The sequence below is a fragment of the Coregonus clupeaformis genome, chromosome 7 (assembly GCF_020615455.1).
Source record: "Coregonus clupeaformis isolate EN_2021a chromosome 7, ASM2061545v1, whole genome shotgun sequence".
NCBI lineage: Eukaryota > Metazoa > Chordata > Actinopteri > Salmoniformes > Salmonidae > Coregonus > Coregonus clupeaformis.
In genome coordinates this window covers 267,739-556,096 of record NC_059198.1, presented here as the reverse complement: position 1 = coordinate 556,096, position 288,358 = coordinate 267,739, and the positions used below count along the sequence as shown (strand labels likewise).

The 288,358-nt window shown below is 43.3% G+C and overlaps 8 protein-coding genes across 15 annotated transcripts; 1 reads left to right on the top strand and 7 right to left on the bottom strand.

The window, feature by feature from the left end:
- Nucleotides 1–51,006: 51,006 nt before the first annotated feature.
- LOC121568722 (E3 ubiquitin-protein ligase rnf213-alpha-like) lies at nucleotides 51,007–119,805 on the bottom strand. 4 transcript variants are annotated; one of them, XM_045221040.1, is made up of 67 exons: nucleotides 119,619–119,805; nucleotides 118,127–118,276; nucleotides 117,529–117,689; nucleotides 116,477–117,220; nucleotides 114,994–115,196; nucleotides 112,859–113,029; nucleotides 112,455–112,657; nucleotides 110,514–110,803; nucleotides 109,803–110,062; nucleotides 109,323–109,532; nucleotides 106,749–106,941; nucleotides 104,428–104,483; nucleotides 104,160–104,337; nucleotides 101,914–102,081; nucleotides 101,693–101,791; nucleotides 101,481–101,603; nucleotides 101,049–101,232; nucleotides 100,549–100,722; nucleotides 100,131–100,283; nucleotides 99,361–99,983; nucleotides 97,778–97,937; nucleotides 97,320–97,537; nucleotides 97,059–97,196; nucleotides 96,652–96,816; nucleotides 94,833–96,120; nucleotides 94,527–94,708; nucleotides 94,233–94,388; nucleotides 90,523–94,131; nucleotides 90,159–90,283; nucleotides 89,943–90,056; nucleotides 89,731–89,855; nucleotides 89,489–89,611; nucleotides 89,307–89,371; nucleotides 86,937–87,090; nucleotides 86,444–86,585; nucleotides 86,051–86,242; nucleotides 85,622–85,752; nucleotides 84,630–84,787; nucleotides 84,203–84,415; nucleotides 83,346–83,533; nucleotides 82,927–83,047; nucleotides 79,784–79,884; nucleotides 72,923–73,105; nucleotides 72,428–72,591; nucleotides 72,213–72,315; nucleotides 71,988–72,102; nucleotides 70,838–71,048; nucleotides 70,069–70,265; nucleotides 69,650–69,772; nucleotides 68,967–69,077; nucleotides 68,342–68,584; nucleotides 67,699–67,774; nucleotides 67,582–67,616; nucleotides 67,355–67,455; nucleotides 66,923–67,079; nucleotides 64,481–64,649; nucleotides 64,176–64,270; nucleotides 63,593–63,844; nucleotides 59,899–60,031; nucleotides 59,503–59,586; nucleotides 58,888–59,068; nucleotides 54,504–54,705; nucleotides 53,853–53,930; nucleotides 53,476–53,673; nucleotides 52,655–52,879; nucleotides 52,135–52,313; nucleotides 51,007–51,878 (listed from the first exon to the last, which is right to left on the bottom strand). In XM_045221040.1, the coding sequence occupies exons 2-67, from the start codon at nucleotides 118,227–118,229 to the stop codon at nucleotides 51,725–51,727; spliced, it is 15,933 nt and encodes a 5,310-aa protein (XP_045076975.1). In that variant the 5' UTR covers nucleotides 118,230–118,276; nucleotides 119,619–119,805; the 3' UTR covers nucleotides 51,007–51,724. The 4 variants fall into 4 exon arrangements, with proteins under 4 accessions (XP_045076975.1, XP_045076973.1, XP_045076976.1 ...); XM_045221038.1 differs by having other exon boundaries at nucleotides 64,475–64,649; nucleotides 119,619–119,804; XM_045221041.1 differs by having other exon boundaries at nucleotides 52,655–52,744; nucleotides 64,475–64,649; nucleotides 119,619–119,804.
- A 12,266-nt stretch (nucleotides 119,806–132,071) lies between these two features.
- On the top strand, nucleotides 132,072–133,317 carry LOC123491298 (neuropeptide B-like). Its single transcript, XM_045221579.1, has 2 exons — nucleotides 132,072–132,515; nucleotides 133,003–133,317. Exons 1-2 carry the CDS (start codon nucleotides 132,258–132,260, stop codon nucleotides 133,129–133,131), a joined length of 387 nt encoding a protein of 128 aa, XP_045077514.1. The 5' UTR covers nucleotides 132,072–132,257; the 3' UTR covers nucleotides 133,132–133,317.
- An 867-nt stretch (nucleotides 133,318–134,184) lies between these two features.
- Nucleotides 134,185–170,168, bottom strand: LOC121570716 (guanine nucleotide-binding protein G(o) subunit alpha-like). The gene is made up of 11 exons (XM_045221003.1): nucleotides 170,044–170,168; nucleotides 167,933–167,937; nucleotides 167,563–167,649; nucleotides 164,678–164,769; nucleotides 162,512–162,604; nucleotides 161,699–161,859; nucleotides 151,077–151,205; nucleotides 146,633–146,762; nucleotides 146,204–146,275; nucleotides 143,605–143,692; nucleotides 134,185–134,409 (listed from the first exon to the last, which is right to left on the bottom strand). Exons 1-11 carry the CDS (start codon nucleotides 170,166–170,168, stop codon nucleotides 134,219–134,221), a joined length of 1,173 nt encoding a protein of 390 aa, XP_045076938.1. The 3' UTR covers nucleotides 134,185–134,218.
- A 3,334-nt stretch (nucleotides 170,169–173,502) lies between these two features.
- LOC121568721 (ethanolamine-phosphate cytidylyltransferase-like) lies at nucleotides 173,503–199,483 on the bottom strand. Of its 2 annotated transcripts, none has more exons than XM_041879122.2 (13): nucleotides 199,048–199,483; nucleotides 187,734–187,822; nucleotides 185,204–185,365; nucleotides 184,744–184,810; nucleotides 183,228–183,312; nucleotides 182,581–182,622; nucleotides 181,453–181,600; nucleotides 180,235–180,317; nucleotides 178,397–178,474; nucleotides 178,092–178,157; nucleotides 175,648–175,713; nucleotides 175,127–175,215; nucleotides 173,503–174,349 (listed from the first exon to the last, which is right to left on the bottom strand). In XM_041879122.2, the coding sequence occupies exons 1-13, from the start codon at nucleotides 199,167–199,169 to the stop codon at nucleotides 174,235–174,237; spliced, it is 1,212 nt and encodes a 403-aa protein (XP_041735056.1). In that variant the 5' UTR covers nucleotides 199,170–199,483; the 3' UTR covers nucleotides 173,503–174,234. The 2 variants fall into 2 exon arrangements, with proteins under 2 accessions (XP_041735056.1, XP_041735057.1); XM_041879123.2 differs by having other exon boundaries at nucleotides 181,453–181,591.
- Nucleotides 199,484–206,210: 6,727 nt separating this feature from the next.
- Nucleotides 206,211–236,086, bottom strand: LOC121568720 (transcription factor MafG). 3 transcript variants are annotated; one of them, XM_041879118.2, is made up of 3 exons: nucleotides 235,927–236,086; nucleotides 212,100–212,172; nucleotides 206,211–211,719 (listed from the first exon to the last, which is right to left on the bottom strand). In XM_041879118.2, exons 2-3 carry the CDS (start codon nucleotides 212,133–212,135, stop codon nucleotides 211,249–211,251), a joined length of 507 nt encoding a protein of 168 aa, XP_041735052.1. In that variant the 5' UTR covers nucleotides 212,136–212,172; nucleotides 235,927–236,086; the 3' UTR covers nucleotides 206,211–211,248. The 3 variants fall into 3 exon arrangements, with proteins under 3 accessions (XP_041735052.1, XP_041735055.1, XP_041735053.1); XM_041879121.2 differs by lacking the exon at nucleotides 235,927–236,086 and adding an exon at nucleotides 235,752–235,896; XM_041879119.2 differs by lacking the exon at nucleotides 235,927–236,086 and adding an exon at nucleotides 235,265–235,510.
- Nucleotides 236,087–239,416: 3,330 nt separating this feature from the next.
- On the bottom strand, nucleotides 239,417–246,743 carry LOC121568719 (pyrroline-5-carboxylate reductase 1, mitochondrial). Of its 2 annotated transcripts, none has more exons than XM_041879117.2 (8): nucleotides 246,593–246,743; nucleotides 246,283–246,386; nucleotides 244,891–244,961; nucleotides 244,535–244,714; nucleotides 242,446–242,667; nucleotides 241,765–241,857; nucleotides 240,967–241,130; nucleotides 239,417–240,240 (listed from the first exon to the last, which is right to left on the bottom strand). In XM_041879117.2, the coding sequence occupies exons 2-8, from the start codon at nucleotides 246,347–246,349 to the stop codon at nucleotides 240,075–240,077; spliced, it is 963 nt and encodes a 320-aa protein (XP_041735051.1). In that variant the 5' UTR covers nucleotides 246,350–246,386; nucleotides 246,593–246,743; the 3' UTR covers nucleotides 239,417–240,074. The 2 variants fall into 2 exon arrangements, with proteins under 2 accessions (XP_041735051.1, XP_041735050.1); XM_041879116.2 differs by having other exon boundaries at nucleotides 246,283–246,368; nucleotides 246,593–246,742.
- Nucleotides 246,744–247,761: 1,018 nt separating this feature from the next.
- LOC121568717 (myeloid-associated differentiation marker-like protein 2) lies at nucleotides 247,762–249,876 on the bottom strand. Its single transcript, XM_041879115.2, has one exon. It carries the CDS (start codon nucleotides 249,710–249,712, stop codon nucleotides 248,789–248,791), a length of 924 nt encoding a protein of 307 aa, XP_041735049.1. The 5' UTR covers nucleotides 249,713–249,876; the 3' UTR covers nucleotides 247,762–248,788.
- Nucleotides 249,877–252,706: 2,830 nt separating this feature from the next.
- Nucleotides 252,707–275,833, bottom strand: LOC121568716 (palmitoleoyl-protein carboxylesterase notum1a). Its single transcript, XM_041879114.2, has 10 exons — nucleotides 275,124–275,833; nucleotides 269,214–269,362; nucleotides 258,523–258,583; nucleotides 258,376–258,434; nucleotides 257,813–257,915; nucleotides 257,298–257,489; nucleotides 256,703–256,800; nucleotides 256,397–256,544; nucleotides 256,041–256,088; nucleotides 252,707–255,666 (listed from the first exon to the last, which is right to left on the bottom strand). Exons 1-10 carry the CDS (start codon nucleotides 275,447–275,449, stop codon nucleotides 255,360–255,362), a joined length of 1,491 nt encoding a protein of 496 aa, XP_041735048.1. The 5' UTR covers nucleotides 275,450–275,833; the 3' UTR covers nucleotides 252,707–255,359.
- Between the last annotated feature and the right edge of the window lie 12,525 nt (nucleotides 275,834–288,358).

Genomic DNA, 288,358 nt, shown 5'->3' with positions numbered 1-288,358 from the left:
CATGCATACGCACACAAACACACAAATGCATGCATGTATACGCGCACAAACACACACATGAGCACGCGTGCACACACACACACAAATACACCCCCCCTTCCTCCGCCCCTCACACACACACACACACACACACCTCCAAACCCCCAACCATCACATGGAGAGTGAAAAAGATGGATCTCCCTGTCAACGATCTACCCCCATTTGGCTGATAGGCCCAGCTGATTGCAGGCCATAATTCAGCCATTAGCTGGTCTCTTGGCAAGTGTCACACGCCACCGGCTGTGCTGACAGCCCAGCCAGCTCTCTGATGGCTCCAGAATACTGATGCTCAGCTGTGGAGGCCCTGTGTTATATACAGTGAGGGAAATAAGTATTTGATCCCCTGCTGATTTTGTAAGTTTGCCCACTGACAAAGACATGATCAGTCTATAATTTTAATGGTAGGTTTATTTGAACAGTGAGAGACAGAATAACAACAGCAAAATCCAGAAAAACGCATGTCAAAAATGTTATAAATTGATTTGCATTTTAATGAGGAAAATAAGTATTTGACCCCTCTGCAAAACATGACTTAGTACTTGGTGGCAAAACCCTTGTTGGCAATCACAGAGGTCAGACGTTTCTTGTAGTTGGCCACCAGGTTTGCACACATCTCAGGAGGGATTTTGTCCCACTCCTCTTTGCAGATCTTCTCCAAGTCATTAAGGTTTTGAGGCTGAGGTTTGGCAACTCGAACCTTCAGCTCCCTCCACAGATGTTCTATGGGATTAAGGTCTGGAGACTGGCTAGGCCACTCCAGGACCTTAATGTGCTTCTTCTTGAGCCACTCCTTTGTTGACTGGGCCGTGTGTTTTGGATAATTGTCATGCTGGAATACCCATCCACGACCCATTTTCAATGCCCTGGCTGAGGGAAGGAGGTTCTTACCCAAGATTTGACGGTACATGGCCCAGTCCATCGTCCCTTTGATGCGGTGAAGTTGTCCTGTCCCCTTAGCAGAAAAACACCCCCAAAGCATAATGTTTCCACCTCCATGTTTGACAGTGGGGATAGGCAGCGGGGTCATAGGCAGCGTTCCTCCTCCTCCAAACACGGCGAGTTGAGTTGATGCCAAAGAGCTCGATTTTGATCTCATCTGACCACAACACTTTCACCCAGTTCTCCTCTGAATCATTCAGATGTTCATTGGCAAACTTCAGATGGGCCTGTATATGTGCTTTCTTGAGCAGGGGGACCTTGCGGGCGCTGCAGGATTTCAGTCCTTCACGGCGTAGTGTGTTACCAATTGTTTTCTTGGTGACTATGGTCCCAGCTGGCTTGAGATCATTGACAAGATCCTCCCGTGTAGTTCTGGGCTGATTCCTCACCGTTCTCATGATCATTGCAACTCCATGAGGTGAGATCTTGCATGGAGCCCCAGGCCGAGGGAGATTGACAGTTCTTTCTGTTTCTTCCATTTGCGAATAATTGCACCAACTGTTGTCACCTTCTTACCAAGCTGCTTGGCGATGGTCTTGTAGCCCATTCTAGCCTTGTGTAGGTCTACAATCTTGTCCCTGACATCCTTGGAGAGCTCTTTGGTCTTGGCCATGGTGGAGAGTTTGGAATCTGATTGATTGATTGCTTCTGTGGACAGGTGTCTTTTATACAGGTAACAAGCTGAGATTAGGAGCACTCCCTTTAAGAGTGTGCTCCTAATCTCAGCTCGTTACCTGTATATAAGACACCTGGGAGACAGAAATCTTTCTGATTGAGAGGGGGTCAAATAATTATTTCCCTCATTAAAATGCAAATCAATTTATAACATTTTTTTGTTGTTGAAATTCTGTCACTCACTGTTCAAATAAACCTACCATTAAAATTATAGACTGATCATTTCTTTGTCAGTGGGCAAACAAAATCACCAGGGGATCAAATACTTTTTTCCCTCACTGTAGACGCTCTTCCTTTCCAACAAACTTCAAGGCCTTTTTATTCATCTCTTTGTGTTTTTTCGTGTTTTGTTTGCTGCTTTTGTTGTTCTTGGGAAAAGGAGGGTAAGGAGGGTTTAGGGTAATAAAATGAGAATGGAATGTGAAATGTGTCTTTAGAGGGGGTATTTTCCAACTTAGTATTTTGGTTTGCTATTAAAGACACTGCGTTGTGCCGTGGCATGATGCTAAGACCAGTTGAGAATTTGCAGTGGAATTCGATCTGCATTCATCCCTGTATGTATTTCAATGAAGAGCAAACTTTGTATAGTATATTTGCTACATGGGGAATTTTATAGATGTGATCATTTGTAGATGTGTCATCAATTTCTCCATGTTATCGAGGCTCTTGGAACTCAAAAGAAACATTCTTCCATCATCTACTGTTGTGATAGTGGGGTGATGAGAGCCAAAGGCTACAGGGCGTCTAAGCAGCAGTACCATTTTATCTGCGCAGACAGTGGCCCCATCTGGTGAAAGACTGCCATAGAGGGATCATATCTTGAATGCCATTTTCTGCCTTCATATTTTACAACATACTAAAATCTCATATTGATACTTACACTAAAATCAAACTCAGTTGTTAACTTTGACAAGAGTTCCAGTAATCTTGGACAGAGAACCATAACATTCACAGTATAAAGTATCTACAGTCTTATTCAGGTTACAGAGAAAAGCGAGAGAGATAGAGAGAGAGAGAGAGAGAGAGAGAGAGAGAGAGAGAGAGAGAGAGAGAGAGAGAGAGAGAGAGAGAGAGAGAGAGAGAGAGAGAGAGAGAGAGGGAGAGGGAGAGGGGGAGAGAGAGAGAGAGAGAGAGAGAGAGAGAGAGAGAGAGAGAGAGAGAGAGAGAGAGAGAGAGAGAGAGAGAGAGAGAGAGAGAGAGAGAGAGAGAGAAAGGGATAGAGGGGGAGAAGAGAGATACAAAGATAGATAGAGAGAGAGAGAGAGAGAGAGAGAGAGAGAGAGAGAGAGAGAGAGAGAGAGAGAGAGAGAGAGAGAGAGAGAGAGAGAGAGAGAGAGAAAGGGATAGAGGGGGAGAAGAGAGATACAAAGATAGAGAGAGAGAGAGAGAGAGAGAGAGAGAGAGGGGGGGAGAGAGACAGGGAGAGAGAGAGAGAGACACAGATAGACAGGACAGAGAGAGAGAGACATAGTGAACAGTCAAACAGAATCCATGTCATTCAGGTCATTAATAACATTTAATTGCATGTGACCTTCCTGTTATCGCCCACCCTAAAGCAAGCTAAACAACATGACATTTAAGATACCTTGCAATCAGCCAGTATTGTTTGTGTAACGTTTCTATATACAGTTTATAAATCCATCATAAGGGGCACATTAAGAGCTTACAATGTATAAATAGGCTATTTCTCAAACTCAGACAGTACTTTCAGAGCGTATTCATAAATGGATTGATTCAGAGTCAGAGACATTTCATTATAAAGACAGATTTTTTTTTTTACCGAGAAACTTGGACCAGGATCGTGATTTGCCATGGAAATATTGCCTCTGTCGACAAAAGAAAAATATACATGTTTCATTTTGGGAAATCAGAGTACAGAACATGAGTGGCCTGCCAGTGCAGCGGCAGTAATAACCAAATGATTGGCCCTGGCAGGAAATGACACGCGTGTCGTTCCTGGACATCACAGGGTGGCGATGACTTGTCCAAAAAGCATCCTGCCAAGATCAACAATGGCACACAAATCTTCTTATGTGTGTTACAGGTTAAAGAGCAGGAGGCGGTTGGCAGGAGTTTATTTCCCTCATTATTTCCATCTATTTCCCCCTCGCCTAAAAAATCGTCAGTCCTTCAGATGCCATCGCTAATAGTCAAGACATCCCAACAAATCACTGTTCTATGGTTATGTGATCTAGGCTGTTGGTTGGTTGTCCAGGTCAAATGTGATGGATGATTAGGACCATTATGGGGTGCTTTGAAAGTAGGCACATACCGGGGCACTCTGAAATGTACAGTAAGGGGGCACCAAGTTGATTAAATATGGGTCTGTGTATGGAGTAAATAGGGGACTTCCCCCAATAGGCCAGCATACCTTGAGGAAGGCAGGAGCCGACACGTTGGGGCTGGCTTAAATATTGAATTCAATACATGTAAAATACTAAAGCTAGAAAAACATGTATTTTTTTAACCCCAATAGGCTACATGCAGTAGAGTCCAATATGTCTCATAAACACTTCATTCAACCTTTATGGCAGGCAAACCAACACAGACACATTGATCACAGACATCCATCAGTCACAGGAAAGAGACGTTCATCTTCTTTAAAAGTGCTCTTTAACCCTATGAGCCAGACGTGTCTGTTAGGGAGGATTATTTGGAGATGGAGGTTCTGAGGGCCAAGCCCTACAGGTATAGGATCTTAATTTGACCAGTTTCTCACAGCAGGAAATAATCCTTCTGCAACAGGAAATGTGAATTATTGTGTGGATAAAGATGTATGGACATTTTGTAGAGGTTGATTCAATTTTATTAAGGTCAAATCAAACAAACTTTAGAAGCCTTTTTAAACATTGAATACACTACAAGTTTGCATTTCACACACACACACACTCACAGAGACACACACACACCCTCCTTACCCGGCTCACAACAGCACAGCTTTTCACCACAGACTGAAATGAAAAGTGTTGAAAGCTTGTTTTCTAAGCAAGCGGAACTCCAATTGAGATTTCTGTCCACCCCTTGCACCCCTAGACTACTCAGCTCCACACAAAACCGACAATCTGACAGCGTTATTTCCTCACAGGCCATTATTCACTGTGATTATGGTTGAGAATGAGGTGAGCCGCTCTCCATTCAACTAGGGTTTAGCCAAGGGAGTCTTTTAACCAAGGTCTCAGTCTGCAGGAACTGCAGGAACGGCCTACATTTCTCATATACCTTGGGACATGTGTTTGAGCGATTTACAGCTTCACGGTTTATGGTTTTGTATTCAACTGAAGTCATTAATACACTTATCTCTGACACCCCACCGTTATTGGGTTAAAAGAGACGTGAGGCTCTTAGACAGAGACTTGCTCTGACTGAGCATGCACCTTTTAGTTGAAGGGATAGTTCACTTCTTTCGAGTTGTGGCTTATTTCAGACTTATCTACGGTGTTGACTTTTATCCTAACTGTATTTAGGGTTTTTGACAAAACCCTAGGTAAAGTCAGATACAAATGTGTACTTCAACAGCAAAAAACTGAAACCTCTTTAAACTGTGCCTACCATACGAGGCCACCTTCTATAGCTATGGCTCGTGGTTTTCATGTCATACTTTCCAACACAGCCACTCATGGCTAAAGGATAAATCTACAGCAAAGTGCTTCCTACATGGCTTAATGGCTACCTTGCTTATTTTCCTCCCAGTGAGTCCTAGTTCAGATCCAGGAGTAGCCAAGCCCAGCAAGGCCTCAACCAACGCCTCAAGGACACACTCCTACTCCCAACTACTCCCACCTCTGTCACTGTATTACTAGTCAAGAATCCAGATCAGCAGAATTATAATTGAGCACAAATATTATTCTGTGCAATGGGAGAGGGCATTGTGTATTTACGCTGGGGCCGAGGCGGGAGGGGTTGGGGAACCGGACACCGACAACAGAGGGAGAAGAGGGCTGAAGTAAGAACTATCTACCCCAGGTGTCTCACTGTTGTATCCATGGAATACAGAGGGTGAAGGGGTCAAGGCCAATGCCGCCTGCTGCCGCCACTTCCTCCACACCTCCAGCTGGGAATGATAGCTGCAAATAAACCACTTGAACAAGGAACAGACCATATAGAATATACTAAATTAACAACATTACGTTTTTGTCAAAAACATCAAAATGATACAAACCACAAGCTAGAATGAGTGCATTTTCATTTCACTGGTATAATCGGGAAGTTTCGACTTCCTGTGTATTCGGCTGCTCATAGCGAACCACAAAGTCCGGAATTCCTAGCCAATGCAGATACCGCCCCGCTAGGTAAATGAGGCGTGCCCATAAATTTGGATGATAGCAATGTTTAGCCTACTTCGAACGACCAACACACAGTAATCTCAGAACTTCCATAGACAATATCTTTTTTTTAACGTTTGTTTTTCACTAACATTTGTCATCATGCCCGTGTGGTGTTCTGTGTCAGGCTGTGCTAATTACAAACAAGCGCAAAAATTAGTTATCTTTCACCGTTCTATCTACCAGAGATTTACCCCGATGCTGCCAGTGGCTTGCGGCTATCAAGAATTATGCTTACGGTGACCGAAGATTATCAGAAGGATTTTCAGGCTGAACTGATGAGGAATCTATTTCGACGACAGCTGAGAAGTGATGTGATACCATATGTTTATCCTTCACAACAAAACAGAAGATTCTCGATTAGAGGTAACGTAATGCTAGCTAGCATGCTAGCCTAGCTGGACTAGGTAAGTTAGCTAGCTAGCTAACTTTACAGTACTGTATTGAACTCTGAAAGCCATCAGCTAAATCATATAGCTAGCTAGCTATCTTTTGGATACACACTGTCAATCAATTTTGCCTATGCCATGGTAGTCACTGCTAGCCTGGTACCTTCAGCAGAGTAAACTTCTTTGTTTGTTCATTCTATCTTTGACTAACATTAGCTAACGTAAGCCAGCTAACGGTATCAAATAAGAGTAGCTCAATCTGGTAGCTATCTATTCCACCCTTGCTAAAAATAACATTGTCGATATAGTTAACTCACTCTCTATGGTTGGTTAGTTGGTTCTCAGCTGGCTAGCAATCTTGCTGCCAATTTAGTGACGCTAGCTAACAGCAAGCTGACAATATTGAAATGTCCATGTTAGGTGTGCTAAGCTAGCCAGTCTAGAGATAGAGATCAACAGAATTAGTGGTGTGGTTCAATTGTGTATTGTTGTGTGTTTTTTGTAGGTGGTACAGAATCTGATTCCACCAGCATGTGCTTCCAACCCCTAGCTCTGCACAAGGCGAAGGTAAATTGGCTAAGATAGCTCAATTTACAGTAAGCATGGCTTAAACATGAATTGGGTAGTGTTTGTATGGGTTTGTGTTTGTGTTTGTGTTACGGGGTTACAGGTGGTTAGATGTAGCCTGAGGACTAGAGTACCTTCCAGACCAGGTAACCAATTTAGTCTACCCCTTTTTTCTTTTTACCTTTTCTCTTTGTAAAACTTTCTCTTTGTAAGTCCTTCCACAGGCCCTGCTGAAAAATATCGCAAAGCGGTGGAATTTTGGGTACACAAGCATGAGGGAAGGGACACACCTTGCAGTTATGGAGCAAAACAAGATTGTGGGACAAAACCAGCCAGGGACACTGAAAGGTATAAAATCAAGACTACAACAGTAATGACACAACCACCTCATTCTTCTCTCTGTAGATTCACAAAACACAATACAAAGACAATACAAAACTCCCCTGCAAAGGGCTACTATTGACAAGAATGATCTGTCAAAGTCAATGGGCTGGGGGAGGTTTCCAGGTAGGTCTTTGAGATAAGGAAGGGGGGTTTGGTTGTGCAGGGTTGAGTTTATAGACAGTAAATGTATTGTTTTGTATGAGAATGATTGAAAGGTTCCATTTTTCACACCTTCTGCAGTGCCCAAGCTCATTCACTTGGTTGACTGATCTTTCCTCTCAAAAGCAACTCCCAATGTCCCTCATTGTCCCTAAACAATAAACTAGTCTGTCTTTAAACAGTTAGATCCCAATCGGTTGACACCTTTACCAACAAAGGCGTGTTGCACTACGTCCCTTCCACAAAAAGTGTAAAATAGTAACACCACAACCATGTCTTTCCAGGAGACGTGCAGTACCAACAAATCTTCTGCAAGAGGTCCAAACAGTTGGTGGTTAAGGTCTACAAGCCCTACACCACTTCCAGCAGAGTCTTATCCAGCTGGCCGTACACCGCAGACAGGACAAGACCATTCGCCACAAGCACAAAGAGTCTCAGCTTCAACAGCCCACCATGCAAACACTACTGCCAGTGTACACAGGCAACCCAATTTAGATATTTTTTTCACTAATTGTTTTTTGACCCTTTCTGATCAGATCTGAAAAATATCTGATGTGTTTGTTCAAAAGAACAATTAGTAGAAAAAGATCAGAATTGGACTGTCTGTGTAAACGCAGCCAGTGTGGCTCAGCATAAGACCTTGTAAAATAAATATGGATCTGTTCTATTCATCTTTGAATGTTGTCTGCCTTTATGGATTCACTGAATATATTTATATAAGCTGTACAGGGCTCTGTAGCATCAAACAGATGTTAGACATCCAGATATATCCAAGGAATGTTTATTTGTCAAAATCTAAAATACAGAGGAGTTTACACTATTTAATGTTAACTCAAAAAGCGAACTTGCTATTCAATAAGAATGTTATATGGTAAAAGTAGCAAAACATATACAGTATGAACAGTGTAGTACAGATCAGTGTGTCTGATTGTTTCTCAGGTGTAGTAAAGTGCAAAGAACTGTAGCTACAGATTGTTACACCAGATAATGTGATTTAACCAAATATTTTTGGTGTCCATTACTGGGAGTTACAGGATAGGTACTGTTTGGTGTAGCACAGAGAACTTTTGACCAACCTTAGCTTGACGATATTGTCTTCGCCCTCAATTTGTGGAAACAGGAGTCTCATAAAATGTCTGTGTCCAGTTGCAGGGGGTGAGTTTGAATTTCGAAAATGCTCCGTTATTAAAAATAAATAAATGTTTTTGCTCTATGAAGTAATCTAACAAAGTGTACACCGTCATCTTGTCTATTTCAAGTCTTCTCTCATTGATTGAGACAGGTGGGTGTCCACCCCAAAGTGCCGCATGTCATGATGACAGTAAGTATTTATTTTAATAACGGAGCATTTTCTAAATTCAAACTGACCCCCTGCAACTGGACACAGACATTTTATGAGACTCCTGTTTCCACAAATCGAGGACGAAGACAGACAGTACCTATCCTGTAACTCCCAGTAATGGATACCAAAAATCGTTGGTTAAATCACATTATCGTGTTTAACAATGTGTAGCTAAGAGAACTGGTGATCAGCAGATGATGGGAGAGGTGGTCACGAGGAAATTGTCATTAACAAAGAAACATACAGTAAGAAGATACAGTATGATCAGTGTAGTAAAGGGAATAGTTGTACAGCTGTGGGAGGAGTGTTGTCATGATCAAACTGCCATTCAGCTCCTCTTGAGACATCTTCTGCTTGAAATCCAGCATAATGTCCAATCCATCGAGAGGGATACAGTTCACGGGATACAGTTCTGTTACAATAACACACGCAGGCAAAGGAATTCTGTTTCTCTCCATCTGGAATCCACTCCAGGAAGAAGCCCAGGCATCACACAATATTGTCTGTAAGACAGAAAAATATAATAAATTATACTCTATTGTACAGTTTCAACATTAGGGTAGAATAGTTGATACATGTGCACAGGCACAGAGATTACATTTAGAACAATATCCAGCCTAACATAAAAAATATGGCATAACCCTCAACCTTGGCACGGTGACCAGACTGTACAAATGTACCTAGGTAGGTATGCAGACAGTATTTAGCTACAGCCATGTCTATCAGGCATGCTTAGGGAAATATTTGTATAGTAAAACCAGCTCATCAGTTTGAGATTTACAACAGTAAATTGTTGTATTATTGTTTCTCACTGTTAGCGAGTAAATTTAGCTAGGTAGATGGATAGCCAATCATTGTTATTTACATCTGTTTGAAATCCTATCTTGCGTCATGCCTATAATTTTGTGAGATTGAAATGCGTCCATGCCATAATCATAACCAATGTCAACCCTCATCAATTATGTTACATAGCTAGCTAGTAAAATTATTTACAGTTGCTGATGTTACTCATTTGCTAACGATTTTAAAATGAGAGGCATGGCACATAACAAGTTAGCAGGAGCCAGGTTAACTAGCTAGCCATCTCCAGTCATGTGCTAACATTTGCTGGTAAACCTAGCTGGTTGTAATGTTGTAGCTTGTTGTTTAGTAGTCATATCTACAACTAAAAAGAGAAGAAGTTGTCACGGATTCAGCCGAGGCTGCTCCTCCTCCTTGCTCGGGCAGGCTTCGGCGTTCGTCGTCCCCGGAGTACTAGCTGCTGCCGATCGATGTTTCGGTGTTTGTCTTGTTTGGTCTTTATTGTTTACACCTGTTTCCCATTATGTTTTATTGTGTTCCCTTTATAACCCTCTGTTTCTCATTGTGTATTGTGCGTTATTGTTTTTGGTCTTCGCGGCAGTTGCCTATGTGTGCAGGTCTTGTTATTTCCCTCGCTGTTCGAGGTTGCCAGTGTACTTTGTTTTGTTGCACTGAATCCAGTAAAGTTTCTGCCAGTAGCTCGGTGTCCTGCTCTTGACTTCGCCTACCGCATACACGTCGCTCTGACAGAAGTTTTACCATTGAGATACGATATATCTCAGATTGTAAAACCTCTTCGATTTTTTGTCAAAGATTTGGCTACCTGTAATTGATTAGCTAACTTAGATAACTAGCTAGACTAGCTAGCTACCTACCTAGCTAGCTACCTAAGTTAGCAAACAGAAAAAAATATTTGATTGGCCCCCACTGTAACACAGTAGTATGTTAGCCAGCAATACACAATATTGGCTTCAGTAGATAAACTAAAGTTAGCTACCTAGCTAGGTGGCTTGCAGTAAAAATAACTTACTTAGCCAGCCACTGTATTTGTCATCTGCCCTCTTGGTGCTGGCATCAGCTGTAGCTGATCTTACAGCTAAATCCAACTCTCTGATTCGAATCCTCTTCGCTATATTCTGGTTGAAACGTGTATGGTTGAATGTCGTCATGTAGCTAATAGAACATCAAAAAATGCTCCATTGTCTAATTAATGTTGATGAGAGGAATCACTTGAAGCCATTGCGGTCTGGTCAGTTCTTTCAGTTTTGCTCAACGGATTGTGTTGTTAGTGTCCACATCCCTTTCATAAAAGCCTGCCTTGGGGGGCCTGCCTTGAGGGATTTGAGGGATGCCTTGAGGGATTGGGCCAGAGCACAAAGCACAAACACACGAGTTGTAGTTTTTCAGAGATTGGAAAAAATGTGTCAGCTGGTAAATTAAGTAATGAATCGGCCGATAGGAACATCGCTGAAAGACGTCCGATGGCTCTATCGAAACAAGGACCACCATATCTACACGCACGAAGACATACTGTATAGTGCGATCAGTATCACATAGAGCCTTCGCGAAATGCCACAAAGCAGGACTACATTTATTTTTAGATCTCACCGCCCACCATCAATACACTGGAAGCCGTCATAGGGTGTATCATTCAGTGCAAAAATCCCAGACCTGCCTTCCTCCAGGGCTATTATGTGTGAAACACATCTCACTGACCTAAAAATGCCTCGGACATGATGAAAACAAGCCCAGATTCCCCCAGTGTGAAATTCCCCTGTAGTGCCTGCAGGTAAAATGTAAATGCATTATAATGTATTGTAATAAGGCTTATAATGCGTTATGTTTCTCAGGTATCACTATTTCAACTGATTATAAGACAGTGTAAAGGTTCATAGTTCATACATGCTCATGGCAAGTTTTACAATGCATTATAACGGCAGTTAAGTAAAGTGTTACCAAACAGACCAGCCAATGTCTCTGTGTAGATGATGAGGTAATCTCTCTCTCTCTCTCTCTCTCTCTCTCTCTCTCTCTCTCTCTCTCTCTCTCTCTCTCTCTCTCTCTCTCTCTCTCTCTCTCTCTCTCTCTCTCTCTCTCTCTCTCTCTCTCTCTCTCTCTTTCTCTCACTCATCTCTTTTTCCCCCTTCTAATTAGCCTTTCATCAGAGAGGTAGGGAAAACATAACCCCATAATCCACACTCTCTAATCTGGTACAAGATGTCTTTCGCCACCTCCATTGACTGTGTGACAGGCTCTCCAGGCTTATTATGACACGGGCACCAAGGTAATAATTATAATCCTCTGGTACCGGCCATGTAAACAGAAACTGTTTCACATCCGTAGCCATTATATAGTCATCGCTACAAGGCTGTCAGGTAACAACGCATCCCAGGAAGGAGAGAATGAATAGGGAGAAAAGAAAGTGGAATGAAAAACGTGAGAGGAAGAGTGAGGAAGAGGAGAGAGAGAGAAGTGGGACCCTTTTCGAGACTGTAATTGCATTATATAACATTATTTTCTATTTGCCAGGCTGTTTCTCTTTAGGCAGCAAGATCTTTCTCTTGTGAAGTCCCATTTCGCCTCTGACATTTCTCATACCTATAAACATTGATACTCATATTATTCTGTTATTTTATTTATTTTTCAAGTTAATCATAGAACTCCAAAATGAAAACTCTATAGCTTGTTGCCTACTTTCTGTAAAGTGCCACACAACTAAGAGATCTTTGGCCACTGTTTATGACTACCTGTAAGCATTTCACAGATGATTGGTCCTCTGTAGCTCAGCTGGTAGAGCACGGCGCTTGTAACGCCGAGGTAGTGGGTTCGATCCCCGGGACCACCCATACACAAAAATGTATGCACGCATGACTGTAAGTCGCTTTGGATAAAAGCGTCTGCTAAATGGCATATTATTATTGATTACCATTTCAGTGACTCTAATCTGATCCTTTTTAATAAAGTGACCCTTAAAATATTATTTATAGATTATTTTACCCTTAAAGGTTACCCTTAGTGCCTATCCAAAGAGAACCGCCTAAGTCCCCACAGTCACAGTCACAGAAAGGGAGAGACAAAGACGATTATGAGATGTCTTCTTGCTCCTCTTCAGTCAACTTTCGTCAACCATTTTAGAGAGGTTGTTAGGAGGTAGATGTGGCTGGTGTACGGCGTCCATATTAGGACAGTCACACTTATATGGAAGTATGGACACCAGACCGGTGTGACTTTCTGCAGCTCTTTAACCCTTCCTCCCTCTTCCCAGTGCTCTGTGTGGCCTGTGGTGCTAGGACCCATTAAAGGGGCAATCTGCTATTGATACATACATTTATGGTCTTATAAATTAATGATATGTACAAATTGATTCTTGAAGAATATAACTTATAAATAACCCCATCAGAACCCAAAATATAAGCTTGTTTTACTCTGTTTTTAAACAAAGTAAATGTAAACAAACACTATACATCCTCAAAACATGGTTAAAACTAGAATATTGATATCATCAAATTAAATCAAATCAAATTTTATTTTTCACATACACGTGTTTAGCAGATGTTATTGCGGGTGTAGCGAAATGCTTGTGCTTCTAGCTCCGACAGTGCAGTAATATCTAACAAGTAATATCTAACAATTTCACAATATATACCCAAATCTAGTAAGGAATGGAATTTATGAATATATACATATGTGGACAAGCAATGACAGAGCGGCATGGACTAAGATACAGTAGAATATTATAGAATAGAAGTAGAATATTATAGAATAGCTCTGTCTATGAATTTGAGAGTGGTTACATTTCTCCAGCCCCATCCCTTAGCTTTCTATCGCAACAAGGGGCGGGGAGTTCGCTTTGTTATTGTTTCAACTGCTGATTGCCGTTTTAAGAGCCCAGATCCAGCAGAACCAAAGTGCTAATCCCTCATACAGGAATTCAAGGGAAAGTGGGAACAGCTGAGGATCTACTGGAGGGCTGGGGAATGAGGAGCAGCTGCGGTGCCTCACTACCTCTCTCACTGCCTCACAGCATCACTGCCTCTATGCTTACCTCAATGACTGCATCGCCGCGTCTCTGCCTGCCTCCTCTGACACTCCCGTCTCTCTCTCTACCTCCCTGTCTGCCTATCTGCCTCACTGTCATGGAGGTGGGAGTGTTGAGGTAGAGCAGACAGAGGACTGGATCTAGATGTAATAACATGATACAGGGTCAGGGGATCAGGATGGACTCAGGAGGGGAACATATTAATTTTGTGTGATAGCAGATAAGATAATGTATGTGCAGTGAGAATAGAATATTAATAATAGAATAGAATAGAATCTAACAGAATAGTGATGTATGCTGGACAGAGGTTGATGTATCTAAACCCATTAAAACCTTAATTTCTGTCACAGGGTTAATTGGGTTGCAGAGAGCAGATTCTTAATATTCCCTGGTTATATTCTGTGGCTTGGGAGACCAGCAGAAAGCACTTCTGTTTCAGCACCTTGTAAAAATATTACTCTTTGAGTCATCGGCCTTGAAACACAGTGTTCCAAACTTTTTCCCCTCTCAAACAAAATACAATCCTGATGAATGTGCAATGGGGGGGAGAAGAAGAGGAAGAATTTTGGCCCCAATAATTATATCCAGTGACTGGATAAAACAAAACAGAGCGAGAGAGGCGGTGGCTTCTCAAACTTTGTGAAACGTAACACCACCTGACAATGCAACCCTGTGCTGCTCGGATTCTTCTTATTGTTATTTGGGAAATGCTAGACATATTTCTGCGGCTTCTCAAACACCCTCTCCTCTTACCATAACAAGGCCAATTCAATATGGTGCTATTATTGCTGTGTGGAGTGCAGGGAAGAGCTGTCTGCCGGTTGCAGGGTTTGGTATTGAAATTCATGCCTTCATAATGAAACTGGTGTGAAGTGGGGGTTAAGGTTTCATGGCCAGGGCTGCCCGGGTTTTAGGCAGCAGGCTCCTCCACTTGGCCTGTTTTGTGATCACGCAACACTGCAGAAAGCAGCGAGCAGAGTGGTAATTGGGAGAATGTATTTTTTTAAAGTCCTGTTGGCAATAACGTGATGAGACAACAGAGAACAATGCATCAGAACATGTTTCTGTTTGTAATACAGGCCTTTGTGACAACAATCAGGACTTCCCAAGAATGTCAACTTATTTAGAGTACAATGGCAAAGACAAGACTATCTACAAAGCAATATTAATTAAAGCAATCCATGCAAGGCTGGAATTTTGTCATATTTTTTCCTTACACTGAAGAATGTACTCACTCTGAAATGCTGTGCCTCCCGTAATCCATTGTGGTATGTTCCCACTTAACTAGTAAATGTATTTTCTCGTCCTATATCTAATAGAACAATATGGCAGCGCGGCTCTTAATTTCTTCATTGTGCTTAGAGGGCAACCCAAGTGTTGAGCGCTAAGGAGAAGTGCATACAATTAAGCTAATATAAAGTTAAGGGCTTGTAAGTAAGCATTTGACGGTAAGGTCTACACCTGTTGTATTCGGCGCATGTGACAAATACAATTTGATTGGATTTGATTTGATATAATTCACAGATTGGCTAAAAGCAGCCTCTCCACTCACTCTCTCCCTACCTCACCCCACCCTGACCTAGATACACATACATTTCTGATGACGTCGTAATTAAAACACTAATTTGATAATAATGCAATAACAGCAGCACCCTGGAGGGCTTTTTTAAAGAAAACACTTACCCAGACCGCCAGTAAAGCACGTGTAATTCCCCATAGAGAATAAAGTAGTTTATGTCGGTGTGTTTTTGGGGGGCTCCGGACCTTTTCAGGGGACGGATTTCATACGGTAATCATTGAAATTTTCACTCCCTATTGGCAGGGCTGGCGTCGACCACCCAGTGGATGATATTGGATCCCTAAGGACATTGTTATTCGAAGGGTTAAGTTGGAAGCACTTCCAAGATCACTGTACTCAGGCCTGAAGTAGGCTATATGGGTTGATGTTTGTAATGTTGAATGACATTTTTTCATTTACAGGCCGTTGTTTAGAAGATTTAGAAGTGGTATTTTGTTTTCATTGTCGAGGGTTGAGCTAAGGGCAGCTCCACTAGCTTCAGGTAGGAGATGGCTCTGGTTAAAGGGCATATAACCCTCTAAAAGATTTGAAAGTGGAGCAATGTTAAAGGCAGGCTGATGACCTAGCTTGTAACCAACTTTAGTCATTTCTTATTTGCCCTGGAACACAAAAAGCAGCAGATAGAACTACATGGACACTACTTAAAGGGATAGTTCACCCAAATTACATAATGACACATTGGTTTCATTACCCTGTCTATGGACAAGGTATGGCAGCAATCTATGATCTGTTTTAGTTTCCCTGGCACTGTTTCCACACGCTAACGTTTTAGCATTTGTAACACAAATCCCATTCAAGCCATGGGACCGAAATTAGGTTTTTCACGCATCATGTTCAAATCATCTACAGTATAATATACTTTGTTGAGCTTCACAATCAATTTGAGACGATTTGGACATGATGCGCAAAACTGTAATGCCAATATCGTTCCTATGACTTGAATGGGATTTGTGCCACTAATGATAAAACGTTAGCATGTGGAAAAAGTAGTAGGGAAACTAAATCAAAGCATGAATTGCTGTCATACCTTGTCCATAGGCTGCTTACAGGGTAATAAAATCAATGTGTCATTTTGTAATTTGTGTGAACTGTCACTTTAAGGTCCATATGTTGGCCAATCCTTATTGTTGGGTGGGGGTACTGTCAGCTGAGTGTGCTTTGATATTTAACAAGATGGCTGTTACACCCGGCTGTTAAAGCTGTTTTTGGAGCTGTTAAATCTCTATTTATAAACAATGTCAATGGGATGGGTTGTCATTGTCCTTGGCTTCTGTCTGTTTTCTCTGAGCGTGTGATGCTTGTGATGATCGGCTGATGTGACCCCAATAAACTAAGCCAAACCCATCTCATCTGACAAAGCTGAAGGACACAACGCTGGTAGTTTTTTTCAGAGAAGGCTAATAGTGCCATCTAGTGGTCCCAACTCACCCTGCAGTTAGTTCACAGGGACAACACTCTTCCTTTTGATATAGAAAATATTATGTCATCATGGGAGGTTTGTGAGGAACGTGATATCATGAGAGTGCCAACGTATCTGTGGATTGATGTAAGAATGACTGCCACACACTCATTGAGGGTTGTTCTTTTTCCCTGAAAGGAGAGCTGGTGATGGTGGGCAGCTCAATGTTCTGTCCTGGCTGTGGCAAGACAGAGACAGAGTCCCTTCACCCATGCCAGCTGTATCTCAATGATGCCAGTCCATTTTTTACCAAAGCATCAATCTTTACCCACCGGTCACACACAACCGCTCCATGAATATCATTAGGCGTCCCCGATTCCGTGTCGCATTTTCGGCCCTCATTTATTCTCATCAAGGGGACAAAGACAATGAGGGGCAGGGCATCCATTTTGGCTCCTTTGTTTACAAATTGTTTCAGGCCTTTTGTGAGGATCCGCGCGGCCGCTCTGCTCTAAAGACCACAGAAGTGGAAGGGAGAGCAATTGAGCTTGTTCACTGAGCCTTGGTCCTCCAGGCCTGAGCGCTGTAGATCATGCCTCATACCCCATTGTGGGGGTATGTTTGTCCCATGTGTTCCCTCAGCAGGGCTTGCTAATGAGCACGGGGGCAGCGGGGGCGAGGGTGGCAGGGGAAAGATGTCTGCCGAACTCCCTGACAGGTTTGGCACACTGACAAGAACTGAACGGGCCAATGCTGCATGCCATTGCATGGGGCATCATGGACATCCTGCACTGTCTGTCATTCCACAGGTCATATAGAAAACCTTACTGCTGAATATTCATAAAGGCTACTTAATGTAGTAGGCAGACTATAGACCGCCTGGCATGGAAAGTCCTGACCCTATTTGTTTTGGGGGGCCATGATATAGACAGCCAAACCTCTTTAGTGATGTTAACTCCCACTGTTACCATGATATAGACAGCCAAACCTCTTTAGTGATGTTAACTCCCACTGTTACCATGATATAGACAGCCAAACCTCTTTAGTGGTGTTTATTCCCACTGCTACAATGATTTACATAGCCAAAGATTATGTTTGAGTATCATTATCCAATTCATTTATGCTTGATACACACAGGAAACTGTTGAGCGTGAAAAACAGTGTTGCAGTTCTTGACACACTCCAACTGGTGTGCCTGGCACCTACTACCATACCCAGTTCTGAATGGCACACATACTGTACACAATCCATGTCTCAATTGTCTCAAGGCTTAAAAATCCTTCTTTAACCTGTCTCCTCCCCTTCATCTACACGGATTGAAGTGGATTTAACAAGTGACATCAATAAAGGATCATAGCTTTCACCTGGATTCACCTGGTCAGTCTAGGTCATGGAAAGATGTTTTGTACACTCAGTGTGTCCTCCATTTCAAATTGCTTCTCTTAAGCATACATTTTCCATCTGCCCAAAGTCAAAACAGGCAACATACTCTCTATTTCTATATTTTGAACACTGTCACACATTTTCACAAATAAATACATTATATCTATATATATATAATTTAGATTGTATTTGTTGTAGTAAAATATCTGTGCTCATAAGTCTAACTGAAGGATTTTAAATATGGAAAACACAAATGGGTATGTAAACATGGTCAAATGTACCACAACCTGTTTGCATCTCAGACAGATGGTAAACAAAGGGAACAAACAGGAACCACAAAAAGGAAGAAATAAACTCATACCGTATGACTCATCTTGAGTGCAAGAGAAGGCAGTTTATCTAAGAGTGTGAGTTTTGTATTTTTCATTGGTGTTTCCTATGGTCCTGCCTTGACTGTGTAATTACTTGGTCTTGTCATGCAGGGCACCCTTGAAAAATAGACCTTCTTCTCAATGGGACTCCCCTGCCTAAATAAAAGGTTAAATAAAATAAAATATTATACATTAAAGGTCCAATGCAGCTGTTTTTTTATCTCAATATCAAATCATTTCTGGCTAATAATTAAGTACATTACTGTGATTGTTTTCAATTAAAATGGTCAAAAAGAAAAAAAAATAGCTTCTTAGCAAAGAGTAACTTCTCAAGCAAGAATTCTGCTTGGACTGTCTGGGTGTCAGGATGTTAAAATAAACCTGTGATAGTGGAACAGGCCCCTTCCCTCAAAATTCAGCTATGTTACAAAAACATAAACGTTAAAGGGATAGTTCATTCATATAAAAAAATGTTGGTTTCATTCCCCTGTATGTATGTATGAACAAGACAAGACCGCAATCCATGCTTTGTTTACCTGGCCACTGTCTGTAAATGCTAACTTTCTTGCATTTTAGTCCAAAAACCAATGCCAGTCCATAGCAGAGATAGTTACGCATTTTGAGTCCAAATCTTCCCAAGTGTCTAAAATGTATTGTGTGTAGTTCAATAATGTTACTTTAAGATGATTTGGACATAAACTGTGAAAAATGCTAACATCCAGGATATTAACTTGCATTGGTTTTTGGACAGATGGACAGGTAAAAAAAAAAACAAATGGCATTGTAAATAAGCTACAGCATGAATTACTGTCTTTTTTCTTTCTTTCTCACAAAAATATATATATATATATATATATATATATATATATATATATATATATATATATATATATATATATATATATATACGTATACATACATATACATACATACGCATACATATACACATATATACATATAAATACATATACATACATATATATACATATCCTTTTTAAAAATATATTTCCCTTTATTACTTTCCAACCCCACCACCCCTTCCCTAATTGGAGTAAACTAATGAACAACAATGCTTAGGCCTCTACTTCCAGCTTATACATAGTATATACATTTTATGGACACAGTCAATTTTACAATAATTCTATTTTGTTTGTTTTTATTCCTGAACTTCCTCTACCCTCAACCTCTCCGATCATTTTCATGATGTCCATCCGGTTTGCTTCTATACGCCATATCTTTCTAACTGTGCTCTTTCACAAAAGCTCTCAACCTATAACTTATATACTTATTATGGATTACTGTCTTACCTTGACAATAGACTGCTTACAGGGTAGAGAAACCAATATGCAATTTTGTAATTTGGGTGAACTACCACTTTAAGCTACATATGTTGGCCAGTCCTTATTGTTGGGTAACTATCCCTTTAATATATCTTAATGACTATGTTTCATATTTTGTTAACCTAGTATCATCCTCATGGCTTCAATGATTTTACAGCCTGTTGGGCTTTGAGCCAAATATCAGCTGCCCTCTGTCGGAAAACAACCTGACCGATGCCCAGGTTTAAAGTGGTGCTGAACATGTAGAGAGAGATAACTGTGTACAAGGTTTTATCGTCAAAGTATGTAGAGGAAAGAACGTTGCCTAAGTAATGAAGGAAAATCCACACTGCTGTAAAGAAGTAGATCATTCCCTGCAGGATACCGGCGATGGTGACCCTCATCTGACTGTGGAGACGGGTAGAGGAGAAGGGGCTGCCGCTCTCTTTCATGCTCTTCATGTGTCTGTTCAGGTAACGCACCGTGGCACAGCTCGACCCCACCATCACACAAACGCAAAATAAGACGTAGATCATTTCCAAAAACAGACTTGCTGTTGATGTGTAAAGCAGGACGACTTTTGGAGAGGCAGCATCATCTTTTGGAGTGGCATTAGTTGATGTGGTTGTGTTATTAAGCAGCACCTTTTTGGGAGAGACATTAGAAGTGCCATTTGTTGATGTGAAACCTGCGCTATTAGTAGACCATTCTTCTGAGGAATAAAATTCTCCTGCAGCCCTAACAGCAAATTGAAACATAAAGAACATCCTGTCGCCAAATAGGCCCCAGTAGATGATGCTTTTGATGTTCCTCTTCACCCAGGTGAAGAGAGCTCGCTGGGCAGGGACGATCTGGGTGTAGTAGAAGAAATTCAGCCAGACAGAGGTTGACATGCTGGTTGATGCCATGTACACCATTATTAGATAAGCAACATAGAAAAACTCAGAACTGGCAGAGACCATCCACAAGCATTGTGCTGCAATGAGAGAGACCAGGTAGACAGTGGTACAGAATACCATAGATCCCAGGAGTAACTTCACAGGCTGTTTGAGTCCCTCTCTGCCGTGCGGTGGACAGAGCATGCAGGAAGCAAAAAATATGTTTGCAAAGATGTTTAGTAAGGTGAGTGGTCCGTTGACTATTATCACCGACAAGTTGTCCATCGTTATACGTGTCATTTTTGAAGAGGTTTATGTGTGCAGGGACAGCCTATCTTCTCTCTCAGCGTCTAGTGTTCAAATGCTGGACACCCCATCCCAGCCAGTTGTCTGAGACACCAGGATAACCAACTCAAACATAGCACAACCTATTTACATTGCACATACCCATATGTAAATGATTGAGGTGTACATTACCCCAAAAAGAAAAACATTGGGTGAAACTTTTTATTACGCAATGACATACAATAAATGCCTTATAAGTGCATTTATAATGCCTTATGATACACATATAGTGCCTTATAATACTATGTATTATAAGAAGTTAAATCATCCTCATAATACATTGCTGTAGTGCATTATATGCCCGGAGAACTTAATGCATTATAGCCTTCCTGATCAGAAAATAGATCTGTCACAGGTTGCATAATGCTTATAAGGCACTATGCCACAAGGGTATTATAAAGTGTCGTATAATACACTTTCAGACTTCATTTATGATGCTCTATGAAACATTATTCATTTGTTTTTGTTTGCTTTAAGTAAAGTAGTTCACTTATTTATAAAATACTAAATAGGTATTTGTAGATTTTAAGTAAAGTGTGATCACTTCCACAATGGACATTAAAACACACAACAACACAGAGTTAACTACCCTGTTAACATTTTATTTGACAGTGTCAAGTACAGGGAAAGTGCCTGTTTGGCAAGCTAGGTGGTCACATGCATCCATAACATTCCCTTCCACACCCCTATCCACAAGCCTGTAGCCGGTCTGCTAGCTAGCTCCCAGTTCTATCAAGTCTGTAGCCGGTATGTAGCTAGCTTCCAGCTCTATTAAGTCTGTAGCTGGTCTGCTAGCTAGCTTCCAGCTCTATCACGTCTGTAGCCGGTCTGCTAGCTAGCTTCCAGCTCTATCAAGTCTGTAGCTGGTCTGCTAGCTAGCTCCCAACTCTATCAAGTCTATAGCAAGTCTGCTAGATAGCTCCCAGTTCTATCAAACGTCTTCCTGTAAACAGGCAGTTTAACTGTGACATTCTTGTTTAGAGAGGCAAAGTCGTGTGTCTAGCTGTCTAGTCATTTACACCCGTAGAAAATCATGAGCACCTCCGATGACTAGCTAGTAGATCACATTTCACATCCCATTGTAAGCGTGTGTTTGTCGCGTGTGCTCCCTCAGCGGGAGCGAGGGTGGCGGGGGCAAGATGTCTGCTGAACTCACTGACAGCTTTGGCACACTGACTGAAATGGCCAATACTGCATGCCATTGCATGGGCCATCATGGACATCCTGCACTGTCTGGCTGTCATTCCACAGGTCATACAGAAAACTTTACAGGTGAATATTCATAAAAGCTACTTAATGTAGTAGGGAGACTATAGACCACCTTTCATGAAAGTCCTGAGTCTCCTGACACTACTATATTTTTGTTACCATAATATACACAGCCAATACTCTTTAGTGATGTACACAGCCAAACCTCTTTAGTGATGTTTAACTCCCACTGTTACCATGATGTACACAGCCAAACCTCTTTAGTGATAATAGTCAACGGACCACTCACCTTACTAAACATCTTTGCAAACAAATGTAATGTTTAACTCCCACTGTTACCAATCAGCCCCAATTAGTCCTGGCCGGAGAGCCCGTATAGACCTGGCACGTCCAGCAGAGGGAGCCATCGCCGCGTGATGTAGACTCCGTCTGCCACCAGGCCTCGACGAGTCTCCCCCTGGTGGCTAACCTGCAGAATCCCCCCCCCCCCCCCTTAGCCCTGTCAGGGAGGGGGCTGTCGTTAGCATGTCTCCCTTCTCGATAGGGCATCCGCGTTCCCAGAAAAAGATAAGTGTTGAAGGGACAAGAACCACCTGGTAACCGGATTGTTTGTGTCCCTTCCCCTGGCCATCCAGACCAGAGGAGCATGGTCTGTGACCAGGGTGAAGTGGGTGCCCAACAAGTAATACTTGAGATTGTCTAGTGCCCACTTCACAACTAGACACTCTTTCTCGACAATAGAGTACTTTCTTTCTCTGGGTATCAGCTTTCGGCTTATGTACATGATGGGGTGCTCCTCCCCATCGTGTACCTGGGACAGGATGGCCCCTAGTCCCTTTTCACAGGCATCCGTCTGGACCAACATCAGTACCTGGAAATCAGGCGTTACGAGAATCGGATGGGAGCACAGCGCTTCCTTCAGGCGCCTGAACGCCGCTTCGGTCTCGCCCGTCCATTTCACTGTTTTTGGGAGGTGGGCCCTGGTTAGATCGGTAAGGGGGGAGGCTATAGCCGCAAAGTTGGGGATAAACCGGCTGTAGTATCCTGCCAGTCCCAGGAAGGACTTGATCTGTGTCTTGGTGCGTGGAACGGGCCAGTCACGTACCACGTGGACCTTCCTCTCCTGGGGCTTGACGTTAGCCCGTCCGATCAAATACCCCAGGTACTCCACCTCCTCGATCCCTAGCTTACATTTATTGGGGTTCGCTGTCAACCCGGCTTGCCTGAGTGCGTCCAGCACCGCCTGGAGGCGCGTCAGGTGCCCTTCCCAACCTTGGCTGTGGATGATGATATCATCCAAATAGGCCGCTGCGTACTGTTGGTGGGGTCGGAGGACTCGGTCCAACAGGCGCTAGAACGTGGGCGGGGCTCCGTGTAGACCGAATGGGAGGAACCGGTACTGATATAAGCCGTCCGATGTCGAAAACGCCATCTTCTCCCGGGAGGAGGCTGTCAACGGTACTTCCCAATATCCTTTGGTCAGGTCGAGGGTGCTGATATATCGGGCCTTTCCCAATCGGTCGATGAGCTCGTCTACCCTTGGCATGGGGTAGGCATCGAACAAGCAGATGTCGTTCACACCCCGGATGTCATTACAGAAGTGCAGGCTACCATTTGGTTTGGGCACCAACACAATGGGGCTGCACCATGCGCTGTGGGACTATTCGACGACCCCCATCCTCAGCATAGCCTCCACTTCCTGCTTCACAGCCTTCCTACGGGCCTCGGGAATCCGGTATGGCCTCTTTCGTACCATTTTCCCGGGCCGGGTGCGGATGTGGTGTTCAATGAGGGTCGTGCGGCCCGGCTTCTCAGAAAACACTGCTGTGTTCCGATCGACGAGCTCCCGGAGCATTTGCTTCTAAGCCGGGTCAAGGTCCTCATTGCTCAGGACCACCACTGGTACCGTTGGTGTCCTGGGTCCCGACCATAACACGGCCAAGGCTGTCCTCTCATGCCACCTCTTCAATAGGTTCACGTGGTAAATCTGTTAGGGTTTCCGTCTCCCCGGCTGCCATACATGGTAATTGAAGGGTCCCAGCTTCTCTATCACCTCGTACGGCCCGTGCCATGTTGCCAGGAACTTACTTTCTGCTGTGGGGGTTAGGACCAGTACCCTGTCTCCCACCTGGAATTCTCGGGGCTGGGTTCCCCGATTGTAGACCTGGGCTTGGGCGCGTTGGGCCTTCTCCATATGTTCCCTTACAACTGGCCATATGGCTGTCATCCACTCCCTCATTGTTTCCACGTGTTCTACCACACTGCGTAAGGGGGTTGGCTGGGCTTCCCACACCTCCTTGGCGAGGTCCAGTAGGCCGTGTGGCCTTCACCCGTAGAGGAGTTCGAAAAGGGAAAACCTGGTGGATCACTGGGGCACTTCTCGGACCGAGAACATTAGGTGGGGAAGTAGCTGGTCCCAGTTCTTCCTGTCCTGCTCGATGACCTTCCGCAGCATTTGTTTGAGCGTTTTATTGAACCGCTCGACGAGCACATCCGTCTGCAGGTGAAAGACGGAGGTCCGGATCTGCTTGATCTGTAGGAGAGCACACAAATCTTTCATTAGTCGGGACATGAATTCGGTACCTTGGTCGGTCAGGATCTCGTTCGGCATGCCCACAAGGCTAAAGAGGTGGAACAGCTCCCGGGCAATTCCCTTGGAGACCGCCGCCCGTAGGGGAATGACCTCGGGATACCGGGTGGCATAATCTACTATTTCCAGGATGTACCGCTGCACTTGACACATTTATGAAATTGCTTACTCCAGTTACTAATAAGCATGCACCCACTAAGAAATTGACTGTGAAAACGATTAAATCCCTGTGGATTGATGAGGAATTTAAAAAAATTACGGTTGAGAGGGATGAGGTAAAAGGAATGGCAAATAAGTCTGTCTGCACAACCAATTGGCAAACCTACTGCAAACTGAGAAATCATGTGACTAAAAAGAACAAAAAGAATAAGAAACTATACTATGAAACAAAGATAAATTATATAAAGAATTATAATAAAAAGCTTTGGAGCACAATAAATGAATTTTGGGCAAAAAGGCAAACTCAGCTCCATCATTCATTGCATCAGATGGTTCATTAATCACAAAACCCACTGATATTGCCAACTACTTTAATGATTTTTTCATTGGCAAGATTAGCAAACTTAGGCATAACATGCCAGCGACAGAAAAGCATTGTAATTTTGAATTCCGTGAAGTGGGTGTGGAAGAGCTGAAAAAAGTATTGTTGTCTATCAACAATGACAAGCCACCTGGGTCTGACAACTTCAATGGAAAATTACTGAGGACGATAGAGGACGATATTGCCACTCCTATTTGCCATCTCTTCAATCTAAGAATACAAAAAAGTGTGTGCCCTCAGGCCTGGAGGGAATGCAAAAAGTCATTCTGCTACCCAAGAATAGTAAAGCACCCTTTACTGGCTCAAATAGCCGACCAGTCAGCCTGTTACCAACCCTTAGTAAAGTTTTGGGGAAAATGGTGTTTGACCATATATTATGCTATTTTACAGTAAATAAATTAACAACAGACTTTCAGCATGCTTATAGGGAAGGGCATTCAACATGCACGGCACTTACACAAATGACTGATGATTGGCTGAGAGAAATTGATAATTGAAATTGCGGGAGCTGTTTTGTTAGACTTCAGTGCAGCTTTTGACATTATCGGTCATAGTATACTGCTGGAAAAACATATATGTTATGGCTTTATACCCCCTGCTATATTGTGGATTGATAGTTACCTATCTAACAGATCACAGAGGGTGTTCTTTAATGGTAGCCTCTCCAACATAATACAGGTAGAATCAGGCATTCCCCACGGCAGCTGTCTAGGCCCCTTACTTTTGTAGATCTTTACTAATGACCTGCCACTGGCTCTGAGTAAAGCCTGTGTGTCTATGTATGCCGATGACTCAACACTATACACGTCAGCTACTACAGCGAGTGAAATCACTGCAACACTTAACAAAGAACTGCAGTCAGTTTCAGAATGGGTGGCAAGAAATAAGTTAGTCCTAAATATTTCAAAAACTAAAAGCATTTGGGACAAATCATTCACTAAACTCTAAACCTCAACTAAATATTGTAATGAATAATGTGGAAATTGAGCAAGTTGAGGAGACTAAACTGCTTTGAGTAACCCTGGATTGTAAACTGTTATGGTCAAAACATACAGTAGTGATGCAACAGTAGCTAAGATGTGGAGAGGTCTGTCGATAATAAAGGGCTGCTCTGCCTTCTTAACAACAATATCAATAACTACATGCCCTAGTTTTGTCGCACCTGGACTACTGCCCAGTCGTGTGGTCAGGTGCCACAAAGACTGGCCCAGAACAGGGCAGCACGGCTGGCCCTTAAATGTACATGTAGAGCTAACATTAAAAATATGCATGCCAATCTCTCATGGCTCAAAGTAGAGGAGAGACTGACTTCATCACTACTTGTTTTTGTAAGAAGTATTGACATGTTGAATGCACCGAGCTGTCTGTTTAAACTACTAGCACACACTACTCGGACACCCATGCATACCCCACAAGACATGCCACCAGAGCTCTCTTCACAGTCCCCAAGTCCAGAACAGACTATGGGATGTGCACAGTACTACATAAAGCCATGGCTACATGGAACTCTATTCCACATCAAGTATCTCACAAAAGCAGTAAAATCTGATTTTAAAAAAATGATAAAAATACACCTTATGGAACAGCGAGGACTGTGAAGAGTCACACACACAGGTACAAACACACGCATACAAACACACATAACATACACACTATAAACACACGTACACCTGGATTGTTGGTTGTAGTAGAGTAGTGGCCTGAGGGCACACACTTAAGGTATCGCCTCCCGAGTGGCGCAGTGGTCTAAGGCACTGCATCGCAGCGCTAGCTGTGCCACTAGAGATCCTGGTTCGAATCCAGGCTCTGTCGTAGCCGGCTGCGACCGGGAGACCCATGGGGCGGCGCACAATTGGCAGGGATGTAGCTCAGTTGGTGTTTGCAACGCCAGGGTTGTGGGTTTGATTCCCATGGGGGGCCAGTATATAAAAAAAATCATGTGTGCACTCACTAACTGTAAGTCGCTCTGGATAAGAGCATCTGCTAAATGACTAAAAATGTATTTGAATGTTTAAAAAGTGTATTATAATGTATATTACCGCCTCCATTTATGCTGGACCACAGGAAGAGTAGCTGCTGCCACAATAAATACAAATACAAATACACACAGCCAATCCTCTTTAGTGATGTTTAACTCCCAGTGTTACCATGATATAGACAGCCAAACCTCTTTAGTGATGTTTAACTCCAAGTGTTACCATGATATATACACAGCCAATCCTCTTTAGTAATGTTTAACTCTCACTGTGTTACATGAACCCATCTGAAATAGTTTTAAATGAACGCTTAACCCAATACCCAACCCAACGTGGTCCTCTGTAGCTCAATTGGTAGAGCATGGCGCTTGTAATGCCAGGGTAGTGGGTTCGATCCCTGGGACCACCCATACACAAAAAATGTATGCACGCATGACTGTAAGTCGCTTTGGATAAAAGCGTCTGCTAAATGGCATATTATTATTATTATTATAACACTTTAAATGTGTCAGTCATTAAATTAAGAACATTATGTTTAAAGTGTAAGGCTCCCAGGGGGAACATTTTAATATGTTTGAGTATCATCGTCCAATTGAATTATGTTATGTGAAGTAAATATGTCCTCCATATGTTCATCCACTACAACACCCTGGTGTGGCATTAGTTGATGTGTTTGTGTTTTTAAGCTCCACCTTTTTGGGAGAGACATTAGCAGTGCCATTCGTTGATGTGAAACCTGTGCTATTAGTAGGCCATTCTTCTGAGGAATAAAATTCTCCTGCAGCCCTAAAAGCAAATTGAAACAAAAATAACATCCTGTCGCCAAATAGGCCCCAGCAGATTATGCTTTTGATGTTCCTCTTCACCCAGGTGAAGAGAGCTCGCTGGGCAGGGACGATCTGTGTGTAGAAGAAGAAATTCAGCCAGACAGAGGTTGACATGCTGGTTGATGCCATGTACACCATTATTAGATAAGCAGCATAGAAAAACTCAGAACTGGCAGAGACCATCCACAAGCATTGTGCTGCAATGAGAGAGACCAGATAGACAGTGGTACAGAATACCATAGATCCCAGGAGTAACTTCACAGGCTGTTTGAGTCCCTCTCTGCCGTGCGGTGGACAGAGCATGCAGGAAGCAAAAAATATGTTTGCAAAGATGTTGAGAAAGGTGAGTGGTCCGTTGACTATTATCACCGACAAGTCGTCCAACATTTTTGTAGAGTGTATATGTGCAGGGATAGCCTATCTTCTCTCTCAGCGTCAAGTGTTCAAATGCTGGACACCCCATCCCAGCCAGTTGTCTGAGACACCAGGAAAACCAACTCAAACATAGCACAACCTATTTACATTGCACACACCCATATGTAAATGATTGAGGTGTACATCAACCCAAAAGGAAAAACATTGGGTGAAACTTTTTATGAAGCAATGATATACAATAAATGCCTTATAAGTGCATTTATTATTCCTTATAATACACATATAGTGCCTTATAATACTCTGTATAAGACATCATAAATGCTCATAAGTAGCTACAGCATCCTTATAATACATCGCTGTAATCAAATCAAATCACATTTTATTTGTCACATGCGCCGAATACAACAGGTCCTCTTTTTCCTGTAGTCCACAATCATCTCCTTTGTCTTGATTACGTTGAGGGAGAGATTGTTATCCTGGCACCACACGGCCAGGTCTCTTACCTCCTCCCTATAGGCTGTCTCATCGTTGTCGGTGATCAAGCCTACCACTGTTGTGTCGTAGGCAAACTTAATGATGGTGTTGGAGTCGTGCCTGGCTATGCAGTCATGGATGAACAGGGAGTACAGGAGCGGACTGAGCACGCACCCCTGAGGGGCCCCCATGTTGAGGATCAGCGTGGCAGATGTGTTGTTACCTACCCTTACCACCTGGGGTTCGGCCGTCAGGAAGTCCAGGATCCAGTTGCAGAGGGAGGTGTTTAGTCCCAGGGTCCTTAGCTTAGTGATGAGCTTTAAGGGCACTATGGTGTTGAATGCTGAGCTGTAGTCGAAGATGTTCCTTTTGTCCAGGTAAGAAAGGGCAGTGTGGAGTGCAGTAGATCATCTGTGGATCTGTTGGGGCGGTATGCAAATTGGGGTGGGTCTAGGGTTTCTGGGATAATAGTGTTGATGTTAGCCATGACCAGCCTTTCAAAGCACTTCATGGCTACAGACGTGTGTTACGGGTCAGTAGTCATTTAGGTAGGTTACCTTAGTGTTCTTGGGCACAGGGACTATGGTGGTCTGCTTGAAACATGTTGGAATTACAGACTCAGTCAGGGACAGGTTGAAAATGTCAGTGAAGTCAGCGCATGCTCGGAGTGCATGTCCTGGTAATCCGTCTGGCCCTGCGGCCTTGTGAATGTTGACCTGTTTAAAGGTCTTACTCACATCGCCTACGGAGAGCGTGATCACACAGTCGTCCGGAACATCTGATGTCTCATGCATGCTTCAGTGTTGATTGCCTCGTAGCGAGCATAGAAGTAATTTAGCTCGTCTGGTAGGCTCGTGTCACTGGGCAGCTCGCGGCTGTGCTTCCCTTTGTAGTCTGTAATAGTTTGCAAGCCCTGCCACATCCGACGAGCGTCGGAGCCGGTGTAGTACTATTCCATCTTAGTCCTGTATTGACGCTTTGCTTGTTTGATGGTTCGTCAGAGGGCATAGAGGGATTTCTCATAAGCGTCCGGGTTAGAGTCCCGCTCCTTGAAAGCGGCAGCTCTACCCTTTAGCTCAATGTGGATGTTGCCTGTAATCCATTGCTTCTGGTTGGGGTATGTACATACGGTCACTGTGGGAACGACGTCATTGATGCACTTATTGATGAAGCCAGTGACTGATGTGGTGTACTCCTCAATGCCATCGGAAGAATCACGGAACATATTCCAGTCTGCTAGCAAAACAGTCCTGTAGCTTAGCATCTGCGTCATCTTACCACTTCTTTATTGACCGAGTCACTGGTGCTTCCTGGTTTAGTTTTTGCTTGTAAGCAGGAATCAGGAAGATAGAGTTATGGTCAGATTTGCCAAATGGAGGGCGAAGGAGAGCTTTGTGTGTGAAGTAAAGGTGGTCTAGAGTTTTTTTTCCTCTGGTTGCACATTTAACATTCTGGTATAAATGAGGTAAAACGGATTTACGTTTCCCTGCATTAAAGTACCCAGCCACAAGGAGCGCCGCCTCTGGATGAGCGTTTTCCTGTTTGCTTATGGCTGTATACAGTTCATTGAGTGCGTTCTTAGTGCCAGCATCAGTTTGTGGTGGTAAATAGACAGCTATGAAAACATATAGAAGAAAACTCTCTTGGTAAATAGTGTGGTCTACAGCTTATCATGAGATACTCTACCTCAGGCGAGTAAAACCTTGAGACTTCCTTAATATTAGATTTCATGCACCAGCTGTTGTTTACAAATATACACAGACCGCCACCCCTTGTCTTATCGGAGGCAGCTGTTCTATCTTGCCGATGCAGCGTATATCCCGTCAGCTGTATGTTATCCATGTCGTCGTTCAGCCACGACTCGGTGAAACATAAGATATTACAGTTTTGAATGTCCCATTGGTAGGATATCCAATGATTGTACATTGGCTAATAGGACTGATGGTAGAGGCAGATTACCCACTCGCCGTCGGATCCTTACAAGGCACCCTGACCTACGTCCCCGATATCGTCGTCTCTTTCTCATGCAATGATGGGGATTTGGGCCTTGTCAGGTGTCTGAAGAAAATCCTTCACGTCCGACTCATTAAATAATTTTTTTTTGTCCAGTACGAGGTGAGTAATCGCTTTCCTGTTATCCAGAAACATTATGTAGAAAATAAGTTACAAATAACGCAAAAAAACACACACAATAGCAGAATTGGTTAGGAGATCGTAAAACGGCAGGGTGACCACTATCTATGATTTGGTTACCCACTCCCATCAACCATTAATATTAGTATTTCCTGTGCAGAGCCTTGGTGTAGTGGTAACACTCCCTGGCACATGTCGCATACAACTTTGCACCTGAAACAAGGGTTCAAGCCCTGATTCTAACCTTCCACTGTTACTCCCATTTGCCTGTCTCCTCATTTTATTACTGTCTGTATAAAGTGTCAAACCACCGAAAAAATTGGTAAAACAATAAAAATATTAGCATACTTCAAACTTCATCCCCCAAAAATCTCAAAGTAACACAATTGTCAATTTTTGATTGTTAATTTAATGTTCAAAGCATCCTGAATACGCCTGACCTGTGGTTTATGTCAAAATATGTAGAGTTGCAGGAAATGAGCTTTAAAACAGTAAAAGTTTACTGGGGGAGGACACCCAGACCCCTGTCTAGGGGTTGTGCCAGGGGGTGATGAAATTCACATATCAAATCTCACTCCAAGCTTTCTTCAAAAGTTGGCAGCCCTGAAGTAAAGTGTGATCATTTCTACAATGGATATCAAAACGCACAACAACATAGAGTTAGATACCCTGGTAACATTTTATTTGACAGTGTCAAGTACATGGAAAGTGTCTGTTTGGCAAACTAGGTGGTCACATGCATCCATAACATTCCCTTCTGTAGCCGGTCTGCTAGCTAGCTCCCAGCTCTATCAAGTCTGCAGCCTGTCCGCTAGCTAGATCCCAGCTCTATCAAGTCTGTAGCCGGTCTGCTAGCTAGTTTCCAGCTCTATCAAGTCTGTAGCCGGTCTGATAGCTAGCTCCTAGCTCTATCAAGTCTGTAGCCATTCTGCTAGCTAGCTCCCAACTCTATCAAGTCTGTAGCCATTCTGCTAGTTAACTCCTAACTCTATCAAGTCTGTAGCCGGTCTGCTAGCTAGCTTCCAGCTCTTTCAAGTCTGTAGCCGGTCTGCTAGCTAGCTTCCATCTCTATCAAGTCCATAGCTGGTCTACTAGCTAGCTCTCAACTCTATCAAACGTATTCCTGTAGACAGGCAGTTTATCCACAGACAGAACAAGGAGCCAGATCTCTCACAGGATGTATAAATCTGAAGCATCCATTTAGAGCCTCTTCTTACCACCAAATATGGTGATGAGAGGAAGTCCCGTGGCGGGAAGTGGGAGAAGATGGAGCTAGATGAAACTTGGACGACATTCTGCATATTTTCTCATCAAGGAAACATTAGATCTTTATACAGTTTTCTGTTCCCAAAACTAGAATCTGTTTCAAACAGTGTATTACGTTTTGTAGACCTGACCCTTTCTTGGGTTGGTTATAAAAATCTTTGGTTTAACTGTTTAGAGAGGCAAAGTCTGAGCACGAGCAGCCCCACCGATGAATAGCTAGTGAGTTAACTAGCTATGTATCTAGACTTGAGCCTTTAGATATACAGTGCATTCGGAAAGTACTCAGACCCCTTCCCGTTTTCCACATTTTGTTACGTTACAGCCTTATTCTAAAATTGATTTTTTTCCTAATCAATCTACACACAATACCCCATAATGACAAAGGGATAAAAAATGTAATGTAAATGGATAACAGGTTTTTAGAAATGTTAGCAAATGTATTAAAAATGTAAAACAAAAACACAATATTTACATAAGTATTAAGACCCTTTGCTATGAGGCTCGAAGTTGAGCTCAGGTGCATCCTGTTTCCATTGATCATCCTTGAGATGTTTCTACAACTTGATTGGAGTCCACCTGTGGTAAATTCAATTGATTGGACATGATTTGGAAAGGCACACACCTGTCTATATAAGGTCCCATAGTTGACAGTGCATGTAAGAGCAAAAAACAAGCCATGAGGTTAAAGGAATTGTCCGTAGAGCTCAGAGACCAGATTGTGTCGAGGTACAGATCTGGGGAAGGGTACCAAAAAATGTCTGCAGCATTGAAGGTCCCCAAGAACACAGTGGTCTCCATCATTCTTAAATGGAAGAAGTTTGGAACCACCAAGACTCTTCCTACAGCTGACCGCCTGGCCAAACTGAGCAATCGGGTGAGAAGGGCCTTGGTCAGGGAGGTGACCAAGAACCCGATGGTCACTCTGACAGAGCTTCAGAGTTCCTCCTCTGTGGAGATGGGAGAACCTTCCAGAAGGACAACCATCTCTGCAGCACTCCACCAATCAGGCCTTTATGGTAGAATGACCAGACGGAAGCCACTCCTCAGTAAAAGGCACATGACAGCCCACTTGGAGTTTGCCAAAAGCCTTCTAAAGGACTCTCAGACCATGAGAAACAAGATTCTCTGGTCTGATGAAACCAAGATTGAACTCTTTGGCCTGAATGCCAAGCGTCACGTCTGGAGGAAACCTGGCACCATCCCTATGGTGAAGCATGGTGGTGGCAGCATCATGCTGTGAGGATGTTTTTCAGCGGCAGGGACTGTGAGACTTGTCAGGATCGAGGGAAAGATGAACGGAGCAAATTACAGAGATCCTTGATGAAAACCTGCTCCAGAGCTCTCAGGACCTCAGACTGGGGTGAAGGTTCACCTTCCAACAGGACAACGACCCTAAGCACACAGCCAAGACAACGCAGGAGTGGCTTCGGGACAAGTCTCTGAATGTCCTTGAGTGGCACAGCCAGAGCCCGGACTTGAACCCGATCGAACATCTCTGAAGAGACCGAAAAATAGCTGTACAGCGACGCTCCCCATCCAACCTTACAGAGCTTCGGAGGATCTGGAGAAGAATGGGAGAAACTCCCCAAATACAGGTGTGCCAAGCTTGTAGCGTCATACCCAAGAAGACTCGAAGCTGTAATCACTCACAAAGGTGCTTCAACAAAGTACTGAGTAAAGGGTCTGAATACTTATGTAAATTACTAAAAAACTGTTTTTGCTTTGTCATTATGGGGCATTTCATGTAGATTGATGAGGGGAAAAAACGATTTAATCAATTTTAGAATAAGGCTGTAACTTAACAAAATGTGGAAAAAGTCAAGAGGTCTGAATTTCCGAATGCACTGTAGTATCTCATATTAACTCAAAGTCTATGTTGTGTGTATGTTTTTATGTCTATTGTGGAAATGATCACACTGTACTTAAACTTTAAATCCTACAAATTCATGGGTTGCATGTTTCAGCACAATATTGTTTTGAACGTTCTCTTGAGGACTGATGCCTGAATGAACATTGTACTCAATGCATTGTCAATGGGCGCTGATGAAGATTTCACCAAAAGTGCATTACAGTGGCTAATGATGGCAAAGTTGTTTTCTACTAATTATTTGCCTACTTTAGCACTGTCATCGTATTTCCAAGCCACTGTGTAATTTAGACCAAACAGTCATTAGCACCTGTTCAGAATGATTGGGCATCAGTCATCAGTTGGACACAAATATAGCTGCGGCGTCTGTAGAAAGTTCATAACAATGGCAATGACGCAACCAAGCAACCCATGAATACCTATTATAGTGTTTTATAATTAACTGAATCACTTTATTTAAAGTAAAGAAAAACACATGAAGTGTTTTATAGAGCTTCATAATTAATTATAAAAGTATCCTCGTCGCATAGTGCCTTTTAAGCATTATATCACCTGTGACAGATCATTTCTGATTAGTAGGGCTGTAATGCATTATATGTTATGCAATGTATCAAGGATGCTATACAAGCAATTATATCTAGTAGTGAGTATTATAAGGCACTATAACTGTATTATAAGGTATTATAAATACACTTATAAGGCATTATATGTGTATGCATCATAGAAAGTGTTACCGAACATTGCATAATATTCCTGCATGTGTAAAATCAGCTAATATCCTATGATTGGTGGCAGAGGGACTATAACAACATTTCTGAAAGGCTCTTGAAATCTCAGGTTGATTGCTTTTACGGAGGCATCTCTCTTCTCAAATGGAAATAGTTTGTATGCCAGTATGAAAATGGGTTCAAATGTACCATAACCTGTTTGCATATCAAAATCAGATGGAAATACCAACCAGCTTCCAATTGCTGGCGTGCCTCAAAAGATAAGCAGGGTTGGGCCAGGTCAATCCAGGGGTTTATTCATTCCACCAATTCTGTTGCAAAAAGGTTTCTTAAATGGAAGCAAACGTAACGAAACGGAGCGGGACCTACCTGAATTTATCCAATAGAAACTTGTTTTGCTCGGTTTGCTTCCATTTGGTTCTTAAGCGATAAACTGTTTTCATAATGAATACTCCCCAGGTCAAATGCTTCTGGAAGTGGTGTTGGAGGGCCAGTAGGGGGCACTGTTCGAAAATCCCAATGCCCCAGGGCAGTGAATGGGAACCACTTAGAACCATAGGATCCTATGGTTCTAACGATGAACTTAGCCTTGTGGGAACAACATCCCATTCATAGAAGATGTTGTTCCCACAGTGACGATTAGAACTTATCCAAACCAAAAACTGTGGATAGATTGCAGCATTCACGTAAAACTGAAAGCACGAACCAACCCATTTAACCATGGCAAGGTGACTGGGAACATGGACGTGTACAAACAGACCAGCTATGACCTCCGTAAGTCAATCAAAACGACAGAACAGGGACAAAGTGGAGTCTCAATTCAACAGCTCAGACACGAGGAATATGTGGCAGGGAGTACAGACAATCACAGATTATTAAGGGAAAGCCGGCCATGCCGCCGACCCCTTGCACCCGGACAAGCTAAACACCTTCTTCGCCCGCTTCAAGGAAAACACAATGCCGCCGACGTGGGCCACCACCATTCACGAGGACTGTGAGCTCTCGTTCTCCATGGCTGACGTGAGTAAGACCCTCGCAAGGCTGACGGCTCAGAGCATGTGCAGACCAGCTGGCTAGGGTGTTTAATGACATATTCAATCTCTCCCTATCCCAGTCTGTAGTCCCCACTTGCTTCAAGATGTCCACCATTGTTTCTGTACCCAAGAACACAAAGGTAACTGAACTAAATGACTTCTGTCATCATGAAGTGCTTTGAGAGGCTAGTTAAGGACCATATCACCTCCACCTTACCCGACACCCTAGACCAGTCAACCCCAATAAGCGGCCCGCGGGCCAGATCCGGCCCGCAAGAGCCAAATGTCTGGCCCACACTGACAGCATTGGCATTCACTTGTTATAATAAACATGAATTTAATATCCGCGGCTCTGCTTTATTTTGAAATTATCCCACACCTTGACCTGTGGCCTTTACCGCGTGCATACGTAAGACGTGCTTCGCGTACTCGTCTCCACTCGACTAGCTACCTAGTGTAGTGTCACACACACACAGTAGCCGCAGCCGCTCGCCAGTTAACCCTCTTTTATCAAAAGGACTGACCACTTCCTCACAAAAAAGTATTAAATCCAGTCAAACCAACATGGCATTCGCCAAGATACGCAAGGTAGATCAGGAGAACCGTCAGTTCAAAACTGACTGGACTGAGAGGTATTGCTTTTTTTTACCGGACCACAACAGTGCTAAGCCCACATGCTTAATATGCATGCAGACTGTAGCTGTAATCAAAGCGGACAATCTTAAGCGGCATTTTAACTCTATTCATGCTGCCAGTTTTAATGCAAACTACCCAGAAAAATCTGACCAGCGCAAACAAAAAATTGCAAGCATGTTAACGTCATACAAGCACTCGGTTTTAACTATGTGTAAAACAACATCGGCACAAGAGAGCCCAACAGCTGCCTCATTACACGTTTCTTGGAAGCTTGTAGGCTAGGGCCTAGACCCACTAAAATTTGCATACCGCCCCAACAGATCCACGGATGACGCAATCGCCATCGCACTGCACATTGCCCTATCCCGTCTGGACAAGAGCAATACCTATGTAAGAATGCTGTTCATCGACTACAGCTCAGCCTTCAACACCATAGTACCTTCCAAGCTCATCACTAAGCTCGGGCCCTGGGTCTGAGCCCCGCCCTGTGCAACTGGATCCTGTACTTCCTTCCGGGCCGACCCCAGGTGGTGAAGGTAAGCAACAACACCTTCGCTACGCTGATCCTCAACACGGGGGCCCCACAAGGGTGCGTGCTCATTCCCCTCCTGTACTCCCTGTTCACCCTTGACTTCGTGGCCATGCACGTCTCCAACTCAATCATGAAGTTTGCAGATGACACAACAGTGGTAGGCCTGATTACCAAGAACAACTAGACAGCCCACAGGGAGGAGGTGAGGGCCATGGTGGAGTGGTGCCAGGAAAATAACCTCTCCCTCAACGTCAACAAAACAGCAGAGACAGCAGAGAGAGCATGCCCCCATCCACATTGACGGGTGCGCAGTGGAAAGGGTGAAAAGCTTCAAGTTCCTCAGCATGTACATCACTGACAACTTGAAATGGTCCATCCACACAGACAGTGTGGTGAAGAAGGCGCAACAGCGCCTCCTCAACCTCATGAAGCTGAATACATTTTGCTTGGCCCCTAAGACCCTTACAAACTTCTACAAATGCACCATTGAGAGCATCCTGCCGGGCTGTAAATGATGTACCGGTCGCTCCTACCAAGTGGCGTGGCGAGAAGCTGTCTCCGCACCACGTGCTCTCACCACTGGTGTCCCCCAGGGCTCAGTTCTAGGCCCTCTCCTATTCTCGGTATACACCAAGTCACTTGGCTCTGTCATATCCTCACATGGCCTCTCCTATCATTGCTACGCAGACGACACACAACTAATCTTCTCCTTTCCCCCTTCTGATAACCAGGTGGCGAATCGCATCTCTGCATGTCTGGCAGACATATCAGTATGGATGACGGATCACCACCTCAAGCTGAACCTTGGCAAGACGGAGCTGCTCTTCTTCCCGGGGAAGGACTGCCTGTTCCATGATCTCGCCATCACGGTTGACAACTCCGTTGTGTCCTCCTCCCAGAGTGCGAAGAGCCTTGGCGTGACCCTGGACAACACCCTGTCGTTCTCCGCTAACATCAAGGCGGTGACCCGATCCTGTAGGTTCATGCTCTACAACATTCGGAGAGTACGACCCTGCCTTACACAGGAAGCGGCACAGGTCCTAATCCAGGCACTTGTCATCTCCCGTCTGGATTACTGCAGCTCGCTGTTGGCTGGGCTCCCTGCCTGTGCCATTAAACCCCTACAACTCATCCAGAATGCCGCAGCCCGTCTGGTGTTCAACCTTCCCAAGTTCTCTCACGTCACCCCGCTCCTCTGCACACTCCACTGGCTTCCAGTTGAAGCTCCCATCTGCTACAAGACCATGGTGCTTGCCTACGGAGCTGTGAGGGGAACGGCACCTCCGTACCTTCAGGCTCTGATCAGTCCCTACACCCAAACGAGGGCATTGCGTTCATCCACCTCTGGCCTGCTGGCTCCCCTACCTCTGCGGAAGCATAGTTCCCGCTCAGCCCAGTCAAAACTGTTCGCTGCTCTGGCACCCCAATGGTGGAACAAGCTCCCTCACGATGCCAGGACAGCGGAGTCACTCACCACCTTCGGGAGACATTTGAAACCACACCTCTTTAAGGAATACCTGGGATAGGATAAAGTAATTATTCTACCCCCCCTTACCCCAACCCCCCCCCCCAAAAAAAAAAATCCCACTGGCTATAAGGTGAATGCACCAATTTGTAAGTCGCTCTGGATAAGAGCGTCTGCTAAATGTCGTAAATGTAAATGTCTGTATCACCGCCTGGTACGGCAATTGCACCCTCCGCAACTGCAGGGCTCTCCAGAGGGTCCTCTGTAGCTCAGCTGGTAGAGCACGGTGCTTGTAACGCCAAGGTAGTGGGTTCGATCCCCGAGACCACCCATACATAAAAATTTATGCACACATGACTGTAAGTCGCTTTGGATAAAAGCGTCTGCTAAATGGCATATTATTTATTATTATTATTAGGGTTGTACGATCAGTCCAACGCATCACCAGGGGCACACTGCCTGCCCTCCAGGACATCTACAGCACCCAGTGTCAAGGACCTCATCCACCCGAGCCATGGCCTGTTTACCCCATTACCATCTAGAAGGCGGAGACAGTACAGGTGCATCAAAGTTGGGACCGAGAGACTGAAAAACAGCTTCTATCTCCAGGCCATCAGACTGTTAAATAGTCACCACTAGCCAGCCTTCGCCCAGTACCCTGCCCTGAACTTACTCACTGTAACTAGCCGGCTACCACCTGGTACTATACCCTGCACCTTAAAGACTGCTGCCCTATGTCCATAGTCATTTAACACTGGTCACTTTAATACTGTTTACATACAGTTTTACCCACTTCATATTTTTATACTGTATTCTAATCAAGGCTCATCCTATATAATTACTGCTGTACACACCTTTCCTGTTCATATACTGTCCATTCTGTCTATACACACCATCAAATACATATAATGTATATATACACTGAGTGTACAAAACATTAAGGACACCTTCATAATATTGAGTTGCAATTTTGTCCCTCTGAACAGCCTCAATTCGTCGGGGGATGTGGACTCCAATGCTTCCCAGAGTTGTGTCAAGGTTTCTGGACGTCCTTTGGGTGGTGGACCATTAAATGATAATGCCAGAGAAGCCGGTGTTTGGAGGATATATTGGCACGGGTGTTGTTAGGCCCAAGACAAAGTTGAGGGCTGGCAAACCGTACCACTATATCCTCCAATCACCGGGGTCGAGGGCATTATTTGTATTGGTATTTTATCAGTATCCCCATTAGCTGTTGCAAAAGCAGCAGCTACTCTTCTTGGGGTCCACACAAAACATGACATAATACAGAACATTAATAGACAAGAACAGCTCAAGAACAGAACTACATAAATGTATCACTTTTATACAACAGGTTACCAACATATTCAAATAATGACTTACATATTTTCATTAAAAAACGTTATTTTTATGAATTTATTCATACTATTTCATCCTTCCACAAGATATAGTCCAAACACAAAGCTAGGGTTGCTACCCAAGCCGGCTGGTTGTTCGTTCTATCGGTTGGGTTGCCAGAGACGCGACCCAGTCGTTAAGTCTTTTTGTTCTGTATCTATGGACGCGAACCAGTTGATCGTTCTAAATGTTCTATTGCCATTCTGGCTGGCAACGTTCTTATCCCTTGCTTGCTAGCTAGCCAACTACGGCTAACTTACAGTCACGTCAAACAGTGCAGCCAGAATAACAACAAAGTAGCTGCATTTGCATAAGCTGTTTTCTAGTGACATTTATTTGGATACATCCAAAACAATGAGCTAATTCATTACTATGTGACAGCTGGAGATCAAATTTTAATATTGAAACAATGTTGCAAATGTCGGAGAGAAAGACAGCAAGGTTTATACAAATCACCGCTGTTGAAAACTAAATGTTAGTCTAAAAGAAATGTGAGATAATGTCTAGATGCTTTTTATAGTGGCGATATCACGTTCGCTTACAGACGGGTCAGACCAAGGCGCAGCGTGATATGCGTACATGTTTATTTAAACTGAATAAACAAACGAAACGTGAAGTCCTAAGGAACACACACACACACACACACACACACACACACACACACACACACACACACACACATTACCCGGAACAAGATCCCACAACCCACTAGTGCCAATAGGCTGCCTAAGTATGGTCCCCAATCAGAGACAACGAGCGACAGCTGCCTCTGATTGGGAACCACACCGGCCAACATAGATCTAGACATACTAGAACTTACAACATAGAAATACACAACATCGAAACTACACACCCTGACTCAACATATACGAGTCCCCTGAGTCAGGGCGTGACAGTACCCCCCCCAAAGGTGCGGACTCCGACCGCGCAACATAAACATAACAGGGTAGGGGCCGGGTGGGCACTCCGCCTCGGAGGCGGATCCGGCTCAGGGCGTGACAACCTCTCACTCTCCGCCTCCCTGTTGCGCCCATGGTCTGGTCTAGACCTCGGCGCGTTGCTTCCCCTCTCCTTCCTCCCACTATACTCCAAGCCCTGTCTGGACCCTGGTGTGGGAGACCACGAACCTGGAGAGGGGCTGACGTCTGGGTCTGGACTGGAGCCGCTGACCGGAGCTGGACCGGGCACCGGTGGAGCGGACTGCTCAGGCTCCGGACTGGAGCCGCTGACCGGAGCTGGACTGGGCACCGGTGGAGTGGACTGCTCTGGCTCCGGAGTGGAGCCGCTGACCGGAGCTGGACTAGACCCCGGTGGAGCAGACTGCTCTGGCTCCGGAGTGGAGCCGCTGACCGGAGCTGGATCAGGCACCGGTGTAGCGGACTGCTCTGGCTCCGGAGTGGAGCCGCTGACCGGATCTGGACTAGACCCCGGTGGAGCGGACTGCTCTGGCTCCGGAGTGGAGCAGCTGACCGGAGCTGGATCAGGCACCGGTGGAGCGGACTGCTCTGGCTCCGGAGTGGAACCGCTGACCGGATCTGGACTGGACCCCGGTAGAGCGGACTGCTCTGGCTCCGGAGTGGAGCAGCTGACCGGAGCTGAACTTGGCACCGGACTGCTCTGGCTCCGGAGTAGAGCAGCTGACCGGTGCCGAACCAGGCACCGGTGGAACAGGAACGGGCCGGACCGGACTGGCGACACGCACCACTTGCTTGGTGCGAGAAGCGGGACTGGGTTCCTTTATAAACCCCCACTCCTTCTGCTGCCTAACCAGCTCCTCTCGCCGTGCCTCTACACTTTCCTTCTCCCTTTTAGCCTCCTGTAGCACCTCCCTCTGACCGAATAACTCCTGCTCCCCGTAACATGGTGGCCTCCTCTCCTAACCTGCAGATCCGCCCTTTAACGGCCTCCTGCTGCCTCGTCGTCCACACCGTGTGCCCCCCCCCCAAAAAATGTTCTTGGGGTTGCCTCTCGGGTCTCCGTCGTCGGCACTGTTGGCGCCGTTTCTCCTCTCCTACCTGGGCATCCTCCTTCATCGCCTTCCGGTAACGGACAGCCTCCTCCTCCGTAATTCTCCCCCAACTGAGGAGGACATCAACTAATGTAAACTCCTGTTGAATTCCCGGCGTCTGCTCCTGAACATGCTGCTTGGTCCTCGTTTGGTGGGATCTTCTGTCACGTTCGCTTACAGACGGGTCAGACCAAGGCGCAGCGTGATATGCGTACATGTTTATTTAAACTGAATAAACACACGACAAAACAATAAACAAACGAAACGTGAAGTCCTAAGGTTACACACACACACACACACACACACACACACACACACACACACACACACACACACACACACACACACACACACACACACACACACACACACACACACACACACACACACACACACACACACACACACACACACACACACACACACACACACACACACACACACACAAAACAAACCTTACCCGGAACAAGATCTCACAACCCACTAGTGCCAATAGGCTGCCTAAGTATGGTCCCAAATCAGAGACAACGAGAGACAGCTGCCTCTGATTGGGAACCACACCGGCCAAATTGATCTAGACATACTCAAACTTACAACATAGAAATACACAACATAGAAACTACACACCCTGACTCAACATGTACGAGTCCCCTGTGACAGGCGATCAAGTTGATAAATTGCCTGGCTGGGCTGATGAGACAGTGGATTGCGCAGTCAGATGGAACAGAGTAAATAGGCATTGTAACGTCATAGATTTAGCCGGTGGTGACTTGTGGAATAGACACCGGCTGGAATGTGGTTTTAACCAATCAGCATCCAGGATTAGACCCATCTGTTGTATAATTCTTGATACACACAGGAAACTGTTGAGCTTGAAAAACCCAGCAGCGTTGCAGTTCTTAACAAAAAACGGTGCGCCTGGCACCTACTACCATACCCTGTTCAAAGGCACTTACTACCATACCCTGCTTTGTCTTGCCCATTCACCCTCTGAATGGCACACATACCTGGCGCCGGCGAAGATGGCGGCCTCGCGACTAGCACTTAGGAAACTTTGTGGTATTTTGTTTTACATTATTAGCTCAGAAAGTGTTTTGTATCATTACATACAGCCGGGAAAAACTATTGGATATCAGAGCGGTGGTAACTCACCAGCAATACGACCAGGAATACAACTTTCCCGAAGCAGATCCTTAGTTTTCTTCAGCTTAATATTGCAGATAGATTGTAACTTCCATCAATGTAATTGTCTGCATCACTTCCAATCCCCATGTTTTATATATATATATATATATATATATATATATATATATATACACATACACATACACACATACACACATACATACATACATACACATATATACATAAATACACATACATATATACATATATATATATACATATATATACAGTGAGGGGAAAAAGTATTTGATCCCCTGCTGATTTTGTACGTTTGCCCACTGACAAAGACATGATCAGTCTATAATTTTAATGGTATGTTTATTTGAACAGTGAGAGACAGAATAACAACCAAAAAATCCAGAAAAACGCATGTCAAAAATGTTCTAAATTGATTTGCATTTTAATGAGGAAAATAAGTATTTGACCCCTCTGCAAAACATGACTTAGTACTTGGTTGCAAAACCCTTGTTGGCAATCACAGAGGTCAGACGTTTCTTGTAGTTGGCCACCAGGTTTGCACACATCTCAGGAGGGATTTTGTTCCACTCCTCTTTGCAGATCTTCTCCAAGTCATTAAGGTTTTGAGGCTGACGTTTGGCAAGTCAAACCTTCAGCTCCCTCCACAGATTTTCTATGGGATTAAGGTCTGGAGACTGGCTAGGCCACTCCAGGACCTTAATGTGCTTCTTCTTGAGCCACTCCTTTGTTGCCTTGGCCGTGTGTTTTGGGTCATTGTCATGCTGGAATACCCATCCACGACCAATTTTCAATGCCCTGGCTGAGGGAAGGAGGTTCTCACGCAAGATTTGATGGTACATGGCCCCGTCCATCGTCCCTTTGATGCGGTAAAGTTGTCCTGTCCCCTTAGCAGAAAAACACCCCCAAAGCATAATGTTTCCACCTCCATGTTTGACGGTGGGGATGGTGTTCTTGGGGGTCATAGGCAGAATTCCTCCTCCTCCAAACACGGCAAGTTGAGTTGATGCCAAAGAGCTCGATTTTGGTCTCATCTGACCACAACACTTTCACCCAGTTCTCCTTTGAATCATTCAGATGTTCATTGACAAACTTCAGACGGGCCTGTATATGTGCTTTCTTGTACAGCGGGCGCTACAGGATTTCAGTCCTTCACGGCGTAGTGTGTTACCAATTGTTTTCTTGGTGACTATGGTCCCAGCTGCCTTGAGATCATTGACAAGATCCTCCTGTGTAGTTCTGGGCTGATTCCTCACTGTTCTCATGATCATTGCAACTCCACGAGGTGAGATCTTGCATGGAGCCCCAGGCCGAGGGAGATTGACAGATATTTTGTGTTTCTTCCATTTGCGAATAATCGCACCAACTGTTGTCACCTTCTCACCAAGCTGCTTGGCGATGGTCTTGTAGCCCATTCCATTGATTGCTTCTGTGGACAGGTGTCTTTTATACAGGTAACAAGCTGAGATTAGGAGCACTCCCTTTAAGAGTGTGCTCCTAATCTCAGCTCGTTACCTGTATAAAAGACACCTGGGAGCTAGAAATCTTTGTGATTGAGAGGGGGTCAAATACTTATTTCCCTCATTAAAATGCAAATCAATTTATAACATTTTTGACATGTGTTTTTCTGGATTTTTTGTTTGTTATTCTGTCTCTCACTGTTCAAATAAACCTACCATAAAAATTATAGACTGATCATTTCTTTGTCAGTGGGCAAACGTATAAAATCAGCAGGGGATCAAATACTTTTTTCCCTCACTGTATATACACATACATATACACATATACACACATACACACATACATACATACATACATACATACATACATACATACATACATACATACATACATACATACATACATACATACATACATACATACATACATACATACATACATATCCTTTAAAAATATATATATATTCCCCTTTATTACTTTCCAACCCACCACCCTTTCCCTACTTGGAGTAAACTAGTGAACAACAATGCTTAGGCCTTTACTTCCAGCTTATACCTACTATCTACATTTTATGGACACAGTCAATTTTACAATAATTATATTTTGTTTGTTTTTTCTCCTGAACTTCCTCTACTCTCAACCTCTCCGATCATTTTCATGATGTTCTTCCGGTTTGCTTCTATATGCTATATCTTTCTAACTGTGCTCTTTCACAAAAGCTCCCAACCTACAACCTATATACGTATTATGGACACAGTATGCTTACATTATTAGTTATCTTGTTATTATTTGTTGTTAGTTGTTATTAGTCCCATCCTTCAATTCCATTCAACACCTCCCATCTATCTTTTAACACCATCCATTTTGGATTTCTATTTGCAATATATATTTCAACTGTACTGTGATGTCTTACAAAAGTTCTGAACCATTCTATTCTCATTGTTTCTACAGATTGTGAATTGAAAATAAACATTTTTGCTAAAAGTATTATTATGTTATTGATCGATTGACTATGACTTTTCAGATCACCCAGTAATGCTATCTGCAAGGTTAGCTCCAGGTAAATATTGCAATCCTTTATCCATTCCTGGACCTGTGTCCAAAAACAAGCTACAAATGGACAGTACCAAAACAAATGATCTAATGATTCTGTGTCTTCGCAGCAAAATCTGCAGAGCTGGGAAGATTGTATCCCCCATATAAATAACATTCTATTGGTAGCAAGAATTTTATACAATAATTTAAATTGAAAGATTCTAAGTTTTGAATCCGGTGTCGTTTTGCATATCAGTTCATAAACACTATGCCATGGGATTGGTAGGTCAAAAATCTCTTCCCAACTATTTTGCAATCTATATGGGACGGCTGTCAATCCTTTGGTCCTTAAATGAAACTAATATACTTTTTTATTTATCACAGTTTTCCTTAACCAATTATGTTCTTTAATGCAAGGCCGACAGACAAGTTCCTTACTTTCTCCCCCTTCCACTTTCCTCTTCCATTTTTGCGGTAAGGCTGCAATTATTTGGTTGTAATTTTGGGTAGAGCAGACATTTCCATATGTTTTTGTTAGCTGCATGTGCGACATAACTCCACCAGTCCTACCTATGATATCATTTACGAAGATTATACCTTTTTTAAAAATTTTGTCAAAAAACAAAGTTTTTTTGTCAATTAATATATTTGAGTTTAACCACAATATTTGTTGCATTATTTGTTCTGTCGTTTCTGGAGGATTAAATTGAAATTGCAACCAACTTTCTATGGCTTGTTTTAGAAATAGTGATATTTGGGAGATGATCTCCTTTTCAAATAGCTGAATGTGAGTGGTTGTAATCTGAATAAAGGGAAAAAGGTCATTCTTGAACATTGGGTGAGACAATCTTACTAATTTGCTACAGAACCAGTTCGGATTTAAGTATAACTTTTGTATGACTGAAGATTTTAGTGATAGGTTTAATGCTTTAATATTTCATAATTTCTGTCCTCCGAATTTATACTCATTATATAAATAGGCCCGTTTCATTTTGTCTGGCTTGCCGTTCCAAATAAAATGGTATATATTTTTCTCATATAATTAAATAAACTGTTCGCTAGGCGTAGGCAAGACCATAAGCAAATAGGTCAACTGGGATAATAGTTTCCCATGTGTATCAGGTATTTACCTTTCCATGGTAGCAAGATCTTATCTATTTTTGCTAACTTTCTATTAAAATGTATTGAAGTGAGATCCTTTATTTCCTTTGGTAACTCACCAGCAGTACGACCAGGAATATGACTTTCCCGAAGCAGATCCTTTGTTTTCCCTCCCCAGGGCAATTTAACTGATTCCAGCGGCTGACCCAAAACATCGCCGGCGGCGGAGAGGCACTCAGAGCGGCCTGCTGGTTCGACTTAGGAGGCGTGCACACCACCCACCGCTTCCAAGTATACTACTCGCTAATGTTCAGTCTTTGGATAACAAAGTCGACGAGCTCAGGGCAAGGATTTATTTCCAGAGACACATCAGGGCCTGTAACATACTTTGTTTCATGGAAACATGGCTCCCTGGGGATATTCTGTCGAAATCGGTCCAGCCAGATGGGTTCTCAGTTCATTACTTAGATTTGTGTGTATTGGGTATATGTTGTGAAATTGTTAGATATTACTTGTTAGATATTACTGCACTGTCGGAGCTAGAAGCACAAGCATTTCGCTACGCCCGCAATAACATCTGCTAAACACGTGTATGTGACAAATAAAATTTGATTTGATGTCTCAATTGTCTAAAGGCATAAAAATAATTATTTAACATGTAGCCTTCATCTACACTGATTGAAGTGGATTTAGCAAGTGACATCAATAAGGGATCATAGCTTTCACCTGGATTCACCTGGTCAGTCTGTCATGGAAAGAGCAGGTGTTCTTAATGTTTTGTACACTCAGTGTATATTTAAATTCCTGACTCTGACTCGTTCTGATATTTCTTAATATCTTTCTTTACATTTTTGAGGGATTTGTGTGTATTGTTTTGTATTGTTAGGTATCACTGCACTGTTGGAGCTAGAAACATAAGCATTTCACTGCACTTGCGATAACATCTGCAAAATACGTGTACGTGACAAAGAATTTAAGAATTGTTGTTATAGTCCGGGTAATTTGAATCCCTCTCTGCCACTAATGATAGCATAGTTTATGGTAATGATGCAGGTGACTTATGCAATATTCCCTTTTTGGGTTGACGTTACACCTCAATCATTTGCATGTATCTGCAATGTAAATAGGTTATGCTACGTTTGAGTTGGTTTTCCCAGTGTCTCAGACACCTGGCTGGGATGGGGTGTCCAGCATTTAAACACCAGACGCTGACAGAGAAGTTAGGCTATCCCTGAAAAAAAAACTCTGAAAAAAATTACACGTATCATGATGGACGACTTGTCGTTCACAATAGTCAACGGACCACTCACCTTTCTCAACATCTTTGCAAACATATTTTTCACCTTCTGCATGCTCTGTCCACCACGTGGCAGAGAGGGACTCAAACAGCCTGTGAAGTTACTCCTGGGATCTATGGTATTCTGTACCACTGTCTACCTGGTCTCTCTCATTGCAGCACAATGCTTGTGGATGGTCTCTGCCAGTTCTGAGTTTTTCTATGTTGCTTATCTAATAATGACGTACATGGCATCAACCAGCATGTCAACCTCTGTCTGGCTGAATTTCTTCTACTACACCCAGATCGTCCCTGCCCAGCGAGCTCTCTTCACCTGGGTGAAGAGGAACATCAAAAGCATCATCTACTGGGGCCTATTTGGCGACAGGATGTTCTTTATGTTTCAATTTGCTGTTAGGGCTGCAGGAGAATGGCCTACTAATAGCACAGGTTTCACATCCACGAATGGCACTGCTAATGTCTCTCCCAAAAAGGTGCTGCTTAATAACACAACCACATTAGCCAATGCCACTGGTGCTGCCTCTCTAACAGATGTCCTGCTTCACACACTGATAGCAAGTCAGTCTTTGAAAAGTATCTACATGCTTTTTGGCCTCTGTGTGATGGTGGGGTCGAGCTGTGCCACGGCGCACTACCTGCACAGACACATGAAGAGCATGAAAGAGAGTGGCAGCCCCTTCTCCTCTACCCGTCTCCACAGTCAGATGAGGGTCACCATCGCCGGTATCCTGCAGGGAATGATCTACTTCTTTACAGCAGTGTGGATTTTCATTCATTACTTAAGCAACGTTCTTTCCTCTACATACTTTGATGATAAAACCTTGTACACAGTCATCTCTCTCTACAAGTTCGGCACCACTTTAAACCTGGGCATCGGTCAGGCTGTTTTCAGACAGAGGGCAGCTGATATTTGGCATAAAGCCACACAGGCACTGAAGCTGTGACCTGAGATGATGCTACAATAAGTAAATATAAGTGCTATAGTAATATGGAATTAATGTTTGTTATTTTATTAACTTTTGACATGTCATGCTAAACGCAGTTGTGAGATAAAGGATCAGTTTAACCATCTCAGGTTCAGCTGGCAGGATGTGAAGATTTGTTATGCCATTTTATACCTGGATTTTGATTTAATGTGGAGTTGTGAAACAGCCCATAATGTATCATCGAATTTAGTGGTATTCAAAGTCATTTTGCATACCCAATCTCATAATAGCCTACTCACAGTACCGCAATATGTTTTTTGTTAAAGTTCACTTTTAAAACGTTTGAAATCAGTAGCTAGCCAAACGAGAATGTTTAGTTAGCATGCCACAGCTGAATGCAGTTTCAACACTCATTTCCCACAATGACTTTAATCAGAAAATTACTTCCATTCCATTTACTCTTTTTGTTGTAGTTCTCAGGACAAAACATTTAAGCAAACAATCCCAATTCTAGTGCAGTAGCAGCACAGTTCCTAAACCAGAGGCCCAACATTGCCAGACCTGACAGAAATGTTTGTCAGTTTATTTTGTTGATAAAATTGAGTTTGTGGTTTCTAACAAAGTTTTTTTTTTATTAATCGTAAAAGTTCTAGTATTTATTGGTTCTCTTAATTTTTATACGAAATTAAAATGTAATGTATTTAACATTATTGGTTGATGTAAAATGGAACATTTCCAGATTTTTTTTTTTAGAAGTTGGGTTTCTACTAAAAACGTTTTAATACACTGATCTAATGTATAATCAGAGGTAAACTGCCTTCTCGTGTTCATGAGTCTTATGTATTTAGTACTTTTTTTGTGTTTCCCGTTTCTTCGTTTTCCATGATATTCTACTTTTCTTTTATTTCAGTTGCAATGTTGAGATGTGAACCTGCAAGTAAGCATTTCAATGTACTGTTTATACATGTATCCTGTGCATATGACAAATACACTTTGATTTGAGATTTTACTTCAACTAATATAATAAATATAACCTACATTTGTCAAAATGTGTGACTGCTTTGTGTGCAAAATAAAGAAATAGAACAGTTTGTTGCCTGCATCTTGACTTTGGGCTGATGGAGACCACCTGGTCAGTATAAAAAAATACATTCTGCTGGTATAATCTTCTTTTCAATTATGTGTTACACATCACAAACAAATACATTTGATTATGACTCTCAAAAATGGGATGGTCACTTTAAATGTTAATTTGCTCCACCCACATTCCTGAGACGAACGCTGTTCTTTGATTGAATGACTGTCACTTTTAACAGTCTTGTGGCGCCAAGACAGATTTCAAGAAATCACCAACAAAGAAAAATGAGCTGAGGCAAACAATTTATTTTGTTTTAACATAATAATCACTGCATGTCACGCTCTTCAGCAATGAAATGGAATACAGAAACAACATTTGGTCCAACTTTAACTTCAACAAGAGGAACGTCAAGCAAAGTGCCAAATACAATGAGCATGGTTTATTCTGTAAGGCAGTGATTCTGAAAGTGGAAACTGTCATGCCATTTTTCAGTGTTGATTGTAGATGAGTCCGTTATGGAAAAACAAAACGTATCACTTGAGGCAAAGCCATGTAAATAGATATCTACGGTGGCCTTTGGGGACACCATAGATATCAATAACAAGGCAGCTTCAGAAAATGTGCAAACTCATTTCCCCCCATTAGATAACATCACCTATGATAAATCTTGATAATTTTTTATTTTGCTGTTTGAGTTTAACATTTTAGACCCCAGAGTTATAGTCCAACATCTCATCTAGTTGCGTCCCTGAGTCTAAGACCATTCAGTCTTTACTACCACCACTATGTGAAGGAGAAATTCACATTTGAAAAGTGCACACAAGACCATCAGCAGTCAATAAACATTTTGTGCATCACAGGAGGTTGGTGGCACCTGAATTGGGGAGGACGGGCTCGTGGTATTGGCTGGAGCAGAATAAGTGGAATGGTATCAAATACTTCAAACATGGTTTCCATGTGTTTGATGTCATTCCATTCGCTCCGTTCCAGCCATTATTATGAGCCGTCCTCCCCTCAGCAGCCTCCACTGTACGTGCATATTTATCAACTAATTAAAGAAAACTGACAAATATTTGCTAATTACAACTTTCGTAATTTCCTCCTCTAACTTTTAGGAACGTCTCAAAAGAGCGTTCATTCATTGTACTCCTAGTACAAATCACATTTCACTTTTTAGATACCAGAATTATATAGTATATAGGTATTGTGTATTGCACATGAGTAGAACCTGCCTGCTGGCACTTTGAAAGCATTTCCGAAAAGGCACTCATTGCACGTTCCACTGTGTAAAACATATGCATCTATATCATATAAGTGTATTCTTAAACATGACTGTAAACATATATTTGGCCCTTACATACAGTATACTATAAAGTCTATACAAAGTGTGTATCTGAAATAGCACCCTAACCTGTACCCCAACCTGGTGGGTCAAAAGTAGTGCACTACATTGCTGGAGTCTGGGGGTTGGAGCTTTGGCTCTGTTCCCTTCCGACTTGTCAATCCTCCAACATCGTCTGTCTCACTGACTTCATACTGTCCTGTCTAAAAACCAATAAAAGTATGAAATTATGTTAGACTCTGCAGGGGGGGAAAAGTAGTGCACTATGTAGGGAATAGGGCACCATTTGGGACACAGCCAAAGGCAGAGTAAAATCAGTGAGGAGGTGGTGGAGCTATCTCTGGCTGCGCTCCTGTTTGAAGGCCACAGTGAACTTCCAGGCTTCGATGTACTGAGCCAGGCTGATCTCTCCGGGGAACAACTCGTCCACGTCGTGGGGAACGTCAAGGTCCTTACGCTCCATGTAGGACAGCAGGGTGTCTTTCAGGCTGCAGGACGATGGAGGAAAGGATAATGGACATGTGATTTTTACATTCATCAAACATGCCTCACCCGGAGATGTTTGTGGGCCTTGTGAAACACATACGTGATGTTCATTTGACGTAAACAATACTACAATATACAAAATTGAACACTACAATTTTTCTAATCCCGAAACCCAGAACTAAATCTATGGGCACTAGGTAGTTAAGAGTGTCAAGAGAGACTACACCATGCCAGCTAGCTGTTATCCCCTTGGCTTACCCCCAGTCAGGCCTGTATGTGTCGAGGGCACGGGGGTTCTTCAGGACCAGCAGCAGGAACTCGTGCATCTCCAGCAGGAACGAGTCAGCGCTGCTCTTGGTGAAGAACGTAGTGAGCAGCCTCCGCTCTTCATCGCCCAGGGGATTCCTGTACTTCTCTGAGACCCCCACAAACGGGTCCTGAGGATGGGGAGGGATGGATGGAGAGGGGGGGTTTAGTGAAACTTCTACTAATAGATACACACTTGGGTGAAACATGACGTTACGATCATTTGCTATTTATCAGATTTTGTAAGTTAGTATAACTAAAGTTAGTGTTACTGAATTTTGTAAGTTAGTAGAACTTAAGTTACAATGTTACAACTTATGTTGTAAGTTATTCAAACACATCTCACCCACACAAACAGTAATCCAGACAAACAACTTCATAACCAGTGTAAAAACATGACCCTAACAAAACCATCAACAGTTTAATGTGAAGACTGTTGTCTGGGTGAATGTGTGGTGTCTCGTCGTCTTACCCTCTTGAGGCGCAGCATGTTCTCCGACTTGAGTGAGGTGAGGAGCTGCCACAGGGCCACACAGTGTTTCAGACTACACCTGCTCAGGGCCTGCATGAGGACAACACAGTGTTTCAGACTACACCTGCTCAGGGCCTGCATGAGGACAACACAGTGTTTCAGACTACACCTGCTCAGGGCCTGCATGAGGACAACACAGTGTTTCAGACTACACCTGCTCAGGGCCTGCATGAGGACAACACAGTGACTCAGACTACGCCTGCTCAGGGCAACATTGCACTGGATTTGTGCTAAAAAGGTTAGCATTTGAAACAGTGGCCAGGTAAACAAAACCAAATAATGCATTGCTGTCTTACATCCATAGACTGCTTACAGGGTCAAGAAACCAACGTGTAATTTTGTAATTTGGGTGAACTATCCCTTAGTTTAATATAACCTCCAATCACATGGTCAGAAAACATGACATCACTGCTAACAGGTTCTCTCTTGAAAGAGCTCACCTTACCGAGAGATGTGTTGTATTAACTTTAGGGTACAATTAATACCAATTAGGCTAGATAGTGATTGATAATATGCATATACCCCAAAAAGCTTACGACAACAAGATTAAATTAAGTCACTACTTTCTGTTAAGGGTATCCATCTGTTTACTGGTTCCTGTAAGGAAGCCAATGGAGAGCCAGCTAGATGGAGTGGTGAAACAAAAAATTGGCTTTAGGCTCTCAGCTACCAACTAAACCATTCGAAGAAACAGAGATGTGTTAATGCTGCACCCGGACAGTCTGTGGGCTCCAGACTGCAGACGGAGGAAGGGAGCTGACCTTGAGGATGTGTGGGGATGTCTGGTCTCCCATCTGCAGAACCTCCTCCAGGTAGCGCTCCAGCTGCAGCAGGGGTTCGCCGCCTGTCATGGCCAGGAAGCCCAGTGCCACCTCCACGGTGGAGAGCGCCTCACACACCTCGCTGTATGACTGCAGCTCCCCAGCCAGCGCTGACAGGGTCAGGATGGGCAGGGGCTCCTAGGGACACAAAGGGCAAAGGTCACAAACAGGGAAATGACAGCGACGTGGACCAGGCATAGAGCAGGGTCAACTCAACCTCATGCCAGGGTTGTGTTCCAAAACTAGATGTGTACCAATCAAAGATTTCCCCATATCATACCATGTGACAACATGTCACCAGAGTTATTGTGACTTACCTGTTGAACCTTTCCTTTCACGTCCTTGAGGATATTTTCATAATTGCGGTCATGTCTGTTCACCAGGGTTGGGATTCCCTGTATGAGGCGGCAGTTAGCAACAAATCAAAACCTCTTTATGTTTAATACATGGTCATATAGTAACGCTGTTGTCTTTACCTCACTTTTGCTGCTTTTACACAGGCAGACACATTCTGATATGTTTTACTCTAATTGGTCTTTTGACCAATCACATCAGATCTTTTCACATCAGATCTTTTTCAGAGCTGATATGATTGGTCAAAAGACCAATTAGTGAAAAAAATATCAGAATGTGTAACGCAGCTTGTGACAGCTAAGTGTTTCTGTAAAAAGGGAAATCTATACAGTTCTGGTTTAACCTGTACCGCACATCGACCTCTACCGTACACTAACTTTAGTAAAAAATATGTTTATAAGTGGATGTAGTTTTACCCTTTAAGAGCATATTTAAAAATTGTATTTCATAACATTTGTTATTGTTAGACGATTGCTAATGAACTTGGCGTCACCCTACGAGAGAGTTTGTCACATTAACAATGTACCTTGCTGCAGCACAGGCATTTAGTAACTTTGTTGATGCCTAGAACTGTACATTTGACTGACCGACAGCTGAGAGACAGACTGACTCACATTGAGGGTGACGAGGGGCTTGCCCTGCAGGAAGCGGGCCAGGATCTGCTGCTGGATCTTGGGCAGGTCGTACTCGTGCAGGGCCTCCTGGCCACGCTCCACGCTGTACTGGCAGTTAGACAGAACCAAGGGCAGCAGATCCCTCTCCGGCTCGTAGCGGATCACGTGCAGGTCGCTCAGGTCCGCCGGGCTCACTGTGTAGCTGGGGGAGGGAAAGGAGAAGAGTGAACTAATGTGGTTCCAATGGCTGGGTGGGGTAGGGATCATGGTGCTGCCAGTACACCAGGGTTGTGGGTTTGAGTCTTGCATGGCCACATACACCGATATACTGTATGTGTCAATGTTGACAGTTCTGGAAGTTCCTTTGGATAACAGGGTCTGCTAAATGACCATATTGTTGGTGTAAGAATGTGTGTAAGCGGGTGATATCAACCATGTAGATAACAGCGCCGGAGAAGATGGCTGCCGTTTTACAGCCCTCTAACCAATTGTACTATTATATGTGTTTTTCCGCGTTATTTGTAAATTATTTTGTACATAATGTTTCTGCCATCGTCTCTTATAACCAAAAAGAGCTTCTGGATATCAGGACAGCGATTACTCACCTCGTATTGGACGAAGATTTTTTCTTCAACGAGGCGGCCGCGAAGGATATCATACAGACACCCGACAAGGCCCAAATCCCCGTCATTCGCGTGAGGAAGAGACGGAGATATCGTGGACGTAGATCGGGGTGCCTTGTAAGGATCCGACGGCGAGCGAGTAAACTGCCTCTTCCATCAATCCTATTAGCCAACGTTAAATCATTTGAAAATAAATTGGATGACCTAAGATTACGGTTATCCTACCAACGGGACATTAAAAACTGTAATATCTTATGTTTCACCGAGTCGTGGCTGAACGACGACATGGATAACATACAGCTAGCGGGCTATACGCTACATCGGCATTATAGAACGGCTGACTCCGGTAAGACAAGGGGTGGCGGTCTGTGTATATTTGTAAACAACAGCTGGTGCACAAAATCAAATACTAAGGAAGTCTCGAGGTTTTGCTCGCCTGAGGTAGAGTATCTTATGATAAGCTGTAGACCACACTATTTACCAAGAGAGTTTATCATCTATATTTTTCATAGCTGTCTATTTACCACCACAAACCAATGCTGGCATTAAGATTGCACTGAATGAGTTGTACAAGGCCATAAATCAACAGGAAAACGCTCATCCAGATGCAGCGTTCCTAGTGGCCGGGGACTTTAATGCAGGGAAACTTAAATCCGTTCTACCTAATTTCTACCAGCATGTTAAATGTGCAACCAGAGGAAAAAAAAACTCTAGACCACCTTTACTCCACACACAGAGACGCATACAAAGCTCTCCCTCGCCCTCCATTTGTCAAATCTGACCATAACTCTATCCTCCTGATTCCTGCTTATAAGCAAAAACTAAAGCAGGAAGCACCAGTGACTCGGTTAATAAAAAAGTGGTCAGATGACGCAGATGCTAAGCTACAGGACTGTTTTGCTAGCACAGACTGGAACATGTTCCGGGATTCTTCAGACAGCATTGAGGAGTACACCACATCAGTCACTGGCATCATCAATAAGTGCATCGATGATGTCGTCCCCACAGTGACCGTACGTACATACCCCAACCAGAAGCCATGGATTACAGGAAACATCCGCACTGAGCTAAAGGGTAGAGCTGCCGCTTTCAAGGAACGGGACTCTAACCCGGACGCTTATAAGAAATCCCGCTATGCCCTCCGACGAACCATCAAACAGGCAAAGAGTCAATACAGGACTAAGATTGAATCGTACTACACTGGCTCTGACGCTCGTCGGATGTGGCAGGGCTTGAAAACTATTACAGACTACAAAGGGAAGCACAGCCGTGAGCTGCCCAGTGACACAAGCCTACCAGACGAGCTAAACCACTTCTATGCTCGCTTTGAGGCAAGCAACACTGAAGCATGCATGAGAGCACCAGCTGTTCCGAATGACTATGTGATCACGCTCTCCGTAACCGATGTGAGTAAGACTTTTAAGCAGGTCAACATTCACAAGGCCGCAGGGCCAGACGGATTACCAGGACGTGTACTCCGAGCATGTGCTGACCAACTGGCAAGTGTCTTCACTGATATTTTCAACATGTCCCTGACTGAGTCTGTAATACCAACATGTTTCAAGCAGACCACCATAGTCCCCGTGCCCAAGGACTCTAAGATAACCTGCCTAAATGACTACCGACCCGTAGCACTGACATCTGTAGCCATGAAGTGCTTTGAAAGGCTGGTCATGGCTCACATCAACAGCATTATCCCAGAAACCCTAGACCCACTCCAATTTGCATACCGCCCCAACAGATCCACAGATGATGCAATCTCTATTGCACTCCACACTGCCCTTTCCCACCTGGACAAGAGGAACACCTACGTGAGAATGCTATTCATTGACTACAGCTCAGCATTCAACACCATAGTGCCCTCTAAGCTCATCACTAAGCTAAGGATCCTGGGACTAAACACCTCCCTCTGCAACTGGATCCTGGACTGCCGAACCCCAGGTGGTAAGGGTATGTAACAACACATCTGCCACACTGATCCTCAACACGGGGCCCCTCAGGGGTGCGTGCTCAGTCCCCTCCTGTACTCTCTGTTCACCCATGACTGCATGGCCAGGCACGACTCCAACACCATCATTAAGTTTGCCGACGACACAACAGTGGTAGGCCTGATCACCGACAACAATGAGACAGCCTATAGGGAGGAGGTCAGAGACCTGGCCGTGTGGTGCCAGGACAACAACCTCTCCCTCAACGTGACCAAGACAAAGGAGATGATTGTGGACTACAGGAAAAAAAAGAGGACTGAGCACGCCCCCATTCTCATCGACGGGGCTGTAGTGGAACAGGTTGAGAGCTTCAAGTTCCTTGGTGTCCACATCACCAACGAACTATCATGGTCCAAACACACCAAGACAGTCTTGAAGAGGGCACGACAAAGCCTATTCCCCCTCAGGAGACTGAAAAGATTTGGCATGGGTCTTCAGATCCTCAAAAAATTCTACAGCTGCACCATCGAGAGCATCCTGACTGGTTGCATCACCGCCTGGTATGGCAACTGCTTGGCCTCCGACTGCAAGGCACTACAGAGGGTAGTGCGTACAGCCCAGTACATCACTGGGGCCAAGCTTCCTGCCATCCAGGACCTCTATACCAGGCGGTGTCAGAGGAAGGCCCTCAAAATTGTCAAAGACTCCAGCCACCCTAGTCATAGACTGTTCTCTCTGCTACCGCACGGCAAGCGGTACCGGAGTGCCAAGTCTAGGTCCAAAAGACTTCTCAACAGCTTCTACCCCCAAGCCATAAGACTCCTGAACAGCTAATCATGGCTACCCAGACTATTTGCACTGCCCCTCCACCCCATCCTTTTTACGCTGCTGCTACTCTGTTAATTATTTATGCATAGTCACTTTAACTCTACCCACATGTACATATTACCTCAACTAGCCGGTGCCCCCGCACATTGACTCTGCAACGGTACCCCCCTGTATATATAGCCTCCCTACTGTTATTTAATTTTACTTCTGCTCTTTTTTTTCTCAACACTTTTTTTGTTGTTGTTTTATTTTTACTTTTTTTGTTAAAAATAAATGCACTGTTGGTTAAGGGCTGTAAGTAAGCATTTCACTGTGATGTCTGCACCTGTTGTATTCGGCGCATGTGACCAATACAATTTGATTTGATTTGATTTTATGTCTGCTTCTGCTTTCTATCAGTTCGGCTGGTAGCCTAGCGCAGTGGTTCCTAACCAAGGGTACTAGGACCACTGGGGGTACTTGACCTATCCACAGGGGGTACTTGGGAAGACTCATGAGACCATAGGCCGACTGGTAAAATGCACGAGGGGGTACTTCAGGGGTACTCTGGGCAGAGCAAAATTCAGTTGGTGGTATAGTAACCAAAAGAGGTTGGGAACCACAGGCCTAGCAGTTAAGAGTGTTGGGCCAGTAATCAAAATGTCACTGGTTCGAATCCCCGAGTCGGCAAGGTGGAAAAATCTGACGTCCTGCCCTTGAGCAAGGCAGTTAACCCGCAACAACAACTGCTCCCCGTGCGCCGATGACGTCGATTAAGGCAGCACCCCGCACCTCTCTGGGTTAAATGCGGGAGACACATTTCAGTTGAATGCATTCAGTTGTAGTCTGAGATATGTATCAAACGTCTCAGTAGGAGAGCCGATCCCAGATCAGGTCCCCCCATCCACGTGATCTTATTGTGATCCTAAAGGAAAAACTGATCCTGAAACAGCACTCCTACTCCGAGATGCTTGGTTACTACGGCCCCAGATGAGTGTAAATGAAATAGGACAACAGCACCCTCACCTGGTCTCCTCTCCAGTATGCTTGTCAACGCAGTAGACCAGTTCGTTGTGCAGGGCGATGAGGTAGCTGACCAGCGCCGTGGAACACAGGCCGGGACCCTGTCGCCGTGGCAACAGAACCAAGAAGTCACTGGTCAGGTCCAGGTCCTCTTGGCAGAACTCGCCAGGGATTTTAATCTCACCTGGAGCAGAGCCAAAACACACAGATTATAATCCAGGCTCTGTCATAGCCGGCCGCGACCGGGAGACCCATGGGGCGGCGCACAATTGGCCCAGTGTCGTCCAGGGTAGGGGAGGGAATGGCCGGCAGGGATGTAGCTCAGTTGGTAGAGCATGGCGTTTGCAACGCCAGGGTTGTGGGTTTGATTCCCACGGGGGGCCAGTATGAAAAATATAAAAATTATGTATGCACTCACTAACTGTAAGTCGCTCTGGATAAGAGCGTCTGCTAAATGACTAAAATGTAAAATGTAAATAATCACAAAATTGCAGATTAAGAAATCATGCATGAATGCCCCTCCAAAGAGCATATTTTAAAATATTGTATATATTTACTGAATATTATTTATTTATTAACAGAGCCCTAGACTTGTGCTGTGTTTATCTTTGCTCATACCGTTGGTTGCCAGGGAGACCCGAAGCTGATTCCACGTTGTCAGGAATATTTTGATCCGTTTCTCGTACCAGGCCGAGAGGGAGGCTGTGAGAACAATCATAATAATCAATCTATAAGCCTATATTGTTAACAAACTTGAATATTCTTTTGATACTAGCGTTCTGGCCTGAACTGTAGAGCTGACTCTTAGATTTTATTTTCCAGCCTCTATGGTGGAGGCATAACTGGCTACTACACACTACACTAAACTACAGCTAAGCTCGGCTGGCCTCAATAGTGAAATAAATGATATATCTGCTCGCTGTATGATGCCAATAATACAAACAATACCACTGATGGTTTTCAGTTGGACATACAGTACTGTGACTAACCCAGAAGTATAGTTTAAACTAGTACCTGCTTTCTGGCTGTGAAGGAACTCCGCGATGGTTCCGCAGTTGAGGTCGGTCACGTTCTGGAACATCTTCACCAGATCTCTCTGCAGTGCCAGGATGTCAGGAAGGAACTTCACCAACCGCAGCTCTGCCTCCTGTCACAAGACCAATCACAGGCGGGTGATGTTACGGTCGTATATTACGGCAACCAATCACAGGGTATGGTAAAACAAACTGCCAATCACACTGTATTGAATGAAGGTCTGACCAACATTATGACTGTAAATGAGACTGTAAACACGTTTATGGTCTTGGAGTGTTTAGCCACTGAATACATACAGTGCATTCGGAAAGTATTCAGACCACGTCCCTTTTTCCACATTTTTTTTTACATTACAGCCTTATTCTAAAATGGATTAACTAAAACATTTTTGTCATCAATCTACACACAATACCCCATAATGACAAAGCGAAAACAGATTTTTAGAAATGTTTGCAAATGTATTAAAAATAAATTCAACTGATTTTACATGATTTGGAAAGGCACACACCTGTCTACAGTGGGGGAAAAAAGTATTTAGTCAGCCACCAATTGTGCAAGTTCTCCCATTTAAAAAGATGAGAGGCCTGTAATTTTCATCATAGGTACACGTCAACTATGACAGACAAATTGAGATTTTTTTTCTCCAGAAAATCACATTGTAGGATTTTTATTTATTAGGAATTTATTTGCAAATTATGGTGGAAAATAAGTATTTGGTCACCTACAAACAAGCAAGAGTTCTGGCTCTCACAGACCTGTAACTTCTCCTTTAAGAGGCTCCTCTGTCCTCCACTTGTTACCTGTATTAATGGCACCTGTTTGAACTTGTTATCAGTATAAAAGACACCTGTCCACAACCTCAAACAGTCACACTCCAAACTCCACTATGGCCATGACCAAAGAGCTGTCAAAGGACACCAGAAACAAAATTGTAGACCTGCACCAGGCTGGGAAGACTGAATCTGCAATAGGTAAGCAGCTTAGTTTGAAGAAATCAACTGTGGGAGCAAATATTAGGAAATGGAAGACATACAAGACCACTGATAATCTCCCTTGATCTGGGGCTCCACGCAAGATCTCACCCCATGGGGTCAAAATGATCACAAGAACGGTGAGCAAAAATCCCAGAAACACACGGGGGGGACCTAGTGAATGACCTGCAGAGAGCTGGGACCAAAGTAACAAAGCCTACCATCAGTAACACACTACGCCACCAGGGACTCAAATCCTGCAGTGCCAGACGTGTCCCCCTGCTTAAGCCAGTACATGTCCAGGCCCGTCTGAAGTTTGCTAGAGTGCATTTGGATGATCCAGAAGAGGATTGGGAGAATGTCATATGGTCAGATGAAACCAAAATAGAACTTTTTGGTAAAAACTCAACTCGTCGTGTTTGGAGGACAAAGAATGCTGAGTTGCATCCAAAGAACACCATACCTACTGTGAAGCATGGGGGTGGAAACATCATGCTTTGGGGCTGTTTTTCTGCAAAGGGACCAGGACGACTGATCCGTGTAAAGGAAAGAATGAATGGGGCCATGTATCGTGAGATTTTGAGTGAAAACCTCCTTCCATCAGCAAGGGCATTGAAGATGAAACGTGGCTGGGTCTTTCAGCATGACAATGATCCCAAACACACCGCCCGGGCAACGAAGGAGTGGCTTCGTAAGAAGCATTTCAAGGTCCTGGAGTGGCCTAGCCAGTCTCCAGATCTCAACCCCATAGAAAATCTTTGGAGGGAGTTGAAAGTCCGTGTTGCCCAGCGACAGCCCCAAAACATCACTGCTCTAGAGGAGATCTGCATGGAGGAATGGGCCAAAATACCAGCAACAGTGTGTGAAAACCTTGTGAAGACTTACAGAAAACGTTTGACCTGTGTCATTGCCAACAAAGGGTATATAACAAAGTATTGAGAAACTTTTTTTATTGACCAAATACTTATTTTCCACCATAATTTGCAAATAAATGCATTAAAAATCCTACAATGTGATTTTCTGGATTTTTTTCCCTCATTTTGTCTGTCATAGTTGACGTGTACCTATGATGAAAATTACAGGCCTCTCTCATCTTTTTAAGTGGGAGAACTTGCACAATTGGTGGCTGACTAAATACTTTTTTCCCCCACTGTATATAAAAGGTCCCACAGTTGACAGTGCATGTCAGAGCAAAAACCAAGCCATGAGGTCGAAGGAATTGTCCATAGAACTCCGAAACAGGATTGTGTCGAAGCACAGATCTGGGGAAGGGTACCAACACATTTCTGCAGCATTGAAGGTCCCCAAGAACACAGTGGCCTCCATCATTCTTAAATGGAAGAAGTTTGGAACCACCAAGACTCTTCCTAGAGCTGGCCGCCCAGCCAAACCGATCAATCGGGGGAGAAGGGCCTTGGTCAGGGAGGTGACCAAGAACCCAATGGTCACTCTGAATGAGCTCCAGAGTTCCTCTGTGGAGATGGGAGAACCTTCCAGAAGGACAACCATCTCGGCAGCACTCCACCAATCAGGCCTTATTGGTAAAGTGGCCAGACTGAAGCCACTCCTCAGTATAAGGCACATGACAGCCCGCTTGGAATTTGCCAAAAGGCCTCTCAGACCATGAGAAACAAGATGTTTTGGTCTGATGAAACCAAGATTTAACTATTTGGCCTGAATGCCAAGCGTCAAGTCTAGAGGAAACCTAGCACCATCCCTAGGGTGAAGCATGGTGGTGGCAGCATCTGTGGAGATATTTTTCAGCGGCAGGGAAAGATGAACGGAGCAAAGTACAGAGAGATCCTTGATGAAAACCTGCTCCAGAGCGCTCAGGACCTCAGACTGGGGCGAAGGTTCACCTTCCAACAGGACAACGACCTTAAGCACACTGCCAAGACAAAGCAGGAGTGGGTTCTGGACAAGTCTCAATGTCCTTGAGTGGTCCAGCCAAAGCCCGGACTTGAACCCAATCAGACATCTCTGGAGAGACCTGAAAAAAGCTGTGCAGGGATGCTCCCCATCCAACCTGACAGAGCTTGAGAGGATCTGCAGAGAAGAATGGGAGACACTCCACAAATACAGGTGTGCTAAACTTGTAGCGTCATAACCAAGAAGACTTGAGGCTGTAATCGCTGCCAAAGGTGCTTCAACAAAGTACTGAGTAAAGGGTCGGAATACGTATGTAAATGTGATATTTCCATTTGTGTTATCTTTAGGTGTAAAGACACTGTGTTGAGACAGGTGAAGTATGGAAGCTGAGGTGACAGACAATAATATTCCTTTCTCTTGAAGTGTGCACTTTTTTGTTTGTTGCAAAAAAATATATATTTTTTAACGTTTTCGCTTTGTCATTATGGGTTATTGTGTGTAGATTGATGAGGGATTTTTTTTGTCATCCATTTTAGAATAAGGCTGTAACGTAACAAAATGTGGAAAAAGTCAAGGGGTCTGAATACTTTCCGAATGCACTGTACATTATACTGAATGTTTTGGTTGTTTCAGATTATTTTGTGCTAATAAAAATGAATGGTAAATAATGTAGTGTCATTTTGGAGTCACTTTTATTGTAAATAAGAATAGAATATGCTTCTAAACACTTCTACATTAATGTGGAGGCAACCATGATTACCGAAACAAGGAGGGAATACATGAACCTGTCCAATAAGACCCAGGTTTCCGTTCAGCGGTGCCTCAGCTCTTACCCTCTGTAGGAACCGCCAGAGCATGGGCAGGGTGTCCTTGCCGTCGTGCTGCTCCACAATGTGGGTGAGGCTGAGCAAAGACACCCGCTCCCTGCAGCTCCACACGGCTGAGCTGTGGATCAGAGACCCCCGGGGCAGAGAGGTCAGGAAGAGGCGCGGGTCCCCGAACACCAGCCTCATCACGGGGTTGGAGGAGACCCGCGAGTCGGCCCGGACGAAGGCGTTCACCTCCTTCAGCCGCCTGTCCAGGTGCTGGAGATGGGATGGGACGGGAGGGGAGAGAAAGAGAGAGAGAGGGGGAAGAGAGGGTCTCATTTAGATATCAAGGGTTCTCTGTTATTCAGGGCAGTGTTCATTAGACACTAAACAGAATACAACAGATTCAAACAGAGAGGGACTACCTAGACTTGTCCAATAAGAAATGCAAACAGTTTTAAAAGTGTTCCGTTGCGTGCTTTCTTTCATTGGTTATAGATGGACCAATGAAAGAAAACAAATGTCGTTGAAGATGCTAAAGAAATTCCTTCATCTAGAGATGGCAAACTGAGTAAAATGGGGACTTTGTGATGTCAATAGTTGGTACCTTCAGCTGAGGGGTGATGATGTCATTGCTGACGGTGGTCTCCCAGCCGTTTCGAGCCTCCTTGGTGGAGAGCAGGTTGTCATAGGGAACAGGCCCTGGAGAGAGAAGCAGAGTAGAGTGAGGGAAACTTTCAGCATCTGACATCAATTACAGACAATGATTCAAAAATAATAATAGTACATTTTTATACATGCTTTCACTTTAAACTACCTTCACCTTAAAGCACATTCTAAGACCTTTTACTTGTTTTTAGTGATTGTAAACCTATTGAGGACATCAAGGTGTTTCTGGTCCCTTACACTGGCCAGGCTGGTGGGGCTCCAGAAGGCTGCTGATGACCAGGTGGACGGTGTTGACCGTGTCGTCTGACCCCTTCCCCAGAGACCTGGTCACCTGCTCCATGTCCTTCAACAGGTGGTCCCACAGGAATGTACCGGGGTCGGGCACTGGAGGCTTGATGATGGCACCGATGACCTACAGAGAGAAAGAGGGGGGAGGGTAGAGAGAGCCGGAGAGAGACAGAGAGAGAGGGGGGAGGTTAGAGAGAGCCGGAGAGAGACAGAGAGGGGAGGGTAGAGAGAGAGAGAGAGAGAGAGAGAGAGAGAGAGAGAGAGAGAGAGAGAGAGGGGGAGAGAGAGAGAGAGAGAGAGAGAGAGAGAGAGAGAGAGAGAGAGAGAGAGAGAGAGAGAGAGAGAGAGAGAGAGAGAGAGAGAGAGAGAGAGAGAGAGAGAGAGAGAGAGAGAGAGAGAGAGAGAGAGAGGGTAGAGAGAGCCAGAGAGAGAGAGAGAGAGAGCCAGAGAGAGAGAGAGAGACAGAGAGAGAGAGAGCCAGAGAGAGAGAGAGAGAGATGAAGAGACTCCGTTGAGGCAAGTGTCCTTCAAGAGATGTACAGTGAGGGAAAAAAGTATTTGATCCCCTGCTGATTTTGTATGTTTGCCCACTGACAAAGACATGATCAGTCTATAATTTTAATGGTAGGTTTATTTGAACAGTGAGAGACAGAATAACAACAAAAAAATCCTGAAAAACGCATGTCAAAAATGTTATAAATTGATTTGCATTTTAATGAGGGAAATAATTATTTGACCCCTCTGCAAAACATGACTTAGTACTTGGTGGCAAAACCCTTGTTGGCAATCAGAGAGGTCAGACGTTTCTTGTAGTTGGCCACCAGGTTTGCACACATCTCAGGAGGAATTTTGTCCCACTCCTCTTTGCAGATCTTCTCCAAGTCATTAAGGTTTCGAGCCTGACGTTTGGCAACTCAAACCTTCAGCTCCCTCCACAGATTTTCTATGGGATTAAGGTCTGGAGACTGGCTAGGCCACTCCAGGACCTTAATGTGCTTCTTCTTGAGCCACTCCTTTGTTGCCTTGGCCGTGTGTTTTGGGTCATTGTCATGCTGGAATACCCATCCACGACCCATTTTCAATGCCCTGGCTGAGGGAAGGAGGTTCTCACTCAAGATTTGACGGTACATGGCGCCGTCCATCGTCCCTTTGATGTGGTGACGTTGTCCTGTCCCCTTAGCAGAAAAACACCCCCAAAGCATAATGTTTTCACCTCCATGTTTGACGGTGGGGATGGTGTTCTTGGGGTCATAGGCAGCATTCCTCCTCCTCCAAACACGGCAAGTTGAGTTGATGCCAAAGAGCTCGATTTTGGTCTCATCTGACCACAACACTTTCACCCAGTTCTCCTCTGAATCATTCAGATGTTCATTGGCAAACTTCAGACGGGCCTGTATATGTGCTTTCTTGAGCAGGGGGACCTTGCGGGCACAGCAGGATTTCAGTCCTTCACGGCGTAGTGTGTTACCAATTGTTTTCTTGGTGACTATGGTCCCAGCTGCCTTGAGATCATTGACAAGATCCTCCCGTGTAGTTCTGGATGATTCCTCACCGTTCTCATGATCATTGCAACTCCACGAGGTGAGATCTTGTATGGAGCCCCAGGCCGAGGGAGATTGACAGGTCTTTTGTGTTTCTTTCATTTGCGAATAATCGCAACAACTGTTGTCACCTTCTCACCAAGCTGCTTGGCGATGGTCTTGTAGCCCATTCCAGCCTTGTGTAGGTCTACAATATTGTCCCTGACATCCTTGGAGAGCTCTTTGGTCTTGGCCATGGTGGAGAGTTTGGAATCTGATTAATTGATTGCTTCTGTGGACAGGTGTCTTTTATACAGGTAACAAACTGAGATTAGGAGCACTCCCTTTAAGAGTGTGCTCCTAATCTCAACTCGTTAGCTGTATAAAAGACACCTGGGAGCCAGAAATCTTTCTGATTGAGAGGGGGTCAAATACTTATTTCCCTCATTAAAATGCAAATCAATTTATAAAAAATTTTGACATGCGTTTTTCTGGATTTTTTTGTTGTTATTCTATCTCTCACTGTTCAAATTAACCTACCATTAAAATTATAGACTGATCATGTCTTTGTCAGTGGGCAAACGTACAAAATCAGCAGCGGATCAAATACTTTTTTCCCTCACTGTAACTGTCAGCACTGGACAACAGCCAAACCAATAACCACATCCATCCATCTACAACAGTTACCTCTAGTACAGTGGTTTTAAAACCTCCCCAGACATTTCACAATTTAGTTGAACTAACACTAATTCACCTTATCAAATGCTTGATGATTAGTTGATAAGTTGAATTAGGTGTGTTAGCTCTGGAATAGTTACCAATGGAACGGCTTTGTGTCCCCGATGAGAGTTTTGAAAATCTGTTCTAGTGTACCTACCTGGGGGTGACTGCTGGCCCCTAGCAGCATGGCCATGTGTGTGATCAGGCGCAGAAGGTTAAAGGGCACTGGGGACATGTTCTTGGTGTCCTGCATGTCCAGGTTGTCTCTCCGTCTGGGATCTCCCAGGATGTGGCCAGTCTGGGTGCGGTCACCCCTGTGAAGAGGGGGAAAAACATTTTCCAGTACTGTCACGATACCAGACCTGGGTTCAAATAGTATGAGCCTGCTTGGATTGGATGGCCAGATGGGTGGGGTTTGTACTTTTGGGGGCTATTCCATTGGTTCCATTGTGCCAGGTCAGCTCAATCAAGCACAGCTAAACAATTTGAAATAAAATAAAATACTGTTTGAACCCAAGTCTGCACAGTGCAGCACCTGCTCAAGCCATTATCAACTGTCTTTTATAAATTCCATAAAAGTCCCACTCACTGGATCTGAAAGGCTTGGAAGCCAGGGACAGCTTTGTGGTTGTCCCCTCCGATCTCAAGGCCACAATCCAGGCATCGACTCCTCTCCATGGGCTGGCCACACTGTGGTAAGAGGGGTCAGACAGAGGGGTAGGAGAGAGAGAGATTCTGAGAAACCGTACTTAAACTGAAAGTTAGGGCCAAAGATAAGATCATTCAGAATGAACTAAAAACTAAAATGTTATGTACCTCACCGATGGTGCACGGGTGATTGTTGGGACAAACTGTGTAAGAGCAGAAGAAAAGCTTGACGACTTCACATTTTAGACAATAAAATCTGCTAAATCTGTCTGTTACTATACTTACAGTACCACTGCAGCTGCCCCATAGCTTTGTGAGCCACTGCTAGCATGTCCTCTGGCATGGTGGGGAGGAAGGCTCTCTATAGACACACAGGAACAAACAGCAACGTTAGCTGGCCTATACATGACGAACAGAATGGACCACCCTGGAGATAAGTCACTGGCTTTAATGTGTTGAAAGCTGTTGTTTTCATGGACTGTATTGACTGCTATTTCACTGATGTGGTGGATATGCGTTTTAAAGTATTTAAATAATTAATCAACCAACCCTTTTCAGACTATAGGGCAAAGCCAAACCATGCTGTGATGGTATTGATATTTATTTTCACAGGTTACCTTTTCAACACGATTCTATCAAATTTTGAATGAATATCAGGCCAGCCCAGTACAGCTTGGCTCGGCTCTGTAGTGTGAAAGGGGTTTAGCCTGGATTCCTTCCAGACCAGGGGTGTCAAACTAAATTCCTGGAGGACCGTGTGTATGCTGGTTTTTGTTATTTCCTTTCTATTCGTGTCAAATGAATACCTAGGCAACCAGATGAGGGGAGTTCTTAACTAGTCCTAACCCTATGGGCCATGGTCAAAACTAAAGTAGTGCACTACATAGGGAACAGTGTGCCATTTGGCACGCAGTCACAGTGTTCCCACCTGCATGTTGGCAGGCAGCAGGGCCAGCTGCTGGAGGGGCGTCAGTAGACCCTGGTTCCCACAGAGCAGCACTGCAGCCAGGTGGACACTCAGCTCCACCACCACACACTGGGCCCCAGAGGCCCCGGGACGGACCTCCAGGGGCCCCAGCCGGTTGGCCACCAGGGCCTGGGCGAAGGCCCTCACCTCTGGGCTGACCAGCACCCTGGAGGCCTGGATGAATGCCAACAGGCCCTGGCATTGCTGGGGGAGTAAAATATATTTGGTTAAACAGAGAGATGTAGAGAAACAAGTCTTATATGGGAAGTGAGGAGACAGTTGATACACAGTGTTATCTTTAGGTGTAAAGACACTGTGTTGAGACAGGTGAAGTATGGAAGCTGAGGTGACAGACAATAATATTCCTTTCTCTTGAAGTGTGCACTCGTTCAATACTTCCTGCAAATCTAAAAGCATTTGATTGGTGGAGGCATGGGCTAGTAGGATATTCCACCATATGTCTTATATCAGTCATTTCTTTTCAAATCAGTGAAGGGAAGGAAGGAGAGATCATTTACACTTTGGGAGGAAGGAGAGATAATTGGGACTACGTCACAGTATTTTGTTTTCGTATAAGGACTCTTACCACAGGTTTAGGATGGAAGCTGTCATTGGCTGATCTGTAGAGAGAGGTGACTTCTCTGAACAGGGCCAGGAGCAGGTAGACCGCCTTCTTCTGTGGCGGACATTTACAGCCCTGCACACACACACACATCCAATGCAGCTGTTTTTCTCTCAATATCTAATCATTTCTTGGTAGCAATTAAGTACCTTACTGTGATTGTTTTCAATTAAAATGGTCAAAAAGAAACAACAATAGCTTCTTAACAAAGAGCAATTTCTCAAGCAAGAATTTTGCTAGGACTGTCTGGGAGTGGGGAGGGGAAAAACTGAAAACTTGCTGTTATTGGCAGAGGTTTGGAACTTTTTCTTATTGGTCTATTAACTCATTTACTGCATGGTGATGTCACCATGGAAGTCCAAAACTTGATCCCACCAAAACAGGCTGAAATTTTGGGCAGTCTTTTCAAACAGCTCTCACACTAACAGGGCATTATCATCATTTTCACAATATCTTTCCAACCTCAGTGTGGAAATATACATAAAAACACAGGAAAATCACATTTTTGACAGCACTGGGCCTTTAACAGTTTAAACATAATATCTGATAGAAAGAACAAAAATTAACAAGCAAAATCAAATCACAAGCTTATGCAAAATGCTCTGCAGGTGTTTCAATTATGGAGTAAAGTAGAAATACACCAATACCTCACAAGCCTTGTCCAATCCCTCTATTTTGCCTTCCATCATTGCCTTGGCAACAGCATCTCGGATCGTCTTGTAATCCTCTCCACACACAAGATATTGGTCTATCTGGCTGCCATCTTCATTCTGAAGGACATTAGAAGAGCGCAAGAGTGGTTAAAAGGGTATGAAATAAATTTTATATCATCACATGAATACAGGACTACTTAGTAAAAAATGTTTTTGCTACATACTCCAAAGATGCTAGCCATGAAATTCTAGATATTAAATACACATCTAACAAACTTTAAAACATTTTGGAATAAATAAGAACACCCTAAACTAAAAGGTTGACTATCCCTGTACCACTTCCAGCTTGGTATTGACATATTATTGCACCCTACATTACTCTCCTATAAAGAAAGACAAATGGCCACCATTACATGCTGCAGAACTTCAGCAGGGAACAACCACCGGACGTCAGCCACCTTCAGGAGTTTCTGAACAAACTCCACACCGCACTGGCTGCAGATCTTACGGATGAGGTAAACCCGATACCAGTCATTTCCGCTGCGTATACACAGGTCCACCACGCTGGTCAGGAAGGCTGCAACGCCGTTAGGAGACTCCTCCTGTGATCCTATTGGACCATAATGGGAGAGGGAAGCGTCACATGAACACATACGATTGATCGAGAGGGGGACGAGGATAATTAGGCAAACGTATAGAAAAAATACAAAATATATACAGTATATGGTTTATTGTCACATACACCAGGTAGGTGAAGTTAAATGTGTTGTTTTACAGGGTCATCCATAGCAGTACGGCATCCTTGTAGCAAATTAGGGTTAAGTACCTTGCTCAAGAGCACAGACAGATTTTCCACCTTGTCGGCTCGGGTATTCAAACCAGCGACCTTTCGGTTACCCAACAATTTAACCGCTAGGCTACCTGCCACCCTACAGTATTAAATAAATACATTAAAATAATTGAATAGTCTATCAAATCAATTATATAAATTGTACGACAGTTGGCCTACATCAGCAAGTATCATTTTGAAACATAAGGGTCGTGTTCAACAGGAACAAAATGGAAGAAAAAAACGTGAGTGATACTGGGAGACTACTTGAAATGTTCCAATAAGAAACCTTTTTTTTTGTTTTTTTTGCTAGGTTGTACCCTACTGAAAAGGATCGAGGATGATGTACATACCTGTGGCAGCAGCAGCAGACAGCATGTGGACCAGCAGGTCTGCAGCCCTGTCCAGCCCAATGCGCACCCTTGCCACCTGCTGCAGGTACTCTACGGTGGCTGCGTGGCCAGCGTCCAACTGCAGGAAGTCCCCCAGGAAGACACTCTCGTCCTGCAGGCAGGCCTGCTGCTCCGCCGCCGTGTGACACTGCATCCGCTCAAACATGGAGTCCTGGGATGGAGAAGAGGGTGTGATGATGATGTCACTAAAAAATGCCACATGTAGAATGTGTCACATGTAGAAGCTAGGTGAACACTTAGCCTCAATATAAACAACTCTCCCTCCTCCCCCACATCCAATTTCCCCGCAACACGGTGAAGAGGTTAGTGCTATCTGACGTCCCAAGGATGCTGGATAGCAAAGACTATTTTACTTTTAGTTTCGTCCATCAACATCAAAACAGCCGTAAAAACAATATTTTTTGTAATTTAAAACATATTTCACGGTGATTTAGATGGTACAATGATTCCCTACACTATTCAGTGCTTGTTTTCTCACATAAACTGAAATTGAGTGTGGAATTTTAGCAACCAGGAAATGACAGAGCGATTTGTACATCAGCCTCTTGCCCCAGTCTGCCATTGTTTGCTGTGCTCGAGAAAGAGATGACCACGCCTTTTAGTGACGTCAGTGTAAGAGGATGCAGTTTTCCCATCTGGCTTGTTTTGTCAAATAGAAAGTCTGCATTTTAGAATGCGATTTTGTATTTTCTGAAATTACAATGCAAAAACTCTACATGTAGCTCCTTGAAAGTGTTATTCACTGAAATGGCACTATTCACTGAAATAGCACGCGTCACTGAAATAGCATATGTAGCCATTGACGTCACTAAATCCACAGCAGTAAAGAATGAGTTTAAAGCAAGCTACTATGTTTTAATTTTAAGGCTAGGATTTTGCATTAAATCCAAACAGTCAAGTCAATGTACTTAGCCGATATCTCTTCAAACCAACAATTACTGCTGCATAACTCTTTACATACACCAACCACATAAATGCTACTGTTGATTCAATGGACCATATGTACACCTACCTCGAGACAGTTGATTCAATGGGCCATCTGTACACCTACCTCCAGACAGTTGATTCAATGGACCATCTGTACACCTACCTCCAGACAGTTGATATACAGAGAATACAGTTCCGTCTTGTCTGATTCCTCCAAGATGTTGCTCTGTTCAACTGCCGTCAGATGCTGCTGCAGGTACCCTTTGACGTCATCAAAGCTTCAAAACAAACATGAATTTAATAAAACAGTGAGGGGCATTTGAAAAATCGTAATCTACTTAAAATCATGAATTAAAGAGTAGTCTAGCAGTACTAGTCACATAATCACCTGTATTTGAGCAGGAGTTTGAGTACAACCGACCGAACAACTGGGTTTTTGTCAACAGAGTCATCAAAGGGAGAGAGGGCCTTGGTCAGAATCTGACGATGACCTGGCAAAGAGGAAAAGGATTGTGAGGACAACCACACACACACCACAAGAAATACAAACACACAGCGGCACACACACAGCCCACACCCCCATCGCCACCCACTCCCACTCACCACCTCTGATGATGGGCACAGAGTGGACCATGAGGAAGGACAGCAGGTGGAGGATGATGGCCCTGCAGGGGGGAGAGTTGTCCTTGAAGCACACGGTTGAGACCAGGTCTATGAAGAAGGCGTTGCACTGCTTCCTGAAGCGGGCGTTCTGGTTGATGAGAACCCTGTACAATAACATGATTGACACAACCGTGACTAACAATGCAATGAAACCACACATACTGTATGTCACTAATGAAATTCCGGTACAGTATGAAAGCAGTTAACTGGTGAGCCTAAAAAGCATACACAAGAACAGTATTGCGTAATTAATGAATTGCAGTGAAATGAATGAATGAATGGAAACTTAAAATCAACAATAAACATTAAAATAGGATTCAATCACAATAAAGTCAGAGTTACTTCCATAAGGTTATCATCTCCAGATAACAAACAGACCCATCAGTATGTCTAACAACCTTAGTCATGTACTAATCAACGAGGGTCCGCCCTCACCGTATGTCTTCAGAGGGCCTGAGGGCAAAGTCGTCTGGCACCGCCTGCATGCAGAGAGGACAGTACATCTGACCTGGGACCAGCCACTGTCTGATACAGGCCAGGCAGTAGATGTGGTCACACGGCAAGCTCAGGGGGTCGTGGGGGTCGCCCATACACACAGGGCACGGCTGGAGGCCAAACCTGGACACGGACAGGATAGCAGTATGCAAGTTAAGCATACAGCATGAAGGGTAATGAGTTTCATATACAGTGAGGGAAAAACGTATTTGATCCCCTGCGGATTTTGTACGTTTGCCCACTGACAAAGAAATGATCAGTCTATAATTTTTATGGTAGGTTTATTTGAACAGTGAGAGACAGAATAACAACAAAAAAATCTAGAAAAACACATGTCAAAAATATTATAAATTGATTTTCATTTTAATGAGGGAAATAAGTATTTGACCCCCTCTCAATCAGAATGATTTCTGGCTCCCAGGTGTCTTTTATACAGGTAATGAGCTGAGATTAGGAGCACACTCTTAAAGGGAGTGCTCCTAATCTCAGCTTGTTACCTATATAAAAGACACCTGTCCACAGAAGCAATCAATCAATCACATTCCAAACTCTCCACCATGGCCAATACCAAAGAGCTCTCCAAGGATGTCAGGGACAAGATTGTAGACCTACACAAGGCTGGAATGGGCTACAAGACCGTTGCGATTATTCGCAAATGGAAGAAACACAAAAGAACTGTCAATCTCCCTCGGCCTGGGGCTCCATGCAAGATCTCACCTCGTGGAGTTGCAATGACCATGAGAACGGTGAGGAATCAGCCCAGAACTACACGGGAGGATCTTGTCAATGATCTCAAGGCAGCTGGGACCATAGTCACCAATAATTGGTAACACACTACGGCGTGAAGGACTGAAATCCTGCAGCGCCCGCAAGGTCCCCCTGCTCAAATAAGCACATATACATGCCCGTCTGAAGTTTGCCAATGAACATCTGAATGATTCAGAGGAGAACTGGGTGAAAGTGTTGTGGTCAGATTAGACCAAAATGGAGCTCTTTGGCATCAACTCAACTCGCCGTGTTTGGAGGAGGAATGCTGCCTATGACCCCAAGAACACCATCCCCACCGTCAAACATGGGAGGTGGAAACATTATGCTAAGGGGGTGTTTTTCTGCTAAGGGGACAGGACAACTTCACCGCATCAAGGGGACGATGGACGGCGCCATGTACCGTCAAATCTTGGGTGAGAACCTCCTTCATCAGCCAGGGCATTGAAAATGGGTCGTGGATGGGTATTCCAGCATGACAATGACCCAAAACACACGGCCAAGGCAACAAAGGAGTGGCTCAAGAAGAAGCACATTAAGGTGGCCTAGCCAGTCTCCAGACCTTAATCCCATAGAAAATCTGTGGAGGGAGCTGAAGGTTCGAGTTGCCAAACGTCAGTCTCGAAACCTTAATGACTTGGAGAAGATCTGCAAAGAGGAGTGGGACAAAATCCCTCCTGAGATGTGTGCAAACCTGGTGGCTAACTACAACAAACGTCTGACCTCTGTGATTGCCAACAAGGGTTTTGCCATCAAGTACTAAGTCATGTTTTGCAGAGGGGTCAAATATTTATTTCCCTCATTAAAATGCAAATCAATTCATAAAATTTTTGACATGCGTTTTTCTGGATTTTGATGTTGTCATTCTGTCTCTCACTGTTCAAATAAACCTACCATTAAAATTATAGACTGATAATTTCTTTGTCAGTGGGCAAACGTACAAAATCAGCAGGGGATCAAATACTTTTTTCCCCTCACTGTATATATATATACAGTGGGGGAAAAAAGTATTTAGTCAGCCACCAATTGTGCAAGTTCTCCCACTTAAAAAGATGAGAGAGGCCTGTAATTTTCATCATAGGTACACGTCAACTATGACAGACAAAATGAGAAAAAAAAATCCAGAAAATCACATTGTAGGATTTTTAATGAATTTATTTGCAAATTATGGTGGAAAATAAGTATTTGGTCACCTACAAACAAGCAAGATGTCTGGCTCTCACAGACCTGTAACTTCTTCTTTAAGAGGCTCCTCTGTCCTCCACTCGTTACCTGTATTAATGGCACCTGTCAGGAAGCTTTAACTTCCTGACTGATGTCTTGAGATGTTGCTTCAATATATCCACATAATTTTCCTTCCTCATGATGCCATCTATTTTGTGAAGTGCACCAGTCCCACCTGCAGCAATGCACCCCCACAGCATGATGCTGCCACCCCCGTGCTTCACGATTGGGAAGGTGTTCTTCGGCTTGCAAGCCCTCCCCTTTTTCCTCCAAACATAACGATGGTCATTATGGCCAAACAGTTCTATTTTTGTTTCATCAGACCAGAGGACATTTCTCCAAAAAGTACGATCTTTGTCCCCATGTGCAGTTGCAAACCGTAGTCTGGCTTTTTTATGGCGGTTTTGGAGCAGTGGTTTCTTCCTTGCTGAGCGGCCTTTCAGGTTATGTCGATATAGGACTCGTTTTATTGTGGATATAGATACTTTGTACCTGTTTCCTCCAGCATCTTCACAAGGTCCTTTGCTGTTGTCCTGGGATTGATTTGCACTTTTCGCACCAAAGTACATTCATCTCTAGGAGACAGAACGAGTCTCCTTTCTGAGCGGTATTACGGCTGCGTGGTCCCATGGTGTTTATACTTGCGTACTAATTGTTTGTACAGATGAACGTGGTACCTTCAGGCGTTTGGAAATTGCTCCCAAGGATGAACCAGACTTGTGGAGGTCTACAAATCTTGGCTGATTTCTTTTGATTTTCCCATGATGTCAAGCAAAGAGGCACTGAGTTTGAAGGTAGGCCTTGAAATACATCCACAGGTACACCTTAATTTGACTCAAATGATGTCAATTAGCTTATCAGAAGCTAATAAAGCCATGACATCATTTTCTGGAATTTTCCAAGCTGTTTAAAGGCACAGTCAACTTAGTGTATGTAAACTTCTGAACGACTAGAATTGTGATACAGTCAATTAAAAATGAAATAATCCATCTGTAAACAATTGTTGGAAAAATTACTTGTGTCATGCACAAAGTAGATGTCCTAACCTAACTATAGTTTGTTAAATGTATAATGTCTCCTGAGTGGCGCAGTGGTCTAAGGCACTGCATCGCAGTGCTAACTGTGCCACACTAGAGATCCTGGTTCGAATCCAGGCTCTGTCGTAGCCGGCCGTGACCGGGAGACCCATGGGGCGGCGCGCAATTGGCCCAGCGTCGTCCAGGGTAGGGGAGGGAATGGCCGGCAGGGATGTAGCTCAGTTGATAGAGCATGGCGTTTGCAACGCCAGGGTTGTAGGTTCGATTCCCACAGGGGGTATGAAAAAAATTATAATAATGTAAGTCACTCTGGATAAGAGCGTCTGCTAAATGACGTAAATGTTAACAAGAAATTTGTGGAGTGGTTGAAAAACGAGTTTTAATGACTCCAACCTAAGTAAATGTAAACGTCCGACTTCAACTGTATGTATATATATATATATATATATATATATATATATACACACACACACACAGTGGGGAGAACAAGTATTTGATACACTGCCGATTTTGCAGGTTTTCCTACTTACAAAGCATGTAGAGGTCTGTAATTTTTATCATAGGTACACTTCAACTGTGAGAGACGGAATCTAAAACAAAAATCCAGAAAATCACATTGTATGATTTTTAAGTAATTAATTTGCATTTTATTGCATGACATAAGTATTTGATATATCAGAAAAGCAGAAATTAATATTTGGTACAGAAACCTGTGTTTGCAATTACAGAGATCATACGTTTCCTGTAGGTCTTGACCAGGTTTGCACACACTGCAGCAGGGATTTTGGCCCACTCCTCCATACAGACCTTCTCCAGATCCTTCAGGTTTCGGGGCTGTCGCTGGGCAATACGGACTTTCAGCTCCCTCCAAAGACTTTCTATTGGGTTCAGGTCTGGAGACTGGCTAGGCCACTCCAGGACCTTGAGATGCTTCTTACGGAGCCACTCATTAGTTGCCCTGGCTGTGTGTTTCGGGTCGTTGTCATGCTGGAAGACCCAGCCACGACCCATCTTCAATGCTCTTACTGAGGGAAGGAGGTTGTTGGCCAAGATCTCGCGATACATGGCCCCTTCCATCCTCCCCTCAATACGGTGCAGTCGTCCTGTCCCCTTTGCAGAAAAGTATCCCCAAAGAATGATTTTTCCACCTCCATGCTTCACGGTTGGGATGGTGTTCTTGGGGTTGTACTCATCCTTCTTCTTCCTCCAAACACGGCGAGTGGAGTTTAGACCAAAAAGCTCTATTTTTGTCTCATCAGACCACATGACCTCCCATTCCTCCTCTGGATCATCCAGATGGTCATTGGCAAACTTCAGAGGGGCCTGGACATGCGCTGGCTTGAGCAGGGGAACCGTGCGTGTGCTGCAGGATTTTAATCCATGACGGCGTAGTGTGTTACTAATGGTTTTCTTTGAGACTGTGGTCCCAGCTCTCTTCAGGTCATTGACCAGGTCCTGCCGTGTAGTTCTGGGCTGATCCCTCACCTTCCTCATGATCATTGATGCCCCACGAGGTGAGATCTTGCATGGAGCCCCAGACCGAGGGTGATTGACCGTCATCTTGAACTTCTTCCATTTTCTGATAATTGCGCCAACAGTTGTTGCCTTCTCACCAAGCTGCTTGCCTATTGTCCTGTAGCCCATCCCAGCCTTGTGCAGGTCTACAATTTTTGTCCTTACACAGCGCTCTGGTCTTGGCCATTGTGGAGAGGTTGGAGTCTGTTTGATTGAGTGTGTGGACAGGTGTCTTTTATACAGGTAACGAGTTCAAACAGGTGCAGTTAATACAGGTAATGAGTGGAGAACAGGAGGGCTTCTTAAAGAAAAACTAACAGGTCTGTGAGAGCCGGAATTCTTACTGGTTGGTAGGTGATCAAATACTTATGTCATGCAATAAAATGCAAATTAATTACTTAAAAATCATACAATGTGATTTTCTGGATTTTTGTTTTAGATTCCGTCTCTCACAGTTGAAGTGTACCTATGATAAATATTACAGACCTCTACATGCTTTGTAAGTAGGAAAACCTGCAAAATCGGCAGTGTATCAAATACTTGTTCTCCCCACTGTATATATACACACACACACACACACACACACACATATATATATACACATACATACAGTGAGGGAAAAAAGTATTTGATCCCCTGCTGATTTCGTACATTTGTCCACTGACAAAGACATGATCAGGCTATAATTTTAATGGTAGGTTTATTTGAACAGTGAGAGACAGAATAACAACAACAAAATCCAGAAAAACGCATGTCAAAAATGTTATAAATTGATTTGCATTTTAATGAGGGAAATAAGTATTTGACCCCTCTGCAAAACATGACTTAGTGCTTGGTGGCAATCACAGAGGTCAGACGTTTCTTGTAGTTGGCCACCAGGTTTGCACACATCTCAGGAGGGATTTTGTCCCACTCCTCTTTGCAGATCTTCTCCAAGTCATTAAGGTTTCGAGGCTGACATTTGGCAACTCAAACCTTCAGCTCCCTCCACATATTTCCTATGGGATTAAGGTCTGGAGACTGGCTAGGCCACTCCAGGACCTTAATGTGCTTCTTCTTGAGCCACTCCTTTGTTGCCTTGGCCGTGTGTTTTGGGTCATTGTCATGCTGGAATACCCATCCACGACCCATTTTCAATGCCCTGGCTGAGGGAAGGAGGTTCTCACCCAAGATTTGACGGTACATGGCCCCGTCCATCGTCCCTTTGATGCGGTGAAGTTGTCCTGTCCCCTTAGCAGAAAAACACCCCCAAAGCATAATGTTTCCACCTCCATGTTTGACGTTGGGGATAGTGTTCTTGGGGTCATAGGCAGCATTCCTCCTCCTCCAAACACGGCGAGTTGAGTTGATGCCAAAGAGCTCGATTTTGGTCTCATCTGACCACAACACTTTCACCCAGTTCTCCTCTGAATCATTCAGATGTTCATTGGCAAACTTCAGACAGGCCTGTATATGTGCTTTCTTGAGCAGGGGGACCTTGCGGGCGCTGCAGGATTTCAGTCCTTCACGGCGTAGTGTGTTACCAATTGTTTTCTTGGTGACTATGGTCCCAGCTGCCTTGAGATCATTGAAAAGATCCTCCCATGTAGTTCTGGGCTGATTCCTCACCGTTCTCATGATCATTGCAACTCCACTAGGTGAGATCTTGCATGGAGCTCCAGGCCGAGGGATAATCGCACCAACTGTTGTCACCTTCTCACCAAGCTATGGTCTTGTAGCCCATTCCAGCCTTGTGTAGGTCTACAATCTTGTCCCTGACATCCTTGGAGAGCTCTTTGGTCTTGGCCATGGTGGAGAGTTTGGAATCTGATTGATTGCTTCTGTGGACAGGTGTCTATTATACAGGTAACAAACTGAGATTAGGAGCACTCCTAATGTGTGCTCCTAATCTCAGCTCGTTACCTGTATAAAAGACACCTGGGAGCCAGAAATCTTTGTGATTGAGAGGGGGTCAAATACTTATTTCCCTCATTAAAATGCAAATCAATTTATAACATTTGACATGCGTTTTCTGGATTTTGTTGTTGTTATTCTGTCTCTCACTGTTCAAATAAACCTACCATTAAAATTATAGACTGATAATTTCTTTGTCAGTGGGCAAACGTACAAAATCAGCAGGGGATCAAATACTTTTTTCCCCTCACCACCCACCCACCCACCCACACACCCAGACACACACACACACACACACTATACTATAATATATCCAGACAGAAATATACTCCAGGCAGAGGTAGGAGAAAGGAAAAGGAATCTGTACCTGAAAATGCACTCCATTGCTCCGTCTTTGCAGGCTTTCAGTATACCGATCACCGCCTCAAACGGCTTCTCACTTTTTAGGTCAGAGTTCTTCTCCAGGACCTTGACGGAACAAAGACAACAAATGCCATTTTGAAAGGAAAATAAAATGTACACTGAAAAAAAATATAAAACGCAACATGTAAAGTGTTGGTCCAATGTTTCATGAACGGAAATAAAAGATCCCAGAAATGTTCCAGACGCACTGTGTATGTCTCTCAAATTGTGTGCACACATTTGTTTACATCCCTGTTAGTGAGCATGTATCCTTTGCCAAGATAATCCATCCACCTGACAGGTGTGGCATATCAAGAAGCTGATTAAACAGCATGATCATTACACAGGTGCACCTTGTGCTGGGGACAATAAAAGGGCACTCTAAAATGTGCAGTTGTGTCACAACACAATGCCACAGATGTCAGAAGTTGAGGGAGCGTGCAATTGGCATGCTGACTGCAGGAATGTCCACCAGAGCTGTTGCCAGACAATTTAATGTTACATTTCTCTACCATAAGCTGCCTCCAACGTTGTTTTAGAGAATTTGGCAATACGTCCAACCAGCCTCAAAACGTCAGACCACGTGTATGGCATCGTGTGGGCGAGCGGTTTACTGATGTCAACGTTGTGAATAGAGTGCCCAATGGTGGCGGTGGGGTTATGAAATGGGCAGGCATAAGCTACGGACAACGAACAATTGCATTGTATCGATGGCAATTTGAATGTACAGAGATACCGTGACGAGATCCTGAGGCCCACTGTCGTGCCATTCATCCACCGCCATCACCTCATGTTTCAGCATGATAATGCACGGCTCCATGTCATAAGGATCTGTACACAATTCCTGGAAGCTGAAAATGTCCCAGTTCTTCCATGGCCTGCATACTCACCAGACATGTCACCCATTGAGCATGTTAGGGATGCTCTGGATCGACGTGTACGACAGCGTGTTCCAGTTCCGGCCAATATCCAGCAACTTCGCACAGCCATTGAAGAGTAGTGTGACAACATTCCACAGGCCACAATCAACAGCCTGATCAACTCTATATGAAGGAGATGTGTCGCGCTGCATGAGGCAAATGCTGGTCACACCAGATACTGACTGGTTTTCTGATCCACGCCCCTACCTATCTGTGACTAACAGATGCATATCTGTATTCCCAGTCTTGTGAAATCCATAGATTAGGGCCTAATTAATTTATTTCAATTGACTGATTTCTTTATATGAACTGTAACTCAATAAAATATTTGAAATTGTTGTGTTTATATTTTTCTGATATTAGCCCCAGCAAATCAGAGGACTGGTGTGGTTACCGGTTACATTTCCTAAAATAGACCACTGGAGGGCACCATTGGCTCAGTACCGAATGACGCTTCTGCACTATTCAGTCCTTTCCATACCCTAAAAAGCAGTTTCCCCAGACACAGATAAAGCCCAATTTTTGATGGAGATTCTCCATTAACATCAGCACTCCTATAGATACAGTGGGGGAAAAAAGTATTTAGTCAGCCACCAATTGTGCAAGTTCTCCCACTTAAAAAGATGAGAGAGGCCTGTAATTTTCATCATAGGTACACGTCAACTATGACAGACAAATTGAGAGAAAAAAATCCAGAAAATCACATTGTAGGATTTTTTATGAATTTATTTGCAAATTATGGTGGAAAATAAGTATTTGGTCACCTACAAACAAGCAAGATTTCTGGCTCTCACAGACCTGTAGCTTCTTCTTTAAGAGGCTCCTCTGTCCTCCACTCGTTACCTGTATTAATGGCACCTGTTTGAACTTGTTATCAGTATAAAAGACACCTGTCCACAACCTCAAACAGTCACACTCCAAACTCCACTATGGCCAAGACCAAAGAGCTGTCAAAGGACACCAGAAACAAAATTGTAGACCTGCACCAGGCTGGGAAGACTGAATCTGCAATAGGTAAGCAGCTTGGTTTGAAGAAATCAACTGTGGGAGCAATTATTAGGAAATGGAAGACATACAAGACCACTGATAATCTCCCTCGATCTGGGGCTCCACGCAAGATCTCACCCCGTGGGGTCAAAATGATCACAAGAACGGTGAGCAAAAATCCCAGAACCACACGGGGGGACCTAGTGAATGACCTGCAGAGAGCTGGGACCAAAGTAACAAAGCCTACCATCAGTAATACACTACGCCGCCAGGGACTCAAATCCTGCAGTGCCAGACGTGTCCCCCTGCTTAAGCCAGTACATGTCCAGGCCCGTCTGAAGTTTGCTAGAGTGCATTTGGATGATCCAGAAGAGGATTGGGAGAATGTCATATGGTCAGATGAAACCAAAATAGAACTTTCTGGTAAAAACTCAACTCGTCGTGTTTGGAGGACAAAGAATGCTGAGTTGCATCCAAAGAACACCATACCTACTGTGAAGCATGGGGGTGGAAACATCATGCTTTCGGGCTGTTTTTCTGCAAAGGGACCAGGACGATTGATCCGTGTAAAGGAAAGAATGAATGGGGCCATGTATCGTGAGATTTTGAGTGAAAACCTCCTTCCATCAGCAAGGGCATTGAAGATGAAACGTGGCTGGGTCTTTCAGCATGACAATGATCCCAAACACACCCCCCGGGCAACGAAGGAGTGGCTTCGTAAGAACCATTTCAAGGTCCTGGAGTGGCCTAGCCAGTCTCCAGATCTCAACCCCATAGAAAATCTTTGAAGGGAGTTGAAAGTCTGTGTTGCCCAGCGACAGCCCCAAAACATCACTGCTCTAGAGGAGACCTGCATGGAGGAATGGGCCAAAATACCAGCAACAGTGTGTGAAAACCTTGTGAAGACTTACAGAAAACGTTTGACCTGTGTCATTGCCAACAAAGGGTATATAATAAAGTATTGAGAAACTTTTGTTATTGACCAAATACTTATTTTCCACCATAATTTGCAAATAAATTCATTAAAAATCCTACAATGTGATTTTCTGGATATTTTTTTCTCATTTTGTCTGTCATAGTTGACGTGTACCTATGATGAATATTACAGGCCTCTCTCATCTTTTTAAGTGGGAGAACTTGCACAATTGGTGGCTGACTAAATACATTTTTTCCCCACTGTATGACCCCAGACTACACTGACCTTGCACAACCCTCTGGTGTGCTCCAAGACCAGAGGCTTCAGCTTCTTCTCCACCGCCTCGATGCCCAGTAACATGTGCTCCACAAACAGAGACAGGGTGAAAATGCGGTTCCATCCGGTCCTACAGGAACCACAGAACAAACACAACTCACTCAAAAAATAAACTGCCATTCTGTTATTCTAAAGTTTTAACAGCTACCAAATAATACAAAACTGCCCTTCAGATGACTGGATAGCTTTACACTTCTTTTAAATCAAATAAAAATTAAATAACAGACTTTTGAAGGGACAAGGCAACAAAAACAAACGGCAGTTGATAAATAGTGTCAGTTTATGTACTGGCCATGTCAGTGTCACTGTGTCAACCTTGCCATTCATGTTCCTGTCATTGAGATTGAATATAATCCCTGTTAACTCACTGAACTCTGTGGACCATGACCATGCTCCTCTCCTCATAGTGTCTCAGACTCTCCTCGGAGCAGACCAGCTCGATGGGAACCTGGAGCCTCTTGACCTGCCTGAGCCAGACCAGCCGCTGGCCGTCCGTGTCCAGAGCCTGGGGCTCCAGGTACTCTACACAGGCCACGGCCGCATACACGTCCAGCACCTGGGGAGTTAACGCATGGTTTGAGGGTTAATGCAGTCTGGTGTAGCCAGACATTGCGTTATCACATTTGCTCTGCATCCTGGCAGAGGAGAACAGATGCTTGGCACAAAAGGCTATGGTCAATGCAAAATGACATTGCAGAGGAATATACTTAAGATATCCTTGTTCCTGAAGTAAAAATATATTAACACAAGTATTTGTGCCAATACAACAGAACCCACACAGCATAAACAAGTGTTATTCCAGCAAGCACTGATCTCCCCTATGCTTGAGCTAAAACACAAATATTGACCTTCCATTTAATCTCTACCAGCATTCAAAAGACTGGAAGAAAACAAAAGTATCACTGCTTGAAGTAAAATGAATCCCTTTAACACTGAACTGGCCTGCTATACTAGACCTTTAACACTGAACTGGCCTGCTATACTAGACCTTTAACACTGAACTGGCCTGCTATACTAGACTTATACATTTCGCCAAGCGTGAGATGCTTTTTTTTCAATGAAACATGGGCGTAAGCAGTGCTGCTCCTGGTTCTAATTTCAAGATTTTCACACCGAGAACCCTTGGAGGTGGATCGCGGTCTGCTTGCGCTGGCCAAAATTTAGGAATCCAGTGCAGCAGGTATAAAATCACAACGCCCCAGTGTAGCTCCCCAGTAATACTGACCAGTTCATCCCCCTCTCTGGCGTGCGTGTTCCCCCGGAGGACCTGGGCCAACTGGGGCTCGATACTGATCATCCTGAACAGGTTCTGCAGGCGGTTCTTAAACTCATGGTAGGCAGCGTGGACCCAGGGCAGCGAGGTCACTTCCTTCTCCATGACGTCATCGTGACGCAGCCGCAGCTCGTTCACACAACAGGTCAAGGCACCGCAAAGGAGCTGGATGTTTGGTTAGGATGTATGGATGCGTACAACCACACACACACACACAAACTAATAATTAGCACCTTGAAATAACAATTAAATTCATCTTTAACAGTCCAGTCAGAAACAGACATCACTGTTTTCCAGGGATTGCTGAGATCCATAAAAAAAAACACACTAATGGCATCATGATATGAATGTTGAAAGTAAAAAAAAAAGAAACTCCTACCTGCAGATCGTCCTGACAGGTCACATTCATGGTCATGGAGATGAAATCCTGCAGGTATCTGTGGAAGAACTCAGCCTGCATCTCCGGTTCTGCCTTGGTGATGTAGCGGCCCAGTGGGGTCTTCCTAAAGAACTCCTCAAACTGGCTCTGAGTGTGACCTGAACATCCCAGAGGGAAACACCATAACTAGGTTAAATGAAGAGAAAATAAGATTATTCTTAGATAAGAGACCTAGTACTGAAGAATTATGGAACACAACATATAGACTACAACCAGGGATGTAGCAGTAAAACATAAGGTGGGTTAATGCTGAACGTTGGTCGAAATGATGAACGTTAAATTGGCGTAATGGCTACGTAATAATAATAATAATAATAATAATAATAATAAGCCATTTAGCAGACGCTTTTATCCAAAGCGACTTACAGTCATGCGTGCATAATTTGTTTTGTGTATGGGTGGTCCCGGGGATCGAACCCACTACCTTGGCGTTACAAGCGCCGTGCTCTACCAGCTGAGCTACAGAGGACCTACGTAATGCCTATTCACAAAATAACAAGGTGCGTAAATGAATTATCCTCCAATACAACCCCTGGTTACAACATATAACAGGGTTTTCTGATAAAAATAAATAAAATACTTTTTTTATTTCCATTGTTGGACATAAGACTGTAAAAACACCAGGAAATCAGCTCCAAGTGATTTTAATTTAAGAAATCTGTTCCCAAGTATTCCCACGCTAAATAGAGAGACACGTGATCATATACAAATGTAAGCAAGGTTTGAAATTATCATGTTTTAGTCAAACATTATATCTGTTTGGGCTTCTTGCAGTCAATTTGCAGTCTACAAATTATTTGTAAATATGTTCCGGCCCCCCACCATCCACTAAATGTATTTATTTTTTAAATAACAAACAGCCCTTGGCTGAATCTAGTTGATGATCCCTGATATTTAAGTTAGACGTATGAGGTATTGTCATAACCTACTACCTTCACGCTGGAGAGCATGGACCCAGAGTTCATCCAGGTAGTCCCTGATCCTCCAGCTGAAGGGCATCATGCAGCCGATGTTCTTGTCCAGCCCAATGTAGTTCTGGACCAGGATGGTCTTTGACTCTGAACTGGGACAGGGAGGGAGGGGTTAATGTAGAGTGGAAAGAGAGAGGGAGTTGTTGATTCACTGACATTCTAGAATCAGACCTGACAGAAGACAGCCTCTCTAGTCTAGAACACAGAAATATAATTACTAGAAGGGACAAAGCCCCTCAGACCACGGCAATTTGACTGTAATACTCAATATGGCCGCAGGTCCACCCATCGCAGAACAACGACTTGATTAGAAATGGCCGTTCTAGTCATTCTATTTCTATGCTTTCTAGACCAACAACATAACCATTGCTGTGCCAATATAGTACTTACTTGCGGTCCAGTCTTGTGTAGGGAACCTCGAGTAGTTTGTCGTTCCCAAAGATGTCCAACCAGAGTTTCTTGACCGCCTCTCCAGAGTTGGAGTCCAGCAGAATGTCCAGGTTGCGGTCGCGGTCGATGACAGAGACCAGCTGGGCCAGGAAGGGAATAACCACAGCCTGCACCCTCTTCCATAGGGTGTGTCTGGTACAAAAAGGTAGAAACCACTTTAGTACAGCCGTTTATTGACAATATGGTACAAGTCTAAATGTATGGTCAAAAATATCTTATGTCCCATAAAGAGATCACTTTTTTTAACTAACTATTTAAGGTCCCTTTGAATTCAGCAAACAGATGAGGATTTGTATTGGTATAAGACGTTTTGAAATCATAGTGGTCACTCACCTGAATGTCCCCCCTTCCTGCAGTGCGTCAATGTTGGACGCCTCCTTGATGACCCAGTTATTTGAGGACAGTTTGAGCTTGTTGTCATCATGGGTCGACAGCAACGAGTGAAGACGTCTCTTCACGGTCCTCAGAAATTCAGCTGTTCATAAACATTCATAGTCTGAGTATAATCATTGTGAATGGAATGCATGTCAATGATCACCTATTGTTGTGCTGTATCCATGCAAGCCCGGGCATGGTAATGCCAGAGAAGTATGGAGATTGCTTGTTGAGTCTCTCAATTTTCAAACTTCTCCAGTGCTAGCACGCACTACTGCTTAAATATAGCGCACCAATGGGTAAGCAGTTACTGAGAATAGGTCTAAACAGCAATAATAACAATAATAATAGATGTATTTTATATAGCGCTTATTACCGCAAGAAAAATCTTTCAAGTCGCTTAAACATAAAAATAAAAATAAAATGAGTACTATAGAAGTATTGCTCTTACCTCTTATTTCCTGGTTGTCAGTCAGGAGTGTGAGCAGGATCTCCACTCTCCTGGTGCTACGGACTCCGCCCTCCAGCTGGTCTCTGAGCATGCCCACTGCGTTCTGTACACAGCTACGTACCAGCGCCGTGGTGTCCACAACTCTCCCCCAGCTCTGCAGTAGGAACATGGTCAAAGACACATGAAACATGAGGAAGGTGTTCTAAAACAACATGGGTTACAGTGCATTCGGAAAGTATTCAGACCTTGACTTTTCCACTTTGTTACGTTACAGACTTATTCTAAACATATATATATATTTTTTAATAATCACAATACCCCATAATGACAAAGCAAAAACAGGTATAGACATTTTTGCAAATGTATAATTTTTTAAAAAAAGTATTCAGCCCCTTTGCTATGAGACTCGAAATTGAGCTCAGGTGCATCCTGTTTCCATTGATCATCCATGAGATGTTTCTACAACTTGGAGTCCACTTGTGGTAAATTCTATTGATTGGACATGATTTGGAAAGGCACACACCTGTCTATATAAGGTCCCACAGTTGACAGTGCATGTCAGAGCAAAAACCAAGCCTTGAGGTCGAAGGAATTGTCCGTAGAGCTCCGAGACAGGATTGTGTCGAGGCACAGATCTGGGGAAGGGTACGAAAAAATTTCTGCAGCATTGAAGGTCCCCAAGAACACAGTGGCCTCCATCATTCTTAAATGGAAGCAGTGTCACGTCTGGAGGAAACCTGGCATCATCCCTACGGTGAAGCATTGTAGTGGCAGCATCATGCTGTGGGGATGTTTTTCAGCGACAGGGACTGGGAGACTAGTCAGGATCAAGGGAAAGATGAACGGATGAACGGAGCAAAGTACAGAGAGATCCTTGATGAAAACCTGCTCCAGAGTGCTCAGGACCTCAGACTGGGACAAAGGTTCACCTTCCAACAGGACAACGACCCTAAGCACACAGCTAAGACAACGCAGGAGTGGCTTCGGGACAAGTCTCTGAATGTCTTTGAGGGGCCCAGCCAAAGCCCGGACTTGAACCCGTTCGAACATCTCTGGAGAGACCTGAAAATAGCTGTGCAGCAACGCTCCCCATCCAACCTGACAGAGCTTGAGAGGATCTGCAGAGAAGAATTGGAGAAACTCCCCAAATACAGGTGTGCCAAGCTTGTAGCGTCATACCCAAGAAGACTCTAGGCTGTAATCGCTGCCAAAGGTGCTTCAACAAAGTACTGAGTAAAGGGTCTGACTACTTACGTAAATGTGATATTTCAGTTTTTTCCTTTTATACATTTGCAAAACATTTCCAAAACCTGTTTTTGTTTTGTCATTATGGGGTATAGAGGGTAATCCATTTTAGAACAAGGCTGCAACGTAACAAAATGTGAAAAAAGTCAAGGGGCTGAATACTTTCCAAATGCACTGTATGTACACTAAAACAACATGGGTTATGTACACACAATATTTAAAATGGTGCTACACACAGGATTGTTTTGAATTTTTGCATTGTAATTTCAGAAAGACCAGATAATCTATCTGCCGCTAATAGCGGAATGATAGTGTTTTACAGTAAAACCCTACTAGAGGAAAAGGCTTTTACAAGAGGAAGTCCAACATACAGAATGCCAAAACAATACTGTAGCAACTATTAAACACCTAAATGTTAGTCTAACATCAAAGTCCATCCTCATTTAAACAATTAGATTATATCTGTTTTTAATGCTAAATACTGTAGACCTGTCATATAGGACCTTTCAACCAAAAATATGATTGTTTCTACACCGTTTGCACAATTTCAGTTTATGTGAGAAAACAAGCACTGAATAGTGTAGGGAATCATTGTACCATCTAAATCACTGTGAAATATATTTTCAATAACAAAAAAACGCTGTTTCAAGCTTTTTTGTTATTGAAAATATATTTCACAGTGATTTAGATGGTACAATGATTCCCTAAACCAAGGCTGCCCAACCCTCTTCCTGGAGATCTACTGTCCTGTAGGTTTTCAGTCCAACCCTAATTTATCATATCTGATTTAGCTAGTTAAAGGTCTTGTTGAGCAGCTAATAAGTAGAATCAGGTGTGTTAAATTATGATTGGACTGAAAACCCACAGGACGGTAGATCTCCAGGAAGAGGGTTGGGCAGCCCTGCCCTACACTATTCAGTGCTTGTTTTCTTACATAAACTGAAATTGAGCAAACTGTGTAGAATTGTAGCAACCAGGAAATGACATTTGCACTATATAACACAGCCACAAAGTCAGAACGGCAATCCCATTTTGACAACGGATGCCCCTCTGGCGGGAGAAATCAATAGGCGAATATCACAGCCAATCACAACACTGGTGGGTAAGTAATACTGTAAAACTCACTGTTTGGTCTTTGTGTTCCAATTCCTGTTGCTCTGTCTCAGTGTACATGTCATCTACCTCCATAGCTGTGCACAAACATAGAAGGCTCTTTTAACTATGTTGACAGGTACTTCATTCTGAAGAAGTTTATCAGTATGAAGACATTGTCATTATTATCAATACAAATGTAAAAGGTAATTCACCTTCAGGCTCATCCTTCTTCTCCTCAAACAGTTGACTGATGGTAAGGTTTCTCAAGGCTTTGATATCTGACACAATATCTTTAGATCTTCTGAGGTCATCTATATGAACTGACCTCCAAGGGTCTATATGGGATTTCAAAAAATGTATAACTTAATGAAAAAAATATATACATGTATTTCAATCTCAGATTATTTAAACATGTTCTAAAGCTGTAAAATGTTTGAACCAACGATAACCTCACCTCCATGAAATCCAACATAGGATGTCCCTCCTTCCATTCTTGGCAGTTTAGTAATGAAGTAGACGAAGACCTTGCCTCCCATCTCCTCTTGTCTTGATTTGTTGATTTCATTGATGGCAGAATATCTGAAATGAATTAGATACATTTTTTAGATAAATACATACAACTAAATCGGATTCTATCAAATTAAATGTATTCCAGACTTCACTTACTTGGCGGAGGCAATGAGATTTGCACTGTGCGACGCTTCATCAAAATCTGACTGAATGATCAGTATTTTGTTGCCAGATGTATTCTCTCTCCCATTTCCAGACTTGAGGAAATGCCTAAGAAGAGAGCAATGTTTTTAACCTGACCAAAAGCTTTCAACTCAACGGCTAATGGATAATCAATAAAGCATTATGAGGATGAACTAAAACGTGTCAAACCTGATCTTCTTGAGGAAGGAGTGCTCAGTGTCAAACTGCTGAAGAGAGAGAAGCTCGACATTGTGCACCACCTCTTCCAGTGGTCCAACATCTGATGCTGTTAAAAGTCTGGAAAAGGTGGTCACCTGGGAAAGTTCAAATAAGAAATGAGCACTATATAAACAAACGTTTAATAAGAGTTGCAAAATGTAATATCCCAAAGTTCCCGGGGTTTTCAGAAATCCTTGTTGGAGGATTCCTAATTGGAGGGTTCCCTCCTAATTACGGGAATCCCCCAATCGAGACTTCTGAAAACCTGGGAATTCTTGGAACATTTCTGGAATTTTTAAAGCCTACTTTTGATTGTGATGAAAAAAATGGTTACCTCTGTGAAGGAGGAATGGCACTGCTCGTCTTGTTGAGTGTGAGAGAAGATGAAGTCGGCCAAAGAGCTGTGCTTCTGGTCCTCAAAGTAGACCCTGGCCAGATGTTCACTCTCCACCCGGGGGAGACCAGTGCAGTCCAGCCGAACCACCGAGTCTGGAGTGGCACAGTTCAGAAGGATCAGTTTGGCCTCATCCAGGACTCTTCTTTGGGGGTCAGAAATGTCTGTCTCTCCCCTCTGTTTCTCTGTCATTTGGAGGACCACTGAAGCACACGTGTCGGAATGGAAGCCAATGAAAACGTCAGGAGGTAGGTACTTGTATGTCTGGGGGGCCATGGAGTGTTGGTTATTAAGGGCCACAAACTGCCCAACCCATTTCTCCAACTCTACAACAACTGCTCTTTGTTCCTCCTTGAGAACTGTATGGATGTCCAGATAGTGCTTCTCAAGCCTGTTGATGAGAGGGATTGGAAACTGTTTGTAGACCACCTCTTTCTCCTCAACGACAATCAGCCTGAAGTCTTTGTGCACTCTACATTTGACACGATGTGTCCCCAGTCCCAAGTCAACGTACTTCTGTCCTCCCAAGCAGACGTAGTACTGGTTCAGAGCATCGTAGAGACTTTCGTAGAGGTTCTGCAAGTTCAGGAGCACGACGGTTCGACCGGTTTCCATGCAGATCTTGACTCGGTTGATGTTGCGGCAGATCTGGGTGTACTCTTGGTCCTTGGGGAAGCTAGACCCGAAGATAATCTCTGGCTGGCAGCTCTCTGAGAAGAAGGTCTGCTGCAGGATCTGTAGGGCTGCATAGTTCTTGGTCAGAACTAGCAAGTAGCGGCATTCTTCCTCCTGGCCAATCGCTGAAATGTTTTGTCTCACAAGATCGATGGTGCTGATGCTCTCCAGATTCAGGTTGATCTGTATTTTCTGGAGCCTTTTGGTGAAGACCGTGACTGCATCCACGTCTTCCCTGCCACTGAAGTTCCTGAGGACCGCCTCCACAATCTTCTCTGCACTAGGCCTCTGTTCGGAGGCCTTGGTCACCGCGAAAATCATCTTGATCAAGCTGTAGTAGTCACGCAAACCAAAGAAACCTTTCCCCTGTTTACGGCAGATGTTTAGATAGGCCCTGGCAAAGGGTTGGAAGAAATCCCTGACCTTCTCCAAAATCATTGTGTCAGACGAGCATATGCCTTTAGCGCTCTCAATCAGCTCTTTCTCGTCGGGGTCGCCACGTGAGACGAAAATGCCTCTATTCATCTTCGCAGGATCCAAAGCCCAGTTGGAGATGCCGATGAATCCAACCTTTTTGTGCGGTAGCGGCTCATCATCGATGCATCCCTCTTCTAGCAGAGGATGGAGGGTTTTCAGGGGCATTTTGGGAGAATCCTCGGCCAAGCCAATCTCATCCAGCACCACCACAGATATATACTCCTTCAGGTTCTTCCCCTCCTGGAAGCGACCACATTGTTTGAACGTGTTGATGATGCCCTCTGGTGTGGAGTGAGGGCTGCACTGGAAGGACACCAGGTGAATTTGCTTCAGCCTTTTGTAGAGGTCAGAGTGTGCGGCTTGGCCCTGCATGGCGTCTGCCACCAAGGTTTTAGACAGAGATTTTGAACTCCCAGGTTTCCCCACCAAGAACAGGGGGATTCTCAGCTCTATACAGACCACCATCATGAAGACATTCTCTTTCAGAGCGTTGTTTCGTGCAATAGTTTCGCCCAGGGGCACTCCGCTCAGAAGGAGATCCTGCATGAGGGAGATCTCCTGCATCACTTTGAATGGGGTGTAGGTTTCAGTGAGGTATTTGCAGATTCTCTGTCTGTACTTGTCCTTGTTTTCCAAGCAGGCGTGGTAGCATACTCCCAGAGCCATCACTACAGACCACAAGACTGGGTCTCTTGCTTCTGGCTCCCTCTTGTTCCTCTCAGCGTTTTGATTTCTCTGATACTGATTTAGCTCAGCAAGCAGCATCGCATGGTTTTTGTAGAACCACACAAAAGCTTGCATGCAACGTTCCACGTCCCTCAGACTTACGAAGCTACATTCGTCTTTCCTTGTCCGCATGTACCTCTGCGAAGCAGACAGGACATCCGCGATCAACCTGGTGTACACTATATCGATCGTGTTGGTCTCAACCACCCTCTGGACAATCTGCTGGATGTAAATTTTTTCAGTGTGATCGTTGAGCTGTCCAAAGTCCCACACCAGAGGTATCATGCTGGGGGGCAAGGCCTGGACTCTGTACACCAACTGGCGGAGAGGGATAGAGCCCAGCTTCTCATCAGTCTCTTCAGCTCTGACTCGATATCCCAGTCCAGCAGACTCCAACCTCTGAATCATCTCGTCAGTGTGTTTTCTGTAAGGGTTGCACGCGGCGATGATCTGCAAGCCGCAACGTGGCACCAAACACTCTCCCTTCACTGTATTATCACAGAGGACTTCCTTGATACTGCTGATGGCTTCCGTGGTGTTGGCTTCGTCAAAGAAGAGGACAGAGTCAAAGCCGTAATCTTGTTTGTTGGTGAACGCAATGGCTTCTGCTTCCCGGACTTTGGTGTAGATCATGTCTGAGCTGGTTCCACCGTGAACTTTGACTAGCTTCATGTTCTCCGTGGCCACTCCGCTCCTCCTAAGCTCACAGAGGAATTTAATGAGCCTCGTCTTCCCACAGCCTGTCTCCCCCATGATTATGACTGGGATGCCACACCTGAACCGCATGTGGATGGCCAGCATCTTCAGTATGTTGTCGGTGGTGAGCTCATACGTTTCGTCAGGATCAAGAGGCCACTGGATTCCCAAGACGTTACAAAGGCGTTCAATCTTCTCCCCTCTGGGCAGTTGGTCAAAATCGATGTTGAAAGGGACTCTCTGTAGCTTCAGACCCTCGTACAGCTCTCTGGTCATGATGTCTCTTTTGATCACCCTTCTTGTGGATGGATCGATGGCGTCAACAGAGTTCTGTTCGTTGGGCTGAAGATGGAAGCCAATGAAGGTCATGGACACATGGTCATCGTTGAAGAAGATGTACGGATGTGGTTCTGACTCCCATCTCTTCCTGATCCGGAAGGGAGCCAAGTCTTCGTCGCTGACCCCAGTCAGGTCCATTTGCTGCCTCCCGGGGCTCTGATCAGAGATGCTGAGGGACGGAGTGGCAAAGTCCTTGGCCATCAGAATCATGAAGTCAACCACAAAGTTCTTGAAACCCTGGAGGGTGTCCCCGGTGAAAGAGGCATCACAAAAGACTGACGTCTCACAGTCTTGTAGTTGAAGGTTTAGGAACCATGCGAAATTCCTTAACTCGGCCCACGATGGGTCCATTATGCCACAGAACATAAAGAGCATCTGTAGACATTCTACATAGGTGCCTTCCACTCCATTGTACATGAAGGTGTCCAGGTCGATGTGATTATGGAAACGCGTCAGATACTGGTAGGGTCGTTGGTACGCTTCACTCCTGAACTCTTGGTCATCCATTAATGGGTCTTCAAGCTTTACAAAGGAGGGGTCTTCTAGCATCCTCATTTCCAGATCTAGAACCTCTTTTGGTGGGCGGCAGAAGACATTTGGGAACACATCCAGGAATGTGGAATTGGCACTTGCATTCTGTAAAGAAATAAAGTGTGATGAACGAAAGTGAGAGTGTGCTTTTTCTCTTATCACAATCAAAATGTATGGGATTTAACACCAAGAAACTAAATATTTACCGTTCTTGGGCCATTTCTGGGCAAGTTTCCTGTTGACTGTAGGATCTCAATGACGTAAAGCTGCTTGTTGCTGCATTTCCACATCCTTCCCTCAGAATCCATCAAATATCCCAAGACCAACAGTTTGAAGAGAAACTCATAGAGGCCTTTCTGCACCTGTTGATAAATACAAAAAAAAAAGAAGAATTTCATCAAAATATCACAGAACGAATCTACATGGATAAACATTCTATCAAAAATAGTTAAAGTATCACTAAGGAAGTCATAATGACAAATAGGCTACAGTATATTTACCGAAGATGTGACATCGAAGTGGAAGATGGTGAGCTCTTTCGACTTGGGGGTATTCAGCAGAGACTGAAGAATGACATTCTCATCAACCCTTGGCTCGATCAAGCGGATGCATTTCAGCAGTGAAGGCTTCTTGGTGGAGTGTTTCAGTTTTTCATACAGCCTATTGATGTAAAGGGACTTACCTGAAAGTGTGAAGAACATGTCATTATTTTGAGCATAAATCCAGCGGATAAGTAGGATATATCAAACCACCAATTCAATGATCAACAAAATAGTATACATAAACTGAAGGACAAATATACTCACCAACTCCAGCTCTACTGGATGACACAACTCCAACAAACAGTCTGTCCTTGAACACAGCAGCAGCACTGCTCTGATCTGACGGAACCGTGTAGTGTTTGTTGAGGTATCTCTGGATACCGCTCAGGGGTTCCTGGGGCACCATGTGTAACCTGTACTGGCTGAAGGCCGAGGGAAGGTAGGCAGCATGCTCTCGGTCCGAGCTGCAGATGATCACAAGCCTGTAGTCCTTCCTGCTCTGCATCTTGATTCGCTGGAAAAAGCTCTCCACTTTGGAGCTGACGTCGTAGCTCAGCTGATCTCCGTAGAGCATGGTGTAGATCTTCTGTCCTCTGTAGCCGGCAGTGAGGCAACGTCTGAGGAACAGCTCCACCTGCTCGTAAGGCATGGAGGAGCTGCACAGTAGGACCTCATCGTATGTGGGCAGCGGCTCGTGTTTGCTGCTCATGTAAATGGAGATGCAAGCCGTCAGGATCTCGTCGTGTGGGGAAACTATGAGGTTTGGACTTCCGATAGCCAGGCCCTTGGGCATCAGTCTTTCAATGCTTTGGTCTTTATTCTCATCAGTCATGTCTCCTTCATTCTCATCACCTATGTTGGCCAGAATTTCTAACAGTCTTCCAAAGCTTCGGACATCGAGAGTGTCTGGGAGGAAACTCTTCATGTCTCTCATGTAGGCGTTCCACATCAAGTCCAACTTTCCTGAGCCGCTAATGTGCTCCACAAGACTTGGAAGATCGTCTGAGGAGAGATTAAACTCTCTAATGAAATCTGGACCTCCCTGTGCACTGCTCGGCACCTCAACAAAAGTCTGGAAGTCAATGTCCTCATTTTGCTCAGGTGGGTTAGTGAGGATCTCGTATTGGAGTGTGTGCCAGGTTTGCCTAAGATCAGAAGCCGTGCAGTTGGGTTTGACGAAGGAGAGCATCATGAGAACTTGGTCCTCCAAATTCGACACATTCTGCTGAGTGAGCTTACTGCACAGGTATACGATCTGCTCAGCGGTGTAGTAGTTCAGGTAGTAATTGTGGGATCTTTGTTTGTCCATGAAGTCATTCCAGTACTTCAGACACTTCTCCATCTTCCTGCACAGCTCGGGAAGCTGCTCCACAATGCTGCCCTCCACCATAATCACACTTACAATGCTGCCAAGGTTGAAGTCCATGATGATCCCGGCGTCTTGGCTGAGGGAACTACAGTTGATGTTGGCCTCCCAGTGTCTGAACAGGGGGTTCCCAGCCGTGAACAGGGCAATGAATGCCACAGCTAGCCTCTGGACACTGGCAAAAACCTGAGGAAAAGAACAAAGTGAATCCTTGTTTTATTTACATTTTACATTTTAGTCATTTAGCAGACGCTCTTATCCAGAGCGACTTACAGTTAGTGAATACATATTTTTTTATACTGGCCCCCCGTGGGAATCGAACCCACAACCCTGGCGTTGCAAACGCCATGCCCTATCAACTGAGCTACATCCCTGCCGGCCATTCGCTCCCCTACCCTGGACGACGCTGGGCCAATTGTGCGCCGCCCATGAGTCTCCCGGTCGCGGCCGGCTGCGACAGAGCCTGGATTCGAACCAGAATCTCTAGTGGCACAGTTAGCACTGCGATGCAGTGCCTTAGACCACTGCGCCACTCATACAAAATGAGTAACGGCCCATACAAAATGCTCCTCTCTGCTATAACTATATGACTAAAACAACATAGCAGTATATTTACCAAGCTCACCTTAGAGAAGAGGCTTCAACCTCAACTGACTTGCCTGGTTAAATAAATGTTAAATTAAAGAGAAAGACACAGAGACAGAAAGACTACAGTACCTCTGCAAACTGGTCCACCTCACACTGGCCCTGGTCCCCTTTCCCAGACATGAGCATGAGTTTGTTCTGCAGTTCCCTCAGGTCCTCCAGGGAGTAACGACGCATCTCATGGCCCTCGTCGTGCTCCTCTGGGATCTGCAGTTTCAGGGCCGTGTCCAGGCTCAACTGGAAGGACAAACAGACAAAAATACTGTCGAAGCATGGCACTGTAGAACTAGGACATCATTATTCTACTCCCCTGAAGTTTCATTCTAAAAGTTTTAACCGAACTTCAAAGCATAGGTAAGCAGTTGGAACAAAGTCCTGGCTAAAATGAACATGAGTAACAGCTGATAGTTTCAACCATCTTGAAAATAAACTCAAAAGTTACACAACTGTATATTCTATGGCTTATTGTTCAGGCCTACCTTCTTTTGGTTCGGGGCACTGATTATGTAGATTCCTTTACTGTTGATGGCTGACGCTAAGGAGAGAGAGGATAGTTCCACAGATCCATGGCTGTCCTTCACAGTCTTCAACCACTCAAGGTGGCGCGCTGTGTCACGCTGCAATAAGGACATTCACAGTCAGGTAGTTTCCACTTTTAAAGGGATAGTTCACTTTTTGAAGTTTTGGCTTATTTAAGGTAGGTTGAAAATAAGTTAAATATCATTAAAAAAAACTCTCACCAGCTTCTTTGGGAGGTTGTTGTCATTGTCCAATGCCCTCCACAGCTTCTTCAGCACCTCCTTGAAGGCCTGAAAACCGGAGTCTGGCTTCAGTTCGTACAGCATCGGGGAGTAACCCAGGACGGCGTCGTGGAAACAGGCCACACGGTCCACGTCGAGGTCATTCTCCCCAGCAGAGATGGAGGCCAGGTCAACAAACACTTTAAGCTCGTTTATATCTGGAATAATGCACAACAGATTGATTAATCCAATTCAATAGCACTACATTTATCCCACAATGGGTAATTTGCAGACAAGCAGTTTGGATACAGAATAACAAATAACATGATGAGACCTCATGATAATCACATGAAACATGTGACTATCTATTTTCAATAGATACAGTTAGTGACTGATTACTGACAGGTTATTCAAACAAAGCTTCTTTAACCCAGATGATACTCCATCAGCCAATTTACCTTCAAGAGCCTCTTTAACCCAGATGACAAAGTTTTTCCTGAGGCCGAGCTCCTGGAGGCACAGTCTGCGGGGCTCTGTGATGTCCACCAGAACCAGCTTTGTCTGCATCAGGTCGTTGTCAATACGATCTAGGTGCTCCCTCTTAAAGTCCTCATGCGTCTGACAACAGAGAAACACCGAATTGTTTGAGTATTGTTTGTTATACCACTACTTGGTTCTGATTGGCTGAAGGTTTAATACAGTGTAGTTCCAGCCAAAATGCCTTATTAACGTTCCATATCATACAGAAAACCAAACACACATCCTGGCAATGTTAGCTTCAGATAACTTTGGTCGGGATTCAAACAGATCACACTGCGCCGACAACGTACTTGACAATGTCCTTGACATTCTGCAAGATGGGTGTCAGCTCAAACATAAATTACCTTTTTTTAATTCAAGTGCAGTGCAATGTCGGCGCAATGCAGTTTGTTAGCTAGCTAGCATTAATTTGTTAAACCAACATTTGACGAGCGCTGTCATTTTCGGCAGTGGTGGCCAGGACATACGTAAATTTTTGGTATATATTGTAAACTAGCTAGAAAGCTGATACAATGTTGCCTATTGGCAAAAGCAAACTTGCTAACATTTTCTATGTTTGAGAGGTAGCTTAGGACGGTTGGCTGGCTAGAATAAGTTTATTACCAAGGTAACTAGTGTCATGACTTGCCCTCATAGGTTGAGGATCAAACATTCCTGCTAGGCAAAGGTTTGAACACCCCCTTTCCTGGGGGCCAGTTTTATGACTTAACAGCCAGTCATAAATAGTTTGCAGAAAAGGACTCCTTTTGGTCTCTAGTATGGGAAGAAATAATTTCCCTGTGAGACAAAGGAAGTCTTCCCGCTAAGACTCCAACATCCAAAAGTGGGTCATGTGATTGTTGTGGTCCTCTGTAGCTCAATTGGTAGAGCATGGCGCTTGTAACGCCAGGGTAGTGGGTTCGATCCCCGGGACCACCCATACGTAAAAATGTATGCACACATGACTGTAAGTCGCTTTGGATAAAAGCGTCTCCTAAATGGCATATTATTGTTAGTCCAGTCCACTAGGGACATGTTTTCATTGTATTACGTTAGTAATCAATAACCTGTGTGTGTTTGTATTGTGTTATTATTTAGTTAGTTAGTAACTAAATAATTAAGCCAATTTGTATATTGCTGATTCATCAATAAGGTTAGGGTTCTTGCAGGTTCAAGGATTATGCGACATTCAGAATGAGACTGATAAGAGGTAATTATTTAATAAGTGACTTATCGATAACATATTTATCTTCTAAGAGTTTAATTCGGGAGATGGTAACTCATTAAACAACTTATTCCGTGGTGCCCCAAATTCCTAATGAGTTAATTGTTACATTATTAATTGAATCGAGTAACAATTAAACATAGATAGGTGATTCGATAAATAACAATCATACATTAAAGTAAGTCACGTCAGGACACTAGCTGCCTAGCTATGTCTGTGAATGTGCAGAAAAGAGGTAGACATTTGTTTTAAACCAGTGACAACAAATAAATGAAACAGCAATTCACACCAACTCACAACTTCAAGCAGTGTCTGCAGGACTTGGAAGTTGCCTTGAAGGTTCAGAGTCTGCTTGACCAGCATGATGACCTGAGCCGACTCCACAGCCAGGTGAAGCTCGTGGTACTGCTCAATCTGCTGCACCCTTCTTTGGATCCACTGTTTGTTATCCGACTTGTCGTTTCTGCACATGATATCCAAGTCCTGAGCCAGCTCTTCGTACTTGCCTCTGTAGGCCTTGAAGAGAGTATCGACCTCTTCGAGCAGAAGGCTGCCGTTCTTCAGGCATTTGTAGATCTCAACGTACTTAGCATAGCAAGGCAGAAAAATATCGCTGTGTATTTCGACTGGTCCTACGAAGTAGTCGACCGATTCCGCCGGTTCTTCATGGTCTTCGTCATATCTATCTCTCCTGGCAAGGTCTTGGGCCTGTTTCTCCCAGCACAACTTGAAGATGTAGCTGTCTTTGAATGTGTGCAGAACCCCTGCCATCTCTCTCATGTCGTCATCGAGTTCGAAGAAGGTGACCACACCGGCCATCGGAGAGGAGAGCTGGTCAAACGGATGGACCTCCATGAATTGGTCCAGGGTCATGGCCTCGATGTTGGTCTGTAGTCTCTCTTCCAAGCCTTCAAAGTCAACTGCGACATAGAGGGATAAAGCATGACCATTATTAGGATCACTGTTCAGACCAACCAAACACAACCTTCCCTGGAAAGATTTGACTTTCATTCACCCATGACTTTTCAAACACATTCACAGATCTGCTTAGCAGCACACACCCCTACCTATGACATGTTCCTGTAGTTTGCGGCTCATGGTAAGCAGGACTTCCACCAGCTCCTTCTCATGGTAGACAGCATTCACCTCCTCCTGCCTACACAGTAGCAGCCTTTTCATGGGGGCGCTGTCCTTGTAGCGCTCATTCTCAGAAAGACAGTCTGCATCGAGATCGAAATACACATTTCATAAGCAAACAGCAAGCACTAAGATGATTAAAAAAAGACAGCCTTTAACAATATTATGAAATCCTTTCATATGAACAAAGAACTTGGGTTGCAAAATTATGGAAACGTTCCAAAAGTTCTCTATATATTTATCCCGGTTGGGGAATTCCCAGTTGAAAGAATCTTCCAACCAGGATTTCTGAAAAAGCTGGAAACGTAAGGAACGTTTTCAACCCAACAAAGCACAACCTTCCATTACCTATTTTCAGCAGCTCTGTGAAAGTATCCCTCTTCTCCAAGACGGAGTTGAGCAGTTTGATCCGGATGTTTCCGTGGACCAGCTGATTGGAGATGGCAGTGAAGGATGAGATAGCTACAGCCATCCTTTCCCTGGCTTCTTCAGAGAGCTGGTCAATCAGCTTTTCATCTGCACCTAAAACCACATACGATTTACATTACAATATGGGGTAAAAGCAGCACACTGAATACTGAAACAAGGTGGGTTAAATGCGTGAGACAGTTACAGGACTCCATTTTAAACCACTGAGATCACAAAAACTCTTATAACACAACATACATTTGAGCTCCAAACACTTCACCAGGTCTGGGACACAGTGATGGCCAAAGACCGCCAGAAGTGGAGAGTCTTTGTTTGCGGCACCATACGGCAGCCAAAAACATCATGCAATCGTAACATACACTAAAACAGGTCCATTAAATAGACTGATTGAAGAACAGTAAATAGACTGATGGAAGTACCATGTAGCTGGAAGATGTTCTTAGCAGCTGTCCAGGAGAGCAGATGTTGAAAGACCACCTCGTCTTCTTCGTGGTAATCCCCACGCTCGTTTCTCGGCCAGGACTTCTGGATGATAGCTGAGATGAGTTTGCCAAACTTCCAGTTGATCCTGAACCGGTCAAAGAGTTTACCCTCGGACTTGCTCTGTGTGAGAAGAAAAAATATTGAAGAGATTGAGATTCATACAGTATATGAATTACTAAAATAAGAGATTAGGCATATGTCTTAGCCAACTTCTTCATCAAGGTTTATTTTCCATTTAATTCAGAAGCGGTTGAGTTTCATAAAGGCATAACATGTATAAAATGTTATATGGGTTCATACCTACTTATAAAAAGGTAATTATATATTAAATCTGTATTTAAGTAAAGTGTTACCACGAGTCTACTGACCTGACACAGTGAGGTGACAGCTTCCAAGGCACATTTCTCGATACTCCTGGCCACGTGAGGGTGAGATTCATTCAGGACCTCCATCTGGGAACAGTAGATCTCTATCTGATCCAGGGGAGACTCCTAGAAATGTGGAAAAGGTATGTCAGCCATTTCACCAATGGATATTTCAGTCAGTTCTCAATTCTACTGTATATGTGGCAGTTTCATACCCGTTTCAGTTTGCCCTCCAAGTCCCTAGTGAACGTTTGTCTCCATTCCTTTGTGAAATCGTCATTGGCGAACTTGAGAGAGATTATGTTGTTCCACATCTGTGAGTCGTGGCAAAAAATAAAGAACACAATTAGTCAAAAAAAACAGACACAGCACTACAACAACAAAAAAGGAAAAATTCAACGTTCTGATTTGCACAACAAAAATATAAAATGTTCACCTCAATCTCTGTGGTAACATGGACGCTGAGGTACAAGGTGGATGCACCCCTGCCCAGCAACCGATCTCTGAAGGTTTGGCCGATCCAGGATCTGACGATCACCATCGCCTCAGACAGCAGCTCCAGCTCTTTGGCATGCATATGCTCCCTTTCCACATCCTTAGTTGCCTTGAAAGGAATGGTAAGTTATTTTAATCATTTTTGGAAAATGTCTCAACCATAGCGATCTGATTACTAGAAAGCCCCTCAGACCATAGCAATTTGACAGGAACACTCATGGGAGCACTCAATATGGCCGCCGGTCCACCCATCACAGAAAATGGACTTAAAGGGGAATGTCCCTTCTAGTAATTGTTTTTCTATGGTCTGAACTAGTCGGCTGTACATGCGCCAAAACGCTGATATTTCTCCTTCTATAGCATGTTCTCTATCTTCTTTTAAAATAGTGAACCAACATGTTTTCAGCACTTTTATTTTCAATGATCTCTCGTCTCTCTGAAGCAGACATATAGAGAGCAATATGTTTGGAACATTGAATCGCAATAAAGAATAATGATACAGTGCATTCGGAAAGTATTCAGACCCCTTCACTTTTTCCACATTTTGTTACGTTACAGCCCTATTCTAAAATTGATTAAATTGTTGTTTTCCCATCATCAATCTACACACAATACCCCATAATGACAAAGCAAAAATAGGTTTTTAGAATTGTTTGCAAATGTATTAATAATAAAAACCTGAAATATCACATTTACATAAGTATTCAGACCCTTTACTAAGTACTTTGTTGAAGCACCTTTAGCAGCGATTACAGCCTCGCGTCTTCTTGGGTATGACGTTACAAGTTTGGCACACCTGTATTTGGGGAGTTTCTTGCATTCTTCTCTGCAGATCCTCTCAAACTCTGTCAGGCTGGATGTGGAGCGTCGCAGCACAGCTATTTTCAGGTCTCTCGAGAGATGTTTGATCGGGTTCAAGTCCGGGCTCTGGCTGGACATTCAGAGACTTGTCCTGAAGTCACTCCTGCGTTGTCTTGGCTGTATGCTCAGGGTCGCTGTCCTGTTGGAAGGTGAACCGTTGCCCCAGTCTGAGGTCCTGAGCAGGTTTTCATCAAGAATCTCTATGTACTTTGCTCTGTTCATCTTTCCCTCGATTCTGACTAGTCTCCCAGTCCCTGCCGCTGAAAAACATCCCCACAGCATGATGCTGCCACCAACATGCTTCACCAAAGGGATGGTGCCAGGTTTCCTCCAGACGTGACGCTTGGCATTCAGGCTAAAGAGTTCAATCTCAGACCAGAGAATCTTGTTTTTCATGGTCTGAGAGTCCTTCAGGTGCCTTTTGGCATCATGTGCCTTTTACTGAGGAGTGGCTTCCGTCTGGCCACTCTACCATAAAGGCCTGATTGGTGGAATGCTGCAGAGATGGTTGTCCTTCTGGAAGATTCTCCCATCTCAACAAAGGAACTCTGGAGCTCTGTCAGAGTGACCATTGGGTTCTTGGTCACCTCTCTGACCAAGGCCCTTATCCCCCGATCGCTCAGTTTGGCTGGGCGGCCAGCTCTAGGAAGGGTCTTGGTGGTTCCAAACTTCTTCCATTTAAGAATGATGGAGGCCACTGTGTTCTTAGGGACCTTCAATGCTGCAGACATTTTTTGGTACCCTTCCCCAGATCTGTGCCTCGACACAATCCTGTCTCAGAGCTCTACGGACAATTCCTTCGACCTCATGGCTTGGTTTTTGCTCTGACATGCACTGTCAACTGTGGGACCTTATATAGACAGGTGTGTGACTTTCAAAATAATGTCCAATCAATTGAATTTACCACAGGTGGACTCCAATCAAGTTGTAGAAACATCAAGGATGATCAATGGAAACAGGATGAACCTGAGCTCAATTTCGAGTCTCATTGCAAAGGGTCTGAATACATTTGTAAATAAGGTATTTCTGTTTTTTATTAATTTGCAAACATTTCAAAAAACCTGTTTTCGCGTTCTCATTATGGGGTATTGTGTGGAGATTGATGAGGAAAAATGTGTATTTAATCAATTTTAGAATAAGGCTGTAACGTAACAAAATGTGGAAAAAGTGAAGGGGTCTGAATACTTTCCGAATGCACTGTACATATAGAATCGCAATACATATCATATCGGCACCTATGTATCATGATAATATGATGGCCAACCGCTTTTCTAGGGCGAAAGTCTAAATGAGTTATCAGACATTTGATACTTGAACTCCACATACCTGTGACTCAAAGGTCCGGGCAAACTCGGATACGGAGACAACCATGTTCATGCATGCCACAGGGATGTCTGTGAAGTTCTGAGTGTATGTAGAAGTCGATCGTACTCCTCTGCAGATCTTCTCAAGTAGTTTCACTGCAGTTGACAAGCACTCTCTGCCATACGCCTCACTAAAACAACTGCAACCACAAGAAACATGTTTTACGATAACTATCATCAAAGATCAGAAGGAAACGAGTGAACCAAATTAGGTTCAGTAAGTCAATCACCTGTATTTCTCCTCGATGAGATTGCTTTGAATGTATGAGAGAGTGTCCGACACATACTGCAGGGCAGAAAAAAAACACATTGTTAAAGTTAATAACAAGTTGAATGCTGTATAATACTTTTAAAAACATTCTGGGTTTATTGGCTAGGATACAGAGATAGGAAAGATAGAGGAGAGAGTGTGCTGAAAAGCCTGTGGGCCAGATTCAAACCCATGCTGCAGGAGTATATATATATATATATATATATATATATATACACAGTACCAGTCAAAAGTTTGGACACACCTACTCATTCAAGGATTTTTCTTTATTTTTCCTATTTTTTACATTGTAGAATAATAGTGAAGATATCAAAACCATGAAATAAACACATATGGAATCATGCAGTAACCAAAAAAGTGTTAAACAAATCCAAATATATATTTTATATTTGAGATTCTTCAAATAGCCACTCTTTGCCTTGATGACAGCTTTGCACACTCTTGGCATTATCTCAACCAGTTTCATGAGGTAGTCACCTGGAATGCATTTCAATTAACAGGTGTGCCTTCTTAAAAGTTAATTTGTGGAATTTCTTTCCTTCTTAATGCGTTTGAGCCAATCAGTTGTGTTGTGACAAGGTATACAGAAGATAGCCCTATTTGGTAAAAGACCAAGTCCATATTATGGCAAGAACAGCTCAAACAAACAAAAAGAAACGACAGTCCATCATTACTTTAAGACATGAAGGTCAGTCAATCCGGAATATTTATTCAAGTGCAGTCGCAAAGACCATCAATCGCTATGATGAAACTGGCTCTCATGAGGACCGCCACAGGAATGGAAGACCCAGAGTTACCTCTGCTGCAGAGGATAAGTTCATTAGAGTTACCAGCCTCGGAAATGTGTTTTTTAACAGGACAATGACCCAACACACCTCCAGGCTGTGTAAGGGCTATTTTACCAAGAAGGAGAGTAATGGAGTGCTGCATCAGATGACCTGGTCTCCACAATCCCCCGACCTCAACCCAATTGAGATGGTTTGGGATGAATCGGACGGCAGAGTGAAGGAAAAGCAGCCAACAAGTGCTCAAAATATGTGGGAACTCCTTCAAAACGGTTCGAAAAGTATTCCAGATGAATCTGGTTGAGAGAATGCCAAGAGTGTGCAAAGCTGTCATCAAGGCAAAGGGTGGCTACTTTGAAGAATCTCAAATATAAAATATATTTTGATTTGTTTAACACTTTTTTTGGTTACTACATCTTTCCATATTTGTTATTTCATAGTTTAGATGTCTTAACTATTATTCCACAATGTAGAAAATAGTAAAAATAAAGAAAACCCTTGAATGCGTAGGTGTGTCCAAACCTTTGACTGGTACTGTACACACACACACGTATGTTCTGGAGTAAGCGACTAAGACCACTAAACTACCATAGCCCACTCCTACAGTGTATTAGTTATTCAACTAGTTATAATAACAACTGATTGGATTTAGCTATATAGTACGTTTACCAGCCGCTCAATGCGCTTTACATACTGTGCCTTCAGAAAGTACATACACCTCTTGACTTTTTCCACGTTTTGTTGTGTTACAGCCTGAATTTAAGATTCAGATTGTCACTGGCCTACACAGAATACCCCATAATATCAAAGTGGAATTCTGTTTTTCAAATGTTTTACTAATTGATTAAAAATAAAAAGCTGAAATGTCTTGAGTCAATAAGTACTCAACCTTTTTGTTATGGCAAGCCTAAATACATTAAGGAGTAATAATTTGCTTAAAAATCAGTTGAAATAATCAGCTGAAATGGAATGGAGCGGAGCACAGGCAAAATCCTCGAGGAAAACCTGGTTCAGTTCACCTTTCAGCAGGACAATAGCCTAAAACACAAGGCCAAATCTACACTGGAGTTGCTTACCAAGAAGACAGTGAATGTTCCTGAGTGGCCGCAATGATCAACAACAGATTTGACAGAGCTTGAAGAATCTTGAAAATACTAAATGGGTTAATGTTGCACAAACCAGGTGTGGAAAGCTCTTAGAGACTTACCCAGAAAGACACAGCTGTAATCACTGCCAAAAGTGATTCTAACATGTATTGACTCAGAGGGTTTAATACTTATCAATCAAGATAGTGTTTAATTTATTTAATTTTATTGTACAAATGTTCAAATTTTTCTTCCACTGACAGAGTATTTTGTGTAGATCGTTAACAAAAAATGACAAGTAAATCCATTTTAATCCCACTTTGTAACACAACAAAATGTGGAGTAAGTCAAGGGGTGTGAATACTTTCTGTAGGCACTGTAGTTAGGGGGGAAACTAGGGTCCAGCTCACCTGGTTGTTGCTATAGGTGACATCCTGAGGGGCCCTCAGAGTGAAGACATGGAGCAGGTCCAGCAGTTCCACGTTGATGAGGACGCTGCATTCCATCAAGTCCTCTATGGGCAGCAGACACATCCAGGACCGAGACACTAGTCTGTCCATCTCCACCAGATGGCCATTGTTTTTCATGAGATTCAACATCGCTCTAAAAACAGAGGGAAAAAAGGAGTGGAAAAAGGAGGGATATCAGAGATCACCAATTCATATATAAAAAATAATATATTATATACAGTGCCTTCGGAAAGTATTCAGACCCCTTCACTTTTTCCACATTTTGTTACGTTACAGCCTTATTCTAAAATTGATTAAATAATAAAAATAACCCATAGTTTGCAAACATTTCTAAAAACCTGTTTTTGCTTTGTCATTATGGGGTATTGTGTGTAGATTGCGGAGGATTTTTAAAATCAATTTTAGAGTAAGGCTGTAACTAAATGTGGAAAAAGTCAAGGGGTCTGAATACTTTCCGACGGCACTGTATGTATGTATCTATTACATTTACATTTTTGTCATTTAGCAGACGCTCTTATCCAGAGCGACTTACAGTTAGTGAATGCATACATGTTTTTTTGTTTGTTTTGTTTGTTTTCCATACTGGCCCCCCGTGGGAAACGAACCCACATCCCTGCCGGCCAAACCCTCCCCTACATTGGACGACGCTGGACCAATTGTGCGCCGCCCATTGGTCTCCCGGTCGCGGCCGGCTGCGACAGAGCCTGGCCTTGAACCAGGATCTCTAGGATGCAGTGCCCTAGAATTTTTAGGTTTAAAATATTCATTTCTAGAGGGAATTTTGTTTCTTTGTTCGTTTACCAAAAAAGGAACAGAAGATACAGTGGGGAAAAAAAGTATTTAGTCAGCCACCAATTGTGCAAGTTCTCCCACTTAAAAAGATGAGAGAGGCCTGTAATTTTCACCATAGGTACATGTCAACTATGACAGACAAAATGAGGAAAAAAATTCCAGAAAAACACATTGTAGGATTTTTTATGAATTTATTTGCAAATTATGGTGGAAAAAAAGTATTTGGTCAATAACAAAAGTTTCTCAATACTTTGTTATATACCCTTTGTTGGCAATGACATAGGTCAAATGTTTTCTGTAAGTCTTCACAAGGTTTTCACACACTGTTGCTGGTATTTTGGCCCATTCCTCCATGCAGATCTCCTCTAGAGCAGTGATGTTTTGGGGCTGTCGCTGGGCAACACGGACTTTCAACTCCCTCCAAAGATGTTCTATGGGGTTGAGATCTGGAGACTGGCTAGGCCACTCCAGGACCTTGAAATGCTTCTTACGAAGCCACTCCTTCGTTGCCCGGGCGGTGTGTTTGGGATCATTGTCATGCTGAAAGACCCAGCCACGTTTCATCTTCAATGCCCTTGCTGATGGAAGGAGGTTTTCACTCAAAATCTCACGATACATGGCCCCATTCATTCTTTCCTTTACACGGATCAGTCGTCCTGGTCCCTTTGCAGAAAAACAGCCCCAAAGCATGATGTTTCCACCCCCATGTTTCAAAGTAGGTATGGTGTTTTTTGGATGCAACTCAGCATTCTTTGTCCTCCAAACACGACAAGTTTAGTTTTAACCAAAAAGTTCTATTTTGGTTTCATCTGACCATATGACATTCTCCCAATCCTCTTCTGGATCATCCAAATGCACTCTAGCAAACTTCAGACGGGCCTGGACATGTACTGGCTTAAGCAGGGGGACACGTCTGGCACTGCAGGATTTGAGTCCCTGGCGGCGTAGTGTGTTACTGATGGTAGGCTTTGTTACTTTGGTCCCAGCTCTCTGCAGGTCATTCACTAGGTCCCCCCGTGTGGTTCTGGGATTTTTGCTCACCGTTCTTGTGATCGTTTTGACCCCACGGGGTGAGATCTTGCGTGGAGCCCCAGATCGAGGGAGATTATCAGTGGTCTTGTATGTCTTCCATTTCCTAATAAATTGATCGCACAGTTGATTTCTTCAAACCAAGCTGCTTACCTATTGCAGATTCAGTCTTCCCAGCCTGGTGCAGGTCTACAATTTTGTTTCTGGTGTCCTTTGACAGCTCTTTGGTCTTGGCCATAGTGGAGATTGGAGTGTGACTGTTTGAGGTTGTGGACAGGTGTCTTTTATACTGATAACAAGTTCAAACAGGTGCCATTAATACAGGTAACGAGTGGAGGACAGAGGAGCCTCTTAAAGAAGAAGCTACAGGTCTGTGAGAGCCAGAAATCTTGCTTGTTTGTAGGTGACCAAATACTTATTTTCCACCATAATTTGCAAATAAATTCATTAAAAAATCCTACAATGTGATTTTCTGGATTTTTTTTCTCAATTTGTCTGTCATAGTTGACGTGTACTTATGATGAAAATTACAGGCCTCTCTCATCTTTTTAAGTGGGAGAACTTGCACAATTGGTGGCTGACTAAATACTTTTTTTCCCCCACTGTAATTGCGAAAGGCCAAACCTTTAGCATAATCTAGTGAGACAATAAGAATGATTTTCTAATACGACGAGGAGAATAGAAGTCATGTACCTCCTGTCCTGGCTGTTGAGTGTCATGTTGCCCGCTTTGAGGCCTTGGAGGCCCGCCCAGGACTGCTCGTACTTGGGGGTGACAGTGGTAGATATGGGTGCGAACGGTTTGGAGGATCCCTTGAGGAGGTGGAGCAGGGGGAGCACCAAAATCCACCTGGGCCCTTCAGTCTTCACACTGTTGATCAGAGCCACCAACATGTCTGGCAAGCTGGTCAGGAGAGAAATACAGCAGGTTGTTTTTCACACAAAAAGAAATACATCAGCATTTCTTTGTCCACAAAAAAAATCATGAGAACTCATCCCCTAACATGTACTGCTGTCAAACACTTCCTGTTAGAAACTGTTTTGAGAAAACGTGTATCAAATATATTACTCAGTTTCAGACTAATAAAAATGATTACATCTTGTATAAAAACATACAATAATCAGTGTCTGCAATAGGCAAAAAATAAGCAGAAATCCTGACGCCAAAACCCACTTTTTGAGACCTGAGACGGCTTGGGAGAAGTCAGTCCAGTACTGCAGGAAGGAGTCTTTGGGCAGCTTGGGCAGGCACAGGGCAGTGCAGAGCCGGGTGGACTCTCCATGGTCCAGCTTGAGGCCGTACTGCTTCCACACGTACAGCATGACCACAGCTGCCCTCATGGGGTCCTGGATGAAGCAACTCTTCCCCTCACCCTCCTTCTGCAGCTGAGGAACAACGCTGTCCAGCATGAACTGCTTCAGCAGCTTCCTGACCTTGGGGAGGCAGAACAAACAGTGAATGTTAACAGATTTGTTTTGGGGATGGGTGCACACTGCAACTCAACACTCATCCATTTGCTTTTCCCTTCCATATACAAAAGAAACGTACAATAAGACAACCAAATGGAAAATACATGTGAAAAAACAACAGCAAATCATAACTCCCACACACAATATTACCTCTATATATTTACAACATTGTGCAGAGTCTGCACATTTATTGGGTGTCATCTTTTCTACAAGTCAAGCAAATGGACACAGTGAATTTCACTTCTAACAGCAACAAAATAACTGGGATAAATTAGAAGGGAGGCAGGGCAGGAGACAGCAAAACAAGCAAAAGCCAAACAGGGGGGGAAACGTCTAGGCCAGGGTGAAGAGGTGGGTCTTGAGCCTGTGTGACATTTAGTTCCTGAGCCTGTGTGACATTTAGAACTTCACTTACATCTTTTTCATCGTAGTCTAAGGAGAACCATTTCTTGTGAGTTTCCTCATAGACAAACGGGTTCCCGTAGATCTGGTAAAACTGATTCAGCTGATTGAGGAAACTCTTGAGGTTAATGTCAGTCCAGCTCCTGAGGAGGTCAAAGATACTCTCTAGCATAACCTTCCCTGCGATTTCTCGGCCTTCGATGACACTTTTCCTTTGTTCCGGCCATAAAACGTCTTTTAGCCGTTTGAGCATATTCTTGGATGGCTCCACACAGATGATGTCATCATACTGATGCCAGTCCCCTGAAACCAACCAAAATCAATGTTTAATATGATATTTGCATACATTTTAGACAATTTCCTCACATGTAAAACAGTGTTTGAACAAAATAGACGAGCAGTACCAAATACAGTGTGGGAAAAAAGTATTTGATCCCCTGCTGATTTTGTACGTTTGCCCACTGACAAAGAAATGATCAGTCTATAATTTTAATGGTAGGTTTATTTGAACAGTGAGAGACAGAATAACAACAAAGAAATCCAGAAAAACGCATGTCAAAAATGTTCTAAAATGATTTGCATTTTATTGAAGGAAATAAGTATTTGACCCCCTCTCAATCAATCAGATTCCAAACTCTCCACCATGGCCAAGACCAAAGAGCTCTCCAAGGATGTCAGGGACAAGATTGTAGACCTACACAAGGCTGGAATGGGCTACTAGACCATCGCCAAGCAGCTTCGTGAGAAGGTGACAACAGTTGGTGCGATTATTCGCAAATGGAAGAAACACAAAAGAACTGTCAATCTCCCTCGGCCTGGGGCTCCATGCAAGATCTCACCTCGTGGAGTTGCAATGATCATGAGAACAGTGAGGAATCAGCCCAGAACTACACGGGAGGATCTTGTCAATGATCTCAAGGCAGCTGGGACCATAGTCACCAAGAAAACAATTGGTAACACTCCTGCAGCGCCCGCAAGGTCCCCCTGTTCAAGAAAGCACATATACATGCCCGTCTGAAGTTTGCAAATGAACATCTGAATGATTCAGAAGAGAACTGGGTGAAAGTGTTGTGGTCAGATGAGACCAAAATCGAGCTCTTTGGCATCAACTCAACTCACCGTGTTTGGAGGAGGAGGAATGCTGCCTATGACCCCAAGAACACCATCCCCACCGTCAAACATGGAGGTGGAAACATTATGCTTTGGGGGTGTTTTTCTGCTAAGGGGACAGGACAACTTCACCGCATCAAAGGGATGATCGGATGACCGTCAAATCTTGGTTGAGAACCTCCTTCCCTCAGCCAGGGCATTGAAAATGGGTCGTGGATGGGTATTCCAGCATGACAATGACCCAAAACACACGGCCAAGGCAACAAAGGAGTGGCTCAAGAAGAAGCACATTAAGGTCCTGGAGTGGCCTAGCCAGTCTCCAGACCTTAATCCCATAGAACATCTGTGGAGGGAGCTGAAGGTTCGAGTTGCCAAACCTCAGCCTCGAAACCTTAATGACTTGGAGAAGATCTGCAAAGAGGAGTGGGACAAAATCCCTCCTGAGATGTGTGCAAACCTGGTGGCCAACTACAAGAAACGTCTGACCTCTGATTGCCAACAAGGGTTTTGCCACCAAGTACTAAGTCATGTTTTGCAGAGGGGTCAAATACTTATTTCCCTCATTAAAATGCAAATCAATTTATAACATTTTTGACATGCGTTTTTCTGGATTTTTTTGTTGTTATTCTGTCTCTCACTGTTCAAATAAACCTACCATTAAAATTATAGACTGATCATTTCTTTGTCAGTGGGCAAAAGTACAAAATCAGCAGGAGATCAAATACTTTTTTCCCCCTCACTGTAGATGCATGATAAAAATCAACAACGTTTTGAACTTACATTTTAAAATCAGTGACTTACAATCAAGAACTGCTATAGAAATTGTTATAGCAACTGCACCAACCTTCTTCATTAAGCAGATGGGATTTGACAAAAAGACATCTGTTGGTGGTGGGGTGGGTAGAATCCAGTTTGTATATGTACTCATACTCGTACTTTTGCTTTTTATGCTTGTAGACAAGGTACTTGTATGGTATGGACACGGTTGCATTAGATTTGCTTGTGATCAAGCTCCCTTCGACTAGGAACCCATGCTCTCCAAGATTCCTGTAGAGACAATGCATTGGTTTATCGTCTGTTATATATCATATACATGTAACCCCCAACACGAGTCTGTTGTTTTCTATGTGAGAAAGATGGGAACAATGTTGAACATTATAAGCAGGTTTATATTGAATACATATTCAACATATTTGGCTAAACTGTCTTGACAGCTGATACATCTGATACATGTATATAAAAACCTACCTAGACACAGTGAGCTCAACTGAATCTTTATCCCAGGTCCCAATGTTCCCCCCAGCCCTGATGAAGATGCGGTCCTCGTCCGGGTTTAGCTTGAAATCCTTCGAGAGGACAGCGTGGAAATAGATTGTGAGTCTCTCACTTGCAGAGACCTGTTTTTTCCCTTGAGGTATCCTGAAATTGAACCCCAAAAAAATGAATCCGATGAGTATTGTATTAGCTAAGTGGAGGTGTTCATGATCGATATTCATAAAAGTGATTTGAAATGTGCAGAGCCGTAGTTGAATGTGTAACACTCCCTGCACAAGCACCTCCCCCACCGGAGACTGGGGTTCAATCCCCATCTCCACCCTTCCTCCTACAGTGCCTTCAGAAATTATTCACACCCCTTTACTTTTTCCACATTCGGTTGTGTTATAGCCCGAATTTAGAATGGATTAAATTGAGATTTTGTCACTGATCTACACACACACACACAACCACATAATGACAAAGTGGAATTTTGTTTGTAGAAAATCTATAAAAAATTAAATGCTGAAATGTCTTGAGTCAGTAAGTATTCAAACCCTTTTGTTATGGCAAGCCTAAATAAGTTCAGGTGTAAAAATGTGCTTAACAAATCGCATAATAAGTTGCATGGACTCGTGCTCAATAATAGTGGTGAACATGATTTTTGTACCCAAAACATACAAATAATTGTAAGGTCCCTCAATCGAGTAATGAATTTCAAACACAGATTCAACAACAACGACTAGGGAGGTTTTTCAATGCCTTGCAAAAAAGGCCAATGATTGGTAGAAGTGTGGAAAAAAAGAAGCATACGCTGAATATCTCTTTGAGCATGGTGAAGTTATTAATTACACTTTGGATGGTGTACCAATACACCCAGTCACTACAAAGATACAGGCGTCCTTCTGAACTCAGTTGACAGAGAGGAAAGACTCTACTTAGGGATTTCAACCATGAGGCCAAGGGTGATTTCAAAACTGTTAGAGATTGTTTAATGGTTGTGATATGAGAAAACTGATGATGGATCAACAACATTATAGTTACTCCACAATACTAACCTAAATGACAGAGTGAAAAGAAGGAAGCCTGTTCAGAATACAAATATTCCAAAAACATGCATCCTGTTTGCCACAAGGCACTTAAGTAATGCTGGAAAGAAATGTGGCAAAGAACTGAACTTTGTGTCCTGAATACAAGGCGTTATGTTGGGGGCAAATCCAACACAACACATCACTGAGTACCACTTCATATTTTCAAGCACGGTGGTGGCTGCATCATGTTATGGATATGCTTGTCATCGGCAAGGACTAGGGAGTTTTTTGGGATAAAAAGAAACGGAATACAGCTATAAGTGTAGGCATAATCCTAGAGGAAAACCTTTCAGAGACAAATTCACCTTTCAGCAAGACAATAAACTAAAACACAAGGTCAAATATACACTGGAGTTGCTTACCAATATGCCATTGAATGTTCCTGAGTGGCCTAGTTACAGTTTTCACTTAAATCAGCTTGAAAAATCTATGGCAAGACTTGAAAATGGCTGTCTAGAAAGTAATGATCAACAATCAACTTGACAGAGCTTGAAGAATAATAATGGGCTAATATTGTACAATCCAGGTGTGCAAAGCTCTTTGAAACGTACCCAAAAAGACTCACAGCTGTAATCGCCACCAACGGTGCTTCTATAAAGTATTAACTCAGGGGTGTGAATCGTTACGTAAATGAAATATTTATGAATTTCATTTGCTAAAATTTCTAAAAACATGTTTTCACTTTGTCATTATGGGGTATTGTGTGTAGATGGGTGAGAAAATACATATATTTAATCAAATTTTGAATTCAGGCTGTAAGACAACAAAATGTGTAATAAGTCAAGGAGTATAAATACTTTCTATGCTTCTGTACCTGTAGTTAGAGTGGATTTCCACTCTCAAAAAACGTGTTTTGAAATAAGCATATCATTGTGTGAACAGACAACAATGGATAGTAGCGCTGTGAGAGTCTGTGGGTGTTTTTGAAAGTGCTTTTGTGCACCTATAGATGTTTATCAATGCAACAAAAGTGTGCCTTTTAGGTTCTTCATGCTATCATTGTGTGACTTCTGTTATGAACAGACCATTTGTAAATACCTTTTTGGCGGTGGAACATCCTGACCCTTGGTTTCAGAGTCGTCACTTTTGTTGTCTTTCTGTTTCTCTTTCTTGACGCCAGGGCTCTGTGGTGTAGGGGAGGAGGAGGTGGAGGCGTCTCCTCCCCCATGGGCAGGCTGCTGCTGGACCTCCATGTTCTCCACCTTCACCTCTGGGTCCACACTGGAGCCTCTGCTCTCCACCTTGCCAGAGGACAAACAGAGAGTTTGAGGATCAGTCTGCTCTCCGCCTGGCCAGAGGACAAACAGAGAGTTTGAGGATCAGTCTGCTCTCCGCCTGGCCAGAGGACAAACAGAGAGTTTGAGGATCAGTCTGCTCTCCACCTGGCCAGAGGACAAACAGATACAGTGAGAACATCTCTTCAAAGAGCAGCTTGGTTGACCTCCATAGCACCCTACACCTAGGAAGAAAAAACAGAACACTTTGTTCTACTAATCTTTCTCGTGCGAATAACGGCACTTATATTTTCTTACTAGCACGGATTTCGCTGATAGCTGCTTTTTTAGGAAGGTTTCACTTGAAATGACTGTGATATGTGGTTGTTTTACCAACCTTAATTGAAGTCAAATATTAAAATGTAAATAGTGTGTTTGATGGGATGAGTTTCAGCAGGGCAAAGGGCAGAATAGAATCACTCAAGACTATAATTAAAGGTGATTTGTAGATCAGTGGTTCTGCGCAGTCCGACTACAATGTAGTTGATCTCAAACACACACCAAGTCAGGGAAGGTAACAAGCTCCCCCCGCACCCTTAGACAAAACAAACTACATCACCCATAATAACCTAGTCTAAGCATTTTTTTGGACAAATGTAGTTAATAAGCGCACATGGTGGCAAATGTTGCCATAATACAAGTTGAAAAATATGGGCTATATTAAGTTAGGGTTACCTTATGGAAGTAAATACTAGCCCGTATCATAGCAACATACAGATACATTTGATTGATCAAATAAAAACCCATTGTGTTAGGTCAATACTATTCAGATCTGAAGAGATATAAACTGAGTGTACAACACATTAGGAACACCTTCCTTATATTGTGTACCCCCTTTTTGCCCTTAAAACAGACTCAATTCATCGGGGCATGGACTCTACAAGGTGTTGAAAGCGTTCCACGGGGATGCTGGCCCATGTTGACTCCAATGCTTCCCACAGTTGAGTCAAGTTGGCTGGATGTCCAGCAGTTCTTGATATACTCAAAACCGGTGCACCTGGCACCTACTACCATACCCTGTTCAAAGGCACTTAAATATTTTGTCTTGCCCATTCACCCTCTGAATGATACACATACACAATCTATGTCTCAAGACTTAACAATCCCCTACACTGATTGATGTGGATTTAACAACTTAAATCAATAAGGGATCATAGCTTTCACCTGGATTCACCTAGTCAGTCTATGTCATGGAAAGAGCATGTTTTGTACACTGTGTATTTTGTAATGTCAAGCAGCTACATTACCTCTGATTTCTTATGAGAGCCAAACACCATGTCCTTATTACCAGTGGTGGGTGGCTTCGAGTCGTGGTCCTGCTGATCGTCTTTCCCTTCCTGTTTGTCTTGCCTGGTCTGGTTCTGCTTAGCATTCTGGTTCGCATTCTGGTCCAGGTTCGTCTGCTTTGAGTTGGCTACGTTTTTCTTGTTCTTGGTGCTCTTCGCTTCAGCAGCCTTTGGAGCTTTCTGGTCAGTGGTCTTCGCCGCTACCGCTGAGGCTGACTGAAGAGGGGGGATGGTGGTGGTGAATTTGCCAGCCGAGTCGGTGAGGGAGGCAGGAGTGTCATTCGGAGCCGACTCTGAGGTCTGTTTTGTAGGTGACTGAGATATGTCATTCTCTTCACTGCTCTGTTTATCTTTCCCTGCGGCAGGCTGGCTCTCTGCGCCGGCCTCAGGCTGTGACGAGGCAGTGCTTGGAGGACCTTGATTGTCAGACGTGTTCCCAGTTGGACTGATTGTACTGGGAGCTGCTGATGATGCTGATGCACTGGCTGGTTTCTCCACTGAGGCAGACGTGTCATGAAGTGAGTTGGATGTCTCGTCCATGGCGCTGGCATCGCTGTCGCTGTCGGAGGACTCTGCAACTTCCTGTTTCCTGTTCTTCCCCTGGCTGTCCATAAGAGAGATGTCGGACATGTCAGAGGTCACCTGGTCAGAGTCCAATGACCCTGGGCCGTCTTTCTTCTTCTTGGTCCTCTTCCTCTTTTTTCTCTGATTGAGCCAAAGGTTGAAACAAGAGAACAAACCTTAGCATATCCATTCTTCCCTCAATCAACATGACTTAATTTGGTATTTTATTAGGATCCTATTAGCTGTTGCAGCAGCAGCAGCTCCTATTCCTGGGGGCTACAAGCTAGGTGAACAATTATAATCAGTTTTTTATACCTGAACAGTATTATTGATAGTTTAGTGACCGATAAAAAAAAACTTTTGACATAAAAACCTTTTCAAACAACATAATAAAATCTGTGAAATTAGAATGAGGAAGTTCTGAAAAACATGTTGGTTTTAATATCAACCTTTTTCTTAGGGTTGCTGTTAGGCTCTTCATTGGGCCGTTTTGGAGAAGTATTTGTTTCCCGGTTGTTCAGGGATGACCCATCACTCTCCGTTTCTGTCTTCTCTGTCATACTCTCCAATGATGGCTGTAACGGTTTTGGTGAACTTCCAGAAGTGTTGTCTGCATTTGAAAAACAAATCATCATCAGTTGCATTAGTGGTTGTGAATTACATTGTCAAGCTGATCATAATTCCCTCAATTGTCTGGTGTAGGATATATCCCACTCTTCCTTCAGTCACCATAACTGTTGTAAAATCAATACTCTTTTGATGGAGGGTTTGAATCAGATCTTTTTGCAGTGTGCTGACAGCACCCCTTCTGAAAAGTACTTTATATACGGGAAATTCCACAATAACCGAGTGACTGACTCCCGATTTTTCTATTTAAAATGTATGTCAAACAAAAAAGAATGATTGCAAAGTAAAACAAAAAATACAACTCTATGCACAAGGCCTACTTTTAACAATTTCCACTGAACATTTTACAAAAACAAATCAAGTTTCTTCAAGTAAAAAAGCATGTATTTATATAATATAACATTAGAGGGCAATACTGACCCGTCTCCTTGGTGAGCGGTTGTGTAGATAGCTGATGGCCACACTGGCTGCAGAATCTAGCAGTTTTCTCAAACCCAACACGGCCACAACCGGTGCACTTCATCTTGAAGTTTCAATGGCGACTGTATTTCAGAGGGAACAGTTGAGTATCTATGACAGAGCACGGGAGCAAATCTCTTTCACTTTCATTTCACTTAAAGGTGCTTGCATTTCAATGAAATGTGAGAAACAACTAGCCAGCTAACGTTATAGCCACTTCGCTAATCTAAAATCAGTCAAATATATTCTAGGATCCGTTTAGTGGCAGACTGTATAATAACTGCCCCAAACCAAATACATACATACAGTATCTTCAGTCCAGGCTATAGCTACTGTTAACGTTATGGCTGTACAACCAAACATATTTTTTTTAATGTAGCTAGCTAATGCCATCTGCATGATTGAACTAGAAATAGCTTTTCCTTCCTAAATATTTGTATCAAAGTCATCCTAATATATAACTTATTACAGACCAAGTAGAAAAGTAAAAAAAAAAAAATCACAACTACCTAACAGTAGCTAGCTAGCTCCTGATCACCTGGGAAAAGCCAAATGTGTGGGTGTTCCCCTAGGTGCAAACTCTGCCCACGCCCACCCAACAATTGAGAAATTATCCAATGGCAAACGATCCTCTGCAACACTCATGATAGCCACTTCCGCTTCTAGAGAACTACACAACAACCTAATGCCTGGATAATTGACTAGCTAGCTATATTACAATTGACGAATGCAAAAGCTCCTCGGAAATGACAAAGAAATGCACTGACATTATCAATAGCAAGCTTTCTAGCTAGTAGATGTGCTACTGCCTGGTGGTCGTTAGTTAGCTCGTCTCGGTTCAGCTAGTATAGCTACATTCCACTCGACAGGAGTGTAATGTTAGCTAAAACGACTGGTACCCAGACCAGTGGATAGCTGCTAACTAACTAAAAAAAGCCCAACCACAGATGAAAGTTAACATATAGATAGCTAACTCCCATATAAACTGTTGCAAATTAATGTCAAAACGCCGTCACCGGCATGCCAACGTAAAAAAGGTTGCTCCTCTGTATTGCTAGCTGACATGTAATGTAGCTAGCTAACTAATAATGACACCAACCCCTGCGCAACAACATTGCACTGCCTCGCTAGCACGCTAACTTCGTGCACAACTTCACTAAGTTAGCTAGCTAGGTAATTCATTTGTGACCCCAAAAACCAATAGTTACATGACTATAATTCAAGCAGTTGCCATCTAACCAGCGTGGTAAATAGCCTATACAATTGTTAACTACTGCGTGAGTTAGCTACATGGCCACCTTGAGTTGCCGTTAGCCTCCCACACCATCAGACCTCTTCACCTCAGTGCTAGCCTCTTCGCTCCGGGAATGTGTACAGGTCTCCCGGAGCGAATAGGCTACCCCAGTGCCAAAGGTAGCTAATTGAAAATAGCTTTGCTACTGTGTACATTTACCTGTGTTAATCGCACGATTGTCTGTGATCAGGAATAAAATGATGACCACGATGTCGAATTACACTTTCGTTTTGTGAGAAATGGTTGTCAACAAGCTCATCAGTGTCCGCTGGCCTTGGCTATCCAACTATTACTTTCAGTGAGTTCCCAATGTATCACATGCATTGCAAGCGAAGGCAGCTACATGGTGGGGGATTTCCGAATGACATGGTAGGTTCTTGCCCTTAAACTGTCCAACTGTGAAGGTCAAAAAAATGTTTTGCCATTGTGTTTTCCCCAAGTGAATTAATAAAGGTTCATTGATTAATCAAGAACTGATAACAGCTGCTGTATGTTTGGGGCGCCATGCCCATTACAGCAAACGTTTCTGATTATTTAAATGTGCAGTGCTTTGACCACCTTTAAAAATTATTATTTAATCATAGAATTTGGCAGTGTTAATTGAACCATTGCAAATGTTTGGACTGAAGCAACACCATTTCCCCCTAATGTTCAATTGAGTCAACATGAATGAGATTCAAGGTAATATGAGATCTGACTTAATTGCATGAACATTATAATAACAATGTGTTCAATATTTTTGAGGTACAAGCCCTCCTCTACTGAAATGGTGAGCACTGAGCACCGTCCACTTATGCCTGCAGATCTCCTCCACAAGGCCTCACAGCTCAGGTTTCTAGTCCAGGGATTTCCCCATACACCCAGAGTGGATGGGGTGTACAATGTGTACAGCTCCCCAAGACGTTTTCTCTACAATCACTGTGACTCAGCTGTCTGTACACCACCCTAGTAGGCTACTACTACTACTGCTGTACCTCCTGCCAAGTGGCAAGAGCAGGCTCTAAAGTGAGAAAGTTGCACAATACTGGCATCATATTACAGGAAGTCTAGAATACAGCTTGGCTGCTCATCGACTGAGGGTTGGCAATGATGGGAAGTGAAGAGGAATTTTTGCAACCAATAGACATTGTTTTACATTTTAGTCATATAGCAGACGCTCTTATCCAGAGCGACTTACAGTTAGTGAGTGCATACATTTTTCATACTGGCCCCCCGTGGGAAACAAACCCACAACCCTGGTGTTGCAAGCGCCATGCTCTACCAACTACTACACTTATTACTAGTATGGAAATCTGAAGGGTGACTGAACATTGCATCTTAATTGTGGGCAATTCCACGGGAACAGAGTGATGCTGAGACTCAGATTATTCACTTTAAAATGTTTGTCGAACAGAAACCAATGATTGAAAAGTTTAAAAAACCATACAACTCTATGCACAAGGACTACTTTTAACAATTTCCACTGAACATTTTACAAAAACACATTCCCTTTAAGAACAGTGGAGATGTAAAGTTTGGAAACAGAATGATGATTTGTGCTGTTTGTGATGTCATTATTTTACCATCATTCTGGTACCAGAATGAGGGGGAGGGGACGACGACAAGGGAGAACTAACCTAGCTTTATGTTACTGTCATAACCACTTGATGAGTTATCGAAACATGAGGTGGACCAGGTTCTTTGCCCTGACATTCAGCTGGACTGCTCGTCTTGAATGGAGGCTTGGTGGTCCAGCTAGATGCCATCCTGCAGTGTCACGAGGACACAGGTAAGCATGTGTTATTGACTGGGGTTTGAACTAAATCCTAGGCATTCGTCTTCAGGGCCTGTATTTATAAAGCACGTCAGAGTGTTAGTGCTGGTCTTGGATCATAATGAGTAAGACTGTATGGACAGGGAGGGACCTGATTCTAGATCAGCACTCCTCTGAGACACTTTATGAATACAGGTCCTGGTCTTAAGCGAGGTCATCACGAGAGCGTAGTTCACCAAACCACCTCCATTACTCATGTATGCAAGGGAAAACAGGGGCACAACCAACAAGGCACAACATTCAGAACGTGACAGACAGTAGTGTCTTGTACCCAGTTGAAAATATCCTCTGTCCTTGCTTCAGCATGAGAGTCATGATGTTGCGTCAATTCCATTCCAAACCTTTGCATTTTATATTTTTTTCAGAATGTGAGACTGACAACTTTCTGCGAGTTAGAATAGTAGACTACACAAGGCTCAATTTTGAAATTTGGTTGTGCATCAGCAGTTTTACTCTTGTTATGTCAGTCACTGATAGTCAGTCGATTAGCCCATGTCAGCTAACACTTTTTAGATTGCTAAGTTAGTTTAGCGGCTAGCTATTGTTAGAAATTGCGTAATTCAAATCTGGTATTGGAATAAGAGTAAACATAATCAAGAGATATTCAATCCAAGCTAAATGTATTATATGCAAAATGTATGTATGATGAGTATGATGGTTCGTATACGGGCTCACTGAAATACCACGCAGGGCAGACAGAGAACTGGCTTCCTCATTACAAATTCTTCCTTAAATACCCTGACAGTTTTAGTTCCCGCTCTCTGCTGGGCCTATCAGGGTAGAGGTTGAGCGTGGTTTAGACTTGCCCAACCTATCGCTGGCGCTCCGGCTGGTCCCAGCCTCTTGGCGCTCCACTGTTGCCAGGTGTCTAGTTGTTTTGCAACTTATCCAGAAAGTCAGCACTTTTGCAGTACACGTCCTTGGACGGTTCACAGATCACAAAGAGGCAGTGTTCGGGTATTGTGAGACACAAGTTCTTATCTCCCCCTACTCCCTAAAACAGCTCCTCACATTAATCACAGCTTGTTAGGTTAAACAATTTATATCAGTACAGTACAAACCTTTTATGCTTAATCATTAATGCATTCTTTCTAAGCTAGTCATCACATCCAGTTATGAGAAAATAGATCCCCACACTATCTAAACTTGTTATCATGGTTGAATTACCTGCTGGGGGGCTCCCATTGATTTGTTAGTCAGTCTCACTCTAAAAACTGCTAACATTTCTCTCCACCTGTGTCGAATTGGTGGAATTGCAGGAAATTTGCTGTAAAACGGGTGTGCAGGCCTGGAAGGACTACCAGCTCAACACTGAGATGCGTCCGGTGGAATGAGGGACCGGTGGGGAAGAAGAGGAGGAGGGATGGGTAAAAGATATTGCAAGAGCAGGGATTGGAAAGGCTTTTGCAGCAGAGTTTGCCAAGAGGAAGGAGGTGGACTTTAAGAGGTAAATTCAGGCCCTCAGAAGGAAGAGATGGAACAGCAGGAAGTGGGTAATGGGCTCTCTGGACCCAAGAAAGAAGAGAGCAAGGTATTTCCAGAAAAGAGAGAGGTGGAAAAGAAAGGAGTAGGTCCAGAAAAGAGAGACGTAGAGAAAGAAAAGCGGTATCAAAAGTAAAGAGGGCGGTAGAACAAGAAAAGGGGGAGGAGAGTGTGAAGAACCCAGACACTCAGGAGAACACTACTGAGAGGCTGAAGAAAGTGAACTCGGGACTCTGTCATGATGGGAAGATGCAGCCCTGCCTCTCTCAGAAGCACCCTGGTAAGATAGGGCTGTACGTGGACTGTGACCGGGGTCGCCTGTCCTCTTTCTCTGTGTCTGGAGCCAGGGTGAAGCTCTTCCACAGGTTTGAGAAGGTGTCGTCCGATCCATCGCACCCGGCCGTCTGGCTCAGGGAGCCGGAGATGAGGATGACCTTCAGATGATGGGGTCATGGGTCAAGGGGCTATGCCATGGTGATGCTTCAGCTCAGAAAATGGAGAGTAGTCCTTGAAATAGAATTACCAGTATGAACATTCCCATTCAAGTCTATGTTCTGTGATGGATCTAGATCTATTTCTATGAGGAAATCTATCATTAAAGAGGGTTTCAGAGGGGGGCTTCTATGTCATCCACTGTAGGTCACAGAGGGAGTGCACATGGAGAGGTGATGGACTATGAATTTGCGTAAAAAATAAATAAACTTAAATAAATTAGACTGATACACTTCATGTTTTTATTTACATTTTTACTGAAGACAGTAAAGTATAGTGGTTAAGGATAGCTATAAAGTACATACAATGAAATGTAAGTACTTTAACTTTTTACTGCAGTGGGCTAAATCAGTGTCACACAGTGTTTCTTGGTAGTCTTAAATACATCTACTTTGAAACAAAAGTATACACCTCACACACATGGTTATGGGCTTAATAAAATAATACACCTGTACCATGTCAGATATAGAGTTGAAATGTATTCAATTTTGAGTTTGCATCTCAATATTACACTTTATATACATCACAGAAGACTGACATATATAAAAAAAAAAAAAACGTTTTTTACATAGAAACCCAGGATTTACAGCGTCATGTTTTTTTATTTATTTTTTATACTAACACTCCACCCTTGAGGCCACTAGAGGTTGCTTTTGGTCATTTGACTGCAGGAAAGGGTTTTTAAATTAAATTAAGTAAAATGCATTGCCATCTGCATGACTAGGTGAAATACATTGGAAAAAGTCACACAAAAAGCAACAATGTCTCAAAATATTGGGGTCTTTATTCTCTCTTTAAATGAGTGGACTGCAGATATCCAAGGTGGCAATTAAATTGCAAATAAATTCATTAAAAATCCTACAATGTGATTTTCTGGATTTTTTTTCTCTCAATTTGTCTGTCATAGTTGACGTGTACCTATGATGAAATTGACAGGCCTCTCTCATCTTTTTAAGTGGGAGAACTTGCACAATTGGTGGCTGACTAAATACTTTTTTTCCCCACTGTACCTGCTGGAGCGCATACTACGGGTGGGTGTTGCTATGGTGACTAATGAGCTAAGATAAGGGGATTTGCCTAGCAGTGATTTATAGATGGCCTGGAGCCAGTGGGTTTGACGACGAACATGTAATGAGGACCAGACAACAAGAGCGTACAGGTCACAGTGGTGGGTAGTGTATGGGGCTTTGGAGACAAAACGGATGGCACTGTGATAGACTACATCCAATTTGCTGAGTAGAGTGTTGGAGGCTATTTTGTAAATGACATCGCCGAAGTCAAGGATCGGTAGGATAGTCAGTTTTACGAGGGCATGTTTGGCAGCATGAGTGAAGGAAGCTTTGTTTGCGAAATAGGAAGCCGATTCTGGATTTAACTTTGGATTGGAGATTCTTAATGTGAGTCTGGAAGGAGAGTTTACAGTCTAACCAGACACCTAGGTATTTGTAGTTGTCCACATACTCTAGGTCAGACCCGTCGAGAGTCGTGATTCTAGTCGGGTGGGCGGGTGCCAGCAGCGTTCGATTGAATTCTTTCTTCCATGCTTATTGCTGACGACACAGAAGTATTTCCCACTATTACTAGTGTGAGTAACATTAAACCGTAGCTCAGCCTGATATACCATTTCCAGACAACTGTCTCCATCTATTTTAAAGCAAGTGTAGTTCAATGCTGGGTTAGCATTGCTGCTGCAGGTCAGAGTAACATCACTACCCTCCAGTACTTCAGATGACGGCCAGACTGAGAATGAGGTATTCCTAGGGCCATCTGAAAGAGATCAGACCACATCATCAGGTTGTTATCTTACATCAGTGGCTTTTTAGAAAACAGTGTTACTTGTTAATAAAACCTTCCTTTACTCACATTCAACATTGACCCTGATAACCTCAGAAAGTGGTCTATTGTGATGCTTTGGCGAACATGAGTAGTTTCCAGAGTCTTGGAGGTAAAGAGTTGAGGACTCGTCTTGCAAGGGTTTTCTGTTCTTGAACCACATAACTGCAGATTAACAGTTGTTCATACAGGTCAGATTCACACAATCGCCTTCTTTTATTGGTCCGTGTACTTTGGGTGTTGTCATCGAAATGATAAACTCTAAAAGTGGAGAAAGAAACCCGGTAAATGTCCTAATCTATAGACAATGCAATGGTGAGCTAAGCCCGTTTCACTTTTGAAGCAAATTAAGGAAAACAGACTTACCAAAAACATTCAGTTTTGCACCATTCTGACCCGTCCACTTGCCACCTTTGTTAGTTTCAAATCTGAATGCATATTCTCCACTGTCTCTCTGCTCTATTTGGTGGATTTGCAAAGAACAATTATGACCTTTGTTACCAACGTACTCAAATTTGGTGGCGGTATGAGTTGTGTTATTACTTTCAATGATGAAAGGGCCATCAAAAGACTGTTTCCTCCCGTGACTCCACATGACCTTTTCCACTGTTAGGTTCTTGTTATCAAGCATCTCAGGATATTGATATGTGCAGGGAATGACAACAGAAGAGCCAGTTACTGCACAGATCTATTTCTGTTGATATACCACAAGCCAGTCGGTGCACAAAACCCCTGAAACAAAAATCTATGTTTTATTGATTTACACTCTCTTAAGTATTTACAGTGCCTTGCAAAATTATTCATGCCCCTTGAATTGCTTCACATTTTATTGTGTTACAAAGTGGGATTAAAAATGATTTTATTGGCTTTTTTTTTTTTTTACAATCTACTCAAAATACTCTGTCAAAGTGGAAGAAAAATTATACTTTTTAAAAAATATTAATAAAAATGTCACAACTAAAATATAGTTGTTGCATAAGTATTCAGCCCCTTTGTTTAGGCAAACCTACATGAGTTCAGGAGTAACATTTAGCTTAACAAATCACAAAGAAACATGGACTCACTCTGTGTGAAATAATAGGGGTTGATATGATTTTTGAATGACTAACCCTTCCTCTGTACCCTATACATACAACATCTGTAAGGTCCCTCAGTCAAGTATTGAATTTCAAGCACAGATTCAACTACAAAGACCAGGGAGCTTTTGGAAAGCCTCATAAAGAAGGGCAGTGATTGGTAGATGGGTAACATTAAATCAGACATTGAATATATATTTTAGCATGGTCAAGTGAATAATTATGCTGTGGATGATGTAATAAACCACCCAGACACAACAAAGATAGAGTCATCCTTCTGAACTGAGCTGCAAGACAGGAAGGAAACTTCTGTCCATTGGTGATTTAAAACAGTTACAGAGCTTGAAGAATTATGAAAAGAATAATGGGCTAATATTTCACAATCCAGGTGGCTAAAGCTCTGAGAGACTTACCCAAGAAGACGCATAGTTGTAATCGCTGTCAAAGGTGTTTATAACATGTATTGACTCAGGGAGATTAACACTTATGCAACAACTATATTTTAGTTACTTATATATAAATGAAATAACTAAAATATAGTTGTTGCATTTAAAAAAAATCCACTTTGACATTACATGTGATTTTGTGTAGATTGTAGACAAAAAAAATACAATTAAATCAATTTTAATCCCACTTTGTAATACAAATCCAAGAGGTATGAATACTTTTTCAAGGCACTATATTTAGACAGTGAAGCTCTATACTCCAGCATTTGGATTTGAGATCAAATGTTTTGTATGAGGTCACAGTTCAGAATGTCACCTTTTATTTGAGGGTATTTTCATATATATGTTTTACCGTTTAGAAATGAATGCGCTTTATGTATCTAGTCCCCCCATTTTAAGGTGTGAAGTATTTGGACAAATTCACTTATAGTGCAATATTGTGTCATTTTGGAGTCACATTTTCTTATTATGATATTTATCTGTCTGTAACGGTCTCACTCATCATTACTCACGATTCATTCAGGATTATCCGTAATCCTGGTAGCATCTACAGTGAGGGAAAAAAGTATTTGATCCCCTGCTGATTTTGTACGTTTGCCCACTGACAAAGAAATGATCAGTCTATAATTTTAATGATAGGGTTATTTGAACAGTGAGAGACAGAATAACCACAAAAAAAATCCAGAAAAACGCATGCCAAAAATGTTATGAATTGATTTTCATTTTAATGAGGGAAATAATTATTCGACCCCCTCTCAATCAGAAAGATTTCTGGCTCCCAGGTGTCTTTTATACAGGTAACGAGCTGAGATTAGGAGCACACTCTTAAAGGGAGTGCTCCTAATCTCAGTTTGTTACCTGTATAAAAGACACCTGTCCACAGAAGCAATCAATCAATCAGATTCAAAACTCTCCACCATGGCCAAGAACAAAGAGCTCTCCAAGGATGTCAGGGACAAGATTGTAGACCTACACAAGGCTGGAATGGGCTACAAGACCATCGCCAAGCAGCTTGGTGAGAAGGTGACAACAGTTGGTGCGATTTTTCGCAAATGGAAGAAACACAAAAGAACTGTAAATCTCCCTCGGCCTGGGGCTCCATGCAAGATCTCGTGGAGTTGCAATAATCATGAGAACGGTGAGGAATCAGCCCAGAACTACTCGGGAGGATCTTGTCAATGATCTCAAGGCAGCTGGGACCATAGTCACCAAGAAAACAATTGGTAACACACTACGCCGTGAAGGACTGAAATCCTGCAGCACCCGCAAGGTCCCCCTGCTCAAGAAAGCACATATACATGCCCGTCTGAATTTTGCCAATGAACATCTGAATGATTCAGAGGAGAACTGGGTGAAAGTGTTGTGGTCAGATGAGACCAAAATGGAGCTCTTTGGCATCAACTCAACTCGTCGTGTTTGGAGGAGGAGGAATGCTGCCTATGACCCCTAGAACACCATCCCCACCGTCAAACATGGAGTTGGAAACATTATTCTTTGGCTGTGTTTTTCTGCTAAGGGGACAGGACAACTTCACCGCATCAAAGGGACGATGGACGGGCCATGTACCGTCAAATCTTGGGTGAGAACCTCCTTCCCTCAGCCAGGGCATTGAAAATGGGTCGTGGATGGGTATTCCAGCATGACAATGACCCAAAACACACAGCCAAGGCAACAAAGGAGTGGCTCAAGAAGAAGCACATTAAGGTCCTGGAGTGGCCTAGCCAGTCTCCAGACCTTAATCCCATAGAAAATCTGTGGAGGGAGCTGGGTTCGAGTTGCCAAACGTCAGTGGGACAAAATCCCTCCTGAGATGTGTGCAAACCTGGTGGCCAACTACAAGAAACGTCTGACCTCTGTGATTGCCAACAAGGGTTTTGCCACCAAGTACTAAGTAATGTTTTGCAGAGGGGTCAAATACTTATTTCCCTCATTAAAATGCAAATCAATTTTTAACATTTTTGACATGCGTTTTTCTGGATTTTTTTGTTGTTATTCTGTCTCTCACTGTTCAAATAAACCTACCATTAAAATTATAGACTGATCATTTCTTTGTCAGTGGGCAAACATACAAAATCAGCAGGGGACCAAATACTAAACTTTAATGTATATATTAAAAATATATATATACATATGCCTGACGCCCCACAGTTTGGGAACCACTGCTATACACTGATGTCTATCATTTTAAACTGTTTGGCAAAATATTACTCTGGAAAGTCTAAGCATGATACAAATAATGAATTAGTTCCTAGTTATAATGACATTTAATTAATCTTTTTAATTTCCTTCGTCGTTCTTACCAGGCAAAATGAGTAGAGCCAGAGACATTTCCATCCAGATGGGTTGTGTCAGCCCAACACTCATCTCTGTAGCCACACAGCAATCTCTCTAAGGTCCTCCACTTGAGTCAGAGTTCTTAATACAGCAGTCAAAGATGCAGAGTGAACCTCAGTCCTCTAGTTTAAACACAGACATTTTGTGTCAATTCATTTAGGGGCCTGAAGTTACTCATTAGGAGCTGCGCTGCAAAAAGGCAAACTGTCTTTGCAAGTGTCATCAAAAGACAAAAAGTCTGGGTGTATCAGCTAGCTAATGAGCTGAGTGAGAGTCACCTGATGATATCAGAGACCCTCTCTGAAACCAAATCAGGTCATTTTACCACAGGCACAACATGCCTTCAGGAAGTATTCATACCCCTTGACTTATTCCACATTTTGTTTTGTTACAGCTTGAATTCAAAATTGATTAAATCAAAAATGTTTGTCACCCATCTACACACAATACCCTATAATGACAAAGGGAAAACATGTATTTAGAAATTGTTGCTAATTTATTGTAAATGAAATACAGAAATATCTCATTTACATAAGTATTCACACCCAAGTCAATACATGTTAGAATCACCTACAGCTGTGAGTCCTTCTGAGTAAGTCTCTCAGAGCTTTGCTCACCTTGATTGTACATATTTGCACATTATTCTTTTTAAAATTCTTCAAGCTCTGTCAGGTTGGTTGTTGTTCATTGCTAGACAGCAGTTTTCAAGTCTTGCCATAGATTTTCAAGCCAATTTAAGTGAAAACTGTAACTAGGCCACTCAAGAACATTCTATGTTTTCTTGGTAAGCAATTCCAGTGTATATTTGGCCTTGTGTTTTAGGTTATTGTTATTATAAGAGTCTCTGAAGCTGGAGACTCTTATCTCCCTCAATAACTTTAAGCATCAGTTGTCAGAGCACCTTACCGATCACTGCACCTGTACACAGCCCATCCGAAATTAGCCCACCCAACTACCTCATCCCTATATTGTTATTTATTTTGCTCTTTTGCACCCCAGTATCTCTATTTGCACATAATCTCTTGCACATCTAGCATTCCAGTGTTAATACTATTGTAATTATTCTGCACTATAGCCTATTTATTGCCTTACCTCCATAACTTGCTACATTTGCACACACTGTATATATATTTTCTGTTGTATTTCTGACTTTATGTTTTTTTTTACCCCATATGTAACTCTGTTGTTTTTATTGCACTACTTTGCTTTATCTTGGCCAGGTCGCAGTTGTAAATGAGAACCTGTTCTCAACTGGCTTACCTGGTTAAATAAAGGTGAAATAAAAAAATTTTTAAAAAAATTGTCCTGCTGAAAGGTGAATTTGTCTCCCAGTGTCTGTTGGAAAGCAGACTGAACCAGGTTTTCCCCTAGGATATTGCCTGTGATTAGCTCTATTCTGTTTCTTTTTATCCTCAAAAACTCCCTAGTCGTTGCCGATGACAAACATATCCATAACATGATGCAGCCACCACCATGCTTGAATATGAAGAGTGGTACTTAGTGATGTGTTGTATCGGATTTGCCCCAAATATAACATTTTGTATTCAGTAGATAAAGTAAATTTCTTTGCCACATTTGTTGCAGTTTTACTTTAGTGCCTTATTGCAAACAGGATGCATGTTTTGGAATATTTGTTGTTTGTACAGATTTCCTTCTTTTCACTGTGTAATTTAGGTTAGTATTGAGGAGTAAGTACAATGTTGTTTATCCATCCTAAGTTTTCTCCTATCACAGCCATAAAACTCTGTAACTGTTTGTAACATTGGTCTCATGGTGAAATCACTGAGTGGTTTCCTTCCTCTCTGGCAACTGAGTTAGGAAGGGCGCCTGTATCTTTGTAGTGACTGGGTATATTGATACACCATCCAAAGTGTAATTATTAACTTCACCATGCTCAAAGGGATATTCAATGTCTGGGTTATTATTATTATTATTATAATTTTTTACATCTACCAATATGTGCCCTTCTCTGCAAGGCATTGGAAAACATTGCTAGTCTTTGTGGTAGAATCTGTTTGAAATTCACTGCTCAACTAAGGGACCTTACAGATAATGGTATGTGTGGGGTACAGAGATGAGGTAGTCAATAAAAAATAATGTTAAACATTAATATTGCACATAGAGTGAGTCCATGCAACTTATTAAGACAATTTTTACTCCTGAATTTATTTAGGCTTGCCATAACAAAGGGGTTGAATACTTATTGAATCAAGACATTTTAGCTTTTCATTTGTAATTAATTTGTAATTAACTTTGACATTATGGGGTATTTCGTGTAAGCTAGTGACACAAAATCTCAATTTAATCCATTTAACAAAACGACATTTGGAAGAAATCAAGGGGTGTGAATACTTTCTGAAGGCAATGTAAGTCATTTCCACTTCTACTGTATGTTAACCATAAACAGAGACCTGTGGAGGTTGAGGGCGTGACCCAGATTGTACCCTGTGCTCCGTGCAAAAAAACAGTAGGCCTACCAGTCACAACTGCTGCTGGGGTCCAGACCAAATAAGGAGAATGTTGTTTCGCTGAAGTGATTGGGTGTAATGTTGTACGTTGTCCACATGGTGGCAGACTACTGTGTATGACTGACATTTCCAGATGTAAATTATTCCCAAATCTATGGGTTATTCCACACAGAAGATTTATAGAATAAACCAACTATATGAAAATGCGGCATACACGTGTGAAACCAAAAATGGATATTAGACAAACAGAGAATAGTTTATACTGTAATTGAAAAAACTAAAACTGAGAAATCTATTTTTTTTAAAGCTCTCAAAAGGTTTATTATAGGCAAGGTAGGCTATATAAACTTCTCAGTGGGTCTACAATTTTTTTTTTAAACATACAAAAAAAACATCACATATTAATTATTATATAGGAAACTTGAGCAACATTGTGAATTGTAAACCTTTTAAATCATCATAAAATGAAAATGCTTAAAGTGCTTTGATTTGTGCAGAACCTGACGTTACTCCTCTTCAGCAGTTCTGACCTTTTGGTGAGTTTTATAAACTGATACATTCGCTTCATCTAAATTAAACGTCAGATCATGTCTGACACCATACCCGCCTTCAGACTAGCCTCCACCCCTGGCTCTCTAACGCGTAAAACTGATAAATTCATACAGGATTCTATCAAGCAGAATATGAATCACCCACTCTATTGTAGCCTAGTTAACGAAATTTAAATACGATCACGAGGTCACTATATAAGAGAGGACAGTAGGAAAAAAACATATACCAAGTTTTCATTGAGGTGAAGTTATAGGGAGAAAGTTAAAGGAGCGCAAGAACGAGAACTTCACACAGTGTTCGACATGGAGAGGTCCGGTAAACTTGCTTTAGTAATTGTAGTTATTTCCATGCTGGTTTCTTGCAACCCAACAGAAGCGTGGTACAAGCAAGTTTCCGGCCCAAGCTACTACTCGGTGGGCAGAGCTTCGGGTTTGCTGTCCGGGATCCGGAGATCACCATATGTTAGGAGGTCCGAGACCGAGTCGGATAGCGGAGAGTCTACGGTGAACAGCATCCTCTCGGAACAGAGCAGTCGACTGAATTCGGTTCTTAAATCTATGGTAAGAGGCTATATTTTACATTACTCATGTTCAATTTAGCAATGCGCATTGGACGCAGGCACTTCCTGTGGTCCGTAAATGTGCTTAAAGGTGCGTAAAAGTTAAACATTGCACAGGGCACAGAACATAATTTTTTGGTAGACTACTATTATATATTTAAAACAGTTTATTTCTGAGAGCACACCCTGAAACTGGATCATCATGAAGGTCCATTCAGCACAACCAAGTAGCCTACAGCCTCATTTTACAGTCAAGTTTGGAATAGATTGGAAGAAAACTACAATAAATCAAAAGGACACATTAGAATATCAGTTAATAAGGTCAAAAATTGTTATTTTCAAAATCCACATTTTTGGGGAAATGAATCTCAATCAACAAACAGGCACAGCAGGTCTTCAACATCAATTGACCTTCTCATAATTCGCTTAATGTTGCATTATGTTCATTACAGTGTTGATTAAAATGTCTTGTTTTTTTGCTGTTTCAGCCTATTTGTATCAAAGATATCACACCGAACCTGCAGAGCTGCGAACTTGTTCAGGATGGCTCAAGCTTATTTCAATGTAAAGCAGACGTGTTCGTATCGCTCGACTCATTGGACTGTGTGGAAGCATGATCAGCACCCCGAACGTGGATGGACTGATAATGTTCGATGTAACCGAATGTTTCTTATTTTCCATGGCACAAATATAACTGTTTTGTGTGAAAGTCTGTTTTAGCGTCCTGCCATGCGCGGTCTGACTACTACTTCCCCTAACGGGTAATAGCCAATTTCTCTGTTAAAGCATATTTTTATTTAATGTATAGCAATGTACATATTAATGTATTAATTTCTGAAAATGTATCTTTGTTCATGAATAAATAAGTCTTATATTGCACTCAAATTATTTGACCCAATTATTTACCTGGGATAGGATAAAGTAATCCTTCTACCCCCCCAAAAAAAAATGGTAAAGTGGTTATCCCACTGGCTATAGGGTGAATGCACCAATTTGTGAGTCGCTCTGGATAAGAGCGTCTGCTAAATGACGTAAATGTGCCCTTGAGCAAGGCACTTAACCCTAATTGCTCCTGTAAGTCGCTCTGGATAAGAGCGTCTGCTAAATGACTAAAATGTAAATGTAAATGTATTTTGCCATATAGGCCAACATTAATCCAGCTTCATAAATTTGTACAATAATTCTCACCCAAACACCTATAAAATAATCACCTATGTGTATGTAAACGTCAAAAAATACATTTTAGTTAACTCAAATAGGCTATAATGCAAACCACTCAAGCTTGGCATACATCTGCCTCCATCTTAAAATAATTACCATCATCACAGACAAGTAGGCCTATACATTAATTTATTGAATTAAAACGCTTAGAAAATAATGTTAACACCAACATGATTATTGTAAGAAGAAAAAAAATACAGCCAAAATGAGGAATGTCCATTCATATTAACTTAGCTCAGTCCTTTAAATCCATGATGGCAATAATAATTAACTAAGGATATAGCTTTGAATGTCCTGAGCAACTAAATTAAGTTGGTTTTACAGATCATAACAGTAAAAAGAAATGCACACACACAATGACAGCTGTCTGTAGTTAGTATATATTACATATGTTAAAAAATATATATAAAAACAAATATCCATCAATAAAATCTAGAAAGTGTCTTTAAGGCACTGTTGCGGTCAATGGACCCAGGTCAGGTCTTATAGCAACGAGACCACCTCCAGGTTCTCCTTGACGATGGTGTCCATGACAACGTGGAAGACCACCTGTACGTTGTGGGTGTCCGTGGCGGTGGTGTAGTGGTGGTAGACCAGCTTGTTGGGGGTCCTGTTGCAGGCCACAAACATGGCAGTGATGTGACGCGCGGCAGCATCCACATCCCAGTCGGCTCCTGTATAAGGGGACATAGCAGAGAAGTCATGTCAATTGAGTGACATATACCCAATTGAGTGAAGTATACAAGTTGAAGTTCAATCTCCAATAATGGACTGGCCATAGGGCAGTTCGGGCAAATGCCTGACGGGCTGGTCCATCTTTAGCCCATGTTTAGTAAATATAGTTTTTTGTGCTGTGATCATTATTTGGCTAATGATGGGGTCCTCAAAAAAAATAAAAAAATAAGCCGTTAGAAATTCCCAGGCAAATATATTTTCTCAGTCCACCCGTCCATCTCTATAGGCTTGTAAGCTTATTCCATATTATCATCATCCATACTCCATCACACGATTACAAAGACTGTTCCATATCACCATCCATACTCCATCACACGATTACAAAGACTATTCCATATCACCATCCATACTCCATCACACGATTACAGACTGTTCCATATCACCATCCATACTCCATCACACGATTACAGACTGTTCCCTATCATCATCCATACTCCATCACACGATTACAAAGACTGTTCCCTATCATCATCCATACTCCATCACACGATTACAAAGACTGTTCCCTATCATCATCCATACTCCATCACACGATTACAAAGACTGACTCTGGTATAAGAGTGCTGTATGGAAACATGTTTTGTAGCCATCATGCACCAATGGGGTGAAAACAGTGGTTGTCTACTGAGCCTTGCTCCTAGCTAGTCCTTAAACCACACAGTATCAGCTAGATGTGTGTTTGTTTCAAAATCATGGAAGGACACTTGAAAAGTTTGGGAAAATCCAATGTGTCTGGAGATGTGAAAATAAATAAAATGTCTCGTTTTGGCATGATGAACTGAAACTCAGTGAAAAAGTGAAATTATGTTCCGTGACAAGTTCATACCAAGTTCACGCAAAACAACTTGGTTCTTATACAGTGGAAAACCAGAGAGAGAACAATCTCTGCAGCTCCACTGAAGACTGAATCACCTCTATTTTAATTACAAAGCCTCCAGTTCTGAGGGATGAGAGTGAAATATTTAAGACTGTTACTGAGCCCTGAGGACCAGAAAGAGGCTGTGTATAAGTGAGGTGCTATCGGTCTGCCATGATAACCCCCCCGGCAAGACATTATTCTGGCTTCTGAGACAGTGGCTGCGTCTGAAATGGTATCGTATAGAGCTCTGGTCAAAAGTAGTGCACCATGTAGAGTATAGGGTGCCATTTGAGACGCAGACATTGTCTTGTTTCTTGATACTCCCATTGGGAATGCAATGAGTAGGTTTCCCTCATGCTGCAGGGGAAACTGCAGGAGTTCCAATCTAAAGAATGTGGCACGTAAACCGGAATGTGGATACTGGATGTATATTTGAGGGGGATTCCCATAGAAAAACACAGTACCACAAGGATGCCTGCAGAGAAGGGATTCTCCCTATGGAGAAACTGGTCCCGCTATAAAATGACACGCAGCTTATAAAGCCTTCATAAACACTACATAAATTATAACCATATGTCATGCTCTATAAAGGGCTCATTAATGTGGCATAACTGTGTGATAACCAATGTCAAATGTGCATTAACCCACTATGTCAAATATTACATAAACCTGTGCTTTATAAAGGGTGGCATTAGCACTGCTTAATGAAGGCCTTAGAAATCATATTAAATCGAGGCTTCTCAAAGCATTTATAATCTTGTCATGCATCTTGGTAGAGCATTGCAATGCCAGGATAGTGGGTTCGATTCCAGGGACCATCCATATGTTAAACGTCTGCTAAATGGCATATATTATTTTACTCCAAAACATATCTAGAATGGCCCAACCGCTTTCCCTCTTGGGTGCATAGCCAATATTGACCTCAACATTCTGCAAAATGCTGTGCTGCAGGATGACACAGGCTCTAAAGTGCAGTCATGCACAGAAAGAAATGTCTAACGCCTTTTAAAACTATTAAAAAATGTGCCTAATTCCGTTTGTCTCCCCAAATTCCGTTTTCTACTCGGTTTTGTTTTTCCAGATTTTCCCAAATCTTTCTGGTTTTGCCCCAGTTGTTTTACACACTTTAATAAAAAATATATATAAAAAAATGAATGAGATTTTCTGTGTTCACAACAATGTTTAAACCGCATCAGGGGACAACTTGAGTTCTAAAAAAACACCTTCGATTTTTTAGTGTAGTTACCCTTTTTAATGTATTTTTAATGTATTTTATTTCACCAGGTAAACCAGTTGAGACCAAGTTAACATTTACAACTGCGACCTGGCCAAGATAAAGCAAAGCATTAACACACACACACACACAGTTTGGTTAGCAGTGTTTCTGTAAGCACACGTGATGGAATTAGCTAATCAAATGCACATTTGTTTTGCCACTGGACAGCGAAAAATAAGTTAACCTTTATTGTAATTTTGTAGTAGTTAAGCTTCAAGTCAGATTACATAGCTACTTCAAATAATTATTTCAAATAATTTCGGTGACTTCACAGCAATTGCTAGAAAGCTAACATTAGCTAGATAGCTAGCTAACGTTAACAGCATAAGTTCGATAGCTAGCTAACTATACCAATACGAAATGTAGCTAGCTAGCAGGCTAAACTAAATAAAAATCGCCCTAGATCCAGCCACTTCAGTCATGTCATGAGATTTATAAATGAAAGAGGATTATAACACGAATCGAAAGGAGATCCCCCATCTCCCCATATAGAGTATTACTGGTGCAGCACAGAAATGCCCTTATCCAGATGGTGACAAGACTTGTTTTTATACTGAACAAAAATATAAAAACGCAACATGCAACAATTTCCAAGATTTTACTGAATTTCAGTTCATGTAAGGAAATCAGTAAATTGAAATTAATTTATTAGGCTCTAATCTATGGATTTTACAAGACTGGGAATACAGATATGCATTCGTTGGTCACAGGTACCTTCAAAAAAAGGTAGGGGTGTGGATCATAAAAACAGTCAGTATCTGGTGTGAACACCATTTGCCTCATGCAGCGCAAGCCACTATCAGGCTGTTGATTGTGGCCTGTGGAATGTTGACCCACTCCTCTTCAATGGCTGTGCGAAGTTGCTGGATTTTGGCAGGAACTGGAACACGCTGTCGTACACGTCGATCCAGAGCATCCTAAACATGCTCAATGGGTGATATACAGTGGGGAGAACAAATATTTGATACACTGCCGATTTTGCAGGTTTTCCTACTTACAAAGCATGTAGAGGTCTGTAATTTCTATCATAGGTACACTTCAACTGTGAGAGACGGAATCCAAAAATCCAGAAAATCACATTGTATGATTTTTAAGTAATTAATTTGCATGACATAAGTATTTGATCACCTACCAACCAGTAAGAATTCTGGCTCTCACAGACCTGTTAGTTTTTCTTTAAGAAGCCCTCCTGTTCTCCACTCATTACCTGTATTAACTGCACCTGTTTGAACTCGTTACCTGTATAAAAGACACCTGTCCACACACTCAATCAAACAGACCTGCACAAGGCTGGGATGGGCTACAGGACAATAGGCAAGCAGCTTGGTGAGAAGGCAACAACTGTTGGCGCAATTATTAGAAAATGGAAGAAGTTCAAGATGACGGTCAATCACCCTCGGTCTGGGGCTCCATGCAAGATCTCACCTCGTGGGGCATCAATGATCATGAGGAAGGTGAGGGATCAGCCCAGAACTACACGGCAGGACCTGGTCAATGACCTGAAGAGAGCTGGGACCACAGTCTCAAAGAAAACCATTAGTAACACACTACGCCGTTATGGATTAAAATCCTGCAGCGCACGCACGGTTCCCCTGCTCAAGCCAGTGCATGTCCAGGCCCGTCTGAAGTTTGCCAATGACCATCTGGATGATCCAGAGGAGGAATGGGAGAAGGTCATGTGGTCTGATGAGACAAAAATAGAGCTTTTTGGTCTAAACTCCACTCGCCGTGTTTGGAGGAAGAAGAAGGATGAGTACAACCCCAAGAACACCATCCCAACCGTGAAGCATGGAGGTGGAAACATCATTCTTTGGGGATGCTTTTCTGCAAAGGGGACAGGACGACTGCACCGTATTGAGGGGAGGATGGATGGGGCCATGTGTCGAGATCTTGGCCAACAACCTCCTTCCCTCAGTAAGAGCATTGAAGATGGGTCGTGGCTGGGTCTTCCAGCATGACAATGACCCGAAAACACACAGCCAGGGCAACTAAGGAATGGCTCCGTAAGAAGCATCTCAAGGTCCTGGAGTGGCCTAGCCAGTCTCCAGACCTGAACCCAATAGAAAATCTTTGGAGGGGAGCTGAAAGTCCGTATTGCCCAGCGACAGCCCCCGAAACCTGAAGGATCTGGAGAAGGTCTGTATGGAGGAGTGGGCCAAAATCCCTGCTGCAGTGTGTGCAAACCTGGTCAAGACCTACAGGAAACGTATGATCTCTGTAATTGCAAACAAAGGTTTCTGTACCAAATATTAATTTATGCTTTTCTGATCAAATACTTATGTCATGCAATAAAATGCAAATTAATTACTTAAAAATCATACAATGTGATTTTCTGGATTTTTGTTTTAGATTCCGTCTCTCACAGTTGAAGTGTACCTATGATAAAAATTACAGACCTCTACATGCTTTGTAAGTAGGAAAACCTGCAAAATCGGCAGTGTATCAAATACTTGTTCTCTCCACTGTGAGTATGCAGAACTTGGAAGAACAGTGCCATTTTCAGCTTCCAGGAATAGTGTACAGACCCTTGCAACATGGGGCCGTGCATTATCATGCTGAAACGTGAGGTGACGGTGGCAGATGAATGGCACGACAATGGGCCTCGGGATCGCGTCACGGTATCTCTGTGCATTGAAATTGCCATTGATAAAACACAATTGTGTTCGTTGTCCGTAGCTTATGCCTGCCCATACCATAACCCCACCGCCACTATGGGGCACGCTGTTCACAACGTTGACATCAGCAAACCGCTCGACCACACGTGGTCTGCGGTTGTGAGGCCAGTTGGACGTACTGCCAAATTCTCTAAAACGATGTTGGAGGCGGTTTATGGTAGAGAAATGAACATAAAATTATCTGGCAACAACTCTGGTGGACAGTCCTGCAGCCAGCATGCCAAAAGCACGCTCCCTCAAAACTTGAGACCTCTGTGGCATTGTGTTGTGTGACAAAACTGCACATTTTAGAGTGACCTTTTATTGTCCCCAACACAAGGTGCACCTGTGTAATTATCATGCTGTTTAAATCAGCTTCTTGATATGCCACAGCTGTCAGGTGGATGGATTATCTTGGCAAAGGAGAAATGCTCACTAACAGGGATGTAATCAAATTTGTCCACAAAATTTGAGCAAAAAAAGATTTGTGTGCATATGGACAATGTCTGGGATCTTTTATTTCAGTTCATGAAACGTGGGACCAACAATTCACATGTTGCGTTTATATTTTTGTTCAGTGTACTTTTAAGGTTGGAACCAACATGCAGTACCTCCAGCAGGCAGAGAGGCAATAACCATTTGTCCGCTAGCTCAGGGACAAGCTACACTATTCGCAGCCCTGTGTAGTGTTCAATGTAATTGCATTGCTCGACTTTGAAACGTAAAGTATTTGTATTGTTTTAAAAATGTAAAAAAGAAAATGGTTTAAACTGGTCTTTAAATTTATTTTTGTTTTAGCTGTTAGAGATAATTGTTAAGCGTTAACATGTGTTTACATCACTAAGCCTTTGCGTATGCGTTATGACCAAACGGTCTGACTTTATAGTAAGTACAGCGTCATATGATACACGGCATTTAACTGTCACTAAATAGGTTATGCTTTGCTGATTGTTGAAGGTTCTCTCATGATCCACAGGTTACTGTAGGGTGAGAGGTATTTAGATGAGTTGATGGACCTGCAAAACGTACGTTTGTATGTGTCAGAGCCAAGTTGATTTGCAGTAGTCCTACCAGAGACTACCGCACCAGGTATTCCTCTTCTGTTCCCATGGAGACCAGGGATTGATTACAACCTGTTACAATGGTGCCAACATTTTGTGGCTGATCTTTCTGCAGGGGAGTGGGTGAATGGGTCAAAGACCTGACTGGGCCCTGCAAGGTATGGCTCGTTATATTGTTGTGTCCATGTTTGTGTACTGAGGAACATTTAACTTGGTTCCAGAAGAAAATACACTTACATGTGCCGTGTGCACAATAGCGTACATAAGCCTGGGATATCAACCATTCAAAGTTGGCCATAGTGGGTGTCCATAGAATTATATGGGAGTGACCTTACTGAGTAAATTGTTTGTCATCAGGCTATGTCCTTTGTTAGCAAAAACATTACCCCTGGTCATCACTAGTTAACACAGCCACAAAATCTTGGCTAAACCCTGCCCATTTTCACAATTTCTCTTCTTAAAAGTTGATTTTAAACCAAACTGCGAACCTTATGCCTATCCCTAACCTTTAATTAAGACCAAAAAGCACATTTTAGTTTTCATGATTTAGCTAATTTTGTTTGTGCCATTTATTGAAAGCCATTCCCCTGGCCTTAAAAAAAAAGAAGCTAGCTAGCTAATGGCTTCACCGAGAAGATGAAAGACTACACCATTAAAATCTGTGGTCAATGTGTGTCGCGCTTGTGGGGGAAAACTATCCCAATTAGAGTTATAAACAATCTCTTTATCTCCAAAACCGTCAGACCGATACAACAGAGGCGCACACAACACGTGGGGGAAGGTGTTGTGGGAGATGATTGGTTGGTAGATTAAGCCAATGAGCAATGCTTCTCACGGCACTCTGTATTGGCTAACGAAGGACAAGTTTGATGGTTTGGTCTACCAGACCGTCGGTGCATTTGGGCGGAAGGGTCTGGGAACGAGATTAGGTGTAATGTGACTAACATGACTTCACTTTAGAGCGTGTGCCATCCTTCAGCACAACATGTCACCCTTTATAAACATGTGTTTATATAATATTCGACATAGTGGGTTGTCACATTTGACATTTGTGATTGTCACAAAGACATGCCACATTTATGAAACCTTTATAAAGCATGACATACAGTTACAGACACTTTGTAACACATTTATGTAATGCTTATGAAGGCATTATGAAGACTTAATGAAGTCTTTATAAGCGGCACCGAGAAACCGGTGTATACAGTGCCTTCGGAAAGTATTCAGACCCCTTGACTTTTTCACGTTACAGCCTTATTCTAAAATTGATTAAATAAATAAAAATCCTCAGCAATCTACACGCAATACCCCTAATGACAAAGCGAAAAAATTAAACAGAAATACCTTATTTACATAACTATTCAGCCCCTTTGCTATGAGACTCGAAATTGAGCTCAGGTGCATCCTGTTTCCATTGATCATCCTTGAGATGTTTCTACAACTTGATTTGAGTCCACCTGTGGTAAATTCAATTGATTGAACATGATTTGGAAAGACACACACCTGTCTATATAAAAAAAAAAATTCCCACAGTTGACAGTGCATGTCAGCGCAAAAACCAAGCCATGAGGTCGAAGGAATTGTCCGTAGAGCTCCGAGACAGGATTGTGTCGAGGCACAGATCTGGGGAAGGGTACCAAAAAAATGTATGCAGCATTGAACGTCCCCAAGAACACAGTTGCCTCCATCATTAAATGGAAGAAGTTTGGAACCACCAAGACTCTTCCTAGAGCTGGCCACCCGGCCAAACTGAGCAATCAGGGGAGAAGGACCTTGGTCAGGGAGGTGACCAAAAACCTGATGGTCACTGACAGAGCTCTAGTTCGTTCCTCTGTGGAGATGGGAGAACCTTCCAGAAGGACAACCATCTCTGCAGCACTCCACCAATCAGGCCTTTATGGTAGAGTGGCCAGACGGAAGCCACTCCTCAGTAAAAGGCACATGACAGCCCACTTAGAGTTTGCCAAAAGCACCTAAAGACTCTCAGACCATGAGAAACAAGATTCTCTGGTCTGATGAAACTAAGATTGAACTCTTTAGCCTGAATGCCAAGCGTCACGTCTGGAGGAAACCTGGCACCATCCCTACGGTGAAGCATGGTGGTGGCAGCATCATGCTGTGGGGATGTTTTTCAGTGGCAGGGACTGGGAGACTAGTCAGGATCGAGGCAAAGATGAACGGAACAAAGTACAGAGAGATCCTTGATGAAAACCTGCTCCAGAGCACTCAGGACCTCAGACTGGGGCGAAAGTTCACCTTCCAACAGGACAACAACCCTAAACACACAGCCAAGACAACGCAGGAGTGGCTTCGGGACAAGTCTCTGAATGTCCTTGAGTGGCCCAGCCAGAGCTTGGACTTGAACCCGATCTAACATCTCTGGAGAGGGATTGAAAATAGCTGTGCAGCAACACTCCCCAACCAACCTGACAGAGCTTGAGAGGATCTGCAGAGAAGAATGGGAGAAACTCCCGAAATACAGGTGTGCCAAGCTTGTAGAGTCATACACAAGAAGAGTCGATGCTGTAAATCGCTGCCAAAGGTGCTTCAACAAAGTACTGAGTAAAGGGTCTGAATATTTATGTAAATTTGATTTCAGTATTTTTTTTTTTATAAATTAGCAAAAAATTCTAAAAACCTGTTTTTGCTTTGTCATTATGGAACATTGTGTGTAGATTGAGGGAAAAAAAATACAATTTTATCAATTTTAGAGTAAGGCTGTAACGTAACAAAATGTGGAAAAAATGAAGGAGTCTGAATACTTTCCAAATGTACTGTATAGCCACCAAGATCCACCAGGATCCATACATAACCACCAGGATCCATACATAGCCACCAGGATCCATACTGACCATACATAGCCACCAGGATCCATACTGACCATACATAGCCACCAGGATCCATATTGACCATATTTAGCCACCAGGATCCAAATTGACCATACATAGCCACTAGGATCCAAATTGACCATATATAGCCATAGGCTCTATCACACATTCATCTGATTATTTTGGCAGCAGAAAGACTATACAGTGTACCTTTTGATTTATGTCAAGTAATGCTTTATTTTCTGATTTTATTTGTAATCTACGTAGTCCGACATACCTGAGGAATACACACGTGAAGAGTTAAAACTGATTTTGATGATTATTGAAGGAATAATGCAAAAAGCTTTATTTCTTTCACACATATAATTCAGAGTTTTTGGATTGACTGACTTGGCCAACAGTGAAAACTAACCAGAATTGATACCAAGAAAGTTCATTTTTATTTTTTAAATTTACCTTTGTAACTAGGGAGGTAGAGTCGCAAGTGCCTTCCTGAGTTTAAGATCTTCTCCTGGAAGAGGTCACTTTTGTTCATTAACAGAATCTGAAAAAGATTTGATGACAATAATAAAAAAAGAATCTGATGCGACTAGAGCTTCATTCCAAAAGCATAAATAGCTAAATCAATGTCAACATTTAATCATTCAACATTTGAACAATTCATAAGGACATAAAGATGTAATAACTCAATAAAGATAGATTTACTTTCAGAACATTTTGAGTTCTTAAATAGGAGCTGGAGAGCTTGTCAAAACACTCTCCCATACATTCCTTATAAACTGTCACCCCTGACCTATACCAACTCACATAACATGACACACAATGGCTTCCTAGAAGCGAACAAAAAGACTGATATCGTTTTTCAATGCAGGGTCCACAGCTGGTGTCAAACCTGTGATAATCACGGTGACAAATATAAATCCTTAGCTAGTACGAGAGAAAGAGATACCAGTAATGAAACCTAAAGAAGGTGAAAGACAAGAGAAAAGGGTTGGGAGGTTGGCCACTGTGACAATATATTCTGAACAAAAATATAAAAAAACGCAACAATTCTTTTTTTCTAAGATTTTACTGAGTTACAGTTCATTTAAGAAAATCAGTCAATTGAAAAATTAATTAGGCCCTAATCTATGGACTTCACATGACTGGAAATACAGATAGATATGAATCTGTTGGTCACAGGTACCTTAAAAAAAAGGTATGGGCGTGGATCAGAAAACCAGTCAGTATCTGGTGTGACCACCATTTGCCTCATGCAGCGTGACATCTCCTTCGCATAGAGTTGATCAGGCTGTTGATTGTGGCCTGTGGAATGTTGTCCCACTCTTCAATGGCTGTGCAAAGTTGCTGGATATTGGCAGGAACTGGAACACGCTGTCGTACACAACAATCCAGAGCATCCCAAACATGCTCAATGGGTGACATTTCTGGTGAGTATGCAGGCCATGGAAGAACTGGATTTTTCAGCTTCCAGGAATTGTGCTTAAACATGAGGTGATGGCGGTGGATGAATGGCACGACAATGGGCCTCAGGATCTCGTCACGGTATCTCTGTGCATTCAAATTGCCATCGATAAAATGCAATCATCTTCGTTGTCTATAGCTTATGCCTGCTCATACCATAACCCAACCGGCACCATGGGGCACTCTGTTCACAACGTTGACATCAGCATACCGCTCGCCCACACAACCCCATACACGTGGTCTGCGGTTGTGAGGCTGGTTGGACGTACTGCCAAATTCTCTAAAACGTTGGGAGCGGTTTATGGTAGAGAAATTAACATTCAATTCTCTGGCAACAGCTCTGGTGGACATTCCTGCAGTCAGCATGCCAATTGCACGCTCCCTCAAAACTTGAGATATCTGTGGCATTGTGTTGTGTGACAAAACTGCACATTTTAGAGTAGCCTTTTATTGTCCCCAGCACAAGGTGCACCTGTGTAATTATCATGCTGTTTAATCAGCTTCTTGATATTTCACACCTGTCAGGTGGATGGATTATCTTGGCAAAGGAGAAATGCTCACTAACAGGGATGTAAACAAATTTGTGCACACAATTTGAGCAAAATAAGCTTTTTGTGCATATGGACCTTTTATTTCAGCTCATAAAACATGGGATCAACACTTAACATGTTGCGTTTATATTTTTGTTCAGTGTAACTAACGACTGTCAGAAAACTACACCCTCGACCAAAAACCGACGATGACTCACACATCCACAGTCTAAACGTCTTTTACAACCTTTTACAGTCTAAACGAGACAAATTAAACAAGCTCGTTACACGCTTTTTATAAACAGTTCCTCCGGCCTCGGCGCTGAACTGAGATTACCTCAATTATGCCCCTTGTGTGGCAATTGCCTGTGTCTGAGGCAATTAGAGGTAGTTGTGCCGCCTGCGGCTGGCTGGGCAGAGGTGGTTAGCAGGAGGCACTCTGAGGACTCAGTGGGCTTTAATCCACTGGGCTTCCCTCAGCAGGTCACAGCGTCGTGGTTTTATTTAACCTTTATTCATACAGCTAAGTCAATTAATAAAACACCATGATGCGATGGCGACCTGTTTGAATGTTGTGGAAAGTTCAGAAGGATCATGTAGAACAGACAGACTGGTAGAATAAGGCATCACGTCAGCTCAATATGTGATATGCCTGAACGTGGCCCTGGGCTCTGCCACAACGCATAGACAGCCCCGACATCAAGCACGTGCCATTGGAATACAGGTAGGCGTTTCCTCTAAAACCACTGATCCAGGGACAGATATTATTTCCTCCCCATAATGGAGGAAATAAGGTTAGGATTGGGTGGTAGGCTAATCTACATTCTGATCCTAGATCTGTCATTAAGGGCAACTTCTACCTGCAGCTGAACATGGGTAACTGGAAGTGGCCAGAGGAGAAACGGTCACTGAGGTGGACAAAGTCATTTGTAATCTTGGTTAAGTGTGTAATGGTTTTACTTAGGGTTGACCTTAATGTTTGGGAAAGGAAATCATTTGGGAGGACGATGCGGCAGAAATTAGTTTAGGCGTTGTCAGACAATCTCCATGTAAAAACTTACCAATGAGGTACTTCTGAAAACTGTGTTGGTGCAGATGGATGTAAAGAGTTCAAGGCTCTCTTGTAGCCGGTTCTGAGGGAGAAAGAGAGAGAACAGAGAGAGAGCAGGGAGAGAGGGATATGAACAGAGAGAGCGAGACAGAGATAGAAGGGGGGGGGGGAGAGCGAGAGAGAGAGGAAAGAAAATAAATGATACTGGACATCAAAAGAACAAAACAAAGTTTCACAATGTCAGATAAAACATCAAATATTTTGATTTCAAGTCTAGTTCAAATATGTATGGTACCATACAGAGCTTTAGGCCTTTCTACTGGTTTGTTACATTGTTCTGATGTAGAGAACATCCCCCTCTACCTTTTAATCTAAGCTGAGACTGAAGAACAGCTCCAACTCCCATACCTTCTGCTAACTGGCATATACTATCTATTACCATAGTGCGGTCCTCCATCAGGGTCATGTCGTAGCCACTGAGCGCCACAACAATCAGCACGGCCCGGACACAGTCAAAGTAGCTGAGCCACTTCCTCCTCTTGGTCCGCTGGCCACCAACATCATACATCCTGTAGGTAGGCAGACGGCCAGAGACCGACAGAGAACTTTATTCACAACTTAGACACAGACATGAGGTGACAGAATGAAGTAACACAGGCTACAGCTTCTGGTGTCAATCATTTAATTTCCAAAGACTTGTAAATATGATCTACATCACACTCCACAGGGGATATCATTGTAAGTTTGAGGTTGAGAAGGTTGAAAGCACCCTGAAACAAAATGCCATAGTGTATGAAAGATGGACAGAGACAAACTTCATATTACCAATGTAAAGCTTAAGAATCTGACAGTGGAAGTCACTTGTGGAGAGAGTTATTGGCAGCAGTGTCCAGAGGCAACATGTGACAAGGAAAACAAGATTGATTTCATGTCCCTGTTAACAGAACTTCAATTTCAGTAATTATATTGTGTCATCTTGAAATGTGATTAACATCAAATGAAGCTCAAGAACTTAGATATCCATTCAAACGCATGAAAATAGTCCAGAATGTTGAACAGAATTGACTGGAAAAATAAACGTAAAAGCTCCAGAACCACCCATCACAAATGTTTCCAACTTCCACATTTCACTGATTTGTCCTTCTATCCACACAAGGTGTCAGGCACAAGGGAAATGAGAGTTCCAAAATCAAAGTAATTCTCCACTCCAACTCTAGTTCCGTCTTGGGACTTGCCATCGATAAAATGCAATTGTGTTCGCCGTTCGTAGCTTATGCCTGGCCATACCATAAACCCACCGCCTCCATGGGGCACTGTTCACAACGTTGACGTCAGCAAACAGCTCACCCACATGACGCCATACACTTGGTCTGCGGTTGTGAGGCCAGTTGGACGCACTGCCAAATTCTCTAAAACGATGTTTGAGGTGGCTTATGGTAGAGAAATGAACATTAAATTATCTGGCAACAGCTCTGGGTGGACAGTCCTGCAGCCAGCATGCCAAAAGCACGCTCCCTCAAAACTTGAGACATCTGTGGCATTGTGTTGTGTGACAAAACTACACATTTTAGAGTGGCCTTTTGTCCCCAGCACAAGGTACGCCTGTGTAATGATCATGCTGTTTAAATCAGCTTCTTGATATGCCACACCTGTCAAGTGGATGAATTATCTTGACAAAGGAGAAACGCTCACTAACAGGGATGTAAACAAATGTGTACACAATTTGAGAAATAAGCTTTTTGTGCGTATGGAACATTTCTGGCATCTTTTATTTCAGCTCCTGAAACATGGGACCAACACTTTACATGTTGCGTTTCTATTAATTGTTCAGTGTATATTACACTGAGCACCACAAGCAAACACAGGAGCTCAGGAATAGGCCTACTGTACTCCAATCTCTAGGGATTAACAACAAGATGGGTAAAGTAGTAGTCTGGTCCCTTATTGTATGTGCTGTAGCAAACAACTCTTCTGAGAATTGTCTAAAGCACACACAGTAGGAGTAGAGCATGGTGAGTATTTTTTTAAAATATTAACTGAAAACTAGTATTCAATGTTGAATCCCTGTAAAGCTCAGGGTCTTGGTGACACAGGTCATTATGATACAGTGCCCAATCTGCATCGAACGGTCACCAGGAGTGTGATTACACTACCCTTGTCATAGACAATTAAGCAGTTTGTCTTTGGGGTCACATTTAGTTTTAAAACCGGGCAGAGCAATAGGAGTCATGTCATACAATGAATGAACACACAACAGAAAGGAGTTAGCTACTTACCTGACTACCAGGCTACATAACAAACATGCAACACAGAGAGGAGTTAGCTATTTACTGGACTACCAGGCTACAGCAGCGATCCCTGAGATTACGGTCATTGAGGTAGAGTATTTTTGTAACCATTACAAGACCGCTACATGACTGGGTCGCTGATGCGCGTTCATAAAAGTGTTGCTTGTCGTGATGAGAAAAACATTTAGTTGACATTTAACGTTGCTGAAGTTTTGTTTTACACCCAACTGTATCCACTTCTAATACCTGGTAGTGTCATTGATCATTGTTTTACGTCGACAGCACAAGAGTGGAGCTGAAGCATGATGATGTGACGTGTTCAGAAAGCTGGAGCACAAGGAGAATCAGCAAGGAGAGAAAGGGGTGGAGGGGATTTAAAGTGGCCATTAGGAGGAAACCTCTGTTGCTATTCCTTCTCTCATAGAAGCGCAGAGAGAGCGAGCGAACACGAGAGCGAGCGCAGGAGAGAGAGAGACATCAATATCTCATAGGTCTGATTCATTCCTCAGTATGCCGTCTCAACCTTTCAGCTGTGAGGGGATGTCTGCTAGCACTCCTTAGGCACCCCTCGCTAAGTCGTGAGAAGGGCCAGACAGGGCCACCATGGGACATCAGAGCCCAGAGAGTAGCGCAATCACCAGGGTAGGCCGGTTCATAACTCAACCCCCTCCCACCCTGGAGATCAGCATGCTCTTTCTTTGTACCAAGACACTTTGGGAAAAGTGCAGTCAAACAAATGATTCTGATCATCAGAAGGCCTACTCAACTGTTTACTACACTGAAACACTACATTTGTTTTTCAGTCGAACAGAAGCCCTGGCGCTTGGTTTCCTATAAAGCTGAAGGATAGAGCTGGAGAAATGTAACCACTCAAGTTCATAGATGGAACTTTGGAGCTGCCCAAATCCATCCCCACATTTAAAAACAATTGTTGTTTCAATGGGCACACACATTTTGCAAGCGGGGAACTCACTACAATGGCAAACTCCACCTTCGCCACCCACGTAGTTTGGCACCCCCTGGCTATTATTCACATTTGAAACATTTGCATGACATTTGGCCACATTCATTATTCAATAAGGCCTATTGAATGAGACAGCAAAACATTTCACTGTGAAATTAGAGGCATTTAACGTATATTGCATGGAGATTTCAAGAAATGTCATGCAGATGTAAGGGGATTTGATTTTAACTCATACATTTCATTATTGAACAAATTAAACCGAGGGGGGTTTGGAAATTATATAATAAAGATAAGTTTAAAAAAATACATATTACATTCATTTGATTTCAAGTGTGCAACAAACTTTCCTCAATATTTAATGATTCCATAGAAACACAAAACCCTATTAGCACTATATAAACTAGAATATTACCAATTGCTTACAGAAATGCCTTAAATCATTTATGCAACATTGTGCCCTTTGTCCATGGCATCACATTGTGGGAACAAAGTGATATGGCTGAGGCATGATTCACTAAGTTTCACCCACCCCTCCACGTCACAGCAAGGCAAGCCAAAAAAGAACAAAGGCGAATTCAAGGCTCTGAGGAAGGTGTCTGACAAGCCGAAAAGTAATTGTTTCTGTTTTCCCCTGTAGTACATTTTAAAATCATGGTAGACATCCGAGTACTCCTTTTCTTTTTCTGATATAGTCACAATATGACGTGCCCTACTGTAATTATTATTATAATGTTTTTTATTGTATTCATGCTGGGCTGAAGCACATCTGGGTACGCTTGCATTTATTAATTCAAGCCTCTGGAAAACAGCATGTTGGGAAAGGGGTTGCCATCGGTTAGAAATAGAATACATTACATTCTCTTATGACGTGATAGTGATTCACAGACAATCTTCTTGCACAGTTCTCCTCTGCTCTGTGCATCAGGAGACCAAGAAGCCAGAGAAACTGTGACAACTTGTCTGAAGCCATTTCTTTTACAATCACTCACAGCTGAAACACCAGACTTATACAGAGGTTTATTATACACATGCATGAAGCGATGAGGGGAAATTGTCTTCATACTACAACAGTTTACTAGAATGAGTCGATACAGAAGATTGTTTTGAACATGTATTTTTATTGTATTGGTTTGAGATGAAGCTCTATGGACATTCAGAATAATGCTCATTTGAAAATGGCCATACTCAAGGAACCATAAGATGATCACCAGAGGAAGTTGGCAAGCAGGAAATTGTTTGAAATACCACCCCATCGCCTGTAATCATGTAGTGTTGTCAGTATGACGCCTACCCTCTCTAAACAGTCATACCACAAACCAATTCACACCACCACCCACATGCCTACTGAAATAACACTATGACACTGAACTGAGAATGTATGATCACACAGAATATTTTCTCAAGGTATCAATGGGTGTCATTGTCTTATGACAGATGGCGTCATTCTAACAGAGTCGTTAGTTACACTCAATGGAGGTGTACATCATTTTTTTTAAAGAAGAACATTTGGAAAATAACATTTAGAAAGCAAGATTAATGTATTGGACACGATTGGTGGGTAGACTAATTATGGACTGGTTTAGACACAAAGCAATTCTCACGAGATAGAACCAGTGAAAACCCTTCCTTACCTGAATACCATGTGATTGACTGGAAACCGAGTCTCGATGATTCCGGAGGTTCGCACTCTCACCCGCAGTACGTCCACCTCAGTGGGAATGTATTTGGGAGCGATGATCCGACTTATGTTCTCAAAGAAACTGGGAAAGGCAGTCAAAGGAAACAATCAGCTTTAAGACTTTGTGTAAATGGTTTAACTGAAGAACATATCGGGCAATGTTGATAAAAATGTTTTATATATATATATATATATATATATATATGATGAGTTGTATGAGGTCTCTGAGGCAGTTTAATGAGTAACTTGTACACAGAGAGAGAGAGACAACTACATTAAGCAGTCATTTGGTAGTGAGATCAGAGGACAGTCCACTCAGTTGCTAGCTAGGTGGGTTCCACCACCAAATGACCAGCAGTCTAATCTATTTGAACAGACAAACGTCCACACTAAAGGTATGAGATGCTTTGTGTTGAACGTGTTCATAGAAAACTCCCTTAATCCGTAGGCTCCACGGGGACTTGAGTCAAAAGATGTCCATAGTGATGAGAAAGAAGGGATTGTCAAAAACAACATTCAAAACTGTGGATGGTGTTAAAACGCAACAAGCCTTAAGGAAATGACAAGGCTCTAGAATTTGCAATTATGAAGCATGTTCCGTGTCAACACACCTCCGAGGCTTTTACTCATCGTATGCAAATCAGGTTCATGAGCCATCATTATAAACGCAAGCTTTTTGCTGGAATACTCAGAAGGTATAATGGTAGAACTGTATTACCATAGACTGACTGTTTCAGCCGAGCTCTAAAAGCAATGTCCTTTCCATAAGAGAGAAAACTCATCATTAGAACACATCAAAACAACAAGTCACAATAAAAAGGTACAGACAACCATTAGAAGGGAAAGGCCAAATGAGCAGAGTTGATATAAGTGGGGAGGAATAGCATGAGACATATTGGAGCTGACCTTTTGATCACAGAGCAATTAGCACTTTTCACAAAGCAACACACACACAAGCTGGCGCAGTAGAGAACGGCACGAAGGGTGGTAAACTGATACCTACAGGGTGCGACTGCGAGGCTCCCGCCAACCACCTTCCTACCCACGCTGCACTCTACACCTCCCCGAGCCAAGCATCCGTGACATTCCGGTCCAGTCTCTTCGTGTCAGCCACCAAGGGTGCACATCCACCCCCTCCAGCCCCTCCCTCCATTCCTTCAGCCCTCACACCCTCACAGAATGCAGCACTCCCTACATGGCTGGTGATTTTGAGTTGCGGCCAACAGGCCCTGGGTTCAAATAGTATTAGTTTCCATTCAAATACATTGAGCGTTTGATTGAACCTGGCCTGGAGCGTGCCGGATGGGTGGGGGCTATTCCATTGGTTCCATTGTGCCAGGCAAGTTCAATTGAGCGCAGCTAAAGTATTCAAAAGAAAATAAATACAATTTCAACCCAGGTCTGGCAGCCATGAAGCCCAAACTGTCCGCTGTCCGGCAGGCCATAGTGGCATCTCAGTGGGCCACAGAGGCCCAGGCTACAGGGGCGGGAGCTCCAGGCAGACTCAGCTGCAGTGGGGGGTTGATCCAACCTGGCACCCTCAAAGAGGACACCAAGCCTGGGTACGGTCATGACACCCGCACCCCCTGCTATCCTCTGCTGGGCTGCTGTCTTGGAGGATCGTGAGTTTGGAAGCAGAGCTTCAAAGTGATGGGGATGGACTGTACAAGCAGAGTTGTTTTCAGCTTGGGTTAGCAGTGTTTACAGAAGCCAACAGTTCCAGTTCCTCAGCGTCCTCTAAAAACCCAGTGGAATAGTAAAGAACTACAGGTCAGGAGCAGGTCTGAGTCAACTGTCATTTCTGTAACAAAAGAAACAAGTCTGTATGAAAAGACAGTTGTCTCTTTTACATGTAAGTTGTCAGTTTACTGAATAGCCTCTTGCACAGTCTCAATACTCTAAAATGGCTTCCTCGCCTCACTCCCTTTCCTGTCTCAATAATCTAAAATGGCTTCCTCTCCTCATCACCACCGATGGGTGAAATGACAGGAAAGGTTTCCATTATATTGCTTTCACCTGAAATGACCTGCCAGATCAGTGATCGGCAGAGGAGAGAAGACGAGGAAAAAACTTGACAGAGCCTTTGAGTCCATGTAAAAAGAGCAACACGGGTTCAGTTAATGACAAACACCTCTTGGCATTCTTTATTTTTTATTTTTTTTATGGTCATTTCCTCCCTTCACTCTCCCTTAAAATTCAGAGAAAGTCAAAGTGTGTCACGACTGATCTGCCAATTCATGTGGAAGAGATCAATTAGAACAGGTGGTCTAACAGAGACAGAGGACAGAGACAGGGGAGAGAACTGGGACAGAGGACAGAGACAGGGGAGAGAACTGGGACAGAGGACAGAGACAGGGGAGAGAACTGGGACAGAGATAATCCTTAGTCATATCAAGGGTGTTTGAAATGGCACCCTAAACCCTAGTGCCTACAGGGCTCTGATCGAAAGTGCTGCACTATAAAGGGAGTAGGGTGCCATTTCAGATGCAGACAAAGACACTTTATTGACAGGTGGACGGGAGGAGAGAGGACAGCGGGAGAGAACGGGAGAAGAGGTAGAGTACGGGAGGAGAGAGGTAGAGAGCTGGGAAGAAAGAGGTCATCCTTAATGTCACATCACAACTCCCGCGCCCAGCCAGAGTAGGAGACACTATAATGAGTCCCGAAAATGAAGCGTCATGGTGGACTGGTCTTTCCTTAGTCCGGGAAGATACTTAACACCTCACGACAGAACCCGGCACCTGTTGTTTCACTGATAAGAGCATACTCTCTTTCTCTCTCACAAAACATTTAAAACACATGCCCTTTCCATGGCATAGACTGACCAGGTGAAAGCTATGATCCCTTATTGATGTCACTTGTTAAATCCACTTCAATCAGTGTAGATGTAGGGGAGGAGACAAGTTAAAGAAGGATTTTTAAGCCTTGAGACAATTGAGAGAAGGATTGTGTATGTGTGCCATTCAAAGGGTGAATATTTAAGTGCCTTTGAACAGGGTATGGTAGTAGGTGCCAGGTGCAACGGTTTGAGTGCGTCAAGAACTGCAACACTTCAACAGTTTCCCGTGTATCAAGAATGGTCCACCACCCAAAGGACATCCAGCCAACTTGACACAACTGTGGGAAGCATTGGAGTCAACATGGGTCAGCATTCCTGTGGAACGCTTTCGACACCTTGTAGAGTCCATGACCCGACTAATTGAGGCTGTTCTGAGGGCAAAAGGGGGTGCAACTCAATATTAGGAAGGTGTTCCTAATGTTTTGTACACTGTGTGTGTGCGCGCAGCATACAACCCTGCATTCCACTGCTGGCTTGCCTCTGAAGCTAAGCAGGGTTGGTCCCTGAATGGGAGACCAGTAGCCCTTGATCATGACTCAGTTCCATTACATTACACATAAGAGTCATTGAATGAAGGAGTCTTCTGAAGGTTAGAGTTTTATTAAGATCCGTGACGCACGGTCTGAACATTAACACATCGCTTGCGGTACGGTTTTGGAAGCATAAGGAACTTATCGTTCATATCGGCGATAAATAATTTTCCAAAATCAAAAGGTTAAATTGATACACACCTTTATAGGGTTAGGGTTCCCACATGGCCATATTTCCACCTTACAGCGCTTGTTTACGGAAAACAGAAGGAAGACAGAGTGGACTACCTGTGCTAATTAGCTATCTGCGTCTCCGACCTCCTGTTTGTAAACGGAAGACAGATGCCACAAACGTGTTGTCTCTGAAAAACAGTGTGTATTTAGCATGTGTGAAATTATTTTGATGTGAAATAGGGCGGCAGGTAGCTTAGTGGTTAAGAGCGTTGTGCCAGTAACCGAAAGGTCGCTGGTTCTAATCCCCCAGCCGACTAAGTGAAAAATCTGTCGATGTGCCCTTGAGCAAGGCACTTAACCCTAATTGCTCCTGTAAGTCGCTCTGGATAAGAGCGTCTGCTAAATGACTTAAATGTAAATTTGAAGGTAGAGGGATTTATGTTTCTAGAACTGTACCGCAATTGAAAATCAATTCACGTTTAGATGGAGTATTTGGCGTTTTTGGCTTCCAGAGCCAATTCACCCTTTAAACAGAACATGTAAGGTCCTTGGACTAAGGAGTAACGTTAGCAGTGGCGGCTGGTGAAAAATATTCTCGGTGGGGCTGTGCCATACTTTTTTTTTCCTGTAACCATCGCGATATATTTTAACACAAACTGCAGGACAGCAGTGCTCAGTGAAACATTCAGTAATTATTTAATGCCAATATTAAAAAGTTGAGGCATTCTTACACAAAAACATATTACACAAACCCAAGCCTTTCATTTGCATTTAAAGTGAACTTTTTACCATTGGTAGTAAACAGGCAACGCAACAGGCATGCTGTCAGAACAGAGTGGAAAGTGGACAATAACATGAAATTATTATAAAGTTTATAGGAAATCTTACACTGTATAAAAGGATGTATAATATAGAAATGGATATCAAGTGGATGAACTCAAACCTTTGACTGGAAGAATAGCATACAGTATTTTATGATCATACTAAATGTGACTAATTGTTAATGTGCTCCAGAACTGCAACAATTAATTGATACAAAACAACATATATACAGTAATATTAGCAAAGACACTATTAAGACTTTCTAGAGTACCATATATAACTGGATTTTTTATGCTAAGGTCAACTATATACAAAGAAACATGCGGCCAGAGCTGCTCTGTGTGTGTGTGTCTGTCATCTTATTTGTACAGGAATTTTGCCCGTCTGTCCTTCTGAGTGGCAAACCTCTCAATGACCCTTTGATTAAAGTCAGGAATGTCCCTGACAAGTTTCTTCTCCATGGAGAGCATGGCCAGAGCGTTCAGGCGATCCTGTGTCATGCTGTTTCTCAGGAAGGTCTTGATCCTTTTCAGTGTAGAGAAGCACCTTTCTGACTCAGCAGTTGTCATGGGTGTGGTGATGAGGATCTTGAGGAGGCTGGCAGTCTCTGTGAAAGTGCTCTGAAGGTTGTTCTCCATGAAGAACTGGTACAGGGGCACTGCACCACTACAAGCCTTGAACTCACTGTTCTCATAGATGAGGGACAGTTCGGTTTGAGCTTGGCCTTGTTCAACATGGGGTACGCCTCCACGGTTGTTTCAAGCGCTGTATCGGGGAACTTCACACTGTGTTGTGGGAACAACTCTCCGTGCAATAGTGTTGCGCTGATGAGGTGCTGGGTGAAGGAGAACCTCTCTTTGGCATGACTCAGGATGGTATCACATACCTGTAAAAGATACATCATCAGCTTTAATTTGCAATTAAGCTATTTTGATGCAAGTGATCCTGACTGACACATGCCTATGTCCAACTCAAGTATATGATTACCAAGGTGCTGATTGTTCAGGGTTTTGGCTACATACTACCAGGCCTGAAAAAAAGTTCTATGGGGAAACACTGACAATTACATCACAACTTACCTCTATAGCCAACCTCTGTTGTTCTCCTGGTCCCAGCATCCTCCGTCGCTTGATGGGCTGTTGCTGCTCGTCAGATGCGCTGTCCCCACACAAAGAGGGAATTGAGGCCCTGGGTCCAAAAAAATAAAGTTTAATTTGATAACTTGCAATCAGACTTCTTAGCTCACTGTAATTCCCCCTCAACACACAACCAGTGACTTTTTATATATATATATATATATATATATATATATATATATATATATATATATATATATATATATATATATATATATATATATAGACAGACAGACAGACAGACAGATAGTGTGTATATACACACAAACTATGTCTAGTAACTGCTTTTAACCTGTGATGTACATAATTAACTGATGTTATTACGTTTTAAAGCCTTTTTCTATTACATTTGTGAGAGGGATGCAACATAATTTTGTTCTGCTGTGCACTTAGCAATAAAGTTAATCTTCAATAACAACTAGGCCTCTTCTAGAAATTGACCTGGTGGACACCTGAATAATTATTACAAACTGTGTAGTACTTTCCTGCATTATTATCAACGTCTGATTGTGTCTTTTTGGACAAACACTTGTTCTCGTGGTCGAGTAACAACAACTGCGCTCCTTGAGTGACGGGGTGGTACTTGGTGAGAGAGGGAGAGAGACGACCCAAATTGCGGAGTAAACTAGAAAAACGGACGTTACACATGGCGGAGTGGCATTACCACATTTAACAAACCAAACATTGAAATACCGTTATAGAAGGTAAAGTAAAAACCCAAACTGGTCTGTGCATCAATACCGGTATATAGTAATATATAGGCAACATACCGTAAATCTGTATCAATTATGTATCAGTTTTACATGTGACCCATATCAAATTTGCGCATTCACACTGAAGGAGCACACAAATGCAATGCTCATTTGGCGTGATTGTCGTGGTAACACAGGTGAAAAAAAATCCTGAATGGTATCCTAATGGCAGCCATTTTGGTTAGGAGAAATACAAACAACTCTACTGCCATACATTCCAATTAGACTGAAGGCACACAGTTGTGTCCAAATATATTGGCACCCTTGGGCTTTTCTTAAATAATTCCCTATTTCTTCTAAAATCAGTTGAAATTTGAGAGGAAAAAATGGGTCTCCACACCTTTAATTATATTTCTGTAAACTTAAGTTTACAATTGTAATTTAGAAAATATAGACAAATGTCATGGACTAAATTATTGGCACCCTGGAGCTAGTACTTGGTTGCACAGCTTTTGGCCAAGATAGCTGCCAACATATGCTTATTGTAGACATCAATGAGCTTGCTGCACCTTTTCTGCTGGCAATTTGGCCCATTCTTCAGCAGCAAACTGCTGTAATTCTTCAATGTTTGAGGGTTGCACTCCACCAACTTCTTTTTTCAGATCTTGCCAAAACTAATGTGGTCCCGTGTAGCTCAGTTGGTAGAGCATGGCGCTTGCAACGCCAGGGTTGTGGGTTCGTTTCCCACGGGGGCCAGTATGAAAAAAATGTATGCACTCTTAACTGTAAGTCGCTCTGGATAAGAGCGTCTGCTAAATGACTAAAATGTAATGTAAATGTCTTCTCTTTTCCTTTTAAAATACTAAAACAAATATAATTGTGACGGCTCTATGATAATCACTCACTTTGATGACCAGACACATTTAGGCTTTTAAACTGTTGTAAGTGAACTATTCATCTTTCTAACAGCATCTTTATCAGCCAATAGTATATATAGTTATTTACCTGATTGTTAGCATGCTTTCTGTGAACCTCTGGACAAGTGCTTTAATGAAGACAGGGTCGATGTTCCTCTTCTGCAGCTGGCTGAAAAGCATGTCCACATTTGGCATGATCTTGTGGAACAGTGCCAGGAAAAAACAGAAAGCCTCGTCTTCGAGCATCCTCACAAAGCCCCCGCCTCTCTGACAGTCGGGGCATCAAAGTTCCCAGAGTCTCTGATGGTCTGGAAACACGTTAGGAGGTCATCCCTGTACTCGTACACAGTGTTGTGTAACGGTAGCTGTCTTCAGGTGCTCCTCCAGCACACTGTCGAGGGAGGCAACAAAATCCACTAAGCCCCGGAAAATGCCGGGGTTGTCCGAGGAGTCAGTCTCCTCGTGCCCACGCAAGGCCAACTCAAAAGCCCCACAGAACTTCACACAATCGATAATTTTGGATAGAATGTGCCTGTTTTTATCCACCTCCTCATTGTGTTTCCTCACCGCAATCCTGTGGCCGTCATCCAGCTGCGTAGCAATGTTCACCCTTCCTAATACAGCTAGCTTTACAGAGTTGTCCATGTGTGCCCTGGTGTTCTCATGTTTCTTTACCTTCTCTGACAGGTGCTTCATATCCCTCACTCCGGTACCTGTCCATGCTGAATCTGACCCCGTCGTTTTTTAAAAAGCAAGCACGGAAAGCAAAATAAAGCATTAGCATCAGTGCACCCAGCTAGCCAAGCCTTCCTGGTGTACCAGCTACGGGAGAAGCCGCGCATATACTGCTTCCCTTTCTCGCTAGCCTGCTGTCTGATTGAGAGGTCAGGTTGATCTGGGCCCAGCTCTTTCACCCGAACTTTCTCTGACAAAGTTCTCCTCTCAAACGGATCTTGGAGGAGAGATTTCACCGAGTTAGGGTTGGGTCTTGGAGGAGTAACGTTTGCGTTCGCCATTGTCGTCTAGTAAAAATGGCGCCACTGGAGCCCGGTCCTTATTTTATCAGGGGCGAGCTTGGGGCGATAAAATAATCGCCCTCCTTGGATTCGAATTAAAATCGCTGATTAGCTACATTTTATGTCATACATTCATATCTTAAATTAGCAATTGGCTTAACTGCTACGTAGACCCGCCTCCTCGGGGCACTTTCTGTATCGCCCAGAGCTGACGAGGCGTTTGACAGGCAGAGGAAAGGTTGCGAATATTATTTTCTATCATATCTTACACATATTACTGTGTGCATTCCATATTTCAAACACACAAATATTGACATACTGATGTTTTTATTATTATTATTATTATTTTTATTTTTTTATTAAAAAAAAAATAATTTTATTTAAGGGGGCGGCGCCCTAGCGCCCTCTATCGGCCAGCCGCCACTGAACGTTAGGCTGCTTTAGTCCATTATTGGGCTAAGAGACCAGATGCTGCTGGAAGTGATGTTGCAGGGCCAGTAGGAGGCACTCTTTCCTCTGGTTAAAAAAGATCCCAATGCCCCAGGGCAGTGATTGGGAATATTGCACTGAGTAGGGTTCCGTCTTTCAGATGGGACATTAAACAGGTGTCCTGACTTTGTCTTCACTAAATATTCCCATGGCACTTATCGTTAAGAATAGGTGTGTTAACCCCGGTGTCCCGGCTAAATTCCCAATCTGGCACTCATTCTAGCATGGCCACCTAATCATCCCGAGCTTCCAATTGGCTCATTCATCCCCCCTCCTCTCCCATGTTACTATTCCCCAGGTCGTTGCTGTAAATGAGAATATTCTCAGTCAATTTACCTGGTAAAATAAGGGTAAAAAAAACTATTTTTCCATCAAACAAACTCATGAAATCATTGTGAAACATAACTAAAGAGAGCGGAGCAGAATGCTACCTCCGTTAACCCAAACCTACATCATAATCCACACTTTACTTGATCACTGGAACAACAACCTATTGAGCAAATGTAAATGTCCCTGAAAACAAGGCATAAAGAGGCCCTAAATTGGGATTTGAGGACACTTGAAACAAAGTGTCGTAAAAACCCACCACGCTTCACATGAAGCGCCTAATTGCGTCGCTCACCAAGGACGTGGTGCGATGTCCCATCATATCACATGCTTAGAAACACAGCTGATCAACCCCCACAAGAGATGACATGTGTCTATGACACCAGAACAATACAAAAATTACCATTCTGATCATGACCTCAGTTCAGGGCAGGGGTCTGTTTTAAGAACATGTAAAACGCACGCACATCTCCAACTACAGAGAAATGACGCCATGGTGTTTAAGTACCATCTAAATAAGCGAGTCGAATATACAGGAGTATCTTCAAAGAGGTCAAATCGGGCACAAACTGGTGCAGATTAAATTGGAGCTGGGTAACATTGCAATACATGTGGATCCATCACCACCCCCTCTGGCTTACAAACCCATACATAGCCCTTTAACAGTCTCTGATGCCACCTTACCAACAAACCCATACATGCCCTCTAATGCCACCTTACCAACAACTGCCCCGCAGGTGGTGGGTAAAGTAAAGCGGAATTACTGTGACGCAGGACACGTGGTCGCTACCTAGCTCATAACGCAGACAGTCAGAAGTCTTCTAACCAATTATCCCAGTCACAACCCGCCTCTGTAAGTAGTAGTATGTATATGTACGTACTACGTAGTATGTACACAATCCCCTGTAATCGTCCCCTCACTTGCTCACTACACAAGATACACTAGACACACATCAGACAAGCTTTTCAAACTTAATTTTCATGCCCTTTCTTCATGTCCTTTTTGAACCAACCACCACGTTTACAAAGATATTCCGCAGGCATTACATTATAATGAAGGACCAATTAAAAATGCCAATTCAGCAAAATGTCAGGAGAATAATTTCCTGTGACGGATGTATTTTTAGCTACAATCCCATTATGTGTGTATCGACGAGGAAGTAAGCAAAGGCTTCCCTTGTACGACCTGGTACACAGCCTAGTAAGTCTGGATGAAGTGGGACAGTGCAGATAGAACATGCATCACAATACCAGTAGCACGATTCTTGATTTTCCATGGCAAAGAAGAAAAGAAGCCACGAGGCAGACTATTAAACTCTATGGGCCTTTAAGAACCTGCTTTATGTCAAATGCTTTCTGCTATACCTTAAATTATAGGATGCGAGTGACAGTGAAAAAGATGAGAAACACTGCCGCTACCTCGCTCTCCAATAGAGGTTGATAAAAAAAAAACAATATTGATACATTGTTAAAACCAAAACGCAGTATTTTTATCAACTTCCACTGTTTCCAACATTATGACTGTTTTCATCAGGAAATTCAGTGCGCTCCAAATGTTGTTTCCTTGCCATGATAATACTTCAGAGTACTGTGATACGGAGTATGGTGACAACACTACATGTAAGGTACTCACTAGAGCGCAGAGTCGTTGAGTTGGAACTCGTAGCCCCTGGTGGCTGCAGCTCTCACACCCTGGTCGGCCCAGAGAGCACAGAAAGACAGGGCCACAAACGGCAGCAGCTCCCCGTCCTCCCCGAAACACTGGCCACAGGACAGCACAGAGCAGGCATGGGCCTGCATGGGGACAACAGGCAGAGGGCTTAATGATCACCAATACTCCAGGGAATATAATGAAAATGTGCTGTCTCGGGTTGTGGTCTTTAGGGAATTAAAAACATACACACTTTTTATTTATTTAAGTTTTGCTATGTAAAATGTGTGTTTCTTATTGGACTAGTCCAGGTAGTCCCTCCCTGTCTCAGTCTCTTTTCTTCCATTTGGTGCCTAATGAACAACCCAGCTAAATCATAATGGGACAGATGTAGAAGATAAATGCCAGTCCCTGTGCCCATTTGTCATTATCAGTGAGGACAAGAAAGATGCGTCAGGCAAAGAGGCCTTTAAACTTCGAGATATCACTTGTGATCGTGTTAGGGATGTAGCTAGGAGAATACCAGAGCAAGGCTGACATCTGAGCGTGAAAGTTTCAAGAAGAGGACACTGGCCAAGGGCAGAGATATGTCTAAAACTGGGCTGACTAGTTACACTGTATGATCCTGTTAGGTCAACGTGTAAAATGGGGAATAGTTGTGGTTTATGTATCTGTTGCCTGGTGTAACTATGTATTTTAAATGGTCAAATCAAAAGGCACTAACAAGGTGGTCAGTAAGTAGCTCCACATGGGATGATTTTCCAAGACTAGCTACTAGCTCTTCTTCTCCCTCACCTTGTTCTTCTTGTTGGCCAGATTAATCCACAGCAGTCCCATGCCGCGCAGCACAAACTTCATGGAGGTCAGGAGGTTATCCAGCACTGCAACCTGTGGAGGGAGGGAGTTGGAGTTTTATTTCAGCATACATGGCAGCTACAATCTGAAGTGTGAATACATCAAGAAAACAAAGTAAATCAATAAACATGTTAGCTAATCAAGAAAGTTCAGTAGTCTGATGGAATCACTCATGGAGGGTTTTTCAGTTCAAGTACTTTGGATGGTGAGCGAGAAAGAGGGGTGACTATTGGGCACTGGGACTGGGCTATTCTTCACAACACTGCAGATAGAACAATAATTTGAATTATTTCCTATTCTACCAGACAGACATTCATGCCTGTTCTACGTAAAATGTTCAATAACGTGTCACCCTCCTATACAGACCCCTAGCCAAGGGCGATACACAGTAAAAAAAATAAATAAAAAAATAATACATACTTGTATGGTTTGAATAGTATACCTAGCATTATATAGCTACCATTACCCACACCAAACCAATGCTCTTCTACCTCCATGTAGAATCGCCTTCCCAAAACCCCAGCCCCAATACCATACATCCAGATGCAAAAACTCCCTCCCTAAACTCCCAAGTAGAGTTATTCGATTAAGCATCAGTAAGAGCATTTCCTTACAGAATGGAAGCATATTAATCAAAGAGCTTTTCCATGTTCTCATATGTGGTGGGTCTGTTAATTAATTCCATCCTTTACGTCAATCATTAATTTTTTTCCCCTTCCCATGGTGCTTGTTTTTGCAACACGGTTAAACAAGAGGGAATTAGGGGTTTACACCCTCCCTGCTACAGTAGGTGATGAAGGAAAACCCTCCCTGCTACAGCCCAGATAGCCACAGCATGAGATGAAGGAAAACATGGAAACAGAGGGATTACCTCCATCACAAGCTAGTCAAGGGAAGCTGTTCTCATTCCAGATCCATGACATGGAATTTCCTCATACACTTAATAGGCCCGTCTGCTCATCCTTATAAAACACATGTAGGCCTACATACAGTGCCTTGGGAAAGTATTCAGACCCCTTGACTTTTTCCACATTTTGTTACAGCCTTATTCTAATTTTTTTTTTTTTTTTTTACGTACACACAATACCCAATAATGACAACGTGAAAACAGGTTTAGACATTTTAGCAAATGTATAAATAATAAAAAAACAGAAATACCTTATTTACATACAGTACCAGTCAAAAGTTTGAACACACCTACTCATTCCAGGGTGTTTATTTTTTACTATTTTCTACATTGTAGAATGTCCTTGAGTGGCCCAGCCAGAGTCCGGACTTGAACCCGATTGAACATCTCTGGAGAGACATGAAAATAGCTCTGCAGCAACGCTCCCCATCCAACCTGACAGAGCTTGAGAGGATCTGCAGAGAAGAATGGGAGAAACTCTCCAAGTACAGGTGTGCCAAGGTTGTAGCATCATACCCAAGAAGACTCAATGCTGTAATCGCTGCCAAAGGTGCTTCAACAAAGTACTGAGTAAAGGGTCTGAATACTTATGCAAATGTGATTTTTCAGTTTTTTATTTTTAATAAATTAGCAAATATTTCTAAAAACTATTTTTGCTTTGTCATTATGGGGTATTTTGTTTAGATTGATGAAGAAAAAAAACCAATGTAATCTATTTTAGAATAAGGCTGTAACATAACAAAATGTGGAAAAAGTCAAGCGGTCTGAATACTTTCCGAAGGCACTGTACGTACACACACACACATTTCCCATTTGGGAATTAAGTTGTGTTTGTTATACTAGTCTTAACAAGCATGTTTTGATTGCCCTAGAGCTTCAATAATGTTTTCATAGATACTGTGTATATATAGCCTACATACCTTGTATACAACTTGTATACAATCCTGTTGCGTTAAACCCAAGGTCCCTATTACTACAGAGGGCAGTATGCATTGATCATGGTATTGTGACTGTTGAAACATCATTTTGAAGCCAACAACATAACAGGCTATGGACCTGTCTGCTATGGACCTGTCTGGGTTCTTTAGAATAGTGAGAAAAGTAGTGTAACAAAGCTTCAACAAAGTACCCTTTAAAGAAAAAACAAATACCACAACACATTCTAGAATCCCTGCCAAGGAGGATAAAGTGTACAGTACCTTGAAGCTAATAAACTCTGGTTTGGAGAAGCCATGACTGTGGATTACCTTCATCTGCTTGACCATGGTACTCTTACCACTCTCTGCAGCACCTGGAACAAAGTAGTTATCACATCTGAGCAGTCTAATGCTAACTTAGATGATCACATAAAAATAAATACATTCAATATATTCTGCAGTGACATGGTTGGCCATATTTGTGATTTGCAACCAACCTGGTCTCAGAGCATTTCGTATTTTTCTGTACATAAATCCGAGACACTGGATTAAGTATGATATGTTATGTTTCGTATGGTATGTGTTCATTTGTGGATGTCTATCACCCATTTCGTATGATATAATAGAAATTGTAATTCGTAACATATGTTACGAATTTGTAAAACATGCAATATATTACGAATCTGCAAAACATGTTACAAATTCTAACTAGTTGGCTAACGTTTGCTAGCTCACTAATGTTAGTTAGGCTAGGGGTTAGAGTTAAGTTTAGGAGTTAGGTTAAAGGGTTAAGGTTAGGGGAAGGGTTAGCTAAAAGGGTTAAGGTTAGGGGGAAGGGTTAGCTAACATGCTAGTAGTTGCAAAGTAGCACGTAGTTCAAAAGTTGCTAATTAGCTAAAATTGTCCATAATGAGATACGATTTAGCAACCGTTTGCATTATAAGGTTAGGGTTAAGTTTAGGAGTTAGGTTAAAGGGTTAGGGGAAGGGGTAGCTAAAATGGTTAATGTTAGGGTCAGTAGTGGAAACTTACTTGAGTAAAAGTAAAAAGACACCTTAACAGAAAATGACTCAAGTAAAAGTCACCCAGTAAAACAGTACTTGAGTAAAAGTCTTAAAGTATTTGGTTTTAAATATACTTAAGTATCAAAAGTAAATGTAATTGCTCAAATATACTTAAAAGTTTCAATATGTAACTTTTTGGGTGACCCGACCAAAATCACATAAAAAAACGTGAGTTTTTGATCTGTTATTCTACTTGAACGCAAGTCTAAGAAGCGGTAGATCTGTTCTATGTGCGCTATTTCTATGCTTCCCATTCTTAAGTTTTGTTTTTGCATCTTTTACTTTCGTTTTGTACACAAACTTCGAACAGCTAAAATAAAAAATGTTGGTTATGGAAAATATATTTCACAGCGGTTTAGATGGTTCAATGATTCGCAACACTATACTAGCTTATTTTGTCAAAAACTGAAATTAGGCTAACTATACTGAACAAAAATATAAACGCAACATGTAAAGTGTTGGTCCCATGTTTCATGGGCTGAAGTAAAAGATCCCAGAATTTTCCCATATTCACAAAAAGCTTATTTCTCTCAAATTTTGTGCACACATTTGTTTACATCCCTGTTAGTAAGTGTTTCTCCTTTGCCAAGATTATCCGTCCACGTGACAGGTGTGGCATATCAAGAAGCTGATTAAACAGCATGATCATTACACAGGTGCACCTTGTGCTGGGGACAATAAAAGGCCACTCTAAAATGTGCAGTTGTATCACACAACACAATGCCACAGATGTCTCAAGTTGAGGGAGCATGCAATTGGCATGCTGACTGCAGAAATGTCCACCAGAACTTTTGCCAGAAAATGTAATGTTCATTTCTCTACCATAAACCGCCTCCAACGTTGTTTTAGAATTTGGCAGTACGTACAACCGGCCTCCCAACCGCAGACCACGTGTAACCACGCCAGGCCAGGACCTCTATGTCCAGCTTCTTCACCTGCGGGATTGTCTGAGACCAGCCACCCGGACAGCTGATTAAACTGTGGGTTTGCACAACCAACACATTTCTGCATACTGTCAGAAACTGTCTCAGGGAAGCTCATATGCATGCTCATTGTCCTCACCGGGGTCTTGACCTGACTGCAGTTTGGCATCGTAACCGACTTCAGTGGGCAAATGCTCACCTTCGATGACCACTGGCACGCTGGATAAGTATACCCTTCACGGATTAATCCCAGTTTCAACTGTACCGGGCAGATGGCAGACAGCGTGTATAGCGTTGTGTGGGCGAGTGGTTTGCTGATGTCAATGTTGGGAACAGAGTGCCCCGATGGTGGTGGTGGGGTTATGGTATGGGCAGGCATAAACTACGGACAATGAACACGATTGCATTTTATCGATGGCAATTTGAATACGAAGAGATACCGTGACGAGATCCTGAGGCCCATTGTCGTGCCATTCATCCGCCACCATCACCTCATGTTTCAACGTGATACTGCACAGCCCCATGTCGCAAGGATCTTTACACAATTCCTGGAAACGGAACATTTCCCAGTTCTTCCATGGCCTGCATACTCACCAGACATGTCACCCATTGAGCATGTTTGGGATGCTCTGGATCGACAGCGTGTTCAAGTTCCCACCAATATCCAGCAACTTCACACAGCCATTGAAGAGGAGTGGGACAACATTCGACAATCAACAGCCTGATCAACTCTATGCGAAGGAGATGTCGTGCTGCATGAGGCAAATGGTGGTCACACCAGAAACTGACTGGTTTTCTGATCCAAGCCCCCTACCTTAAGCTATCTGTGACCAACAGATGCATATCTGTATTCCTGTTCTGCTAAGCATTCGAAATGTATTTTTTTTCTTAAGTACTTTCCACCACTGGGAAGGGTTAGCTAACTTGCTAAGTAGTTGCAGAGTAGCTATCGTGATGAGATTCAATCTAGCAACCTTTGGGTTTCTATAAATTCGCATTATACCCACCCACCAAAACTCCTTTCATATTTGCCTTAAGTAACCATCGGTCTTATGTAACCATACCAAAAGGTATCATGTACTAAAGTCTCTCGGATTTAGATACAGAATAATTCGAAATGATCTGAGACCAGGTTGTTGCAACAGACACATGGACACACCGCACGCACTCACAAACGTACCAAGCAGCAATATTTTGACCACGTTCACCTCAAGCTTGGCTTGTTCGAACAAATCGCTTTCTATTTTAGAGTTTTCGCCCTTTTTTCCTCCTCAGTAACGTCGGAGACCGGGTGAATGCAAATTGATCTCACGCACATCTAGGTTTGAAAAGTCAACTTTAGTCGAATACATTTTCTGTTAGGATGTCGCATAACGACCGTCCGGAGACGTGTACTTGTTTTAAAATGTATTGAAAAACAAATTAGGTGTACACATTAACACAAACAAAGACAAGATTTGGAGATACCTGCAGGGGGGCTGGCAGAATATTGAAAAAGCGGAACATCTTTGAGGTAGCCTACCGCATAGAGCGCAACGTTTGCAACAAACCGGGGCTGAAAATTCAACACGAGATAAAGCTAAAAGAGAAATGAGGTAAGCCTAAAGAACAGGGAATATGTCCAAGGAATTTATATAGGCTATACTACTCCGTGGTCCAATCTTGCAGCTAAACTTGCAGTTTAGAGTTCCACATGGGAGGTGACCCAACACAAAACACCTGTGCTTTATTAATGGAGAGAGCCCTGCTCATTTCATGAAGATATCAATCACGGGCGCGAAACTTAATTAAAGCCTACAAATACCTATTACAGTGTTCTATAACTAAGTTGATGGCTTTATTTAAACAGATACACATGCATAGTGCTTTATAATACATTAGGAGTTTTTGTTATAATATAGAGTATTAGCAAACGCGGTGCAGGGTAGCGAACCCTGGGTCGCTGGCGTTAAAGGGGCAATCAGTAGTTGCTACATCTATTTTTGGACTTATAAATTAATGATATGTACCCATTGATTAATGAAGAATATAACATATAAATGCCCCATGAGCTTAGTTCAACTGTCTTACCCCATCAGAACCCAAAATATATTCTTGATTTACTCCAATGTTTGTAAACAAAGTAAATGTAAACAAACACTATATAGCCTCAAAACATGGTTAAAACTATTATTTTGGATGGTCAGTCCTTGCATCCATAGCTCTGTCTATGAATTTGAGAGTGGTTACATTTCTCCAGCCCCATCCCTCAACATTTTACCGAAACAGGGGCGGGGAGTGTGGTGCCAGGAAAATAACCTCTCACTCAACATCAACAAAACAAAGGAGATGATCGTGGACTTCAGGAAACAGCAGAGGGTGCACCCCCCTATCCACATCGACGGGACCGCAGTGGAGAAGGTGGAAAGCTTCAAGTTCCTTGGCATACACATCACCGACAAACTGAAATGGTCCACCCACGCAGACAGTGTGGTGAAGAAGGCGCAACAGAGCCTCTTCAACCTCAGGAGGCTGAAGAAATTTGGCTTAGCACCTAAAACCCTCACAAACTTTTACAGATGCACAATTGAGAGCATCCTGTCGGGCTGTATCACCGCCTGGTACGGCAACTGCACCGCCCGCAACCGCAGGGCTCTCCAGAGGGTGGTGCGGTCTGCCGAACACATTACCGGGGGCAAACTACCCGCCCTCCAAGACACATACAGCACCCGATGTCACAGGAAGGCCAAAAAGATCATCAAGGACATCAACCACCCGAGCCACTGCCTGTTCACCCCGCTATCATCCAGAAGCGAGGTCAGTACAGGTGCATCAAAGCTGGGACCGAGAGAAGGAAAAACAGCTTCTATCTCAAGGCCATCAGACTGTTAAATAGCCATCACTAGCACATTAGAGGCTGCTGCTGCCTATTGAAATCACTGGCCACTTTAAGAAATGGAACACTAGTCACTTTAATAATGTTTACATATCTTGCACTACTCATCTCATATGTATATACTGTATTCTATTCTATAATATTCTACTGTATCTTAATCCATGGCGCTCTGTCATTGCTTGTCCATGAATGTATATATTCTTAAATCCCATTCTTTACTAGTTTTGTGTATATTGGGTATATGTTGTGAAATTGTTAGATATTACTTGTTAGATATTACTGCACTGTCGGAGCTAGAAGCACAAGCATTTTGCTACACCCGCTATAACATCTGCTAAACACGTGTATGTGACAAATAAAATTTGATTTGATTATGCTTTGTTATTGTTTTAATTAACTGCTGATTTCCGCTGTGACGCCTTGATCACATGGACAAAATCATTGCGTTTTGGTACACCAGAAGTACATTAATTTCCAATGGAACTCTGCGATTGCCTTGCAGTGCGCTCTGTGTGGTGCATACATTGGATTTATCGAAAGTATGCATGAAATTGTATGCGTAGACTTGACAGAAATGGTAGCAGAAGGTGAATGTTGAACTTTTGTTGCACACATATCCAGATGATGCTGGGTACCATTTTGCGCAATGACACTGTAGGTGTAATCAAGGTGTAAAGGCAAACACTCGACACATTGCACCAATAGAACCACTTGGTGTGACTTGTAACCTGGCTCATATAGCGAGGATCACTACACTTCCCCCTCCGAACTACTCAGCCCCCTCACATGTCCAGGCCCGTGAGCTCCGATGGCCTCACAGCCGCCATCCCACTTCTGACACCAGTGTAGCGAACAGCGGCGCAGGAAAGTGAACACGAGTCGCTGGCGTGAAAGGCAAACACCCTATGCATTGCGCCAATAGGGTTAACTCACTTGGTGGGAATTGTAAAGTGGCTCATATAGCAAGATTGCTACGGTATATCAAGGCCTAATGTGTGTAATAACTACTTCATAGAAAGTGTTAATTCTCCACTGTATATTCAATATCTAACTTTTCTGTATGAGGAATGAAGATACATGTAATGAATACTCGGACAGAGTGGTAAGATCCAATCGCAGAATAGCGATGCTTTATTTGAGTACAGACAAGGGAATAGCTTAATCGTGGTCGGGCGGGCTGTGGTCAAAACCGGGCCAGGCAGAAACAGGCAGAGGTACCAAGGGAGCGGGCTTAGTCGTAGTCGAGGGCACAGGATCAGAGGACGGTAATCACTGGGATAGACAAGCAGAGGATTAAGCAATTCGGAGAGTCAAACAACGAGGCACAGGTCGGGTACACGGGTAATCAAAACAACTCTCTCTCTCTCTCTCTCTCTCTCTCTCTCTCTCTCTCTCTCTCTCTCTCTCTCTCTCTCTCTCTCTCTCTCTCTCTCTCTCTCTCTCTCTCTCTCTCTCTCTCTCTCTCTCTCTCTCTCTCTCTCTCTCTCTCTCTCTCTCTCTCTCTCTCTCTGAACAAAACGCTTAGCAAGTCACAATGGAACAATACCTCGCACCGACTGAGCTTCTGAGCGCACCTTAAATCCTACACTAATTACTGACAGGTGTGCTCAGAACTCAGGTGAACCAGATCGAGTCTGATGACTCCCCCTCTCTGTAGATCGGGGAAGTGTCAGACTCTGTCTAGACCCAGCCAACCCCCGATCCCTTACAATACACTGCACACTAATTAGGCTCGGGCTAATAAAAAATGGTAAAAGTAATGAACTGACATTTCCCGACTTCTCAGTGTGAAGTGATTGATAGATGCAATTTGACCCTCATTTAGGCTGATCAAAGGTCCACTTATCCGTCCAACACGTGACATCATACTCTTTAATGAATGATGATGATTACCGTTATAATGCCTTTGCCTATAAGGATCACTTTACTCAAATCATCTTCAAGTATTTTGCTCATTAGTCCACTGTAGATATGGTGCAAGACCCTAAGTTGTCAAGATAGAGCACTTTTAGTAAAAAGCTAAAAGTGTGATCATGCAAATCACACCATCATAACACTCTTAGAAATTTAAGCTAAAGTTCTCTATCTTAAAAATGTTAGGGCTCTATTCAATCTGTATTGCAGAAGCATTACAGATTGCGTAATAGAAATTCAAAGGTAATTTCCGATTGAGCCGACATATGCATCTTTTACCGTGAATGCAGTATCTGCTAACGCGGGAACATTGCTTTTAAACTTCAACCACGCTGTAACACTGAATATCCGCGATACGGATTGAATAAAGATACCTTAACTGCTGACATGCATGGTCTAATTGACAAAATACTAAAAATACATATTTTTTGTTGTAAATTGATCCTTTAAGAACAACTAGGCAGCAAACATTATTGCCCTAACACACTTTCTATTAGTCAAATCCTTTTTAAAAGAGGGAAACAAACTCAAGATGACCAACACAGTTTTTCAGATGGAGTTGTTTTTATTGACAATGATAATATACTGTACCAAATTCCACAGCATTTGTCATTTAGGAGATCAGAGTTGTCAATACCATACATATGATAACGCTGTAGCCTATACAGTACATTGAATATATTCCAACTTTATAGACAGACAATGTTTTATATGCTTTTGAAACATATGAGGTGGTCTGACTGAAAAATATACATTTATGAAAAATATAGTATTTAATCCGATTAAAGTTTTGAAATTGTGATTTCTTCTCCAGAGGTTTAATTAAGACTTTTGATCATATGACAGTATAAGGTCATTAGTTTATCTAAGTTAACAGCACCATACATATTTCATAATCTCCTATCGTTTAAAATAATTTGCCATTAAAAGCATCTTGTTAAAACTCAGTACAGTGCTCTACCAGAATGTGCAAGGATAAGTAGTGTATTTTAAAGAGGAAGAGTGACCTGCTGTGGCTAAAACAAGAAGTGCGGTCGAAAGTTGGGCAATGGGTCCTGGAATAATAGTTTGCATTTGGAGTAGTGGATAACCGTTCTATCTATATAATAGATTCGTTCTATAACATAAAACAGTTCCAAGGCTTTGCAGTCAGTACGTGCTGGTAGTATTATCTACATGAGGTCCCATAGGTTGGCCCATCTACACAAAAGATGCTATATATAACCTAAAAGGGTTCTTCAGCTGTCCCCATAGGAGAATCCTTTGAAGAACGCTTTTTGGTTCCAGGTAGAACCTTTTTGGTTCCAGGTAAAACCTTTTTGGGTTCCATTTACAACCCTTTCCACAGAGGGTTCTACATGGAACCCAAAATGGTTCTACCTGGATCCAAAATGGAACCAAAAAGGGTTTTACTTGGAACCAAAAAGGGTTCTCCTTTGTGGACAGCCGGAAAGCCTTCTGGAACCCTTTTTTCTAAGTGTAATATTCAATACTGTTTCTCCACTAGAAGCTGATTAAAACTGGCCGAAAGCTGAGGGTAGTCTCTGATAGAAGAAAGCTTTCAATTGATGATTATCCCACAAAACATTTTTGAATCATTAATGACCTCATCTTTTCCCAAGGTAAAATCGACTAATAGAATGCTCTCACAGAGATGGTACATTTTCAAACCCATCCCTGAACACCTCTAGTGGTTTCAACATCTTCCAGAGAGCTCTCCTGGTTAATATTCATTTATAATACATACATACAGTACATATATACAGAGATAGATTAGATAGGACTGTAAGTTGTGAGTGGATCAGCCCATTGCCACGACGACAGCAGCAACAGTCCCTTGGAGAATGACAACGGCTGCATTCAAAATGGCACCCTATTCCCTATATAGTGCATTACTGTTGACCATCGGGCCCTTGTCAAAAATAGTGCACTATATAGGGAAAAGGGTGCCATTTCGGACGCATCCAAACTCTTGGCTGCTCAATAATTGCTGTGCGAGGAGCAGCAGAGGTGGTTTGATGGGTCACCAAAGCAACAAGCCCAAGCCTCGGCCGACAGACCTCAACCTAACCACTAGCCTCTCGGTTCCCCTGTCCGACTCACTGAGTCGAAAAAATGCCCATAAATGAATAATGAATAATTCTCCTGTTTTATAAAGGTCAATCAACCACAAGAAAAATAACTTCCGGTATGAGAATTACTTGGAAAACAAATATTAGTCTGGCCTTAACTTACGCAGCCAGACTTATTTAGAGACACACCTGTCTGGTTCCACAAGTCTAGGCTGGGACTTCTGGTTCCCTGTCTGGCTGGTTATAACTGACTATGTTGGGCCTTCTGGTTCCTTGTCTGGTTATAACTCAGTGACTTTGTTGGGCCTTCTGGTTCCTTGTCTGGTTATAACTCAGTGACTTTGTTGGGCCTTCTGGTTCCTTGTCTGGTTATAACTCAGTAACTTTGTTGGGCCTTCTGGTTCCTTGTCTGGTTATAACTCAGTGACTATGTTGGGCCTTCTGGTTCCTTGTCTGGTTATAACTCAGTGACTATGTTGGGCCTTCTGGTTCCTTGTCTGGTTATAACTCAGTGACTATGTTGGGCCTTCTGGTTCCTTGTCTGGTTATAACTCAGTGATTATGTTGGGCCTTCTGGTTCCTTGTCTGGTTATAACTCAGTGAGGGAAGGGTAGATAGTGAGAGATCTATACTGTTTGGGTGGTCCGTCAAACCATAAGAAATAAAGGACATGTAAATGCATACATCCTGTATTAAGACAAAGAAAACATCCTCACCTAACACATTACCATGTCGAACCTACAACAGAACTCCCATTGTAAGAATACTGCATGTTGTAAACAAAGGCATGCTGTCTGTCGGGGCCGGCTGTTGGTAAGGACAGTGTGTGACCTGGAGGGTGTTGGTTGGGAGTTGGAACACAGGGGAGGTGGGTTGACTGTGCTGCATTGGTGGTGGGGGTTAGATGTATTGGGTTTAGTCAGTCTCAGATTGACCCTGTGGGTGGGCAATGGTTCCTCGGTGTTGGGAGTGCTCCTTCGGGCCTGTCGTCCTACAGCACAGCCTGGGCTCTCTCCTTGCTCTTCTCCTCCTCTCGCCTCTTCATGGCCTGGATCATAGCCATCTCTTTGGCCTCTTTCTTCTGGTTCCTGGCCTCGAACAGCAGCCTGCATCACAGGGGACACAGAGGGGAGGTTTCAATAGTATGCAGAGGGCTATTAGTTAAAACCATCATAGTAAAGCATGGCATATTTACACTTCTGTGATTTCGAGTATAGTATAATTTTAATGTCTTGGTAGAGCGTGATTCTTGCAACGCCAGGATAGTGGGTTCGATTCCTGGGACCACCTGTACGTAACATTTATGCACGCATGACTGTAAGTCGCTTTGGATAAAGATTCTGCTAAATGGCATACATTATTACTATATCTAAAGTGGGAGCTGAAGACGCACACCCAAAACGCTGTGCAGGTTCAGACAAATGGTTCATACACTTACAAAGTAGAGAAAGGTTACTGGGAGTAATATAGTATGTGACTTTCTTGACTTTTCCCCAATATTATCATGATGACGTGACCTTAGCATCATTGAAGCTACAGAGATTTTATCATGATGACGTGACCTTAGCATCATTGAAACTACAGAGATATTATCATGATGACGTGACCTTAGCATCATTGAAACTACAGAGATTTTATCATGATGACGTGACCTTAGCATCATTGAAACTACAGAGATATTATCATGATGACGTGACCTTAGCATCATTGAAACTACAGAGATATTATCATGATGACGTGACCTTAGCATCATTGAAACTACATAGATATTATCATGATGACGTGACCTTAGCATCATTTAAACTACAGAGATATTTCAGTTCTCTAATCTCTCTAGCTGGCTACAGGACATACCAGGTTGTCTCACTTCTTCCTGCCCTTACCTGTTTTTGATGATCCTCTGAACAATGTCATCAGTGGTGAGGCTGTTCATACTGTCCACAGTGTGCAGTATTCCTTTCCTCCTGGGCTCCTGCATTTAGAGAAACACAGTCCACACTTAAACATTCACTTAGACATTGCACGCTTTGGATAAAAGTGTTTGCTAAATGGCATATATTATTACATATTATACTGTATATTATATTAGTCTTCCAAATTCATTGTAACCACTATGTAACCAAGTAACAAATACTTTTTAAATTAATAAGTTCATCCCTCTGTTTTTCTGCGAGATTGCCTTGATGGGAAAATTAAGCCCCACGATAAATTTTTCAAATTTTTTAGTTAACTAAGTGATAGCCATTATCCCCTTTGATTTTCTACCAGTCATAGACTTCCCTTTCAAAGAGCACCTTATACCAAGTCCCCATGGCCTTATAGTTTTTTATCAATTGGAGTGCACCAGCACATTGTTTTTTAGTAACAGAGAGTTATGTGTCAAAAAACTACGCAGGGTACTTACGGCATAGGGGTCAGACCCGTCTTTGTCAGGATGCACCTCTGTCTTCCCATGACACACAAGGTCCACCTGCAGAGGCAGACCATGCAGGATGAGACCCAACACTAACCCACTGTAGATATCATGCAGGATGAGACCCAACACTAACCCACTGTAGATGGACCATGCAGGATGAGACCCAACACTAACCCACTGTAGATGGACCATGCAGGGTGAGACCCAACACTAACCCACTGTAGATACCATGCAGGGTGAGACCCAACACTAACCCACTGTAGATGGACCATGCAGGGTGAGACCCAACACTAACCCACTGTAGATGGACCATGCAGGGTGAGACCCAACACTAACCCACTGTAGATACCATGCAGGGTGAGACCCAACACTAACCCACTGTAGATGGACCATGCAGGGTGAGACCCAACACTAACCCACTGTAGATGGACCATGCAGGGTGAGACCCAACACTAACCCACTGTAGATACCATGCAGGGTGAGACCCAACACTAACCCACTGTAGATACCATGCAGGATGAGACCCAACACTAACCCACTGTAGATACCATGCAGGGTGAGACCCAACACTAACCCACTGTAGATACCATGCAAGGTGAGACCCAACACGAACCCACTGTAGATGGATCATGTAGGGTGAGACCCAACACTAACCCACTGTAGATAATATGCAGGGTGAGATCCAAACTAACCCACTGTAGGTGGACCATGTAGGGTGAGACCCAACACTAACCCACTGTAGATAATATGCAGGGTGAGATCCAAACTACCCCACTGTAGGTGGACCATGTAGGGTGAGACTCAACACTAACCCACTGTAGATGGACCATGTAGGATGAGACCCAACACTAACCCACTGTAGATGGACCATGCAGGGTGAGACCCAACACTAACCCACTGTAGATACCATGCAGGGTGAGACCCAACACTAACCCACTGTAGATACAATGCAGGGTGAGACCTAACACTAACCCACTGTTGATACCATGCAGGATAAGACCCAACACTAACCCACTGTAGATACCATGCAGGGTGAAAACCAACACTAACCCACTGTAGATACCATGCAGGGTGAGACCCAACACTAACCCACTGTAGATACCATGCAGGGTGAGACCCAACACTAACCCACTGTAGATACCATGCAGGGTGAGACCCAACACTAACCCACTGTTGATACCATGCAGGGTGAGACCCAACACTAACCCACTGTAGATACCATGCAGGGTGAAAACCAACACTAACCCACTGTAGATACCATGCAGGGTGAGACCCAACACTAACCCACTGTAGATACCATGCAGGGTGAAAATCAACACTAACCCACTGTAGATACCATGCAGGGTGAGACCCAACACTAACCCACTGTAGATACCATGCAGGGTGAGACCCAACACTAACCCACTGTTGATACCATGCAGGGTGAGACCCAACACTAACCCACTGTAGATACCATGCAGGGTGAAAATCAACACTAACCCACTGTAGGTACCATGCAGGGTGAAACCCAACACTAACCCACTGTAGATACCATGCAGGGTGAGACCCAACACTAACCCACTGTAGATACCATGCAGGGTGAGACCCAACACTAACCCACTGTTGATACCATGCAGGGTGAGACCCAACACTAACCCACTGTAGATACCATGCAGGGTGAAAACCAACACTAACCCACTGTAGATACCATGCAGGGTGAGACCCAACACTAACCCACTGTAGATACCATGCAGGGTGAGACCCAACACTAACCCACTGTAGATACCATGCAGGGTGAAAACCAACACTAACCCACTGTAGATACCATGCAGGGTGAGACCCAACACTAACCCACTGTAGATACCATGCAGGGTGAAACCCAACACTAACCCACTGTAGATACCATGCAGGGTGAAAACCAACACTAACCCACTGTAGATACCATGCAGGGTGAGACCCAACACTAACCCACCGTAGATACCATGCAGGGTGAAACCCAACACTAACCCACTGTAGATACCATGCAGGGTGAGACCCAACACTAACCCACCGTAGATACCATGCAGGGTGAAACCCAACACTAACCCACTGTAGATACCATGCAGGGTGAAACCCAACACTAACCCACTGTAGATACCATGCAGGGTGAAACCCAACACTAACCCACTGTAGATACCATGCAGGGTGAAACCCAACACTAACCCACTGTAGATACCATGCAGGGTGAAAACCAACACTAACCCACTGTAGATACCATGCAGGGTGAGACCCAACACTAACCCACTGTAGATACCATGCAGGGTGAAACCCAACACTAACCCACTGTAGATACCATGCAGGGTGAAAACCAACACTAACCCACTGTAGTTACCAATGGAGTGTCCACAAACGTTAGCATGCTCAGCCTGGTTCAAATGGCTCTGCAGAACAAGTGTAGTGTCTTGAGCCCTTACCTTGAAGTGGTCCAGTAAGTCTCTTGTAACTGCATAGGGCGCACCAATCACCACCTCAGAGACATACTGCAGACAGCGACAGAACAGAACACGTTAGATTCATCCACTCATCACTTCTGCTCATTATTTTACTTTAACTGGGAGTCCCATTGAGACCAAGGTCTCTTTCACAAGGGAGCCCTGCATACACACTATTTACAAAACAACTCTTATGAAAGAGATGTACAGTATCTCTTATGAAAGAGATGTACAGTATCTCTTATGAAAGAGATGTACAGTATCTGTTATGAGGAGAGCGAACTTACTCGACAGGCCAGCACACTGAGTGTTCTCTCATGGACATTCATGATTGGGTAATTCTTCCCTTTGTAGCGATTCACCTCCTGAAAAATACACACAAAATCCAAAAGTAAGAATAAGATTAAGCAAATCTCCACTATTAAGGCCAGGACTTAATTTGACTGTGGGTTGGTTATAGGCATTGCGGTTTTTAAAGGCAATTTCAGATTAAGCTGACATATGCAGCGTTTACCGTGAATGGGATCGCCGTGAACGTGGGAACATTGCCTTTGAAATCCGAAATGCCCATAACCTGCTTTCAGATTAAAGGCCCATTTTTTAAATCAGTGTTATTTCCTGATAGTTTCTGGTTGAAAATACAATCTGTTTGCATGGGCGGGGGTTTCGGCTTGGCTGGTGACATCACCAGGCGGTAAATTGGTTAATAGACCAATAACAAAGAGATTTCCAAACCTCTCTGCCAATAACAGCTTGTTTTAAGTTTCCCCTCCCCAGTAGACAGTCCTTGCAAAATTCTTGCTTGAGAAATAGTTTTTTGCTAAAAAGCTATTTTTGACAATTTTTATTACAGTAAGGTACTTAATTGTTACCCCACTATAACATGTGGCTTGTCTGACTCACCTGGTCAAAGTGTAACCCCAGTATAACATGTGGCTTGTCTGACTCACCTGGTCAAAGTGTAACCCCACTATAACATTTGGCTTGTCTGACTCACCTGGTCAAAGTGTAACCCCACTATAACATGTGGCTTGTCTGACTCACCTGGTCAAAGTGTAACCCCACTATAACATTTGGCTTGTCTGACTCACCTGGTCAAAGTGTAACCCCACTATAACATGTGGCTTGTCTGACTCACCTGGTCAAAGTGTAACCCCACTATAACATGTGGCTTGTCTGACTCACCTGGTTAAAGTGTAACCCCACTATAACATATGGCTTGTCTGACTCACCTGGTCAAAGTGTAACCCCACTATAACATATGGATTGTCTGACTCACCTGGTCAAAGTGTAACCCCATTATAACATATGGCTTGTTTGACTCACCTGGTCAAAGTGTAACCCCACTATAACATATGGCTTGTCTGACTCACCTGGTCAAAATGTAACCCCAGTATAACATGTGGCTTGTCTGACTCACCTGGTCAAAGTGTAACCCCACTATAACATTTGGCTTGTCTGACTCACCTGGTCAAAGTGTAACCCCACTATAACATGTGGCTTGTCTGACTCACCTGGTCAAAGTGTAACCCCACTATAACATTTGGCTTGTCTGACTCACCTGGTCAAAGTGTAACCCCACTATAACATGTGGCTTGTCTGACTCACCTGGTCAAAATGTAACCCCACTATAACATTTGGCTTGTCTGACTCACCTGGTCAAAGTGTAACCCCACTATAACATGTGGCTTGTCTGACTCACCTGGTCAAAGTGTAACCCCACTATAACATGTGGCTTGTCTGACTCACCTGGTTAAAGTGTAACCCCACTATAACATATGGCTTGTCTGACTCACCTGGTCAAAGTGTAACCCCACTATAACATATGGCTTGTCTGACTCACCTGGTCAAAGTGTAACCCCATTATAACATATGGCTTGTCTGACTCACCTGGTCAAAGTGTAACCCCACTATAACATATGGCTTGTCTGACTCACCTGGTCAAAGTGTAACCCCACTATAACATGTGGCTTGTCTGACTCACCTGGTCAAAATGTAACCCCACTATAACATTTGGCTTGTCTGACTCACCTGGTCAAAGTGTAACCCCACTATAACATATGGCGTGTCTGACTCACCTGGTCAAAGTGTAACCCCACTATAACATGTGGCTTGTCTGACTCACCTGGTCAAAGTGTAACCCCACTATAACATATGGCTTGTCTGAGAGCTTGGAAACTGCCTCCAGGAAGTCCACATGGCCGATATCTGAGAAGACAGTGGTCAAGGCTGACAACAACAACAACAACAACAACTATAGTATCTATGAACTAGGCCTCTGAGCCCAGTCTATAATATCAAACCTCTCCACATACTGTAGATGACTGGGCACAGGTGTTTTAGCTGACCACAGGACCAGCTAGTTATAGAAAAATAGAACATCTAAATCACATAATTGTAGTGCAGCTAGGTAGCATTAGGGGTGTTTGTCTTTCTATGGCCAAGTTTTTCTTGGTCAGGTCACATGGTCAGAAAATAAAAACTCCTTGCCCTAACATGGTAGATATGAGTGTATAGTGTCACCTGACATTGATGTATCCTGCCGTCAGAGAAGGCCTTAGTTACAAGTGGCGGCAGGTAGCTTAGTGGGGGCGGCAGGTAGCTTAGTGGTTAAGAGCGTTGTGCCAGTAACCGAAAGGTCGCTGGTTCTAATCCCCAAGCCGACTAGGTGAAAAATCTGTCAATGTGCCCTTGAGCAAGGCACTTAACCCTAATTGCTCCTGTAAGTCGCTCTGGATAAGAGCGTCTGCTAAATGACAAAAAAATTAAAAAAATCAAACCATTCTTATGTACGTGTAACTGCCAAAATAAAGGAAACACTTGAGTAAATGAGGGATACAAAGTATATTTCCACGAGTGGTCACTGAATGGTAATGAGCATGAAAATGATGTAAACCACATGCCATGGCCGTCTCAGTCACCAGATCTCAACCCAATTTAACACTTATGGGAGATTCTGGAGCGGCGCCTGAGACAGTGTTTTCCACCGCCATAAACAAAACAACAAATGATGGAATTTCTTGTGGAAGAATGGTGTCGCATACCTCTAATAGAGTTCCAGACACTTGTAGAATGTATGCCAAGGCACATTGAAGCTGTTATGGCTCGTGGTGGCCCAATGCCCTATTAAGACACTTTATGTTGGTGTTTCCTTTATTTTAGCAGTTACCTGTATCAACTCACATCATATTATAGACATGGTCAGGAAAAGCTCCTGGCCGTAGACATGGTAGATATGAGGAGGCTGCTGAAGGGAGTAAAAGCTGGAATGCAATGAATGGAATGATATCAAACACATGCAAGTGAAAGTAGTGCATTCATGGAGCCACCAGACAGAGGATACGGAAGAGGTCGAAGGCTCCAGCCACATAGATGATGGTGTCCCCAGGCTGAGGCTCCTGTCCTGAGGCAAACTGGATGATCTTCTGGGACGTCTGGAGGAACTGGGACACCCCCGTCCATGGACTATGGCCCTTCGGACCCTGCAACACCCATAATGCACAAAGAGCACAAATAAATACATTGTAACACTTGACAAACCACGACTAAATGTTAATTCCAAGCCAGCAATGAATGATATCATTACACTGAGTAATAGATGATGATAGTATGATATTCCATACAGAGGCTATACAGCTGGAACCTCTGAGGGAGTTCTTGAGCCAAATGTATTGTCCATAAATTAGTTCATTGGGCAGAAAGGGAACACCACACCACGCCAGTATGTGGCAGCTTGACTTATTCAAATCCTATAGCATTTGGTATTCAAAGTTGGTATTCAATATTCACTATGGTAATTTCTCATAGGAGAAGATGATCACACTTCGCCACCCAGTGGCCAAATGAGTAAAACACCATCTGAGATCCCTCTTTTTGGACATCCAGTAGCCAGTCAGTCAGCACTCTGAGGTATATCTCAACGTCCGTCAGAGCCCCCAACACATTTATTAAACACTGGCCAAATACATGTATTTTTCTCTCTCTTTTAACGTTTGAAAAATACAACCCTTGTTGCGTAACGGTGATCATTCTAAAGTACCATTCTCTTTCCCACCCCCATTTAGAATCCAAACATTGTTAAAATGTAGATCCTATGGTCAGTTTCTGTATTCAGAGGGAACAGAGGTGGTAGTTGTTACCAACTGGCCCGGCCCACAGTTTTGATTATCATAAGGGCACCACAATAACGCCTTTTGTTTCAGAGAGTGTTGGCGAGAGTTGGGGGGGGGGGGGTACTAAATTTGTGTCAGAGAAGAGTCTACCCAGGATTTGGACACATAGTAGACCATTACAAAGCGGTTGCTATGGTCAAGTGCACTCTGATTTTTAAAGGGCTGTTCGTCATTTAAATGATCAAAAACAGCTGTACACATCACAGAGTGAGCCTTTGTGGAATTTTTAAAGATATCACTTGGCACCAGCCAAACATTTCTTAAAGTTGTACTTGTATGAGAGTAGACATGGGACCTACCTTCCCAAAGTTGTCTGTGTGCTGTTGATAGTCTGAATGGCCCTGAGGGCGACACAGGAGAGAAAACAGGCATGAGTTCATCTATTATTCAACTGTAACAATAGGAGCTAAGAGACATGACAGCTACTGTAGGAGCAAATCATAACTTCTACATTTTCACTTAGTGATGCATTGATGTCAATAGGAGACTAAGTGGAAATTCAACTGAAGTGGAAGAAGAACTCCTGGTCCTATTGTAGCCTATAAGGGTTTGCTATACTCACTATGGTAACCAATGAGGGGTTGCTATACTCACTATGGTAACCAATGAGGGGTTGCTATACTCACTATGGTAACATATGAGGGGTTGCTATACTCACTATGGTAGCCTATGAGGGGTTGCTATACTCACTATGGTAGCCTATGAGGTGTTGCTATACTCACTATGTTAACCAATGAGGGGTTGCTATACTCACAATGGTAACTAATGAGGGGTTGCTATACTCACTATGGTAACCAATGAGGGGTTGCTATACTCACTATGGTAACTAATGAGGGGTTGCTATACTCACTATGGTAGCCTTTGAGGGGTTGCTATACTCACTATGGTAACTAATGAGGGGTTGCTATACTCACTATGGTAGCCTTTGAGGGGTTGCTATACTCACTATGTTGCTGTGGTGTGCTTTGGTCATCAGGAGCATACGACCAACCAGGTCTGTGGTAGAAACTCCCTGGGTTCGCTTGCACTCCCTGGAACAACACCAGGCCATGACACAAAATTGTACAATTGTAGACAGAGCATAACAACAGCAATAATAATATAATAATACAAGAATGTATTAAATCAATATATAATATAGTGAACAAAAATATAAAGGCAACATGCAACAATTTCAAAGATTTTACTGAGTTACAGTTCATATAAGAAAATCAGTCAATTGAAATAACTTAATTACGCCCTAATCTATGGGTTTCACATGGCTGGGAATACAGATATGCATCTGTTGGTCACAGATACCATAGAAAAAAGTAGGGGTGTGAATCAGAAAACCAGTCAGTATCTGGAGTGACCACCATTTGCCTTATGCGGCTGTTGATTGTGGCCTGTGGAATGTTGTCCCACTCCTCTTCAATGGCTTTGCGAAGTTGCTGGATATTGTCGGGAACTGGAACACGCTGTCGTACACGTCGATCCAGAGCATCCCAAACATGCTCAATGGGTGACATGTCTGGTGAGTATGCAGTATGCAGAACTGGGACATTTTCAGCTTTCAGGAATTGTGTACAGATCCTTGCGACATGGGGCTGTGCATTATCATGCTGAAACATGAGGTGATGGCGTCGGATGAATGGCACGACAATGGACCTCAGGATCTCGTCACGGTATTGCTGTTCATTCAAATTGCCATCGTTAAAATGCAATTGTGTTCATTGTCTGTAGCTTATGCCTGTCCATACCATAACCCCACCGCCACCATAGGGCACTCTGTTCACAATGTTGTCATCAGCAAACCGCTCGCCCACACGACGTCATACACATGGTCTGCGGTTGTGAGGCCGGTTGGACGTACTGCCACATTTTCTAAAACGACATTGGAGGAGGCTTATGGTAGAGAAATTAACATTCAATTCTTTGGCAACAAGTCTGGTGGACATTCCCGCAGTCAGGCGTCACTACAGACCCCCTGGTTCGATTCCAGGCTGTATCACAACCGGCCGTGATTGGGAGTCCCATAGGGCGGCCCAGCGTCGTCCGGGTTTGGCCGGTGTAGGCCGTCATTGTAAATAAGAATTTGTTCTTAACTGACTTGCCTAGTTAAAAAATATAAAAATATAAAAAATATTGCACGCTCCCTCAAAACTTGAGACATCTGTGGCATTGTGTTGTGTGACAAAACTGCACATTTTAGAGTGGCCTTTTATTGTCCCCAGCACAAGGTGCACCTGTGTAATGATCATGCTTTTTAATCAGCTTCTTGATATTCCACACCTGTCAGGTAGATGGAATATCTTGGCAAAGGAGAAATGCTCACTAACAGGGATGTAAAACGTATACGCTTTTTTGTGTGTATGGAACATTTCTGGGATCTTTTATTTACATGTTGCGTTTATATTTTGGTTCAGTGTATATTATTAATGACAGCTTTAGTTCAAGGTTCATTCCAGCTTGAGTCACCTCACCTGTACCTCCCTGACCTCTTCACCTCTTCGTATGTGTCCTTCCCATCCACTGTTAGTGTGATGTCATCTGAAATCACACATTCAACATGTCTGCTATACTCTGATCAAGGTGACAGACATGAGATACTTTATAGCAGGTCAAGGGGCAAGATAGAACCATTAGATATTGGTAATACACAAAACATGATATTACCCCCCAAAATATTCAAATAAAATAAAATAAAAGTGTATTGGCAGCGTACACAGTTTAGCAGATGTTACTATGTTACTGTGTTACTATGTTCGCCATGTTACCAGCTCCTAACTTTCAGTGTTTCTAGAGAAAGAGAGTTAAAATCAAACTTTATTTAAAGGGGGGGGGGGGATGTTCCACTCTTTCTGAGTGGACTATCCTGGTTAAATAAAGATGAACTGAATATTCAGAACCGGCCCACCCATTCAAACATCTCAGCAAACTCACCTCCGTGCACACAGAAGTCACTGGAGTACTTGTCCAGGGTCTCCAGTGTGGTGACGTAGGGCGCTCCCTCCACTATCTCATCCACCCACTTGATGGCTCGCACCATCTTGTATCGTTCAGCCTGGGTGAAGACCGGGGGACCCTTGTGCTGTGAGATCTCACCTACAGGGTGAGGAGGTATTATTACTAATGGTCATTGATATTCATCAAAGCACACCAACCACCAGATGCTAATAGCTTTAGAGAGTGTTTACACTTGGCATTAAAGGGATAGTTCATGTTTGAGTATTTTGTTCATTAGAACACTGTTAACACGATCCCCCAAAAAGTGTGCATATCAGCAGTCAAGTTTTCAAGATAGAGCACATTCAGTACAGATAAAAAGCTGTGATGATGATGCCTTTTGATCATGATGAAATTAGTTGAGTGAACTATCCCTTTAACAAGCGTCCTGTGGTCAGTTTCCGGTCCACATTCAGATCCATACGTCTGGACATTCACAGCTGATGGTAAGAGACACATTTTATGACCATGTTTACTATAGACGAGCCATGAACAGATAGTGATCTGAACATCTTGATCGGTTAAAAGTATACTCAGCGAGACTTTGCAACGAACAGCACCGCAGATATTGAGATGAACGCGATGCAAGACTTTGCTCTCACACTTTGCTCTGCAAGACTTTGCTCTGTGCACCGGTGTGCTTCACACTGCTACAACGCGGTAGCTACGGAACCAAAACAGCGGACAAGTTTAGCCTCACAATTCAACGCTCTTAGTGGTTGCATAAATTGACCCCCCCACAGCTGATTCAAATAATCAAAGCTTGATGATGAGTTGATTATCTGAATCAGCTGTGTAGCGCTAGGGCAAAAAACTAAACGTGCACCCAGGGGCGGGCCTCGGACCGAGTTTGGGAAACCCTGCCATACTGCATGCGCTGTAGCCAACTGTCATGTTGTTGTCAACCATTGGTATGACAAGGTACAAAGAAAAGAGTAGGCTAGAGCACCAAAAGACTGGACCACCAGGCTGCTACAGTAGATAGTGTGATGGACTCAAACAATGAAAACATGCGTACAACATAGGGATATACTGTATGACCGCCAAGACTTGGTTGACTGTGAACTTGTTTCAATAAAGTGAAATAATCCCAGAACTGTTTGTGTTGTCTGCCAAGTTAACCCCTATGCTCAGTGGCATGCCTGGCCATAGAAGTTGGCAAGACAGCACAAACAGATCTGGGTCCAGGCTAGAAATGATCCATGTGGGTCTGAAAACAAACAATGGCTTAAGAGTCTGTGTATATTGTTTTGCAAAGTCATCAAAACTGGACGCAACAATGACCTTGTCTGTTATAAACCTAAGGGGGGGAGAGAAAGAGAGGGGGGGGGGGGACAGGGGAGGTAGAGATACATTACTAACTGTATAATAGTTTTACACTGAGTGTACAGTACGTTCTCCACACTGGAGCACTGTAACGATAATCCATTATCACGCCTCTCTCTCTCCTCTCTGTGTGATAGAGAGGTTATAGCCTACTATCTATGTGTTCCTTTGTCCCTGACAGACCACAGCGTGTGAGGCTCTATTGTTTGAGTTAAGCCATGTAGTTCTAGGTTATCGTAAACACTAACATGGCGCCCGTCGCACAGTGTGTCTGTCGGTCACAGTGCCTTAGTGTGCCATGGGAGGCACTGATGTGTTGTGTCCCATCCACTGTTTGGGTCCCTGTGTTACTACTGTCACAACAGCCACAAGATCTTACAGCACACAGGTGGCTGGTGTTCATTAGGAAACACAATGAAAAACACTTTGCAACGGAACAAGAACAAGTCCAGGTAGTCCATCCTTGTTTCAGTCCGTTTTTATTTCATTTGGTGCCTAATGAACACAATCCTGGTTCCTGGTGGTGATGACGTTATTAAAGCAGTGGGAGGCTGGCAGCCAGACACCTCCCCATGTCAGGGTGAAGGGTTTGGGAGCGAAGGAGGAAAGGGATAGGGTCTGGCTGGGAGATGCTTTGGTGTGTGTGTGCGTGTGTGTGTGTGTGTTTGGGGGGTGTAGGCTCTGTGTTGAGGTGATGCAGGTCAGGTCTGGTTGGGGTCTTGGTTGGAGTGAGAGATATAATGGGGGACTGGTAGTGGCAGTTGAGGGCTGAAAGGATGAGGTCACTATGCTGGGTCTGTGAGTCTGAGGGGATTGGGAGAGTGGAGGTTATTCCATGGAGGTCAGGGTCACATTCATTAGGGCCCACAACGGAAATTAAGGATTATTATTGGATGAGGTAACTAATGGTTTTGGTCCAGGTAACTCCTCCCTGTTTCCATCCATTTTCTTACGTTCAGTGCTTAATGAATACAACCACTGGTGTGATGGAGGCTCCCCTGTTGCATGCTGGGACTAGAACCCCAACCCTGGTGTGATGGAGGCTCTCCTGTCGCAGGCTGGGACTGGAACTCCAACCCTGGTGTGATGGAGGCTCCCCTGTTGCATGCTGGGACTGGAACCCCAGGCCTGAAGCTCTTACCGTCTGTGTGTACTCCAACGATGAGGTAATCTCCCATGGCCTTGGCCTGCCGCAGCTGGTTGGAGTGACCATAATGGACCATGTCATAGCTAGAGGAGGGATAACAAAGCAACAGTTAATACTAGGGAGAATGGAGGGGAGATTGTCAACAGAAACTGTTCACCACAGAAGCTGTCAACAATTCAAATCAAAGTTGATTGATTATGTGCACATGGTACTGTGAAATGCTTTCTTGCTTTCTCTCCTCAACAACATTAGACAACCACACCATTAGAGAGAAATACAGAAATCAAGGGGAAAGAACTAGCCAGGGTCCTGTTCGGGAGGGCACACTGTAGCAAGATGTTTTACAACAGATGTGTTGTTATCAGGACAGGTTCAGGTTAGGGTTCACCTCCCAGTTACAAAACATGTTCTCCCTACTGGACAGGACCCTGGTGTTGCTGCTTCAGAACTGATTATGTACAGTGGGGAAAAAAAGTATTTAGTCAGCCACCAATTGTGCAAGTTCTCCCACTTAAAAAGATGAGAGAGGCCTGTAATTTTCATCATAGGTACACGTCAACTATGACAGACAAATTGAGAAAAAAAATCCAGAAGATCACATTGTAGGATTTTTTATGAATTTATTTGCAAATTATGATGGAAAATAAGTATTTGGTCACCTACAAACAAGCAAGATTTCTGGCTCTCACAGACCTGTAACTTATTCCTTAAGAGGCTCCTCTGTCCTCCACTAGTTACCTGTATTAATGGCACCTGTTTGAACTTGTTATCAGTATAAAAGACACCTGTCCACAACCTCAAACAGTCACACTCCAAACTCCACTATGGCCAAGACTAAAGAGCTGTCAAAGGACACCAGAAACAAAATTGTAGACCTGCACCAGGCTGGGAAGACTGAATCTGCAATAGGTAAGCAGCTTGGTTTGAAGAAATCAACTGTGGGAGCAATTATTAGGAAATGGAAGACATACAAGACCACTGATAATCTCCCTCGATCTGGGACTCCACGCAAGATCTCACCCCGTGGGGTCAAAATGATCACAAGAACGGTGAGCAAAAATCCCAGAACCACACGGGGGGACCTAGTGAATGACCTGCAGAGAGCTGGGACCAAAGTAACAAAGCCTACCATCAGTAACACACTACGCCGCCAGGGACTCAAATCCTGCAGTGCCAGACGTGTCCCCCTGCTTAAGCCAGTACATGTCCAGGCCCGTCTGAAGTTTGCTAGAGTGCATTTGGATGATCCAGAAGAGGATTGGGAGAATGTCATATGGTCAGATGAAACCAAAATATAACTTTTTGGTAAAAACTCAACTCGTCGTGTTTGGAGGACAAAGAATGCTGAGTTGCATCCAAAGAACACCATACCTACTGTGAAGCATGGGGGTGGAAACATCATGCTTTGGGGCTGTTTTTCTGCAAAGGGACCAGGACGACTGATCCGTGTAAAGGAAAGAATGAATGGGGCCATGTATCGTGAGATTTTGAGTGAAAACCTCCTTCCATCAGCAAGGGCATTGAAGATGAAACGTGGCTGGTTCTTTCAGCATGACAATGATCCCAAACACACCGCCCGGGCAACGAAGGAGTGGCTTCGTAAGAAGCATTTCAAGGTCCTGGAGTGGCCTAGCCAGTCTCCAGATCTCAACCCCATAGAAAATCTTTGGAGGGAGTTGAAAGTCCGTGTTGCCCAGCGACAGCCCCAAAACATCACTGCTCTAGAGGAGATCTGCATGGAGGAATGGGCCAAAATACCAGCAACAGTGGGTGAAAACCTTGTGAAGACTTACAGAAAACGTTTGACCTGTGTCATTGCCAACAACGGATATATAACAAAGTATTGAGAAACTTTTGTTATTGACCAAATACTTATTTTCCACCATAATTTTCAAATAAATTCATTAAAAATCCTACAATGTGATTTTCTGGATTTTTTTTCTCATTTTGTCTGTCATAGTTGACGTGTACCTATGATGAAAATTACAGGCCTCTCTCATCTTTTTAAGTGGGAGAACTTGCACAATTGGTGGCTGACTAAATACTTTTTTTCCCCACTGTATGTGGATCCATCTTTTTTTTAAAATTATTATTATTTATATCACATCCAGCATGTGTTATATTATTAGATGATGCAATGACAATAAAAAAACAACTGTATCAACCAGTCACAAACATGTCTTAGAATTCATATGGTCAGTTTCCAAAACGCAGATTAAGCCTATTCCTGGACTTAAAAAACACTTTTCCACTGAGGATGTGTTGTAATATAGGAGCAGGCTTAATCTGGTTCCGGGAAACCTGTCCATAATGTACATTTTAGACCATCAGAGTAACAAAGTCAGAGAAACAGATTTACTACATCCATAGTAGTCATGGAGATCTGTAGCTAATTTGATTTTAGGCCAGATTGGGACTCAGTTTGGTACAAGGTAATCTAGCAAGGTGATGACTAAAAGATGGACATTAGCATTAGCCTGCTATCACTCAAACTGCTGACATGACAGGCCATACAGTGGTTTGGTGTCTGTTCCGGCTCCTCACTCACTCAGTGGTGTTTGAGGTACAGGTACAGTGAGAATTAGCACAGCAAGTGGTAATGCTATACTGTAGGCCCCCTGATGTATGGATTGATTAAGCCTTTAGAACAGCTACATAAGACATTATACCATCTGTCATAAACATTATGAACCATGGTATACGATACAATGAAGCTTGTCATAATGGGTACTATAGATGACAGGACGTTGTTGTCCTGTGACCTTTTGGATTTATGACTTTCCCCATTCCATTCCCTAGGCCCGGCAGGGGTATTAAAATCTTACCCTACAAGGTCCGGAGCCTGCTGGTTTTCTGTTATACATGATTATTATTTCGCCACCTGGAGTCCCAGGTCTAAATCAGTCCCTGGTTGGAGGGGGGAAAGTTGAAGTTGATTTGAATTTGAGGGCCCTAGGCTATAACTTCCCTTATGTGGAAATGGCATCAAACCTCCTCAGTAGCATGTTATAGCGGAACTGGAATAGCACATTTGTAGTCATGTAGCCTGTGTTATAGAGGCACTTGACATACATGCACATTGCCTACAGTAAAATATTACAGAGAAAGTTGAAACCTGGAGTATTCTTATCGCCAGTGTATTGTGTCAATAAAATGTGTGTTAATGGTTAATGGCCATCATTGTAAATAACAATTTGTTCTTAACTGACTTTCCTAGTTAAATAAAGTCTAAATAAATTGTACATCTAGTAATTTGACAGATCATAAAAGTGGATAACAGCAGTCATAAACCATTTACAACTACTTTACATGACGTGCTTGCTATCTCTGCTATAAAATGTCATCAAATTAGAGATGTCACGCTTTAGAGATGTCCAGCCCAGAGCAGTAAGAGAATCTCATGTTGCTAAGGAGCCTACCTGTCTAAGGGGTAGGGTAGTGATGACACAGTGAACGCCTGAACCATGGTGTGCTGTGGTCGTATCACTATACACTGCACAGCCTGCTCTTGTTGCTACTTTGTACTGCCCTTAAGTGAACTTTCAAGATGGAGCACTTAATGTTATCACCTTTTTTTTAATCAGCTTTCTTTCCCACGTGGCTGTTCTTAAAAGCGTTATCAACGGTACCGAATGTTAAATGAACACGTTGTGTGGCGCGACCAAAAGGACATTGTTTTGTGTGTGATGACTGAACAGCATTAGCAGTTTCCTTTACGCTGTCTGTTAGAGCTGTGGATAGGAATACACCTTTATTCTAAATGGGGGGTATAATGTGACTACTGAGTGTAGCTGGTCAGGCCAGAAGTTAAGTGTGTGTGTGTGTGTGTGTGTGTGTGTGTGTGTGTGTGTGTGTGTGTGTGTGTGTGTGTGTGTGTGTGTGTGTGTGTGTGTGTGTGTGTGTGTGTGTGTGTGCACCTGCGTTTGTGTGTAAGGAGACTGAGACAAAGGACTAATGGTTACATAAAAGACTATGCTTGTGAGGGATGCCCTGCCGTCCTGGGCTTGGTGTCCATGTCTGTCTGTCTGCCTGCCTTCCTGTCTGTCTGTCTGCCTGCTTGCCTGCCCTTGGACAGTGTAACCCAGGAACGCTAGGTGGCTTGCAAGGTGGTCTGGCCTGGGGTGATGCTGTTCCTGTTGGTTTTTTTTAGCAGGGGAGGAATCACCAGAGGATCACAGGCCGTAATGAAATATTAAGTAGTGTGGCAAGGTCAGCTAGCAGACAGACACCCAAATAGCACCAGAGCTGTTTGACAATAACACCAGCTAGGTCCTAGTAGGGAATGGTATAGTGGTATAGAGATAGCACAGAAAGGAGTGCACAGCTAAATAGATAAATGATAGATAAACAGAATCACTATAATAAGGTAAACAGGATCAAATAGATCAAAATAATAATAAAGGATAACTATAAGCATGTAAAGATAGATCCTTTTAAGTCTACACCATGTCACGTGATGACAAAGTACACTTACTCTATGTTTTTTTAACTGACATATTTTCCTAATATACAATCTTTAAGTGTTCGTGCACTTACTGTAAGTTTAAATTGATCGATTGAGCATCAATGTCTAAAATCAATCATGTACTCAATTTTGGAGCAATCATGTCGTTAAGGGGATCCTTTAATTGTTTTGTGACAGTGTAATTACAGAGCAGAGAGCACTACCAGAGGCAGTGGACAGACAACTGAAAAGCACAAGCCCAACAAAAGAAGTCCCAAGACCATCTAATTTCCATTACTGGTTGAGACCCCCTAGTCTGGCTGATACCAGTCCTAAGGACTTCAGAGTCTGGCTGATACCAGTCCTAATGACTTCAGAGTCTGGCTGATACCAGTCCTAATGACTTCAGAGTCTGGCTGATACCAGTCCTAATGACTTCAGAGTCTGGCTGATACCAGTCCTAATGACTTCAGAGTCTGGCTGATACCAGTCCTAAGGACTTCAGAGTCTGGCTGATACCAGTCCTCCTGACTTCAGAATCTGGCTGATACCAGTCCTAATGACTTCAGAGTCTGGCTGATACCAGTCCTAATGACTTCAGAGTCTGGCTGATACCAGTCCTCCTGACTTCAGAGTCTGGCTGATACCAGTCCTAATGACTTCAGAGTCTGGCTGATAACAGTCCTCCTGACTTCAGAGTCTGGCTGATACCAGTCCTAATGACTTCACAGTCTGGCTGATACCAGTCCTCCTGACTTCAGTGTCTGGGAGGCTGTTTGATGTTGTCTGCACCAAGTGTCGATAATGAACGGGACTGTGCCTTTACTGGTTGGTTGTCCTCTGTGTCTCTCTCACTCAAACACGGACAGCCACTCAGAGCCTCTGAGTGTCTTCCCCTTGCTTAACAACTGTTGGGTTTTCAAATCCAAACAATGAGACCCCAAGATATATATATATATATTTTGTTGAAAGAACCAATCAATATGCCTACTCTGAGACGGATTGAATATGCAATTATAACGACTGGCTTTCCAGACCATTGGGGCACAGCTCGCTGTGTACAACGTGGGTCTGCAAATCAGCCAGGCCTCCAGCAAGACAGCCCAAACATTTGTTCTCATTTTTTATTCTTATTGGTCAAATCTTTACTTGATGCCTGTGTCTAATGGTTTCTCGAATTTACCACAAATACTTCATATAGAAAGGCTTGTTCCTATGCTATCTCTCTCATAAAGATAATATATGGTGTCATTACATCTGTTAGGATTATTACTACTGGGGATTTACTGACAGACATCACCACAGAACAACTCTTCCCCTGACAGAGGTTATTACTACTGGGGATTTACTGACAGACATCACCTCAGAATGACTCTTCCCCTGACAGAGGTTATTACTACTGGGGATTTACTGACAGACATCACCTCAGAACGACTCTTCCCCTGACAGAGGTTATTACTACTGGGGATTTACTGACAGACATCACCTCAGAACGACTCTTCCCCTGACAGAGGTTATTACTACTGGGGATTTACTGACAGACATCACCTCAGAATGACTCCTCCCCTGACAGAGGTTATTACTACTGGGGATTTACTGACAGACATCACCTCAGAATGACTCTTCCCCTGACAGAGGTTATTACTACTGGGGATTTACTGACAGACATCACCTCAGAACGACTCTTCCCCTGACAGAGGTTATTACTACTGGGGATTTACTGACAGACATCACCTCAGAATGACTCTTCCCCTGACAGAGGTTATTACTACTGGGGATTTACAGACAGACATCACCTCAGAATGACTCTTCCCCTGACAGAGGTTATTACTACTGGGGATTTACTGACAGACGTCACCTCAGAATGACTCTTCCCCTGACAGAGGTTATTACTACTGGGGATTTACTGACAGACATCACCTCAGAATGACTCTTCCCCTGACAGAGGTTATTACTACTGGGGATTTACAGACAGACATCACCTCAGAATGACTCTTCCCCTGACAGAGGTTATTACTACTGGGGATTTACTGACAGACATCACCTCAGAACGACTCTTCCCCTGACAGAGGTTATTACTACTGGGGATTTACAGACAGACATCACCTCAGAATGACTCTTCCCCTGACAGAGGTTATTACTACTGGGGATTTACTGACAGACATCACCTCAGAATGACTCTTCCCCTGACAGAGGTTATTACTACTGGGGATTTACTGACAGACATCACCTCAGAATGACTCTTCCCCTGACAGAGGTTATTACTACTGGGGATTTACAGACAGACATCACCTCAGAATGACTCCTCCCCTGACTGAGATTAAAAACTGCATGTTTATAGGCTGTGTTCTGGGTCGTCTTCATTAGGGCACACACGTTTTCAAACACTTTGCATCGGTAAACGAAAATGAGCATCCAGGTAGGCCCTTCCTGTTTCAGTAGGTTTATTTCCTTCTGTTTGTTGCCTAATGAACACAACCCGGCCTGGCAGCAGCTATGTGAAAGCCTGAGTGAGGAGTGTCAGTGGACTTTAGCGCTCAGTTGATGATGTTGCTAACTTTGACCCTGGCTACCTTCTGTCACTGGAAACCAATTAAGAACAGAATGTCTCCAACTTCAACCCTAAAGGCAGGACAGTGTCCGGATTAGGGTTGCAAAATAAATTCCCTGATTTTCCAGAGATCCTGTTTGAATTCCGGATTTCCTGCTTATTCCATCCTGATTCCGTGAATTGTCCAACAGGGATTTCGGGAAAACCAGCGAATTTATTGAAAGTTCACTGACTTTTTCAACCCTAGCTAGTCCGGATAGATAGTCGAACAGATAAGGTCTCACTGACACTGATTTTTATTTTATTTTTTTAAATTCTTAGACAATCTGACAAGTGACACTCCTACAATTGATAGTTTAGCAGATTTAGGGCTAGATTCAATCAGATCCAAGCGTTAACTAGTTAACCTGCATAGCTGATGTTTTGGCGGTGTCTGAGGTTTAACTGCGTTAGAGCTGTCAAAGCAGAGTGGCTGCTCGTGTGATCATTGTCACAAAGCCACACCTGTCCCACTCGCATTAGAAGTTCAGAACGAGTAAGTGTAGGCTGTATAGAAATAATTACACTCAAATTGAAAATCACAAAAAAAAGTAATGAGGATTTCTATCAGCCTAATAGAGGTGTAGATTACAGATCACATTCCAGTGTTCAAACTTGTAAACAAGGCTGCATGGGATTTCTCTTAATGTGATTCTATGCAGCCAATGGCAATGTCCGCTTTAGGTAAAATGCCACTTGTTGGTTTGACAGCTCTAACGCAGTTCCACTTCTATCACCGCCAAAACAACCGCTATGCGGGTGTTGGCTAGGGCGGATTTGATAGAATCTAGCGTAATGTCTCACTGACAGACAAAAAAAATTATAATCATTTCCTGAGTCAATCTGTCCAGTGCCACTCCTAGGGCCTACTACAGCTGATGCTGACGGTGCTAGATGTCAACAAGAATATGGTGATGCTGCTGAACTGTATGGCCAAACAATGTACTGTATTTAGTGAGGACAGACGAGTGAGTCCGCAGGGTATGAACTTTCATGGACATGGCAGGTGTGGGCCGAGGGGTTACTGAAATGATCTCTGTTGACACTGGCTCTCTTTGGGAACTCACCCCACCGATTAATATTCTGGAATCCGAAACATTCTGCAACATTCCATCAAACCACTGCTAGGCGGCTGCACCAGAATGACTAGAATTCTCCCAGAGAAAGCTGGCGTAATCCTGGTCTTCACGCGCATGAATTCAAAGCGTGTTTTTTTCCTACTTCCCCGACGTGGGTCAGGTACATGTCCTGTAGCTTATGACTCTGGCCAAGGGGGAGAGTATGTGTGACGGTGTTTCTCATGGCAGAAATGCTCAACAATGTCAGTGTTTAGTTTACACACACTACCACTACATTTTGAAACAAACTCTGACCACTGAACAATGGCGGGCTTGTTTGTGTCATAAGCAGGTTACAACACAGAGGAGGAGGGTGTTGTGGTCTAAACACCTACAGTACAATACAGTGGGTGTCAGGGAGGTGGAGCGAGTGATAGTGCAGGCCTATGGGGCGCTGTTTGTAACATGCTGTATTTTGTGAAAAATATTAATTCCGTGCAACAAAATGCAAACATGCAAAGAAATATAGCATGCAACAAACGCCCTTGTTCCTGGAGAGAGGGACAGATGTTGAAGACTTCGGAGTGCTGACTCTGTACTCTGAAGTGTGTTGGAAGGAATGTGAACTGTTGACACCGGGTATTATCTCAGAGGTCCCCCTTCCTGTCTTGAGTTACCTGACTTTTACCTTACTTTCTGCCCCAGCACATGAGAATGGGTGATTGTGTCTCCATATATGTGAGTGTTATGGTAGCAGAACCAATTGCCAAATTGCCAATCAATAAGTCAATACATTCATTCAGTCCTGGTATAGGTGTATTTCACATGGGATCATTCCATTTGGAATAAAATAGTACTAATTCTGCTATTCTAATATTGACGATAAAGGCCAAGCCTACTCATATTTTAAATATAGCCTATATGGGTTTGGCATGGCCATCTCCTTAAGGCTACATGTTGCCATGACATGCATGCTTGGGGGGTTGTGGTATTTAGGTGGTATTCAGTGCATTGTGTACAGGAATCTATCTGTAATTCTAGATCAAATATCCGAAATCCACAGCAAAAGAAGTAGAGTTAAGTTGTACACTCGTACAATAGTGTGCACCTGCAGCCCGCAATTCGGGGCGTTCCTGCAAATGGGCATTCCTACATCTGCAGGAACGCCCCCCCTCAAGCATCCCATTGGTTACTTCATGAACATCTCCCCATTGAGCATCCCATTCGTTCGTGCATGAAGGCCCCCCCTCGAGCACCCTATTGGTTCCTGCATGAATGGGCAAAACCGTGTGCTAGTTAACTAGCTAGTTAGCGACACCGTGTGCTAGCTTGCTAGTTAGCTAGCACACGGTGTCACCCCCGCCTGCTATGTACCAGAGAAACAAACGTGCTCAGCAGGTGGGGGCGAAGGACACTATCTACCGGTTGTCCCCGCCTCCTGCTAGCACAGCAGACGGGAAGCTAGGGCGACACTGTGTACTAGCTAGCTTGATATACTGAACAAAAATGTAAAGTGTTGGTCCCATGTTGCATGAGCTGAAATAAAAGATCCCTGAATTTTTTCATACGCACAAAAAGCTTATTTCTCTCAAATGTTATACACAAATTGGTTTACATCCTGTTAGTGAACATTTCTCCTTTGCCAAGATAATCTACCCACCTGACAGGTGTGGCATTTCAAGAAGCTCATTAAACAGCATGATCATTAAACTCTAAAATGTGCCACAGATGTCTCAAGTTTTGAGGGAGCGTGCAATTGGCATGCTGACTGCAGGAATGTTCACCAGAGTTGTTGCCAGAGAAATTAATGTTCATTTCTCTACCATAAGCCGCCTCCAATGTGGTTTTAGAGAATTTGTTAGTATGTCCAACCGGCCTCACCACCGCAGACCACGTGTAACCACGCCAGCCCAGGACCTCCTCATCCGGCTTCTTCACCTGCGGGATCATCTGAGACCAGTCACCCGGACAGCTGATGAAACTGAGGAGTATTTCTGTCTGTAATAAAGCCCTTTTGTGGGGAAAAACTCATTCTGATTGGCTGGGCCTGGCTCCCGAGTGGGTGGGCCTGTCTCTTATGCCATCCCAGGCCCACCCATGGCTGTGCCCCTGCGCAGTCATGTGAAATCCATAGATTAGGGCCTAATTTATTTATTTCAATTGACTGATTTCCTTATATGTAACTGTTGGTGAAACTCAGGAAAATCGAGGAAATTGTTGCATGTTTGTTCAGTATAGTTAGCGACATCGTGTGCTAGCTAGCTTGCTAGTTAGCTAGCATACGGTGTCGGCCCCGTTTCCCGCCTGCTGTGTACCGGAGTCCTCTTTAGGACTAGCTGGCTAAGCTAGCACACAGTGTCCTTCGCTCCCACCTGCCGAACACCTGCCCAACACCTGCCCTCGCCGTCGTTAACAGAACTGCGGGAAAACAGTGCCCGACAGTCGAGGGGTGAAGGACACTGTCTACCAGTGTACGGCTAACTAGCTACCATTGTCTCCCCCACCCCTTCTTCTGTGGCGTTTATCGTTGGCTGGCATCCAACCTTATTGTGCATTAACGCCACCAACTGTACTAGAGCACCCCACACCTCCCGCTTGTCCCTAACTTAAAAATGGACCAATAGAAGTATAAAGAGGGGTTCCTGCAGATGCAGGAATGCCCACATGCAGGAACACCCCGAATTGCCGGCCACAATTGCACCCTTCTCCACTTGTATGCACACCATGCGTGCATGCAGTTTGCCTAGGCTACGGTCGCCGTGCATAGCCTACCCTATCGCTCGAATAACATGCAAAGTGAATACCCTGTTGGCATGTTGACATTAATGAGAGTAAGACTGGAAGGTAAACACACCTGGCATGAGCCTATTGAAACACCTTTCTGTTTTGACAGGCGGGATGCCGATAGAATGGAAATAGCATGCGCTGCTGTTTATGCCAGTATTTCTAAGAAGTGCATTGGCTATGAACAGTTCACTGGACATCAGATGAATGGCGAAATTATGTTACGTTTCCCCCTCATTAAAATATGCAATCTTTGAAATAGACCTACCTACTATATTTTTTTATAAGTTGGGCCGTTTCATAGCGGTGGGCACCCCTCAAATTTATGAGAATAATTCCTTTAATTGTCGGCGTATGCATACTCAGGGCAACAATGTAGCAACACAGGCCTTATATGTAGCTGTCTCTGTAATGCTATACTGTATCACTCACCACCCGTCGCACCACACCCGGATAGTTCGTCTTCTCTTCTCCGGACTGCAAGCTGTAGCGCCGAGGTTCGTCCCTGCATCTTTCCCTGTTGTGTTCATTTGGTGATGTCCGTTCTTGATCATTTTGTGCACGAAAAGACTATGATGATATTATATATGATATTTCAACGTAGCCTATATCCTAGACAAGCAACCCCTAATAATAGCACGAACGAAGACACAAATATGCCTGAACCGTTCGATTTTATGTATAGGCTTTATCTAATGTATGTCCCTTTGCAGGATAACCGGTTTCTGCATAGAAGTGACGCCTGAGCAGCAGCACGGTGGGACAACGCCTCCTATCCCGGGGAAGTGGCGTCACATGGCATTGGATCGTACGATGACTGCTAGTGGATAGCCGACATATTGTTAAAAAATAGAGGCATGCTCCACTGTCATGTGATTGCATCTGTATTCACACTTAAGGCTAACCGTGTGCATACAAATGAAGAATATAGTTACAGTGTGAAATTACAATTAAATAGAAGAGGACACCTGGTCCCTGTTCTTCACATTCATTCTCTAACATATAGGCTACAATAGGCTACATCCATAATCCATCAAATAGCAGGTCACAGAGCCTGCAAGTCCCTTAGAATAGAATACAGCCTACACATATACAATAGAATAGAATAGAAACGTCACGTATAGAACATAATATATTCTTATAGAATAGAACATACACATGTATACCTGTATAATAGAATACAATATACACATATAGAATAGAATAGAACATACACATATACCTGTTGAATAGAATAGAAAATACACATATAGTATAGAATATACACATATAGAATAGAATATACACAAATAGAATAGAATATACACGGATAGAATAGAATATACACAAATAGAATAGAATATACATGGATAGAATAGAATATACACATATAATATAGAATATACACATATAGAATCAAATAGAATATACACATATAGAATAGAATATACATGTATACAAAATAATATACACGTATACAATAGAATGTACACATAGAATAGAACATACACATATAGAATAGAATATACACGTATACAATAGAATATACACGTATGGAATAGAATATACACATATAGAATAGAATATACACGTATAGAATAGAATTACACATATAGAATAGAATATACACATATACCTGTAGACTATAATAAAATAGACACAGAATAGAATAGAATATACACGTATAGAATAAAATATACACATATATAATAGAAAATAATATACACATACAGTACCAGTCAAAAGTTTGGACACACCTATTCATTCAAGGGTATTTCTTTATTTTTACTATTTTCTACCTTGTAGAATAATAGTGAAGACATCAGAACTATTAAATAACACATATGGAATCATGTAGTAACCAAAAAACAAATCAACATATATTTTATATTTGAGATTCTTCAAAGTAGCCACCCTTTGCCTTGATGACAGCTTTGCACACTTTTGGCATTCTCTCAACCAGCTTCATGAGGTAGTCACCTGGAATGCATTTCAATTAACAGGTGTGCCTTGTTAAAAGTTAATTTGTCGAATTTCTTTCCTTCTTAATGCTTTTGAGCCAATCAGTTGTGTTGTGACAAGGTAGGGGTGGAATACAGAAGATAGCCCTATTTGGCAAGAACAGCTCAAATAAGCACATTTTTTTATTTATTTTAATTTTAATTTCTTATTTAATTCTTATTTACAATGAAGGCCTACACCGGCAAAACCTGGACGACGCTGGGCCAATTGTGCGCCGCCCTATGGGACTCCCAATCACGGCCGGTTGTGATACAGCCTGGAATCGAACCACGGGGTCTGTAGTGACACCTCAAGCACTGAGATGCAGTGCCTTAGACTGCTGTGCCACACGGGAGAAAAGAGAAACAACAGTCCATCATTACTTTAAGACATGAAGGTCAGTCAATACCGAACATTTCAATAACTTTGAAAGTTTTTTCAAGTGCAGTCGCAAAAACCATCAAGTGCTATGATGAAACTGGCTCTCATGAGGACCGGCACAGGAAAGGAAGACCCAGAGTTTCTTATTGGACAAATTCAGATGGTTCCTTCCTGTTCCGCTCTATTTTCTTCCATTTGGTACTTAGTGAATACACCCCAAGGCCCAGCCCACTGTGTTTCTAGTTAATACACCACAGTCCATTCTGGGTGGTGTGGTCACAAGCAGGGGATTCCTCTACCTTACCTCCTGTTGGGTCATGTGGCACCACCTTGGGTAAAACCTCTTATACACTGAGTATACTAAACATTAGGAACACCTTTGTAATATTGAATTGCACCCCCCTCCATTTGCCCTCAGAACAGCCTCAATTCGTCGGGGCATGGACTCTACAAGGTGTCGAAAGTGTTCCACAGGGAAGCTGGCCAATGTTGACTCCAACGCTTCCCACAGTTGTGTCAAGTTGGCTGGATGTCCTTTGGGTGGTGGACAATTCTTGATACATACGGGAAACTGTTGAGTGTGAAAAACCCAGCAGCGTTGCAGTTCTTGACACAAACTGGTGCGCCTGGCACCTACTACCATACCCAGTTCAAAGGCACTTACATCACCGCCTGGTATGGCAACTGCTTGGCCTCTGACCGCAAGGCACTACAGAGGGTAGTGCGTATGGCCCAGTACATCACAGGGGCAAAGCTCCCTGCCATCCAGGACCTCTATACCAGGCGGTGTCAGAGGAAGGCCCTCAAAATTGTCAAAGACTCCAGTCACCCTAGTCATAGACTGTTCTCTCTGCTACCGCACGGCAAGCGGTACCGGAGTGCCAAGTCTAGGTCCAAAAGACTTCTCAACAGCTACCCCCAAGCCATAAGACTCCTGAACAGCTAATCATGGCTACCCGGACTATTTGCACTGCCCCCCCACCCCATACTTTTTACGCTGCTGCTACTCTGTTAAGTATTTATGCATAGTCACTTTAACTCTACCCACATGTACATATTACCTCAACTACCTCAACTAGCCGGTGCCCCCGCACATTGACTATGCAACGGTACCCCCCTGTATATATAGCCTCCCTACTGTCACTTTATTCTATTGTATATATAGCCTCCCTACTGTCACTTTATTTTTACTTCTGCTCTTTTTTTCTCAACACTTTTTTGTTGTTGTTTTATTCTTACTTTTTTGTTTAAAATAAATGCACTGTTGGTTAAGGGCTGTAAGTAAGCATTTCACTGTAATGTCTGCACCTGTTGTATTCGGCGCATGTGACCAATAAAATTTGATTTGATTTGATTTGATATTTTGTCTTGCCCATTCACCCTCTGAATGGCACAATCCATGTATCAATTGTCTCAAGGCTTAAAAATACTTATTTAACCTGTCTCCTCCCCTTCATCTACACTGGCTGAAGTGGATTTAACAAGTGACATCAATAAGGGATCATAGATTTCACCTGGTCAGTCTATGACATGGAAAGAGTTCCTAATATTTTGTACACTCAGTGTGTGCTGCTACAACATACAGTAACTTCCCTCTCCCTCTCTGCACTACCTATCCATGTCCAGCAGAGGGAGCAAAGCTCCACCATATAATATTGCTATCATATTATGTTATTACAGTGGCTTGCAAAAGTATTCACCCCCCTTGGCATTTTTCCTATTTTGTTGCCTTACAACCTGGTTTTTGGGGGGTTTGTATCATTTGATTTACACAACATGCCTATCACTTTGAACATGAAACAAACAAGAAATAAGACAAAAAAACTGAAAACTTGAGCGTGCGTAACTATTCACCCCCCCAAAGTCAATACGTTGTAGAGCCACCTTTTGCAGCAATTACAGCTGCAAGTCTTGGGGTATGTCTCTGGGATTTTTGCCCATTCTTCAAGGCAAAACTGCTCCAGCTCCTGCTCCACCCATACACAAAAAAAATAAAAATAATAATAATAATAATGTATGCACGCATGACTGTAAGTCGCTTTGGATAAAAGCGTCTGCTAAATGGCATATTATTTATTATATATTATAAGTTTAAGTCTCCCGAGTGGCGCAGTGGTCTAAGGCACTGCATCGCAGTGCTAGCTGTGCCACTAGATATCCTGGTTCGAATCCAGGCTCTGTCGTAGCCGGCCATGACCGGGAGACCCATGGGGCGGCGCACAATTGGCCCAGCGTCGTCCAGGGTAGGGGAGGGAATGGCCGGCAGGGATGTAGCTCAGTTGGTAGAGCATGGCGTTTGCAACGCCAGGTTTGTGGGTTCGATTCCCACGGGGGGCCAGTATGAAAAATATAATGTATGCACTCTGGATAAGAGCGTCTGCTAAATGACTAAAATGTAAATGTAAGTTGGATGGGTTCCGCTGGTGTACAGCAATCTTTAAGTCATACCACAGATTCTCAATTGGATTGAGGTCTGGGCTTTGACTAGGCCATTCCAATACATTTAAATGTTTACCCTTAAACCACTCGAGTGTTGCTTTAGCAGTATGCTTAGGGTCATTGTCCTGCTAGAAGGTGAACCTCTGTCCCAGTCTCAAATCTCTGAAAGACTGAAACAGGTTTCCCTCAAGAATTTCCCTGTATTTAGCGCTATCCATCATTCCTTCAATTCTGACCAGTTTCCCAGTCCCTGCCGATGAAAAACATCCCCACAGCATGATGCTGCCACCACGCTTCACTGTGGGGATGGTGTTCTTGGGGTGATGAGAGGTGTTGGGTTTGCGCCAGACAGCGTTTTCCTTGATGGCCAAAAAGCTCAATTTTAGTCTCATCTGACCAGAGTATCTTCTTCCATATGTTTGGGGAATCTCCCACATGGCTTTTGGTGAACACCAAACGTGTTTGTTTATTTTTTTCTTTAAGCAATGGCTTTTTACTGGCCACTCTTCCGTAAAGCCCAGCTCTGTGGAGTGTACGGCTTAAAGTGGTCCTATGGACAGATACTCCAATCTTCGCTGTGGAGCTTTGCTGCTCCTTCAGGGTTATCTTTGGTCTCTTTGTTGCCTCTCTGATTAATGCCCTCCTTGCCTGGTCCGTGAGTTTTGGTGGGGGGCTCTCTCTTGGCAGGTTAGTTGTGGTGCCATATTCTTTCAATTTTTTAATAATGGATTTAATGGTGCTCCGTGGGATGTTCAACGTTTTGGATATTTTTTTATAACCCAACCCTGATCTGTACTTCTCCACAGCTTTGTCCCTGACCTGTTTGGAGAGCTCCTTGGTCTTCATGGTGCTGCTTGCTTGGTGGTGACCCTTGCTTAGTGGTGTTGCAGACTCTGGGGCCTTTCAGAACAGGTATATATATACTGAGAACATGTGACAAATCATGTGACACTTAGATTGCACACAGGTGGACTTTATTTAACTAATTATGTGACTTCTGAAGGTAATTGGTTGCATCAGATCTTATTTAGGGGCTTCATAGCAAAGGGGGTGAATACATATGCACGCACCACTTTTGAAACAAGTTCTTTTTGTTGTTTCACTTCACCAATTTGGACTATTTTGTGTATGTCCATTACATGAAATCCAAATAAAAATCAATTTAAATTACAGGTTGTAATGCAACAAAATAGGAAAAATGCCAAGGGGGCTCAATACTTTTGTAAGGCACTGTACTCAGAGTAGAACGAAGATTACTTTAACACATTGTGTTTAGTAAGCACCTAGAATAATACATAGCTTTGTCCTTGAATTTCCCTTTATTAATGGGATGTAGCTCAGTTGATAGAGCATGGCGTTTGCAACGCCAGGGTTGTGGGTTCGTTTCCCATGGGGGGCCAGTATAAAAAAATAATTTAAAAAAATGTATTCACTAACTGTAAGTCGCTCTGGATAAGAGCGTCTGCTAAATGACTAAAATGTAAATGTAAATGTAATAATTTGAGAGAAATACGCTTTTTGTGCATATGGAACATTTCTGGGATATTTTATTTCAGCTCATGAAACATGGAACCAACACTTTACATGTTGTGTTTATATTTTTGTTCAGTGTAGTTTGCTGTTCATGAATAACACTCATAACTCTTTTTAATAGATGTGTCCTCTAAAACGATGACATTTGGATAATGCTAAGCTTTGGCAGAGTAGGGCATGGTGGTAAATTAACACCACAGCTGATGGGGATGGTGGTAACATTAATTGTGCGGTTGGCGGCAGCGGGCGCCAGGCGGGTTTAGGATCTAGGGCAGTGCACCTGCTGCAGAAGTGTCCTAGATTGCCCACCAGATCACCTTAACCCAACCCGCCAAATTAATAAAGTCTTCAGAGGCCATAGAGCCCGTCTGGGGCAGCCATCGTGGGGGGGGTTAGGGGGGGGGGAGTGAAGCATTTGATGAGGACAGAGAGACCGTCTGGGGCAGCCATCAACGGGAGGTGGCAGGGGAGTGAAACATCTGATGAGTCTGATGAGGACAGAGACCTGTATGAGCTGATAGGAGGGAGTGGTTGTAAAAAGAAGCTATGATGGGTTACACAGAACAGTTACACCCTGTTGGAACTATCTTTCTGACCCCAACCAAACTGTGCTGGTGTGGATATGTACCTTTCACTGTGCTTTACATCACAGTTCCCCCAACTACAGTGGATGGATGTGTAACCAGGCCAGCGCAGTACCTACAGTTCTGCTCGGTTTGGTTCAGCTCAGTAGCCTAGTGGGAAAAAGGTATTAGTCTAGAGTAGACTCTAGACAGAATCATAAGTTATTTTCTAACCAGGTTCCCCACATAAAACATGTTCTGAATGTGAGTCAAGGTATACGCATTCATGTGATGTCTGATGTGATAATACACAGAGGGCCCCAGGAGGCCCAGAGGGACAGGCAATGACTAACTCACTACTCTTCCTAATCTAGGACAGCTAGGCACACCGCCACATCCTTCATGACTCTCATGTTTTAGTCGTGTCGGGCCATAAATATGTCCGCCGAGGTTAGTCAAACTGGGTCGCCCGCCCGACGGCTTTTTTTGGATTACAAAAAAAAGAGGAAATTGTGCCATCTAAATGATCACTGCCTCCCGAAAACCCACCCTGGACAGCAAAAAGCCTTCCCCGTCAGTTTATTTTTACGATCATCAAAGTGGGTCAATGACGCCACAGAATAATATGACAAATCCCCATTTCAACATTTCAACAGTGTCTGAATGGGCCACCACAGAAAGAGAGGGTCACATCTAATAGTCCTTTTCAAAACCTTTTTATTGGTCATATAGAAAATAAAGTAAGCTGTATCAACAAACATACTATATATACACACACACACACACACACATCAATAACTTAGACACTTCAGAGAACCACGGTTAAAACCACAGTCGTTATATATGAATACATCATATTACTTATCTACAGATTGCAAAAAAGTACAATAATTTACAAATAGTTAAACTATTCTGTTTTCCATACAAAGTACTGCAATATCTTATTACAACCCATACAGAAAAATAACAAAAACAGATTAATAATAACTTTATATACCATTCAGACACACTTCCAACAGCTTTATTTTCAGACTTTATACCTTTGAAACATAGACTTATACTCGAGTGAGAAATACCTGCACAGTCAAATGTTCACCAAGCATAATTTGATAAAAGCCTACATTTCCCTACTAGAGCTAGCAAATCGTCACACAAGTGCTGATAAGTTATTAATCCTCCCTAATACAACTCGCTTTTAAACAAAAAGCCATAACCAAGTAAAAACAAGATTGGGTGCAGAACAAATTAATTCCAGTGTTGATAAGATCAATATCAAATACACATTCAACAAACAACGCTAAATCAATGGAGTTTCAGGAGACAATGAGCAGTAATGACTAAATTAGCAGCATGGTAGGAACCAAACTAATCAAAACACAGATGACAACAGAAATTGCAAGTGGCCCTTATGTTACTTAGGATTGTGTTCCTGGTCACTTCTTATGCCTCAGTACATGTAACTTCAGCCCTGTTTTACCATTGTTATAAATCACACATCTATAGACTGTATAAGATCTGTAGGTTTAGTCTACAGGACAGGTAATACCAGTCTTCTAATCTACGGAGTGATATTTATGACAACGGAAATTCATAAAAGATTGAATTCCAATTCAATTTGTGAATACATATTCAGTTTCTGGTGGTTCTAATATCACTCCATAGTCTTCGGGTTTAGGGGCTTCGTTCAGGGTAAGTCTACTGTTTGAGAAGGGTTTACTAAGGCCTTGGGCTACTTTCCCTAGACTAGAATCCCTTTTGACAGGCATTACAGTGAGTGAACATCTGTGGTGTGTCCAGTGAGGTGGAACGTTCAAGAACATTGCAGATAAATATATAACGAATGGATCTGACACAATTCACAATTCTATCATGACAGGTAATCGTATCGGTTCTACACAATATATTTATATCTGAACATTTGTACCCTCTTTCACAGTTCCCATGGTTTTCAATCTCCTTAACCAACATAAACCAGGGCCAACTGTTGTTCGGTGCGTGTGTGTGTGGGTGGGGTAAAAGAACAACGCCACAAAAACCTTTACAAAGAATTCCAATCCAAAACAACACAGGAGCTCTTGGTATAAAAATCATTAGACCACAGTCACTTGTCACTATTACACCAATACTCTTCTAGCTTTACTCACCTCTCACGCCTGTCCACTGAGTTTGCATATGTATAAGGGTCACTTTTTCACAACAGTCAACACTACCTACAGTAGCTACCTACTATACACCTTTGTGTGTGTGTGTGTGTTACTGCATCTCCTGAAGAGATACATGTCCTATGCGAGACATGTCATAGGTCGGGGGTGCCTTTTTTAACATTGTAAAGACACTTCACATTAAGGTTCACTCCACAAGACTGCCACAACAAGAAGAACGCCAACAACCATACTGGAAAGAGTCATATATCCAAATATTATTTTCCAGTCAATGTAAATATCTAAGCGTATTCAGAAGACATAGTGAAGATGTTTTCACGTACATACAATATATATCAGGTCTGTGTCTGATGACACCCTATTCTCTATAGAGTGCAATGCTTTTGACTATGCAGGGAATTGTTCATTTCAGATGCCCCCTGATCTGATGTGGGCTCAGAGGTGTGGGGAATAGTAACTACATTAGACACTGGAGAGTGCAGACCTTATATTCTCTTCTGTTCAGGTCTACCCATCATACAACTTCTAGTGTGCTGGGTTACTCCTGTTCAGTTCTACCCATCATACAACTTCTAGTGTGCTGGGTTACTGCTGTTCAGTGCTACCCATCATACAACTGCTAGTGTGCTGGGTTACTCCTGTTCAGTTCTACCCATCATACAACTTCTAGTGTGCTGGGTTACTCCTGTTCAGGTCTAACCACCATACAACTTCTAGTGTGCTGATAGAAGTCTATGAGCCAGGAGAAACTGTAATGATTTGGTTTTACATTAGTTAAAGGTGATTTGGCATCACTTTCTGAACATTTGCACGGTTGCCCCCACCACTCCCATTGATTTTTAGCTGGCAGAGGATACATTTAGTTGACATATATTGGCTGTTTAAAGAAATTCAAACCATGGAATACAGTTTCTCCAGGCTCATATAGACTACATTCAGGGCAAGGAACCATCTGACATTAAGTTGTAAAATACCGAACTTATCCCTTAATGTCATTACAAAGATATATTCACCTTTCAATGTAAAACTGCTTACTGATAAATCACTTTTAAAGGGTCAGAAGACAGGGGTGACACTTGGCACGTAAGCAGCATTACTGGCAGCAGCTTTTGATCTTCCCACATCTTCTTTCAGTGTCAGAACGAAAGCCCTTTTTAGAAAAATGGTAAATGAGCGACTATCAACATAACTGCCATCCCTAACAGCTTCTTCTCAGAGCTGTAATGGTTTATTTTTAGGGCAATCTTGTTTTCTCCTGAGCAGAACAAGCTGGTGATTAGTGCATGTTTACCCTCGCACAAACCATGAAAACAACCTGACAGTGAGAAGACGACCTGTTATTAGTCACCTGTATAAAGCTGCATGCTGAGCCTCTCTTCTCATAGTTAGAATGAGAACAAGTGATTTCTTCAAGGATACATTTTACAATGCTTGGGTTGGCTAGAGGGTAAGAGAGTCAATATTTCGATTTTGCTTAGTCTTTGAAAAAGTAATTGTGAGGCTATTATCCCTTCGCAAATTGCAGGTAGATCCCTTTGGTAAATGGATAAGACAATAACAGTTTAATCTCTAAATAAGAGGCGATGTCCCCCTGGAATTGAAACCAAAGAGGTGAGGAGGGTCACTTAACTGCGATTCAAAATGAACCAAGGGCATTCATTATCTTACCCCATCAAAATGAACCAAGGGCATTACCTTGGCATTATCTTATCCCATCTATGCCTGCTCGGTCGACTGTAATAACGTAGAAAGTAATAACATCGACTGTAATAACATCGTAATGACAAAAACATTTGTGAATCACAGCTAGTGGAAGAGATATCACAGATGCCAATATGGATGAAGACAATATATGTTGTTTACACCAGCTATATTATCTCATTACAGATTCCTATATAAAATACCACAGCATGACATCTATACAGTGAACAACACTGCCAACTGCCACTTATACATCACGTCACGCGCTACTCCACACAGTATGCGCCTAGTCACTAGAAAAAGCTACCAGCCTTCAATAGTAAGCCACTTTTGGTACAATTGCAAAAAGGATATCACAGGTTTTTTGTTTTACGTTTTCTTTACCAGTGTTTCTATAAACAATGCCAGATGCTCGTCTATGCATCAATACAAATCAAGAACTCCAAGTCAACGACTTCTAGAATACACACACACACACACGTTGACAATTAAACAGTAAAGCTTGTGTGAATATTATTTTGGAATGAATATGTGACCAGCCAGTTTCAACTTATTTACTCGATGGAGCACAAATTGAGTTTGAAATAATATTGTACCCCCAAAGCATTATCATCACAAGATCTTGTAAAAACATTCTGGTTCTCAGATATTGGAGAAAGAAGAAATCTTGTTATCTTGGAATGGCATTGTCAACGCCAACATCACACCTATTAGTAGTAGTAGTAGTAGTAGTAGTAGTAGTAGTAGTATTAATAACCCATACCAAGTAGGCTATTGTATTATTTTGCCGATCAGATTGACTCATTCCACTTACATTAACCATGTAAGAGACCTTTTGTATTTTTCAGTGCATACGTTGTATTATTGCATCTCCTGTTCGTAAAATTCTGTGACAGGCTGAATTGAACCGAAATAAATGCTTAACTTAACGTTTTTTTTAACCAACTAAAATCACATGAACTGGTCTGATGGGTGAGTTACTAGTCCTTACTGAAGGTTGCTCACAAAACATCAATAACATACAGTACAAGTTTGAGACCATTTCCCTCTTCTCATAGTAGTCAGTGCATTCTAACAGGCACAGGCTTGTTTCTAAGTGCAATCACTCTTTCTCCACTTGTGTACGAAGAGAGGGCTAAGAACTTGAAGCATAATGCCAACCGGTTGTGGCAAGACTGTTGGTGGCTAGTAGTTATGAAACAGTGCATTTCCCCATCAAAATCCGGTGTCGGGACAGAAAAGACTCAAATAGGGGCCATCTGGAGGAAACAAACACTAAACACTTAGTACCATGTACAAAAACACACCAATCAATCAAGAGCTCGACTTCCGACACCAGATGGAGTGATATCAATTATGGATTGGACTGCGTCGTACGGCCTTCCTGGACTCACGTGACGTTTAACCTTTTGGAATCCAGTATGTGAAAATACACTATAGAGGATGTGTATAGTCCAGTGGAGGCTCATTGTAATGGCTGGAATGGAACGGAGTCAAACATGTGGTTTCCATATGTTTGATGCGTTTGATACTGTTCTATTGATTCCATTCCAGCCATTTCAATGAGCTCGTCCTCCTATAGCTCCTCCCACAAGCCTCCTCTGGTGTATGCATTTCTGCTTGTACAGTGCCAAGGCAGAATGGAAGTATGGTTTAGCCTATTAAAGGCTGTCTGATAAGGGTGGGTGTGGCCTCTGCTGCTGGCCAATTGAAAGAGTGTTACTAGTAGCTGGTACAAAGGTTTGGGGGGTTGTGTTGTATGTTCTGGCCCAAAAGACAGACAAGGGAACTAATCCTGTGGTCCATGATGATACACTGACTATAGTACACGTTGTTTCATTAGTCTGATAACTCCACGCCGCCCAACCCCGATACTACGACCTGGCTCCCGTCTTGGACTTGATGATGGTGATGACGCTGGTGGCCGTTGCCACCTTCCCGGGGACCAGGGGCTCCATGACCCCCCCGAGGCCCCGACCCCCTGGGGTCAAGGCCACTGCTGCGGCCGGGCTGCGCGCCACAGTCCTGGCGAAGCTCTGCAGAGCCTCGTACTTGGAGCGCAGCGAGTCCAGCTCCACCTTCATGGTGGCGTTCTCCGCGGCCAGTTTGTCCACCTCCAGCTGCAGCGCCATCTTCTGCTTCTCCAGCTCCTCCTTCTGGGTAACCCGCTTGACGCGGCAGCTGGCTGCGTAGCCGCGGTTCTTCAGGGTGCGCCGCCGCTGCTTGAGCTGCAGGATCTCGTCCTTGGTGAGGCCGCGGAGGTGAGCGTTGAGCTCCCGGACGGACATGGTCACCAGTTCGTCGTCCGTGAGGCTGGTCCCATTCTCCCCTGGCTCCCTCTTCACCTGAGGAGGAAGTGAAGGAGGGTATGGGATGATTTAATGTAATTTTGGAGGTAAAACATTTTTCTGTAAAAAGTACATAGCCAGAGGATAACTCATGAAAGAATTATACAGCAGTTATTTCAATGTGGTCCAAAGAGCAGGGGAAAGGGGGGGGTGTGGTCAGGAGAAGTGGAGGAGGAAGGGGGAGGGAGGACAAAGAGAGGGAGAGGAGGAGGACAGGAGGAGAGGAAGAGGGGTGATGAGTAGTGAGAAAGGTTAACACAAACAATTATGACTTGAGTACAGATGGTAAGAAGAACATACCTTTTCTCCTCTTACTGACAGTGTGAAAGAGACAAATGTTAAGGTAGGCGTTTTATGTACTTCTTTGGTTAGTTTACCTTCAAGGCTTTGTTTCCCTTGATTGTAGTAGTCATGCCACGAGAGCCGCTTCCAACTACACCACTTGTTGGTCTGTGGAAGAGCAGAAGAACTACAATAAGAATCCATATAGCCAGAGGAGCGAGTAGAAGAACAGTGAGGTTTCACTGAGAGTTCAGGTCAAATAAAGAAGAACATGAAAAGAACAGGAAAGGTGCTAAAAAAAGATCTGTTCCTCAAACTCAAAATCCATTGGAGGAAAAGGTCAGAGAGGAGGGACCTTGGACCTTCTCCTCTAGTACGGTTGAGAAGGAATCGAGGAGATAGATTGTGAGGAATAGAGGAAAGGCAAATTGAGACGGAGCAGTTGGTTTTCAGAGATGGCACAGAGATGGCAGCTCTTCCGCTAACAGTAACAGGGAGGCCAATCAGTAACAGGCAAGCCAATCAGTAACAGGCAGGCCAAATCAGTAACAGGCAGGCCAATTATTAATAATAATAATAATAATAATAATAATAATAATATGCCATTTAGCAGACGCTTTTATCCAAAGCGACTTACAGTCATGCGTGCATAAATTTTTGTGTATGGGTTGTCCCGGGGATCGAACCCACTACCTTGGCGTTACAAGCGCCGTGCTCTACCGTGTAACCACCAATTATTTGTGCAACTGTGAACTAAAGGACGGTTGGCATTTGACGGTTTGGCACAACTACAGCAGTAGTGACTGTCACTTTGATTTATTAGAAAACAAAACCATCAAGAGGGGAACTTCCTCAACGAGCAGCCACCAGAGAGGAAACACCTCAACTGACAAACAGCTCAGACAAACAGCTCTCACACACACACACCTCAGAAAGAACCTACTGTATGTACCGGTCCTGACACCTCAGACCAACAGCTCTCACACACACACACTTTAAAAAGAACTCAGTCTGGGAAATATGTCCGTTGTCCATGGAAAACGTTTAAAACACATTTAAAAGATTAGCGTTTATTATTGGACAAGTTCAGGTAGTCCATCCCTGTTTGGTGCCTAATGAATACGAGATGACTGGGGAGGGAAACTGTATTCTAGTCCATCCTATTCAACTATTGCTGTACATACAGGTGCAGCTCAATAAAATTAGAATATTGTGGAAAAGTTAAGTAATTTCAATAATTCAATTGACAAAGTGAAACTCAATATATCGTGGATTAATTACACAAAAAGTGAAATAGTTCAAGCTTGTATTTGTTTTAATCTTGATGATTATGGCTTACAGCTCATGAAAACCCCAAATTCAGTATCTCAGAAAATTAGAATATGACATAAGACCAGTGAAAAAAGGAAATTTAATACAGACATGTCGGCCTTCTGAAAAGTATGTTCTTGAACATGCAGTCAGTACTTGGTTGGGGCTCCTTTTGCATGAATCACTGCATCTATGCGGCGTGGTATGGAGTCGATCAGCCTGTGGCACTGCTGAGGTCTTATGGAAGCCCAGGTTGCTTCGATGGCGCCCTTCAGCTCGTCTGCATTGTTGGGTCTCGTCTCTCTCATCTTCCTCTTGACAATACCCCATAAATTCTCTATGGGGTTCAGAACAGGCGAGTTTGCTGGCCAATCAAGCACAGTAATCCCATGGTCATTGAACTAGGTATTGGTACCTTTGGCAGTGTGGGCAGGTGCCAAGTCCTGCTGGAAAATGAAATCAGCATCTCCATAAAGCTTTTCAGCAGAAGGAAGCATGAAGTGCTCTAACATTTCCTGACAGACGGCTGAGTTGACTTTGGAATTGATGAAACACAGTGGACCAACACCAGAAGATGACATGGCTCCCCAAATCATCACTGACTGTGGAAACTTCACACTGGACTTCAAACAACTTGGATTCTGTGCCTCTCCACTCTTCCTCCAGACTCTGGGACCTTGATTGCCAAATGAAATGCAAAATGTACTTTAATCTGAAAAGAGGACTTTGGACCACTGAGCGACAGACCAGTTATTTTTCTCCTTAGCCCAGGTAAGACACTTCTGACGTTGCCTCTGGTTCAGGAGTGGCTTGACACATTTACATTACATTTTACATTTTAGTCATTTAGCAGACGCTCTTATCCAGAGCGACTTACAGGAGCAATTAGGGTTAAGTGCCTTGCTCAAGGGCACATTAACGTCATTTAGCAGACGCTCTTAGCCAGAGCGACTCACAAATTGGTGCGTTCACCCTATAGCCAGTGGGATAACCACTTTACAATTTGGGGGGGGTTAGAAGGAACACTTTATCCTATCCCAGGTATTCCTTAAAGAGGTGGGGTTTCAAATGTCTCCGGAAGGTGGTGAGTGACTCCGCTGTCCTGGCGTCGTGAGGGGAGCTTGTTCCACCATTGGGGTGCCAGAGCAGCGAACAGTTTTGACTGGGCTGAGCGGGAGCTATGCTTCCGCAGAGGAAGGGAGCCAGCAGGCCAGAGGTGGATGAACGCAATGCCCTCGTTTGGGTGTAGGGACTGATCAGAGCCTGAAGGTACAGAGGTGCCGTTCCCCTCACTGCTCCATAGGCAAGCACCATGGTCTTGTAGCGGATGCGGGCTTCAACTGGAAGCCAGTGGAGTGTGCGGAGGAGGGGGGTGACGTGAGAGAACTTGGGAAGGTTGAACACCAGACGGGCTGCGGCATTCTGGATGAGTTGTAGGGGTTTAATGGCACAGGCAGGGAGGCCAGCCAACAGCGAGTTGCAGTAGTCCAGACGGGAGATGACAAGTGCCTGGATTAGGACCTGTGCCGCTTCCTGTGTAAGGCAGGGTCGTACTCTCCGAATGTTGTAGAGCATGAACCTGCAGGAGCGGGTCACCGCCTTGATGTTGGCGGAGAACGACAGGGTGTTGTCCAGGGTCACGCCTAGGCTCTTCGCACTCTGGGAGGAGGACACAGCGGAGTTGTCAACCGTGATGGCGAGATCATGGAACGGGCAGTCCTTCCCCGGGAGGAAGAGCAGCTCCGTCTTGCCAGGGTTCAGCTTGAGGTGGTGATCCGTCATCCATACTGATATGTCTGCCAGACATGCAGAGATGCGATTCGCCACCTGGTTATCAGAAGGGGGAAAGGAGAAGATTAGTTGTGTATCGTCAGCGTAGCAATGATAGGAAAGGCCATGTGAGGATATGACAGAGCCAAGTGACTTGGTGTATAGGGAGAATAGGAGAGGGCCTAGAACTGAGCCCTGGGGGACACCAGTGGTGAGAGCACGTGGTGCGGAGACAGCTTCTCGCCACGCCACTTGGTAGGAGCGACCGGTCAGGTAGACGCAATCCAGGAGTGAGCCGCGCCGGAGATGCCCAGCTCGGAGAGGGTGGAGAGGAGGATCTGATGGTTCACAGTATCAAAGGCAGCAGACAGGTCTAGAAGGACAAGAGCAGAGGAGAGAGAGTTAGCTTTAGCAGTGCGGAGAGTCTCCGTGACACAGAGAAGAGCAGTCTCAGTTGAATGACCAGTCCTGAAACCTGATTGGTTTGGATCAAGAAGGTCATTCTGAGAGAGATAGCAAGAGAGTTGGCTAAAGACGGCACGCTCAATAGTTTTGGAAAGAAAAGAAAGAAGGGATACTGGTCTGTAGTTGTTGACATCAGTGGGGTCGAGTGTTGGTTTTTTGAGAAGGGGAGCAACTCTCGCTCTCTTGAAGACGGAAGGGACATGGCCAGCGGTCAAGGATGAGTTGATCAGCGAGGTGAGGTAGGGGAGAAGGTCACCGGAGATGGTCTGGAGAAGGGAGGAGGGGATGGGGTCAAGCGGGCAGGTTGTTGGGCGGCCTGCAGTCACAAGTCGCAGGATTTTATCTGGAGAGAGAGGGGAGAAAGAAGGAATGCGAGAGCTGTAGCCCATTTCCTGGATACGTCTGTGCATGGTGGCTCTTGATGCACTGACTCCTGCCTCAGTCCACTCCTTGTGAAGCTCCCCCACATTTTTGAATGGCCTTTGCTTGACAATCCTCTCAAGGCTCCGGTTATCCCTGTTGCTTGTGCACCTTTTCCTACCACACTTCTTCCTTCCACTCGACTTTCCATGAATATGCTTGGATACAGCACTCTGTGAACAGTCAGCTTCTTTAACAATGATCTTTTGAGGCTTTCCCTCCTTGTGGAGGGTGTTGATGACTGTCTTCTGCACAACTGTCAAGTCAGCATTCTTCCCCATGATTGTGAAGCCTACTGAACTGGACTGTGAGACCATTTAAAGGCTCAGGAAACCTTTGCAGGTGTTTTGAGTTAGCTGATTAGAGTGTGACACCTTGAGTCTACAATATTGAACTTTTTCACAATATTCAAATTTTCTGAGATACTGAATTTGGGGTTTTCATGAGCTGTAAGCCGTAATCATCAAGATTAAAACAAATACAGGCTTGAACTATTTCAATTTTTGTGTAATTAATCCACGATATATATGAGTTTCACTTTGTCAATTGAATTATTGAAATTACTTAACTTTTCCACAATATCATAATTTATTGAGCTGCACCTGTATACTATTCTATCCTACATATACTACATATTCTATCCCTATACTGTCCATAATGTCTATACATCCCATCACATACACACGGAAAGTATTCAGACCCCTTGACTTTTTCCACATTTTGTTACGTTACAGCCTTATCCTAAAATGGATTAAATAATTCCACCCCCCAATCTACACAAAATACCCCATAATGACAAAGCGAAAACAGGTTTGAATGTTTTGCAAATTCATAAAAAATTAAAACTTAAATACCTTATTTACATAAGTATTTCAGACCCTTTGCTATGAGACTCGAAATTGAGCTCAGGTGCGTCCTGTTTTCATTGATCATCCTTGAGATGTTTTTACAACTTGATTGGAGTCCACCTGTGGTAAATTCAATTGATTGGACAGGATTTGGAAAGGCACACACCTGTCTATATAAGGTCCCACAGTTGACAGTGCATGTCAGAGCAAAAACCAAGCCATGAGGATGAAAAAAGTATTTGATCCCCTGCTGATTTTGTACGTTTGCCCACTGACAAAGAAATGATCAGTCTATAATTTTAATGGCAGGTTTATTTGAACAGTGAGAGACAGAATAACAACAACAAAATCCAGAAAAACGCATGTCAAAAATGTTAGAAATTGATTTGCATTTTAAATTAGGAAAATAAGTATTTGACCCCCTCTCAATCAGAAAGACTTCTGGCTCCCAGGTGTCTTTTATACAGGTAACGAGCTGAGATTAGGAGCACACTCTTAAAGGGAGTGCTCCTAATCTCATTTTATTACCTGTATAAAAGACACCTGTCCACAGAAGCAATCAATCAGATTCCAAACTCTCCACCATGGCCAAGACCAAAGAGCTCTCCAAGGATGTCAGGGACAAGATTGTAGACCAACACAAGGCTGGAATGGGCTACAAGACCATCGCCAATCAGCTTGGTGAGAAGGTGACAACAGTTGGTGCGATTATTCGCAAATGGAAGAAACACAAAAGAACTGTCAATCTCCCTCGGCCTGGGGCTCCATGTAAGATCTCACCTCATGGAGTTGCAATGATCATGAGAACGGTGAGGAATCAGCCCGGAACTACACGGGAGGATCTTGTCAATGATCTCAAGGCAGCTGGGACCATAGTCACCAAGAAAACAATTGGTAACACACTACGCCGTGAAGGACTGAAATCCTGCAGCGCCCGCAAGGTCCCCCTGCTCAAGAAAGCACATATACAGGCCCGTCTGAAGTTTGCCAATGAACATCTGAATGATTCAGAGGAGAACTGGGTGAAAGTGTTGTGGTCAGATGAGACCAAAATCGAGCTCTTTGGCATCAACTCAACTCGCCGTGTTTGGAGGGAGGAGGAATGCTGCCTATGACCCCAAGAACACCATCCCCACCGTCAAACATGGAGGTGGAAACATTATGCTTTGGGGGTGTTTTTCTGCTAAGGGGACAGGACAACTTCACCCCATCAAAAGGGACGATGGACGGGGCCATGTACCGTCAAATCTTGGGTGAGAACCTCCTTCCCTCAGCCAGGGCATTGAAAATGGGTCGTGGATGGGTATTCCAGCATGACAATGACCCAAAACACACGGCCAAGGCAACAAAGGAGTGGCTCAAGAAGAAGCACATTAAGGTCCTGGATTGGCCTAGCCAGCCTCCAGATCTTAATCCTATAGAAAATCTGTGGGGGGAGCTGAAGGTTCGAGTTGCCAAACGTCAGCCTCGAAACCTTAATGACTTGGAGAAGATCTGCAAAGAGGAGTGGAACTAAATCCCTCCTGAGATGTGTGCAAACCTGGTGGCCAACTACAAGAAACGTCTGACCTCTGTGATTGCCAACAAGGGTTTTGCCACCAAGTACTAAGTCATGTTTTGCAGAGGGGTCAAATACTTATTTCCCTCATTAAAATGCAAATCAATTTATAACATTTTTTACATGCGTTTTTCTGGATTCTTTTGTTGTTATTCTGTCTCTCACTGTTCAAATAAACCTACCATTAAAATTATAGCCTGATCATGTCTTTGTCAGTGGGCAAACGTACAAAATCAGCAGGGGATCAAATACTTTTTCCCCCTCACTGTATCTGGGGAAGGGTACCAAAACATTTCTGCAGCATTGAAGGTCCCCAAGAACACAGTGGCCTCCATCATTCTTAAATGGAAGAAGTTTGGAACCACCAAGACTGTTCCTAGAGCTGGCCACTCGGCCAAACTGAGCAATCGGGGGAGAAGGGCCTTTGTCAGGTAGGTGACCAAGAACCCGATGGTCACTCTGACAGAGTTCCTCTGTGGAGATGGGAGATTCTTCCAGAAGGACAACCATCTCTGCAGCACTCCACCAATCAGGCCTTTATGGTAGAGTGGCCAGATGGAAGCCACTCCTCAGTAAAAAGGCACATGACAGCCCGCTTGGAGTTTGCCAAAAGTCACCTAAAGGACTCTCAGACCATGAGAAACAAGATTCTCAAGTCTGATGAAACCAAGATTGAACTCTTTGGTCTGAATGCCAAGCGTCACATTTGGAGGAAACCTGGCACCATCCCTACGGTGAAGCATGGTGGTGGCAGCATCATGCTGTGGGGATGTTTTTCAGCAGCAGGGACTGGGAGACTAGTCAGGATTGAGGGAAAGAAAAGAATGGGAGAAACTCTCCATATACCCAAGAAGACGAGGCTGTAATCACTGCCAAAGGTGAGAGCGCTATCCTACTGGTGGTGAAGAGATAGAAGACAGAGGAAAAGCAGGAATCCATAGGAACAGAATATTATCTCTAGTATTCCGGAACCCCTTCCAGCTGAGCTGGTCCACATTGAGTGTGAGCCTTGTCACAGTGGCAGAGGGCAGCAGAACACACAATTCTGACGGAGTAGAGCAGCGGCCCTGACGGACTGCTTTACTCCACACAGAGAAAAAGCTGTGTTAGCGCCACGGCATGCCGAGCCCAACCAAACACACACACACAATAAGCTCATTTACACAGTGTGTGAGAGTAGTGTTTGGCTGTGTGTGTGTGTGTAAACGTGATGGCTAACACCTCAATTTCCTAAAATAGCAGTAAATGTGTGAGAAGAAGTGTGAGAGAGGATGTGTAGACTACACACAGCAGAGACGATAGAGAAACAGAACAAGACAGAAACATAGAGATGAGTAGTCATTCTGAAGTGGGGCCAAGACCGGCCGGGATGTTGCCGTGGCAACAAACAGGTGGAAACGACGGCTCACCTGAGCCAAACGGGATGAGATGGGCCACTTGTTAAAAATGACCTGGATACGACACCATCACACAGGCAGTGGAGGAAAGGAACACAGGGTCACATTGTGGCTCGCATTCTTGATGCTTTCCTTTCAAATACCCGCATGGAATAGCCTAACAGTGTTTTCTCTTCGCTAGCAAGTAGGCTAACCCCTAACATTCCATTCCACAGTCAGTAGGAATAGATAAGGCGTATTTCCATCTAGTTGAGGCTATAAATAATAGACAGTAACAAAAGGCACACACCAGTAGTTCCTCTGGTGAGTCACCACCAGGAAGCCTTTCAAAATACTACAGAGATAATGGGATATAGAAATATGACGATGCACAGATAGACTAACGGATGATGAGAGACAGTCAAGTAGCCTATAGTCCTAGTCCCACTACCTTCTCTTTACAGCTGGTGTAGCTTGGCTATACTAGTAGGGTTAGTGATGAGACTTAAAGCGAAAGGCTGCCACATCTACAATCTGTCTCCTTTTTCACAGGTAACATCGTTCAAAAGCAGAGAGCAGAATTGCCTTGAAGGCAACACAAGTGGACAACTCTGTTGTCCAGGTTTCCAGGTTGAGGAGAATTTCGCGACACAGCTGTGCAGGGTGACAGGCCAGCACCTTGTTCAGCCACACAGCTGCAAGGTGGCAGTGAATTTGAAAAATGTATGGAATCATTCCTCTAAAACTGTCTGGCCAGCTAGCTAACAATCATACAGTACAGAAAAATTATTCAAATTCATTTTACACAATATCTTATCACAGCACTGACAAACCATGGTTGACCAACTCCTTGACAAAATGACTGACCTTCTACCCAGTCATAAGAAGGTCCATGTCCATTCTAGTATTCTAATTCCATGGGTCCAAATGACCTAACATGGTAGCACAAAATAAACAAAAAGTTGCTCCATTCCACTACCAGGCACACACACACACAGAAAAAACTGATTGGACTGGGACTAGGCGGCAACCTTGCATCTGACAGGTTCACCCTCTTCAACATTCACAGCAGAGGACGGGGTAGCGGGCACCGACGTCCTCCTCACACACAAATATATTACCTCCCATAAACGATTTCACCTCGTGTACACCAAGAGAACGGAGGCAGAGCCACGGCTCAGGAGACGGGATGGGGGTGGCGGGGAGGGGAGGGACGGATGGGGGACACTGAGCGTCTTTTGTAGGCGCACGCTGCATTTTTATGAATCGCCCTGGAAGAATGCTGACAAATCAGAGCTGATTGCTTGTTGCTCGTAGAGGAGAAACATCACACCTACAGGAAATGGAAAGCGCTGAGTGTGGCCGCTCACACCCAGTGAAAGGAGGAGAAAGAGAGAGACTGAGCAGAGAGAGTGGGAGACAGACTGAGGAGGAAAAAACAGCCTTGTGAAAAATGCACTCTCAACACATTTGGAGGAGCTTGAGAAGAGCATGTTGTGAAAAAAGAAGACAAAAACCCTGATCTCAGCAAGGACCGACCAAGGAGCCAATTAGGACGGTTAAAGAAGTTGAACTAGCACGACCAGAGCCATCACACGCGTCCCAAATGGCACCCTATTCCCTATGTATTGCACTACTTTTGACTAGGTCCCATAGGGCTCAGGTCAAAAGTAGTGCACTATATAGGGAATAGGGTGCCATTTGGGACACAACCATCATAAGTCCAACCTTCAAAACACCCATCGAGACTGTCTGCCCCTCCCTAAAGCCCATCATCTCTGCATCATATGACAAGAGTTAAAATACCTAACTGAATAGCTGGTTTTACTCCCTGGGCCGGCAGGCTGCCTGAAATGTGCAGGAGGATGTCCTCTGCCTACTTTCCAACAGCGCCTGACCATATGCCCTTCCCTTTTACAGAAATCACAACGCTTTGTGGGTTGTTTGGGATTAGCCCCTGTACCTGTCCCAATAGCGGCAATAGGAGCCATTTTGGTAGCTTGGCCCGCTCGCACACCAGAGAGCAGCGTGGACGCCCACAGCGCACCCTTAGGTAGGACTGACTGTGCGTCCATCACGCTATCCGTATCCGAATCATGCAGAAATGACCTATTTTTAGCTTAAAGTTCTGATTGCAACTGCTCTATTTTGCGCTCTGTCCTCTGGGACTTCAGTGGTATCAAGCATGTTCATTGCTAGTTTGCTGTGTCGGATGAAAGATCATTCTTTACTTTTTAAAAAAAATCAAATTATTAATACGAGATGATTGCCATACGTCAAAAATATACATTCCTTGCATATTTCTCCATCACATAAGCTACATATTCGTTACATAAATCTGTGAATCTATTGGAATAAACTCAAATTTTGTCAAAAATTAAGGCAAGTTGTGTTCCGTTGCCTAGCAACCATTGTAAACAACTATAAAGCAGTGGTCATGCAGTTGCATACTTGACATTCACTAGCCTAGCACGGATCTCAAATTTGGTTTTCATCACTTTGTCTCGGATTCACATTCAATTTGGATGTTCACACTCAACAAAAATGACATTTGGTAGTTAATTTCAGCAGAGATTATGGCTTTTACCATACTTTTTGCATCTTTGTAAACTGGATCAAACATATAGCCAGAACACTATGTTAACTAGGCTACAGATACAGATCATGCTAACGTTACAGCAGCAAAGGGAGCATGTTGAAGGAGGGAGGAGATGGAGTCACGGATGAAGGTAGAAAAACATGTGTTTATAATAGTCATTATTTTACACTACTGCTATTGGGTATATTTAATAAAAAAGGTAACAAATATTAACGTAGCAAAGATGAAAAACAGCCGAATGTGAAATTGTTTTTCCGACATGTGGTTGTGTGAGGCTTGGTGCTCACGGAATCAGTAGGCTATTAAACAAACACTCAAACAGGCAAGAGAGGCAAGATCTGTCTTATTTCTGTAGATATACAGTGCATTCGGAAAGTATTCAGAGCCCTTCACTTTTTCCACGTTACATTACAACCTTATTCTAAAATGGATCAAATTAATACAAATATTAATCAATCAATCTACACACAATACCCCATAATGACAAAGCAAAAACAGGTTAGAAATTTTGCAAATGTATTTAAAATAAAAAACAGAAATACCTTATTTACATAAGTATTCAGACCCTTTGCTATGAGACTCGAAATTGAGCTCAGGTGCATCCTGTTTCCATTGATCATCCATGAGATATTTCTACAACTTGGAGTCCACCTGTGGTAAATTCAATTGATTGGACATGATTTGGAAAGGCACACACCTGTCTATATAAGGTCCCACAGTTGACAGTGCATGTCAGAGCAAAAACCAAGCCATGAGGTCGAAGGAATTGTCCGTAGAGCTCCAAGACAGGATTTTGTCGAGGCACAGATCTGGGGAAGGGTACCAAGACATTTCTGCATCATTGAAGGTCCCCAAGAACACAGTGGCCTCCATCATTAAATGGAAGAAGTTTGGAACCACCAAGACTCTTCCTAGAGCTGGCCGCCCAGCCAAACTGAGCAATCGGGGAGAAGGGCCGTGGTCAGGTAGGTGACCAAGAACCTGATGGTCACTCTGACAGAGCTCCAGAGTTCCTCTGTGGAAATGGGAGAACCTTCCAGAAGACCAACCATCTCTGCAGCACTCCACCAATCAGGCCTTTATGGTAGAGTGGCCAGATGGAAGCCACTCCTCAGTAAAAAGGCACATGACAGCCCGCTTGGAGTTTGCCAAAAGGACTCTCAGATCATGAGAAACAAGATTCTCTGGTTTGATGAAACCAAGATTGAACTCTTTGGCCTGAATGCCAAGCGTCACGTCTGGAGGAAACCAGGCTCATCACCTGGCCAATACCATCACTACGGTGAAGCAAGGTAGTGGCAGCATCATTTTTTTTTAATTTTAAAATTTTTAGTCATTTAGCAGACGCTCTTATCCAGAGCAACTTACAGTTAGTGAACAATTTTTTTTTTTTTTTAATACTGGCCCCCCGTGGGAAACGAACCCACAACCCTGGCGTTGCAAACGCCATGCTCTATCAACTGAGCTACATCCCTGCCGGCCATTCCCTCCCCTACCCTGGACGACGCTGGGCCAATTGTGCGCCGCCCCATGGGTCTCCCGGTCGCGGCCGGCTGCGACAGAGCCTGGATTCGAACCAGGATCTCTAGTGGCACAGTTTGCACTGCGATGCAGTGCCTTAGACCACTGCGCCACTCAGGAGTTTGCTGTGTGGATTATATTTCAGCGGCAGGGACTGGGAGACTAGTCAGGATTGAGGCAAAGATGAACGGAGCAAAGTACAGAGAGGTCCTTGATGAAAACCTGCTCCAGAGCGTTCAGGACCTCAGACTGGGGCAAAGGTTCACCTTCCAACAGGACAACGACCCTAAGCATACAGCCAAGACAACGCAGGAGTGGCTTCGGGACAAGAATCTGAATGTCCTGGAGTGGTCCAGCCAGAGCCCGGACTTGAACACAATCGAACATCTATGGAGAGACCTGAAAATAGCTGTGCAGCAACGCTCCCCATCCAACCTGACAGAGCTTGAGAGGATCTGCAGAGAAGAATGAGAGATAATCTCCAAATACATGTGTGCCAAGCTTGTAGCGTCATACCCAAGAAGACTTGAGGCTGTAATCGCTGCATTATCGGTATTGTGTGTTGATTGATGAGATTTTTCTTAATCAATTTTAGAATAAGGCTATTATACACATACAACATGGTCTAGGAAAAGGCACCAATTCAACAGCGCATTGACGTTTCACAACCGCAGACAGCAACCGCTATCCAATGCACATGTTATAAAATAATATTATTTTTATTAGTGTTGCACCATTGTTCTTATGTAATATAACGATCTACAATTTCAGTAGTGTCTTAGTGATGGACTGTGCCATCCCCACTGCCTCCACAATGGAATAGTCCATCCACTCAGACAGGTGTCTTGACACCATTAAATTATTATTATTTTTTGCTACTGCTCGACTAAAGAAATCTCGGTCGACCAACAGCTTACAGTGGGTTGCGAAAGTATTCACCCCCCTTGGCATTTTTCCTATTTTGTTGCCTTACAATCTGGAATTAAAATTTATTTTGGGGGGGTTTGTATCATTTGATTTACACAACATGCCTACCACTTTGAAGATGCAATTGTATTTATTTATTGTGAAACAAACAAGAAATAAGAAAAAAACAGACAACTTCAGCGTGCCAAACTATTCACCCCCACAGTCAATACTTTGTAGAGCCACCTTTTGCAGCTGCAAGTCTCTTGGGGTGTCTCTATAAGCTTGGCACATCTAGCCACTGGGATTTTTGCCCATTCTTCAAGGCAAAACTGCTCCAGCTCCTTCAAGTTAGATGGGTTCCGCTGGTGTACAGCAATCTTTAAGTCATACCACAGATTCTCAATTGGATTGAGGTCTGGGCTTTGACTAGGCCATTCCAAGACATTTAAACATTTCCCCTTAAACCACTCAAGTGTTAATTTAGCAGTATGCTTAGGATCATTGTCCTGCTGGAAGGTGAACCTCCGTCCCAGTCTCAAATCTCTGGAAGACTGAAACAGGTTTCCCTCAAGAATGTCCCTGTATTTAGCACCATCCATCATTCCTTCAATTCTGACCAGTTTCCCAGTCCCTGCCAATGAAAAACATCCCCACAGCATGATGCTGCCACCACCATGCTTCACTGTGGGGATGGTGTTCTTGGGGTGATGAGAGGTGTTGGGTTTGCGCCAGACATAGCATTTTCCTTGATGGCCAAAAAGCTCAATTTTAGTCTCATCTGACCAGAGTACCTTCTTCCATATGTTTGGGGAGTCTCACATGCCTTTTGGCAAACACCAAACGTGTTTGCTTATTTTTTTATTTAAGCAATGTCTTTTTTTCTGGCCACTCTTCCGTAAAGCCCAGCTCTGTGGAGTGTACGGCTTAAAGTGGTCCTATGGACAGATACTCCAATCTCCGCTGTGGAGCTTTGCAGCTCCTTCAGGGTTATCTTTGGTCTCTTTGTTGCCTCTCTGATTAATGCCCTCCCTGCCTGGTCCGTGAGTTTTGGTGGGCGGCCCTCTCTTGGCAGATTTGTTGTGGTGCCATATTCTTTCAATTTTTTTTATAATGGATTTAAAATGGTGCTCCGTGGGATGTTCAAAGTTTCAGATATTTTTTTATAACCCAACCCTGATCTGTACTTCTCCAAAACTTTGTCCCTGATCTGTTTGGAGAGCTCCTTGTTCTTCATGGTGCCGCTTGCTTGGTGGTGCCCCTTGCTTAGTGGTGTTGCAGACTCTGGGGCCTTTCAGAACAGGTATATATATATACTGAGATCATGTGACACAAATAAAGTCCACCTGTGTGCAATCTAACTAATTATGTGACTTCTGAAGGTAATTGGTTGCACTAGATCTTATTTAGGGGCTTCATAGCAAAGGGGGTGAATAAATATGCACCCACCACTTTTCCGTTATTTATTTGCTATAATTTTTTGAAACAAGTTGTTTTTTCATTTCACTTCACCAATTTGGACTATTTTGTGTATGTCCATTACATGAAATCCAAATAAAAATCAATTTAAATTACAGGTTGTAATGCAACAAAATAGGAAAAACGCCAAGGGGGATGAATACTTTTGCAAGGCACTGTATAGACCAAACAATCGACCAGTCGATTAAATGTGGTCAGCCCTAGTTGTGTGTCCATTGAGCCGAGACACACCAAGAGACAGGCAGGAGGGTCATGCTTCAAAGATACCTCCATCTGCTCTGCTGGCTCAAAATGGTGGTGCTTGGGATTGGGGGGGTTGGGAAGGTGGGGTTGAGGGTTAGGGAGGTGGGGTTGAGGAGGTGGGGTTGGGGTTAGGGAGGGGGGATTGAGATGGTGAGGTTGAGAAGGTGGGGTTGGGGAGGTAGGGAAGTGGGGTTCGGGAGGTTGGGGGAAAGCCACGTCCTCCACTTGACAACAGTGTAACAAGATTATCATCAGGGCTGTAAGAGCAAACAAAAACCTGCGGCAACCCGCTTTGGAATCCAGATTACAGCAGCGCCTGCCTCTCTGAATACTAAGCGACACTGAGGGGACTATCGTAACGGGGGCGCTGGCTTTGTTTAGATGCTGAAAGAAGACGTTATTCATAGTAGGCCTATACCGACGGACTCACCAGCACACATAAAAACATTCACTATAGAAACATGCATACACACAAAATGTATCAAAACACACACACAAATAGACGACTCACTAAAACACACAATGCATGCACACACACAAACATTACACGCACACCCACATGATTTAGCCTGTCATTGCTGATTCCTGAAAGGAAGCGTGGTGGCGCTAGGCATCGGCAGCTCCCTAATGAAGTGGATAAACTAGGCTGTGGAGGTGCATGCTGATGAAAGAACAACAGCCAGTGGCACAACAGATCAACATGCTTCTCCAGTATGCGTACACTAGGCCTACACCGTTCACTAGTCCTACACCGTACACTAGTCCTACACTGCGTGGTCTGCTCCATTACATTACTGGTTTTGTTCCTCCCGTAAGTCCTCTAAAAACCTGTTCAGGCCTGTAGGTATACTGATCACACAACAGCAGGAGACATCAGGATTTGAGAGCTGTCATTACGGTCTTAAGATTGCTTTGTAGTTGTAGTATCTTCACGCTCTTAGTTGTTGCAGGAGTCGGCCCAGTAAGTGTAGTCAACATTACATGCCTGATAGCAGTGCCATCACTTGGACTCCTCCCTCCTTTGGAAAGAAAGAAAGAAAGAAAGAAAGAAAGAAAGAAAGAAAGAAAGAAAGAAAGAAAGAAAGAAAGAAAGAAAGAAAGAAAGAAAGAAAGAAAGAAAGAAAGAAAGAAAGAAAGAAAGAAAGAAAGAAAGAAAGAAAGAAAGAAAGAAAGAAAGAAAGAAAGAAAGAAAGAAAGAAAGAAAGAAAGAAAGAAAGAAAGAAAGAAAGAAAGAAAGAAAGAAAGAAAGAAAGAAAGAAAGAAAGAAAGAAAGAAAGAAAGAAAGAAAGAAAGAAAGAAAGAAAGAAAGAAAGAAAGAAAGAAAGAAAGAAAGAAAGAAAGAAAGAAAGAAAGAAAGAAAGAAAGAAAGAAAGAAAGAAAGAAAGAAAGAAAGAAAGAAAGAAAGAAAGAAAGAAAGAAAGAAAGAAAGAAAGAAAGAAAGAAAGAAAGAAAGAAAGAAAGAAAGAAAGAAAGAAAGAAAGAAAGAAAGAAAGAAAGAAAGAAAGAAAGAAAGAAAGAAAGAAAGAAAGAAAGAAAGAAAGAAAGAAAGAAAGAAAGAAAGAAAGAAAGAAAGAAAGAAAGAAAGAAAGAAAGAAAGAAAGAAAGAAAGAAAGAAAGAAAGAAAGAAAGAAAGAAAGAAAGAAAGAAAGAAAGAAAGAAAGAAAGAAAGAAAGAAAGAAAGAAAGAAAGAAAGAAAGAAAGAAAGAAAGAAAGAAAGAAAGAAAGAAAGAAAGAAAGAAAGAAAGAAAGAAAGAAAGAAAGAAAGAAAGAAAGAAAGAAAGAAAGAAAGAAAGAAAGAAAGAAAGAAAGAAAGAAAGAAAGAAAGAAAGAAAGAAAGAAAGAAAGAAAGAAAGAAAGAAAGAAAGAAAGAAAGAAAGAAAGAAAGAAAGAAAGAAAGAAAGAAAGAAAGAAAGAAAGAAAGAAAGAAAGAAAGAAAGAAAGAAAGAAAGAAAGAAAGAAAGAAAGAAAGAAAGAAAGAAAGAAAGAAAGAAAGAAAGAAAGAAAGAAAGAAAGAAAGAAAGAAAGAAAGAAAGAAAGAAAGAAAGAAAGAAAGAAAGAAAGAAAGAAAGAAAGAAAAGAAAGAAAGAAAGAAAGAAAGAAAGAAAGAAAGAAAGAAAGAAAGAAAGAAAGAAAGAAAGAAAGAAAGAAAGAAAGAAAGAAAAGAAAGAAAAGAAAAGAGAAAGAAAAGAAAAGAAAAGAAAAAAGATGTTATTCAGAGCGTGAAATAAGAGTGACAAAAGAGAGAGGGTAAATCGTTCAGCGGCTTTCAAAGGGAAAATGTGAGAGGCGCTATCAATGGTGGGAAAACATTAAGCCAACACCTTTTCCCATTAAGAGGTTGGGGTGACGATGAGACATTTCCTAACATAACCAGAAATTGTTTGCCGAAATGAGATGGGACCTTTTACAAGGACTGTCCCTGTAGTAGAGGACCCTTTTATAATGATGATATGTAACCTACGCTGCCCTGCTTTCCCATGGGATAGATGAGTGGTTGTTTGCGGAGAATACAAGGGGACATTCTTCCTACTGCCTCTGAGGATCTACAATGAGTTCTAGAACCTGAGCTCGTATTGGTTTATAAAGTGTCTCAGAGTAAGTGTGCTGATCTAGGATCAGGTCCCTCCCAGTCCTTGACCAATGTACGCTAATCTTATTCATCATGACGTACAAGGCTAAACTGATCCTAGAACAGCACTCTTAGTCTGAGAGACTATGAATACAGTCTCTGGAGTCCATCAGGCATGAGGCTCACGTCAGTGGGCGAGGACAGACATTTCAGAATCATAGCCAAGATCGAAGCTGATTCCCAAGAAGACTGTTTAATATAAGATTTATTTGTATAGATCTCTAAAAAAGGTATTTCAGAGTTGGGGCCTGTTGTGTAGACTAACGTTGTGTCCCAAATGGCACTCTATTCCCTATATAGTCCACTACTTTTAACCATAACCCTATGGGCCCTATACAGGGAATAGGGTGTCATTTGGGACGCACACCATGATTACTAGAAACTGAGAACACGTCATCACACTTCAGATTGAGGATTAAGAAAAAGGGTGAGTTTCTCCACCTGAAAGAGGAAAGACTGAGTCTTAAGATACGGAACAAACCTTATCTAGAGTAAAAAGACTTCCTGCGTGCTGGTTGTTTACGTAGATAAAAAAAAAAATCTATTACTCAACATGTTATTAAGTCCTAAAGCTTCTTTACATAGGCTATGCTGTTTTAGCAGAATCAACATGTAGAACAGTTGGAAAAGTAACAGAATGTCTGCCGATATTCTGGTCAGAGGCACTCGGTTGCAATCTGCTGTCCATCACTCAGTGTTGTACTTCAGGTCTACACCATAAACTACACCAAAGATTAGGCCTAGAAGATAGAGCTTTCTCACACACATATTGTTAAGGCTATATGTTGATATGGTGAAAGAAAATGGGAAAGCAATTTCACCATTTCCTAGTTTTAGCAGACTCTTAGTACCTGTGATTTGGTGTTTTCTAAAATAAGCCCAACTTGGCTAGGCCTATTTCCAAGTTGAATACAGCTGCAGTGGTCTATTGAGTTGATATAGTGTCGAGAGCGGCAATGGGACTCGGAGGAGAGCGAGGACTTTGTTGGCCTTCAACGCTCTATCTGCCTGGAGGACTTGATTAAAAGGGAATAGCTCTTGATACATAAGCAGCCATAGCCTAGCGCTGGCAGAGGGAGGCTGGGACGATAGCAGGCAGCCCACACACACTGGTGAAATGTTTCAATCCATGAACTACCATTACTGGATCCTATATGTATTACTGACCTTAGGACTACAATAGAATAAAACTGTATTGTCCATATTGAACAACAGAAATGTGTCCAATTTCACACCTAGTATGCTTACTCTGGAACAGGAATATTTTCACAGTCATTTGTAGTTCATTGGCTCTGTATGGTTAAGAGCTCATCAGTGTCACTGTAAGCAAACGGAAAGCTAGGCCTACTCGTCTGTCCAATCCACTGCTGCTTTGGCAGATTCATAGAACATGATTCATAAAACAAGGAGATAATGTTGTTTGGCTACTACTGTAATGTTATGCTACAAAATCAATACTCAGCTATTTGTAGGGTTTTCAGTGATTTAGTGGACCATCAGACAACTGACTGGATTGAAAACAATTGTTTCATCATGTAGATAGTAGCCCATGTACTGCACCCACACACACACAGGTGGAAAAAGTACTCAATTGTTATACTTGAGTAAAAGTAAAGATACCTTCATAGAAAATGACTCAAGTAAAAGTCACCCAGTAAAATACTACTTGAGTAAAAAAGTCTACAAGTATCTGGTTTTAAATGTACTGAAGTACAGTGGTGGAAAAAGTACTCAATTGTCATACTTGAGAAAAAGTACAAAGTAAATGCTTTACATCAAATTCTTTATATTAAGCAAACCAGACGCAGCGATTGTCTTGTTTTTTAAATTTACGGACAGACTGGGGCATGCAGTATTTGGTTTAGTGAGTCCGCCAGATGATAATGCGTTATATTGATAGGTGCATGCATTGAACAATAATTCTGTCCTGCCTGAGCATTCTAAATGTAACGAGTACTTTTGGGTGTCAGGGAAAATGTATGGAGTAAAAAGTACATTATTTTCTTAAGGAATGTAGTAAAGTAAAAATACCCCCAAAAACAACTTGAGTAGTACTTTAAAGTATTTTTACACCACTGCGGGCACACGCACACACACAGCTAAAAGTCAGCAGACTCTGGTTCAGAGTGGAGGATGTTCATGTGAATGAAGCACACGTTTTTCCTCAGTTCATATGGTACAAGTAAAATATTGGAAAAGTAACATTGACAAAGCCTCATTTGATGTCACAGATGTTGCCTACTTAAACACATCAACCAAGTACAGCACATGAAAGTAAAAATGACAACGATTTGCCTGCTGTGCCTGGAGGATGAAAGAACAAAGTGCTACTTTTTCACAAGTCCAGCGAGGTAGCCTATATCGCAATGCTCAGCAATCATAATCCCCTTCAGACGACGCCTTGCAAAGAGTTTCATCACCAACAGCCCCTCCTTCCATTAAACAGAAAACCCTCTATTGTTCTTCTCTCTCTCTCCCCTCCCAGCTTTCTGTTTCCCAATGTAGGCCTAGCTACAGCAGCACTTGTTTCCCCATTTCCCCAGGTAGCTACAGCAGCAGTTGTTTCCCATTTCTCCTTGTAGCTACAACAGCACTTGTTTCCCCATGTAGCTACAGCACCCCTTCTGTTGACTGTTTTCCCATGTAGCTACAGCACCACTTCTGTTGACTGTTTTTCCCATGTAGCTACAGCACCACTTCTGTTGACTGTTTTCCCATGTAGCTACAGCACCACGTCTGTAACCTGTTTCCCCATGTAGCTCCAGCAGTATCTCTGTTTCCCCATGTAGCTCCAGCAGTATCTGTTTCCCCATGTAGCTCCAGCAGTATCTGTTTCCCCATGTAGCTACAGCAGTATCTCTGTTTCCCCATGTAGCTACAGCAGTATCTCTGTTTCCCCATGTAGCTACAGCAGTATCTCTGTTTCCCCATGTAGCTACAGCAGTATCCGTTTCCCCATGTAGCTACAGCAGTATCTGTTTCCCCATGTAGCTACAGCAGTATCTGTTTCCCCATGTAGCTACAGCAGTATCTGTTTCCCCATGTAGCTACAGCAGTATCTCTGTTTCCCCATGTAGCTACAGCAGTACTTCTGTTTCCTGTTTCCCCATGTAGCTACAGCAGTACTTCTGTTTCCTCATGTAGTGACCGCAGCACTTCTGCAGACAAGAAGAAACCCCATAACACATGCCTGTGTATTTCCAAACGGCAATTCATTTCTCCTGAATATGCATAACTAACTAACTAATTAACTAACTACTCTGTGTTGCAATGGCCATACAATACATAGGCATTTGCAGAGGTGTTGGTTCATTGTCTGTGACGCTGAGCAGCAGTGGATTCTTGCCCAGTGGTTCATCATGTGGGCTGGTCAGCTTGCCCCAAACAATGCCAATGGGTGTTGCAGTCAGTAATAGGATGGAGTATCCACGATTATCCTTTCCAGCACAGTGCCAGCAACTACGATGGATGCAGCCATAACCAGGCCAGCTCAACTCGGCTCAGTAGAGTGAAATGGGCGTTACAGTCCAGTAGTTGTGTACACCAGCCAGCCAGGTTCACCTCTAACAGTGTCCAGCTAGCCAGGTTCACGTCTAACAGTGTCCAGCCAGCCAGGTTCACCTCTAACAGTGTCCTGCTAGCCAGGTTCACGTCTAACAGTGTCCAGCCAGCCAGGTTCACGTCTAACAGTGTCCAGCCTTGTTTTATCTTGGCCACCTCTAGAAGGGCTATAAATCTCTGAGCTGATCTCACCACACCATCCCCATCTCATCCTGCCTGCCACCCGCTGTGGCGCTATACAAGGCCCCCTCATCTGTTCTCGTTACCTGCTGTGGTGGGATGGGAGACAGGAATTGAGCTTTATTGCAAATCTGGGTCTCTGACATGGGGCTGTAGCTAACTGTGCAGTCTGTCTACCCAAACACACTTTGCTTGCCTGCACCAACGAGGATGATGAAATAAGTTGGAAATCGGAGCAAGAGAGAAACTTCAGAGACACTACGCAGATCCCATCTGTGTACCCCTCCTCGCCCATTTAGGCTACTCAACAGTTTCCAAGGTGACTGGGAAGTAGAGCTGGGCGATATATCGAATGAATGTTAATGTATGTTTTTGCGCGATATTTCAAATGCCTGTATCGCAAGAATCTTTTTTTTTTTTATGAGCGTTTATGTCTGCTTATTCTCATGTTGTCTTTTTGGTCTCGTCTCCTTCGCTCCTTCTGTGCTGTGTGCACCTTCCCATTTACACCAGAGATCTGTATATAATGACGAGATGCCCTAACAATGGGAGTCGTTTTCCCAAAGGTGGGAAGGCAGGCGACAGGGTTAGGTCCAAAATAAGGCCCATAGAAACAGATTGGCCTTATTTTCGACAGATTTTGGCGAGTGAAACCTCTCACTTCGCCTCTTCCCCTCTGTTTATGCTCACACACACCAAGCCCTTCCCCCTGCCACTCGCAACAACAAAGATGAGAGATCACTTCTTCCTTTCTGACAAGAGGTTTCAACTCGCTATTTGCATTTGAGGTTTGGTCCAACAGAATTGGTCATAGGGACACCGAAACAAATTGAGACATTATTTTAATGTAATAGATGAGAAGTTAACCTTTCTAATGATACCCTTTTTACGTCTCAACTACTCAAATTGCACACAGAGCAGACACTACTAAAACAGAAGTATCAATGCACATTGATTCTGGAAAGTGAATGGTCAGTTTGTCGCGGGCGGCATTGCGGTACCGCTAGCAGCATTTTAGCCAAAGACCATTATACTAGCTGTTTAGTCTGTTTTATAAATGTGCAAAAATAATAATTAAATCATTAGTTGGTCTTATGGTTGTGGAAGGCTTATATTTAGCCTAGGTATAATTGGCCCAGCGTCGTCCAGGGTAGGGGAGGGAATGGCCGGCAGGGATGTAGCTCAGTTGGTAGAGCATGGCATTTGCAACGCCAGGGTTGTGGGTTCGATTCCCACGGGGGGGCAATTAGAAAAATTTAAAAAATAATGTATGCACTCACTAACTGTAAGTCGCTCTGGATAAGAGCGTCTGCTAAATGACTAAAATGTAAATGTAAAATGTAGTATTAGACTAGCCTACATGCCACAAAATCATCCCATGTACATCCCATGTCCAAAGCATATAGGCTAACATTATTCAAGCACCATAAAAACCTATACAGCAGTAAGTGACAGTGCTGGAGTATATTTTCTGAAACAAAGGCATTCACTACAGAAAGGAGGGTTTAATCTACATGTGACCCAGTTTAACATCACTTATGGACAATATGACATGGTGAATAGCAAAGCGGGCTGAAAACAGTGGATTCTTTATGTATGAAATACATATTTTGGTCAATATAATGGATGCAGGATATAGTACACATAGAAATCCTATTACAGTACTTTCATTTTTATAGTATTCTTAGAATACTAGATTTTAGAATTGGTATTCTAATTCTATGATAGCACACTTCACTGCTTGCTGATGGATCCTAATGAGAGCATTGCAATGCAGAAAGCTGATCCATTTTTCCTCATCAGAATGCATTGCAGCCAGAGAACAAGGCAAATTGAATGATTTATGCTCATCCCCATCATTCCACGAGCAACAAGAGGACTGCAAATCAACACTTCACCATTCCACTACACATGATCTCTAGGATGACGACAGACGGCTCGCTGATAAATATCACCCATCCTTATCCGCCCAGACCTTTGTCCGCTGGTGGGGCCATGTTTCGGGAGGTTTCTTTCTTAGACGTCCAAATACATAATTGTGATGATTCAGCAACGTGATAAAAATGCCTGGATGGCATTTAGCTACGAACATCAAACAAAACGTACAATGTGTTGCTGTCCTGGTGTTTAAACACTGAACAATGACAGCGGAGGATTGATAAGACATCGCGGGTGGTTACAATGTAACCGTTGACTAAATGACTTCAGCAGGTGAACCAGCTTGCTAACCTCTACCTACCGCCATCGAACACGATTGGAAATGCCAAGCAATCGACTGTTGAGCAATGCAAACTTGCAGCTATCAATCACTAAGCTGTGAAAATATATTGTATCACAAAATACTGATGAGTCCTTATTTTATCATGCTGCCTTGTCACAAATTAAGCCACCAACCTGATCGCGCTCCGACAACCGTTGCTTCAGCTCGCGCTTCCCTCAGCTCTGCAAGGCACGCTCGCACGGATATAATGAAGCAGCAGGTTTGAACAGCTCGAGACGTAGTTACAGTATGTGCATGAGTTGACAAACTACAAGAAGCTAAATAAGCAGTTGGATTGCAGGCTATCCATTTAGCAGAAGCCACCTATATCTGGTTACACAATTTCTCGACAAACCCCAAGCTGTCACTACTACACTACACCACTGCTTGCGCGTGACTAGTTACCAGTATCTGTGTAGCAGGCTAGACTCCCGCCTGCTGAACAAGCAAGGGAATCCCCATACTCAGCTAGCTAGGAATTACAAATTACGCTTTTTTGGGGGGCCAAATTCTAGGATTAAAAAAATTATAATAATGTAATATGCTCGTCTAATTACAAACCATGTCGTCATTCACACACAGAGGCTAACAAGAGTTGAGACGTATCCTAGAATAAATTACCTGATAGTGAGCGGCGCTCAGCCGGCTGCTAGAAACCTGAGAAATTAGCTTACAGGCTGGCTAGCTGGCGACAGCGGAGAGGACACGCATTGAGCAAGCAAAGTTCAGCATATCGGAGGTAATGGAATGTACGCACACTCAGCGTAACACGTTTCCGTTTCGTTTTTCTACTCACCAAACTTGAAGATGTTTTTCTATAGTTCTTAACGTCCTCTTTTGTGTAATAAATTTTTTTTAAAAAAAGGCTAACTTGAATTTAGCTGCTACAATTGTGACTGACAGACAAGTATGCGTTTTAAATCCTGCTAGTGCTCTCCTTGTTGATTCCTTTCTCTAAAATCCCTTGTATCGCGGAGCCAGACGTCATGTTTGGTCACGTGGGTTCATTCATGAAGAAAAAACAAAAAGGAAAAAATATGTTGTTGTAAAGCATATGGTTGATTTTGCAAATACGGGCACTTTTGGATGTTAAATGTTTTTGAAAACAAAACCTCTTGAAACTGTTTTTTATCTATCTGAATTTTTATTCACTCTGTCTGGAAACAAGATCTAATAGTGGCTGAGACCATACTATTTAAGAATATAAAGATTTGTATCGGTTTCCCCAAATGTCCATATATGCCTTGATGATACTCAGAAACAATTATTTATCACATCAAAATCTTTATATTTTACATTATTTTAGGAATTATCTTAAGAACAAGCATATAAGGTTCACATATGGGAAAAGTCATCAATATCAATTGTAATTTAACACACCTTTGCCTCAAAAATATGTACCATGATGGTAATGACTTATCAGTATAAAAGACACCTGTCCACAACCTCAAACAGTCACACTCCAAACTCCACTATGGCCAAGACCAAAGAGCTGTCAAAGGACACCAGAAACAAAATTGTAGACCTGCACCAGGCTGGGAAGACTGAATCTGCAATAGGTAAGCAGCTTGGTTTGAAGAAATCAACTGTGGGAGCAATTATTAGGAAATGGAAGACATACAAGACCACTGATAATCTCCCTCGATCTGGGGCTCCACGCAAGATCTCACCCCGTGGGGTCAAAATGATCACAAGAACGGTGAGCAAAAATCCCAGAACCACACGGGGGGACCTAGTGAATGACCTGCAGAGAGCTGGGACCAAAGTAACAAAGCCTACCATCAGTAACACACTACGCCGCCAGGGACTCAAATCCTGCAGTGCCAGACGTGTCCCCCTGCTTAAGCCAGTACATGTCCAGGCCCGTCTGAAGTTTGCTAGAGTGCATTTGGATGATCCAGAAGAGGATTGGGAGAATGTCATATGGTCAGATGAAACCAAAATATAACTTTTTGGTAAAAACTCAACTCGTCGTGTTTGGAGGACAAAGAATGCTGAGTTGCATCCAAAGAACACCATACCTACTGTGAAGCATGGGGGTGGAAACATCATGCTTTGGGGCTGTTTTTCAGGACGACTGATCCGTGTAAAGGAAAGAATGAATGGGGCCATGTATCGTGAGATTTTGAGTGAAAACCTCCTTCCATCAGCAAGGGCATTGAAGATGAAACGTGGCTGGGTCTTTCAGCATGACAATGATCCCAAACACACCGCCCGGGCAACGAAGGAGTGGCTTCGTAAGAAGCATTTCAAGGTCCTGGAGTGGCCTAGCCAGTCTCCAGATCTCAACCCCATAGAAAATCTTTGGAGGGAGTTGAAAGTCTGTGTAGCCCCAAAACATCACTGCTCTAGAGGAGATCTGCATGGAGGAATGGGCCAAAATACCAGCAACAGTGTGTGAAAACCTTGTGAAGACTTACAGAAAACTTTTGACCTGTGTCATTGCCAACAAAGGGTATATAACAAAGTATTGAGAAACTTTTGTTATTGACCAAATACTTATTTTCCACCATATTTTGCAAATAAATTCATTAAAAATCCTACAATGTGATTTTCTGGATTTTTTTCTCTCTCATTTTGTGTCATAGTTGACGTGTACCTATGATGAAAATTACAGGCCTCTCTCATATTTTTAAGTGGGAGAACTTGCACAATTGGTGGCTGACTAAATACTTTTTCCCCCCACTGTATATGGATACAGGCTGCAGAAAAAAAGACCAGACAATATCTGTTCAAATATTTAATAAATCATAAAAGCTTTGGAAATGTTTACAAATGCTTTCTTTGCTTAATAAAACAGATCTAGACTTTACACATTTTGTTCCAAAAATCTATAAACTCTTACACGTTCAGCATATTCATGTATTCCATTTTGTATAGGCCTAATAGTACCACTTCCACCTTGTAACACAATAATATGCCAGTCAAATATGTATCTACACTGAACAAAAATATAAACGCAACATGTCAAGTTTTAGTCCCATGTTTTATGAGCTGAAATAAAAGATCCCAGAAATTTGTTTACATCCCTGTTAGTGAGCATTTCTCCTTTGCCAAGATAATCCCTCCATAAGTGTGGCATATCAAGAAGCTGATTAAACAGCATGATCATTACACAGCTGCACCTTGTGCTGGGGACAATAAAAGACCACTCTAAAATGTACGGTTTTGTCATACAATACAATGCCACAGATGTCTCAAGTTGAGGGAGCTTGCAATTGGTATGCTGACTGCAGGAATGTCCACCAGAGCTGTTGCCAGAGAATTGAATGTTATTTTCCTCTACCGTCGTTTTAGAGAATTTGGCAGTACATCCAACCCGCCTCACAACAACAGACCATGTGTATGGCGTTGTGTGGGCGAGCGGTTTGCTGACGTGAACAGAGTACCCCATGGTGGCGGTGGGGTTATGGTATGGACAGGCATAAGCTACAGACAACGAACACAATTACATTTTATCGATGGCAATTTCAAAGTACAAAAATACCATGACGAGATCCTGAGGCCCATTGTGAGTCCCATTTTTTTAAAGGTAGCTGTGACCAACAGATGCATATCTGTATTCCCAGTCATGTGAAATCCATAGATTAGGGCCTAATGAATTTATTTCAATTGACTGATTTCCTCATGAACTGCAACTCAGTAAAATCTTTGAAATTGTTGCATGTTGCATTTATATTTTTGTTCAGTATGTATATATATATATATATGTGTGTAACTTTAGTAACATTAATGACTGCTGCCTTCTTGAACAAGTCTCTTTTAAAAATATACATCTCAACAAGACAAACCTGGATAAAGAAAGGTTCAATAGAATTCCCATTTGTTGTGGTGTGTGTGTGTGTGTGTGTCTAAACACGGTGTTGCTGCTTCTACAAACTGAAAAACGAAGTACTTTCCACCGAGTCAGGTAAAAACTATTAACATGCTAAAGCTGTAATATAATCTCTCAATCAAGCAAAGAAAATAGCCAGAAAATGAAGAGATAAACAACAGAACAGGGACCTTTGATGTTTAAAGACAGACCAAAATACTTCCAGTAAGACTGTAAATGTATGATCTACTAATCTGTCTAGCGGTACATATAGGCACACATGCTATGAAACAGAAGATATAGATAGCTAAGCACATTTATAAGACGTGCAACTCCACATCCGCCTCTGTTTCTACACCGTTTACTGAAAGGGAGTGGACGGCAGGTAGCCTAGTGGTGAAGAACGTTCGGACCGTAACCGAAAGATCGCTGGTTGGAATCCCCGAACCGACTAGGTGAAAAATCAGTGTGCCCTTGAGCAAGGCACTTGACCATAATTGCTCCTGTAAGTCGCTCTGGATAAGATAAGAGCGTCTGCTAAACGACTGAAATGTAAAGGAATTGTGACCTGTTGCTCATCACCATGTGGGTCCATCTTAACTGTCTAGTGGCGTCTTCTTCCCCGGTCTCCTCCTACCTCTCTTCTCCTTCATCTGCACTGATATGAAAACACTGGACAGGTGAAAGCCATAATGCCTATTAGGAACTTGCTTTCACCTGTCCAGATGTTTATAGTCAGTGAATATGGGAGGAACGGAGACCAGGAGAAGTGTCTCTTCACCCTACATCCTCTATTGCTGCTCTAAGTTTATCCTTTAAACGTTTATGAAGCTGCCATGTATGCTCATCTTCCTCCTCTCAGCTGGCATGCTATAACGATAATAACAATTTTTAGGGTCGAAATACTACGTTCAGTAGTGTTTCATTCTTTTGAGGGTCTCATTGATCTCTCCATCTGGGGCATGTTCACTAGGATGCAAACGGACCGAAACAGGGAGGAACTACCTGAACTTGTCCAATATGAAACTCGTTTTCGTTGCGAAATGTTTGCAGTTACAAAATGTTTTGCTATGGTGTGCAGTGCACTAATATGAATACACCCGTTCTGTGATCAGAGCCACTCAGTTCAATCACTTCTTGTGCCTGGGGTTGCTGCTGTTGAACAGGCTGATCCCAGATCCCGTCCGGACGCCCACCCCTGTTCCCACCCCTGGCTGCTGCAGAACCTTGTCCAGTGTAGTCTTCTTGATGGCCGCAGGGGAGATCTTCTCCTGGTCAGCCAAGAACTGGAGTTCCCTGATTGAAAGAAACAAGTATTTTAACAGAGGCTGTTATCCAGAGACCTCAAGTAAAATATTCACACACAGACACTCCCGTTTGAGCCACATTATTTAAAAGAGATGGGACTTTGCTTATGGTGTGTGTCTACTATCCGTTAGTTACAAAAGTTCAGACATATGCATCTAGCACCCTCTGCTGTCTAAACAATAGCATCCAGCCATACAACAGAGGACGATGGCACAGGCATTACTTTTACACAAGACATATAGGTCTGGTTTCCTGAACCCAGATTTAGACCAGTCCTGGACTAAAAGCACACTCAATGGAGAATCTCCAATGAAAGCGCTGGTAGGCTGGCTGAATCTGGGTTCGGGAAACCGGCCCATAGCCTAACTGACATCAGTGCTACATCAGTATTATGTGGTTATATCGAAAAGCCACATTTTGTTAAAGACCTACTGTCCTCACCATACCACCGGCCAGGGCTTATCCACAAAGATCCAACATATTGAATGTTGCAGGAGAAATGTAACACATACCTTTGACATACTTCTTTATTGTTCACGATAGGGGATTTCTAGCTGCACATTCCGGTTTGATTTCCAGGACACAGATTGAGCCTAGTCCTTGACTAAAAAGCATTTTCTATGGAGATTTTCCATTGGAAGTACTTTTTAGTCCAGGATTAGGCTTGATCTGGGTCTGGGAAAATGTCCCTCTGTAAAGCGGCACCCAGCCTACCTGGTCCTGATGCAGGAGGCCTCTACAGCGTTGATGAGCAGGGCGCGGAAGCCCCCACTCTCCATGACATGCAGGGCGTGAATGGTGGCGCCCCCTGGGGAGCAAACGTTGTCCTTCAGCTGGCCAGGGTGCTGCTCCGAGTCCAACAGCATTTTGGCTGCTCCCTATGGGAAAGACAAAATAGAGACATAAACCTACTGTGGTGAATTTGGGGGTAGCCTCAACCGGGAACTGGAACCCGGGTCCCTGTGAGCGACAGTAATACATCTTAACCGTAACACCTAGAGATCTGAACCCATTGACGAGGTCGCTAGGTATACCAAGGTTGCTTCAATTTGGTACACTCTACAGTCAAGCAAACGTTTGCATGGCTCATGGTTATATTGTCAAACTCAAGAGAAGAATTCTCCATGTTTTTTCTCAGATACAATAGATTTCTTTAAAAATGTTTCCGGATCAAAATCTGTTGTATAATAAAAACAACAGTCACAAGCAGTCCTCAAAAGACATTTCTGACAGATTCAGGGCTTGCCTGGTTGCTAGTCTCTGTTCAGCGTTTACATTCCCCTCATTGTACTCTGTGTCATTTGCCAACGATAGCTGTGGGAGTTATCGAATCAGGATAAAATCCTCTGATCTCCTCAAGCTCATTAATGATAGAATGTTCATATTTGAAGAAAGACCAGTCTCTTTGGCATATGACACAGAGTACAAGGAGTGTAATGTTACAGAGATTGGTACCAAGACTAATTCCAGGGCTAGATGTTCATAAATAATGCATGTAGATTATGTTCTCACCAGCAGGGCCTGTGCTCCAAGCCGTATAGCCAGTCTCCTGGGCAGACCCATTTTCACCCCACCGTCAGCAAGCGCTTCCACAGCTGTGAATGCCTATAGGTAGACAAACAAAGACAAACACGCACTGATCATATGCACACTCATCACATGTATAAACACATAGTTCAAATGGGCTCTGGGGATTATACAATAGAGAAAAGAGTTAACAGAAATCACTAGCCAGCCAGTTGTTTAAGCAGGCATAGTAGGCCTTCTCCTAGCGGCTAGGCAAGGTCCAGTTCTTATAACCCATTATTTCCATGGTCGATCAAGAAAATAATTAGCTAAAAGAGTTTTACAACCCAAAGGTATGGTTCTAGCCCACTGGGCTAGCCTAGGCATTAGCTCGGGGAGCTAGTCTTCTGGTGTCAGGAGAGGTCAGTCATCCCACAAGCGGGGTTTACTGAACCACCTCAGTAACAGTGGCAGACATGCAAAGCACAATTCAAAAAAGCACATCAGAGTTATCTTGTTGCAGGTGCGTGGGGATAATGTGGTATCTTAAAATAAAAGAGAAACCTGCACACTACTCCTGCTCGTACTGTATCACAGTTTATTCAAGCTTACATGTCGGCCTCTTGGCCTTCATCAGAGCTTTTGTGATAGTCAATGTAAAATACAAACTACAACATAACCACTCACATAGGCGGGTCCACTGCCACTGAGTCCGGTGACGGCATCGATGAGGTCCTCCTCCACCTCCGTGCAGTAGCCCACACTGGCCATCAGCTGCTCCAGCAGCCTCCCGTCCTCCAGCTTGGCATGGGTACCCGTGGCGTAGACCGTGGCTCCCTCCCGAACCACCACCGGGGTGTTGGTCATACATCGCATCACCTTGGGGAACGGGCGGTACTGGAGCAGCTTCTGCAATGGTCAAGGGGAGAAGACAGATTTCAGAGGTATTACTTGATAGAAACATGAAAAACGGTCTTTGCAGTGAAACCTCCTTTTTGAATATGTTTTTTTTACTTACAATGACTGTGATATGTGGTGGTGTGATGATCCAGATATATCCTCACACATCTTTGCTTACAATCATATCATGAATTACCTGCCTAATTACTCCCACAACAAAAATGTTCTAAAGGTAGAAGTGTTTTCCATCATTCTCTGTGCCCCAGATCACACAGGATACAGAACTCTCAAGAGGCCTCAGCTTGTGACAATCCAACCTTGAACGGTCTCAAACTGCTGAATTTCACTCTATGTACCCAAAGTAGCAGATATCTCACTGTTACCATTGTTCAATTTAAAGTTGTATCAGGTTCATATCAACCAACGTCTGTAACGATGCATGTACACATCATTCAAAATGACTATATAATGTCGACACTCAGAATAATCATTTGCCTTTGTGTCTTTTGTGCCATGCATTTTTAGCCACCTTGCTATTGGCCTAGGCTTTTTCACATGACCACTTGTAACCCAAAGCTCTGCATTAAAAAACCTTTCCTTCCACCAGAAGTCTAGTCTCTTCTTTGATCTTTTCAAAGTCAACTTGCTACTGTAGAATTACAGCTCATAGTTGTTTTTACCTATCACCTGTTAAATGCACACTGACTGGAAGCTGCTCTGGATAAGAGTGTCTGCTAATGGACTGAAATGTAATGTAATGTAAATGTCACTAAGACAAGGGTTAAGTTATCGACAAATACAACTGAGCTACGGAACTACGGTATTGAAGGTAGGTTTTAGTTTAGAAGTAGTGTATTAGGGACATCCAGTAACTTGCAGGTGCAGGGTACACAATTAAAAGACAATATAGAAAGATAAGATACCCACACAAACAGTTGAATGCTTCCCAAGTTTTATTGCGCAATGTTTCGACCCAAGACCATTCTTTCATGACAAAAAGCTTGATTTTGCCGTTTTGTGGTCTGGTTATCTCAAATAGCACAGTATGAATCTATCCTGATTCTCTATTTGTCAGTCTCTTGTGAGAGAGCATGACTGTTCATCAGATTGCAGTGTGTGGCACCTATCCCAGTATCACAACAGAGGGCTGAGGTATTTTCAGCGGGAACAGAATGGAATGGTGATTCATGTTGTAGCAGCCTTAAGTTGCTATGCCCTAGGGCTATGTGAGACCAGAGCACGGTAGTGACTGAGGGGGCAGGGAGAGAATCTCAATGCATTTCATTGATTTCTTGCGTCCTCTCGCCTCCTTCAATTGAGATTCTCCCAGGGAGAGGAGAGGGACTTCTGACCTCATCCAATGGGTTGAGGAGGAGAGGAATCAAGAAAATGCTATTTAGATTCTCCCAGGGAGAGGGGAAGTCAGTCAGTCTGTGACCAGAACTGGAAGTATCGGGTTAGGCTATATCAGAGGGCTGTAGCTTCATTGATCTGACAGGATGGAACAACTGATTTCAAAGCAGGATTCCACCAGAATGCTTTCACCTATCCAATCATATCAGGGGCTTGTTCAATAGGCACCAATCATAAGATTGTACTTGTCCAATAAGAAATAAACATACTGCAAAACATTCTGTTCTGTGTGCTAATGAACACGACCCAGATCCGTAGTTCAGTACTGAGGAAAGAGAGAAAGCGAGAGAGAAAGCACTAGCTAAAGTCAACTTTAATTGGATTTCACAGTATGAATCTATCCTGATTTTGTATTTTTGTCACTCTTACGTTTTCTATTGCAAAACGTTTTTCTAAAGATCTGTAAATCAGTAGAGAGAGAAAGCTCTAGCTAAAGTCGACTTTCATTGGACTTCAAACTGACCTTCTCAATGGAGCTGATGGTGACGCCCGCTGCACAGGACACGATGAGGTGGCGGTCCTCGATGTCCGGTCCAATCTCATCCAACACGAAGGGGATGATGTGTGGTTTGACAGCCAGGAACAGGACGTCACTCTTGTTCACCACCTCCTTGTTGCTGGTTGTGAGATTGACACCCATTTTCTGCGTAGACGAGCACAGCCAAAATTAACAAATTGATCTCTCCCCCTGTCTGTCTCGTGTGTGTGGGATTTCATTTGAGTGTAGCCGATGGGAGATGGTTATAGATATGCTGTAACTGAGGAAGCTTATTCCCACAAACATCCAGCGCACCCCAATGACTGATCCATTCTACTCACCCGCAGTCCTGACACTGTGGGAAGATCTGTGTCTGGGGAGCTGGCAGTGATCCTCTGGGTGGCAATGACACCTGCAGGGATGGGAGAGTGGAAAATCAAGCAGAATACCCTGCTTAAAAAAACCAGCATAGACCAGCATAGGCTGGTGACTAGTGCTAGTTTTGCTGGTGACCAGCCTTTGTTGGGTTGTTGCTGGTGACCAGCCTTTGTTGGGTTGTTGCTGGTGACCAGCCTTTGTTGGGTTGTTGCTGGTGACCAGCCTTTGTTGGGTTGTTGCTGGTGACCAGCCTTCTCTGTGCTTTTGCTGGTGACCAGCCTTCTCTGTGCTTTTGCTGGTGACCAGCCTTCTCTGTGCTTTTGCTGGTGACCAGCCTTCTCTGTGCTTTTGCTGGTGACCAGCCTTCTCTGTGCTTTTGCTGGTGACCAGCCTTCTCTGTGCTTTTGCTGGTGACCAGCCTTCTCTGTTCTGGACACTGGTATAATATAAAAACTAAATATAAATATTTGTGTACAACTAAAACTAAATAAAAACGAGCAAATCAGGCCTGAAAACAAACAAACTAATCAGAATTTCAAAAGAAATAAAAATGAATAGAAATAAAAACTAGAATATCCTTGGATTGGTGTGGTCAGATCAGCTTGACCAAGACCATGCTGGACCAGCATGAAACACAGCGAAGGCTGGTCACCAGCAAAAACATTTAGACCATGCTGGTAAACCAGCATAACCAGCTAGACTATGCTGGTCCGATCAGCTTAGCCAGCCAGACCATGCTGATCAACCAGCAAAACTAGCTATACCATGCTGGTCAGACCAGCTTGACCAGCATCAGACCAGCTAAACATTTATGCTGGTCTATGCTGTTTCTTTCAGCAGGGTACTGAAGGAGTTAACACAGAATACATTTAAAGCACGTAAATATACAATACATTAATAGGGAGGTTCAAACTTCATATGGCAATATAGAATGGCTCATGCTCCTCAAAGCATAGCCTGCAGATCCTACCCGCTTGCTTACAGCTGCACTAGGGTCGGACAGCATTCCTGTGTATATTAAGACACTGCGGAGATATGGCTCTGAAACATACCTCAATCCAGGGATGAGAAATGCGCTGTACTCCGAATTGTCCTGTTATCCCAACGGTTACACAGAGAACATTGAACGACTGCTAGTTTTTTAGCAGTCCTTCAATCTTCTCAGTGTAAGAGTTGGGATAATGAGCCAATTCGGAGTAAAAATGCGTTTCTGCATTGAGGTATGTTTTCCGGCCGATATCTCGCTCCAGCTCTGCGGCGTCTTAATATACACAGTAATGCTGAACGACCCTAGTGCAGCTCTAAGCAAACGGGTCGGATCTGCCAGCTACTCAAAGCAATGCTCAGCTGGTTACCTGCAGCACTGAATCCTTTCACCAAGGCATGGGCCAATTGACCCGCTCCGATGAACCCCACGCTCATTCTGAAGTTTCTGTTGTTACTGTGAAGGTAAAGGCCACTGGTAATATCAAGAGACACACAGGCATATGCAATTCACATTACCTGCCTTGTGTAAACTACAAAGAATATGTAGCATTTATAGTAAACAGTACTTCCTGATAAAAAATTGAATCACAACACATGCAGTTATGACACAGTTGAAGCACTGGCGACAGCTGCCTGCAACGAAGTAGCCTAAATATTTGACAGACGAATCAAACTTACGGATGTTGCTTCGAATGTATCAAATGTTTCCTTTTCCAATGTTGCCTCCAAACATATAATTCAACAGAGTAGCAGTTTTAACGTGGTTTCCACGCCAAAAACAGACTGTGATAATGTCATACAAAGTGACCAATAGAATGAGAGAGTCGCTAAACGTTTAACCAATGACGGTGGCAGCATGGATTTCATGTGCAGTTATGGGTGGGCTCTGTAAGCTGTGTACAACCAGTTGCATCAGCCTTGCAGTAGAGTGGGCGTGGACAAGAAATCTGTAGGTTACATTCCAGATCATGCACTTCTAGTCGCTGAATCCGGAAGAGCGTTCATTATAAATGTTACAGTATAAAAGCGCTGTATTTTATTTACTGCCCTAACACATCGATTTGGTAGTGATAACATGTACAATCAAGGTATTTGCTTCTCGATTTTAGGATACTAATCCTAAAAGGCAGAGAGGCCTATTATAATTCCCTGATACATTAGGGAATTGTAATCTTGAGATGGTGTTTTCACTTATAGTAAATAGGCATTTTAACGTCATAGATTTAGCAGGTGGTAATTTGTGGAATAGACAACGGCTGGAATGCGGTTTTAACCAATCAGCATTCAGGATTAGACCCACCTGTTGTATAATTCAACCGTAGCCTAGTACCAGTTTTGTTTTGGGTGTCAGATGAGGACAGTTGAGGACAGTTTGAACAGAGCCATCATGGTTTCCTGGCCCCCATTAATACTAGTTCGTTCTCAATTTAAAGTGCTTTTTAGTCCAGGAAACCAGTCCATACATGCAGGCTATAATGCTATTCAAATGACAGATCACAGATCCTCTGACAGAGCAGCATCTTGTAGCAGAAACAAAACCTAATATATCTGATTGACTGAGATGCATCAGTAATGTTTATGCCTATTACTAACTAGTCTGTAGCCTGCTGTTCATAAAGGGAGAGTGAATGGGGAGAGAGATCAACAGGCGCACAGACTAAACAATTAGTTCATTTTAATGACATTTTGAATATTCACAAGTTTCAGAACTTTTCTATCGGTATAAAACATTGAGTACCTCGCATGGTTTTCATTACAATACACAGTGTTCAGGGATGTTTTGCAGTGCAGACATCACATATCAAAAAGTGGTAGCTGTGCCTATGCAGTCAATTCCATAACCCCCCCCACACACACACACACACACACACACACAGATTGCTCAGTTTACTAAACCTTATAAATAATAGCGTCTTTATAACGCAGATTGTAGAGGAAAAGTTTTAGTTTAAATCACACTGCCAGATTATGAGGTTTACAGATTTTCTTTGCATTTAGCACATCGCTTTTGCACTACGAAAATGTCGCCGGACATCTTCAAAGCTCTGAATTAAACGAATGTACTGCCCCATAAGACAGAGTGCCTACAACAGTACTGGCCCATGTCTCGGGTTTCTCTTAGAGATTATAATACTGGTAATACTGATAATAATGTTAAGACATAACACGGATGTTAAGAAAGGCACAGCACGGATGTTAAGAAAGACAAAACACTGATGTTAAGAAAGGCACAGCACTGATGTTAAGAAAGGCATAACACTGATGTTAAGAAAGACATAACACTGATGTTAAGAAAGACAAAATACTGATGTTAAGACATAACACTAATGTTAAGAAAGACACAACACTGATGTTAAGAAAGACATAACAAAGGCACAAAGGCATGACATCATTGAGGCAATCTGTAATCTGTAGTAGGCATGGGGCATTCAGAGTCACTTGAGTGGAGATGCTGTGTGTCATTTCCAGTGTGGTCTCTGTCTGTCGCTGAGGGTCAGGGGTGCATCTTTCCCTCTATTCCTCGTCTCCCCTCTCCACGCCTCCTTCTCACAACATCAGAGCGAGGCATAAGTCCATTCAAGGATCGTATCTCCTCTTGTCTTCCCCAATGCTCTCCTCCCTTACCTCGTACGTTTTGATATGCAGGCGAAGAGAGAAGACGTCGTGTCCCATGAGGAACAGAGGAAAAAAAGTTTGAGATTCACCCCAGGAGTGAGGAGGGTAGAGGTGTCCCCAGTAGTGAGGAGGGTGGAGGGGTCTTCAGGCAGCAGAGTGGAGTGAGGAAGGTGGAGGGGTCCTCAGGCAGCAGAGTGGAGTGAGGAGGGTGAAGGGGTCCTCAGGCAGGAGAGTGGAGTGAGGAGGGTGGAGGGGTCCTCAGGCAGCAGTGTGGGAGACGAAGCGGATCCTCTGGGAGTAGATTAGGTCACTGAAGTACAGCACCATGTTGACATGGGTGAACACCGCCACCACCAGCTTGCTGTCCCAGGGACAGTTCTCCCAGGGACAGCCGTCAGGGCGACCTGGCGTGCCATACTTCCTGTCGAAGCTGAAGATGGGCCACACCAGGGCGGCACTCATGTACAGCAGTGTCGCCAGGAAGGTGTAGATGATCACGAAGCGGTCGAAGGGGAAACGCAGGGGCAGAGCCGAGGCTTTTCCCGACACAGTCACAGCGATCACGACCACGGTGATGGAGAAGCACAGGCTATAGACCACCACGCAGTAATGAGTGGGGATGTGGCGGTTGTACTCGCTGCCGTTGGCCAGGGCCCCAAATATTATGCAGGCCACAAAGGCCTGGACCACCTTGAGCAGGCCTGACATGGTGGCCATGTAGCCCACCACATGGCCCGGTTTGGCCCGGGTCAGGAACACCTCAGCCGCGTAGGCGAAGCAGCAGAAACTGGAGCACACGGTGACAGCGATACGGTAGTTGCGCACCTCACAGCCCCCGTCGGACTTGGAGCACTGGGAGCGCAGGAAGTAGACGGGGTAGACGACGGAGGCGGTGACATACATGAGTGTGGCGAGCATGGCGAACGCCACGGTGAGGTTGTCCCAGGAGATGGGCATGCAGCAGGGGAGGCGTGTCACATCCATGGTGAACACCAGCAGGGTCATGGCGAAGCAGAAGCACCACACAAACATGCAGTAGATGCCATAGGCATGGTTGTAGCCGGCGCTGTGGGCCACCAGGGCTATGATGGTGCAGCCCAGGAGGAGCTGGAGCATACGGGCCGCTCCTAGAGGAGACAGCACCGCCGCCTTGTTCAGGTAGTGTCTGCCTTGGGGGTCCATGGTCACACCTCCTGTCCCCTGGCTGCTGAAAGCTGTCTGGGTGTCTCTTCTTCCAAGTGATGCCTCCAGGCAGCTTCCTTTCCTTCAGGTTAGGTGTCTTTGCTATCTGGGTCTAGGTGTCACTTATTCTCAACAATGCCAGGTAGCCTCCTTCCTATGCCTCCAGGCAGCCTCCTTCCTTTGCCTCTAGGCAGCCTCCTTCCTATGCCTCCAGGCAGCCTTCTTCCTTTGCCTCCAGGCAGCCTCCTTCCTATGCCTCCAGGCAGCCTCCTTCCTATGCCTCCAGGCAGCCTCCTTCCTTTGCCTCCAGGCAGCCTCCTTCCTATGCCTCCAGGCCGCCTCCTTCTTATGCCTCCAGGCAGTCTCCTTCCTTTGCCTCCAGGCAGCCTCCTTCCTTTGCCTCCAGGCAGCCTCCTTCCTATGCCTCCAGGCAGCCTCCTTCCTATGCCTCCAGGCAGCCTCCTTCCTTTGCCTCTAGGCAGCCTCCTTCCTATGCCTCCAGGCAGCCTTCTTCCTTTGCCTCCAGGCAGCCTCCTTCCTATGCCTCCAGGCAGCCTCCTTCCTATGCCACCAGGCAGCCTCCTTCCTTTGCCTCCAGGCAGCCTCCTTCCTATGCCTCCAGGCCGCCTCCTTCCTATGCCTCCAGGCAGCCTCCTTCCCTTCAGGCTGGGTGTTCTTGCTGTCTGGGTCTGTGTACAATGTCTCCAGGAAGCCTCCTCCCTATGGCTCCAGGCAGCCTCTTTCCTATGCCTCCAGGCACCCTCCCTCTCTCCCTTCAAGCTGGGTGTCCTTGGCCTGTCTCTCCCCCCTTCTCTCTCTCTCTGTATGGGGACCTCACCCTTTGCCTGGCTCTTTTTATAGACAGGTCTAATTACAAATCTCTCTCTATGTTTCCCTGCGTGCACCTTGTAATTACAGCAGTGTGTTGGAGATCGGGTTACAGTCAGCCACAGTGGTATTCAACTTACAACGCAGTCAGAGCCGAAACAAGTCACTTTCAAAAGGCATTGAGCAGTGCTGATTTCATTGTCCCTATCAACAGTTTAGCCATTTTTGATTCTCAAATAACATCAAATCTTGTAACTTCTTTGTTTCTCTAGCGGTAATAATTGAATGTTGACCCAAGTGATCTGTCTAGTTTCTTACAGATGCTTGTATCAATAATCAAGTCACAGATCGAGATTGACGGTGGCAAGATATAACATTACCCTCAGTGGTGGAAAAAGTACCCAACTGTCATACTTGAGTAAAAGTAAAGATACCTTAATAGAAAATGACTCAAGTAAAAGTGAAAGTCACCCAGTAATATGCTACTTGAGTAAAAGTAGTACTTTAAAGTATTTTGACTTAAGTACTTTACACCACTGATTACCCTTGTGTTTTAACTGCAAAGTCCAACTCAGCGTCACAAAGCTCTTGTATTTCACTTCTCCTTCACGTTATGGAAGAGCAACATGTTCCTCACTGCCAACACGTCACTCCAGAGATCCAGAGCCCAACAATCCGTCAACAGGTCTCATCCAAACGCAGTACATTTCTTTTGAACAGGGGGGTTAGGTTGTTGTTCTGGTTGTAGTCCTATGTCCCATGCCGGCAGCTGTACTAGGCTTGTCAAGGTCCAATACCGATCAGCTCTGTCCTTGTAGTCCTTCTACTGCCAGGACCTGAGCTCCCTGGAAAAGTCCTTGTCACTGTCTGATCTCTGTCTCGTGTCCCTCTCTCTCCCTCTCTTCTTCTCTGTCTCTCTCTCACACGCTATTTCTCTCTCTCCCTCCCGCTCTCTTTCTCTCTCTCGCACTGCCTCTCACCCTCTCTCTCCTGATGTGTTCTCTCTCTATCAAACACACACACACGTGCGTGCGCACACACACACACACACACACACCCTCTCTCTCCTATATGACAGTATGTACCCCTTAAGCTGCCAGGGAAAGTTATGTAACTGACTGCTCTGCCCAGCCCAGGGTTATGGGCCAGGCCGGGTCTATAAATAAGGGGTCTATATTCCACAGAGGATGGGGTGGGAGCCCACATATCCAGGTCCACCCCCGTCAGGCACCAGCAAGGGGAGTCGTGTTTCTGGGACAGAGGTAACTGAGTTAGAGTCAGACTCTCTCTTTCTTTCTCTCTCTCTCTCTCTCTCTCGTTTTCTCTCTCTCTCTCTTTCTCTTTCTCTTTCTCTTTCTCTTTCTCTTTCTCTTTCTCTTTCTCTCGCTCTCGCTCTCGCTCTCTTTCTCTCTCTCTCTCTCTCTCTCTCTTCTCTTTCTCTTTCTCTTTCTCTCTCTCTCTCTCTCTCGCTCTCGCTCTCGCTCTCGCTCTCTCTCTCTCTCTCTCTCTCTCTCTCTCTCTCTCTCTCTCTCTCTCTCTCTCTCTCTCTCTCTCTCTCTCTCTCTCTCTCTCTCTCTCTCTCTCTCTCTCTCTCTCTCTCTCTCTCATGCTCTCTCTCTCACCGGAGACTGCCTGGCATTTATCCCCAACTTAATGACAGGGGAAAGAGCCCAAGACACCATTTTGGGGCAGCAGTTATATACAGGTCCTAGGGAGGATTATACATGAGTAACTAGAAGCTAGAAGCTTCGAGCTTTATATATGTAAGATGGAGGCTTTAACTAATTACCAGTTTTGGGAAACATTGAAGCAGGTTAATATAAAACATTTTTTTGAGTCGATTGAGTTTCATGTGACATTCAAGGTATAGTAATGATGACTAATTTAAATTAATTTGTAAATAAAATATTTCAATACAGAGGTAACTAGTGGTGTGTTTAAGATAAAAGTTGAGTTTCGACATTTTAATCATTTAGCAGACACTCAGCTAGAGCAATGTTTAAGTACATTTAAAATAAGGTAGGTAAGGCAAGTAAAACCTTCTTCAAAATAGCTGTTATCTACACAATCAGTTTCTACCCTAATAAATAGTTGGGTGCACTGTGTGAGTCAAGGACTCCACTTTTGGTACTCTAGATTGAGACAGAATGGCGAAGACATCAAAAAGACAACAAGAAAACATTTATTTTGAAATAATTGTAATGTGTCCTTTCTTTAAAGTCTGATACAAAGACATGCAATCAACACAAAGAGAAAAAAAATTGCAATATATTTACAATTGACAAAGAATCACTTCTCTGTGAAAATAGCACTTATAAATATGATTTACATCACAAAATAAATATGTAAATTACCAATGTAGCTTGAGTTTTTTCTGTTAAAAAATATGTTACAGAACAAAATTACAATTAGTAATACCTTTCCTTCTCTGGTGTCTGCTGAAAAAGGTCCTTTAAAACATAGTTTATACGACTTAACATTGAGCATTACATACAACATTATCATTATATTAAAAAGTGATTTTCTATTAAAAATATAAAGAAAAGGAGTTACAATAGTGAACACTTAAAAATAACCTATACAAACACTCGGACAAAAATTATCCAGTATGTGATATTCTTCTCCATTTGAATGGAAATTGCATTGATTCTACAGTTTGTTGTTCAACAAAGCCCATCTAATGTGTAGTTCACCTTCTGATGTGATGATATACAGTACTGTATGCATGGAAACGGTCATGGCTGACTAAAAAGGAGTATAGCTGATGATTCTGTTGAGAGGTAAAGAGGACTACGTACATTGGCACTGTTGTATAGATTTACTATTAGTGGGCCTGTGTGAGTGCCCTACAGAACCTGGGTTCAAGCAGTTTTTGTTTCCTTTTCAGATGCTTTGAGTGTTTGATTGAGCCTGCGTGGAGGAGCGTGGAGGAGCCTGATTGGGAGGGTGAGTGGCTTGCACTTTTGGGACTATTCTATTGGTTCCACTGTGCCAGACATGCTAAATCAAGCACAAGTAAAGTATTTCAAAGATTTCAAATACTATTTGAACCCCAGGTCTGCTGCACTGAGGCCCACATGAGCGCCACAAATCAGGGAGAGCACCGTAGAACTCTAGACTGGCACGGTGTGGACATGAGATCCTCCATTATGGTCAATCATAGAAACAGAATTCCTCTAGAATTTTATTTCTATGTGTTCAATACCTCAGGATCGGAACCATGTCAACCTGTGTCAAGGTAAGGGATGTAGTTACCTGTATAATGGACTCTTCTCTACCACAACCATCTGAATCGTCATTTCTTTAGTTGGAAGCCCCATGAGAAACCTTTGTTTGAACTTTTATGATGTTCCTCCAATTGGTGGTTGTGTCAAACAGTTCTCATTGGTCCATTATACAATTCCTGCCTGTTTTCAAATTAACCTGAACATGTATTGCTACAGCTCATTATAAAAAGGTTAATTCCGGCCTCCCAATCTGACTGGTCAATTCCGGGTTGCAGCCATGATGTTATGCATTTATGATACTGTATCAATCCAAACTGTCAGCCAGCTAGTGATTTGTTGATTGTGTTGCCTAGCATCGTATTAAGAACAGTCTGATGTTCTTGTTGTTACAGTATGTTGTGGGTTTCTGCATTCTTCATGTCTCATCCCTCTCTCTCTTTCCACTCTTTTCCCATCCCTCCACTGCCTTGGAGATGAGACAGGGGTAAATACTGACCCTGTTCAGGAGGGTGCAAGGGTTACAGAACGTTCAGATAGATATGTGTTGTGTAGAGTAGATGTGATATCTGGCACGTTCCTATTGGGAATCGTGCTGGATCCATTAGTTCCATTTATATCTGTAACGTTCTGAATGTTTCACCTCACTAAATAATCCACAGTTGTTTCCATGTTATTGTCTGTGTCCCAAATGGCACCCTAGTCCCTATATAGTCAAAAGTAGTGCACTATATAGGGAATAAGGTGGCATTTGGGAAGCAGCCACTGCCTCCTTAGAGAAGGACTACTTGTCCAGTGCTTTCCACACCTTTAATGTGTGTGTGCCTGTTCTTGACATGAGGAAGAAATACTGTGGTAGAAAAGACCCACAGACCCACAGTTAGACAGACATTAACATTGTGTTTACTTCATATACTCTATATAGACTCCTTTATAAAGACAACTTCCTTAAGTCATTGCTGCCTTTTTAAAACAATTACACAATTAAGAACTATAAACACAGGATAAAAGTTAAGGTAAAAAACAAAACGAACAGAGCCAACAACAACTAAACAATGAGCATCCTTAAAACTGGATTACATTCGTGATTTTTCTTTTTCTTTTACAACCAAAAGATAATTTAAGGAGAGTAGCAGAGAGGTGTGCCTTGTCTGTGTGGCATGTTTGCCCCAGTACTCTTAACAGTACTGGGTTGTGAGAGGCGCTGTCGGGTGGGTTGGAGGTGAGGGGTTAGGGGTCAGACTGAGTGTAGCCCTTAGGTGTGACTGAGGTTAGGGCTGAGGTGAATGGGATGGGGATGGGGACAGGGAACATGGGGGCAGAGCTGGAGGTATCAGGTGTTGGGACCAGACTTGGCATCGAATCCTACTTTGAGATCCACATAAAACTCAAATATTTTGCTTAAAAGGCTACTTCACAAGTCCAAAATAAACTAAACCCCCCCCCCCCCCCATCAAAAATTGATGTCAATGGGAGATTTAAATTTTGTTTTTGTTTTTTTATCCTATTTTCGGGGATCTCAAATGTAGGATTTGGCCCCATAGCGCCCAGCCCCCTGGTCTAGCCTACTGTACTAAGACTTTACTCCTGTTCCCTTAGCTCCCGCTGCTCAGCATCCCCAGTAGCTTGCTGGGGTCCATGCCCTGCTGCTGGGCCATCTTCTGCACATCAAAGCCCATGTGCATGAGGAACTGGATCACGTTCATCTCCTGGCCCGTGAACTGGTCCCGGATGGTGGGGCAGGTGGGGTTGCAGTGTGGCCAGGGGCAGCTGTCAATCAAATGGACGGGGCAGCCCTTGGGCGGGGCCTTGTTGTTCCGGCTGTTGTCTTGGAGACTGCGGTCCCAGCAGTGCAGGGCTCGGGGCAGGGAGGTGCCTTTGACCTGAACGTCGATCCAGTAACTGTAACAGACCAGCCACAAGAGGGCACTGTTAGATCACGGCGAGTCACACAGAATAAGCAGCTAGCTGACACAGAATATTCTCTCTCTAATTAGAGTGGTGTTCAGTAAGGAAAAAAGCAGTGAAACGGGGAGGTACTATTTAGATTTGTCCAATAACAACACAGATTTCCATTTTCCGTTCCAAAATGTTTTTTTGTATATGGTGTGATCTACTGAACGCAACCCAGGTGTGAAGAAAGTTGAAAAACCGAGTGATAAATGTGTCCAATAACAACACAGATTTCAGTTTTCTGTTGTAAAACCTTTATGTACAACGTGCCCAACTGAACATGATCCAGGTGGAAGATGAATGACAGAGAGAGCGATACTTACTTCCTTGTGATGACTTCATGTGAGAGGCAAGCTGGAGCAAACATGGCCCTGAAAATGTATGCAAATACATGAGACTTGTTGAACACAGTTGGCAGCATAACCTTGACACACTGTCTGTCTGTCAATCTTTACAATTAATTTAAGTTTGCTGTTAGAGTAACTGTAAGTTTGCTGTAAGAGTTACTGTAAGTTTGCTGTAAGAGTTACTGTACGTTTGCTGTAAGAGTTAATGTAAGAGTTAATGTAAGTTTGCTGTAAGAGTTAATTTAAGAGTTACTGTAAGTTTGCTGTAAGAGTTACTGTACGTTTGCTGTAAGAGTTAATGTATGAGTTAATGTAAGTTTGCGGGTGCTTACGGGACGTCTTTGAGCGTGTTCCTCAGCTCGATGCCTAGGTTCTGGATGTAGCGCCACTGCCCCTCCTGGACAGGCTGACCGGTCAGATGGATGTTGTCGACGGTCAGCTGGGCCTCGTCAAACAACCACTGGACCACGAACACTGGGCCTGCGTGGAGGGAGTTGGAACAGGATGTAATGTATGCACACACACAAGTGAACACACACACACACAGGCTATCATAATGAACACACTGACACACAGAGATATACACAGATATCTGTGCAAATTCACAAATTAATTCCTTAATCTTTGCTAGCACTCACTCTTTATGGAGGGGAACACTCTGTAGCCAAAGAAACAGTTCCACTCCTCCCCCAGGTGGACCTGTCTACACCTCTCTGGCACCACGCCGCCCCAGTACCTGGTGACAAGAGGTCAGAGGTCAACATCTTACAGTGTCAGTTCGTACAGGACCTGAAGAATAGGCTACTAAGGCTGCGTTTACATAAGCAACCCAATCAGATCAGATCTTTTGCCCATAATTGGGCTGCCTGTGTAAACGCAGCCTAAGGCTAGGGAGTTCAATATTTTCAATCCATTTAACAATGATGCGACGCAGTATAGTACAACTAGGGCCTATAGCTTCTCCTGGTCAGGCCACTGGGCCATGAGAAACTCTCTGGCCTTAACCACAGCATTCTGAACCGCCCAGGGACCGTACTCAGAAAGCAGCTCAGAATAGGAGTGCTGATCTATGATCAGTCCCCCCTGATATAGGATCAGATATTTTTGATTTTTAGATCATACTATGATCGAAAAATCGAAAAACAGATCCTATATCAGCACCCCTAATCTGAGATTTGTGATTGTGAATATGGTCCCAGAGACTGCAGCTTTAGTGGTAGAGTGCTCTCTTACTTGATGCCTCTCTTGATGGCCTCCGTGGGGGCACAGCTGATGGTGTCGTGACAGTCAGTAGATCGGTACTGCTTGTTGTCCAGGAACCAGCCCGAGTCAGCCAGACCCCTCACCTGGATCCCAGGGTGCCCCAGCCCCTCCAGCAGCTCAGCCACAGGGTCCACGTTCAGCAGGACCCCCGTCCCCCCCGCACTGTGGGGTAGAGAAGAGACACACAGATAGGTAACACACACACACAGGCATGGATACAAACACACACACACACACACACAGGCATGGATACACACACACACACAGGCATGGATACACACACACACACACACACACACAGGCACGAACACACACAGGCAAGACTATACACACACACAAACACACACACGCAGGCACGAACACACACAAACAGACACACACACACTTACTCTAATCTCAAGTGACACACAGTTCCAGTTCATTAAACATATTTACATTATGTTAACACACAGACACACCCACACTAACATGTGGCCCCCACCCACCTGCTGCCAGCCAGTAGTAGAACCTTGGCGTTGTCAAGCCCCTTGGTCAGTAGATCCTTCACCACCTCCTGAATGATCAGAGACCCCATGAAGGCATAGCCATCTGCACACAGATGGCACGCAGACAGACTGTCAGTCACCAACACAATACATTGAGTGCAGAGTGACCAACACAATGCACACAACATACCTACCTATCATATGTCTTTCATGTATGATTCAGTTAAATAACCAATTTCCCTCTAGGACAATGTGTTTTAAGTTAATTGATTGATTGATTGAATGATTGATTGATTCATTAATTTATTGGTTGGTTGGCTGATTGGTTGCTTGTTTTCTTGGTTTATTGGTTGCTTGGTTGATTGATTGGTTGGCTGATTGGTTGATTGGTTGATTGGTTGGGTGATTGGTTGGGTGATTGGTTGATTGATTAGTTAATTGGTTGGTTGATTGTTTGATTGATTAGTTGATTAGTTGATTGGTTGATTGATTGGTTGGGTGATTGGTTGATTGACCCAACCAAATGCAAACACACATTAGTATGGCCAATAGTGATGTCTTACTCTGGTCTGTCTTGGCTGAGGCACCACTCCACACATCACTAGAGCAGTAGGGGATGAAACTGGAGAGGAAACACATCGATGTCAGGTTTTCTTACACCTTTATAATGATCAACTGGGGACACACACACACCAAATCCTGGAACTTACACCATGTTGGCGTTCCACCAGTGAGGGTTTTCCTCTGGGAGTGGAGACAGGATGCCTGTGCCTACAGAGAGAAACGACACGGCAATAGAGAACATATATCATTAACCATCATGCCACTCCCAGACACATCACCATCTCCCTCATAATCACTGCATGAATTATGGCTCTTACAGCACAATGAGAGAGAGGCACTTCCCCTCTCACAGGAGCAGGCGGCAGATAGCTCTCTACAGTAATATGTTATGACAGTCTCAATAACACTGGTCATTACTATATAGATGACTGTCTCAATAACACTGGTCATTACTATATAGATGACTGTCTCAATAACACTGGTCATTACTATATAGATGACTGTCTCAATAACACTGGTCATTACTATATAGATGACAGTCTCAATAACACTGGTCATTACTACATCGATGGCTGTCTCAATAACACTGGTCATTACCATATAGATGACTGTCTCAATAACACTGGTCATTACAACATAGATGACTGTCTCAATAACACTGGTCATTACCATATAGATGACAGTCTCAATAACACTGGTCATTACTACATAGATGACTGTGACAATAACACTGGTCATTACCATAAATAAATATACTCCTGTGCTATTCATAACTAACATCCAACTGTTTGTCAGTTTGTCTGTATGTCAGTTTGTCTGTACTTTGTTCATTGTGTGGATACGGGCCCTGGTCTGTACTTTGTTCATTGTGTGGATACGGGCCCTGGTCTGTACTTTGTTCATTGTGTGGGTGCAGAGCCAGAACAGACAGCAATACAGCCCACAGACATTTTCTGTCTATAACATGTGGAGGGGCTCAGTTGGTAGGAGCGCGGCGCTAGCAACAGAAGAGTGTATGCACTTACCATACTGTAGGTTGCTTTAGATAAGTGTCTTATATTACTGTAACATTCAGTTTACATTAAGGTACTGTTTCCCAGACACAGATTAGGCCTGGTCCCAGACTAAAAAGCATTTTCAAAGGAGAATCTCTATTGAGAATGCTTCTTAGTCCAGAGCGGTATCCTACAAAGCAGGTTTGAGGAGTTAGCCAGGTAACTTTGGTCAACTCTGAGTTAAACTTGGATTAACCGGTCATACGAAAGTGGCTCACCTTTTAGCCAGGTACATTTCTATGGCAACAAATCCTTCAGGTTTCAAGGGCAGGCTAACTCACGGCTAACTTTACTCCACTGAATGAAATGACTGAGCCACGAGTTGAGGACTGATTAAATCAAATTCCCTCCCTCTCGCAAAGATTGCATCATTATCATCTTAATTTGAGGAAGATGACTGATTAAATATTTTATTAATCCAATGTTTTTTATGTTAAAAATGTTTAATGTTAAAATATATCACATTACACATTCAGTAATGACAAAATGCATTTTAAACTTCAAGCACAGTAACACTTTTGTTTGACTTAATTTAAAAAAAGATTGATAGGAGTGGGGAAAAAGGTGGTTGTGCATTGATAAGCACACCAAAGTTGGCATTAACGATACCACAGCATGCTGAATTTGCAACATAACTTTTCTTTCATTTTGTTATCGGCACAAATGAAAATGTGGCACTGACTCGCGCATGGATTGATGTTTAAACATTGTCTCAGTGAAGAGTTCGGCGTACGACTAGCCATGTGCGACATGAATGCTCAGGTACAAGCCTGCTAGAGTTAGCGACAGGCGGACGAGCAATAACTGCCATTGTACGGATGAAGGAATGTAAAGATGGCAGCATGTCAAGTCTTTTGTCTGTGACTAGTACTTTTTAACCTACTAATAACTCATTCCTTTACGGTGGAGCAAATCTACACTTTTCTTGTTGTGTAGTGCAAACTATTTCGTTTTGCTGGTGTAAAGATCGCAAGTCTCCCTCAACTCGTATAAAAAAAAATGTATCGCTATTTGCTCTCCCGTCCATTAGAGATTGTGTCTGCGGGAACTCGCTCTTTTTCACTCTGTCCACTGGTCCAAGTGCCGATGCATTTGTGTCATGATGTGAACAGTACGAACTTCTGTCACTACCAAAGTCTAATTGTTTTAAATGACTGTTTTGTATTGTCTGAAAACTCACTTGTAGAATTCGCTTGCAGTAGGTCTCTTAAAAAAGAGAAGCCGTGCAAGGTTATTAAACAGAGGTGCCTAGTTCTTCTTCTTCTGTTGATATCAGGTAACGTGCAACCTAACCCTGGCCCTGATACGCAATGTCTCCAAACCCCCTCTGATTTTAAATCTAGATCTGGTTTTGGTATTTTTCATTTAAATGTACGCAGCCTGTTGTCTAAAATTGATGGGGTTAGGATTTGGGCTAAATCAACTGTAATTGTGTTTTCTGAAACCTGGCTCAGCAAGTCTGTTCTTGATTAGGATATTTGTATAAATGGTTCTAATGTGTATTGTACTGATCGAGTTAAGAAAGATGGGGGTGTGGCTATATATGTAAAGACTGAATTCCTTATAAGTGTGGCAAAGTCTCAAACTATTTGTAAACAGTTGGAATTTCTTGCTTTGAATCTTGAGGTTTCAAAGGGTCTCTCTATAACTGTGATTGGCTGTTATAGACCCCCCTCTGCTCTCGTGATGCATTTTCTTCTCTGATGCACCTTATTTTACATTTTAGTCATTTATCAGACGCTCTTATCCAGAGCGACTTACAGTTAGTGAGAGCTTACATTTTTCATACTGGCCCCCCGTGGGAATCGAACCCACAACCCTGCCGTTGCAAGCGCCATGCTCTACCAACTGAGCTACAGGAGGCTATGTCTAAACTTCTTTACAGTGAAATGACCTTGATTGGTGATCTCAACTGGTGTTGGTTAAAGCCGGTGTCTGATGATTTTAAAATGTATTGTAAATCTATGAATCTTACCCAGTTGATTAATTCACCCACCAACCCAAATCTCAAATGTCCAGAAAAATCTACCCTGATTGATTTGATATTGACAAATGTTCCACATAAATATTCTGCGGTTGGTGTTTTCTGTAATGATTTAAGTGACCATTGTGCTGTTGTTGCTGTTAGAAATACTAAGGTACCTAAGACAAACCTACGCTTTATTTGTAAGAGAAATGTTAAGAGTTTTAAAGAGCAGGCTTTCTTTCATGATTTGTTTTATTTTGACTGGAGCAAGATTGAGTTTATTCCTGATGTGGAAACTGCCTTGAAGTTCTTTCATTATGTTTTTTTTTCCAAATAGTAAACAAACATGCCCCATTCCACAGGTTCAGAGTTAAAGAGTGGGATAATCCATGGTTTTCTTCTGAGCTGTCCTGTATTATTCACAAACGTAATCTAGCCTGGGCCAAAGCAAGGAAATCATGTTCTGATGCTGATTGGCTTCTTTTTAGGCAGCTACGAAACAAGTGTTCTTCTCTTCTCAGGAAGGCCAAGTCTGAATATTTTATGTCTGTTACCACTGGTTACCTGAATGACCCTATAAAGTTTTGGAAGGCTATTAAGTCTATGTCTGGTAACAGTAATGTTAATGAATGACCGTCATGTGTATTGAAGTATATGACAAAACTGAAATGCTGAATTGTTTCAATGAGCACTTTGTATCATCTGGTAGGCTGTTTGATTCAGTATCCTCTGTACAACCTTTTGTGGATGAACCAGTGAGAAACTTTTAGCTTTTTGCCATTCTCAGTGCAGGATGTACATAAAGCCCTGAAATCCTTAGATCAGAGAAAGCCTGCAGGTCCTGATCTTCTTGATCCCTGCTTTTTAAAACTGGTAGCTGATTTCATAGCTGAACCACTTACATATCTGTTCAATCTAACTGTCACGGTTTCGGCCGAGGCTGCTCCTCTTCCTTGTTCGGGCAGGCTTCGGCGGTCGTCGTCTCCGGAGTACTAGCTGCCACCGTTCTATGTTTCATGTTCTTTTGGTTTTGTCTGTTCATAACACCTGTCCCTTATTTGTGTCTTAATTGTTCCCTTATTTAGTTCGTGTGTTTGGGTCAGGTGTTATGCGTGATTGTTTGTTGTCTGACTGCCTCTGTATGGTCTATTTTCTCTCGTTGTTGGCTTGTCCCGAGAGTTCGCACTGCGTGCGCTTTTCATGTGTATTTTCGCACTGTGTTGTGCGTAATTTGCTTTGCGCCACCCGGTTGGGTAGGCGACTATTTTGTTCACGTGTTGAACAGTAACATAAAAGACGGTTGAAGTCATCCTGGTTCCTGCGCTTGATTCCTTTCCACTCATCTACACACACCACTCTGACAGAATCACGCATCTTCACCATGGAATCAGCAGGAGCGACCGCGCCGACAGCCGAGATGGCTGAACGTCTTCGTGGTCAGGAGGACCGCATCAACCAGGTCTGTCATGCCCTGGAGGGGGTGATGAATACTCTGCACCGATGGGAGACCAGCGGGATTCCCACACCTCCAAGAACCGAACCAGCCCCATCGGTCAGCCCCCCTGTCTCATCTCCGGAACCTAGTGGGATTCGGCTCTCGCTCCCGAGGGCGTACGACGGCTCCACTGCCGGGTGTCAAGGATTCCTGCTGCAGGTGGAGCTCTACCTCGCCACCGTACACCCGGCGCCCTCGGGACACGGAGCGTCTCAGCCCTCATCTCCTGTCTCACCGGCAAGGCGTTGGAGTGGGCCAACGCCGAGTGGAGGAGAATGGACGCCGCTACCACGAACTATGCGGAGTTCTCCCGCCGCTTCCGTGCCGTGTTCGACCATCCACCGGAAGGGAAGGCGGCGGGGGAACGTCTATTCTACCTCCGACAGGGGATGAGGAGCGCCCAGGACTTTGCCTTAGAGTTTCGGACCCTAGCGGCTGATGCAGGGTGGAATGAGCGGGCCCATATCGACCATTTCCGCTGCAGCCTCCGGGAGGACGTCCAGCGAGAGTTGGCGTGCAGGGACACGTCGTTGACGTTCGACCAGCTGGTCGACATGGCCATCCGGCTGGATACCCTGCTCGCCACCCGTGGGCGTCCCGGAGGGAGGGGGTTCGCCCATTCCACTCTCCAGCACCTCCGAGCCGAGCCCTATGGAGCTCGGAGGTGCTGGCGCTAGGGAACGGAGGAGGAGGAGCCCGAGGGGACCCGGCCCTTGCACCAACTGTGGTCGTGGAGGGCACACCGCGGCTAGGTGTTGGGGCGGGTCCTCCAGTGAGGGAGATGGCAGGTCACGCATTGGGGGGTCCCCCAGGTGAGTAGGCGCCCTGCTTACCCAGAGCTTTCTGTCGTGCACCTAACCTTGCCTGTTTGTTTCCCACAGGTTGCACCTCGTTCCCAGCATAAGGCGCTGGTAGATTCAGGCGCAGCTGGGAATTTTGTAGATCGCCAGTTCTGTATAGAGTTAGGGATTCCCCTCCTTCCAGTGGATAAGCCTTTCCCCGTCCATGCCCTAGATAGCCGTCCGTTAGGGTCTGGGTTGATTAGGGAGGTCACAGCACCCATTCGGATGACGGCGCAGGAGGGTCATGAGGAGAGAATTCAGCTCTATCTGATTGACTCTCCTGCGTATCCGGTAGTGCTGGGTCTTCCCTGGTTGATGACTCATGACCCTATTATTAGGTGGCGAGAGAAAGCTCTTAAAGGGTGGTCTGCTCAATGTGAGGGGCGGTGTCTGGGTGTTTCCATAGGGGCGACCTCGGTGGAGAGTCCGAATCTAATGCCAGCACTGCAGATTCCCCGGAGTATGAGGATTTAGCACTGGCGTTCAGTAAGACTAGGGCGGCGCAGCTGCCGCCTCATAGACGGGGGATTGTGCGATAGATCTCCAGTCAGGAGCAGCTCTCCCGGCGGAGCCATGTGTATCCCTTGTCTCAAGAGGAGAGAAAGGCTATGGAGACATACATCTCTGAGTCTCTTAGACAGGGATACATACGGGCCTCCGTTTCACCCGCTTCCTCAAGTTTCTTTTTGTGAAGAAAAAGGATGGAGGTCTGCGCCCGTGTATTGATTACCGCGGTCTCAATCAGATCACAGTGAAGTACAGCTATCCACTTCCTCTGATTGCGACTATGACGGAGTCACTGCACGGTGCGCAGTTCTTTACAAAATTGGATCTTAGGAGCGCATATAACTTGGTACGCATTCGAGAGGGCGATGAATGGAAGACAGCGTTTAGCACGACTTCCGGACACTACGAGTATCTAGTCATGCCATATGGGTTGATGAATGCTCCCTCAGTCTTCCAATCCTTCGTCGATGAGATTTTCCGGGACATGCAGGGACAGGGAGTAGTTGTGTACATCGACGACATTCTGGTGTATAGTCCTACCCGTGCTGAGCATGTAGCCCTGGTGCGCCGAGTATTGAGGAGGCTGTTGGAGCATGACCTATATGTCAAGGCAGAGAAATGTCTGTTTTTCCAGAAGTCGGTCTCCTTTCTGGGTTACCAGTTATCTGCGTCAGGGGTGAAGATGGAGGTAGACCGGGTGTCAGCTGTGCGTAATTGGCAGACCCCAACCACTGTGAAGGAGGTGCAACGGTTCTTGGGTTTTGCGAATTATTACCGGAGGTTTATCCGGGGTTTTGGACAGGTGGCAGCTCCCATAACGTCTCTGTTAAAGGGGGGTCCGGTGCGCTTGCGGTGGTCAGCTGAGGCGGACAGGGCATTTGGGAGACTAAAGGACCTGTTTACCTCGGCGCCGGTGTTGGCGCATCCGGATCCTCTTTACCGTTCCAAGTAGAGGTGGACGCGTCAGAGGCCGGGATAGGGGCCGTTCTTTCCCAGCGTTCTGGCACTCCACCTAAACTCCGTCCCTGTGCGTTCTACTCAAAGAAGCTCAGTCCGGCGGAGCGGAATTATGACGTAGGAGACAGGGAGCTGTTAGCCGTGGTACAGGCCCTAAAGGTGTGGCGGCATTGGCTCGAGGGGGCTCAACACCCTTTCCTCATTCTAACTGACCATCGTAACCTGGAGTACATCCGGGCAGCTAGGAGACTGAATCCTCGCCAGGCTCGCTGGACTATGTTCCTAGCCCGGTTTGTGTTTAAGATCACATACATCCCTGGGTCCCAGAACGGGAAGGCAGATGCTCTGTCTCGGCGGTATGACGCAGAGGAGAGGTCAGTTGAGTCCACGCCCATACTACCGGAGTCTTGTCTGGTTGCTCCGGTGGTGTGGGAGGTTGATGGTGAGATCGAGCGGGCGTTACGCACCGACCCGAGTCCTCCACAGTGTCCTGTGGGTCGGACGTACGTTCCGCTCGAGGTACGCGATCGCCTCATTTGTTGGGCTCATACGTCCCCCTCCTCTGGCCATCCGGGTATCGGCCGGACAGTGCACTGCCTTAGCACGAAGTACTGGTGGCCAACGTTAGCTAGGGATGTGAGGATTTATGTCTCCTCCTGTTCGGTGTGTGCCCAGTGTAAGGCGCCCAGACATTTGCCCAGGGGTAAGTTACAACCCCTGCCTATTCCACAACGACCCTGGTCCCACCTCTCGGTGGATTTTGTTACCGACCTCCCCCCTCACAGGGGAATACTACCATCCTGGTCGTTGTGGATCGGTTCTCTAAGGCCTGTCGTCTCCTTCCCATGCCGGGTCTACCCACTGCCCTACAGACCGCTGAGGCTCTGTTCACCCATGTCTTCCGGCATTACGGGGTACCCGAGGATATAGTGTCTGACCGAGGCCCCCAGTTCACCTCTAGAGTGTGGAGAGCATTTATGGAACGGTTGGGGGTTTCGGTAAGCCTTACCTCGGGGTACCACCCGGAGAGTAATGGGCAGGTTGAACGTGTCAACCAGGATGTGGGTAGGTTTCTGAGGTCATACTGTCAGGGCCGGCCGGAGGAGTGGGCGAGATATGTGCCCTGGGCCGAGATGGCACAGAACTCTCTTCGCCACTCCTCCACCCAACTAACCCCTTTTCAGTGTGTGTTAGGGTACCAGCCGGTTCTGGCACCATAGCATGAGAGCCAGATCGAGGCCCCCGCTGTGGATGAGTGGGTGCGGCGCTCGGAGGAGACGTGGGACGCTGCACACGTCCATCTGCAGCGTGCCATACGTCGACAGAAGACGAGCGCCGACCTACACCGCAGTGAGGGGCCAGTGTACGCACCTGGAGATCGAGTCTGGCTCTCAACCAGAAACCTGCCCCTCCGCCTGCCCTGCCGGAAGCTGGGTCGGCGGTTTGTGGGGCCATTTAAAGTCCTGAGGAGATTGAACGAGGTGAGTTATAGGTTAGAACTACCTGTTGATTACAAAAATATTAACCCCCTCGTTCCATGTGTCTCTCCTCAGGCCGGTGGTAGCTGGTCCACTCCAGGACTTTGAGATTGAGGAGACTCCTCCGCCCCGTTGGACATCGAGGGGGCTCCGGCGTACACCGTGAGGTCCATCCTGGATTCTAGACGCCGGATGGGGGTCTTCAATATCTCGTGGAGTGGGAGGGGTACGGCCCGGAGGAGCGGTGCTGGGTGCCAAGGAGGGACGTCTTAGACCAGTCCCTACTGACCGATTTCCATCGGGGTCATCCTGCGCGCCCTGCTCCGCGTCGTCCGGGTCGTCCCCGAGCTTCGGGTCGGCGCACGGCTGGAGCCGCGCGTCAAGGGGGGGGTACTGTCACGGTTTCGCCGAGGCTGCTCCTCTTCCTTGTTCGGGCAGGCTTCGCGGTCGTCGTCTCCGGAGTACTAGCTGCCACCGTTCTATGTTTCATGTTCTTTTGGTTTTGTCTGTTCATAACACCTGTCCCTTATTTGTGTCTTAATTGTTCCCTTATTTAGTTCGTGTGTTTGGGTCAGGTGTTATGCGTGATTGTTTGTTGTCTGACTGCCTCTGTATGGTCTATTTTCTCTCGTTGTTGGCTTGTCCCGAGAGTTCGCACTGCGTGCGCTTTTCATGTGTATTTTCGCACTGTGTTGTGCGTAATTTGCTTTGCGCCACCCGGTTGGGTAGGCGACTATTTTGTTCACGTGTTGAACAGTAACATAAAAGACGGTTGAAGTCATCCTGGTTCCTGCGCTTGATTCCTTTCCACTCATCTACACACACCACTCTGACACTAACCCTGGAATGTAATGAATTTCCAAAGATCTGGAAATCAGCATTTGTTCTACCACTTTTAAAAGGGGGAGATCTAACTCTTTTAAATAATTATAGGCCAATCTCAAAGCTGTCACCCCTGGCAAAAATACTTGAAACCCTTGTTAGTGAACAGCTAAAATAGTTTTTATATACTAACTCTATTTTATCAATGTACCAATCGGGCTTCAGGAAGAAGCATAGCACAATTACAGCAGCCTTGAAGGTTTTAAATGATATCACTGAAGCCCTTGACAAAAAACAGCACTGTGTCTCCCTTTTATTGATCTCTCTAAGGCTTTTGATACAGTTGATCATGCTATACTGAGGCAGAGATTGTCAAGCGTAGGTCTTTAGGCGCATGCAGTTGCATGGTTGGCTAACTATCTGTCTAATATAACTCAGTGCACTCAATTTCATGGGCTCATGTCTGTTAAATTGTCTGTCTGTAATGGTGTGCCCCAGGGCTCTGTACTTGGTCCCCTCTAATTCACTATTTATATAAATAATTTAGACAAATATGTGCAAAATGCGCAACTTCACTTTTATGCTGATGAAGCTTTCCAGAATTTGCAAACTGCTTTTTATACTGTTCAACATACCTTGTGTCAGTTGAAGCTTATCCTCAATGCTGACAAAACTAAACTAATGGTGTTTTCTAAAGCAAGAAATAGACCACTGAACCTTTCACCTATTACTACCTGTCAGGGCAATGAGATTGAGGTTGTAACTTCATATAAATATCTTGGAATTTTAATTGATGACAGCCTCTCTTTTAAAATGCATATTCAACAACTTACAAAAAAATTGAAGCTGAAGTTGGGATTTTATTTTAGGAATAGGGCCTGTTTTTCTTTTGAAGCCAGAAGGAGGCTAGTATCAGATACATTTATGCCTATACTAGATTATGGAGATATTTTATATATGAATTTATATATGAAAGATTTATTTTAAACTGCAAAACCCTTACGCACCATTGCACTTTATATACCAGGGTTGGCTGGCCTTCTCTAGTCACTCGTAGGCTCAGTCACTGGTATACTTTTATTTACAAAGCCATTTTGGGTTTATTACAATTTTATCTGGTCATTTTTATTCTTCAGAATGTGGTGGGTACTCCCTTCGTTCGCAGGACTTTATCCTGCTAACTGTTCCAAATGTCCGAACTGATTTTGGTAAAAGGGCTTTTATGTACTCTGCGACATCGGCTTGGAACGCCTTACAATATACGTTTAAACTGGAAGAACTTGTCCCCATTGATGTTTTTAAATCATTTATGAAGGATTTTGAGGCTGATTCCTTGACCTGTCAATGTTTTTAAATTGCTGTTTTATGATTTTGTTATGCTCCTGTGATTTCTATGGATGTTTACTAGATTACTTGTAGTTTTTCATGTTGTCTGTCTGTAATTGTGTAATGACTTGGTGCTGCCTATATTGGCCAGGACGCTCTTGAAAAATAGATTTCAAAACTCAATGAGCCCTTCCTGGTTAAATAAAGGTTAAATAAAATAACTGAAGCTGGTTAGCTTTAGAAAACCCTGAGGAGATCTAGCTTGAATCGTAGGATACCGTTCAGGACCAGGCTTAATCTGTGTCTTAGAGTAGTAGTGGTGGGGGGTTGGTGAACTGTAACAGCCAGCCAGACAGACACAGGCAGGTACTGTAGGCAGAGATTCGGACCTGTTTTGGTTTGAGGCCACTTGGACGAGCTCATCAGTCTCCTCATGGTGTCGTATCGGCTGTCACAGTTTTCTTTGTTGAAGCAGTACCAGCCGCCCTCCAAGAATATCAACCACCGTCTGCTCCCTCTGGATTCTTTCATGTAGTACCTAGAACGGAAAGAAACATTATATTTTATAAACGCAAATTCACAAACCATGGACAAGAACCACGTCGCCTCACACAAAACACTCAAGGTGCCTTTACTGTCTCCTGGCATCAGTGACTGTGCCAAAGAGATTAAAACCTATGTGCATATTATGTATTCAAAGAATACAAGACATGTTGTTACTTTGAAGATCTTTATCTCTGTTAGCAGGAAGAATCTAAAGCTAAAACTACTTCCTCCAGATTTGAAGTCACCATAAACAATGTTTGAGTGCTGGTTACACAGAGAGAGAGAGAGAGAGAGAGAGAGAGAGAGAGAGAGAGAGAGAGAGAGAGAGAGAGAGAGAGGCTGCTTCCCTACAGTTGAATATGAATCATCTCACATTCCAACCATGTGATAAAACAACAGATAGGAGCTCGTCCAGGGTCTTCCACCCTCAGTATTGAGAAAGGGCATGTCTATGGTATATCGCAAATGGCACCCTATATAGTACACTACTTTTGAACAGAGCCCTATGGGCCATGACCAAACATAGTGCACTATATAGGAAATGAGGTGACATTTGGGAAGCACCCTAGGTGTTACCAGTGCCATAATGGCCCGTGGCTGGCAACAGTGATAAGGAAGTGCAGTACTATCATATTCCCTGTTACTACTCTGCTGAAGTCACCATTCTTAAACAGTGGTCTCATACATAGGCCCTCCATCTCAGGCTGGATAAAATCACCACTACCCTCAGTGCCGGCCATGCAGGAATGAAAAACAGAGACGAGATGACGTGCTGCCTGCTGAAGTCAGGGATGAAAACCATGGTGAGGTCTGTGCAAACACACACACACACAGACAGTCACATCTCTGTTGCCCCAGGACCCATATTAAGCACATCCACCCAGAGAAATGCTCCCTTCGATGCGCCACAGAGAGTCAGAGCCTTTAACACTATTTTACAGTGGATTATACAGCATGACCAGAACCACCATCTGAACACAGAGATCAAACACAGAGATCATTGTCTGAACCAAAACAATTAAAATAACTAGCACCCTTGTCTTTCTTGCACTGACATTCGCACTGTCTCTTCTCACTAGCACTGATTCTGCTGATAGCTGCTTTATTGAGGAGAAGTTGTCCCTATTATTAGCGTGATGTGCGGTTGTCTCACCTAGCGTCATCTTCAGATGAATGCACTTACTGTAAATTGCTCTGCATAAGAGCGTCCGCTAATTGACTAAAATGTAAATGTAGCTGAAATGTAAATGTAGCTGAAATGTAAATGTGGCTGAAATGTAAATGTGGCTGAAAAGTAAATGTTCTCCTATTAAATTCTACAGATCTGAACCTGACTGGGTCCAATGTTTTCTTTTCAGGTTGTCCTTTTCAGCACAGGTCCTGCAACTACGGTGGGCAGCTAGTTACTGCTTGGTTAGGCTGAGCTTGGCTCACTAGAATGGAAGAACTCACTCTGAAGATCTTTCAGTCTGGATGCATGGATCATTCACTTCAGGAGATCTGTTCATCCTCTGCCCACAAGAGGGCAATGCTATAATTGATCCTCATAGTCTCACTACTGTGAAGCGCAGAATCATCAATTCACTGCAATTCTATGTCTACAGTTATGCCAAGGCATTTTAATATGCATTTTAATGCAACAGCATGCTAGCAGATACCCATGGACTTCCAGTCATAGCGCTAACGCTAGTTAGCCGTGGCTCGCGAAACTACATTTTCATTTACATTTTAGTCATTTAGCAGACGCTCTTATCCAGAGCGACTTACAGTTAGTGAGTGCATAATTTTTTTTTTTTATAGGGTGCCAACTACCTCTTAACTTCCTTCATACTGGACACAGAGACATAAACAATTGTTCATCTGACTCTGAGGAAGTAGATAAAAGGCCTCCTTGCCAAAAGTATCCCTTTAACTTTCTGTCACCCAACAACATTTCTACCATTTCACAAGATCAGACTAGCAGAAACTACAAAAGACCCTTAGAAGCAGGCATGATTCTCAAAATGTTTCTGTGATGGCTAGGCTTTAGCTCAGCACCCAGGATGCCTGGATTCAAACCCAGTCGGCCATACAAGCAGGCATGATGCTATTCTAGTCCCTATTTGCTTCTGCGATGTTCAGAAACTGTTATTTCAGCACCAGATGTGTTAGCCTGCTGAGCTAAAGCCTAGCTTCTAAGGGAGCTGTGTCAGGCAGCTAGAGGGAACAGGGGTATCTGAACGCTCCTCTTTACCGACGAAGATGCAGCTACAGCTGAGACGGACGGCTTCTCAGACAGGAAACTCAGGCAGCTGCCAGGCATCATCATCACAGGGAGGAATGCCAGAGGAGGCTGAGTGATGTGATGTTGAGGAGGCTGAGTGGTGTGGTGTTGAGCAGGCTGAGTGGTGTGGTGTTGAGCAGGCTGAGTGGTTTGGTGTTGAGCAGGCTGAGTGGTGTGGTTTGAACAGGCTGAGTGGTGTGGTGTTGAGCAGGCAGAGTGGTGTGGTGTTGAGCAGGCAGAGTGGTGTGGTGTTGAGCAGGCAGAGTGGTGTGGTGTTGTGCAGGCTGAGTGGTGTGGTGTTTGCCGAGACACTGACTCACTTCCTCACTCACACTCTCATCTTCAGGGATAATCTTTCATAATATGTTCAACTCATGACATAATAAACTAAGATGAAGCTTAGAAAACCCAATTTTACGCTACATTTGGAGGGTACCAGACCACACTATCACTGTAACATCTATGTAGGTTACCAGTAGCACGGGGCAGACCACACTATCACTGTAACATCTATGGAGGTTACCAGTAGCACGGGGCAGACCACACTATCACTGTAACATCTATGGAGGTTACCAGTAGCACGGGGCAGACCACACTATCACTGTAACATCTATGGAGGTTACCAGTAGTACGGGGCAGACCACACTATCACTGTAACATCTATGGAGGTTACCAGTAGCACGGGGCAGACCACACTATCACTGTAACATCTATGGAGGTTACCAGTAGTACGGGGCAGACCACACTATCACTGTAACATCTATGGAGGTTACCAGTAGTACGGGGCAGTACTAAATACCCCTGACTAGGACCCTGGTTTTACCTGGCTCTTCCTTCCTAGAGGCAGAGGATGAAGCTCCAGTGTAAAGCTCTAAATACCCCTTACTGGGATCTTGTGCACTTACTCTACAAATCCGTAACATTTAAAACGAATTGCAATTTATTTATATTTTTATATTTTTCTGGCAGGACGTAACATGTCATACGAAATGGATGATGTAGTACACAATTGTGCACAATTTTCGGGGACCTGTTGAGCACTACTTTCAAAACTACTGGCTGAAATTATTCAAAACCTCTGGAGCATCACTATAAGTGTATTTGGGTTTGGAAAAGTGTTTCCCTACCCATGCAGAGCTCTATTGCTCCCTGCCTGAAGAAGCCTGGCCTTCACTACCACTATCACTATCACTATCACTATCACTATTATTAACAACAATAACAATTACCAGGGAGGGGCAGAGTGAACCAGGGAGGGAAAGAGTGAACCAACGAGGGGCAGATTGAACCAGGGAGGGGCAGGGTCAACCAGGGAGGGACAGGGTGAACCAGGGAGGGGCAGGGTGAACCAGGGAGGGGCAGGGTGAACCAGGGAGGGGCAGGGTGAACCAGGGAGGGACAGGGTGAACCAGGGAGGGACAGGGTGAACCAGGGAGGGACAGGGTGAACCAGGGAGGGACAGGGTGAACCAGGGAAGGACAGGAACTGGCTGGGAGGAATTAGTGTTAGAATCCGGTTATTAATAGACACAAAGGTGACTATTACAGAAATTACATCTGCCAACCTCTGGCCTGCTGGCCAGGTCTAAAAGCCTCTGTGTCCTCACTCACACTGCGATCCTAAAGAGCTTTACGAGCTGGATGGGCCACTCTCCATGTGCCCGTCCCAAATGGCACCCTATTCCCTATATGGTGCACTACTTTTGACCAGGGCCCCTAGGGAAGAGGGAACATATATGGAATATGGTTCCATTTGGGATGGAGGATGTGAGACACTGAGGTTTAATTATAACGCTGGATTTATACAGGATGTTAAATCCAGAGAGAGACATCTACATCATCCATCCGGTCACACACTGATAATAAAGGCCTGTGTATAGACACTGTACTGTAGCCTACTGCCCAGCCATATGTCTAAATCATAACACATTTCATGTTTTTTGTTGTGTATTTTTGTAGTCTGTTGGGTATAACCACAATGATCTGATATTGCTAGACATACTGTACTGGACATGCAGACTTGCATCATGCTAGTGCTCCATAGCAGTGTATTACACTCTGACCTTATTAAATGGATCCCTCATCATTGCAGTGGATTAGAATAGCATTAACCTCCCAATAGAGCATCTACAGGCATGCTCCCTATAAAACAGATATAGGTGACAGGGATTAGAATGTAGGGTATGGAACATCGAGAGTACAGGGATTCGAATGAAGGGTATGGCACATCGAGAGTATGGGGATTAGAATGTAGGGTATGAAACATCGAGAGTAAGGGGATTAGAATGTAGAGTATGGAACATTGAGAGTACAGGGATTAGAAAGTAGGGTATGGAACATCGAGAGTAAAATCAAACAGATATACAGTATTCAATAGATACTGTATGTATTAGCCTTTCAGTGACTAAATGTATACTAAACTATACCATATTAACCAATGACTAGATGTATACTACACTATACCATATTAACCAATGACTAGATTTATACTATACCATATTAGCCAATAACACTGGATCTGTCATATACTATACAAGGAAATTAAAGCAGTTCCCTTCTTTACTAAGATGTGGAGGCTCTAACCCAATGCAACCTGTTGAGTAGTGTCTCTGCATGCACTGTGCCATTGAGTTCAGCATTTGGCTTAATCATGTCTATGCCCTCTGGTTGTCTTTGTTGTAATAACAGACACAGTTAAATATCCAAATGCTTTTAGTCTGCCTGCTTATCCCTCATTAATGGAAAAAAAACATGAAGGCTTTTCCAGTGCCAAATGGATTTTCGCTTAATGACAGACTACTTATTGTCTTTGGAGCGAGAGAGAGGATATATATTTTTTAATTATATTTTAGAAATACTACCATCCTGAGGCTAATGAGCAACACAATGGCTGTGCTTATCTATGCAGAAAATGGGTGTCAATCTCACAACCATATTATTGGTGAATAACAGTTTATAAATATTAGCCTATATTCCTTCATGGGAAATTGTATATGTAATTTTGACATTGGTTTGGATGACCATAAAAACAATATAAAGATCAATAAAATATGTTTCCCTTAAAATTGGGATTGAATTTATATTAACAGGTATGTTTTCCAATATTATCTGCATTTAAAAAATACAATGTACATAAAAAACTCTATACCCATTTTGATGCGTCACGCACACGTAAAAATAATGGACCAATCCGATTTGCATTGCTTGGAGAGAGACTCCAAATGTGAAAAATGGATCAATTTCGGTCACTCCTGCATCATGAGATTAAGATGCTCACAGAAATCAAGCTCTATGCGCATTAAGCACGTGCGATCTTCTAATCTAAAGTAGGCCTATCTCAATCACAAACAAATCGATATTTAAACTTTAAGGATATCAAAATCCAATGGGCAATCATGTTTGGAGTGTGCTTTCAACATGCTATATTTCTGGAAACCTCGACTGTATGAAAGAAAAAAAGTCACGCATCCTGTGAGAATAGAATACAATACCCCGCTGGCGTTCCATCGTTGCACGTGACTGAAGTATTCTCCAAAAAGTGCAGCTTCATATCATAGTCGAGCTTCTGCGCCGAACACGGGTAGAGGGACTGCGCCAGGTTCTTCACCTGCGTCATGAAGTTGTCCATGTTCTCTTCGACAGCGGTGAAATCCAAAGGGAAACTCTCCGTGGTGTCACCCCGGTCCCGGTATGTGGGAGAAGGTGGTGCCCGCCGTGGTTGCGGGTTGCGACCACCTCGGAATCTTCTTGCGGCAAAAACTCCGGACTGCAAAAACACCAGCAGCAAAAGCGATGAAATCAATCTCATTGCCGTCATCTTTTCCGTGAGCCACCTGCAGTTTAGGTCTTCCTTTGGTTTCCGAGTTTAAGGTTTTCCTCCCGAAGAATTCTTGCTGTTTGGAGATTGGAATGGAGTAAGATGCAGAGAATTACACACGGTTCGAACTGTTGCACTGCTATCCCCCGAACTAGGCTAACTGTTTCGTATCAGATTATCATGGAAAATCTTTTTAAAATCTCCTTTCAGATCAATGATGTTCAGAATGCATTTATTAAAAACAATTCAGTGGCTTCTATGGGTCGATGTGAAAAATGTCTCAAATAGAAGCAATAGATTCCTAGATTATCTTAATCGAAGTCGTAAAACTGTTCTGTTCTCAAAGCCACCACTGCACAGTCACTGCTGTTGAACCAAGTTTAGGGGTTGAGTTAAATGACAATACTCATAACATGCTCTGGAATTTTATTCAAACTTTCCCCCCTTCTCTCACTCGTCAGCCAATCAGAGAGGAGGGCAGGACTCTGGGCTGGGCATGATCAAGCGTAGCAGACTTCCCCGCTTTTAATTTATTGAGGGGGAAAAAATGTCCGTGCTTTGGCTCTTTTGATCCGCGATGTTTCATTTGATGTGGTGTTTTTTTTATTGACTTTGAAATGCCTACTTCCCATTCCACACACTTTTATAGAGTAAGAATAAGCCCGTTGTTACACACTAGCCTAAAACTCAAGAGGGGAAAAATACACAACACAAAATCTAAATCACGCGAAACTGTCCGGAGATTAACAACCCAGTAGCAAACTATTCTGTTAGACACAATGTTTTACACTTTGATTTAAATTAAATCGAAATTATTAATCTATTATTATTATGACTATGATCATGATTATTGTTATGATTATTATAATAATCATTCGTTTTTACTATGTCTCTTGTTGAATTGTTGAATAGCCCTGTACATGTATTATGAATTAATGCATGGGTACAGTCTTTGATCTCACATACTTTTTCTCTGAAAGCAATACTAACTTCACGCATTCTTTAATTTCCTCAAAGGTTATTACTGTGGTGGAGATCTTTTACAGATTGCTATATACCGACTTCCTCTTAATTCATTTTTAATATACTGAAATGGTGCCCACAGGTGTTTCATGTTGCGAGTTGAAAGCCTTCCTCTGATGTATTGTGGAGCGCGCGGACACCCCTAGAGCGCATGCAGTGCGTAAAGTAGGCTAGCGCAGAAGCTATATGAGTTGCTATTGATGTGAATGATGAAGGGACACAAAGTCTCACGCTAGTCGCAGTTTACTCCTAAACGACTTCTTATGCTATAGCCTTCTTCGCTATCAATTGAAAGCAGAGGACATTTGTATCACTTCAATTGCTCATATTTAGCTATAATAACTGTAATGTCATGATATAATTTTAGAAAAGGCTATTCTATTGTTCTAAGAATGTGTGGCATGATTTCATTTTGACGATTAAATATCCTTGCTCAAACTATCTATCGTTAACTTCTTCAGCTTTTACATGTGTTGTTTATAAATGCTTATTTCGATTAGATTTCAAAATAATTCAACATTACCTTGTAGGTGTGCGCGAGCCTTTATTCACAAATGAACGACAATTTAAATATGTTGGCCTGGTTTTAGTGCAACTCTGAGCATGTTGTATTTAGCTGCGAGAGGGGACGCGGACACTTTTTTTTATCTACAAGGGCCCCCTAAAGATCAAAGCAACCATCACTCTTTCTTTCTCTCCCCTCTCTCCCTCCCTCCGCAGCCCTGTCAGAACCCCTGCTCTACTGTATATTTTAAGTCAAGTTAAGCATCCTGAAGGGAAGCCCTCACCTTAACGCTGGAATGCCCCGTTGCGGTTGAAGTATTTTGGTCCCTCTCTGTGTCTGTGGAACAAATCCTTAATCTGACCCAGTCCGCAAGCGGCTTTCCTTGGATAAATATAATGCGTGCCATGCGATGTCGGAAGAAAAGTCGCAACACTGGGCAATAGGGGATGCTTATTTATTTTCCTTGACGTATTTATTTGTCTTTAAGATCGTCTATAGGTTAGGCACGGCAATCACATTATAACATAACAGGAAGAAATTGGCAACACGCCCCTGTCCTTTTTAACCGAATCGCCAAATTGAAATGCGTCACATTTGTTACTTTTCAAACTTATTTTAAAATAGCTATAAGACTGGATAAAAGTCATTATACAAAATGTTGGCTGTAGGCTTGTATACTATGCACTAAAATAGCCTACTCAAATGCAAGTGTAAAATAGATTTGTATCCCTGTCTACCTACTGTATGTTATCTGTTCTTTTATTTCTGTCAACGGATGTCCCAACAATTAATGGAATAAACAATAGCCTACCTATGACATCATAAATTTAACTTCGCGTAATTGGGCTATATACATCAGTAGGCCTATACATTAGCCTAAATAAAACGATCAATAAACACCTAATTTGCATGCAAAGTTGTGTAAAAAGACAGTCCTATTGAGGGCACCCGGCACTTTCTCAGGGTAATGGATATGGTAATTAGTTTATTCCCGCTATGCGTGGAGGGGGGCTAGCTATGATGTCTTAATTAACCGTCACGCGCAATAAACACATAAAGGTATTAGTGTTTTATGGACTTTGTGGGATCCTCGGCTGGAGAGCTTTATCATCTATAGGGGCGGCGAGACTAGAGAGAGCCGATGGGATGGGACACTTAACTCCGCAGAACCCTCCCTGTTGCGCCTAACTACCACCCGAGCAGCGTTTATATAGCAACGCAGTAACTGGGGAACTAGCGCGCTTGTGACATTGATTCAATGATTGACACACCAAGAGATTCCCCTTATATTGGATTGCAAAACAGGGCTACTAGTGGAACACGCTCACGGGTCGTCCTCTTTTTCAGACAGATATTGGCTACAGCTTCACAGGAGATCTTTCATAGCCTACTGTCTCCGTAGCATCATTTGAGCTGGATGAGCATCACATGTGCAGGTTGATGCCTTGTTGGTGCTAAGAAAAGGCGGAAGGGAAACTACTGTTCTCATGGTGCTCTGTGTAGTAGCCTACTTATGTTCTGCTATTGCATTTGTACTTCAGGTTGATATATTTTCTGTAAACAGATCAATGTATGACAGGACCTGAGGTTACAGTGAAACAACAATTGAGACAACACCATACAACAGTATTCAAGCTGGTAATGATTATAGCTCAATTTAATTTCTAAACTCAATCACAGGTCTATCAGAAAGAGGACCAAATGCTGTATTGCTATTGTGGAAACAGGGTCTGGAGAATTCAATGGTCATTTACGTTGATAAATCCTTAATATGCATTTCCCTTTTCCAAAAATGGCTCCCAACCTGAAATGTCGTTTGGTATACAAAGGTGAGTTAAGGCTTCGGTTCGAGCATGCTGGCGCCTAGTTTAACTCAGCTAGGCGAACCGAACGAGTGTGCTCGCATACCCTCGACCTTCACTTGAAAAGACCTTCGTTTGAAAAACGAGAAAAAAGTGGCAATAGTACTGTTTGTCCATATTGAGACGCCTTAGCCAGAATACACTTCCTCAAAATAGTCATAACTAATCTACGATAACTCAATAAATCTGTCATTCATTTTGACGTTTTTGCCGAGGAGATCTTAGTTGCGCAATGTTACATCTAACTAGGATGTTTGGTGCAGTATTTCTCAAGTGAATTTTAAAAAATGAAAACAAGTCATCTATCGTTGAATAACAACAAACACTTCATTGAAGAATCCCCACTGTTGACCAATCACAGACGAAGTGTGTAGACTTGGACTTCGAATTTAGGCTTGCCTCAAGAAAAACATTTGTGTGCACGAATAGCCATAAAACCTGTGTATGTTTGTAAATGGTGTGGAGATAAAATATATTGCTAACATAATATATGCACAAACTGTTCCAGATGGGAAGCATGCGGACACCTTTAGCCTCCAAAGTGTGTACAAAGGTGAACAGCAAAGCATAGACCAGGAAATGTGGAGGTATCTGAAATTCTACACAGATAAATGATACCAATAAAGAATGGACAATGTGTCCCATAGGGGAGAAAGGACATAATCACAAAGCAGACAAGCAAACAAACATACGGGTCCATGCAACAGGGACTGACAGACCTATATCGATGTACTACTGCTAAAGTGATCGGCAGTCCCAAATGACACCCTATTCCCTATGTAGTGCACTACTTTTGACCACAGCCCTCTGTTTGGGACGCAACCTTGGAGTAGGCGGCCAAGTAACCTGGATATGAAATCACACTCACCAGCAGGACTGATGGTATTCATTGGGCAACTTCAAACGCATGCTTGTGTAGATTAGAACATGTGCTGCTAGGGCCTATGGAAAGGAGAGGGTCTGTCACAGATTGAGTCTAGTCACTTTGACCCATACCTCCCAAAATGTTATTCAATATCATCCCTGGAAATGTAACCCTTAAGTCCCTCACAGATGAACCGTGGCCCGTCTGACACACACTACCGAGATGTGCCTTGATGGTGCGTCAAATGGCCTCATGACAAGCTGGTTGAACTAACACGTCTGTGGGCATACTGTTATATGGTGTTTTTACTGTTGTGTCGTACTGCAAAAACTGGGCACGCAACTGAAAACGTTACGAAAATGAGTGTTTCGTATTTGCAAGCCCAGGTAGTCCCTCTCTCTTTGTTTAGTCCGTTTTCTTCTGTTTGATGAACACAACCCAGGTGGAGCTGATTGACAGGTAACCGCAAAAATAAAGCAAACACTAACATAAACTTTCTTAATAGGGTGATGAGCCACCACGAGCTGCCAGAACAGCTTCAATGCACTTTGGCATAGATTCTACAAGTGTTTGGAACTCTATTGGAGGGATGTGACACCATTCTTCCATGAGAAATTCCATCATTTGGTGTTTTGTTGATGGTGGTGGAAAACGCTGTCTCAGGCACCGCTCCAGAATCTCCCTTAAGTGTTCCGTTGGATTGAGATCTGGTGACTGACACACACACACACACACACACACACACACACACACACACACACACACACACTTTAAACCCCCTGTGCTCCTTTGAGACCCCTATTTCAAAGTCACTGAGATCTCTTCTTCTAGCCATGGTAGCCAAAATAATGGGCAACTGGTCATTTTTATACATGACCCTAAGCATGATGGGATTTTAATTGCTTAATTAACTCAGGAACCACATATGTGTAGAAGCACCTGCTTTAAATATACTTTTTCCTTTATTTTGGTATTTACCGGTCATTGTGTAGTATAGGCTTGTACACAGTCTGAAACCCCAAAGGACCAAGAACTGGCACCTGAGTCCTCCCCATGAAGTCACAGGTTCGGAGACTGGTCATATTTTTGTCTGCGGTTTCACGGTAGTCTCCACTGCCTTTCATGCTCTAATTTGCCAATCTTCATCTGGGTTTCAAAGCCAGGAGAGCCAGGAACAGGTTACTCTTCAGACATGTTACAGTTGTCTTGTCCTGTCTCTCTCTCTCTCTCTCTCTCTCTCTCTCTCTCTCTCTCTCTCTCTCTCTCTCTCTCTCTCTCTCTCTCTCTCTCTCTCTCTCTCGCTCTGTCACTCTCTCGCTCTGTCTCTCTCTCGCCCTCTCTCTCTCTCTCGCTCTCTCTCTCTCCCTCTCTCACTCTCTCTCCCTTTCCCTCTGTCTCTCACCCTCTCCCTCTGTGCAGAGGCGAAACATAAATATCCCACGCGAGTCCCTTCGACTCCAAGTGGATTAATCCCAGAATTAGGACATTCAAATGACCCAGCTGTTCCGTTGGCAGCCAGTCCCTCAGAAGTGCCCCCATAGCCCCCTGTTAGCCCCAGCCTCAACCCCTCTCCCGGCTCCAGCCCTCCTATGAAAGTCAAAGCCCTGTCTTTTATCTCCGATCAGTTGCATGTGCCCTCCACAAATCCACAGGTGTTACTGTTTAATTCTGGGCTGGCAGGGCCCATCATGTGACCTGAACGCCTGTCTGTCTGCCTGTGTGCCTATCTGTCTGTCTGTCTATCTATCTATCTGCCTGTCTGTCTGCCTGGTTCAGAATTAAGACACATCACAACTATATCTAACCCTCCTCCTCCTGCTCTTCCTCCTCCTGATCCTCCTGATCCTCCTCCACCTGCTCCTCTTCCTCCTCCTGATCCTCCTCCTCCTCATCCTCCTCTTTACACATCAACTCCCTCCCCTCCTCCTATACCTCCTCCCCCTCCACTTCTTCCTCCTATTCCTCCTCCTATTCCTCCCCCTCTTACCTCTCCTCCCCCTCCTCCTCCCCCTTCTCCCACTCCCCCTCCTTCTCCTCCTCCCCCCTCCCCATCCACGACTGTTAGTCTTGATTTGCACATGCTGTTGTCCAGCGTCCATCCGTGATCATCAAATCCTGCTAGTTGGAACTGTTAGGTCAGGTTACATCAAAGAGATCAGGAGGGATCAGGCTCTTGAAAGGGACAGGCTGGGGCTCACATCATCAGAAACAGGTGGAGGTCCTCCTTCCAAGAACAAAGGAGAGATCACCATCTATAAAACCTTTGTATTTCACACAATAGTTGCTTGAAATTCCTTTAATGTGGCACCCTCGCTTTTTTCTCTCCACATAGTCCACGAGCTGTTAGGTACAAGCTTAAGGCCGTTTCTCTGATATCAGGTTTGGACGTTTCGAGTTTAGCCTCCCTACTAAAACCCTCTGGAGGTCATAGTCACACTTCTAACCTGTGATTTAGTGGTATTACACCACAGAGTGTTAAAGTGTGGAAATCTGATAAAATCCGGAACTAAAAGAAAAACGGAAATTGGATTAATACGATTCAGGTGTTACGAATTAGTTGTAAAGTTGTTGAAACATTCAGAGACTTTATGGGTAATATGATAATTGACACTTAATTTCTCACCTGGCTCACATTTCAGAGCTCTTTTTTGAAATTCAGTGCACTTTCAAAAGAGGAACACATTCTTGTTGTCATACTGTCATGAACTGTAACTCATGATCTTGTTAGGATTGTTTGCTCAAAATGCATTCTTTAGAATCTATTGCTATTGTGGTTGTGTGAGGGAAACATTTCGCAATATTGTTTGCAAATTCTTTATCTTTGAAATTACAATATATTTGATCATTTCTATGTCTGTGACACTGAATGAAATTGACACACTGTGCTGTTAGTGAGAAGCATGTGTAATTAGGGTTGCAAAATTCAGGGTACTTTCGATAAATTCCCTGGTTTTCCAGAAATCCTGGTTGAGTTGAATTATTGAAAATTCCCGTAATTTTGCAACCCTATTTGTGATGCACCTACAGTGGGGGAAAAAAGTATTTAGTCAGCCACCAATTTTGCAAGTTCTCCCACTTAAAAAGATGAGAAAGGCCTGTAATTTTCATCATAGGTACACGTCAACTATGACAGACAAATTGAGATTTTTTTTTTCAGAAAATCACATTGTAGGATTTTTTATGAATTTATTTGCAAATTATGGTGGAAAATAAGTATTTGGTCACCTACAAACAAGCAAGATTTCTGGCTCTCACAGACCTGTAACTTCTTCTTTAAGAGGCTCCTCTGTCCTCCACTCGTTACCTGTATTAATGGCACCTGTTTGAACTTGTTATCAGTATAAAATACACCTGTCCACAACCTCAAACAGTCACACTCCAAACTCCACTATGGCCAAGACCAAAGAGCTGTCAAAGGACACCAGAAACAAAATTGTAGACCTGCACCAGGCTGGGAAGACTGAATCTGCAATAGGTAAGCAGCTTGGTTTGAAGAAATCAACTGTGGGAGCAATTATTAGGAAATGGAAGAAATACAAGACCACTGATAATCTCCCTCGATCTGGGGCTCCACGCAAGATCTCACCCCGTGGGGTCAAAATGATCACAAGAACGGTGAGCAAAAATCCCAGAACCACACGGGGGGACCTAGTGAATGACCTGCAGAGAGCTGGGACCAAAGTAACAAAGCCTACCATCAGTAACACACTACGCCGCCAGGGACTCAAATCCTGCAGTGCCAGACGTGTCCCCCTGCTTAAGCCAGTACATGTCCAGGCCCATCTGAAGTTTGCTAGAGTGCATTTGGATGATCCAGAAGAGGATTGGGAGAATGTCATATGGTCAGATGAAACCAAAATAGAACGTTTTGGTAAAAACTCAACTCGTCGTGTTTGGAGGACAAAGAATGCTGAGTTGCATCCAAAGAACACCATACCTACTGTGAAGCATGGGGGTGGAAACATCATGCTTTGGGGCTGTTTTTCTGCAAAGGGACCAGGACGACTGATCTGTGTAAAGGAAAGAATGAATGGGGCCATGTATCGTGAGATTTTGAGTGAAAACCTCCTTCCATCAGCAAGGGCATTGAAGATGAAACGTGGCTGGGTCTTTCAGCATGACAATGCCAAACACACCGCCCGGGCAACGAAGGAGTGGCTTCGTAAGAAGCATTTCAAGGTCCTGGAGTGGCCTAGCCAGTCTCCAGATCTCAACCCCATAGAAATCTTTGGAGGGAGTTGAAAGTCCGTGTTGCCCAGCGACAGCCCCAAAACATCACTGCTCTAGAGGAGATCTGCATGGAGGAATGGGCCAAAATACCAGCAACAGTGTGTGAAAACCTTGTGAAGACTTACAGAAAACGTTTGACCTGTGTCATTGCCAACAAAGGGTATATAACAATGTATTGAGAAACTTTTGTTATTGACCAAATACTTATTTTCCACCATAATTTGCAAATAAATTCATTAAAAATCCTACAATGTGATTTTCTGGATTTTTTTTCCTCATTTTGTCTGTCATAGTTGACGTGTACCTATGATGAAAATTACAGGCCTCTCTCATCTTTTTAAGTGGGAGAACTTGCACAATTGGTGGCTGACTAAATACATTTTTCCCCCACTGTACCTACCCACTACATTTAAGGTATTTTAGGTTCCTTTAAAACATCGTAGCTCCTTCCAACACATTCTCTCAACTCAGGAAATTTCCGGAAGCAGGTTCCTTTAAAGTCCATTTGACATTTTAACCACTGTTAAAAAAAACAAATTAAAAATCATTAAAGAAAACATGTAGAGAGTTTTGGGTGTTAACATTGTGCCTTTCATGTACCCTTTCACCACATGTTCTCTATATTACCCAGAGAATTAGTCAACAACCTTGATCCTGACTTGAGTCAAGAGGTGCCATCTAAGATGTGGACTTCAATAGAGAGTAAGAGGAGAGGCTGGAGACATCTGTCCAACAGGCTCCTATTTCGTAAGAGGAGACCTTATATTGGTTTCAGATGATGCCCGGGCCTGTTAGATAAAAACGAAGTATTTCAAGATAGGACAGCGTCCATTAGTGGTCTGTCAGATCTCCTTGGGTACCAAGGGGTGACCCAATAGTCACATTGACACGTTTTGCATTGAAGATTTTGCAAGTGGGTTTGGAGTTTTTTTTGTGCCAATGTTTCTTGTTGTCCCTTTCTCAGCATTAATATCATGTGATGGCCATGTTTTAGCTGGTGTCCTTTTTATGAAGTCTCACTCCTAGATTCTCTGGCTATTCTGAATGGATGTTTGTCTCTGTAGATTTGGTTGCCTTCTTTCCCAGTTTTTTTACTGTAATACTTGTGTATTTTCAGATTTCATGTGTGTTTACACACTGCTGGTATGCATGCCATGTGCTTGTGCATGTGTGTTAAAGATAGCTCAGAGACACCAATGCATGAGTCCTGGAGCCCCCCTCCTCCTCCTCCTCCTCCTCCTCCTTTCCACTACACTACATACCTGGTGCCTGAATCACCGGAAGCCCCTGGGATGCCCTCTCCTACAGTAGGTGGGGATAGGGGAGGGAGTGGAAACCAATGATCATCCACGACATGCTGTTATTATCTGACAGGAGGTGGCCTCCTTCCCCTCTACCTTCCCCTTCACATCCCAAATGGCACCCTATTCCCTATATAGTGCACTATTTTTGACCAGAGCCCTATAGAGGGAATAGGGTGCCATTTGGGATGCAGCCATCTCCATAGAGATGGAGGGATAATCAGGTCTCTTTGTTTTGGAAAGGCAGGTTTGTACCGTGATGTTAGAGCGCCAACAGACATGGAAAAGACCTCTATTAAACTTTATAATTACAGGTCAGGATGACAGTAGCCACATAAGAGCTTATTAATAATATCCCTGTGTTTAAACTTGTATAGTTCATCCCCCCATGAAAGACAAAATCATTTGAAGTTATAGCATTGCAGAAGGTTTGGATGATTTCATACCTTAGATTACAGTTTAGTCCTACAAATGTAGGATCTTAATCTGATCATTCTTTTGTTGCAATTTTTTTTCCTGCACCACAGGAAATGCAGATGAGCTTGTGATGTACATAAATTCACTACAAACCCACACTAACACACGGTTATATTAACAGTATTGCACTTTTCATGTAGCCTACTTTTGTCCAGCTAATAGCCTAACCACCAATCAAGCAACACTATGGACTAAACATAAAAATCCTGTTGCTGCAGGATTCTTTTGCTTTGACAATGCAGGTCAAATTAAGATCGTACATCTGTACACATTCAACAGAACGTCCCACACCCAGGTACAAAAGATTCACAAAATGGAGTCAATACGAGCATAGTATAGTGGATGTGAATCTCGCCTGTAGCATGTTGGCTATAGTACATTGGTGAAGTCAACCCAAAGTGCTGTCGCAGAACCCAGGAAATGCTTTGGAATGGACAGTGTTTCTTGAGGGGCATGTGTTATGCAGAAGGTTGTAAGTTGGAGCCCCGCTCGGGGCAGAACAGAGTGCACTCTGTTACAATACATCGAACAGTTGCGTTGGCACAATCAGCCCCATATTTCACCCAACCATTCCATCCACTTTACACCAACCAATAATTGTTTCTTGCCTTCAGTCCAAGGATGAAGAAGGATACAGTAATCAAATAAGACAATGAGCATTGACAGCCTCTTCTCCCTACCCTGGCATATTATTGTGGTGCAGCGGCGGACTCCGCAGCGTCCCGTGCCAGAGCACACCCATCCCAGCCATCTGTCTGACAGCAAGCCTTTTATCAGGATGACATCACTGGGCTACTTGATTACTTTCCACAGACGCTTCCAGGTCTGGGAGTTTTCTCCCAGGAATCTGGAATGATCATCCCTGGCTTCCCCCCCCTTTCTCTTTCAGTGTGTCTAGAAATCAAAAGGGGACCATCGTGCTCTCCCAGAAGTTTGGTTGGTGCGTAAAACCTGTGAATTCAGATAAATAAAATGGTGTGATGGGTCCGACACTCAAAGAGATGTTGCATAAATCTTACTTCATCTTTCAATTTGTTTTGTTCTTTCCACTGCATCAGGGATAGCGTTCAGCGATGTTTCAGTTTTGCAGCCATCAGTATGTAGGTACAAATCTTTTTCATCAAAACAGCATTTGTAGGGAACACAGGTGAGCAACTGGTGCTTCTAATCAGGGATGCCACTCATCTGCCAATCAGGGATGTGGCTTCTCTGGTCTACCTGTAAACAAGTTACAGTCACAAAGAAATACAGAATTGTAGTGTATGGGAGCGGGCACGAAGGGAAAATAAAAACTTAAGTCAGATTTAAGTCAGTCAAATTTCTGCAAAATATCCTCTCGTGCGCCACGGAGTGGGCAGTGATAAATTACAAGGTAAGAATCTGAAATGTTTTCTTTCAGAGGAAATTGCTGCATGAGGTGGATATTTATATCCTCAGTTGGTGCTCTAGGTCAGGCCAGGCCAGGCATACCGTGTTCCCTCTGTGTCCGGCCTCCTCACAGGCCTGACTGGCCTGTCTGTCTTCACCTATGTGGAGTAGTAGTAATAGTAGTGTGGCCGCACTGGCGTACCTCACACCCCTGCAGCCGCCGCAAGGCAGGGGAGCCCATGGGCTCTGGGAGCACCCAACACAAAACATGTATATAAAAAAAGGGGCCATAACCATGTTTAGAATTACAGGACATTTGCTGTAAAACTGCAACATTTTATTTCAACCTCATGGCAAAATGTGTAAAATAGCATGAGATTAGCTATACAACTGCTAATTTTTTCTCTCTGCCCCATGGCAATATGTGTAGAATTGCAGGAAATTAGCTTTAAAACAGCAACATTTTCTCACAGCCTCATGGCAAAATGTGTAAAATAGCATGAGATTAGGGGGGGTCAGGATACTGGTTTACTGAACCACCTCTGGAACACATGGACTGTAGTTTAGAATACAATAGAATATAACAGAATAGAATAACTATAATGCTACAGCAGGCATAAGGCATCTTACACTGTCACAGAAAGGCAGAATGACATGCTTCTGCTCTTCTTTCTGCATGACTAAAGCCTCCTAAGTTATTGTGGGGTTTGTGCCTTCCTGAAAATATCTTACCTTTGCTCTTAAGGCCACCTGTGGTTACCTAAATGAAACATTTATTCAAAACAAGATTATATATATTTTTGTATATACAACAGCACCCACTTCCCTTTTCTCCTGTGGCAGGAAGAGGAGGGTTATTTGCGGGAAGAAGAGTGTTAATCAGGCTTTACTCATAAGAGTAGCCAACATCAGACCACATCCATTTGCTTTGAGGTGACAAATAGACAGATTGCGGAAGGAATCTCTTCACATCTTCAATATCTGGCTTTAATCTGACCGGAGATCAGTGAGAGCACCTGGAAAAGGAAATAGGGGTTATCTTTGGAACTTGTCCAGACAAATAGGTCCCTCTTACAGTAAGGTTAAAGTGAGGATGATATTTACTGTAAATTATAGAAATTAAGACCAAGATCACATAGGTCCAATACCGGTTTAAGTCTTTTAGATTCTACTTTTCAGTTGATTGAAAAGTCATGTAAAATAGATGCCCAATTTTCAATCGTTGAATTGGAATTTCAGTTTACTTCCTGAGTTGACTGCCTTCAATTCAAATTCGAA

Excerpts from the sequence above, each read along its gene's own strand:
- LOC121568722 (XM_045221038.1), bottom strand. The coding sequence starts at position 118,229 with ATGAAGTGCACCGGTTGTGGCCGTGTTGGGTTTGAGAAAACTGCTAGA. Across the intron at positions 110,063-110,513 it reads TAGACTACGATGAAAAAGAT|GTCAGGAAGCTGCTGAAGCA; the intron begins GTAAGTGAAGTT and ends TGCCTCCCCAAG. Across the intron at positions 109,533-109,802 it reads GCCGTCTCAGGTCTCAAAAA|CTTGCCAGACATGTTGGTGG; the intron begins GTGGGTTTTGGC and ends TCTCCTGACCAG.
- LOC123491298 (XM_045221579.1), top strand. The coding sequence starts at position 132,258 with ATGGAGAGGTCCGGTAAACTTGCTTTAGTAATTGTAGTTATTTCCATG. Across the intron at positions 132,516-133,002 it reads ATTCGGTTCTTAAATCTATG|CCTATTTGTATCAAAGATAT; the intron begins GTAAGAGGCTAT and ends TTGCTGTTTCAG.
- LOC121570716 (XM_045221003.1), bottom strand. The coding sequence starts at position 170,168 with ATGCATAGGGTGTTTGCCTTTCACGCCAGCGACTCGTGTTCACTTTCC. Across the intron at positions 164,770-167,562 it reads GGTCAAAATATTGCTGCTTG|GTGCTGCAGAGAGTGGTAAG; the intron begins GTACGTTTGTGA and ends ACTTTGTTCCAG. Across the intron at positions 146,276-146,632 it reads TGATGGAGGACCGCACTATG|AACCGGCTACAAGAGAGCCT; the intron begins GTAATAGATAGT and ends TTTCTCCCTCAG.
- LOC121568721 (XM_041879122.2), bottom strand. The coding sequence starts at position 199,169 with ATGATCAAGAACGGACATCACCAAATGAACACAACAGGGAAAGATGCA. Across the intron at positions 181,601-182,580 it reads ACACAGACAACTTTGGGAAG|GTGTTGCAGGGTCCGAAGGG; the intron begins GTAGGTCCCATG and ends TGTGCATTATGG. Across the intron at positions 175,714-178,091 it reads ACTTACTGGACCACTTCAAG|GTGGACCTTGTGTGTCATGG; the intron begins GTAAGGGCTCAA and ends CTGCCTCTGCAG.
- LOC121568720 (XM_041879118.2), bottom strand. The coding sequence starts at position 212,135 with ATGACTACTACAATCAAGGGAAACAAAGCCTTGAAG. Across the intron at positions 211,720-212,099 it reads AGGGAAACAAAGCCTTGAAG|GTGAAGAGGGAGCCAGGGGA; the intron begins GTAAACTAACCA and ends CTTCCTCCTCAG.
- LOC121568719 (XM_041879117.2), bottom strand. The coding sequence starts at position 246,349 with ATGAGCGTGGGGTTCATCGGAGCGGGTCAATTGGCCCATGCCTTGGTG. Across the intron at positions 244,715-244,890 it reads CCACAGTGTCAGGACTGCGG|AAAATGGGTGTCAATCTCAC; the intron begins GTGAGTAGAATG and ends TCGTCTACGCAG. Across the intron at positions 241,858-242,445 it reads GTGGCAGTGGACCCGCCTAT|GCATTCACAGCTGTGGAAGC; the intron begins GTGAGTGGTTAT and ends GTCTACCTATAG.
- LOC121568717 (XM_041879115.2), bottom strand. The coding sequence starts at position 249,712 with ATGGACCCCCAAGGCAGACACTACCTGAACAAGGCGGCGGTGCTGTCT.
- LOC121568716 (XM_041879114.2), bottom strand. The coding sequence starts at position 275,449 with ATGACGGCAATGAGATTGATTTCATCGCTTTTGCTGCTGGTGTTTTTG. Across the intron at positions 258,584-269,213 it reads GTGGCCTCAAACCAAAACAG|GCACAGGCATCCTGTCTCCA; the intron begins GTCCGAATCTCT and ends TTCTCTCTGTAG. Across the intron at positions 256,545-256,702 it reads AGTGTTCCCCTCCATAAAGA|GCCCAGTGTTCGTGGTCCAG; the intron begins GTGAGTGCTAGC and ends CCCTCCACGCAG.